Source organism: Lemur catta, chromosome 5 (genome assembly GCF_020740605.2).
Source record: "Lemur catta isolate mLemCat1 chromosome 5, mLemCat1.pri, whole genome shotgun sequence".
In the NCBI taxonomy this organism is placed as follows: domain Eukaryota; kingdom Metazoa; phylum Chordata; class Mammalia; order Primates; family Lemuridae; genus Lemur; species Lemur catta.
The window spans coordinates 76,648,758-76,937,115 of NC_059132.1; the positions used below are offsets into that span (position 1 = coordinate 76,648,758).

The following is a 288,358-nucleotide window of genomic DNA, read 5'->3' on the forward strand; positions in this document are numbered from 1 at the left end:
GAAAATAGATTTTCCCCGCAGCCTCAAGAGGAAACCCTGCCCTGAGGATCCATTTTAGACTTCTGACCTCCAGAACTGTAAGAAAATAAATTTGGGTTGCTTTAAATCACTAAGTTTGTGGTAATTTGTTACAGCTGCAATAGGAAACTAAAACACTAGCTGTACCTTATCTTTTTCTCAGTTGTTGCATTAAAGTTGATGGTAGATGTCTTTAACTTGCTATAGTCTACCTTCAAGTGATATTACATAAAGGTATAAGAACCTTAAGCTGTCTACTCTGCTAATGATAATCTGTATTTGCAGCCGCTCCCCAGCGCTAGCTTCACTGCCTCAGCTCCACCTCAGATCATCAGGCATTAGATTCTCACAAGGAGTGTGCAAGCTAGATCCCTCGCATGTGCAGTTTACAGTAGGGTTCACACTCCTATGAGAATCTAATGCCACCACTGATCTGACGAGAGGTGGAGCTCAGGTGGTGATGTGAGCGATGGGGAGCGGCTGTAAATACAGATGAAGTTTCACTCACTCACCCACTGCTCACCTCCTGCTGTGCTGCCTGGTTCCTAACAGGCCACAGACCTGTACTGGTCCACAGCCTGGGAACTGGGGAGCGTAGCCTTAGAGAACTAGTTGATCCAGGGCTGGGCAGGAGAAGTGTAAAATGAGACTGGAACATTTTGTGGTGTCAGAAAGTAAGGAAGTTTCAAAGGGACACAGTAGGAACAAGGAAAACTCCCAATGGCCAAAGATGGAACAATTTGAGCACTAATGTAATTAATGATAATACATGCGATCCAAAGAATAAAATAAATGTCCATGAGCCCATATTGTTATACATAAATGATTGAATAAATAAATAAGTGAAGGATAAAGGACAGCACTTACAGAATTATTTAAATTAAAAATGTAGATGCAATAAAGGAAATAGGAAATCACCGTTAGAACACCATAATAATAATTGCTTCCACCAGTGAATGTTAAATTCGTTGGCAAAAGCTTAAGAAGAAAGAGGTTATTTGCACAGACAAAATGTGTATCAATTACAAAGAGCAACACAGTGATTTTAGTATGGAGAAACCTTGTAGACATAACTTTAACCAAACGATCAAGATTCTCATCACCAGTAACAAGACACACTGAAATCACAAATTCTCAAAGAAAGGCACATCACCACCCCTGTGGCATTCTTCTTCCTAATCTGTAACTCTTATTTAATCATGAAAAAACATAAGGCAAACCCAAATTTAGGGCCATTCCCCAAAATCTCTGACCAGTATTATTAAAAATATCAAGGTCATTCAGGACAAGTAAAGACTGAACTGTCACAGAGATGCAACAACTAATGCAATGTAGTATCCTGGATGGGATGCTGGATCCAAATAAACATACTAATGTAAAAACTGGATGAAGAATATGCTGGAACTGTTTGTGCTATCTTTATAACCCTTCTGTAAGTTTCAAATGATTTCCAAAACAAAAAGCTTTTCAAAAGTTAAAGAAACAATTTAGTGAGAAAAGTGGCATTGTTTTATATTTTTGAAAATCTATTTAATGAATGTGTTTAATGGGAGTCAGATGGATTCTAGATTTTACATTCAATCTGCTGCAGTACCATGTGTCACGTAACCCCTGGAAAACCCAACTGGACACTTGTGAGAAAATGAGAGTGAAAAAGGCAAACAATGGTATTATTATGAAAGCAGTTTTGACTTTTTGCATTGGTGTAAAGGGTCTGTGGATCCCAGGTCCTGGAACACATTTGAAAATCACTGAATTGCAGTAACACTTCTGAGTTCTCTTTACCGCTTAAGGGTATTGGTGAGTTTACAAGACACACTGGCCTTCTGCTGTCTTTGGGGGGAGTTCTCTGCTTGCCTAAAGCTCATGTGTTGGGGTAGGTGTTTAATTTGGCAGAATGTTATCAAGCTCATTTTTGGCTATATCTAAACTATATTGAACAAATAGCTTTGTTACTACAAAATCAGACCTTTTGATCTCTATTCGCAAGAGTCCTGCTCTATTTTTCGATTAGTTCAGAACTTGGCCGGGTATCAGGGGTGTTATTTTCCTCCTACATTCGTGACAGGAGCAACTCACAGTGGAAGGAATAATGAGTCCAAAGTGGCAATAAATAGGGAGCAATGGAACAAAACAGTCCAGGGGATTCAGATTCACCAGAGAAATTCTCGTATCCTCTCTCTGAGCTCATTCCAGCCTGAAGAATGGCCTCTTCTTTGTGTGATATCTGTAATGCTAGATGTACTTAGGTTCAAAAACATTAATAATAAAGTAAATGGCTAGCATATGTGTGCAGTTCTAAGTCTTGTCTTTCTCCCATGACAAAAGCTCAGCTACTCATTTTCACTCTGAAGTTCATGTTCATCTGCCTCTTGAACTGAATTCTGGGGAAAGACTGCTAAGCCATTTCAATACAGCATCCTATGAGAAATGAAGCCCTGGCAACTCAGACGTTTAGCGCCTTCCAAACTCAGAAGACAGCTGCTACCCACATAGTCACTCATTAATCACATGTTTCCAAATCTTGCTCTGTGGCTGAATTTTCGAAGTACCTCTAGAGCTAAGCTTGTAGAATGTGTTTCTACTTTACTGTAACTCCTCTTTAATTTGTACTCCACTAATCCAGAATTTTATATCATTTAAATGCCACTCCTATGATTCTTATTTAATAGAAAATTGAAAATCATCTCTGTATTGAAAATGTATGGGGCTGCTCAGATTAAAGTATTTGATTTTCAGAGCAGCTTTTTGTTTTTCAAGATGAGCTGAGAGAGCAAAGCTTCTTTCAGCTTGCCTTTCATTTTCAAGATTAGCAAGTCCCTTTAATATAAAGATCTTCAGGGTTTTTAGTCTAAGCCTATTGAGAACTGTCATTTCTTCCCTTGATTTCACTTATAAATAATACTCTTTTATATATTCTTTGTAAAAAAAAATTGAATTTCTTTAAGAAATATTCTGTAAATTAAATTCCTTAAAATCTAGTCTTATGGTTTTATGATGATAATTGGTAATTATAAATAATTACCAATAAATAATGTTGGTGACGTGTACAACTCAGGAGACATTTAGAATACACATCCATACAACCCTGATTTTGGTGAAACAAATAAATTTGTATATCCTCATTTCTTATATAGTCACTTGTTTCAAGGTATTTAGAATATTTTTTAATTTTGTGCTAGATGTAAAAGCTGAAATTCTAACTTTCAGTTTCATTTCAAGAGTTTGATGTAAAAAATATTACTAACATTTTATCTGCAAAATTAAGATACTTCTATATACCTTTTCGTGTATCTCAAATTTGTGGGGTTTCAAAAGGATTTTAGAAATGATCAGCATCAGGTGACAGAATCACTTGGAATGTGTGTTAATCAGTCATCTTCTTCCTCTAATTGTCAAGCTATTTCTGAAGATCATGGAACGTACATACACACCATGCTTTTTAAGTAACTGCATAAGCTAGCTTCCAACTTTTTATAAGGATTCTTTCAATTTTAGTTTTTTCAGTGCTAGCAAATAGTTTTTTCCCATTACCAAATCCCCAAGCACAGCATTGTTTCATCGTCAAAGAAAATAACATCTTTTGGAGCTCTAAATATTCTGTGAGGACAAATGAGTTTTCTAAAGGAGACTACCGACCACACGTTAAATGACGGCATTTTAATGCACTTATTTAACTGTTGGTTAAAAACAGACTCAAAGTTAAACAACTTGAGCAAATAATAGGCAACTGAAGTTGACCATTTTAAAATAGGGACAATAAGCATGAAAAATCAAGATGAATGCATTGCTGCAACTTTGTGGACAATGTGAATTAAAAGCAGGTCACCGCCATTCTGCTTTAATTTAAATGAATGAAATGTTTTCATTGTCTAAAAAAACTGTTTTTTTTTCAATAACATTCACGATATATTTTTCTTGGTTTGTGTGACTATTTGGAAAAGCATCACTGAGGGAGTCATTGGCTGTGGAAAAGACAATTCACTTAGCCATTCCCGGGCTCTGTAGGGTGTTGGAAATCAGATTTCTCAAGATGAACTGTTATCAGCCATTAAAAATATCTAGGGCCCCTCTTTAGACTAAATTTATCTGCATATTTGTACTCCAAGATGAAATCTGGACAGTGACTGATGGCAGGGAAACGGCATAAGATCTATTTTCACAGCAGATTTGTTATTCCGGTTAGGTTTAGAACTAAATATTTCCAAGAGCAGTTTTCATCAACTTAGTCTGGACCAAGAATTATAAGCACAGACCACAGACCCTCTACCATCCAGAAGGCCTCTCCTATCAATTAGTGCAATGGGCTATCAAATTTTTTATCAGTATTAGGCAGCCAGGGAGTATACCTGCTCCATTCCTGCCCACTTCCCACACTCCCTCACCCTCACCCTCACCAAGGCATGATAGAGCAAGTGTCTGTCTACCATGGTAGCTATTAGCAAGTCTAACAGAGGGAAGAAAACCTACAGGAAGCTAAGCAAAGCCATGTGTTGCAATAGAACAGTGCCTGCTTCACTTGGGGCAAATCCAGACGCTTCCTTATTCCTCTTCAGTCCTGCTTCAGGTCTCATTGACGCTAAATGTGGGCAGTGAAATGGGTGACCTTGAGCACAAGCTTGTTAATGATAGGAAAAAAGAGATTGTAAATATTTTATGCAAACACAGATCTCAGTCCCTTGACACTTTGAGAAAGTAAACAAGGAAGCTGGCAAATGACAGGATATCTTGAGAGCATGTTGAAGGAATTTTTAGACTCTTGGGATCAGAGGCCCTTTGGGGAATGTTCAGCTGTTGTTCCTTCCCTTCACATAGAAGCAATGGGAGGCAGAGTTTGGACTCCGGAGTATTCCAGAACCCGGGGAGGGTCATAGCTGCCGCTGACGCTACCAGAAGGCCACAGAGGTGAAGGCAATAAAGGCGGCGAAAGTAAAACCTAAAATAAATATTTGGCCTTCTGTTCCTCAGCCTCCTCCCCATGTGGGGCTCTGAGACTCCCCCATACTAAACGATGGGCCAAACCTGCCTTCATATCATTTTCATCCTTCATTCAGCTGTCTTTGCTTTCTGCTGAATTTTTTTATGAACCTCTCAGGGATAGTAACTCACTTTGAACCTGAATGATTATTAGATAAGGTGTAAATATATAGAGTATGGTTGACTTCACTTGAACACATGCAAGTAGAGACTATTTTCTTCTCTCTAGGTTAGTTCACATCATCCTAGCTCTTCCAGTGATAAATGTGAAAGATTCCAAGAGTTATAAAAGGAGAGAAAAAAGGAATAGCGAATCGGGGGTTCAGAGGTAGGGTGAGGGGAGAGGCAAGAAAATAAAACTCGAGAAAGCACAGGACTCCACAGACATAGATGGAGACCTGAAAATTTGTGTTCAGAGGAAGGCAGGGAGACCCTAGAAAACATTTTTAAACGGTAGTTCTCAAAATTACTTTTATTAATAATTTCAGTGATTTACAACTTCAGGGAAACAAAAGCCAGTTCAGCCCCCCTGTCACCTGAGTGACTGCAAGGACCATTTCCTGCCCCTCTGACCAGGTAGCTGCCTGGCTTCCGTCAGTTAAGCACTCGTGCGCGCCAAGCTTTGCCTTCTGACGCACTTTTGTTCCAGGTATCCTAGCTATGTGATTCATGCAGGCAACTTCTGACTGCACCTGTCACATTTTTATCCAAGCTAAAGGGAGAATTAGAGGCTAGATGCAGAATAAGCAATGTCATGAACTTGTTTCTTAAAAGCAGTGAATAACTGGGCAATGGAAAGTTCTTGGAGTCCTTGTTTCAACTCAGTGCGTTCCCAAACTGAGTGCTGGAGGGGAAGACTGGGGAAAGGAGAAAGAAGGACCACACTATGGGAGAAATCATAAATACCTGGGCAGGTAAATAAGCTTCCAGCTCATTGTAGAAGGAAAAACATAAGCTGTGAAAAGATAAAGGAAAATTATGAAGGGAAGCAGAGAAAAAGTCCGTGGGAGAAAGCTCGTAATTAAAACCAGAATAAATGAAAACAGGTCACAACTGGCTAAGCAGATGAAAAGAGAAGAATGGAAAAATAAAATGTTTTCTTAAAAAGACAATTGTAGAGAAAAAGACTCTTCCAACCAACAGCAAAGTTAAGAAAAATAAAAACAATGAAAAGGTATCTTCAGGACAAAACGGGGCCCCGAAGGCTATGGCAAACTGAATGACAGAAACAAGAAAAACTATAACCTGAAAGAGGAAAAGAAGGAGACAAAACATATGGGGCAAGTTAATGGACCCAGAAACACACGAGAAAACATTATAAAACAGGCCCATTTTATTCAAACATTAATAAAAGAACAAGCCTGAGAGTAATAAAATATTAGGTATTATCTTATCCCATTACCTGTTAGTCTGTCTCTGCTGGTGGCTTCAGCATTTCTCCTTTTTGGAATGATAACCGCCTGTCTTTGCCATTTCTCCCTCTTTTTAAAGTCCTCCTCCCCAACAGAGAATTTATTTTATTCTTACAGAACCAGCTTAAATAATGGGTCAAGGAATCTCTGCTTTGAAAGTTTACTGAGAAAGAAAATGTGCAGTTCCAAAGTGTCCTCCAAGTTGAAAAAAAAAAAAATAGAAGCACCAGATCAATTGTAATTGGGAATAAAGGCTATGTATAGGGTTATCAGAGGACATTATGAGATCGTACACTTAGAACATTGTCTGGCATCTAGCACCTGCAGAATAAATATTAGCTGTTATTATTAGCAAAGTAAATTGAGTTTAAATCATCCAAATCAGATGGCGCTCTTAAACAACTGAAGTATGAAACCAAGGATGCATGACCAGAATGTAGAGTTTGACTTGCCGTGACCCACGTGTGAGAAGACTGGAAGATTAAAAATGTCATCCAAGGACTTATTTAAATCATTACACCACATTTCTGTTCCAGACAAACTGACACTATGTTATAATTAGGAAAGGATTGGACTATCAAACTCTTAAAATAACCCTTGAGGCAACGTGAGCTTGCTCAAAGGAACATATTTTCAAATACATTATTGATAAATCCTGATGTCCTTAAAGAGTGAAGAAAGCATGAGGCTAAACAATCAGTTGATATAGCCCATTGAGAATTTCAAAGGGCCTTTGACAAATTTCCACACAATCTATTTTCAAAGTCTGGTTGTGGTGTAATGAAGTATCTTATCTTGTTAAATGCTCAAGGATAGGAAACAAAAATCAACTCTTCTCGGTGGTCCTCCAGCAGGGGGTGGGAGTAATTGGATATGAGTGAGCGTGGTTTGGGTTGTCACAGCCATGGAAGTGCACAGACACCTAGGCGTGGGGACCATGGATGCTAATATCCTGTAACGTGTGGAACAGTCCAGTACGACAGAGGACTGTCGAGGTCCAAATGCTGAGAGTGGTCTGGCCCCATGCCCCCCACCCTTTGAAAATCACTGAGAAAGGTAAGATGTGGTTGCTACTTTTTCAAATAAACCCTAAGAGGTTCTATCACTCAAATTGTGTCTTCCGTGGCACGAACTGGTCTGTGTGGCATTTATGGTGCTCTGGGCCTGTCTTGTACTTCGTGCCATTTCAAATTAATTCTCACCATAGCCTGGAGAGTTGAGTTTATGTGGCTTCTCCTGAGGTGCTCTTAAAATCTCCTTGGCTACACTTACTTGGAAAGGTTGGCATGAGGATGAGGGTGGTCATGGAAAATGTACCTCAAAATCCCTCCCAGACACGGTGGGCTGTGTTCCCAGGCAAGGTCGCTGCTTGGAAAGGAGAGAAGAAAACACAGGTCCAGCCACATGCAAAGCCAGCCGGGTCCTGGGCACTAGGTCTGAGCGAAACTAGCAACTGGGGCTCCTCCTGAGATGTGCCTAGTTTGTCTAAGAAAGTCCTTAGAAATGGTGAAAGTTGTGTTATTGAAACCAAAAACAGGGTTCTGCCTCGGTCTGTTTGCTTGCGGCACAGAATAACCAATTGCTGAGACAAGGAGGATTGCCACAGAAGAAAGGACGTTTTAATACTGAACATGTCTTACTGGGAGAATGGGAGAAGCAGCTTCTCAGTCTCCCCGACTAGGAGAGTCTGGGCTTTTAATAAATAAATAAGTAAGGGGAACTAGCAAGGATCTAGTGCAGGAGGCAGGTTACTGAGGGACGGTGAGGCTTGGTGGCAGAAGTCTGCCCAGGGGCCTTTGGAATCTCAACTCCTTTGTCTTGCAGAAAATCCACCATTTCAGGGAAACAACTCCGAAGGTTGTCAAGGAGTCAGTTAAGGGAGAGGATTATAAATAAACAAATAGGGGTCATTGAAATTCGTTCACAGAGCCGGTTACAGTGGCATTAGCTTCCAGTGGGTTAAAAAGAAGCTATTAAGTCAGTGTTGATGTTGCGCTTGTTATACTTTTTAAGGGGTTTACAGACTTTTTAAAAAGAGCCTTGGACTTGTGGGTGGGTGGTTGATAAAGGGGCTTTGGTAAACCCCTCAGAATGTGCCGAATCATGTGTTTTCTCCTCCCCCTTCCTCCAGAAATCAGCACAGATGAAATCATCTGGTTTTGACGCACTCAGTTCCACAGAGGGACTGGGAACTATTCTAAGAATCTCCTTTCTTGAATGCAAATCTCCTGCTGTTGATTTGTGGTTTATTTTCCTACCCAGGGTGGCAGGGATCCCCCAGCTGGTTTCCACATGGGACCTGGGCCCACTTGGGACTTGGGCCCACCACGGGGGTCTGGCCCTGGCCGGGTCCTGGGGAACAGGCACAGCAGCGGGGCAACCTCTGCTAGCAATGGGCCCAGGGCTGAAGGACGCCAGCCTAGGCCTGCGATGGCCGCCCTGTCTTTCCGCCCCCGCTAATCGCCCTCGGTCCTACGCCCTGCTTCTGTTTTCCACCCACAACAACAGAAGGCAAAGTAAGAAGAAAAAGAGGATTTATGTTAATGGCCAAGTGTATTTGTCTTCCTTTTAAACAGTATAAGCATTGTGAGCAAGGACCTTGTCAGACTGGGACATATTTGTCATTTATTCCTGGGTCTCTGAACCCACACGAGCAATTGGCAAAGAAACCATTGATGAAACCCTTTTTTTTTTCAGACCATAATTAGATAAATTAATTCTTCTTTTGATTTGTTATTTCCTATGAACAACCTAAGTTTATTTTCCCTTTTGGAAGCTGTGCACTGTGGTCAGGGCCAGATCTGTTTCTTTTCTTTTCTCTCCCCCTGCCCCTCCCCGGTGGCCTCCAGGGGCAGAGAGGTGCTGGGTGTGGGCCGGGCGCTCAGGAGGGCAGTGCCCAGTGAGGTCAGTCCGTTGGCGGCAGTGGCAGGCCTGAGGGAGGCATGACCACACCCCGCTAGGACTGCCCACACTGGAGCCTTGTGGGGTCCTCTCCCCGCAGGTGAGAATTCTGTCCAGCCTTGATGAAGACGTGTGTTATTCAGTCTATTTGCACAGAAAGGTAGGCGAGCTCCGAGTTCTTGGGCTTCTCCTCCTTTCAGATCCCTGAGCATGATATGAGGAGCAGGGTTCTGAGCATCTCGGGGGAAACTGCCCTGGGGGTCTAACAACCCTTCTAGAAAACATGGGCGGGCCTACCGAGCAAAGGGCCCTTGGGGCTGAGCGCAGAATGAGCAGAATGTGGAGAAAACATGAGCAAGAGCTTTGCCATCTGTAAATCTGGATCGTGGGCCCCAAGCACCCATAGACCACCCAGCCCACGGCTTAGACAGAGGAAAGAATGGGCAGCGTCTGGAAGCAGAACTGGAAAGATCCACGTATGCCCACGCTAGATTTCCAATCCCTGGGCTCAACACTGTCACAGATCAACCTGTTCTTCCTGGGAGACTCTCTGGCCTTACCTCTCCTTAGTTTCTTCATGTGTAAAGTGGGAGTTTTATAACACATTTGTCAATCTCTTCCTGGGATAATATAAAAGCAAATGAGATACAGAAATGCTTTGCAAGCAGATGAACTAAATACATCCAGAGAATTGGCAAACCCTATTGCTCCTTCCTACCCACTTGTTTGCTAAGTTTTGGAAGAAGGTTTGTGGGCAAACATCCTATTTTACATCTCCCATCTGGGGAAAATATATCCAATGACTTACAACATTTTAGTCGTGTAACACAAGTCTACTGTTGTATTTTCTCTAAAGTGTGACAGATTAAAAAAGAAATGAAAATGGCAATGCCCTCACTTAGCAGTGAAACATTCTTCAGAGAAGTCAGAAAAAACTCCTGTCTCAATGATTATCACTGAATCCTATTTATTAAGCAGACAGTGTGTGCCGCGTCCTCAAGAAAGAGGCTAAAGAGACATACAAACAAAAAAACAAACACAAAACCCCAAACCGCAAAATCGATTCTGTGGTTGAAAATGCCCAGAGTACACGTGGCTTTTCAGGGACCTCTGATGACCCTGAGGCCACACACAAGGAACCCTGGCCCTAGGCCTAGATTGTTAGCAACTCCAGACAGGAACAATTCCTTATTTGTTATTGTGCTCCAGCTTCCAGCATAGTGCCAGGCATCGGACAGATGCCACTTAGAATTTGCAGGGCTAGACTCATGGATATCTATGCTCTTTCAACAGAGGCACAGGTAGCAGAGAACAGGCAGCTTTGGACTAGGGACTCAGAGGGCAGATTGCAATAGCTGAAGAGTTTGAAATGCTAGGCAAGAGAACAGTTATCCAAACTGCTGGGAAGTGACCCCACTTGTCAGCCAGCTATTAAAGTGTGGTGGATAGGGACAGAACTAATAGCCAGCTGAGAATCACGACAGCACCTGAGTGCAAGACCTCGATAAAGTCATTAGAGCCAGGGCACAAGATGAGGTGTGACTAAGGACAAGCCAGAACAGAGCCACATCACAGAGGATGGGTGCTCCCAGCCTCCTAGGCTAGGGTGGCACACGGGCTGGGAGACAGGGAAGTCGTTGCAGGAGGCTCTCCCCTTGGCTGTGCCTGCAACTTGAGGGGACCACTCAACTTCTCTGAGGTCGTCCCACGGAGCTTGCAAATTTCCAGCGCACCCCTAGGCCCACTTTTTTACAGGTTAATGAATACAAACAAGGCAGCTTTTTAGGTTCAATTCTTGCTACCTAATGCCAGGCATACTGTACTAAAAAAATTAAGCAGAGCAGACATTTTTTACAATAATCAATTGTAAAGATAACCAATTGTTGATATTAAAATGTTGTTTATCCTTATTCACCCTTCCGTGTAATCTAACCGAACAGAAGTCATTTAATATCAACACTTAATCACCTCCTCCTCAAACACTGCTGCTCCGTTATTCTCAAAGGGTATGACACTCTGTTATTCTCAAAGACGAGGAAGTACTTGGAAGAGAAGACCCAGAAGAGGGGCTTCATGGCTGGGCAGGCTGAGCCCCAGCTCATAAAGATTCGGTCATAAGAACAAAAACCCATTTCAAGGACAAACACAGATGAGCTGTGTCTTAGCTGATAAATAGCAGGTAAATAGGAGATCTTCTAAAAATAGTAAGTTTACGGAATGCTAGCATTGGACAGGTTCTTAAAAATGACCACATTGCCAATCCCTAATTTTAAGTTAAGGAATGAGCTTTTGAGGTTGAGTGACTTGCCTAAGGCCATAAAGTTAGAGGGAAGAAATAGAACCCAAGTTTCCTAACTCTCATCCTAATCAATGCTTCTTCCAAGGATCTCCCTGGCTGGAGGGAAGGGGGTGGGATAAGGCCAGAGGAGAGATGCCTAGATTGCTCCTTTCCTTCTGAGATCTGCCAAGTCTAAGAAGTAATTTTGTCCATTGGGGAAACTGTAGGAAAAAAATATGTCTTATTAATAAAATTCTCTAAGAAGTGTAGCATCACAAATCTGGTTTCTTTTTTAGAATTTCTAGCTGAGTCTAAAGACAAGTTTATTTATTATTAACTCCCATAGCATTCTTTGCTTGTTTTCTAAGATTTTTGAGACAGAAAAAGCTGAGTAATCAAAAACTGAATGTGAACAAAATCATTTAAAAGATTGTTGTTTAAAAAAGTGCTTGTTACTTTTCTACAGGGTAAAGCCAATGGTGAATATTCGAAACTCTTTTAAGCCATATTATAAAATGTTGATGGGGTTTAAATTGTGTCAAAATTAGCTTTTGATTATATTACAATGAATATTTCTGATAATATTTCTGAAGGAATTTGTAACCCTGTAACAACTTTCCTTACTTCTCTACTAGAATGTCTGTAGCTTCTGGTTAAAACTGATTAAATCTAAGGAAGCATCTTTCCTAGATGAAGAAGGGGAAGTGCTTCCTCTGCAAATGTTTTTGCTGGTGGAGTGCTCATATTTAACCAGATGTGGGAAAATTCTATCGACAGGCCCTTGAATAACTAACTGACAATTACCACGGTAAGTCTTTTGATAGGAGGCCACTTGACATTTATTAAATGGCAAACTTCCTTAGACCCTATAAAACTTAAGTGCTTCTAAAGTGACTTGAATCCTTTGAGAGAAAGAAATCAGGCATATAGGGTGGCAGTGTTAACATAAATTTTGAGCTGTCTTTACTCTTTCACAAGGATAACAGCTAACATGTATGCAGCATTCATTTTGTGCAAGGCACTGTTCTAAGTATTTTATATGGATTAGCAACCTTATGAGAGAGTCATTATTATTGTCTCAGTCTTACTGTTGAGGGAATTAAGGCACAACACGTTACGAACTTGGCTAAGGTTACACAGCTCGTAAGGAGGGCTGGGTCCTGAGCCTGTGCTCTCTGAGGTTTTAGTGCCTTTTATCAGTCAAAGTCCCCACACATTGTAGTTATCATCCCTAATAATGATTCTGGATTATTAAATAGTGAAGAAAATGTGAATCCTTAAATTAAATTAACTCATTGTTTCCTCCACATGAATAGTGATAGCCATGATAGCTAATATTATTATTTTGGATTTTTAAAATAAACTTTCACTTCCAGTGAAACTAAAACATTGTCAACGTTGTTCATCTAGAGTCGTTGCACTCTCCAGTGCAGTAGCCACGAGTCACCTGTGGCCATTTAATATGGAATTGATCACAGTTAAGTACTGTCTTAGTCTGTTTTCTGTACCTTATAACAGAATATCTGAAACAGGGTAATTTGTAGAGAAAAGAAATTTATTTCTTATAGTTATGAAGGCCAATAAATCCAAAGTTAAGTTCCAAGACAATGCAGGGCATCACACAGCCGAGGACCGGCTTCTCCTTTCCTATCTCAGACAAGATGATTCAAGCAGGTTTGGGGGATTTATTGCCTTTTACACTTTATGATGATTTCATTAGCGTGAGGAATTATGAAAAATAGAAAGAACGACCCAAACAAAATAAAAAAAATAAACAAAAACCATTATGTTTGCTATAGCTGAGCATTATGTTTGCTATAGGGCACACTGTCCCCTCTGCAGGCCCCAGGACGAGGGCACAGGGCTTACAACAGTCCACAGACTGCAGGTGGCTTGTCTGATAGAACTCCCATAACGGACAGTCCTTTCCATTGATCAACTAAATATTCTCAAGCAGCCACCAAAGCTTTGAGGCTGGCGGGCGGCAGGGGAAAGACTGCCAGCTTTAGAGGCAGACGTGATTGGGGTCCAGCCCTAGTGCTGCCACTTAGCTGCCTGAGCATCTGTATGCGCTTCCTGAGCACCTGTGTCTGTCAATCAACAATGTAGTCCATGCTAGACCAGAGAAACAGAAGAGGAATCACATTACTTAAATATAAAAGGAGGTGATAGTGTGTACTTCACAGGGCTCTTAGTAGGATTAATTTAGACAATTTATGTGGAGTCTTTGGCAGAGTGCCTAGCCAGGACAGGGGGGATTATTGGGAAGCGTGTCTCCTCCCCATTTTGGTGGTCCCTCCTACTTTCTCTGCTGGAGTCCTGCCCTTGCTCCGCTGCCAGCACTGCAGAAGGCTCTGATGCTGCCAAAGCTTGTCTAAACCCATAGTCAATGGAGCGTCTTCCTGGCCACTTCACAGTGGCATGAGGGACAGTGCTGTTGCTTACAGAGTTCTTGTGTGCACTGCCAGCATCACAGGCAAAGCGTGTGGCCAACTTTCATCTTCCAGGACAGAGACAAGTTGGAGGGAGGGAGAGGGGAGAAAAAGAGGCCTCATTTCTGTTAAATCTGTATCAGAGGAGATATTTTCCTGAGTTTTGTGACATAGCTAATATTACTAAGTAATACAGCTTTTACACTTTCAGCTATATTATAGGAATAAATACGTTGCAGTATGATAGTCTGGTTATTGATCCAATGGAAAACAGGATTTCTGATTTAGAAAATACTTTTGGAATTGATACTACACATTAGGGTCTGCGTGTACTGGGGTGATTTAAGTGTTAATGATTATGCTGCAGCCATGGCTAAGGCTGGTTCTAGGACTAGACAGTGTGATTTAAAGAGTCATTTTCTATGGCCCTGATCTTGACTTAAAGGTTACGTCCTGTTACGTCCTAGCACACTGGAATGGCCAACTTTCTCTGAATCTGCATCATCCATGTCTCCAGAGAGCAAAAATGACATCATTTTAGAGAGCTGGTACCTTCAAGGAGTTAAGTAACTGAACTTAAAACTGGCTTGTCAGATGGCAGGGAACACACTTTACAGGGCACAGGAATGAGCAATCTTTTCCTCTTAGACTCCTCTTCCTTCCTCCACCACTGGTAACTTAATCCTCTAACCAGCATTATCCAATTTTCCTCTAGACATTCTCTCTATTTTCCTGAGAATTCAGAAGGTTATGATGTTTATCATTTCTTTTCCTTTCTTTTCATCTCAAAACAGTCTGCTAAATTCTCAGAAAAGAGCTTCTCACGAGGCAGGGAGTCAGGGCTGATGCAGACGGGATGGAGAGGAGAGGTGGGGAGGAATATGAATCAACAGAGCTTCTCGTGAAAGTTGACACAAAGTGTGTATTCAGATCTTTGGCTGAAGTTTTCATATATTTTTTGGTACATTCTAGGTTTACAGAAATAATTTTGAAAAGCAAAAACAAAAAAAAGGAGTGCTAAGACGCATTTCATCTATAGGGAACTACCTCAACCCACCATGGGGCTGACATCATTTGGACCTGCAGAGAGAAAAGTCTACATAAAATGAATTTTTCTGGTCTTGTTTAATGTGTGAGGTCATAAAACTGAACATCACCACCTCTAATTGAAGCAGACATGCCAAGAGTCAGCTTCTCTCTGCCTTCTCCCAAAGCCACACCTGTACTATGAGTCACTAACAGCCTGTGGATTCCCCAATAACCCTGGTACTGTGAGTAGCCTCAGGTTAATATGTGCAGAGAGACATTTTAGCGACAGAAATAGCAATCATTGAATCCACAAGCCCAGTGGTGCTGTGAGGCGTGTGTTTGTAGGTGGAACCAGTTGTCTGCACACAGACTGGCACGATGGTGAGGATGGGCTCTTCCTCTGCCCATCCCAACATACAGTCATCAGTGCCTGATTATGCCTTTGGAATCACCACGGGTACACTGGGAACCCACTGCTTGCCAGACGCTGATTGTGGGCTCTCCATGGTTTCATCCTCCTGAGAAAACTGGGGCTTGCTTGGCCATAGTGAGTACCATACCCTTGCCTCCCCCTCCCTCTCCTTGAAGGAAGCTTCGTGCTCAAAAGGGACAGTGGCTACTAAACATGCCTTTTCCTTTAAAGGAAAGGGACACAGAGTTACACAAATATGACTCTAAATCTGTGTTTGACTTTTCCCTACATCCAGGATTGTTCTATTGCACTTGGAAAACAGTTTTCAGCATACAAAGCTGTGTCACACGCATTTTCATATTTTTCAACTTCCTCATTATTATTCTGGAGGGAAGACGTCAGTCATGATTGTGCTAGGATGCAACATCTGGATATGTAAAGGTATGTCAAGGACCTAGACACTTAAATTGGCTCATTTAGAGGCAAGGAAGTTTAGGGAGAAGTATCAGATTAGCAGCACTTAGCTGGAAAGACAAATTCTCAGTCCTGGTTAAATGCCTACATGATAGAAAAGTTCAGCTTTTTCCCGGGAGAACTATGGCAGCTAAATAGTGGGATAAACACCCTGTTTATTCATACCAAACAAATCTCCCCAATTCATATTTCTTTGCAGGCATACCTCCTCTTACTCATTTTTACATAGGCAAGTAAAAATGTAGACATGATTGGAAAATCAAGGAATCAGCTTCCAACAAAGCAATTAAGGCTACAAACAAAACTACACTTAATTATGAAGTTGGATGGTGACATGAGCATTCCCTGTGTGCTTTCTATGGGTCACTTGCCAATCAGAAAATGCCACATCTCATTCATCACAGAAACAAGGGGCTCTTTTGCTCAAAATTAAAATGTGTGTTTTAAAAAACCCGACAGTTCTCAGGTTCTGTGGTTCACCCCTGGTAATCTTGTAGAGTTACATGATTGCATTCACTCTGCTGACATTCTTTGTGAAGTGAAAGAAAAGAAAAAGCATCGGCAGGAGATGATGATTAAAGCATACTGCCTAAAAAATTTTCCATAGCACTTGAATGCTTAAAGATTCATTGCCACAGTTTTCATACAAAAAGCACTCTCTTTTAGAAGATAAATCTGTGTTCCTAAGAAAGAAGTATGACTGTGAACGCAAAAGTAGCCAAGTTTTTAAAGTAAAATCCTTTTATGTGATATTGATATTTGTAATCATTATTATATATTTTTAATTTAAAAATATTACCAACTCAGCTCTATGAAAGCTTAATACTTAGCCGGATTTGCTTCAGATTGTTAAAAGTAATCAAATATTACAACCACATTTGAAAATCCCATGTCTCTCCCTTCCCAATGGTAAACACCATTGTGAATTTGTTTATTGTTCCAAGAATTATGTTTATACTAATGCTATATATGTAAACTACACATGAATCTGTTGATAAAGAATTTATATAGCATTGTTTTGCATGATTTAAACTTTATATAAATGGTATAGTGTGGTATATATTACTCTGTAATATATTTTAAAGACTTACCCACATTGATACAAATAGTTCTAGCTCATTCAGTTTAATTACTGTATAGCATTATGAATATACCACAAATATTTATCATTACTCCTCTGAAGGACAGTTAGATTGTTTCCAATTTTTGCTCTTAGTAACAGTACTGCAATAAGCATTATCATATATGTCCTCTTATATGCACGAGGAAGATTTTTTCTAGGGTATTTAACTAGAAATGAAATTAACTAGGTTGTCAGAGAGAGTATCTTCAACTTTTCTAGATATTGCCAAATTGCTGTCCCTAATGGTTATAACAGCTGTAAGTAACTTATGAAATTCTCACAAGCATGATATGAAAGTTCCCAGTTCTCTGCAGTTTTGCCAACACTTTGCCTTGTCTGATTTTTGTATTTCTGCCAATCTGATGAGTATGTAATAGTGTATCTTGTTGAGCTTGTATAGGTTTATTGATTATAGAAACTTCCTTTTCTGTAACTTCTTTTGTTCATTTTTCTATTAAGGTATTGATTACTTATGAATTTGTTATAAGTTATGGGTATTAAGCCCTTTTTCTTGTTATATATTGTAAATTCCTTCTTCTGGGTTATGCATTCTTTTATAACTTTGTTCATATGGTATCTTTGTTTCAACACTAGTTTTTGATTTTAAAGTAATTATATTTATCAGTCTTTTCTTGTGTTTATGTGTTTTGTACCTTGTTTAACAAAGTCTTTCCTACACTAAGGCCATAAAGTTACTCTCCTATATTTTTTTCTCAAAAAATTTAATATTCATTTTCATTTTATATATATGAGGAAGAGATCCAATTTAATTTTCTTTTTATACAAATAACTTAATAATTCAGCACCATTTATTAAATAATCGACCTTCTTATTTACTAAGCCATCTCCATATCAAATTTCTAGATCTCTCTATTTCATCTCTTTATATCTGGTAGGATCTCCCTATCCTTTCTTTTTTCTTCAATGTTGTCTTCATTATTCTTGGACTTTTGTCTTCTGTATGAATTTTTAAATAGTATTGTCCAATTCTACAAAACCTCACACTGGCCCTTTGATTGAATTGCATTGAGTTTATATATGAGTTCATAGAGAATTATCATTTTTAAATACTTGAGTATTCCTTTCCAATGTGTATCTTCATTTAATTAGGTCTTTTATATTTACTGAAATAATATTTTAAAATTTTTTCCAAAACTTCTTCGACTTTTTTTTCTTTAGAGTTCTTTAGAGTTCTTTAGAGTTCTAGATTTTTAGAATATATATTGCTGTTAACTGTTCTGGGTTTATTTTTACATGGAATACCCTTTCAATATGTAGACTAAAATTTTATGTCTAGCAAGTTTTCTTGAATTATGATTTGTATATTGTTTCTGCTCCATTTTTGGGAGGTATTTTCTTCTTTAGGAATTCCATTTATATAAGTGCTAAATCATTTTTCCCAGTGTGCTAAGTCTATGATCCCTTAAATCATTTTATCATTTTTCAATTCCATTTGATTTTTTTTCACTTTTGCCTTTCCATTTTCTATTTCTCTTTCTGTACTCTCATTGATGTCTGTCAACTTTTTGTTCATTCTAGTTTAGTATTCTGACTTTTTTCCTTTCTTTTCAGTTATTTCTTGAGCTCCGATTTCTATTTATGAATATTTACCTCTTGGCTAGTCTTTTCATTTCCAACTTTCCTGATTGATTTTGAAACCTTTGTAGTTGTTATTATTTCTTATTTTCCTTTAGTTAGTTTTGAAACATCAGGTCAAAACTTTCATTGGCCTTTTTGCTGCATTTTTCTATTGTGTTTTCACTGCACATTAGTACATCATTCAGAGCATTAGACTTTTTGCTTACAATATATTTTATATTGCAATTATTTTGTGTTGCTCATGTTTTATTGAGACGGGTTTTCCTATATTTTAGAAGGTTATAATACAGGGGTAGTGGCAGACCAGAATAGCTTTCCTAGATTCATAGGTCTAGGGCCCCTTCTCTTGTTCCTGCCAAGTATTTACAAGTAGGACCTCTTTGTTCCTTCTGCTTTCTCTGGTTCCTTCCCTTTGTAGCTAAGACTGCCCTCTGATTTTGTTTGCCTGCCCATATTCTAGAGTTTGTAAGAATGACTTCTGTTTCTGTTGAAGATGTTGTTTGTGAGTTTTTCCTTTCACTATTTTAGTTGCTCTGACCATTTTGCAAAGGGATTTGAGAAGATTTAAAAATCTGCGCAGATGCTGCTATTTAGCCCTGACCAGAACCTAAATTACTTTCTTCATTTGGTTTCTGGGATATCATACTACCCTGTTTTTCCTTCCTATTTCACTAACTGTTTTTTCTAAGAATTATTTATTTATGGTATGAGAAGAAGTAACTTCATATTTATCTCCTCCCCCAATTCCTCAGCATGCCTTTATGAAATAATCTTTACTTGTTTAAAATGTTACTTTTAATACACACTAAGTATATGCACATACAGAATATCTCTCATAAATTCCTCATATCGTTTTTACTTTAAATATTAATAAATTTTGATGTAAACATTCTAGGTATATCTACTGAACTGTATTCTCTTCTCATACTGATAGAACTTCATTCTGCCATTCTGCCATGGGGCAGTCATGGTTTATCACACGGTCTGAAATTAAATTAAACCAATGTGCTTGGTCATGTCATGTTGCTGTCTCCAACAATATACTTTTGAATGTCAGATATAGCTTGTTTCTATTATGTCTAAAACTCAAAAGATAATATATGTTCATCGTGAGGAAGGGAGAGAGAAAGAGAAAACAAACCAGATTACAGAAGGAATTTCTGGTCCTTTGGCTTTTTCTAAGATATTCTATAATATTTTGATAGATTATTTGCACTTACTTTCTCTCTGTCCTGTGATTGGCTAAAAGCACAGAACTTTTTTGGAATTCTCATTTCATGGGTTCAAGGTCGACATATCACACCCCCACATTATACACCCTCCACGCCCATTCAAACATGTACGCATTCATTCTAAAAACCATCTGTACTTCATAATACAAGTGGAGACCAGGCTTTTGCCCTGAGGGTTTACTATCTAACAAGAAAATCCATTTATTTAGTTTTCTAACCAAAATAATGCTTTCTCATTCAAGAGATGTACTTGTGCATCTGCTATTTATTTGGCATGCCTTCTCCCTCTCTATTACTCACTTCGCAGTTTTGGTTTAGCAAATGCATTGGATGAAATGAGTAAAGTTATGTAGACCAAAACAGTAGGAAGTGCTAATTGTCATCAAATAGCCAAGTGCTGAGTTTATAAGCAAAAGGTATAGTTTGATACCCCAGCCATTTGGGGCTGGATCTTTCTAAGATTGCCATAATTCTGTTTCTAATAGACAGTTCTTTTGACCTATATAGAATCAAAATTATTTGTCACCAGAATTAAAATAAAATTGACAATGTTTGAGAATGAACTATTGATCACGCCCTATATGTTATACTGTGGTTTAAAGTTATATAAAGTGCAGTATTTTAATACAAAATCACAACCACCAAACAAGCACCCACTTTAAAAAGGACTAGCCACCAGGAAAAAAGACTAGTTACTAAAACTCCATATTCTGCCCAACTGGCTTCCAAACTTCCATTTACTTGGTTATAGGTGTAAAGTCAACTACTTAAAATTGTGGCACCCTCAATGCCAAAGTTACGTAGACTGGAAAATAAAGTGAGGCAATCATTTCTACTTTTTCTTTCTGAAATTCACCACCACCAACAAAAAAACTCAAAACACAAAAATGCAAGTTTTCACGGTCAAATGTATTCTAGTTCATTGTTACCTAGCTTTAGGTTGGTTCACAACTTGATACCTCCAAACTGTCAGACAATGGAGGGAGAGACTTGGGAGGAACAGAAAGAAAGGAGGAGAAAAGAGATTCCTCAGAAGGATGAAGCTGTGAGGGGCAAATGACTCAGCAAAATCTTCATATAGTAAAAATTACTTTTTACAAGTCCTTACCCTTCTACCTTCTTGCATTTTTCTGTGTCCTAAACTATTTAAGATTTAATCCTGTTTTTTCTTCTCTCCCTCATATTTTTCTTCCCTCCCTCCAGCTCTGTAATGGGCAAAAACTCACACTTCAGTGCCTGGTACTGGGCCTAAGCAAAGCTTCTGCAACTCTGTCCATCCTGCCATCCCTCCGGCACAGAATACTCTCCCCCTCTAACTCACCTCAGCTAGGACCAAACAGACGGCTCTAATTGTTTGAGTTTGAGTAAAACAGCCGTCCCCAACCTTTTAGGCACCAAGGACTGGTTTCATGAAAGACAATTTTTCCACGGACCAGGATGGAGGTGGGGGCCATGGTGAGCAATGGGAAGTGGCTGTAAATATGGATGAAGTTTCTCTCACCTCCTGCTGTGGGGCCCAGTTCCTAACAGGCCATGGTACTGGTCCACGGCTGAGGGGTTGGCGACCACAGAAGTAAAACATGCTGTGAAAATAAATCCAATGAGTATATCTATAATATCATGTGAGAATACCATGACTATATTAAACTCCATGTATTTCGGTGCTTTGAAGTGGATCACCATCTTAGATCCTCAGTTATATTTGGCTTTTTTAACTTAAGGTATATATAAAATGGCAATACAAAACAAAAGTTACAAAGCATATGTTTGGATGTAAAATTAATAATTGATCGTCATCATTATAACTTCTAGAAAGCACAGCAAGGAGGGTTCTCAAGAAAAAGGACCTGAGAAACACAAATCCTGTCTCAACTGGACATCTACTATAGACTAAATACGTATATGTGTGGGCAGCCAGTAGTGAATAGTGCATTTTAATATTTTTAAAAACAGTTAAATGATCAAATCCCTAAAGATACAGCATTTTTCTTTTTCTTTGCCCAGGAATCTGTTTTGGAAGCCAATTCAATGATTACTACTAGCACATGGAATTTTGATATCCATTTGGTACTGATTTACACCAGTATTTTTAAGGCTGCCAACACGAAAGTCCAGAATTTCAGGCAGCCAAAATTCCACAAGAGACAACTGTCTTTTATTTTATAGCTTATGAATTTGGGGCTTAATATGATTTTCCACTAACAAGTTCTGTACCCCCTCCAGAGTGCTAAAGCTAGTACGTAGATCAGCAAAGTAACACAGAACACATGAGGCAAGTTAATATTAAACTTGAAGGAAAACTGTACAAATTATATTGTTTACTTAGGAAAAAAAGCACTCTGGTTGAAAGGGCTGACATATGATTTATTACAAACACTTCACCAGCGTGTTCACATTTGTATCCTCAATCCCATTTGGTGTCGTGGCGCTGATACAATACTAATGAAGCCATCAATTAAAAATCCACTGAATATTGGTAAGGAACCTTAAATACTTCATGACTTCTGTTTTTATCAAGTGGCTAGAAAAAAAATGCAAAATTGTGTTCAGAATGAGTCATAAATCACAGGCAAAAAACACAGGGATCAGTTAGATGGGTAACTTTTTTTAAGCATAAGTAAATGAAGAAACTGTTTAAATAAAAACAACAAAATGTTCTTGGTTTCCAGAAATAATCCTGTTGCAAAACAAAACCTCCATACATAATTAGAAAAAAAAATAGTATAGAATTTCTTCCTATGCTCAAAGCAATCTTTGGAAAAGAGTCAAAGAGTTAATAAATATTGGAACACTTATATGATTAAATATGCTTTTTACAATAGTCATGAAATCCTCCCCAGAGGCAATGAAGAAAAGGGGAAACATGTATCAATCCTATAATATTTAAATGTTTCAACCTAAATGACTTTCCCTAGGATTCTAGGCTTATCCCAAAGCCTTCATGTTTCATACAATTTGTAATGTGGTTTTATACATTTGTTCTCAATCTGAGTCAGCCAAGATGTATAACAGATAACATCAGCATAAGAAGCTGTAGAATTATGTATCTGCAAAATGATATTAGATATCAAACACTAAGCCCTGCAATGTTTTTCAGTAAAGAGAAATTAATTATCTCACATAATTTCACAGGTGAGGCCTATGGGAAAAAAAACATAAAGGAAATATTTCTAAGGCTGAAGTCCACCATAGCTACTACCATACCAGAGGCCCTTCATACTTCACATTGGTATTCTTAAACTGTCATCCTAAAACCTGGCCATGGTGCCTGCCATGGGAAGACAACTTCTGGACTATCATCCTCAGGGTGCACTCTGCCTTCCTGAAAGGGATAAGAATATTTGACGGATTCTCAGGCTCCCCAGAGAGAAAGATAGAGCATTATATATGAGCACCATACAATACTACTGTATTTCTAAAACAGTAATTGTACAAAACACAATTATTTTAACCATGTTGCCACTCCATCTAATGACTGTTAAAGCTAAACGTGAGTATAAGCAAATGGCAGAAAGACTTCTGAAATTCATTCTTAACTTTATAGTAAAAACATTTATATTAAAAAAATCTCCATTTTAAAAATATATTGCTAAATTACTCTATGAAATTTATAATTAGCTAATAACATAATTTTAGCTACACAAACTTTAAAAACTGACAGTGAGTGGATACATTATTTCATACCAAAAGTTACTCTATCTAGAAGAAAATAAAATAATTTCTATAAATTAATCTTCAAATCTTTGAAGTACCAATTTACAAGACAGAACATTGAAAAAAGTCATTATTCTATTTGTAAAGAAGGCCAAGATAATGCATCTCAGGTGGCAGCCAACCACGTAAGTATTGCTACTAACAATCCTGGCCCTCAGTCAAGAACATGCATTTCTGGAAGGAATAATTATCTTATTTGTTTCTGCCTCTTGGCACAGAGTTGTGACAAATTTCATTCTTAATCTCTCATTAGATTTTCAAAAGATGCCACACCGAAATTCAAATTATGGCTAAACTCCGCAAGTGTGGTATCTGGAGGAAATGGAGAAAGGCATCTCTATATCAGAGCCACACATTGTCACTTCGTCTTAAAACTGAACTTTATCCCTCCAGATTTCCCCTGTGTCTTACTTACTATCCTAAATTCATTCCTTATTTAGCCTTTACTAATTTGTTTCAGATATAGCAGTGTAATCAGCAGCAATGTGACCAGAGTGCACACTATATTTCCATTTATTTCCATATAAACATTTTGGCAGCCAGTTAAGTCCATTGAGTCCTTTGGAAATCTAATCATACAGAAAACAGGTATAACAGAATATTATATACATGTGTGAGTCCTAAGGCTGGAATAAATTTGAGAAATGTTAATGGGTAGGTTTTAAAATCACTGACTAAATCACTTGCTTTTAGATAAGAATGAACCCAAACCTCGAGGAGTTTGCTTGAGAATGTTTTGCTCAGTCATTCATGACCAATGGTGAACACTGGTTGGCAACCCAATGGTTTTATATTTGAACTTCATCTTCTGCTTTAAGTTCCTGGCATGTACCACTTATTTGTAATCCTATTAATTCTCCATCTGACACCAGTGGAGACATGGCAGGAGTCTGCATGGTCAACAGGGAAAGAGATGGAGAAAAACTTGGAGTCATAGCTTCTGGAAGAGAACCAAGATGGTAGGGGATTGGGGAGCGTGGGTGTTTTTGAAGGCCATGTCCTGGAGTTATGGCTGGCTTTCTCGGTGGAACTGCTTTAATCCCAGGCTGGGCTACTGCTGTTATCAAGGGGGGTGGAAAAACAAGAGATTTCTTCTCTTTTGGAATGCCTGGCATATGTACATATTCATCCTTTAGTTTTGCAATATCATTAAATACTGAGGCAAGAGGTTGGAACTTGGGTTCCCAACTGAGGAGATAATCCCAGCGATAGCTGCCTCTTCCATCATGATCAGAGGTTATCTGAGTTGAAAGAGCTGCACATCTTGCTTCCTGATCACCTGAAGTAAACATAGATTCTTTTCTGACATCAGCCAAGATGCCTTCTTTTGTCTCTCTCTTGTGAACTGTCTGGGGTAACACATTATTTTGAACATAGGTGGTGCTGCAGCCCTCCCCTCGATCTCCTTCTTCAAATGCTTGGCTGGCTTCTGCTGTTTCGGCCGTGACCATCACATCAGTTTCCCCAGACAGGCAGGAGAGCTGGTCGGAGTCCCTGGGGATTCCCGAGTCTGGAACCCTGGACTCCCGGTCACTCAGCGCTGAGTCTGAGCCCTTCCTGTAAGGATGCTCATTTATCCTCTGGATTTCCTTATCTTCTGCAGTTTCTCCTTCTACAGAACAGTGGCCGCTGGAGCTGGAGTGCCTGTACAGATTGACAATGTCCTTCTCCATGATGCTTATTAAACTCAACCATTCAGGCGTGGGGGCCACAAGCACTGTCTCCTTATTGCAGTCCTTAGTTTTCTGGAAGGCCTTGAGCACGCTGGCATCTCCGGTCACTCTCAGGTTGCTATCTAAAGATGACGAGGTTTCCTTCTCATAATTGTTTATTGTGTCTTTTTGTTTGTGTCTTAAAATTAGCACAATTAGAATGCAGACAAGTAAGAGAAATACTAAAAAGGAGATGGTGAGGCTGACTGAAAAGGTGCTGGCAGATGCCGCCGCATGCATTCCTTCCGAGGAGAAAGACACATTCACAAAAACCGTGCAAGACGCAAACCTGGAGTCTGGTTTGGGGCTATGAGCAAGTATCTTCATTTCCATGGTGTCTTCTTTGCTGACTTGATTTTTTATTAGGGGAAGGGCTCTAATCAAATAAATATTTCCATTAGTTTTATTTACTGAAAAGAAAGGAGATGAAGATCCAAGGGAGTAAAGAATGATTCCATCGAGACCAGCATCTGCATCTGAAGCTTCCACTCTGCCAATCAACTGTCCTGCGTTATTCTTTTCTGGGAGGGTGAAAAAATACTGATCTTGAGTGAAAATGGGTTCAAATTCATCTATCCCTTCAATATCCACCCAAAGCATTAAGGAGGCTGTTGAGTCACCTTTGTCTTTGGCCTGAACTGTGAGGCAGTATTTATTACCATTTTCATAGTCAAGGATTTGCTTAGCACGAATATCCCCTGTCAAAGGGTCAATGAGGAAGAGATCATGATCATAAGACATTCCATGAGGGATAAAACAGGGTGACAGAATCGAATAGGTCAATTCTCCATAAGGCCCTGCATCAAAATCCAAAGCATTTACAGAACATATGGTGGAGAAAACAGGCAGATTTTCTGGAACGACACAGTTGAAGCTTGAGAACATAAACTGAGGTGCATGGTCATTATCATCTAGGACATTGACAAACACAACGGCAAAAGAAAAGTGTTTCTTTTCTTTATCTGAAGCTTGGACCGTTAAACTGAATTTTATCATTTCTTCATAATCCAGAGGTTTACTCAAATAAAGAACTCCAGTTTTTTCTTCCAAGTAAAAATGTCCCTTCTCGTCTCCAGAGATTAGGTGGTAGATGATTTCTGCATGTGAGCCCACATCATGGTCGTCTGCGGATACCACGGTGATGTGACTCCCGAGAGGGGTGCTTTCCTTGACGTGGACGTGATAGTCCGGACTGCTGAATTGAGGTGGGTTATCATTGACATCAAGTACATCTATGGATATGACGGTTGTGGCACTCAAGGGAGGGCAGCCGCGGTCAGATGCCAGAATGACAAGTTTATGGCTGGCGGTTGCTTCTCTGTCCAGACTGTGAAGCAACACGAGATAACCAACTTGCTTATAAGGATGTGCTGAATGAATGAAACTAGTTTCTACGTGGAAATGGTTCTGGGAATTACCACTGATGATGGAATATTCAACATATGTGTTTTCACGGGTCCAGTCATGGTCGGTGGTTGAAAATGTGACAAGTGTGCTTCCAATCAGGGTATCTTCACTCACACTAAGATTATAGTATTCTACTGCAAACTCAGGGGCGTGATTGTTCATGTCTTGTATTTCTATCTCCACTAAGGTAAGAGCCTTCAGGTCAGGAAGTCCACCGTCACTGGCTTCAACAAGAAATTGAACTGTTGATATTTTATCCAAAAGTAATATGGGATTGGTAGTAAATATGGTACCTGAAGAATGAGACACAGTATTTTAATATGAAATTAAATTTTTGTGATCCATTTAGTCAGCAAATGTTTATTGACTATCTACTAATGTGTTTAGCTCTTTGTTAGACTTAAGTCACAATTAACAATGACTCCAACTAGAAATGCAAAATAATTATATTTCTATTTTTATAACACATATCCAGAAGTGATAGTCATGGCATTCACTGTATGAAAAATGTGTGCTGCCTGAGGTTGCTTTTGCCACACATTTCTCTGAATTTTATTTTATATAGTAAGTTGTTCCATTACCATTTAAAAAATATATTCTTATTTGTAAAATTTATATACCATTCCACTGTCCATAAACACATGTATAGAGATAGATACTTTGGCATATTTATTTTGGAAATACTTACTGACACTCACTCTAGCCAAATGAAAGCAGTATATATGGCGACACAGAGTTAAACTATTGCTCAATTATACAAATGTCTTTCCCAAAGCTCATAGTCAATTCAGTATTGACTTGCTCACAGTCAATTTTCCCTTTACAATGAACTATATTTAATAAAGTTTATTGTATTAAATCTAGAAAAAAGGAATATATAATTTTTATAAATATGTACGTTACAATGTTTTTCTACAACAAACATCTTAAGTATGGTCATTCAGAAAGAATACAGAATGCTGATATTTAAATGCCACATTTCAATTAGAGTCCCACCATGAACTAAACTGACCTGATAACATTGAATGTTTTAAAAATACTCTAATCAATATCTCAGTGCAAAGTTTGTTGATAACACGTGTCAAGCAAAAGTGTTGCTAAGGATTGAGTGTTCCAAGGCACCACCTTGCACACTGTGCTTTGCTGTGGCCAGGGCAGCAGTGGCTATCATCTGACACCAGAGAGAGAGAGGAAGACGAAGACAGAAAGAGAGACACAGAGAAGAATAGGAAAGCCCAATTCCTGACATGTTTATATTCACGCAGTAGCCTTTCATCCACAAGCTAAGCGCCAATTTACCTCCTTCTCCCTTCCTTTACAACACCCACTGGGCCTCATACTGGTATTTTGGAACTAAATTCTCCTTTCATGTAATCCTGAGATTAATTTTTAAGTAGGGCCAGTTGTGAAATGATGCCATGATGGGTAGAGATGGGAACAACAGTGCAGTAAGTCTCAGGCCCCGTTCTTTTCTGGTATGCTCTGCTAGAGACATTGTTGTCTTAATTATTCATCTTTATTAAATTTAACTTTTAATGTCCACTCACTGTTAAACTTTCTGTATACGCTGTTTAACTGTTCTAATCTGGAATCACTTGCCTCAATGCATTTGACAACCACAAATGTCTTGCTCCCTAATAAAAAGACAAAAAGCCTTGGAAGCCATGAAATAAACCAGAACACCATAACGGTTTTTACTTAGTAGACATGCTTGAATAATTTTCATTTTTTGATTATTCTCGTTTTTATTGAATAGATGATGCTATTACTGAATTTTTTTGTACTTGGCTTGGGAAGAAAGCCTCCAAACTCGAGTAACGTGAAGTCCTCGGACTAAATTAATCCCTTGGACATCATTTTGATCCCTGTTGAGGCGGGGGATAATTACCCAACCGTGCTTGGTTGAGCAGATGAATGGGGCATTTATCATACTGGGGTCTCTGAATTTGTTAGTATTTACCAGAAATCTAACCAATTCCTTTTGCTTTCCAGCCACTGAAACGTTAGAGAAGAGAAAAAACACTGGTATTTGCTACTGCGGTACTTGATGTGAAGAGAAATAAGAAAGTGGTGCTTCTAGTCCCAGGGGGCAGAGGTGGGGGGCTCTTTTAGGGGCATTTGGGAAGGATCATTTTAGGTTTCCATCCTGTACCTCCAACATACGTGCACTAATGCCGCTGTAAGTTACTCACCATTCACAGGATCAATGAAGAACGCCTTAGAAGAGGAAAGGATTCTGTAAGAAATGTTCTCATTGCTTTCTATGTCTGTGGCTGACACAGTCAGCACTGAATACCCCACAGGTGCTGATTCAGGAACTGTGACCTGAGGGGAAAAGAGGAAAAAGGACGCTGTGCTGAAAGGCTGAAGATATTTCCCCAAACAGGTCCATAACACGAGGTCATCTTATTCATTTTGATTATGAAAACCATACAATACAACCTGAATTTCTCAGATATATCAATTAATATATAGGGTTGACATATATTTTAAAACTGTGTTAATAGTCCCCAGATTCAGAAACAAACAAAAGAAAGAAAATTTCATACCGTTTTGATTTTTGTTATGAAAAATTTTCCTTCTAAGCTATTTTTATATGGCAGAAGGTAGTTAATACAGTCACTAATACACATTATATACCTTGCCTAATCCAAGCAAGGCTTCACAGGCGATCACTACTTGGGTTAGTTTCCCTCTGTGCTTACACTTCAATCTTTCATTTGCTGCAGTCACCTGTCCTGGCCTCCATTTCCAGCCGCTAGGTTGAATGCTACCATTGTCCTTACTTCTATAAATATATACTAAGCTCTAAAAACTAAAATGCCACTTTAGAATTTGGTTCATGATTTTTTTCCTGCAAAATGTTAATCAATACATTCTAAAAATATGCTTATGAAAGAAAGAATTTGCCCAAATTATCTTCAGATAATACAAACTATCTTATCTGTGGCTTAGCAAATATTAGGCAAGTTTCAACTATTATGAACAACTGGACTCCAACCCCTAAAGACTTAAAAAAAAAGACATATATTTAGTAAAACTGAATTGAACGAGACATTCATTTCCACCTGTGCTTACAACAGCCTCGTGATATTAAGTACAAAACCTGCAGCATTATTTTAGGCACTAAGAACAGTGAATACTGTCTACCTAAATTAGTTTGTCAGCAATGGACATATTCCCTGTTCTTTCTAGGTTTGGCTGTGGTTTCAGCCTCTCTTTACCTGATAGAAATCTTGAGCAAACACTGGCGGGTTATCATTGACATCCAGCACACGCACTAGGAGTGCTCCCTCTGCGTGGTGCACTGAATCAGAAATTTGGATGAGCAGCTCATAATCAGCAACTTTTTCAAAATCCAGTGTTTCCACCAACACCACTACTCCAGTGCTCTGATCAATAGCGAACTTGGCTCCAGGATTACCCTCTCTGGCGAAACTGAAGGTGAAAGCTGGATTCAAATCTGCATCATGAACTGACACCCGAGTCACAATGACACCAGGCAAAAAATCTGAAATAGTCATGAGCACTGTCAGTCTCCATTAAAATTCATCCTCAGAGATACATTTCTTTAATAATTCAATCCAAGCATTTTTATTTTAAGGCCAACATGATTTGCTTTTTCTTGGCTCGATTTCTCGTACAAAGCTCATTATGAACTGAACAAAAACTCTGAAGAATTTATGAGCCCAATAAATGTGAAAATTTACTACTGAGTAGGGAATTGAGATGTAGGGTATACTCAATTTTAATATTGCATTTTTTTTCATCATATGCTTACAACACAATTCCGGGACCAAGAAACATTCTGAGCCACTTATTTGTACTAACTAGTTTCTGTCAAAATCATACCCTCATGGGGATGTGGATGGGAGGAAAGGTATTACTCAGAACAATAATACAAAACATAAAATTTTGAGAAGTAGGACATATTTAAATGGACATATTTGGGTATTGAAGTTAGAGTTAGATGCTTATTTCCTTGTATTTATTTTTGCAATATTATTTCTTTTGGGGGGGCACATGTTCTGCTTCCTTCTCTTAAATCTGACTCTTGAAATTATCAAAACTATAGAAAAACAAAGTACACATATTACTAGCCGTGAAAGCAAATCTCTAATATTTTTCACACACAAAAAAATCACAAAATAGATGACATGCTCAGAGTCTTGTGCACCCCATGTGTTCTCCAGCCTAAACTGCCCGTGAAAGGGGACTTTGTTTTTAAGCTTACAGGTATGGGACAGGTGGAAAGAATATGCCAAAATATTCAGAATAGTCCCACTGTATATAAGAGTCATAATTTTCAGTTTTCCAGCTTGAACATTCTTGATGTTCACCAACCACACCTTACCCCATTCAGTATGATTTGATTTATGAAGTTTGTTCTTGTGATATATTTATACTGGGCACATTGCTGTATTTTAACACTAATGCATGTACTTAAAAATAATACCTTCAATAAAATCAAATGAAAATACAGTAAATATGCGAGAGGCAAAGCTGGAGAAGTTTTTTATTAGTAGATATCCCTATGTATAGAGGTTTCTGGTATGTATTCCTCTGTGAGAGGTAGTGATGATTTGTTTGGAAAGTGACTATAATGAAATGGTGGAAACATTTTAAGAAACAATTTGGTATTTAGAGTGAAAGGAGAGAGGCAAGTGAGGGGCCACCATTATTTTCACTTCAACTATAATGAGTTGGGCTGAGTTTTACCAGTGCAGCCACTGCACATGGGCAACTTTGGGTTCACAGACTACGAAGTCATTGAATAACTTACAGATCCAAATAATGAAGATTAATCAGTATATCACTTAAAATTTTATATTTCAACCGCTACCATTAGTGTGGTACAAATGTTGAAAGTTAGGTTACTCTAGGGGAAAATGATGGCTTTGTGCAGCCAACATGCAATTAATTCACTTCACTCATTAGTGTCCTGCAAAGGTCGGCAGAGGTGTGAACTTTGCTTCTTCTCACAGGAGGGTCACAATGGTTATCATGATCCACAAAATATGCTTCTTCATCAAGTAGATTTAATTTTGAAGAAATGTCTGTACAGATGCTGGGAGGAATGGCAGTTGGAGCATGGGGACTTGGCCTCCCATGGATCCGAATGCACATCCCAGCTTTAACATTTAACCCCTTTGCTGTTTGATATTTAACTTATGACCACCCATTTTCTATTCTGTAAAATGAAGATAAAAATTATCTAGCTTGCATGGCTGTTGTACTCATATTTAACATAGTATTTGGCTGAAAAAAATGGTCAATCGTATTATACAAGTTAATTAAAACCATGATTCCAAATTGGCACACTTACTTTCTGCAATTTCCACTGCTTCAGAGGGGAGAAAAGCTGGGGCATTGTCATTTACATCAGTCACCTGTATCTCGATCAGGGTTGTATCAGAAAGCCTGGGCATCCCTTTATCTGTGGCTTGCACAATCAAGCTGGTTTGGAAAAGAATCAAAGAATGTTATCCACCATCCAGGAATTGGAAAAACAACATAAATATCAGATATCTAGTTGAAAATTTTAAAATGAGCTGACTAGCTGCTCTTATTTCTCCCCTGGCCTTTTCTAAATGGCATCATTTAAAATTTATTTCATAAGAATGGTAGCCTGAAATTTATTTATTTTTGACATGTTTAGAGAACCAAATCCAGCAAGCAACCAGAGGTCATGAGGCATTAATGTCCAAATGAATGGGCTGCTTCTGGGAGCCACACTGTAAAATTCAATCCTGTCCTACTAAGAACCACCTAAAAAATACAAACACCAATACCTGTATGTTAGATAAGTAGATTGTCTCAACCTTGCTACATATTTCCATCTTACTGCACCAACAAAAGATAGAGCCACTAAAAGAGTGCTTTGTATTGATATTTTTTTGATCCAAATTGCAAATCAATCAAAACTCTAGAATTAAGAGAAGGCACCACCATGATGAATACACACACAAAGGATGCATGATTGGCTAGGCCTGTAGAGTTCAAAGCCCATGATCTGAAAGATACTGCAGTGATTCCATCTCTCTTAGATGATGCTACAGCTAGCTTCTCCATCAACCAAGCTACAAAGCTTATTACTGTCCTCAGCATTCCCCTTTCTCTCACCAACCTTCCAACATCCAACTAATTATGCATCTTATCGATTTTATCTCCTGACTGTCACTTGGATTAGTGTTCCTATCCATTTTGCCCCTACTTTCAGAGCATCAGATGGGGTGATCAAATATTCTGTTTTGCTTGGGACTGAAGGGTTTCCTGGGACATGGGACTTGCAGTGTTCTTAAAACCAGGATAGTCTAGGCAAACTGGGAAATGGGATTTTCAGTGCTATAGCCAAGAATGTCCTCGGAAAACCTGGACAAGTCAGTCTCTATAGCCTCAGCCCCTCATCATTTTCACTTGGAATGCTCTATCTGTACTGTATCCTTTCTCACCAGGAGTGCTTGATAACTTACCAACTCCCTTGTGCAAGTCTCATCTGCTCCATTCATCCCCCACATTGCAGCTCTATTGCTCCATGTGAAATCCTAATTTGAAAACTTGGCCTCCCTATTTAAAACATTTCCTTCACTCTCCATGTCTACAAGAGGTTTGTCCCAGCCCAGAACATGTACACATGAACTTCTAGGTCCTGGCTTCTGGCTGCAATCCCTGTCCCTACACTCTCTTGGTTTTTCAAAGCTCATATCTCTGCCAAGTGATCAAATGACCTCTCATTTGATCTGAATGCCCCTGTATCTATTCCCATAGCACCCTGTACATTCTTCTGCCACAGCAATCATCATTCTTTGTTCTTAATAATTTGTCTGCCTCTCCCATAAGTTCTTTTGGGTAGAGAGCTGCCTCACTTGATTTTCTTTAGTTAAGTGTTGAGTGCTGGTTTCTCAGGGCTTTCCCAGGGTCACATATGTTACATGACAGAGCCAGGATTCAAGCCCAGGTCTTCGTCACCTGGAAAGCTGGGGTCCACTGAATGATACCCCTTGAATTTTCCTCTCTTACTGCGTATATATCACACCCTGATGTATCATCATTGGCTTATTTTTCACTCCCTCTAAATCCTATGAAGGCCAACAAGGCAGCTGACTAATAAAATGAGTTTTGAATGAAAAGATGCTCTTTAATTTAGAAGTGGTTTAGTCTTATCTAGTTGTGGAGACTACCTTTTGAGGAACTGTGCCTTGGAAGTTGACACACTTCTACTTTCTTTTCCATCGTTAGCTCACCTAATAAATGTTCTTTCTCTTTCCAATCCAAAATTTTAAAATGATGTAAAGTAAGCATCAACTCTTTCTTGGTTTGAATGCCACTTAATAGCAAAGGATCACTGTTTATCTACCGTTCATGAAGCACACAGACTGCCTTCTTCTACACTCTCAGTTGGGATATCTGTAGCACAACCACCCGAATCTCACACTTCTGGACCCTAACTTCTGGAATAATTCCATGGAAAGTTTATTTTTTTAGTATGAATATCAGTCAGGTACATATGGAAATATTTTAGCACAAATAATCAACTCATAATGCTTTCTTCTCCTGCTGCCTGCCCCTCCCTATTTCATGTAAAGTCTCAGCCAAGACATCAAAGTTAAGTAAGTTTCTGTCGACTCTTCTGTAGATGTAATCACCTTTATTTTCACAATGTTACAACTTCAGGAGCTCTACAGAATGCCTCATCAGGTTAAAAAAAAAAACGAGACTCTTTGATATGGAGGGAAATATTAAGTTTCAAAATAAAGGGACAACTAAAAGGTTTCTCAATGGCTTGAAGAACAAATAAAAAATGATGAAGGTAGATCCTCAAGCCATCTGTGATGGCTCTCTCTTTGGCAGTCATCATGAAACTGTTGGTTGTGCCCTATCCAACTGGCTCCACGTTCCAGAACTGTTGAGCTGATTAGTAATATCAGCAGACGGTATAAATGAAATTGATCAGACTTAGAACAGGCCCATACTAAGCATTCTAAGGTCAGAGCATATTTTTCCTATTCTACCAACCATGGGAAGGTTCTTTTACCATTTTAAACTTTAAATTAGGCCTTTGACCAGATAGGATTTTTTTTCAATTTTAATAGATTTAGGGATACAAATGGTTATTGGTTAAATGGATGAATTGTATAGTGGTGAAGTCTGAGTTTTTAGTGTATGCATCACCCGATAGTGTATATTGTACCCAATAGGTAAGTTTTTCATCCGTCATCCCCCTCTCACCCTCCCCTTCTGAGTTTATATCCAGTGTCCATTCTGTCACTCTGTGTGTCCATTCTGTCACTCTGTGGGACCATGTATACCCACTGCTTAGCTCCCACTTACAAGTGAGAGTAAGTTTTTCTGTTCCTGAGATACTTCACTTAGGATAATGGCCTCCGGTTGCATCTGAGTTGCTGCAAAAGACATTATTTCATTCTTTTTTTATGAGTGAGTAGTAAGCCACGTAATCTTTATCTACTCATCAGTTGACGGGCACTTAGGTTGATTCCATGTCTTTGCAATTGTGAATTGTGCTGTGATAAACATACAAGTCCTTCAAAACTTGTCTGCCAACCTCTTTTATCCCCCACACGTAGTTGCTTCTCAGGTGCACTGTGACACTTGTAACTTCCAAGCATACCAAGCACTTTCACATACCCATGCCTTTCCTCGTGCCTTTTGCCCGCAATGCCTTTTATTCCCTTTTCTTTGAGTAGTCAACAGCCTCGGGTTCTAATCCCAGCTCTGCTCTTATGAGCCATCTATTTTGGAAATGATAATTAACATCTCAGCCCATTTCCTACTTTGCCTATATAATTGCTTTTTCTTATTTCTCTCAAAGTCATAGTAAGTATTCAATGCAGAATAGACTGTGAGTTTAGCATTGCTCCTGGTGATAATTTTTCTTTCACCTTGGATGTTTATGCTACAGAAATGGAATTTTTAAAGACTGAAATGAACTCTTAGTTGTCTAGGACTTTTTGTTCTTTTTTATTTAAAGTCCTCCAAAAGATTAAAAATCTCGGCCCTAGAATATTAAAATTATATGAATATCAATCACCAATTTAAACAGTGATAAGTGGCTCTACATCAGTTATTAGTCAAGTAGTGGAAAGCAGTGATTCAAATTCCATTTTTGTATGTTCACACTTAAATATGTGTTATTTCACAATTGCAAGCTGGGGCTTATTTGTTAATATTATTTTAATTTTTAAATTTTTTTTTCTATTTTGTATTTTGTAAATGTACATGCATGCAGTTTGAAGATTCATTCACATCATATAATAGGAAGCCCTACTGAGATCATTCATATGGGCTAGAATCACATTTCACCATTTAGTAGCTTCATATTCGTGTCCAAACAACTTTAGCTCTCTGAGTTCCAGTTTCTTCATTCTATAAATCATGTCTATTAAATGAATTCAATTAGACAAATAAATGTAAATCTGGAGCTCCATAAATGGCAACTACTATGATTATTAACATGCTTTCTGCTATAGATTTTATTGAGACTCAATTTTTAAGCTTCCTGAGAACAGGATTATTTCATTTGTCTTTGTATCCAGAGCCTCATGCTTGGTAAATAGTATTTATAAATTCAGAAATATCAGTCAGACAGGAATGAACACCTATTTTATAATTTGTAATCATGTTTCTACTGAATTTTCTTATAGGTGGCTTAATATGAAAAGTAAATATTATTTAATACATTTATATTTAGTAGAATCATACTGACATTCTCTTTTTTCTCAGCTTATATTTTAAAAGAAAGGGCTGGAATTGGAAATATTTTCCTCATTTAGACAAAACAGCAATACTTCAAAAGTAAAGAAAAGTTGAAAGCTAAATGATACTGTTTCTAAAGCATTCACTGAAGGTGTAGCAGACTAGGGAAAAACCACCCTCTATTTCTCATTGCCTTAAATATCAAGGAGAGCACTAAAGAGAGACACTAACCACACTGCAGGCAGAGTTGTGGGTGGGTCTGGAGAGAGCCCAGAGAGGCAGAAGGTTTAAAATATTTTTTTGCTTTGTTGATGGTGAAGACTGTGTGTGTGTGTCTGTGTGTGTCTCTCTGTAGCAGTGTGTGAGGGGTTCAACTTCTCCCAGTTCTTGCTTCTCCCAGCCGTGAGTTAAATCCTTCATGGGGAATGGGAGAGAGGCACTTTTAAATATTGTGACCAATTTAAGTGTAGCAAACATAGAAACTATGATGCAAGTAGGAAAATTTGAAAAGTTAGATTTAATTGTTAATTTGGCTCCACTGGGTAAAAAGAATGCTGTAACAAAAAGTCATTGCAATCTGAAAATGCTTAGTTCCTAGAACATAGCAGACGATCAGTAATCTCTGAATCTGTAATCATTCAAATAGCAACGAGACTGAGATTCACCTGCAGTCATCCATGAAGTGGTGGTGTGGGGTGGGGATGAGCTTCATGCTTACAATTATTATAGAAACAATGTAGCACGGACATGTTTTAACATATTCATACAATAAGCATCATAAACATTAATTATGCTAAAATATGACTAAAAAATTCCTAATAGTTAACACAGGGTAAGGGCTTAAAATTTTAAAATACTTCTGAAGTTATATTTCAAAATATGTTAAAGCAAAAAACTAAACACTTAATCAAACTTTTAGAGTTGGGAGGTTTTCAGAGGTTAATTAATCCGATCACATGGTAAGAGATTCCATTTTAATGAGCTCCCGTTGCTTCACCACAGGAATATATTGTACTTTCCTCATAAAACATGAAAGGAGTCTGTCATGTGAGGTCATTGACACTCGCGGTCTTTGGTGCACTGTCCCCGTGTTTTCCTTACATGGGAGGTCTGCTTTGTAGCCGTATCGGGGAGGGAGTGGGACTTGGAAACTGAGGACCTAGGCACAAGTCCACATTGATCCTCAAGTTGTTCTGTCACCCTGAACAAGCCACGGTATGTCTGTTGCCTTGTCAGTAAATAAGAAAATGCCCACCTTAATGTCCTCATATGGTGGTTGTGAAAATTACATAAAATACTCTTAGGGCCAGGCCTCTTGGAAAAGCATACAAAAATATGACACACATATACAGAAAGCTTAGTAAAATGGACAATAAGAAAGCCAAGCCTCTCTTTGACCACAGGCTGCCTGACCACTTTTCCAAAAACAAATAACGTTAACAGTTTTTTTGTGTGTTTTCTTCCAGAAGTATTCTAAGTATCTGGGGGTGCTTTTGCTCAAACAGGCTTGCTTTGTAAGCACTGTACTGTATCTTGTTACTGCCTTAGTCACATAGCCCAGAGCTCTGTCCCCATCAGCACACACAGATGTGCACCTCTTCCTTTTGTAAAATCAGTTTCATGGTATTGCGTGGAAGGGCTGTGCCAAAATTCCTTAAGGAGTCCCCACTCATGGACATTTTCAGTTTCTTAAGAGGCATTTGCTTCTACAGATTGTGATGCCATAAACATCTCTGTGTGTAAATCAAGACTTTCGTAGCTCTGATTTTTAAAAATACTGAGAAGACTTGTCACACTATTACTCTCTCCTTTATTGAGTTCTGTGTAAGGCTGGCATATCTTGGACTCTAGACACAAAGTTTTAATGTTGACCATGTGCTTTTAATAAGATCATCCCTAGCAGAACACAGTGCTGCAGCAGGACCCTGAAAACAGAGTTGTACTTTCCTATACAAAACAGGAACAAAGAATTAAGGAGCAAAATGTCAGTTTTCACTGTTTTTAAAAAACAATAACAACAAACATTTGCAGAGGGCTCTCTAGTTCAGTGGGCATCTCACAAACATTATCTTTTTAATGTCCCTCATTTAGTGCCTAATAGCATCACAAATTCATAAAATCTTAGAACTATTAACAGCAGGGATGTTAAAGTTGTTCTATTCTAATCACTTTTTCCAAATACACATAATTCCTGAGACTATTTTAATATATCAGAAAGGGTGATCATAAATTGCATCAAAAGGAAAACTAAGCTTACATCACAGGAAGTCATGCCCTAACTGACAGACAGTGTTGTCAGAAAGCAGACAAGAGTAGTTGATTAAATGGATCGGAATCCTGGACAAACCTGTAGGAACTGGTGAACTCAAAATCTAGAATCGCATTTGTTGTTACCACGCCGCTGAGCGCGTCAATCTGGAATGCCTCGTCTTGATTGCCAGAAAGAATGGAATACTCGATTAGGCCGTTCAACCCACTATCCAGGTCAGTAGCGAAAACCTGTGAGGAATCGACTCTTCTGTTAGATAAGATTTATTCTGCTAGACGGGTTAAGCCTGTTTTGCAGAGAAATGAATTATGAAAGCATCACAGATTGTCAAACACATTTTAAAGACAATGATGAAAAGAATCAAACAGCCAAAGCTGGCATTTAACTTTATAATAAAGTGGGAGGTAGGGAAGGAAACTTTCTGCATACTCATCCAAAGGATGTCTAAATAACTTTCAGGAAGAATGGCACGTGTTTTTGAGCTATAATTTTATGCAATAGGAGGGATTACTTGAAAAGAATCTAATTTGCTTGAATAGAAGATTTCCAGTGATGTATATGGATTCACACTAGCACCAGGAAAGGAAAGAAATGTTATAGAAAATCTCCAAAGAGTGAATGATAACTTTTTGTGTTTGTTCTTTATTTCCTACTTAAAGTATTACCAATAAAATAGGCCAGGTGTGGATTTTTTATCTTGTATTTAAAGTTTCATTTTAAAGGGATCTTTAAATAAACAAAACAAAACCTAGATTTAGTGCTAAAAAATTTAGATCCTGATAATGTATTTGATGGGTTGTCAAAGTAGTGATTGAGAATAAAACAAAAGTTTTGCACCGTTTTTCGTCATTCTGCATTAAATTTTAACACTAAACCAATGATGTTAGTGGGTTCAAGATCTTGAGAAAAAGATGACAGATTTATTTATTTAATTTTTTACTTTTAACATCATCTATGCCCCTCAGCCTTTGCAGCATCACAGGAGGTTGGGGATCTCTTAACGCCCAGCTTCCTGACTACTAAGGATCAATTCTATGGTGAAGGGAAACGCAAAAATGCAAATATCATTCTCCTGTGAAGCCTCACACTTGTCCTCCAGGGATAGTTTGTGTCTTGCTCCCCTATTCTCGTGACACTAAATGCATGCTTCTATTATAACAATAATTATATGACATTTAAGTTATACACTTAGATTCCGTACTTCCCCACCAAATTGTATGTATTTCTAAGGCTAGTGATTTTTTGTGCCCCTACAGAGTCCCTATTAGTGCTCAGCAGAGTCCCTAGAGAAAGCAGGGGGGAGGCAACTGAGCATTGAATGAACAGAGAGCAAAAAAAGTACACGCAGAAACTCAAATTTCCTTCCATCTAAGGTTTCATCCAACCCATCAAACATGTACATGCCTTGGAAACATTTAAATTTTAATTGATGTGTTGGACATAGGCCTTAGATATTTTGATATACATTGACCTATAACGATTCTCTCTCACAGAGAGAGAGAGGGAGACGTATTTCTGTTACCTGTATGACGTGAGCATTGTGGAACTGGCCCTCAGACACTGATGCTTGGTAAACACGTTGCTCAAAGCGTGGTAGATTATCATTCACATCCTGGATCAAGACTGCTACTTTGCTGTAGGCTCTATGCCTGCCACTTTCAGCTAAAACTATGAGTTGTACCTCATTTCTGACTTCAAAATCGAGAAACTTGGGTTCTTTCACAGTGAGCTGTCCTATTTTTGTTTTCAAGGAGGAAAAAAAAAGAAAGTGATGTTGTAGTTATTTTTTTAAAAGTCCCAAATCACCTTTGACTCATATGCTCACATGGTCACCTGCCCCTCCAAGCCTCCCACGGGCTGGACTCCCTTCCCCACCAACTGGGGCCATTGCGAAAAAAGTTGAGATCTCACAGATATTTGTAGCGTTCACACATGCAGAGGGAAACAAACTGTGAAATATCTGGAATCCAGGAGCTATCTCTTAAGTCATCCTTCTCTCTCCATATCTAGCCCATCACCAGGTCTGGAAAGTCTGCCTTGCAAACATCTCTTGAATCCACCTCTCGCAGCCCCGCTGCTGCCACCCTCCTCCAAGCCACCAGCATTTCCCACTTTGTAACTGGTTTCCCCCAATCCAGTCTCCACTCTGAATTAAATAAAAGACAACGCTGTCATTACCCCACATAAAACTCTTCAATGGCCATAACATGCATCTGTTCCTTGAAAGCACATTTAAGAGTCATCATGCATGTTTCTGCCTGCCTGGAACGGCCCCCACATCTGTCCTTCCTCAGGGATCTTTCCGGACCACCCATGCTTGTACCTTCACTATGTCAGCCCCCAACAGACTGTCCCAAAGCACTTGTATTTCTGGGAGGCTGTATCATCACTTTGTTCACCTGTTTTGGTCCTTGTATTCCTCTGGGTTTGTAAGTGTCACAAGGTGAGGACTCTTGCCTGTCTGACACACACAGTCATATCCCCCTCGTCTAGCCCAGGGTCTGGCCTGCAGAAGGCACTCAGTAATACTTTTACACCCTCATATAAAAAGCAGAACCAGGTTAGGGAAGTGGAATTTGGGGGGTGATGTCATGCTCTAGTTTCCCTCCCAAATTAAGAAATTTACTCTCTTAACATAATTTCCTTTTCTAGATTTACTCTGTTTTTTTTCTCTACTTTACAACAAAATTTATAACTCAATTTATGATTATTGTTTACTAGGCTTTAACTGTCGGAAATTCCATAGAACAGAGATTCGCTGAATGAGCACTGACCTGGAATTAGAGAAAGTTGAAACCGAACATAAATCCCAGATCTAGCTAGTTAATTTAGGTCAATTACCTGGCTCCACCACCTATTAATTTTGTGACCTGGAATAGGTTATTCAGGTTACATAAAGCTGAGCCCCTTTTTCTGTAAAATGGGGATATTAACAATGACTTCACAGGGTGCTGTGAGGAGCAAGTGACATAATGCATGTTTGGAGTGTCTTTGCAGTGACGTGTAGATTCCATGATGTTCTACCCATGTCTGTCTGCCCCTGCATCATCACGTATAGATTTAATATCTTTGTGAACTCCAAAATTAGAAAGATAAAATTTAATAGCCATAGACTATTAGAAGTTTGATCTTCTGGTGAAAGAATCTGAACTCTTTCTGGAAATACGGCCTGGAAGCCACGATTCTTGCTGCTCTGTGTGAACCGGCTTTCCCAGATAACCAACTTAGTCCAAAAAACTTCAGGCCATCCGGTACCTACTTGAATTCTAGTGCAGATCGTATCCAGTTCTAATACTTCATCTTTGGTATTGAGTGTTTTGGGGGAGATTTTATAACTTATAGTCCATTAAGAAGAAATTAATATGTATATTCTATATTAAGAACTAGCTATACTACCAAAATTTAAAGTTTCATAAACTCATTATCATTTTTTTACATCAGATTTAGTTATCATCTTAGTACTGGAACAAAATTACTTTCACAAACCACAGGCTGTGGTGACCAACAAGCCTGACAGAAAATTTAGAGTAGTTCTAACTTTTGGCAGCTAGAAAATCATTAAGAAGCTTTTGGTAGTCTGGTGACTAAAGAAGAGGGTCTTGAGAAACCTCTGTGAAACAAGGTTTGATTCCTGCACCCCCAAATGGCTCAGGGGCCCGAGTCTGAGGTGGGTCCAAAGCTTCCACACGGATCTCTCTGTCCACCAAATAGAGCACTGGGCTGGGTATCATGTTCTGTTACTGTTTGTAAAAGAAAAACACAATAGAAATGTAACACTACATTGCCAATGTCACTTAGTAGAAAATGTGCCAATTATAGTGCAGATCAAAGTGGATTTTTTAATAAAAGGCTTGTGTTTAGGCTTTGATAATTGGAATTTTGCACTTGGAATGGATCTCCAGTTCTAATGCTTTCCTTGCTTAGTTTTTATTTTTGGCCTAATAACTGGCATATGCTGTGAAAGTTGTGCAAGTAGAAAAGACAATAACCAGTCTGTGGGATGATTCCAGTCTGGCACACCTACGAGATCCATATTTTGCCTTAGATGCTCCATGTGTATTTTTCTCAAAGACATCAAGGATGTTGTACTGTCATCAGAGAGATGAAAGGGCTACTGGGTTCTAACAGTATGGGCAGAAAGCCACATTTTCCTAGAATAAGAAGCCTCACAAACACCCACTTCATGTTCATGCTTATGCTATGTTATTATGTTATATAATATAATAAGTTATGTAATAACTTGAGAACAAAATAGTAGTAATATTAAAGTAATATTAAAGGACGAAATGATGGAATACAGTCCTCAGATGGGACACGCTTATGATCACAGAATGATTACCACCTCTGCAGCAACACTCTGTGAGTTAAAGAGTCAGCAACTTCCGATTACAGTGTTCTTCCAAAAGGTTTTGGCTAAAAAACCGTCAACTTTCAAAGATCCCCAACCATTGATGTCGCCTCTTCCTGACATCCAACCACTGAAATCATCCAGAATGATCCATAAATCACCCAAAGCAGATGATCCTCCCTCATCGGCTACACAGAAACTTGACCTTTTTTTTGACATCAGTGTTGGTTGGAAAAAAGAAAAAAATCTCATCTGAGAATTTATTAGTTTAACCCTGGATTTGTGGTAGCCATACTATCATACTTATATACATATATATTTTAAACTCTTAGGCATTAAACATAAACTGGTTTCTCCCTAATGATGTCTCCAGGTAAACTGCAGAAAATAAAGCAAATACTCTCTAAAGGGCACAAATTCAACCCAGGCTTCAAAAAAATCCTCAAAGAAAACGTTTCAAGGACAATGGGCAACTCATAGTCTACAAACACAAAAATCACAGAGAAACAAGTCACCATAAATGGCAGCAAGCAAATCCACAGACAGCAGACAGCAAAGCTGCAAAGACTTAAGATGCTGGAATTATTGGACACAGAATTATTATTAATATCTATGTTTAAATATATAAAAAACATGGAAATATGAGCAAGAAACAAGAGATTATTATTATTTTTTAAATACAAAGACGAGTTGAAAAAGAATCCAAGAGAACTTCTGGAAATGAAAAATAATGTTCCCTAAGCTGAAGAGAAAGACAAAAAGATGAAAAATAAGGAAAAGAGATGTAGGAGAGAGTCCTATGGCCCAATATTTGTCTAATTGGAGTTCCAAAAAAAGATACAAATAAATGGCATTTAGATCAACAGCTGACTTCTTAATACAAAAATGGGAAGCCAGAAGACAGTAGAATATATCTTAATATCATGAGAGAAAATAACTGTGAATCCAGACTTGCAAGACCAGCAAAAACATATTTTACAAACAAGGATTAAATAAACACATTTTTTAGATAATCAAAACCTGAGAGAGTTTACTACACAGACCCTCACTACAGGAGATACTTAAGGCAGAAAGAAAATGATACTAGAGGAAAGTCTGAGAAGTAAGGAAGAACAGTTAACAAAGACATCAGCAAAGATCCAGCTAAGTCAATTGAAAAACACTAATAATGCCTAAGTTGAAAGAACTAAAATTATGATCAGCAGAAGCATGTACATTGAAAAAGGAGTATTTGGAGATAAAGAATTGCATGTCTGTCGTATTATTCAGGAACAAGATATTGATTAATGTTGGACTTTAGTTATATGTGTTAAAATAGTTAGACTAACCACTAAAAGAAGAGAAATAGTTATATAACTTCCAACAAACACAGGAGAAAATGGTCATTTTCAGATAATGATGGTATATGTCAAATGTAAAGAAAAACGTTGGAGTGACTAAGAGTTTACAAGTTTGCTAGATACAAAATCAAAAGACAAAAGTCAGTTTCAGGGATATGAACCAGTACTGTCAGAAAAAGGATAAAGAACTTAGGCCAAATGTAACAAGAGATATGCAAGCCAATATGTATCATTCTTTGCTATTCCTCTTTAACATGTAATGGTTTGTGCACTATATGTCACAGTAAAAACATTGAACAAAAGAATAAAGTATTATTAATAATAATTGAAGAGCACACAGCATGATTCTATTATCAGGATTAAATCAAGGTAAAAGTAAGTAACATATTGTTTGGAAAAGCAAATACAGTGGGAAAATTATAGCCCACAAGAAAGTGATCAATACTAAATTGAAGTTACTGATTACCTCTGGGGTGAAAGAAGAGAGATATGAGGTAACGCATACGGTAATTAGCTCAATTTAGCCATTCCACAGTGTATTCATAGTTCTAAACAACAACAAAACAAAAGGAAGAAAAAAGAGAGACATAAAAGAGAAGGGGCACACAGAGACTTCCTGAAGTTCTAGTACGGTAGTCCCTCCTTATCTGGGGGGATACATTCCAAGGCACCCAGAGGATGCCTGAAACCATGGATAGTACAAAACCCTATAGATAATATGTTTTTTTCCTATACATACATACCTATGACAAAGTTTGATTTATAAATTAGGCACCATCGGAGATCAACAAGAATAATAATAAAATAGAACAATTATAATAATATACTATAATAAAAGTTATGTGAATGTGGTCCCTCTCTCTCTCCAGCTATTTCTCTCTCAAAATATCTTATTGTGCTGTCCTCACCCTTCTTGTGATAATGTGAGATGATAAAATGCCTACATGATAAGATAAAAGTGTGGTGAATGATGTAAGCATTGTGACATAGCATGAGGTTACTACTGACATGTCATCAAAAGGAGGATCATCTGCTTCAGGTGACCCTGGATCATAGAACCATGCTGTTGATGGTTGGGTGTCAGGGGCAGACAATGTTGATGGTTGGAGACCCTCAGTAGTGGAAGGTCTTTTGCCAAAACCTTTTGGAGTAACATTGTAATCACAAGTTGCTGTCTCTTTCCTTTTAACTCATCAGTGTGTTGCTGCAGAGGTTGTAATCCTTCTGTGATCATACGGTCGACTTTAATGTGGCAATCCGAGGATTATATTCCATAATTTTGTCCTTTCATATCTGTGCTATTCTAAACACTTCAGCAAATTTTAGTAATGTCCATGCTGCTGATTCTGCTTCAATTTCTTTATCTTCCTCTTCCTCTGTAGGTGATTCAACAAGTTCTTCCAGTTCCTCATTTGTTAACACTTTTGGACACTCTTCAATATGTTCTTCCACTTCTTCATCAAGCATGTCAGCAAGTCTTTCTCCACCAACTTGTCTTGCCATGTGAATGATTTTCCTAATTTCTCCGTCAATCCCTGGGAAGCCTTTAAAATCATTCATAACTTCACTCCAGAAGTTCTTCCAGCAGGCATTTTCAGTTTCTGGTTTTAATTCATCCATTGCAGCTTTAATGAATGTTATTGCGTCAGCAATAGTGAATGATTTCCAACATTGCATTATGTGCAGATTATGGTCTGTAGCAATTGTTGATCAAAGAGATCAAATACCAGGTGGGTGTATGTGGCCTCAACAAACCTAATGATGCCCTGGTCAAGGGGCTGATGCAATGAGGTTGTATTTATAGGTCAAAATACATCCTGGACATTTCCATTTGCACAGTAAACAGATTCAGGATGGCCAGGTGCACTGTCTATTATTAATAGGACTTTAAATTCCAACCCTTCCTCTTCCAAGTATTTTTTTACTTCTAGGCTGAAGCATTGACGGAACCAATAAACAAGATGAGTGTCACCCATGCAATATGATCATGTTGCCAGAACATGGGCAGATAATTTTGTTTTTGTTTCTGAGAGCATGTGGGGTCTTTGCTCTGTTCACTACACCCGATTCTATCATACACCCTGCAGCACTGCCACACAGCACCAGAGTTAATCTGTCCTTCCATGTTTTATGCTCTGGTGCTTCTTTTAGGCTTTTAAAAATGTAGGTTCTATTGGTCATCTTCTTCCAGAACAGCCTGATTTCATTTCAGTTGAAGACTTGCTTTGGATGCTATCCTTTCTCCTTAACCAACTTCTTTAACTCTGCTGGAAATTTGGCAGCAGGTTCCGTGTCTGCAGATGCAGCCTCTCCAGTAATTTTTATGTTTTTCCATTGAACCTGTTTCTGAATCTGTGTAACCTTCCCTTACTTGCAGTAGATGATTTTGTGTCATTCTTTTCAGGAGTTCCCTGGCTGACATCTTCATATAAGCTCAATGCTTTCTGGCGCAGCACATTACCCTCAGTTGGAACACGTTTTCTGTTCATATCTTCCACCCACAAATTTAATGCCTTTTCCATCTTAACTAAGTCCTTCTCCCTTATGGTGGCTGTAAGTTTGCATTTTGAGGTGCAACAGCAAAACTAGCACAAATTTCTTTTTCCTTTTTCATAATTTCACAGATAGATTTGTTCTTACCGTAGATCTTAGCAACCTCAACATATGATTTTTTCTTTTTCCTTAAGTCAATAAATTTCAACTTTTCACTTAAATGAAGCATTTTATGGCTTCCCTTTGGCATGTCTGAATTGCCAGTATCACTATTCTCGCACTTTGGGGCCATCATGAAGTTAAAGGATTACTTGAACACAAGCACTGTGATAACCATGACAATTGATTTGATAACGGAGATGGCTACTAAGCAACTACCAGGCTGGTAGCATATACAGTGTGAATCCACGGGACAGAGGGATGATTCACATCCCAGGCAGGATGGTGTGAGATTTCATCACACTACTCAGAGTAGTGAGCCATTTAAAACTTACAAATTGTCTATTTCTGGAACTTCCCATTTAATATTTTCAGATGGGTTACTGAACCCTCAGAGACTGAAACCGTGGGTGAAAGGAGACTACTATAATGTGTTATTTCTGAACATGGGTGGCAAGTGTATGGGTTTTTATTTTACTATTGTTTATTAAACAATTTTATGCATTTTCACCTACCATCTTGTAGATATTTCATAATAAAATTTTTAAATGAATTCAACATAATCACGTATTCAAAAAATAAAGAAGTTTCTGTGGATGATCTCTTTGGACTGACCTTAGGCAGATTTTTATCTGTATTTTAACGAGAGACTCTAGAAAAACTAAGGTCAGGCCTGGGCCATATTAGGAGTGTGGTGGCAGAAGGATTTGGATAGCCTGGGAAAATATGCAAACTCTGCTACTTTCCTTTCTTCTTAAACAAATCCCCCAGAACCCTCAGACACCTGGACTACAAGAAAGTTAAGACTTGGTGATGTTCATGAATGACTGTTAACAGCAGGATTCCTGTGCATCCTTTAACCCAGTGAGAGGGTGAGGAGATGAAGGCTCCTAACAGGCTATCAGAAAGGTTGCTGACCAAAGGCTGTGTGGACCCAAAAGTCCTAACACCACATAGGATGAGAGGGCATTTACCTCAGAAACTACTCCCTCTCAATCCTTCCCATGTGCATGGAGTATAGATTAAACAAGGCAGCTGTATGGCAATGTAGAAGTTATTAAAAACATTCTCCTTGAGGTTTGACAATGAAGCAGTAGATATGTATCTACTACATAGTTGTTAGTCAAAAAAGTATGTTTCAAATAATCAATTGGTATTCATTTAAAACACAATAATGATCTTATTAAAGCTAAATTTAATACATGCTGTATTTGGAAGTAATTTCTTTGCCACCACATAGAAACCTTTCCAGTTGTCCTTTTTTGTTGCGTTGTTGACATTCAGTGGCGAATTACAAGAATCCCTGATGAAAATTCCCTGAGGCTAGACGTGTGTGCTTACTTTCAATTCAAACTCACTATCAATGATCTCCCCACTGTTTCTCCAATTTTCCCAAATAGATGGATAACTTATAAGTAGAAGCTAATTTATCTTTAAAAATTTGAAGGGAAAGATAGGTACTGTCTAATTTGGAAGGATTAAGATAGATATCTTAGTGAATATACATAAACAAATAAATAGTTCTTGATTTCCCATAATTTCTCATAGGCTGCCATAGAACACTGTTTCTTGTTTACTTTTTAAATTATTTACTCCTAACAATTTCTAATTCTTAAATTTTGTGGGAGTATTTATTACTAGTAACATTAAATGGAGCAGGACATAAAGCTATTAGAGGACAGAGAAGGATTACCTGAATTGGAGCACAGGGAAAAAACACCATCTTCATTTCCACTAAAAATTGAATATTGAATACTGTCCTGAATTGAGTCAGGAGCAAGAGCTTTTATGGTCACAATAGAAGTACCTGTAAAAATTAGGTAAACAAAAACTTCTTTAGGATTAAGAAAATTTCATGGAAAAACAAGAGAAAATACTGAGTATTATTATTTATTATTTGCCTACTATATTTTCACTTGTTCATTCATTCAACAATTACTCATTAAGCGTCTTCAATAAGGCAGACCCCATGGTAGATGCTGGGGATATAGTGGCAACAAAATAATGAAGATGTCTATCCTCATGGTGTTTATTAAACAGGTGGGAGGAGACGATCAATAAGCCATTCAACAAATACATAATCAAGGAAATTTTCTGATTGTGCCAAGTTCCCTAGAAAGAGAGAAGCAAGGTTATGTGATAGCAGGCACGTCTTCTGCAGGGAGGCAGACACTGCTTTCGAGAAATGTGGGTGAGAAGCCATAGCAAGGGCGGGAGGAGGAGGATTACAGCAGAGGGAACAGCCACTCACAGGCCCTGGGCTGGGAAAGGGCCCGGTTGGGTGAAGCACGTGACTGAGGGAAGAGGCACAAGGTGGAGACGGTGGGTAAGCAAGGGTCAGATTTTATTCTAAGTGCAAAGGTAAATCATGGAGGCATTTTAAGAAACAGAGTAAAATGATATGATTTACTTTTAAGAGCTATCAGTCCAATGGCTGTGTGGAGAACAGAGAAAAGAAGGGTAAGAATGGAACAGAGAGACCAATTAAAATAATACCGTCACAATCCAAGCAGGAGACAATGGCGCAGGACTGTGGGAGGGGCAATGGAAAGAAGTGGAGAGATTAAGACCCACTTTGACACACAGCCCTGAACACTGGGTGGGAGCGGGAAAGGAGGTTATAGGAGTATAAATAAAAGAAATATTCCCTTAACCAGATTTCAGTCCAGTTGTGGGTAAAAGCAACCCAACTAGAGAGTAACCGAGGACATCACTGTGTGACGTGAATTCATTCAAGAATTGTTAAGATAGGGCAGGAGCAAGCCAAGAGATAACTATAAGGAAGAAACAGAGATTGAGTTAGATATAGAAATTAGGAAAACAAAAAAGGAAGTCATTTTAAGTTATGGGGTGCAGAGTGATTACCAGCATGAAAGAATTAGCAAGGACTGATAGTGGCACGAAGTGCACGTAATTAGAACTGGAACCATGTAAGACGGGAGTGGAGAAAAACTCTAAATAGAAAGGATCGCAAAGTGGCGGAGGGGAAGAAAGGTAGGCAAGCATATGGGAGACCCTGGCAGCAAGGGAGACAAGTGTGGCTTTATGTCAAGGATCAGCAATTTTTCTGTAAAGCGCCAGGTAATAAATACTTCAGGCTTTAAGGGTCATACAGTCTTGTTGCAAATACTCAAGTCTGCCCTTGCAGCCTGAAAGCTGTCACAGACAATGCATAAACAAACGACTGTGGCTGTGTTCCAATAAAACTTTATTTACAAAGGTAAGTGGAGGAGCAGATCCTTGCTTTATGAGATGGGAAGCAGTGAAGAGCAAATGGGAAGTTCTTGAGATGGAAATTGATATAACAAGAGAAGATGCTGAGCACCTCTAAGGCAAGCTGGGTGTGGCAGGGCTGTCTGAATGGACAGCTCTGGGGGGAAAAGTAATCTATGGCAGCTGGAAGGGTCCGAAGAATCCATTTGGTCACCAGGTTAGTACTCTGATGTCTTTATGTTTTATGTCCTTTGCTGCTCATCTCTGCTCTGCTTCCTATCCTGGCTGTCCATTTGTCTCCCTCTTAGGACTGCCTGCCTTGTTATTTTAATAATATTTTTATTTAATCAACTTCATTCATGTAAAATATGCACATGATAATCTACACATATTTTAAATATACCGTTCTATGAGTTCTGACGACTGTATACACTTGTGACACCAACATCATGATCAAGACATAGAATATTTCCAACACCTCAAAAAGTTCCTTTATGTCTTTTATAGTCCATTTCTGTCACCTTTGGCCCCAATCAATCACCGATCTGCTTTCTATAACTCTAGATTAGCTTTGCCTCTAAAATTTCATATACTTGTCAATCACACAATATCTGGCTTCTTTTGCTCAGCATAATTTTTGAGAATCAAGCAAGTTACTTTGTGTATCAAAATTCATTCCATATTTATTGCAGAGTAGTATTCTACTGGATGAACACACTACAGTTTGTTTTTCATTTACCTAGAGATGGAAATTTGGATTGTTTCCAGTATGGGGCTATTATGAATCAAGCTGCTGTGAACATTCATGCACAAGTGTTTGCGTGGACCCATGTTTTCACTCCTTGGGAGTAAACACCTAGGGTAAGTGTATGTTTAACTTTATAAGAAATTGCCAAAGTCTTTTCCAAAGTGGTCATACCATTTTCCATTCCTGCCAGCAACTTATGAGAATTCTCCTTGCTCTACATCAATGGGTGTTGTCAATCTTTTTAATTTTAGCCATCTTAGTGGACATATAGTACTATTTTACTGTGGTTTTAATTTTAATTTCCCTGATGTCTGCTGATGTTGCGTATCTTTTCCCTGTGCTTATTGGCCACTTCCACCCCTCTTTTTAATTCAGCTTTGTTCCTTGGCTTTCTGTTTTCTGCTCATCCACCACTTCTGAGAAACTTCTTCATAGTTCCTCACGGACCTTAACCCTCTGGTTTTAGGCCTATAACTTACAGCATTTATTTTAGATGCCATTATCTTGTAATGACCCTGTCTCTTCTCTTACTGTCATCCTGCTCCATAGAATGACACCTACTGGCAAAGGTAGGCATGTCATCCTGATTGGGGAGAGATACATAGAGGTAATGCCATAGGACTGTCCTTCGTTGCTGGGTGTACAGCAACAGGGGCTGTGTATAAAATAGTGGCAACAGGCATGACAGGGAAGTAAAAGAAAACATTTTAAAAGGAACTGGAGCTGACATGGTGTCAGAGAGGAGTAGAGAACAGGGCTCATTACCAGATGTCTTTGGATAAAAGCAAGAAGCATGGACAAATGAAGGGGTCAGATGGGTGAAGGAGGCCAGAGCATGCTTGATGTGCCTGAGACTCTCAGTGTCAGCCCATTGCTGCCAGTAGGGAAAGGAGACTTCAGGATGCTGAAGATCCTGGTCTTTTCAAGGGAAGATAAAAAATGTATATTTATTTTCTTGTGAAATCTCCCAATTCCTAAATGGTGGAAAATATTTTAATTTATGAGAAAAAAAAAAAAGACACCATGTGTATTGAACAATACACAGCTGTGGCCTGACTCCAGTTCTGAGTCTGCCTATTTACCATCTTCAACAGAGAGGTGAACCTCTCCTTTTTTTGTTACCAGCCCTTTTGGCACTTACATTGTGTTACTTGTTTGTCACCCATGGACTTGTACTGAACACGTGTGAAGACTGATCTCTTCCCCCTGCATAAATTGGACTAAATTCCATGACAGTAGAGGAGGTTTTCTATATATTTGTGTTCTATATATTTCAATAAATTTAGTTTTACCTTTAAAATTTCATATACTTGTAAATCATACAATATCTGGCATCTTTTTCTCAGTATAACTTTTGAGAATAAAGCATGCTGTTCTGTGTATCAAAAGTATATTCTTTTGTACACAGTAGGTGCTTAATAAATACGAGAAGAAAGAAGGTTAAAAAGGGAGACAGAGAGAGGGAGAAAGGACACTGACATTTTCTAGACTGAGAGATTATAAAAATACTGGTCCCTGCCTACACGGCCACCCTAAGACAACAGCAATTATTTTTTTAAAAAACAACTCAATGTTATAATATCATATCTGATAGTGAGATCTGCAGTAGTTAAAAAAATAGCATCTATTCAAGATCTCTGTTGAACCTCCTTGTTAAACCCTACTTACTACACAGCCCTGGAAACATAGCTTGAAACCCATCCTGCTAGAGGTTATAGTGAAAATGATCCCTGACCCAGGTAAAATTGATATATTTTTTTTTCTGGATACTTATAAGAATTTCACTGAAAAGAATAGAAAAGAAAGAAAAGGCCCTACAACAAACACTATTTTTCCCTTTCAAAGCTTAACACTCAAAAATGCAATTATCACTATACATATTAAAGGAAAGAAGTATATGATACTGCCTGTAAAATTGAAACTTCAGTGAAAACTCAGTGAAAAAAAGGCATAACACAGAATTTGTTATGGAAAAAGAACAAGAAAATCCAAACTGAATATACTACTCTCTTAAGAAACAATATGTTTAACATAAACTGTGACAAAGTTTGAAAGTCATTTATCAGGATTTCTGAATGGTGGTTCTTTTCAAGCCAGTTATGAAGTCATTTAGTGACAAAGTAATGGATCTTAATCAATCATGGTGGAATTGAGTTATTACACATGTTGAAAACTCTTTCAAATTACATTACAATCTGATGCTTACTTTATTGCATTTCAGGAGACATGTTGTTAATATAAAAAGTCTTACATTTTTGGTAGGACTATGCCTTTACAGTAGTGCAATATGTTTTATCCTGAGTGCTCAATAACAGTTCTATGCTTCCTGATACAATTTATTTTTTTAAACACAGGAAACTTTATTTCAACTGGCTTGTCATATATTCTTAAGAATGGCAGTAAGAAAAGAAACAGCTATGCCAACAAGATGTATGATCTTGCTGACGGCCTTTTTTCATGGGTTAAGATGCTTATTATATGTCCAATTACAAAAGAAAACGTGGAGATTGCTTGCATGTAAAAGAATAAAGATGAGCACAGAACTGCAAAGAAGAATTACATATGACTTCTCTTATAAATGGCACAATCCTATTTTTATTGCAAATAAAATTTTCATAGTATCAAATGGAATTGTAGTACAAAAGAATTTCATTCAATGAAAATATTTCAAACTAGATACTAAAGTTAGCAAAAGAGCTGCAAATGTTTATACATGTTTTTCCTCTAACAAAGTCTAAATTTGAGACTGTCTTGAAAAAAGAGGAAATAACTAAAGCTGCCTTGAATCCTTCTAGCTCTCTGCTTACTGTGCACATTTTTAACAAAAGTCAGTCTCTGGGCATGTAGACAAAACTTATAATTACTGTTCATTTCACATAAAGGTATAAAGGGTAAGCTATGAGACCCAACATTGTATCTTTAATTCCCATGAGATAAGTGAAACATACAAAATAATTTACCTTTTACTTTTTCAGTTTTTTAAAATTTCACATTAAGTCTAATATTGCGTTAAAAAGTATAACACAATGTTCTTGTTTCTTTCTTCTTTACAAAAATACAATTAAAAAACTAACACAACCACAGTAGCAGTTTAAAAGCACAATTATATGCTTTTTATGTTACATGACTATAAAAACCAATACTTGTGTAACTATTTAGGTAAAGTGATTTTGAAACATGGCCCAATCAAAGGAATAAAATAAATCTCGGAATCAACCCTAAAAAAAAACAAAGATCTATGAATTATCTGACAAAGAATTCAAAATAATCATTGTAAAGAAGCTCAATACACTACAAGAGAACACAGACAACCAAATGAAATCAGGAAAACTATGCATGAGCAAAATAAGAACATCAACAAAGAGACAGAAACTAATAAAAAAAATCAAACAGAAATTCTAGAACTAAAAAACATAACTGAATTGAAAAATTCACTTAGAGGGGTTCAACAACAGACTTGATCAAGCAGAAGCATCAGTGAACTTGAAGACAGATCCTTTGAAATTACCAAGTTAAAGCAACAAAAAGAAAAAAGAATGAAAAAGTGAAGAAGGCCTAAGAGACTTATGGGACACCATAAAGTGAATCAATATATTCATTATGAAAACCTCAGAAGGAGAAGAGAGAGAGAGAGAGACAAAGGACAAAGGGCAAAGAGCTTATTCAAAGAAAAATGGCCGCCTTTCCCAAATCTGAGGAAGGAAATAGACATCCATATTCAAGAAGCTCAAAGGACTACAACTAGGACATATCCAAAGAAGACTACATGTAAACACATTAAAATCAAACTGTAAATGATAATGATAAAGATGAAATCTTAAAAGCAATAAAGGAAATGTGACATTATGTACATGGCAGCTTTCATAAGACTAAGTGGGTTCCTCAGCAAAGACAGTACAAGCCAGAAGGGAGTAGGATGATATATTCAAAGTACCAAAAGACAAAACTATCAACCAAGAGTACTACATCTTGCAAAACCATCCTTCAGAAATGAGGGAGAAATAGAACTTCTTGGATAAGCAAAAGCTGAGGGATTTCATCTCCACTAAACTTGTCTTACAAGATACAAGAAGGTGAGTTCTTCAAGTTGAAACAAAAGGATACTAGACATCGAATGAAAGTATACAAAAATATAAAGCTCTCTCTGGTAAAGGTAAATATATAGACATCAATATAGAATCCTGTAATACGGCAATGTGGCACATAAATCACTTTTAATTCTGGTCTAGAATTTAAAAGATAAAAGGATAAAAAACAACTATAACAAAAAAACTATGTTAGCAGATAAAAAATATAAAAGATGTAATTTGTGACATGGATAACATAAAGTGTGTGTGGCAGGGGAGATGTACAGGAGCAGAGCTTTTGTATGCAATTGATGTTGAGCTGTTGTAAGTTTAAAATAGATTGTTATAACTATAATATGTTCTATGTAATCCCCCATAGTAACCACAAAGAAAATACCTATAGAAGAAACACAAAAGGAAATGAGAAGGTAATCAAGCATGTCACTACAAAAAAAATAATCAATGAAACAAAAAAGGAGGTAGTAAGAGAAGAAAAAAACAAAATAACTACAAGACATACATTTTTAAAATGGCAATAGTAAGTCATTCCCTATCAGTAATTACTTTAAATATAAATGGATTAAATGACACTAGAAGACATAGAGTAGCTGAATAGGGAAACAAACAAGTGAAAACCAAGGTCCAACTATATGCTGTCTATCAGAGGTGCACATTAGATAGAAGGACGTACAAATAGGCTGATAGGGAAAGGGTGGAAATAGAAATTCCATACAAATGCTATACAAAAGAGAAAAGGGATGGCCATACTTATATCAGGCAAAATAAACTTGAAGCCAAAACCTATCACATCAGACAAATAAGAACATTATACAATAATAAAAAGGTCAATTCACCAAGAAGCTATAGCAATTACAAATATGCATGCATCTAACAGCAGAGCACCCAAATACATGAAGCAAATATTGACAGAATTGAAGGGATAAATAGACAGTAACACAAAAATAGTGACTTTTTACCCCACCTTCAATAATGGATAGATCGACCAGGAAACATACAGACCAATTGGACCTAACAGATATGTATATATAGAACACTTAACAATAGTAGAATAAACATTCTCCTCATGTGCAGACAAAACATGCTCCAGAATGGATCACATGTCAGGCTACAAAATGAGTCTTAAATTTAGTAAGATTGAAATCATGCCAAATATTTTTTCTAACCACAACAATATGAAATTAGAAATCGTTACCAAAAGTAAAACTAGAAAATCCCCACATAATGTGGAAATTAAACAACACACTCTTGAACAACCCATGTATCAAAGAAGAAACCAAAAGAAAAATTAGAAAATATCTTGAGATAAAAACAAAAACACAACATACCCCAAATTATGGGACTCAGCAAAAACAGTAGTAAGAGAGAAGTTAATAGTGGTAAACACATATTAAAAAAGAGCGATCTCAAATTAGCAACCTCATATTATGCCAAAAGGAACAAGAAAAAGAACAAACTTAACCCAAAGTTAGTAGAAGGAAGGAAACAATAAAGATTAAAACAGAAATAAATAAAATAGAGAATAAAACACAATAGAAAAAAGAAATGCATGAAGTTGTGAATAGTCCACACGAGGGACTAAGGTTATTGATTTGTCTTCATCAGGGTAACCAACGCACTGGAAATGAAACAGAGGAATAAAAGCTGGATTCTAGAAAATTTGTTTAAATTGTTTATTGGATGGAAATACCATGGGAAACTAAGTGGTTTATGCCTAACTTTTAAAAAGGTTCAGAATGGTTAAATTCCCTCTAATTTGGCTGAAAATGCAGGGAAAGGGGGTGGCATTAAGAATCAAGAGAAGGGAGTCACTTGTACTTCAACTTTTCTTGTCACACTGCTGTAGGGACAGCCTGTGCCTTACTGGCAAGTGGCACCCTCTGAGAGTGACTCTTTCTATAAATAAGTGAGATTTTTACCTACCAAAGCGTTGCTTTTAAAATGGAAACTATATATTGTTTTAAACAATTGAGGTGTTAAGGTTGATGTTAATAGATGAATGCAATGTTAATCAAAACCTGAACCTGTGGGCTTTCCAACAAAGAAATGTTAAACAAATATAAATATACTGGAGTGATTTGTTTTAAATTTTAATTTTCTTAAAAGAACATGTAAATGTTAAAAGCGGTTTTGAATTATGAGAATTTATGATAATACCAAAAATAATTCACTTAGGATGTCAAGTGGGACCTACTGATAGATCAGATTTTTTGAGTGACCTACAGAAAATTTAAGCTTCCAATAGGCATATATTTTTCATTTGAAAATAAAGCTTAAAATTGCAGGTATGTGGGGGGTGGTGGAAATCATGCTGGCAGCTATAAAATGCTGTTAAATAATTTGTATCAAGGCCATTCTCACACTGATCAATGGATTTACAATCTTGTGAAACCACTGGAATTCTGGAATTCAAAAGCAAAAAAAAAAAAAAGGAAAAATCACCTTCTGGTGTCTATGCTATGATCTGGGAGTCTGAAATGAATTCATGTTCCAGGCAAAGCTTTGGCCAGCTTGAAATCTCAATCAATATTTTATGCACATTGTCATTGTTTTTCACAGGGGCCAAGGAAATCCTGCTGACCCAGGCGTAGGTCAGTGGCATCTCATCAGCTTCAACAGCCTCCTTAACTGTCATTCCTTCCTTCTGCCTTTCCTGTTACGTCTGCAGCTTTTAGTTTACCTCCCAGTGTAGACTTATGCCCTTCACACAAGTCACGTTTGCTCTTCAAACATTGCTTCAGATATCCTGAAATGTATACCTACCTGGACATTTATGGATACCATATGTTTATATTACGTCCAGAAGGATCTCTAGCCTCCCTTATGTGTGAGATCTAATAAATGATCTTCTATTGAAAAGATAAAAGTCAAATTTAATTAAGAAATTCCAAATATAAAGGAACTAAGAACAACTCTGATCAGGGGTCAAGAAAACACAATGTAAACAGCAGGATGAAGGCCCTCCCCCCAATCCATTTATTCACGAGCTTTTCTGACAGACTCTTTAATGGGAGGGCCCACCTTAGAGGTAAGAAGTAATTTGGTCCTCACCGTTTTCTGCTCTAACATTTCATCTCAGACCAGGCTACTCTTTTTTTTTTTTTTTTTTTGAGACAGAGTCTCACTTTGTTGCCCGGGCTAGAGTGAGTGCCGTGGCATCAGCCTAGCTCACAGCAACCTCAGACTCCCGGGCTTAAGCGATCCTACTGCCTCAGCCTCCCGAGTAGCTGGGACTACAGGCATGAGCCACCATGCCCGGCTAATTTTTTTGTATATATATTTTTAGTTGGCCAGATAATTTATTTCTATTTTTGGTAGAGACGGGGTCTCACTCTTGCTCAGGCTGGTCTCGAACTCCTGACCTCGAGCGATCCACCCGCCTCGGCCTCCCAGAGCTAGGATTACAGGCGTGAGCCACCGCGCCCGGCCCAGGCTACTCTTAACCATGTTGACTATGACTCTCCAATACCAAGAATTTCTTGGACTCAAAAGTTTAAAACTGAATCTGCAATAGCACTCTTCTATAATCCATAGTTTTAAGCATTTGCCCAAACAGGTGCAAGATACAAAAAAGTTAAAGGGACACTCACCTGCCTCGCAATTTTCAGCCACAAGCCCTTTATATAGATGGTGGCTGAAGGAAATCTTTACATCTTCTCCTTCCATGTGAATGACCAAGAGACCGGCAGTTGTTCTGGCTGGGACCCCTTGGTCTGCAACTTTTAACTGTAGCCACATAGGAAAATATTCTGAAGGTGGATTTTGCTGAAGTTGAATTTCTCCTGTACATTTATCAATAGAAAACAGTGACTGGGGCTCTGCAAAACTAAAAACGACAGTTCCATTGGGCCCCAAGTCTGGGTCATCTGCTCTCAGAATGGCAGTCGTCTGGTTTATAGGTGACTGGGGAGAAAGAAAGACATCAAAGGGGTTCTGTTCCCAAACCGGATTATTGTCGTTAACATCAGTGACATGTACTTTTATAATTACTGTGGTGCTTCTCGAGCCCTGGATGCTACAGTCTCTGGCCACAGCCCTGAATGTGTGTTGCGATCTGGCTTCTCGGTCCAGGGTGCGGCCAGTTCTCAGTGTGCCGGCCACAGGATCCATGGTGAATGCACCAGAATCCTCATCCGTCAGAAAATACTCGGTTTGCCCATTCAGGCCTTCATCCTTGTCCACGGCCGAGAGCATAAGAACCACTGTTCCCACTTCAGCATCTTCTCGCACAGAGGACTGATAGTAAAGCGTAGGGAAGGAAGGGCTGTGGTCATTGTCATCCAAAACCCTAACTTGCAGATGGATTTCAGAGCTCCTCGGTGGGTCCCCAAGATCAGAGCACAGGATGACAAGGGTAAAATTGTTGACTTGCTCCCGGTCCAAAGCACAAGTGGTTGAGAGTTCTCCGGAGGTTTCATTTATAGCAAAGTATTCGTCAGTATTTCCGTCTATTAAAGAAAACAATTCAAAATTCATCTGAATCAAAAAAACAGCACCCCTTGGCCAGCACTGTATGTATCCATATATTCATTTGTTCAAAAAAATATGTATTTCCTGAGTATTACATCCTAGCATTTTTGTAAGGACTGGGGATATGACAATGAACACGATAAGGTTCTGCCCTCATGAAACTTCTATCTTATGGAGGGGACAAACAGAATAATATAATTCAATACATGTCTTCAACCAATACATACTTAGTACTCTTGCTTTCACTGATTTGCAGCTATATGTTTTTTGTGTGTGCATATGCAATTTTTCATATTTATATATTTTTCCTCCAGAGAGGATTAAAATGTATCTTTTATGTGAAATAAAATAATAGTCTGGGATAAGAAATGGGATATAGTGTCCATTTTTAGATATCAATCAGAAATGAACAGACTGGTTGTAGTAATTTCCCAACTGTTACTCACTATAGATTTTATGCCAATTATACTCCTGCAGGAAGTTTCCTCTTCTACATCCCCCTGGCACTGTGTGCAGAGTCATACCACTTTTGAGAGCTAGTTGGACACTTGCCTACTTCTTCCATAAGGTAAGCAAGGACACTGTTTTATTCATCTCTGTATCCTTTGAAATAATCTGCCCTTTGCTATCTCCCATGGCACCAGGTGGAATAAAAATTAAAATTAAACAGAGATACAAAAAGTTTTCAAAGACATTTTAAAGTAACTCTGAATATGTGGTTCGAAGACTGGCCAACTGTATTCTTGAATGAGGGGCAGGATGAAAGTACCAGGCCCGATAGTGTGAGAATTTACTAGAGTCCAAGGACCAGAGGCACATGGGGAAGGAGTGGAATGGCATTCAGAGAAAACATCAGCCATAGGTAGTGTTGGGGCTGAGGAAAGAGGTCCTGCACTTGTATTTATAAGACATATTCGTAGTTAATCTATACCTGAAGTAGGGATGATCAGACACACCTATATTTCTGTGGTATTCCTGGTTGATAAAGCAATTCATTCACTCAGCAAACCTTTGATGAGCACCTACTATGTGCCAAGTACATGCTCGATGTTGAGAATATAAGGAGAGAAAGATGTGATCTGGCTCCCAAGGGTTTTCAACCTAGGAGGTAAGGCTGGTGGGTCCTCGAACATTATAAAGTACGATGGAAAATCATTCGTGCAGAGTGATGGGAGGCACAGGGGAAAGAAGCCCAGTCCTGTGCTAGGATGGCCAGGAAATGCTTATTAGAAAAAGTGACAGCAAAACTCACGTTTAAAGGGGAGAAAACCAGAATCCAAGTTTTGGAAAGAGCGTTCCATGCAGAGGAAAGAGCCTGTGTGAAGTCCCAAGAGTATAAGAAATTAATAGGCTGCAAATGTTCTAGTGTGATTCGTGCACAGGGCTCCCTGGGATCTGCATGTAGATGGTAGGGACAGGGTTTGCAGTGGTGGCAGAGGGAAGACATGCATTTGAGAGGTAAGCAAGGGTCAAATCAGGAAGAGGTCTGTGTATATGGCCGAAGATTCTCTACTTTCTCCTGCAATCTGTGGAGGAGCCCCCAAAGGATTTTGGACAGGAAAGTGCCATGAATCAAATTTATGTTATGGGAACAGTACTGAAGCAGCAATGTCAAAGCTAGATTAGAAAATGGGAAGGTTGGGAGGCTGTTAGAGTAATCTACTTGAGCAACGAAGAGGTTAGGAAATCATATGTGTTTACAGGAAGTGGACATGTTCCAAAAATATGAAGGGGGAAAAATAAGGACTTAGGGAGAAGGATTCATGCTCTGGCTTAGGAGAATGAGTGAAGGGTGTTTAGACCAGTCATCTTTAAAATGAGGTCTGAGTACAGCTGGGGTTACATGAAGCTTTTCAAGGAGTTCACGTGGGAACAGGTAGTTTTATGGTAATTTTCAGAAGCTCGGTTTAAATAACCTTATTCCTAAAATTATTCTGCCTAAGCACTCACCTAGCATCGCAGGATTTATCTTTCCCACATCCACCTTTATAATCATCCTTCTTGCAAATTAGAAAAGAAAGGCTCACCTCTCACCTGCATAAATGGCTGCCCAATACAGGGGTCATTCCCAATATTGGGGTTCAGTGTTGAAGCAGTGACTGGCTTTAATGCCAGGGGAAAACTGGAATTTTTAAAACATTTTAGAACATTTTTAAAAAATAGTAGGTAAGGTGGGAGACATTGGGGTACTGATTGGTAGCTGCAGACAGTGACTGCATGAAATGACCCAGTAAGAGTATGTGTGTATGAGGAAAGAAAAATAAAAAATAACATAAAATCTGGTCATATGAAAGAAGCAAAAATAGAAAGAAAAAAGCTATCTCTTCTATCTGTACATCCATGAATGTCAGTATGGGAAAAAATTCACAGGAGTTAGCAAGGGCAGATTTTTTAAAAATTTGGAGGGCAGTGGATCAGGAGGGCTGTGGAAAGGAGGTGGGCAGGAAGCACACAGCGCCAGTCAGTTCTTACTGGGTCTGTGTTTTGTAGGAAAGGCAACCATTATCAAATCCATAATAATCAACAGATAGTGTGTGTCAGAATCCTGGGGAAAATTTTAATTAAAAAAATACTTACCGATGATATAATATTTAACGGCTTTGTTACTGCCAGCATCCATATCAGAAGCCAAAACAGTATAGATAACCTGTGGCTCTTGGTTTTCCAGAATCTCAATGTCATGACTGGGGACAATAAACTCTGGTGCATGATCGTTTTCATCTTCGACAGTGCAGAGAATTGTCGTGGTACTGGACAGCGAAGGGACACCTCCATCTCGTACAAGTACTGACATGCAACACAAAGATGGTGTGAACTGTGCCCTGCAATTCATACCTAAAATATATTGTTCTAACCAGATAGAATCAGACTAAAGTGATCATGCAGCACTGGGTCAATATTTTATTTAAAGACACCTTACTGAAATGTAAAATTTCACCACTGAACTATTTTTGTTAAGCATAGTCAAAGGATCCCTTACCTCTAAGGGTGAAGATTTCTTGAACTTCTCTATCAAGCGTGGTGGTTGTCACTACCTCTCCAGTGTCGGAATTTATCTCGAATAACCCGAATGAAGCACCTGGCATGATTTCAAACCGAAGCTTGGAATTGATTCCTTAAGGAAAATATAAAGAAAAACTTATAAGTTATCCCTTTGGAATCTATTCATCCATTTTTCTATTCCTTTGCCTTTGAACACATTATGCCATGGATGAAACGGCAAGATTCTTAAACAGCCTTCAAATTAAGGTAAAAGAAAAACACTTTGGGCTGTTCTTGCTAAATAAAAGCCTCATGGGCCAAAATGTTTGATTTTCAAAAGTCTTATGAGACTTCCCCACAGTGAATGCTTAGGATTTTTTCCTTCCCATAAAAAATTCCTTATGAGTGTGCAACTCTACAATGTATTCCTAATTACTCCTTCTAACACCCCTGATTGTGATTTAATGACATAATTGTAAGCTTGCAATACAAATGACAATTTCTGTAGATTGACCCTCTCTTTAAAAACCTGGGCTCAGTGACATTGAGGCAAGCACACAGAGTTGCTTATGTGTGTGTTGTTTTGTTTTGCTTTTCACTTTGTATTCATTCTCCTATCTGGAGTGAGAAATGTGGTACCACATTATTACGCATTTTGAAAATAATTCTTCCCATATTTTTGTGGTTTCATTTTTCCCCTGAGAAAAGTATCACATCATTTCCATCATTGGTTATGAAGATCATTCATACCACTAACTTTAATGAGTTTATTCCACGCCATTGTAGTTTATTTGCATTTTACCCAAGTTCCTTTCAATCATTTCCCCATGTTCTTTGCTTAACTGACAAGAATCTAGGTATAGATATAGTACTTAAATTATATGATGTTATGCTTTAATAAAAATAAAATGCCATTCTTTTGGCCTTAAAAAAATTTCAATTACAAATTTCCATCTCGCCAGTCTTGAAAAGTAAATTTTAATTCCATTGTAGTCTAGTGGATATGATACAGGACTGAGTGCTGGAAGGAGTGGAATATAATTCTAGTTTTATATAAGAATGAATGAACATGTCCTCCTACTATATCACTGGGAGGAGAAATATATTTGAGATACAGTAGATATAATCTGCAGGCATTTTAATGACCTTGAGAAAAAAGTCTAATAATATAGGATCACTATACTTGATATGAGATGGTCAGAGGTCACCAAAATGTTTAATTCTATCATTAGGCAACTAGGCATACTATTAAGTTACTGATTATTATTAAAGAACCATCGTGGTCACACAAGGATTACAGAGTCTATTCTATAGCCAAGGCAGAATTTCTAAAAATTCTAGGCTGTTAAAAGTTACTATTCCTGTGTATCTCTACCTAAATTATAAAAACAGAAATAATACCATCTTACATTAATTTTCCTTTTCCTCCAGGGAAGTGTGCAACGTCAGATGTCAAGCACAATGCCATATGTGAAAGAGAGGTGACACAAACATGGCCTCTGCCTTCACAGAGCTTACGTGACGTGGTCCTTTCAACTTCTAATAAATTCATTCATTTGTTATATGATTTTATTATACATTGTACATACTATTGCATATTACATATTGCATTATGTATTGTATAATATTACATATTATACATTTTTAATTCTCAACACTTGTCAAGCCTAGAAAATAAAATATCTTCCAATGTTTAAATATAAGCTCAAATCTTTATACTTTCTCTTTCTCCAACTGTTCCCATTATCCTCTAATGTGCTTTACCACTATCCTCAATATTCCTCTGACTTTGTAGAAACTTACAGATCTTATCATTCTATTATTCTCTATAGTTTTTTTCCCTAAAATAAAAATCCACTCACCTTCAAACCTCCTAGTATATTATTAAGGATAAATGAGATCTTATAATTGTAGTTTGCACACATACGTTTTTCAAACCTCCTACCCTATACAACTTAGATAATAGAAAGTAAATTTAAATTATTTCCCTATGGCTCATTTAGAATTTAATTAGCACCTTGCTTCCCCCTCCTCATGCCCTTATAATCCTCCAGAACAAACACAGCACCATCAAACTGGAGAACTAAGAAAATAAAAATTAAAAAGAGATTATTCAGTCTCATTCCATCGCTTCACTAAACAAACTGGAAATCTGGATGTGAAGTTAGTGATACCCTCATGAGGATAGGTGTGTGCCGCTGTGTATGTGCACACCTGTGTGAATGCACACGTACATATATCTGCTCTTAGACCTCAACACCTGCAGTCCCATCACTTCTTTTTTTTTTTTTTTTGAGACAGAGTCTCACTCTGTTGCCTGGCTGGAGTGCCGTGGCGTCAGCCTAGCTCACAGCAACCTCAAACTCCTGGGCTCAAATGATCCTCCTGCCTCAGCCTCCCCAGTAGCTGGGGCTACAGGCATGCGCCACCATGCCCAGCTAATTTTTTTCTATATATTTTTAGTCGTCCAGTTAATTTCTTTCTATTTTTTAGTAGAGATGGGGGTCTCGCTCTTGCTCAGGCTGGTCTCGAACTCCTGACCTCTAGCGATCCTCCCGCCTCGGCCTCCCAGAGTGCTAAGATTACAGGCATGAGCCACCATGCCTGGCCCCCATCACTTCTTAATTTCTCCTACTCTAGGATTCCTGTCCTCAATTCATTTCTTTCCCTCTCCAGTCCAGCCCATAAGCTCCCACTGCAGCAATCCTGCATATTCTCAGGTTCTGTGGCTTTTTGCCAAAGACACCCAGCAAAGCCTCAGCCCAGGATCATACCAACCATCTCTCTGCTCCCCTTGAATACCTAACAGACCACGGGGACTGGAGAAAATTTCATAGCAGCATGGATTGAGGCCACAGAAATGGCACTGTCATCTGGCTATCTTTCCATGTCTCCTTAGTCACCCTTCTCCCATTCAGGTCTCCCACCTGACCACCTCCCAGCTTGCTCTCACTTGTTACTTCCCTTTCTCTTTCCCAGAGGGGCAGGAGGCATCAGGGAAGAACTCCCTTGCCCTTTGCATCTGTATCCAGCTCTACTCCCTGGGTATTATTTTACACTAAAAAAAGAGAAAAATAAATAAAGAAAGAAAAAAACTCTACCCCTGCTTTCTGTCTCAATGGCAAGGGTAACTTTTCAAATACACTCTCTGGGAATTTTCCTGTCAGTTCTAGTCTTTCTCCTAAATTTTTCCCTTAAATTGTATTCTTTTCTAGCTATAATAATTAAGTTTTTTCTCCTTCTCTTGATAGCCAGATTTCTATGAAAAATGCTATCCAGTCTCTGCAGCTAACTTCAAACTACTGCCACTCCCAGATAACTCTTCCTACAGTGACCTTCTGGTTACAAAATCTACTGGCCACTTCTAATTCTTACGAATTCTTTTCCATTAAATAAAGACAGAAAGTAAGAAAGAAAGGAACAAATGAAAAGAGGAAGGGAGTGAAGAAGAGAGGGAGGGAGGAGTAAAAAAATAAAAGGAAAAGAATACTTTTATTTTTGGTTTTTCTATGACATGTTTTTCTCTTGCTTCCTGGAGTGGGGTGTACTGACAACCGGCATGCTGGCTGTCACATCACTGTCATCTCACTCTCCATTGTCATGGCTCCAGTTTGCACCCATACGCAGATAACACCCATGTATCTGCCCTGAGCTCCAGTCATTTGTTTGGTTGTTTCATTCATTCATTCACTAATTATTCATTCATGTGTTCATTTATGCAATGCACATATACTGAGTGTCAGGTACTGAAAAGTTATCATTGAATAATTATCGTGGTCCTCAGAGTTCCCCTCTAGTGGGGGAAACAGTTAAATCAATGTGTTATAGAAAGTGTGATAGAATATATGAAATTATTGAGAAAGAGGATCAGGGAAGACTTATCCCAGGTAGTTCTTCATTGATGATCTCGTTCAATAAATATAGAGAGAGTGATATTAGGTGTCAAAGTACCACGCCAGGTGCTAAGAACGTAACTGCTAGTAAAAAGACAAATTCTCTACCCTCAGGGTGCATACTGTGCAGCACTGGGTACAGATGAGCAAGGTGGCATGTACGATGCCACACGGTAAGCCATGACTGCCTTTTGCATAACCTGAGACTCTAAAGGTGAGTAAGAGATAACGGTAAGAGGGAAGAAGGAGTGTTTGAATGCATTCAAAATAAAATCCAAATACCTCACTATGGTCCACAAAGTCCCTTGTGCAGTGGGCTCTGCTTATCTCTCTGACCTCTCCCCAGGGACTCACTCCCCCAGCAGATTCTTGCCCACTGGCCTCCCTCCTGACCTCTGAACACACTAAGTTTCTTGCTGCTTGGGCCCCCTGCAGTTGCCAGTCCCTCTGCTACTCCCCGCTCTGTTCTTTACATGGGTACCAGTTATAACATTAAACTATGGTGTCTCAGATCTGAATCCCTTCTTCTATATCCTGCCCTGTGATGCGGGGCTGGGGACCCGCAAAGCATAGTTCTCATTGCCCACCGACTCCCTGCCAGGGTCTGCCACAAAGGGACACTAGAAGGAGACTGAAAGTCAGAAGGAGAGGAAAGGGGACTTCCTTCTCCCTAATCTTTCACTGTCCCTATCGGCACTGCTATTCAGTCTCTTTTGGCTCTCCCAGGATCAGGCTCTGCCAGGACCCCTCTCTTGTTTGCTTCCAGGGTTTGATAATCCTCTTCTCCTTGTCTCCCAGTATTAGGGATGGTAGCTGCATCCTCAAGGTATTTTTTTGTTAGCTAAGTATTCCCTTTTTGCTTGCTCAGACATCCAACACTTATATTGTACCATCTAGTCTTCCTGACTGATCGTGACAGATAGAGTGTTTGGCACCAGCAGTGGGTCTCAAGTAACAGGGACTCTGGCATCGGTTTGGTTATGTCTTTGCCTTGAACACAGTGCTAAGTTCCTCGCCCATGGGAAATGGCAAGTCATTCAACATTTGGGGGGATTTCATGATTAACTAAATCATCCACAGTGTGTGATTGTGATGACGTGACTATTAAAGGATTCAAATTCCTAAGTGAATCAAATAGTGCTGACTTTGATCACGTAATAGTAGAAAGGAACATGATGTAGATGACTGCTTTTCATTGTAGTAGGAACTTGTAGAAAGAAAATTACAAGCTGAGGCTTTAAACTTGAGTTCAAGTCGTAGTTATAAAACCAGAAACTTCTATGGGAGCCTTAATGTTAATCTTCCTGAGGATCAGACCCAAAGTGAGTGGCAGATGAAGCAGGTACCTTGCAAGGAGATGTGTATTCACCTTGCATAACCAGACTCAGATTCCAACATATTGCAGACAGCAAAGTGTAAATAAGACTCAGTCAGAGGTCACTTATAATTTCAAAAGAATAGCAAAATTTTGGCATAAACCTGGGAAATACGTGTGGAAATCAATTCTAAGGATGTGAGACCCAGGAAGATAAACTATGACACTGGTTTAGGATGGATTTATTGATACACTATGTTTAATGGAGAGTCTGAATTTAATGTGTTAGCTCATAGAGTTGTGTCTCTTGACAGTTTCTTTGGTTGGATTCAATGGTGGCTTATAATCATTGGACAGATGATGGTGCCACTAGTCCTGGGGACCACCTTTGAGAACCAACAGTCCTTACCAATTTGTAAAGACTAACAGAAGTCATTTGCTTTGTTTCCAGCAGGAACAATAGCACATCTTTGTGCAAACTGTTCCGCTGTTAACCATCATTTACTGAACAGAGATATGGATCATCTAGGCAACCAATAGAACATTAATTGATCCACTACTTTAAGGGCATCAAGATAATTGGATCTGATGAACAGAAAGTAGCAAGTAACTTAGATATCTTCATTGGACACATGTGTTAGTCTAGGGATTGGCAAACTACAGCCCTGTGGTCATATCTGGCCCACTCCCTGCTTTTGTAAAGTTTCAGTGAAACACAGCCACGCTTATTTCTTTATGTATTTTGTATGGCTGCTGTCTTACTATGATGTCAGAGTTGAGCAAAAGAGACTGTGTAGCCTGCAAAACCTAAAATATTTACTATCTAAATTTACAGGAAAAAGTTTTGCAGAACCCTATCCTAGTGTATGAACTTCCAAAGAGTAAGGACAACTTGAGGCAGCTTACGTCTTATGTCACACAAGCTTCAGTTTCTCAGACTTTATAGTCAAAAATATCTATTGAGTTTCTATATCATATATTATACTATCCTAAGGACCTGGAATGAAAGTACATAAAATGTCCTGGATCTAGCCTAGAAGTTCATAGCCTAGAAGGGAAGCAGACAAGTAAATAATTATACAATTATAATGGTATATATTAAATTGTTATACAAATATACACCAAAGTTTTAACAGTGATTGTCTCACAAGAGTGAGGTTATGATTGGTCCTTATTTTTTTTTGTCTATTTTTGTAACTTTCATTTATTCCTATTATAAATGCATTTATAATGGGAATTTATATAGAGAAAATTTATATAGAGAGGGCCAACCACGCATCTACAAAAGGCAAGCAGAGTAGCACTAAGGGATTAGCAGAAGTACTATAGCCTAAATCGGTGGTGGCTTCAGTTAGCTTGCCATTGTGACTTTCTCAGGCAAATTTCTTGTGGCCTCAGATTGGGAAATTCAAATTTTGAAATGCCCAGTGCTCTGATCCACCTCTAAATCCATCTCTTAGGACTTTGGGCTAATCAAAGTTGCTAGAATTTGGGCACAAAGTCAGTAAGATTGACTTGGGCCTGAATTCTATGGATCTCCTTATACTCTCCTAGACTGACTCAGATAATCTAAAACTGTGGGCAAATGCCACTGGTGAAAGAATGAGGGAACTGTCAGTGAATAACTACTATTAACACGCGCAGGAACAGTGGTTGGGTGTTTTTCCTGAAGAGATGGAGGGGAAATATCATTCTATATAGAAATTGATTTTAAAAAACTGAATAACCAACTAGTATGTCTACTAGAATGAGAAATTATTATTACAAAATGCTATACACTGGGATATTTTAGCATCTGTATTTCTTTATTCTTTGGTATATGCACAAATAGCTCTCCTTCTAACGGGTGTACAGAATGGTGCCGTATAACTTCCCATGAGGATAAAGCTATCAGCCTAGTAGAAGTATTCCAAAGACTAAGGCAATGAATCCCTATTTACCATATTTCATTAATTCTAAGACACATTTCTTTTCCACATTTTAACATTTCTGAAATTAGTTGCATCTGACAATTAATGGTGTCTTAGATTTGATGAAATACTGTGTTTCTCCCTGGCACCAAGTGTAGACCCAGAGGGTGAAGTTGTACGTCTAGTGTAGTGTGAGGGATTCCAGAAAATCAGATGTAGAGTTTATTCAAGATGACCCCAGATAGAGAATCCATTTTTATGGAATAGAGATTAACATGACATTAACTAATCCTATATTTCTGTATGGCAATGTACTGTTAAATTTGAGCAAATGTTCATGGTCTTCCCTGGCGGGGCACCCTTTCCTCCTGGGAGTGGGGGAGGGGCCCAGCAGGGGAAGATCTTTTTTCACTAACAATAGAGCTCTTGTTGGTGGCACCGAATGCTGTAACAGTTTTAATACCTTAGTTAAAATCTGGTAGTTGTTTTTTCCTTTTAATATAAGAAGAAACTCCTGTTAGAACTAGTGTGAGTCATACACCATAAACATTCAGTGCTCAAATCCCTGGGGGTTTTGAATGCCAAACACTGTACACTTACATTTTTAAAAACTGCATTGTAGAATGCCAGAAAACATATGTTAAGCTCTCTAGTATTAAGTAATGCTATAGGATTTTTAAAAATATATACCATTAAGTAAACCATTCATAAATTCCAATGTGATGTTAAAATCTTGACTACGTCATTTAATTCTCATGCATAATCCTATTTCATTGTTTTAACCCAATAAGCAAAAAAGAAAAAAAAGACTGAGTAAAAATATATTCAAAAGCACATGCATACACATAAATACTCACATGTATTTACATAACCATTTACTTAACAGATCCAGCCTCATTAAAAACACTGAGCTTCCAGTAAGTCAAATTGTCTCCAAAACATGTAAGGGTACATGAGGCTCATGAAGAGGTTAATGTGTATTCAAACATCCATGAATGCAAAGCCAGAAAAATAATAATTCTGCATCTAAATTCCTGGTTGGCAAACTATAATCTCTAGAATAATAAACTTCCAATTCAATTACAATGGACAGGTTGCAGACTACTCGATCTAAAAGAAAATAACACTAGCACTGGGCAACTTGACAGTAGAAATCAGAAGAGCATATTTATGGTAATCATCTTTAGTTGATACACACATAAATTTAAGGGAAACTTTTTTCTCCCTTTTCAAACATTAAAGCAAAAGAAACCCTTTCAATAGTGTCAATTACCAAAAATAAAATAAAATAAAATTCGGAAAATAAAGTGGGGGCAAGAGGAAGACACATGCACATGCCTTAGTGATTGCTAAATCATAAAACATCAGCAATAGATTCAGTAAATGTTTGTATATTTTGGGAAGTGGTTTTTGCGTTGCCTAGAGCCCTGTATTGCTCTGTTTACAACAGAAAACACTCTAGCAGAACTTTACTGAACTGGAATTACTGTGAAACACAAAGCTCATGTATATTTTTCATTGTTTCTAACACCCTAAAAAATGAATATTGCCAGAAATGTGCTAAGTAAATTCTCTAAGCACACATTGGAACAAACAATTGTTAGCATGCTTCAGTCTTGGTGTCTTTGAGCTTAGAAAGACAAACTCTGTGATAGTACTGCCCCGCTCTGGTTGAAAGAGAGAAAATTAGGTTAGCCCTTGAAAAGAAAGTGTAGCATCCCACACAAATTCATGTAAAGTACATCTCATTAAAAGATGATGTTTTCCAAAATGACAAAGCATTCGAATGGTCTATAATCAGTTTAAAAGCTCAAGTAAATGTCTCTTTTGTCCCCTTGATTAACAATTAACTAAAATAGTATTATTAATCCTATAATTTCCATAAAAACATCTATTACAATTCCTGCAAAAATAGAAAAAAATATCATATTTATATATAATGCCACTTGCTATATATGAATTTTAAAAGGCTGGATTATTCAACTATTAATATTAATTCAGATGGAAAAATGCAGCATATGCTATTAATAGGAAACATGGCACTGTAATTTTTGTAATTATTTTGTTTAAAATAAAAATAGAATATTATTAAAGTTACTGAACCTTAATGCCAAAATAGCCATAGTGATATTAAAAAGTGAGTTTAAGAAACTTATAAATTCTTAGCCATAGTAACTGTTCACCCCAACATCATTCATTTGGGCACAGTGGTTTATATTAATAATAATAGTGATAATAGTAATGGTGGAAGATAACATTTATTGACCACTTGTTGTGCCAGGCATGGGTCTAGGCTCTTTACATGTGATAACTCATTCATACTCATGACAGAACTACACATTAGGCACTGTTATTATCCCCATTTTACAGATAAGCCAAGGAACAGAGAGGATTAGTAATTTGTTCAAGGTTACATAGCTTAAGTAAGTGGTAGTTCTAGGATTCACACCCAGTCAGCCTGATGCCAGCACCATAGCTCTTCTGTTATGCTACATATAGAGGAAATAAAGAACCATTTATCTTTTCGTACTCAATGTATCTATTATACTTGGAAAGAAATGTGATGCTTTCTCTATACTTCTGTATATTATTACTATCAAGATTAAATCAATTAATTGTATGTTAATTTGGTATGTATCACTCTAATAATAATAAATATTAATACAGCAAAGCTATGATATTAATATATAATGTGATATAGATTATCTTTACATGCATATGTGTTTTATGTGTATGCAAATGAAAGAAGTATTAGAAGTTTGAGATAGCTAGCAATCATTCATTTTCTCTGGCCCATAACTATTTTAAGTTATGTTAGTTATAATCTTTGAGTGGGTTTTTTTTTTTTAGCATTAAATACCTAGTTTCTATATTTTTTAATTACCCGAATCTCTGTCCACAGCTTCAACCCTTGTGACAAACTCTCCTGGATTTCGGTTTTCTTTAACTGAAGCTTCGTACAGGTGCTGCTTAAACACGGGTGCCTGGTCATTGACATCAAGCACGGTAACTGTCAGAATCTGGGATGAAGAAAGTGCTGGTACACCACCATCCAGTGCCAGAAGGGTCAGAATGTGCTGATTTTTTGTTTCATAATCCAAAGGACAAGTTGTAGTTAGCAAGCCTGTTTTGAAAGAGAAGAAAAGCAGTACGTAATGAACACCCTTTAGAGAAGTCATGCTTCTTCCACCTACGTCTAACTTCTCTTACTTGACAAAAATCCAGACACTTTAATTGTTAAAGAATGAATCGTGTTAAACCAACTTTAAATGTATATATTACCTAAAATAAAAAGTGAACATTTTTAGTCAGGAGAGTCCTCCCAATTGAAACTAGAAGGATGAATGACAATTCAAAAATAATCCATCATATACCATCATGTACGAGAGGACTACATCAAAATTATGTATCTACCTAACATCTACCTTAATTAAAAAAATGTCTAGGATAGTAACAACATACATCTTCATGTCATAAAACATCTCTTGTTTAAAAGTGACCAAGTTTCAAAAATGTAAGTATGGTTCCATTCTTGAAGACATTTGATTTTTGTTAAAAAGTCACAGTCTCTTTGTATTCACTCTCAGTTGTTTTTTGAACAATAAAGACCAAAGATGTTATAACTCAGACAATAAACTTCATGAGTACAACATGTCTCTATCCCACCTCTGTTTAAGCATGTAACTCATATAAGCAAATTATAATAAAGATCTGCACACAGATAGCCATTGTATGATTCCAATTGTCACATTTTTCTTTTAGGATTGCTGTTTGCTTCTTTCATCCTATAAGAACTTTTCTTGAAATAATTAAAGAGGTTTACTGAATCAGACTTTATAACATAGTTTTTAAATAATTACTCATCACTTTATGTTTCATAGCCATAAGTCACTGGAAAACTCACTATGTCCTCTTTATAAGAAATATGAGCCTGGTGAGAGGAAAAATGATCCCTTCTCATATGAATGCATTTGGCAATTATCATTTTATGTCCTTGAAAAACATCTCAACTGAAATAGTCACTGCAATTCCTCCAAAGATTCATGATACCCATATTACTGAGACACAATTCTATTTATTCGTCCTTTTTAACAATCTGAAGTAGACCCTCTTTAGCCATCTTGGAAAATATTTTAAGTATTACTGAAACAGGTCCTTGGAGAGCCTCAGCTCTAACAGATATCAGCAGCCTGTGTCTGGACTATCTCTCTGTCAGCTGGGCATTAAGGTGATGTCCATGCATGCCTCAGAATGAAACCATATGTACAGAATTTAATAAATATTTTGATGAAATTTTCCAACGGAATATAGCCAGACTATAATCACGACTTCCAAATCCTCCACATTCAGTTCCATTCCAAATAATGCTCTTACTAACAGTTGGGCCAAGGGGTATATATCTGAGACTTTTTTCCTAAGGCTCATGTAGAAACGACTTTATTTTTTAGAGGATGAGATGATAGTTCATTAATTTTTCAATATACCCTGAAAAATCAAGTAGAGGAAAGTTCATTTCTAAAATTTACAAGACTGAAACTTTTTACATATACTCTTCCATCAAACTGCATAAAAAGTTATAGTCAATTATCTGGCAACAAGGACAGCAAGACAAGTGCAGTGACAGTGAGTGACATTTCTATAGAGTACTTGATTGCAAATGAATGCTTCTGGAAAAAACAAATGTTACAATTGATCTGAAAAGCAAGGGTCTGAATGTCCCAAGGAATTCAATCATTCAAAATATGTATTATTTCTATTTACAAATACATGTTTATATGATCTTAAAGATAAGTTTCCATAGCAGAGTCTTTGCCAGCTGCTGCCAATTTGTCATGTTCCTACCTTGATTCACTCTTGGTACCATTTCCTACCCTGCAAGGACCCACAATAAGGGCAAAGAAGTTTGCTATTGTATATTCAGCTTACAAAATGTGAGTTAGCTACAGAGAATAGTTAATATTAACACATAGTCCAAGTAAAGTTGGTTCTCCAAATACAACCTTTGTGCCTATCATGTATATAAGTTAAACAATATAACAAGTCAAAATTTTTTAAAGCATGTGCATTTTGAGAGCTATCATTTTAAGAGGGAACAATGAAAAGGATAAATGTGATGAGCAAGTGATGAGAGGCTTAATTGAAAGTGGGCAGAAAAAAAAAAAATAAAAGGCATCCAAATCAGAAAGGAAGAGGTAAAATTATCCCTGTTTGCAGATGATATGATCTTATATATAGAAAACCCTAAAAACTCCATCCAAAAACTTTTAGAACCAATAAATTCAGTAAAGATGCAAGACATAAAGTCACCATACAAAAGTTAGTTGCATGTCTATACACTAACAAGGAACTATCTGAAAAGGATATTAGGAAAACAACCCCATTTATAATAACACCAGGCCAGACACGGTGACTCACGCCTGTAATCCCAGCATTCTGAGAGGCCGAGGTGGGAGGATCACCTGAAGTCAGGAGTTCGAGACCAGCCTCAGTAAGAGCGAGACCCCATCTCTACTAAAAGTAGAACAAAATTAGCTGGGCCACTAAAAATAGAAAAAGTTAGTCAGGTGTGGTGGTGCACACCTGTAGTCCCAGCTACTCAGGAGCCTGAGGCAGGAATCACTTGAGCCCATGAGTTTGAGGTTGCTGTGAGCCAGGCTGACGCCAGGACACTCTAGCCTGGGCAACAGAGCAAGACTCTGTCTCAAAAATAAATAAATAAATAAATAAATAAATAAATAAATAAATACCATAACATAACAAAAAAAAAGGAATAAAATACTTACAAATAAACTTAACTAAGGAGGTGTCTACCTTATATACTGAAAACCACAAAACATTTGATGAAAAAAATTAAAGATGCCACAACCAAATGGAAAGATGTCCCATGTTCAGAGAATAAAAGACTTAATATTGTTAAAATGTTCATACTACTCAAATGATCTACAATTTCCATGCAATTCCTACAAAAATTCCAATGGCATTTTTTTCAGAAACAGAAGAACAATTCTGAAATTCATATGGAATCTTGAAGGACCCCAAATAGTCAAAATAATCTTGAGAAAGAAAAACAAAGCTGGAGGCATCACACTTCCTGACTTCAAAACATATTAAAAAGCTACAGTAATCAAAACAGTATGGTATAGGGACAGACATATAGACCAATGGAATAAAATAGAGTGCCTAGAAATAAATCCACACATGTATGGTCAACTGATCTTGGACAAGGTTGTCAGGAATACACAATGGGAAAAGGACAGCATCTTCAACAAATGGTTTGGGAAAATTGGATATCCACATGCAAAAGAACGATGTTGGACTCTTATACCATACATAAAATGGGTTAAAGGCTTAAATGTAAGATCCAAAGCTATAAAAGTCCTAGGAGAAAACATGGGGAAAATCTTTGTGACATTAGTTCTTGGCAATAATTTCATGGATGTGACAACAAAAGCATAGGCTACAAAAAAAAAAAAAAAAAACAAGCAAGTGGGACTATATCCAAATTAATAAGCTTCTGCACAGCAAAGGAAAAGGCAATTAAAGAATGGGGGAAATATTTGCAAACCATACATCTGATGAAGGGTTAATATCCAGAATGTACAAAGAACTCTGGCAACTAAACAAGCAAAACACAGATAACCTAATTAAAGATGCACAAAGAACTTGAATAGACACTTTTCCAAAAATGATATACAAATGGCCAACAGGTAAATGAAAAAATGCTCAATGTCACTAGTCATCAGATAAATGCAAATGAAAATCACAAGATATCACTCACAACTGTCAAGATGGTTATTATTAAAAAACAAAAGACAACAAGTGTTGTCAAGGATGTTGAGAAATTGGAACCCTGTACATTGGAACCCTGGTGGGAATGCAAAATGTTGCAGCCACTATGGAAAATAGTATGAAGGCTCCTCAAAAAATTAAAAATAAGACAACCATATGATCCAACAACTCCACTTCTGGATATTTATCCAAAAGAATTGATATCAAGATCTTGAAGAGATAGTAGCACTGCCATGTTCACAGAAGCACCGTGTACACTTACAACTTTGTTACGAGGGTAGGTGTCACAGTAAGTTGTCTTACCAACAATAAAATTAAATCAAATTTTTTCAAAGGTGGTGTACGGGGCATGGTACCTGATGACTCGTCTAGCATAAAGGCCATGTCTTCATTCCCGGAGATGATGCTGTATGTTACTTTTCCATTCCTTCCTTCATCTGGATCTTGAGCAGTTATATGGTGCACCAAGGAGCCCACCATGACATCCTCTTTGACATGGGCGATCGGGAAAGACGTAAAAGTGGGGCTGTGGTCGTTCACATCCAAAATCACTACTTTTGCCATCAGCGATCTCAGCCGCCGGTCTGTCACATTCACGGCCTGATCAGATGCAGTTACAGTCAGGATGACCACTGGGACGCTTTCTCTGTCAAGGGGGGATGCAGTGACTAATGTGCCAAAGGAGGGGTGGATGAGAAATGGATTCACTCCAGGGTGGTGGGATTCAATGAAGTATTGCATTCTGCTGTTCAGAAAGCTGCCGTCGCCATCCTTGGCATTGAAGACATACACCAGAGTTCCTATGGGAACGTTCTCTTCTATACTTATCACAATCAACTCATCCTGGAAAGACGGGGAATGGTCATTCTGATCTTCCACATCAATACTGAGGAAGACTGTGGTATTCAGGGGAGGATTTTTGCTATGGTCTGTGGTAATCACCCTGAAAAGATAATGAGATGTCGTTTCATAATCAAGTTCTTTAGAAAGAAACAAGTCTCCTGTCGAGCTGTCGATTTCAAAGTGACCATCCTTGTCATCTGCAACAATACTAAAATGTAACTTTCGGTTATAATGCTGTTGACGGTGATCAGGTGACTTTATCAAGCTCATTATTTTTGCAGGCTTCAAGTTTTCTGGTATAACTAAATGTCTAATATTCTGAGAAAGGATTGCTGTCCCTTTGGATAGTGGGATCACCTGAAAAAGATTAAAAAGAGCTATTAATTTGGGATATTTTCTATTTTTTACGTAGTTGAATCAAGACATGCAATGATATTATTTTGGAAGTTAATTCCTTCCATTTGTGTGATACACATATATATTAGTTGCTAAGAAGATGTCTTTTTTTTCATTGTATAATTCTAGTATGTCTCAGACAATGGAAAAGTGCATAATCCTTAGGAGATAAGAAACTACAGAAATTTCCACTCCCCAATTTGCTGTAATGGGTGAAATGATAGTTTGGTGAGGCTGTACCATAGTTATGTGGTCTTGTGATTCTTCAGTGAGAATGTGGGATAGCTAGTTCTCCAAATTACTGTAATGACAACACCTGTGTACATTTAAGTATCATATGTCTTTGTCTGAAATAAGAAAGTGGAGGTATGACCATATAGGTTTTTCTCCTAACCTACATATCCTTAATTAATACAGAATATAATATGGAAACGGAACTCTTGGGGATATATATCCTTGATTATTTCATATGCACATATTAATGCAACTGATTATCATGTGCACGAACAAAGAAATGTAGCTATGCACAGTCATCTTATTTTTGACTGGTTGGTGTAATTTCCTCCTATGAAGACTTCCCACACTTGTGTGCTCATTACAATTCAAGTAAAGCCTTAAAATATGGATCTCAAGAGGCTTTTCTAAGTTTAAAAAGATTACAAAAACTATGTGATTTATTATGTGGCCATTTGTTTACATACAAGTTTCTCCTGCAAATGTATCAGGTCCTTGCAATTAGGAATAAGTACAAGAAAAGACACCTTTAGTTTACCATACAGTGATGAATATCTCATCAGAATACAAAGCTAATTTTAAAAGTAATTTGGATCTAAAGCATTTCTCTAGTGATATCAAAAAGGCAAATGTGTCTGTACAGTGCTCTCTTAAAAACAGTATTTACATGCTGAATTTATCTTCACTCTATACAGTTGTATAAAAGTCAAATGAAACCTTCAAATATCCTTCCACATTTTATATTAACGACATTACCTGAATATTAATCACAGCCTGGCCTTGAAGAGGAGGCATTCCCTGGTCACTGGCAATGACAGTCATCCTGTAAGAAGGTCTATAATCATATGAAAGTATTGTGGTTGTTCTTATTTCACCACTGTTGGCATCAATCTTAAAGTGATCAGAACCATCTTCTATATACACATGAAAAAATTAAGAAAAAAATGTTAATTGACAATGCAGAGAACAGAGAATCAATTAATCCAATATATCTCTGATCATCTGGAAGATTTATTTGCCTTAAGCCCTATGAGAGAATGAAACATTCTGGAAAATGGCACTAAAAATATTAACAAGGAACATAGATTTTTAAAAACTTTTATTATGAAAAATTTTAAGCATTTAACAAAAGTAGACAGATTAAGATAATGAACTTCCATGTATCATCACCTTGCATTAACAATTATAAACTCATGGCCAATCTTATTTCATTTATTTCCCCTCTATATACTTCCCTTCCCCATTTCTTTTGAAGCAAGTTCCGGAAATTACATCATTTCTTCTGTATATATTTAAAAATGCATCTCTGAAAGATAATGGATATTTTAACATAATCACAGTACCATATTATACTTTAACAATTCATGATTCACTAATATCAGCAAATATCCAGTAAGTTTTCAAATTTCCAAAAATCTCTAAACACCTTTTAAAAGTTTTTTCAGTTTGTCTCATTTAGGATCAAAATAAAATCCACATAGCACCTAATCTTCAATCTATGGATTCCAGCCATCCATCTCTTTATTTTGTCCTTGAAATTCAACAAATTCATTTGTTGAAGAAACTGGGTTGTATATCCTGAAGTTTCCCATGGTCTCTTCCCACAGGAAGAGAGCATAACATACCTGTTTTAAAACAGGAAAAAAATACAAAGATCTTACTGATGTAACTGACCTAACAACGAGAGGAAGGTTATTGAATGTGTTCCTGCAAAGCCAGTTTTTTCCCCCCTCTAGGAACAGATTTGAAATAGGCTAGAAGAATGGAAAGACAAAGTTGAGAGGTGACTAATGGGAGGTGAAAAAAATGGGTGTTTAGGGTGGGAAAGAGTGTCTGAAGCAGGGAGAGCAGGAACAGAAAAGAATAGGTGTCCTCCAACGCGGAATTCTGCAGGCTCATTACCTCCATATAATCCAACATTCAATTGTCCTGGAAGCTTGGAAAGAACTTCTGCAATGTTCACAGGTAAAGAAATTAGGATGCCTCGTATGGGCATAGAGGCATAGGAGGAGAACTTGCTCCCTGACCAAGGAGGTAATGAGGAGAACAATCTGTAAATTTTCCAAAGAAAGGCAATGCATTGAACTCAAACCACTGTCAAAGTAGAATTCTTTTTATCTTCTGTAACTTGCCTTTTTCATTTAAATTTGGTTTCAAGATTTATCCATGTTGCTGTGTATAAAGATCTAGTGCCCTTGTTTTCATTGCTGTAGAATATTCCACATGAATATACCGTATTGTAAAAGTTGTTGAGACAATGCTTCAATGAATATCCTGTTACATGTCTCATTGTGCACATATATGAGTTACTCTAGGGTAACAGAAGTGGAATTACAAGGGCACAGCATAAACACATCCTCAGTTTTATCAGATATTGCTTCATTGTTCTTCGAAGTGGTTATACCAAGGAATCTGAGCATGTTTTAAAATGCTTTTACTATTTCTTTTCTTTGAATTGTCTGCTAATATCCTTTGTAAAGCTTTTTATTATTTGTCCTTTTCTTATTGGTTTGCAGGAGTTCTTGAAAAAATATGAATAGTAATTTTATATTGGCTACATGGGTTGCAATTATCTTTTCCCAACTTGTGAATTGACTAATAAAATTGTAAACAATGACATCTTTGTAGATTTTAACATAACTTCTTTCTTTGTGAGTTCTGCTTTTCTTCTTCTTTAAAAATCTTCTTTATCCTCAATGCTGTATAATCAGTCTCATATTTTCTTTTCTAAGAATTAAGAATTTTCACATTTTTAAAACCCCTCATCTTTAATATGCTGAGAGATAGGGATATAATTTTATTTTTCCATGTAGGTAACCAATCACATAAGCATCATGTATTCATGGCTCATCTTTTCCCCATTTATTTTCCACCCTTCTTATATGTCAAGTTTCCCAATATGTGAGGTGATCTCTACGCTCTGCAACTGGTCTACTTATTAATCAGTGAGTCAATTACAACAGTGTCTTAATTACAAAAGTTTTAGAAATCAAGACCTAGTAGGGCAAATTTCTCACCTATTCTTTGGACATTGTTTTAGTTATTCCTTGTCTGTTGATCTTCATATGACTTTTAGAATCAGCTTGCCAAATTTCACTAAAAACTCACTGAGATTTTGATTGAAATTATGCTGAATTAATAAATATATTTTTGTTAAGAATTGTCATCTTTAGGATATCGAGCCTTCTCAAGCATGAGCATGATATAGCTTTGCATTTCATTCTTTTATGTCCTTCATTAATATTTTGTAATTTTCTACATAAAAGTCTTGTAGATGTTTTACCAGAATTTTCCTTATGCTCCTAACAGGGACAGATCCTATCTGGAAAGTTTTGAAGCTTATATATTTTGAGGGGCTTTTCTTAAGAAAAACAGGACAATACTACAAATATAAATTGCCCACTTCCCCAGGGGAGCCTGTGTAAGTAAAACACCCTGAAACCTAAGCCTCATTAGCTTCACTGTAAATCTGCCCCTATACCCTATGCTTTTGTGAATTCTTTATTGTGAATGAGATTGTTGGAAAACTGCTAAGTTTTAAAAAATGCTAGTGAGTTCTTCATGTTGACATTGTTCCCAGAAAATTTGCTATCTTATTAATTCCAATGATTTGCCTTTGGCATTGCTTGGGTTTTCCAAGAAGACAATCAAATTATCTGCAGATAAGGGCAATGTTATCTCTTGCTTTCCTATGTTTGTGTCAAATATGATGAAGCACCAAATGTCTTTTTAAATGGCACAAAACACAATGCCAACTAAAGTTAATCACTGGAACAAATAGGAAGCCTGCACACTAGAAAAAATAAAGGTAAGCTTATTTCAATAAAGTTCCTATATACACATACACATCTACACATATGTGACATTTTCTAGATATGATTTACTCTGACCTTAAGAGTATTTAGTCTTCATAAAGATGCATAGATGCTTGGTGCACTTAATCATACTTAATACCACTTCTTATCCACCAACTACTACTTTCCTTTCAATAAAAGTAAATTTGTACTTCACATTACTGTAAATTATTCATTTATGGTGGATGGTTTCTACTTAGGACATAAACTACTATGATTTTTCATTAAACTTTTAAATTCTTTTTAAAAAATGAAAGTAATTCTTGACAATAGCAAATATATTTTGCTTGTAATTTGACGTTATTTTCAAGTTAACTAGAGCATTCTGAGTTAGCAAACTAGAATGTATTTTCCCAGAAGGAAATGTTTGATAAATGAAAGAGGAAATTCTAAAAGCTCTTAATCAATTACGAATCGTGACTCTTACCTGAAGATACTGAATATATAAGTTCTGCATTGTTTCCTTCATCAAGATCCTTTGCAAACACAGTTGTAACCAACATATTTACCGGTTGACCTTCCAGAACCTGTCATTAAAACAAATGGCTTACAAATGAGTGAGTGAAAGTTTAAAGAGAAATATCAATGGACCTTTAAATGAAAGAAGACACTATACTAAGCATTTGTAAACTATTTTAAAATCCACATACAATTCAAATGTCTACCCTATAAAAGTTATATGGGTATAAGTCCGTGAAAAGAATACTTCTTACAAATTAAATCTTTTACTCAATTTGAATGAATTGTCTGGGGCATGTGAGCTAATGCTGAAGAAAAGGAAAAAAGGAAATCAAGTTAACTAAACAGTCTTAGATTTGGGTGTATTTTAAGAATTCTAGCATACTCTCCTTCATTACCTTCTTAGAACATTTTTTCAAAGGTTGTTGTTATGGTTCAAAATACACTTAAACTAAATGTAAACCTTTATTTCAGGAAACATACCTCATGCAGGACATAGCTCATTAATTAACAGGGATTTTTGCAGAATACTGAAATGCACATGGGAAGTTCAACTTCATGTTCAGAGTCCAACTGCCCAATTAAGCCACAAGATATTTTAATGATATGATTAAAAATCATAATGATAATATGATAATGTTTGCTTCATTAGAATTTTTCTTTAAATCTGGCTTTGGAAGATCAGTTTAAAGTTCCTCAATACCTTTTTTAAGTCCTTCAGTATGCTTATTTGAGCACAATCTGAATGTCCAATTCAATGGTTTTGGAGCAGCAACTTCCAAACTTTTTTTCTTACAACCCATCCATTTAAAAAAATTGATTACATCCAAGATATATTTGTTTATTTAGTATGTACATGAACTACTATACGAATTAATTATGTATATTATAAAATATACAAAAACCTGGAAATGAAAAAGTTGAGGTAATACAAATATAATCAGAAGTTTGTGCATGTGCTCAAAAGGAACAACTCAACATTTACAGTCTCTGAATGTACACCCATCCCTTTGGACTATAGATTCTTCCCCTACCTTTAACATCTAATACCCACTTAGATATGGATATTGATTGCTCATAAGAAGCCCTGCACAAAGAGATGGATGTACACTACTGGAAAAACAATCCGTGTTTGAACATTACTGATCTTAAGGTACCATTATGTTTCTATACAGCAGGAAAAACTACATTCATTATTATAAAGCACATATATCCATTTTCTTTTTTAAAAAATGTCTTTTTTAACATGTGCACAATTTCTAGGTCTTCTGGAAATGTATGCTTTGCCACACCGAGTGATGTGATGAATTCACATGTTTCACCACAAGATGGTGCTCAAGACAAATGGCTAAAGATACTACAAATTCATTGCAAGCCTACTTCACAAACCTTGATGTGCAATTCCTTTCCATGGATATACTGTGGGAAGAACGGCCTGTTATCATTGATGTCAGTAACTGAGACATAAACTGCCATGGTGGCATTTCGCGGTGGGGAGCCACGGTCTGTCACTAGCACAGTCATCTCATGGTGCACCTGATGTTCATGATCCAATGCCACCCAACTGATCAGCTCACCTGGGGGCACAGAGTAGAACAAAAGACACAGACACTGTGTTCTAGAATACTGGCTTATGGACCACATCGAACACAAGTCACAGAAGCAAAACCAAACTTAAAGCTTTGAGCCAAAGTATGACTTCCAAGACCACATACATAGTAGTTTGGCTCTATCGTACTGTTGAATGAATTTTCTGCAGTTGCTCCTGAAAAAGCCACTTTAAATTGGTTATTCTTTGTAGTTTGAATTATCTACCATCAACAATTTAAAGTAAAAAAAAATATGAACTCATAAAAACAAATGATAAAAACTCTATGGAAACTTAGTAATAATTCAGAAGATTTAAAATTGCTGCTTATCCCTCTTTATGCTGATATATAAGATAATGGAAATCCTGTAAGCTCTGACACCACAAGTTCCAGGTCTGGGTCCCAGTTTTGCCATCTTAGACATGTAATGACCTCTCTGAGCCTACTTCCTAGGACTGCTATCAGGAACAAGTCCAATCATAAATTTACAAGTATTCTGTAATTATTACATTCAGAGCAGTTGTTAATACTACTTTAAAATAATGGAAAAATATCTTCCTGAAAGTCAAATAATATTCCTTAGGTAATGGTTCATTTTTTAATGCATACAGGTATTCATTTTTATCTCAACAAAATATATGCATAGTGACGGACAGTCACTTTTTTAATGACGCTGAATGTGCTAAAGTCTTGTTTTACATATTTTTGCCCACGACTGAACTATCCTTGGTAACTTCCCTCACATGTCAGCCATGGAGATTCAAGCATAAAATCCTAATGCCAAGGGCCTTAAGGAGCCAAGTGCTCTCTTTGATAGCCCATCTCCTGCTGCAGAGCTCTGCCAAGCACTGGTTTCTTCAACATTCATGAAAAAATTTACCTGTGAGAAAGCAAACACGAAGCTGCTACCAACAAACATTCCTATCACTAGGAATTTTTTCCTCTTAATCCAAATAAAATGACATTGTATTTAAAAAAATAAAGCTGAAATGAGGAACAAAAGTGAAAGTTCACATTTGGATGAAGTTGCTGAATTTGTGGGCTTGAACATAGTGTTTACTATAACTGCATAAACTGTTTATATAGTGTTTACTGAGATTTTAATAAAGATCACATCGCAACTGCATTTTTTAAAGTTACAAACTGTAATTCTCTTCTGAAGACCTTAAATTCTGAACGGCAAACAGGCTTTTATTTCATGAACCAGCTCTGATTGACAAGCAGCAGCTGTTTGGAGGTCAGGGGTGGAAAAGATTGCAGCTCAGCCTGGGGCTGGGTGTGGGTGACACCAAGGCAGGGTTCCATGGGCGCTAGGGTCCCTGTCACTAGGAAGACTGCCCGGAGCACTGGGTGGGGAGGATGGTGTGCCTGCCGTGGTGTGAAGGACACCCCCACCCTGCCTTGACACACTGTCCCTGGGCTTAGGAATGGTTTACAAGCACACAGTCTCTCAAGCCCCTTCATACACTTTAGCTCTTTACCTCTCGGAGCATGACACAGAGCATGTCAGGAATTATCTCTTCTATTCATAGTAAGGAAACTGAGCTTTGGGCTTAAGTTACTTGCTTAAAGCCATAAAACAAATTAGGAATAAATCTAGGGGCTAGACTAATTGTAGAAGAGGGAAGATCATGGGGGAACTGACTGTAGTATGAACATTAAAAAAAAAAAAAAGTCACCAAGTAAAATAGAAGACCTAGAAAACTATGTAGCTACATGGAAGTAAGTACAAGCAGGGCCATCCTGTATACCTACATGGCTTGTGCCCTGCAGAAGGGGTCCCGGCTTAAGGAGTGAATGGGAGCAGAAATGCAGTTTATACCTTTCTTGGCAAGCCACGGGCCCTGCTGAAAAGCTCTATCTGTTGAGGCCCCTTCTCCTAATTCACACAGTGGGGCCTTTAGAGCAAAAGGTTGAAGTTAATATGAACTGAATTCAAATTCTGCCCCACTAAAGGGCAGTGGCACCATTTGCACAGGTTATGACACAGATGGTTCCCCCTGGGGCTGTGCAAAGTGGTGGCTGCCCCTTACCTCGTACTCACTGCATGACCTTGGGCGTGGTACCTGAGCTGAGTCTCAGTTTTCCCGGCTATGTATTTGAGTATAAATGTATTTCATTGTAGGGATTAAATAATATCCCTGTAAATTTATATAATATAACATTTAGACTATAATGACTTTTAATATTTAATTTCTTAATTAACACTTCAAAAAGATCCACTGTAATTATTCTCCTTTTCCCCCTGGTTCTCTTGCCAAGAATGGGAACATATATTCCTGGAGTGATTTTGAAATCTTAACTAATGCATTGATTTCTAGTCTTACATCGATGGCATATATATTTCATAAAAATATGTTTTGACATTTTTTAAAAGCCTACAAGTGAAAAAGAATGGTTGGTGAAAAAAATTAGCCTTTACATAAAGATGTATTCAATACAGTTCAGACTATAGCTTTAATTCAGAATAAGAACCATATACTGGCAATATATAGGTATGAGGCAAAATAAGTGTGAATCATTATAGGTGAAATTCTATTCAATTTTTACTTCATTTTAAAATCTCACAATACTATATCAAACACCGTATTTACTAAAAACAGTGATTTTAATTGCATATTTGTACTAATGCTCTTCCTAAAGATTTGAGTTGTCTCGATCCTGATTTTAAAGGAAAAAGTGGAAGCTACAAAATGCTACCTGTATTAGGATTCATCTTGAAGAATTTTCCATCATTCAAGAGGAAATATAATAGCTGTCCGTTCTTTCCAGAGTCTGCGTCAATAGCTGTAACTCTGCCTATCACCCCTTGGGGCACGGGGCTCTCTTCAACTTTCAAAAACAACACATCATGCAAGAAGGTAGGGGAATTGTCATTCTCATCCAGCACATGAACAATTACTGAAGTGCTCACATTTTGCAGCAATCTGTCCTCCGGGATCCAGGCAAACACTCTAAAATTGTATGTTTGTGTGGATTCATAGTCGAGCCGTCGCCGCAAATAAATCCAACCCGTGTGAGGGCGGATTCCGAACACGGCCGAGCGGATGCTGGGTTCCAGCGAGTACATCAGCCGGGAGGCCGGGCGCGGTGGGCCAAGGCGGCGGGCCTGTGTTTGCAGGATCTGTGTCGTCGGTGAGAGAGACTCGCTCACTTCCGCTTGATAGACCAAATGTTCAAAAGTCAAGGATGGGCTTTGTTCTTGTTCTTCGATAACTACAGTCAGGACCAGCAGGGCGGCCCGAGGAGGGACGCCGAGGTCCTGGGCCGTGAGCGTTAGCACGTGCTTCTGCGGCACGTCGCCTGGCAGGCTGGCACTGAGGGACAGCACGCCAAGGCCTCCGTCGATGGTGAAGACGCTGGGACGCCGGCCGGCGATGGCGTATCGGATGCACCCGTTCGGCCCACTGTCTCTGTCTTCTGCACGCGCCAGGTACAAGGCTGTGCCAGGTGGAGTGCTGGGCGGTATTCTGATCTCTTCCGAGGCCGTGAGGAACACGGGGGGGTTGTCATTGACGTCGATTACAGTTATGTTGACTTCCGTGCTGCTGCAGGCTGGGGAGCCGCCGAGCTGCGCTTGGACCGTGAGCACAACCATGGGCTGCGCTTCGTGATCCAGGGGCTTCTGGGTGCGAATCGTGCCCAGCCACGGGTGAATGGAGAACTTTCCGTCCAGATTACCGGAAGAAATTCTGTAAAAGATTGGTTCTGAGGAATCTGAAAAGAGAGACACAGCAACCACTGTATGCCAAAAGAATGTACCAACCGGAAACTCTGAAGTTGGAAATATTAATACAGCCATGTACTGCATAATGACAGTTCGGTCAATGATGGACTGCATATACCATGTTGGTCCCATAAGATTACAATACCGTGTTTTTACTGTACCTTTTCTATGTTTAGATATGTTTAGATGCACAAATACTTACTACTGTTTTACAATTCAGTACAGGTTTGTAGCTTAGGAGCAATAGGCTATAGCCCAGATGTGTAATAGGCTACACCATCTAGGTTTGTGTAAGTACACTCGGTGAGATTCGAATGACAATGAAATCACCTAAGGGCGTATTTCTCAGAATGTTTCCCCGTTGTTAAGGATGCATGACTACATATACTGCAGCTGTGAGGAATACTGTGCAATGTTTTACTTCTTCCCAAGCTTTCCAAGCCTCTTGAGAAGTGGACACATGGTTTGAGATTATTTGGTGGACAAAGAGAATGTCCAGTGGACAAAGCCACAGGTTTTTAGCAAGCCACAGGTTTCCCTGTCTCCCTTCATCCTTCTTGCATTAGATAAAAGGGAAAGATACTCAGAAACTAACTTGGATAACTTTTTTATATACTTGAGGAAGCCAAGTTAAGTTTATGTTTCTCTGTGATACCTACCTATGAAGGGCAAATGCCCTCCACAGAAGTTGAGGCAGGGGCAGACCGGGAGGACAAGCTCTTTGGAGAGGTAATTCAATTCCAGAAATGTATCCTGCAAAGGTGCCTCTACAAGTGTGAAAAAGTCACACAAGGCTATTTGCTCAAGTGCTATTTGGACTAGTGGAAATTTTTAAATCATTCAAATTGGTAGCAAGAGGAAAATGTTTAAATAAAACATATCTAAGTTGAAATACTATGCAATTTTTTAAAAATGAGACAGTATGAGGTACAGTTTCCTGGAAAGCTGTTCAGTAAATACTAAGTGAGGAGGGAAAAGGTAATTGTATAACAACAAAGAGTAGGATGCATTTTTGTAAAAAAATTTTTAAAGTATGTGTGTGATTTTTGGTGATGGGGTTAAAGTAGACACATACTTTGTACCTTATAATTATTGTGTATTGTTTTAAACTTTCTTTTAAAAATATCCATTAGCTTTCTGATCAGAAATATAAATTGTGGAATGTTGAAAGAACAAAGAGCAAGCCACAGGTGTGCTATCTCCCTGCATTTGTCTTGCATGGAGAGAAGGAAAGAATTATTCAAGACAGCATAGCCTAAGCGAACACAGGCAATGTTCCAATTATGGACTCTGATGCAGCAGAAGAAACAAATACTCACTCAAGGGCTCACTTGCTTTCACTGTCCCAACAGGACTGTCTTCAGGTGCATCTTCATAAATGGAGAAAGTATACTTAGGCCTTTCAAATTCAGCAGGCGCCAGAATTGTCTGGAGAATGTGTATAGTGACATCGGCATTAATGACAGCTGTGAGCCCACCACCATCTCGAGCACAGACCATCAACAAAAGTGAAGTGGATTCCAAATGACTAAGGGTTGACGTTAAGTAAATAATTCCTGGGTAGGGGAAAGAAAGAATTAATAAACAAATAACATGTAAGAAACGCTGACGAGCAATAGGAACACCTGATCTATTAAGTCTACTGTGATGTTTAGTTTTATGTATCAACTTAACTGCACCATGGGGTTGCCAGATATTTGGTGGAACACTATTCTGGGTATGTCTGTGAAGGCATTTTAGGATGAGATTAACATTTAAATCTATAGACTGAATAAAGAAGATTGCCCTCCCCAATGTGGGTGGGCCTCATCCAATCAGTTGAAGGCCTAAATAGAATAAAAAAGCTGACCTTCTCCTGAGTAAGAATTTCTCCTGCCTTCAAACTGGGACAGTGATTTGTTTTGTTTTTTTCTCCTCCCCTCAGCCTCAAACTAAAACATTGGCTCTTCCTGGGGCTTGAGCTTCTAGTCTTCAGTCTGGAAATTCATCATTGGTTCTCCTGGCTCTCAGGCTGTCAGATTCAGATTCACCATCAGCTCTCCTGGGTTCAGTTTTCTGATTCATCTTGCAGATCTTGGGACTTGCCAGCCTCAATAATTGAATGAGCCAATTCCTTATAATAAATCTCTTCATGTATATATAAATGTGTGTGTTTGTGTGTATACACAGGCACACACACATACACATCCTATTAGTTGTGTTTCTCTGGAGAACCCCAACTGATACATCTATTTTCCAACCAAAGAACTTGAGCATATTTGCAAAATTGTGGTCCAAATTCTGTCAGGTATGCAGTATTTTCCTAGAGCTTAAACATTAGACATCTTGGAAGTATAGCAAGTCACGAGAAAAATGTAAATTGTGTTGCCTTTTTTGGGCCTTACTACCATATCAACAGCCCAAGATGACGGAATAACAGAGATCCCATAGTCCATTGTATTTGAACATGGGGGTAACATGGGATTGTAGGGTGATCAGAATCCCAAGGCTATAGGATGAAACTAAACTTTATCTTTTGAGATATTTGATATATGCCTTGAAATAGACCATGTAGGATAGCTCCATTTTTCAACTGATTCCACTTTACCTTTGTTGGTGAGAAGGTATAATACAATAGCTGTGTGTAGGAAAACTTCAGTAAATGTGAAGACCGTGGGGACAAGAGTAGCAAGTTAGGCTTACGCATGTAGAGTGTGTGAGAGGAGATGTTTCTGGTTAAGTCAGGGAGACATTCAGTAATGATGACAAAGCTAATTATTTATTATTGTTAATACTACCTTTTAGGGTAGTAGTTTGAAAACATGAAAATAGATCTAATGTAACCAACTTAAGAAATGAACCTGCTAGTTTTATTTAACTTGAAAGAAAATATGTGCAAACTTATTAAATGAATTTACAGACAGTAAATACGCCTGAACTTTATGGAATCTGTCATGGGGCAACTGGCCATAATAATTAGTTAAATGAAGGGATACTGTAGTCTTTGCCAGTTTATGAGAAGCTGGCATAAACATCAGGAATATCAGAGTCTAGGCATAAAAAAGGAGATGTCACTTGATTTCTTTCTTTTTTAAGTCAAAATCTGCCCTCTTACAATTTCAATTCCTTGTTTCTATTTCTCCTAGAAATTTAATGAAGTATTTCTTATTTTCTCTTTGGCATGATGCATCATCAAGAACTGACATCAAATGTCTTGCCTGCCCTTGCCTTTCCTGGAGACCCAGGAAAGCTGGTGGTATGGTTTGAAGGCCTGATGGCCAGAGAGCCAACGGTATAGATTCTAGTCAGGTCTGAAGGCCTGAGAACCAGGAGCACCCGGGGCAGGAGAAGATCAATGTCTCAGATCAAACTGTCAGGCAGAGAGTAAATTCAACCTTTCCTCACCTTTTTCTTCTGTTCAGGCCCTCAGTGAATTAGATGGTCTGCTTTACTCCATCCACCAATTCAAAAGCTAATCTTGTCTGGACATCCCCTCATGGGCACAGACCCAGAAATAATGTTTAACCAGATATCTGGGCAGGTTGTGGAAGAGTCAAGTTAACACATAAAATTAATCATCACACTGAATAAGCATTTAAAAAATGATGGTACATCTCTAATGCGAAAGACAAATTCATGAAATCCTGCTAAGTGAGAATGTGAGATTACAGAACAATATGGAAAGTATAAGTATAAACACTAACACAGACACTGTATGTGTGCACACACAGAAATATACGCACTGGAAAATATGAAAGGATATGAACAACTGTCAAGAGAGGTCATCTTTTGGGTTGAGATAATAGACAGCTCACTTTCAATTTCCTACATTCCCATAGTTTAAGATATTTAACAATGAGCATATGTTAACTTTCTAAATAAAAATATATATTAAAATATTAAAGATATTCAGAAAATGAACATATATTTGTTACATACATACTAAATATAATATATACTACCTTTCTTTAGAGCTCTGAAGGAAACTTGCATACTGTTAATATAGTGAAGATTTACATTGAACATTAAAATGTATTTCTTTAAAAATAATTACACAAGATACTTTTTTCAAAATAGGATTCTTATATAAAAACATTTTAAGGATGAAAGTCAATGGAAATTTCAGAAGCAGCAAGTGAAGACATTTATTTAAGAGAGCTATTTCCATTCAATGAAACCTTGAGGCTGAGATACACATGCTCCAGTGAAATTGTATATTGTTCAAAGATGAAAAATAATGTTTCAGATGCCCAACTTACCAGCAAAATGTGCCACGTAACATATGGCAAATTGTGAAATATAATAAAATTAATATCTGTGCTGTATTCACTCTGCTATTTAAAAGCATTCTCTCTGGTAGAATCATCTACTATCTAATGATTTCCCCCTCCAAATCCCCAAATTGGAATTTTTAATTGAGATAGTTTAATAATAAGGTTGGGGCTCCCAATGATATGACAGCGGGGAGCAGGAAGCAACACATAACTTATATGACATTTTTATTATTTTATCCTTGATATCACCTAGGATTTTATTCCATGTAGCAAAATTAAGTATTTGTTATTTTAATAAGATTTTACTGATGAATGCTCATCTTATTTAGACTCTGTCTTGCCAATAAAAGAAAGTCATCATTTATTTGGTGTGAGTGGGCTCACATCGGTTATGAAATGAGGTGTGGTATTAATTTATCAACTACGTATCAGAATGTTAAATGTCAGAAAGTGGTAATCATGAAGAATTATGAGAATCATTACATGGTATAAAATATGAGCGTAAAGCTAACATTTGAAAAGAATCTTCCTTTGAAATAAAGAAAAAGCAGAATCTGAACTACATTACTTACAGGCCATGTTAAAACACAAACAAAAAGTTACAACTAAACACTGAGGCACAGCTGCCCTTGTCTGGCAGTTTGAAATCCTTTTAATTTCTTGTTCTTCTGTAGTGCTAAACTTGGGTTTTGTGTACACTACAACTAAACATGGAATAGACAATAGTCTAGACAACGTAAGCTTGTTGCTCTAAGTGCTACAAGAGCAGGGATGTTTGTCTGTTTTATTCCGTGATGTCTCCCAAACACCTGGAACACCGCCTGGCACAGAAGAAGCAGTGGGTAAATACGTACCATATAGATGAACTTGCTTCCATTTCCTGCTTTGAATAGATAAGCTACAGTCTTTTTAGAACTTTTATTGACCTTTATATCAATAACTTGCTTCTATAAAAAAAGAGATAAATCACAAGAACTTAACCACAGGTAACCCTAGTAAAAGAGAGGGTCTGGGGTGACACTAAATGACCAACATAAATGCTTGAAACCTACTTTTTACCTTAAAATATAATCTCAATTAGAAGTACATTTTTTTCAGTGTAAAATTACAAAATAAATAGGACAAACTCCAAAGCTAAAGAACTGTTGTTTACATGCTACCAAAGAGAGGGCTTCAAACAACGGAGGAAGAAATCCACATTTAATTCATAAAATGGGATTAAAAATACATGAAGAAAGAGCTATTAATAAATGTCCTTTGTGTTTCTTCTTTTTAAAACTCAAAAAAGTGTGGTCTGCCCCATACCCACATCAAAGGAAGCCAAGGAACTGAGAGTAAGAGAAATGAAGGCTCAACTCAGTATCTCTCTCCTGGTGCCTAAACACATTTTATAACAATGTTCTTTGAACCAACAACAAACATAGAAAACCAGAAACAGAACAGGAAGATAAAGCCACAAGAGAAAACAACCACGACATCACCACACCCCCTTGCAGTTTTCCCCAAAACAATTTTCTTACCAGATGAACACAATAAGTCAAAGAGTTCTATTTTTAATGCATGAGTCTTGGTTGTGGCACAAACAGATCTGTGGAAATCTCCTGTCTGCAGCAAAACACAAGCCTCTAACACAAAGTATGTGAGCTCAGAAAATAGCATGTCTGACATAGAAAGCATCAAAATGAAAGGATGAATGAACCAGTGAGCAAGGAATGAATGTGTCTAAGAGAATTTCAGTCATTCAGGAAGAAGTGACAATGGATAAATGGGCTCATCAATTCTCAATATTCTCATACTATATGACAATTTCCCCTCAACCTGCCTATGTCAGAACTTAGATCAAAAAGGAAGGGGGAAAATAGAAAGATACTGAGACTTGTTTTAAAAATTCCCATTGTAAAGGGCAGGGAGCTATTCTGGAAGAGAAAAGACTAAACCCAGAGAAAAAAGGAGGTGAGAAAAAGAAAAGTGGCAACACAGTAAACTGGAGAGAGACTTTGGGAGAGTTTTGAGGAAAGGTTCAAGTAGACCATAGAGTCAGCTACAGTGCTGTGATTCAGAAAAAGGATTTTAAATGATGAAGTTTTGCTCCATGTTATCAATGAATCTCCCATGCAGTTCTGACAAGGCTGTAGTAAGGGTTTAAATCACTTTACAATTATTTCTAGATATCATTTATTCATTTATCCCACAAATATTTAGGATAGAGGTAGCTTCTTAGGACCGTTTACACTGGCAGCCTCTGTAGAGACAGGCCTTTTGGTCGAAACAAGAAAGCCCAGCTTGATACAGGTTACCACAAAGAAAACATGCAGAATAGGAAAACTGCAGTTGACCCCTGAATAATAACATGGGCTTGAACTGCACAGGTCCAGTTAAATGCAGATTCTTTTCAATAAAAGTGAACCCAAGTGTGCCTGCCTTTCCCGCCTCCCCTTCCACCTCCCTCCATCTGCCACCCTGAGAGAGCAAGACCAGCCCCTCCTTTTCCTCCCCTTCAGTCTACTGAACGTAAAGACAGTGAAGATAAAGACCTCCACTTAATGAATAGTAAATATATTTTCTCTTCCTTATGATTTTCTTAAAAACATTTTTTTCTCTAGCTTACATTATTGTAAAAATATAGCATATAATACATATAACATACAAAATATGTGTTAATCAACTCTTCATGTTATGGGTGAGTCTTCTGGTCAACAGTAGGTTATCAATAGTTAAGTTTTGGGGGTCAAAAGTTGTAAGTGGATTTTCAACTGCATGCGGGGGTGGTCAGTGTGCCTAACCCTTGCATTGTTCAAGGGTCAATTGTATATTCTAATAATGCTTCTTGTTATATTCTTTGAGAACATCCTTATACAGAAAATGGGTTATAGCCATTATTATGGAAAATAGTATGAAGGTTCCTCAAAAAGTTAAAAATAGAACTACCATATAATCCAGCAATTGTACTCTATGTATATATCCAAAGGAAATGAAATCAGTATGTCAAAGATATGTCTACACTCCCATGTTCATTGCAGCATTATTCACAGTAGCCAAGATATGGAATCAACCAACATGTCTATCAATGGAAAAAAGATAAAGAAAATGTGGTATGTATACACAATGGAATACTATTCAGTCTTAAAATAGAAAGACATTCTACCATTTGCAACAACATGGGTGAACCCAGAGGACATTATACTAAATGAAATAAGCCAGGTACAGAGAGACAAATACTGCCTGATCTCACTTTCATACGTGTAACTATTAGATTATTAAGTATGAAATGTCTGATTTCCTTAAGTACTAAGTTTGACAGTTGCTATCTCTGACATTTCACTTTGACACTTCTTGTTTTATTTTTATTGTGAAGGTACATCCTCAGTATTGCAAATGCACATTTTGGCTTGTGATTATCTTTCAAAAAAATTTTTAGAGCAATTTTTGTGAAGCCATGGGTAAGTCAAAAATTCTTGTTATTTTCGAATATGAGTTCCATCCTAGAACCAATGCAGCACAGACAGCTCAAAATATCAACAAAGCATTTGGGAAGGATGTGGCTAATGAACTCACAGTACATTGATAGCTGGAGAGGTTCCATTCTGGTGATTTTAATCTTGAAATTGAGCCATGTGGGTGACCTGAGACCAAGGCAGATATGATGAGCTGAAAGCTGCAGTGGAAGTGAATCCATCTCAACCTATGCGTGAATTAGCAGCAAGGTTTGATGTTACTATTCCAACAATATGAGACCATTTGAAACAAATGGTCAGGGTAAAAAAGCTGGATAGATGGGTTCTGCATGAATTAAAAGAGCATCAGAAGAGAAATTGTCTTGAAGCTTGCCTTTCTTTGATGTCATGACATAAAGGCAAACCATTTCTACACTGTATTGTTATGTGTGATGAAAATGGATTCTTTCTGACAATTGCAAGCATTCGGCACAATGGTGGGATAAAGATGAAGTGTTGAAACCCAGTCCAAAACCAAAGATTCATTAAAAAAAACTCAATGGTATCTGTTTGGTGGTTCAGTGCTGGTATTATCCCCTACAGCTTCATGAAACCTGGTCATTTGATTACAGCAGATGTCTGCTGCAACCAATTGGATGAAATGATGAGGATGCTCACAATTAAGCAGCTGAGATTGGTCAATAGAGACAGCCAAGACTATTACAAGATCACATGTGGCAACAAACAACACTGTTCAAACTATAGAGGCTGGACTTGGAAACTCTCTGTCATCCACTGTATTCACCAGACCTTGCACCAACTGACTAGCACTTTTTCCAGACCCTGGACCACTTCTTGCAAGGAAAAATATTCAATTCTCAACAAGCTCTAGAAAATGCCTTTAGCAATTTCACTCGCTGTCCAGGCTTCTTTGCTGCTGGCATAAACAAGCTACCATGAAGATGGCAAAACTTTGTTGATAGTTTAGGTGTGTACTTTAATTATATTGCTTTTTGAGATATAATAAACTACAATTTTGATTCAAAAATCAGACATTTCATAATAATGTAGAACTCATAAAAGTAGAGGGTCGAATGGTGGTTGCCAGGAGCTAGGATTGAAATAGGAGAAGTTGGCCAAAGGGTACAAAGTTTCAGTCAGGCTGAATGAATAAGTTCTGACAATCTATTGTACAGCATGGTGAAAACAGTTGTTAATGATGCATTCTATACTTGAAAATTGCTAAGGTGCTAAGAGAGTCAATCTTAAATGTTCTCACCACAAAAAAGTCCTAGGTGTGTGAAGTGATAGACATGTTAATTAGCTTGATGCAATCATCTCACAATGTATATGTAGATCAAAACATCACCTTGTACACCATAAATATATACAATGTGTTGTTCTCGGTTGCAGTCAACCAACAGAGGAACTTCTAGAACTCAACCACGCAAATTGGAGACTGCTTGTTCACTGGACAACTTTTTCCCATAGCTAGTCATTTTTTCCTTCTCTTCTAAAGGTTAAAGTAAAGCATTACCAGGCCTCATGAATTTCTCATGAGTTATTATTAAGTGCAACCAAATTCCAAGCACTGTTTGACTGAGAAATGTCTTCAACCTAAATGCACAGACATCAAAATTGCCAACAATAATAACCCAAGGCTACTTCCATTATGAATTTGGTCTTTGCTTTAAAAAAAAAAAATACCACGATACTTCCCTAGATAATAACCCACATCTAGCACATGAAGTGCTCTCCATGATTAACAATGGCATTTGTGTCACGGCCAGTGCCAGGAAGGGAAGCATGTGGCTGAGTGCAGACAGCACAGCCACAGAGATGTCTTCTAAAACCAGAACACAGGATAGCTCATTCTTCAAGATCTTCCAGGGGAAACTGAATGATGAGTGTGTTGATGTTTTTTAAAATCAATCTTTTAAATGCTTAACGATCCTGTGCCCTGATTACTGGCTGACCTATATATTTTTGGCAACACTAGTGCCCTGGAGGGCCTGACAATTTGACAAGCAGTTAAGGTCTTCTGTTAAGATGAATTTTGAAAAGGCTGAGATAAGTAGACTAATTTCCTACAAAAGTATTTTCTTCTGATCTTGGAAATGTTAAAGGGGCCATGTAAGTGTATTATTTTGAGCAAGGAAAGTTTTGCCTTACAAAGACTGCCAATATAAACAACTAATCCCCCAGCCAGCTGCAGAGCCAGATGAAGCACATTTTCCAGGCAGAAGCAGTGACTGTACCTAAGGGGGCTGGGTGAGAGGGCAAACTAACTTAGTGGATCACATCACCCATGTAAATTATTATTTGTGTCTAATGTATAAAAACGAATGGTCTTTGCAAAGGGTGTTGTGAAGATCCAATGAGACAACGTACAGAAAATGTCTAGTGTCATATCTGGCATTATCATCATCATGACAACAGAAACACATTGTACTCCTTGCTCAGATAGAATGAAGAAATGTAAAAGAAAAAAAGTTTTCTTCTTTTTCTGCAGCCTCATTTTTGGACCAGAGTCTCTCTACATATCTCCAAAGTATTGTAATATATGCTTGAAGTTTTCTATTTCCTTTTAATCAAATATTTCAAACATTATTTTGTTAGCAACAAACCCATAAGAAATGGAAAATAACTTCTTAAATATTTATTATTTCTAAAAGACAGATTGCCCACTGGGCTTCTTTGGCAGACATGCAATTACCATCGTAGAGAACTAAAAGGAGCTTTAGGTACCATTTTAAAAACAAGGAAATTAAGACCCAAAGAGACTAAGGGATTACCAGGCCTAGTAAAAAGAAAGGGATCTACTTTGGATGCCAGTACAAATCGCTTTGCACTAATCTCATCTATTAAAACGTTGAAATGATGCTAAGGCATCCTTAGACGGCATGATCATACAAATGAAGGGAAATGAACATCCGCAAAATAACTACTACTGGCCAACTGCTTTTGCATAACTTACTGTCTTTCGTCCTCACAAAACCTTTGCAACACAGGCATTATTAGCACTGCTTTTAAGGTAAGGAAACTGAGGCCAATAAAGATCCCAAAATCAAGCAGTAGGCAAACCTGGATTCAGGTCCGGGTCTAACCTAACTATAAAGCCCCGCCCTTTTCAATATACCTCAGTGCCTTCTAGAGGGCTAAGTGAGTCTTACAACACCCCCTGCTATTAAAAAAATAATAATAATAACTTTTTCTGGCTTCTAAGCAGAAGCTTAACAGCTAGGGGATGAAAACTGCTCCAAGCTCACATACCTGTAGTGGAGTCAATGGTAAAAAGGGATGACAGGTCTCCTGGAACGAGTTCATAAGCCACTGTTCCATATACCCCAGAATCCCGGTCGGTGGCAAGAACATTGATGATCTCGGCGCCCGGCTGGGTCTGAGCACTGATGCTCGTCACATAGGTTGACGGGTTAAACATGGGGTGATTATCATTCACGTCCTCCAGCTCCACACGAACAAACGCTTGGGCACTCAGCCCACCCTGTTGGATGAAGGAGCAGTGATGACAAATGGGTCTCTGCTGAACACCTAGTTGACAACAATCCTAGAGTAGACTTTTAAAACAACAAAAGGTATATGTATACATATATACACTTATATATTCATCTTACTTTTAACCTTGAGATATGAGTTCATATGCAGTAGCATGGTATCTATGCTTCAGTCATGATTCTTAAACATTAATGAGATTGCCACTTACAGCTCTTGTGAGGCAAAAATTTCAGAGTAGAGACCAAAGATATTCAAGGGAAGCTGTTCTGATGTCCAACAAGGAATGGAAATCACTTTTATGCATAAGATAACTTTAAATGAATGTTGGTAAGTGCTAAGGGGAAGGGGTAGGGAGTATTTGTGAGGGATGTCCCGGTGAAAGCATCACTAGGAAGGTACTATTGGCTAGACTTTAGTTATCTAGAAGAAAAGAACAAGAGGCCAAGGAAAGAGCAGGTGCAAAGGCCCTGAGGCAGGAGTGCAGTGCGAGTGCATCTCCCTGGACTTTTCAGGGGCAGCAGGCTAGAGGCAGGTAGCGCTGACATCAGAGAAGCAGCAGCAGGTCACAGGGCCTGCATAGGGTTCTGGAAGGACCATGGCTCTTTCCCACTGGAGGGTTTGGAGCACAGGTGTGATTTGGTTTGACTTAGATTTTAGTTGTTGCTCTGGCTGCAGTGCTCAGAACAGACTGAAGAGCAGCAGGGTATCAGGAGCGAGACCAGACAGGAGGCTCTCCGTCTCATCACGACCAGAGGCGATGGGGCTTCAAGCAGCAGCGAAGGTACTCATCCTAAATACTCAGGGCCAGATTTGTTTTGGAATGCAAAGTTTTCAAGTTTTAGAAAGGAAATACAGTGCACAAAGTAGTGAGACGCAGGTCCCATACTGTGTATTTGCCGTTGCCTCCAGCTAAAAACAAGGAGAAGGAGGGTGAATAAAATAGGAGAAAATAATCCTCTGCAATTTTTATTTTTCTGAAGTAAAACATATGTTCCTACTTTAAGGCACCATTTTCCATTTCTATCTGGCACATTGTGGCACTTTCATCTTTGACAAAAAGCCTTGGTAAGTCACAACAACCAGGGTTTTCTCACTTCCTTAACCTCCCCCTCCTCCTGTTTTTGTGTTTTGTTTTGTTTTGTTTTTGTGTTTGTTTTTTTTCCTTTCCTTGTTCTACCATGGCAGGGAGGCACTGAGAAAGGAGGAAAAAGAACAATGAAGTAGAAGGTCTGGCAAGAAACAGAGGGAGAGAAACAGTGTGATTTTCCATGTTCTGAGCCGAGTAAAGGGCCAGAGAGAGCCATGCCAGTTATCAGCTAGAATGGGAGAAATGCAGGAGGCTCGTTACGATTGTGATAAAACCAAGGCAAGTTCATCCATCTGGCCTGCATGCTTTAAATGCAGATTGGCCCCACATCTTTGCCTAACCTAAATAGCCTGCAAGTGTCCAGGCGCAATGTAATCAGAGGGGACCGGAGACCGGTGATGAGCATATAGAAAATACTCCACGGCATCTGTCATAGTCCCTGCTGTTGCTCCAAACTCAGTGTTGCCTTCCTTTTTCCCTTGCTTTTGCCTTTCTCTTTTTATTTCTCCTCAAGTTCAAGAAGTCACTTAGGGTTAAGGAGGGGCTAAGAAAGCAGGAAAGAGAAGTAATGGGCCAGGGGTGCAGTGGCTCGTGCCTGTAATCCTAGCACTCTGGGGTAAGATCACTTGAGGCCAGGAGATACAGATCAGCTTGTCTCTACAAAAAAATAGACAAATTAGTCGGGCATGATGTCACGTGCCTGTAGTCCCAGCTACTTGGGAGGCTGAGGCAAGAGGATCACTTGAGCCCAAGAGTTTGAGGCTGCTGTGAGCTACAATGACACCACTGCACTCTAGCCCAGAAGACAGAGTGAGACCTTGCCTCAAAAAATAAAAAGAAAAGAAAAAATGAAAAAAAAAGGGAAAGAGAGAGAAGTAGTGAAAAAGTGGGGGAGATATGGAGAATGAACAACATTACACCTTAAGACCTTTAAAAACAAAGATCCTAATTTCTAGGCAGTTCATGAAGATTCTCAATCAGGCAATGCTCTAAAAAAATAAGCAAATGCTAGATGGACAAAGTGAAAAACATGTTGTCACAGAACAATGAATCTTTTTGTAGGAAAAGTACTATAGATTTCAGTATTCCTTTTAAACAAATTCATTTTTTATCTGCTGACTTTATCAAATAAGGGATACTTCCCTCTTATAATAATCACATATGAGTGTGTGGTGTGTTTTACATATATTTCTCCTTCAGTTGTTACAATCTCTCTTTTTTATATTTTTATGGCTTCCCCCCCTTATTACAGGTAAGAAAACCAAAGCACAAACAAGGCTAAGTGACTTGCTCAAGGTAAGACTGTAAATAGCAGATCTGCAATAGGAACAATGACCCACCTGCTCCCAAAGCCACTGGAGACTTCTTTTACATTAGAGTTTTAAGTATTTGCTACGCTGTAAATTCTGCATTTCATGTAGGACTTATTTATAGACTATACCAGGGAGAATGCCTCTCATGGACTCAATCTTAAGAGAATAAAAGGAAGAGGGGACCCTTGGTTTTAAGGAACCTACAGTCTGTGGGACAGACACTACACCCCTAGGTTTGTGGCACAACAGAACAATCTTGAGCCAAAAGACTTGGGCTCAATGCCTGGCTCTGCCCACATCCAGGACCACAGCCAGGAGGTCAGCTGGCCCCTGAGTCCAAGCTACCTCTTCTATACACAGAGCTGTCTGCTTGCCTTACAAGCCTGTCGTTGAAATGAATGACATATTATATATGAAAGCATTTATAATAGTTAATATCTACCAAATGTAAGATCTTACAGGCTCCTTACCCTAAATACTTGGGGCTGGATGGATTTGTCTTGAAATTCTGAATTTTTCAAGTTTTAGAAAGAAAATATAGTGCATATACCTAGCAGGGTCTGGAGTAGCACCACGTAATCAAGCACTTACTAATCTGCAGCAAAATGTATGAATAGACGCACTTAGAGGGATTTAAAAGCATTAATAACCTCAAGTCAGTTCAAGTCAGATTTCTCACCAGATGAATTTTAAAAACCCACTTTGAGAGTTGTAGAGGGGTTATAGATAAAATCATGGTATTATTTCAGATGCAGATACATGCTATACCTGACCTACGAGCACCAAACAGGCAAACCTCAACACTGAAGGGTCTTTGAGTTGGATCCCCCAAAACAAATAAAATTTGACAGATATTTCCAATGACAATAACATCCTAGAAAGTGAAACGATATTTTTTTAAAAATGCTCTGGCACGTTGCAGGATGGGTAAGCACACTAGCAGGGCTAAAGAGGGTGGGCGTGTAGAGGGAGAGGCTGGGTAGGATGGAGAGCAAAGGCCCGACAGAGTCCTGTCACGTGATTTAAATGCTAAGGAGGACAGACTATTCCACACAGCAGTGGACTCTGCAGTAAAAAATGTGGTGTGTACACCCTCAGGACATATATTTCTATTTGTTAGTAAACTGGGTACACATTTACTGTGCTAATGGATTATTTCTATTAAACATATCCCAAAAATGAAATTTAAAAGGACAAAATTCACAGTTCTAATGTTTTTTCCTAAACCCCTACGTGGGACAACTATTGCTATCAGTAATGAAGTGGCAAGATTAAATCTAGGTTTCAGAAAGAGATATGTGGGGCAGCAACAAAGAGATGTATCTTTAAAAAAAAAATAAAGAGTTCCCTTAGTTAAAAAGTTGAGAAAATGCTGAATTCAGCAAGTCAAATGGGCCTGAGCACTTCTCACAGAGCCTTTGCACACGCATTTCTAGAGGGAGTGAAAGCTGAGGTGTTCCTTACTCTTTTTAGATCACAGAATCCTCTGTGATCCCTCCACAGAAAGAACATATTGGGAAACCAGTATCCCACAGAACAGAGTGTGGGAAAAGTGCACCTAAACTCATTTTCTCCTTCCCCTTAGAATGTGCCGTTCCCAATGCTGTGTAACTAAACTTCTGTCCAGGTGATGGAAACTTCTGATAATGCAGCTTCGTGAGAGACTCTGAGTCAGAACTGCCAGCTAAGTCGCTTCTAGATTTATGGCCCTTAAAAACTATATGAGATAATAAATGTTTGTTATTTTAAATTGCTAAGTTCAGAAATAATTTGTTATGCAGCAATAGGTAACTAAATTCTATGCATGAATATTTCCTAATTTTGTCTTATCCTTTCTCTTTCCATCAACAAGTCATGAGTCATTTTGATTTAAATTTAATCATTTGATTTTTTAAAGTATCATAAGAAACTATTAATCAATCTACCTGAATCCCAATCCCCTCAGGTTATGCTGTGAAAGACAGAAGTAGTTTGGGAAAGCTTTAGGCTTGAAAGCATACCATATTGGAGGCAGGGGGGTCATCGAGGGTAATCAGTAGATAAGGAAAAATTTGTGCTGTTGTTTCTACTTTGGTGATTGTCTACTTTCCATTCTCTTTGTTCTTATCTTCTGGGACTCCTGAGTAGAATAATATTAATATCTATTTAGCTCTTGTGAGACATAATTTCATTCTAGTGAGCTTTCTGAGTCTGTATTTCATTGTTCAATGAAGAAAAGTGAAGGAAACGGGGTTCTAGCTTGTAAACGGGGAAAAAAACCCTGAGCTGTATCATCACCAAAGCCAAGAGAAGCAGCATTCAAAGAAAATTCATATCTGTGTGATTGTGCATTGTGCTGTGATAAACATTCAAGTGCAGGTGTCTTTTTGATAAAATGACTTCTTTTTCTTTGGGTGGATACCCAGTAGTGGGATTGCTGGATCAAATGGTAAGTCTACATTTATTTCTTTGAGGAATCTCCATACTGTTTTCCACAGATGTTGTACTAATTTGCAGTCCCACCAACAGTGTATAAGCTTCCTTTCTCTCTGCATCCATGCCAGCATTTACAGCTTTTTTACTTTTTAATAATGGTCATTGTGACACGGGTAAAGTGGTATTTAATTGTGGTTTTAATTTGCATTTCCCTGATGATTAGAGATATTGAATATTTTTTTTCATATTTGTTGGCCATTTGTCTATCTGCTTTTGAAAAACATGAGTCATGTCTTTTGCCCGCTTTTTAATGGGGTTATTTGTTTTTTTCTTGTTGATTTGTTTGAGTACTTCATAGATTTTGGATATTAGCCCTTTGTCAGATGTATAGTCTGTGGATATTTTTTCCCATTCTGTAGCTTCTGTATTTACTCTGCTAATTATTTCCTTTGCTTTGCAGAGCTTTTCAATTTAATTAAGTCCCATTTATTTATTTTTGCTGTTGCTGTATTTGCCTTTGGGGTCTTAGTCATAAGTTATTTGCCTAGGCTGATGTCCAGAAGAGTTTTTCCTATGTTTCTTCTAGAATTTTTATGGTTTCATGCCTTGCATTTAAGTTTTATCCATCTTGAGTTAATTTTTTTTTATGTTTCATTTTTCTGCATATGGCTATCCAGTTTTCCCAGCACCATTTACTGAATAAGGCATTCTTTCCTCAGTATATGTTGTTGTCTGCTTTTTCAAATATCAGTTGGTTGTAGCTATATGATTTTATTTCTGGGTTCTCTATTCTGTTCCACTGGTCTATGTCTCTACATGTATACCAGTACCATGCGACTCTGGTTACCATAGCCTTATAGTATAATTTGAAGTCTGGCAATGTAATGCCTCCATATTTGTTCTTTTTGCTTAAGATTGCTTTGGCTATTCAGGCTCTTTTTTAGTTCCAAATGAAGCATAGAATTATTTTTTCTAGATCTGTGAAAAATGATATTGGTATTTTGATGGGGATTGTTTTAAATCTGTAAATCACTTTGGGTAGTACGGACATTTTAATGATGTTGATTCTACCAATCCATGAGCATGGGATGTTTTTCTATTTGTTTGCATCATCTATGATTTCTTTCATCAGTGTTTTGTGTTATAGTTCTTCTCATGGAGATATTTTGCCTCCTTGGGTAAGTACATTCCTAGGTATTTTATTTTCTTTGTAGCTACTGTAAATGACATTGAGTCCTTTATTTGACTCTCAGCTTGACTGTCATTAATATACAGAAATGCTACTGATATGTGTACATTGATTTTGTAACCTGAGACTTTGTTGAATTTATTGATAATTGATAAATTCTAGGAGTCTTTTGGTGGAGTCTTTATGGTGTTCTAGATACAAGATCATACTGTCAGCAAACAGGGATAGTTTCACCTCCTCTTTTCTGATTTGGATACCTTTTATTTCTTTCTCTTGCATGATTGCTCTGGCTAGGACTGCCAGCACTATGTTGAATAGAAGTGGTGACAGTTAGTATCATCAATTCCATATATGTAATTTCAACAATTTTTTATTGGTTGGAGTTCATTGCTGGAAAGCTATTATGATCCTTGGGAGTGTTTAAACACCGTGGTTTTTCATATGGCCACAGTTTTTTATGCTGATTCCTTCTCTCAGCTTGAAACAAATAGCAGATACGGTCACCGGTTCTCCTCTGCTGGGACCTCTCTTGCTCGGAGAAGATACGGATGGGTCCCTGGATGATGTGCTTAGGTCCTACTCTGGAAGCTTGACCAAGCAGGAGAGGGGCAGATGCACTGTGAGCCTTTAATGCTGCCTCTCTGCTGCACCTCCCCTGTTTGTCCGTGGTTGTTACCAGGCTGTTGTGGCAGGGCCGGTCCCTGGTGCCAGGTGCCCATGCAAGGTGGGGCTGGCTGTCAGGAAGTGGCGTGCGAGCAGTATGGAGGAGGTCTTTTGGGCACAGTGCACATGCATCCAGGCCTGGAAAGCCGAGATGCCAAGCATGTGAGTAGAGCAAGGTCAGTGCAAGGTGCAGCACAGAGTGCAGCGGCCCTGTAGGCCCACAGGGCATGAGGAGGAGCGGGCCTTTTCTGCAGAGTGGTCCAGCAGGTCACAGCTCACGTGTGGAGCAGAGAGGTGACCCAGGACAGGGTGGACCCACGGGGCAGGGTGCCTACATGGGATAGAGCAGGTCTGCAAGGTGCAGTGCTCACATACATGGGTTGGGGCACCCACTGGGCAGTGCATATGGCCGAGCAAGGTGTGGTGCCCACGGTGCCTGAGTAGGGCAGTGTGGGTCAGTGGTGTGCAGTCTGCCTAGATCCACAGGCTACAGCTGCACTGGTTTTCATCCTGCTTGGGGCCTTTCAGTGGTTCAGCTGCTCCAGCAGTGGGCAGTGGGTGCTGAGGGCTACAGGTGCATGCTCTGCCCCAGTCCCACAGGAAATGCGGTGGAGTGGAATTTCCCAGGCCACAACAGCGAGTGCAAGGAAGGACCGTGGTGGCAGGGGTGGGGGTGCATGTCACCTGCCCACGGGGCACACATGAGAGCTAGGATTCCCTGCTCCCTCCCTGCCTGGCAGGTGCGTGGGAGAGGCAGCAGTCACAGATCTGACCCTTGGGCAAAAGTAGCATTCTGGGATTGGGATGTTACAATGACACCAGCTGCAGTGCCCAGGGCTCACAAACCAGCCGTCCCTTCTCTCCCAAACAATGCAGCCGCACATCCTCCAGCCAGTCTCTGTATCAATCCGGAGGCCTGCGGCAGTGGAGGGGCCCTCCTGGCTCCGGTTGCAGTATCCTCAGGGGATGCGTGGAGCCCAGGATTTTCTCCTGTCCCTTTCCCATGTGTGGACGCCTTCCCTAATTACCTCTGGTTCTGCTGATCAGCTCGTCCCACTTCTATCTTCTTCATTTCACTCCCACCTCCTCTCCACGGATTTCCAGCGCTCTCGCTCAAACAATCGATCCAAGGCGGATATCCACTCGGCACTTTCCACCCTCTCCTAGGAGAGCGGCCTTGTGCAGGCTGCTTCTAGTCCGCAGTCTTGGCCATCTCAATATACATGCTATACTGTTAGTCTGACAAAACCCTCCCTTAAGCCTGCACTGGTGAGATAGAGTTGAAATAGCTTTATCTCAGACACATATTTCAGCTACAGAATTTAGGATATGACAAAATATAGAGAAAGAATGCTAATAAACATATACACCAAAAATGAGAGATCCATTTGGTGAGAATGAACGGGAAAAGGAAACAAATCTATATATGGAATAATTAAATTAAGAGCTTTATTGTGAAAAATCACTTTATTGCCAATGTAATCTAATTATTTGGTTCCATTATGTAATTTTATAGCATCCTCACAACTTCTATGTATCAAATAGGAGCAGTAGCAGTAAAAATAGAATATTTCAGAAGTAATATCAGTAGAGTAGAAGAAGTGATTGCATTAAAAAATATATTGACAGTCATCACAAGGATAAATTGAGCAGGAGCAAAGAAGCCCAGAATATCTAGAGCATTTTATAAGAAAAATTCTTCTGTTGACATATAAAAATAACTTAGTGACCACCAGCAAATGGGTTCTCAGCAATTTTCTTCTAAAGGGCTTTCAGAACATTTATTAGAAAGAGAAAGGATCAGGAAAAACCATAGATTGTCAAAGTAATAATAGAAGGTTAAAGGTCTTCTGTCAAGATGCAGTTTATTGTTCTAAATAAATTTACTATGGCCTAGAATCCAACATCTTGAACTAAAAGTATTTTGTCTGAGTTAATTTATTCTTTGGACACTGTCTACATTGCTTTCAAGGGCAGCCTACCGAGTCACTACCAACACCGTTATCTTCATCTTCACCGATCTTTTTGACTATGTGTTTCTGAGGGACATACACATATCGCACAGAATAACTGTGACAGATGCAGACGTCACTCTGTACAAACTCATGGTTTATCACAGAAGAAATTCATGAAGGTTATGCAGTCAACAAAATAAACATGGCACATGGAATAACTTTAAATATGTATATATGTATATATATTATATGTGTGTACATACATACACACTCACATCAATACGCATATGTTGCTTGTTCTCCGTACATTCTGAGGCAAACATGAAGAATGCTGGAGGCAGTTTTAGGTCCAAACAGAGTAAAGGTTGGGATGCCATTAAAATCCCCATGGGGAGATTCTTCTAGAATTTTTCTTTAAAAGTGTGTCACTGACCTCATGCGCTCTCCTGCATGTAGCTCCCTGCAAGAAGATGTCCCAGCTTTCAAGGGAGGAGACCTCAAAGCTCTAATAACCCATTTCCAGACACTAGATGCTAAAAAGGCTCAGACTGTATTAGATGTAATAGAAACACTGTGTTCTCCATCTTTACCGAAGCTACATAAGTCTTCCCTGCTAGTGATCAATTCATCCTGAAATGATGAATTGATCCTTTTCAGAGGTGAATATCTCAACAGCCAACAAACTTGTTTGTATAACGATCTCTGTACCTATAATATCAGGAAGGACAGCTGGACTAAAGTCGAAATTCCCAATCCACCTCTGAGGTTCTGTGCTCTCTAGGCTGTTGTGGTTCCTCGAGTTGACAGACAGCTATGGGTCTTGGCAGGGACCTGCTTCTCCTGACGGACAGCAGTTCTACCACACAAGGATCTCTGGGCCCTGCATTTGGCCACCAAGACCAGGGAGCAAGTCAAATAAATCTACAGAGGCTCCCTTAGGTCAGAGTGGACATCAGATGGTAGCCTGGAAGACACAGCTAACTATTTTTGGTGGTTTCCATGAGATTATTGGATTTAAACTGGTTATTCAATCCTAGGATGGCATTTTACAATTGCCATAAATGCTATTAAGAATACATTTACAAAGTCTTGGATTAACATTTGTGTGTGCATCTTCTGAGCTTTAAATAATCATATAGACTTGAGTTAATCTAAACTCTGTTTACTCCTGCATTTGTTTCCCACATACTTCCTTACACAGAATCAGGGATTCCTGAAACCACATCATAAGATGTTGACAAAAATCTAACCAAATAGATCATGGATATTTTATTGAACATAAATGGCTTTATTTCCATGTTAGTTTCTACATGTTTACTTTTAACAAATATATTTAGACTCATTTTTCCCAACAGCTAGTCTTAAGGAGGTGGATTTTCCCTCCTACTAATTTAAAAAGAGAAAAATTAGATGAGAGAGTTACACAAAGGAGTAGAAAGCAGATATAAAAGAAACAAGAAAAGTCTCCAGTAAGGTAAGTGGAAAAATCAAAGTGCAGAACAGTGTATATCATAGGCTAATTTTGCTATAATGTAATGAAAATTGAACAACTTGTTTCTGAAATATATTTGAAAATGTAAATGGTTAGGAATAGTCAAGGCAATCTTGAATAAGAACAAAGCTAAAAGAATACATGATATCATGAGCTATTATAAAGCTAAAATAATTAAGAGAGTATGTTGTTAGGTACTAAGGCAGATAAACAGCTTAAAAAAAGAAGAGTGTCCAAAAGCGGGCACACACATATACAGTCAAACAATTCATGACAATAGTGACACTCCAGTACAGTGAGGAAGGAATGATCATTTTAATAAATGATGCTGGGTTCATTGAATATCCATATTGGGAAAAAAAACCAAACCTTCCTTTCACTAGATTGAAAAAATAAGCATGAAAAGTAAAATAATAAAGGTTTTGGAAGAAAACATAGGAGAATACCTTCATGTCCCTAAGATAAGCAAATACTTCTTAAAAGGACATAAAAAGCACTAGCTGTAAAAGGAAACAAATTGAGAAACTGAGCTCTATTAGAATTAAGAATCTCTGATCCTCAAAAAGCACCACAAAGGATAAGGAAATGCAAGTCACAGAATGGGAGAAAAAATGTGCAATAAATATATCCAACAAAGGACCTTCATACAAGTCAATAAAAAAATCCAACAATGCAATGGAAAATAGGTAAAAAATTGAATAGACACATCACAAAACCAGTTATACAATTAGCCAATAAACATATGAAAAATGTTCAATTTATGGGTCATCAAGGTAATGCAAAGTAAAATCTCAATGTGATTTACCGCTATACAAGTATCAGAATTGCTATAATTAAAAAGATATTAAATATCAAATGTTGGAAAGGATGTCTAACAAGTGAAATTTTCAAGCTTTATTGCTGGGAATATAAGTTGGTAGAACTACTTTGAAAATCTGTTTGTCTTTCTTATAATCTAGCAATTCCACTCCTAAATATATACTCAACAGAAAGGTTTACATTTTTCCACCAAATTATAAGAATGTTATTAGAAGCAGTATTTGCAGTAGCCTAAAATGGATATTATCAATTACAGAATAGATAAAAATAATTATTGTATGTTCACATAAAAGCACACGACAAACAAATGAGAACAAATGAACTACTGCTACACACAACAGCATGGAGGATTCTAACAAATAATGTTCAGTAAAGGAAACTAGATAGAAACACATACTGTATGACTCCATTCACTGAAAGGCAAAGAACTGCCATGCTAATGTTTGGTGTTAGAAGACAGTAGTGATTGTCCTTAAAGGGTCAGGGCAGGACAGGTGCTGTACACGGCTTTCAGGTTCTGGTAACGTTTCCTCATCTGCTTCCATGGCTCTGTTCATGTTGTAAAAATCCATTGAGCTACACACTTATGATTTATGCCCATCTCTGTATGCATTTTATAGGTCAATTTACAACTTTAACACAAAAAAAAGACATAGGAACCAAACTGCAGATGCCTCCACTGACCAAGGATGGGTCAATGCGAACATTGGAAACGACAGGGTCTGTGATGTATGCAAACACGTCAAATATATAAAAAATCCATGGGTTTATAATCAAACTAGGGGAACAAAATTACTTGTCACCCTGGGAGATTGTTAAGGCACCAACTCACTATTCAAAACATTGGTAAAATAAAGAGAAATAATCAAGCATTATCCTGCATTTCCTTATATTTATTTCAGGGTAATCAAATAGTTGGTATGAGAACATTCTTCTTAGTTGAAGAATTCCAGGCAATAAATGCAAAAGGGGTAATAGAATTAGAAAACCACGATTTTGTAATCTCTAATGATATAACAGTATGTGTCTGCTGATACAGTAAGAGGCACAGGACATCACCTAAATGAACCTCAAACTAATCAGGTCTCTGGCTCTAAATGCTGGTTTATAGGAAATAAAAGACATAGAAGAGCACATTAAGTGAATCCCAAGGGTATAATCAGCTACATTCAGTATGTGTAAAATTTATAGGACAAATGACCTGATTTATTTTTTTTTTAAATGCCATAGTAGAAAAGGTAAGGGGCCTGGCTGTTATAGACTGAAACTTAAGGGATATATCAATCAAATCAATTTATGGACTTATTTGGATCTTGATTCAAACAAACCAACTAATAAAAGACATATTTAGATAATACAGAACATTTAACACAGAATTATTACTAAAGTACTATTGTTAATGTTTTGTAGTTATATTTTTAAAGAGTCATTATCTGTTAGGGATATTATTGAATGACTTTTGGATGAAATGATATAGTGCCTGGTATTTGCTTCAAAAGGAAGCAAAGGAAAGAGGTGGTTATATAAAAAACAAAATTAGCCAGTTGTTGATAATCATAGGTACTCGGTGATGTGTACACACTGGCTCACTTTTGAGTATGTTTGAAATAAATTTCACTCATAAAGACTTACCCCATCCTTAGCTTTCACCAGGAGATCATAGATGGTCGGATCCCTTTCCCTGTCCATATCTTTTGAAACACAGATTCGTCCATCATGAGGGTCGATCCTGAATGCTTGAGGTGCTTCATAGCTTTGGAATCCATCATAGATAGAATACTCAACAAAGCCATAGAGTCCTGCATCTGCATCGGAGGCTTTAACCTACGAGACAGGAGGTTGATCAGGGAGAAATAGAAATACTAGCATTACCTTGCAGTTGGTCAGGAATTATTATAAGGATTTGCACAACCAATCTCAAGGGTTTATAAACACCCATAGGGTTACAGACTTGACAATGTAGCTGTTGATTCCCTCTCATTCCTAGGTCTTCAAGTGATGGGCTGGCTGTGTCACCCCCACCCTTTCTTTGACAGCAGCAAGGGAAGGGCCAAGAAATCCAGGCAGTAAATGGCCATTACTAGAAATCCAATCCCAGTGACAGAATGCACCCTGGAGTGTGAGAGTTCCTTCAAGGAGAAATCCCTCAGTCAGGGCCCTGCACAGTTGTACAGTATCAAGTCTGCAGGTGCCTGCGGCAGCACTTTTAGCAACTGGATGAAATCCAGCCCATGCTCTGCTTGCCAAAACAGGCACAAACACTGACATGCCCAGAGAAAAGGGCACCTTTTTCTTTGCCCATAAGTATCATTTATGTTAGCAGCAGTCCTGTGCCTGGTGGAAAATATGGAGCAACTGGAATTATGAAAGCACTTAACTTATTCATACTAGCTGTGGGAATATACAATGAGAAATATAACAGGCTCTATTGAACTCAAACAATTCTTGAGCTCATAGGCTCATTACAATGCCCTTGATTCATTACCCAGTTAATAGTAACAGCATCTACGTAGCACTTATAATAAAAGAAGCACTTTAAGGGAAGATAAGGAAGAAATGAAGGGAAGGAGGGAGGGAGAAAGAGAGAGAGGAAGGAAGGAGAGAAGGAAGGATTATACATTACAGAACAAGTACTCTTCTAAGAGCCTAACATATATTACATACTTACAACCTATACCTACAAATATTCGTTTTAAAGATCAGAAAAGTCAGGCTCAGACACTTCATGGAATTTGCCAAAGATCACACAGCTAATAAATGTCAAAACTGAAATTCATATCCAGGCAGTTGGCAGCAGAGGACATGCTCTTAATGACCATGATATATGTATTGCCTCCCAAGTCCAAGGCCTGTCATTTCGTCCTTTATTTACTGAGATAAACACCCCAACCTCCTGGCCTTCTTCCAATGCAGAACGTGCTAGATTGTGTGCAGCACCCTTTCAAGTAACAGTTCACCTCGTGTGCATGTGGCCTTCTCGCCAGCAGATCATTAACATGAACAAAGGCAACTAGGAGGAGTACCTGTGCTCCTGAGTCTTAAGTGAACCTTCTATGCCACGTGATCAAGTTCCAAGTGGGCTACAGAAAGCAGAAAAATAGATAAAATGATGGCAAGTGGAAATAAAAGAGAATTAAGCAGATCAATTCAGAAAGTCCAATATCCAACTAATAAATGTCAAAAAAAACAGAAGAGAAAACAGAAACAATGAAAAAAAAGAAGCAGCTATTTCTTTGGTTCACAAGGACACATACTGGCAAGGCCCCCAAAGCTGCCATGATAGGGGAAGAGAGGTATATAAGAGGCACTCTGGCTCCTAAATTCCTCAGCCCAGAAGTTAAGCTCAGCTCACACTTCCCAGCAGGGAACTAGTTACCTGCAAGGAGGCTGGTAAAGGCAGAGGATCATGAGGATGTTTGGTTAATGCAAATAGTCTCTGACAAATGCCATTTAGTCTACAACATAGGAGGACAAGCATATAAGATTATGTGAGCCTCCAAGTAGCCTCTACCGTGTGGTGAAATTTAAGCAAGTGGAAAGTTATACCCAGAAAAATTTCCTCAATGCCATGCTACTACAGATTTACTTTTGGGAAATAACTCTGGCAGCCCTGCATATTTCTGTAAGGCTTTTTACAGACAATCTTGTCACTTACACTATTAGTACTATTATACTCATTTAACTCTAGATTGAAAAAAAAATTGACTTTTAATCACTACAATATATATGCAGGAGCCATACCTTAATTACAATGCTTCCCAAATGAAACCCCATCCCAATAACACGTTCGACAACCAAAGTTCTCAATAAGCCTGCCCCTTCATCCTGTTTTATCTCGAGTATATAACTAGAATGTGACTTTGGGAGCTATTTGTATAGTCTAGCCCAATGGTTCTTAACCAGGGGCAAGTTTACCCCCAAGAAGACTATGTCTGGCAACATTTCCAGTTGTCGTAACTGCAGAGGGTGTTCTACTGGCATCAAGTGGGTTGAAGCTTAAGATGCTAAATGTCCTACAAAGCACAGGACAGACTCCACAACAAAGAATTATCCAGCCCAAAATGTCAGTAGTGCCTACGCTAACAACCCCTAGGCATGATGAAACTCTTACCAATTGGTAGTATTATTTTCTCTCTTTAATTATCTACTTTTTTAACTGATGATACAGCCTTTTCTCTTCTCTCATCTTTCTCGTATTTTCTTGAAAAATTATTCATCTTGTGCAACCAGCTCATGTATTTGTGAGTTATTCTTCTCATTAGATGGGTTTACCCAGGAAACCCACAAATTTCCCCACCATAAAGAACTTAATTCCAAGTACATTTGGTCTATTCCATTCTAACAGCTGTTAATGATTTACTAGCCTCAAGTTCCCAAAGACACCAAATATATCTTCTAAAACCATATGGTATTCTCAATAACTTTAGGTTGATTGGAAGACAAATACAACGAATTTAAATTTTAAAATTCATTCTCAGTCTTTAATAATACATATTAACAAGTGATTCAGTTTATATAAAACAAGTTTCCCCTTTCCAGACCTTTTTCTCATCTAGACTTTTGGCAAAGCAAAATATAAGAAGTCAATTATGGGATAACAGTACAGATCTCAATTTGTTAGCAGTTCATATTCTGAGTTTATGACTCATAAAAATAAGAATGTATTTCTTCCTGTTTTTACTGACATCCCTAAAAATATTGACCTAGTATTCCTAACAACATATTCTGCCTACTAATATTGGGTCTTGAATGCCTAAAATTAATTTGGCTTCTCTATGAGATTTATATTTTCCAATATCCATGGACTGACTCATAAAATTTAGGCAACTTGACTAACAGAAAATGGAAAGGGCTTTGTCAAAGCTCCAAGAGGAAATCTGGATTAGAAAATAAGTTCAGTGGGCCCTTTCTCCAGAAATAGTTGTGTAAATCAAAGCAAGAAGCACCTGGTCAAACTCTTATTATCACAATCTTATGGTGCTCATTGGATGGGAGAGGCGATCTCAGGAGGATTTTATCTCCGAATCTACTCTCTGAGCCACAGTACGGCACTCTCAGTGCCACCTCTGAGCTCCTCGTGCCAATCTCGGTTTATGTGTTTTAGGCATAAACTGATGAATCCTAAGGTTTTTACTTTAAACTTACTCCACCTTGAACTCTTCTCCCTGAGTCTGGTCTTTCATGAGTTTTATTGTGTCATTGTAAAAATGCAAAATATCAATATGATACTAACATCTTCCCAATTCCATTATTAGCTTTCTGAGATTTTTAGAGTTCTTTTATCATTTCCCTCATACTAATCTGAGTAAGGTTTCCTCTCTACGAATGTGTCATGGACAAAGGACACAAATTGAGAACACCGGCCCTTGAAAGATGTTTCCAAGTCTTTTGGATGTTCTACAAGCGGAATGGCTCTACCTGTATTTCCCTGACTGGAATAGTCACCTTCTGTGTGGGAAGGGCTCTCTCCTCCTCAACATACTGCTCAGCCTTGCAGCAGGTCACTTGTCCAGCCGTTCATATCAGTTAGACCCAAACTAAAAAACAGGGTGACATTACTGGCCACATTTCCTACACCTAATTTTAAACAATCATAATTCAGTGACATTTGAAAAAAAGAAGTCTCAGAGCCCAATTTTTAAAAGGGTAAACTAAAGAGTCACCCCCCAAATGGCAGCACTTTAGATGCAATTTAAAATTAAATAACTTTAATTTTTTTCTTTTCCAAAATTTCCAAAATTTCTACCATGAGCTCATAACAGTTTGAAGAAACAAAGTTACTGACACAACACACACATAGAACTTCAAAGAGAGAAGAAGAAAAGAAAAGAAATACATCATTAAATAACTTTTCACAATTGAAGCACTTGGCCGACCACTGATCCTAAAGCTAAAACTGGACAATAATAACCCATTGGCAGTTGGATTTAGCATTAAGGACCAACCACAACAGATGCGAATATGCACTCTCTGAAACACAATTTAGCAAGTTTACCAAGTTCCCCAGTCTAATAATCAATGCCCAGTCCTTATTTTCTGAGTCACTCAGCAGCTTTCTCCCCAGCTAGTCACCTCCTCCTTACTGAAACACGTGCCTCTTCAGATACCACACTGGGACTCTCCTTATCCTCCACCTTATGTCCTCCCTTCCGTTTCCATCACTGGCTCTGTGTTCTCTTCCTGGCCTCTGGACACTGCAGCACCCCAGAGCTCAGTCTTGGATCCCCTCTCTTCATTTCACACTGACTGCCTGTAGGGACGAATGGTGGCCCCCAATAGATGTCTATGTCTATGTCCTAATCCCTGGATCTTGTATTGCCTTATATGATAAAATAGTGATTATTACCATATATGGCCAAAAAATGTGATTAAGTTAAGGATTTTGGGAGGAAAGGTTTATCCTGGATCATCTAGGTGGGCCCTAAATCCAATGTGTCCTTAGAGAGGCAGAGGGAGATCTGACAGACGGAAGAGGAGGAGGCGAAGTGACCACGGAGGCAGAGGCAGAAGTGACGAGGCTACTGGTCAAGGAAACCTACAGCCGTCAGTCAGAAGAAGATGAAGAATGAATTTTCCCTCAGTTTCCCAGAGGGAGCAAGGCCTTGCTGAAGTTCAGACTTCTAGTCTCCAGATCTGTGAGAAACAACAATTTCTGTTGTTTTGAGTCACTGAATTCATAGTAATTTGTTACAGCGGCCCTAGGTAACTAATCTTCCTGAGTGACCTGACCAAGTCCAGGGCACTAAGCCAGGCTCTGTGCTGAGGCTCTCACGACTGTCACATCTGTATCTCTGCTTCTCCACTCTGCGCCCCAGGCTCCTGCATCATCCTACTGCCAGCCAACACCTCCTCTTAAGTGACTGACATCTCAAATGTAGCCTGCCCCAAGGGAACTCCTGACTCCCACCACACTCCACCCAAAATCTCCTACCCTCTCAGTCTACCATAGCAGCCAGAGAGATCCTGTTAAAATGACATCAAATCGTATTACTCTCCTGCTCAGAATCTTCCAGTGGCTTCCCATCATACCCAACAAAATCCAATGCTTTAATCTGACTCCTCGCTACTTCTCTGATCTCATTCCCACTACTCTGACTCCCTCATTCCCCTCTGGACACACTGGTTCCCTGATGGTCCCAGATTGTGCCTGCTTGTTCCCACTTCAGGGCATTGTACTGGCTGTTCTCCCTGCCTGCAAGGCCTTTCTCCCAGACTTCAGTATAATGGCTCCCTCCTTTCCTTCCCATCTCTGTTATGGTACCCCCTGATCACACAGGCCTTGCGTGACAGCTTAGCCAGGAGGGTCACCCTCACCTCTGCCTCCTGCTGTCTTTAGACTTTGCTTTGATTTTCCACAGAGCACTTGTCTTGACTTTATGCTGTAGTCTATGTTTTTATTTATTTGTTTATTGACAATAATATGTCTTTCCCACTGGAATTTAAGCTTTGGGGCAAGCATGATGTATCTTGCTCCCCACTGCTCCTCTAGCCCCCACAGCAGCCTCGCCTGGGTCACAGTGGGCTGCTGGAGATGTCTGTAGCGTGAACGGCTGAACCTGCTATTGAGCATAAGATGCAAGCATGTTTCAGAAATAACCTTCACGGCTATTCTCTCTATTCGATCTTTAGAAGAAACACAAAAGAGTAAGATGTTTCATAGCCCTTATCAAATACTCATTGAGGAAAAATTTTTTAATTCCTAAAACACAGTCTATTAACCAAGGTATTATCATCATAGGGTAAGACTCATAATGCTTTTTCAAAGCCACCAAATGCTACAGCTAAAATCAGTTACATAAAAAAAAAAAACAAAACCTGAAGGCATGTGGAACTATTAAGAGGTTGGAAACAGAACTGTGTTTTTGTTTTACCTTTTAAAATGTATTTTCGTAGAAGTTGACATGGCTATTAGATGAATAGGCTGAATACATATCCTCAAGTTACAACCAAAAACAAACAAACAAACAAACAAACAAACATAACACTGCTATGGCAACATGTTTTTATTGCCTTAATGGAAGAATGAGATTAAGAAACTACTAATCCTACTAAATTATTGTCCTCTCCTCACCCCAAAAAAACCAACTAAGGAAATTTTGTGAAAGGAGACCAATAGGACAAGAGGAAGGGGAGTAACTTTCCTATGAAGTGTTACAAAGTAAACAATTAAAATAGTGTGATCTAAAAAAAGAATTGTCAGGCAGATCAACAGAACACAGCAGCAAGACCTGAAACAGATCCTACTAAAACTAAATTTTGTGTATATTACAAAGGAAATCACTGAGGAATGTGGGTTTATCCACATAAATTGCTAGAAAAATTGGCAGAGTACATGGGGAAAAAAAATCTAGTTTGATATTAACCTTATACCAAAATAAATTCTATGCTAAATGTAAATAATGAAATTATTTAAAGTACAAGGAATATTTGGCTGACCCTCATATTGAAAAAAAAATTTCAAAGCAAAAAGGAACTTCAAAAGTAAAACAGATGGACAAAAATCACAAAAGAAAAAGTTAATACAATGACCACATAAACATTTAAAACTCCTTTGTGTCAAAAATGCCATATACAAAAAATTTTAAAGGCAAATCAGGTCTGATATTTGCAATAAATATGTTATTAAACAGTTAATGTCATTAATACAGAAGGATGCCTTTAAAAATAAAAATGATACTGATTGCCCAATACAAAAAAAAAATAGCCAAAGGGCATGAAAAATCAATTCACAGAAAAAGAAACATATTTAAAATATTCAACTTTGCTAGTAATCAAATAAATAAAAAGAAAAGAAAATTTTTGTCTTGCAAATTGGCAATATTAAAATAATATATTAAGTGGTAGAAAAGATGATGTATTAAGTATGCACCCATTTTTACAGCCTGTCTGGAAAATAACTTTGTTTTCCATATATATATATTATTTATACACACATACATGTCAAACATTCTCCCAGACTTAAAAATATTCATCTCCTTTGATTCAGTTAGTATGTTTCTAGGAATATACATAGAAAGATAGTCCTGTGAAAGACATATAATGTAGCATTATTTATTCTAGAACCCAAATGTCCAATAACAAAGAGTTGTCAAATAAATTATAATTCACCCATAAGATAGAATTCATTGTAGACACTAAAACTGTATACTTAAGGACACAATAAAATGTCTACAATATTGTGTTTAGTTAAAAAAAAAACAACTTATATATAAAAGTCCCATTTGTGCAAAAAATCCAATGTTAGAATAAAACTAAAAGGAAATAACCCAAATGTTAAGTGATTTAACATGGGGAATAGTGATTTTTATGTTTTCATTCCAAATTTTCAAAAATAAAGATAATTTCATGGAAACAATATTATGAAAAAGAAGCTGTGCACCAAAAAATACTAAACTTAAAAATAAATTGGCCGGGCGCGGTGGCTCACGCCTGTAATCCTAGCTCTGGGAGGCCGAGGCGGGTGGATCGCTCGAGGTCAGGAGTTCGAGACCAGCCTGAGCAAGAGTGAGACCCCGTCTCTACTAAAAAATAGAAAGAAATTATCTGGCCAACTAAAAATATATAAACAAAAAAATTAGCCGGGCATGGTGGCTCATGCCTGTAGTCCCGGCTACTCGGGAGGCTGAGGCAGTAGGATCGCTTAAGCCCAGGAGTCTGAGGTTGCTGTGAGCTAGGCTGATGCCACGGCACTCACTCTAGCCCGGGCAACAAAGTGAGACTCTGTCTCAAAAAAAAATAAATAAATAAATAAATTGTATTTGATAGGCATTTGCCATCTGTCTGTTCAGCTATTATGAGTGCATTTTCATAGTACCTCATTCTTGAAAACCCACTATAGTGCAGATATGTAGGAGTCACAGGAGGGCCTACAGCAATACTGATTTCTAAACCAGAGTGAACAAACTCTTTTTATTTAAATAAAGGGCCAGATAGTAAATATTTTAGGCTCCACAGGCCATACAGCTTGTGTTACAACTATTCAACTTTGCCAGTTTGGCATTAGAAAGGCCATAGACAGACAATATGTTAAATGAATGGCTGTGGTCCAATAAAATTCTATTTATGAATACCAAAATTTGAATTTCATATGATTTTTACTTGTCATAAACTATTCTTTCTCTTTTTCAAACATTTAAAAATGTAAAAACCATTCTTAGCTCACAGCTGGGTACAAAAACAGGCAGCAGGCTAGATCTGGCCCACGTGCCATGGTTTGCCAAGCCCCGATCTAAAGCATAAGAATAAATTTTTAGAAAAATAGAGTGAGCACTCAGGCCCAAGAATACAACTGTGGAATGAGTTAAGCCCAACATATATCAGGAGTTCATTTGAGATTCTGTACTTGAGCTGGTTTTACAGGCAAGTTAAGTCTCCATTCATTGCTGTCTCTATGTTCCACACCTATAGTAAAGATAAAAATTACATTTTTTTTCAAAAGGACCTAAACCATTTGATTTTAGGGCCCAGCCAAAATGCTTTCACTGAATTATATTTTTATATCAGGACTTGATATTTCACAAAAGTTTCATTTTAATAATGTTTGTTATTGGAAAAACTGAAACTGAAAACATTATCTATTACAGGATCCAATAACTCTTCTGTGTAGATCCTTTTAACCTTAATTTAACATCCAACCCCCTCCCACACACAAATCAAACAAAAACCCTCCAAGATACCCATGATAAAAGGAATCAAAGGAAGTTAAAGTTAGAGGAACAGAGTCCCCCTGACCTCTGGCCACACAGAAATTCTCCAGAGGTCTTCTCTACCAATGACACTGTTTTAACAAAATTGATCTTCCTTCATGGGTAAGATATTCATCTTTAAAAGAACAATTAATTGATATTTATGACATGAAATTGGGTTGCCAGTAGCTGATCCACTAATTGGCACTTCAAAAATCATTACTTGCCTTTGATTTATTAACTTCCTTCAGTAAAGTGACCGAGGCTGTTGATACTCAATAATTCTGTGGCAAAAGAATAGATAGAAATATTGGTAGCGAGTAACTGGTTGACTCAATACTAATGTTCAAAAATCACACTCATTTTAACATTATGAAATAATAATTTACACACACAACAGCCCAAAATGTACCTACAACATCTTTCACTTCCAGATATACCTGAAAAAGCTATTGACTCACACTTTCACCAGTTCTAACTACATGAGTTTCAAGTTAACTGTTTATTATTAGCATTAACAATGTTAATAACAAGAGTAAAATTCTCTTAGTTCTAGTCCGTATGATCATCTATCATGTACAACTTCTCTAATTGTTCAAGACAGCCATCATTTTCAAATATTTTACAGTACTCTTCATCACCAAACAATAACAAAATGAATGGAAAAAAAATCATGTTTCAAAAACAAACCAATCCATGATTGGATGTTTTCATAGTATTCTTACAGGTATCTGGAAACACAAAGAATAATATTATCAGAAAATTCTATATATCCAAAAATGAGTTTGGATTACAAATACTACATGTCTATCACAGACAGTCACAATGTCTAATACCCTAAATCATTTAATGACAAACAAAATCATGAGAGGATCCTAGTTAAACATTTCTTCCTAAGTTTTATTTCCCTGAAGCTCAGACATAAATTCTTTGGCCAGTATGAATCTTATATGAGATTTGGCAGAAGAGACAGACTTATAAAAGCTGATATCCTATTTTTATTTTTTTCTTACCTCTTAAGATTTCACAATGGGATTTATTTTCATATATGACTCATATACATAGATATCAGTACTTTCAAAGTGCTGAGGAAACATCTTTTCTCTCTCTGCTTTCTCTGCTTTGGTTATGTCATCCAGTCTCACGATTTTAGATACCTCAGATCTGAGGACTGCCCCAAATGCATGTCTCCAGCAGGAACCTTTTCTTGTGCTCCTGATTCACACATGGAAGCACCTCTATGACTTGCACACTAGGCATGCTTCATGGGCGTCTCCCATTTAACATGACCAAGACAGAACTTTGATTTCTCCCCACCAAGTGCCCCAAATCACTCCTCTCTCAATCTTTCCCAACAAAATCCCACCTCCATCTACCCTGTGGCTCAAGTCAAAAACCCAGGAGTTACCCTTCTACTTCTCCTAATGTCGAGAAAAACTGCCCAGCAAAATAGTTGCAGAGTAACTATGTCTCTCAGGCTAAAATGGGAAGCTATAGAAAAATTCTGTGAGATCAAGTGAGATAAGCAAAGGCAATTAAACATATATAAAAAATACTGGGGTTCAATAATAATTAAACTCGGAACCAAATTGTTTTTTTAATATTTTCGCCTTTCAGATTGAGAAAGATAAAAAATGTTGATCATGTCCAGTGTTTATTATTAATATAAGATTTTTTTTTCCAGTAAAACCTGGAAATGATACAAAAGGTCCTTCAAAATAAAGTTGGTTAATTTTATAGCTGTAACAGTCAAATAGTATGCATTTGTTAAAAAGGATAAAGCAGGTCAAAGTGTACACACATAGAAAAATAATCAGTATATACTGTTAAGAATAAAAGTTGTAAAATTGTGTAGGTACAGTAAAATCCTACTTTTGAATTTAGAAAATAATGTATGTGGTACAATGGGCCTATTGCTTCTCAGCCTAAAGCCTTATAAGGCCAAGCAAAGAGAAAGTTTTTGTACTCACCCTCAGGGGACAAGGGATTTGAGCATACTCGAGGGACAAGAGCATAGGTAGGCCAGTGAGGGACTACTCCCTATATGGAGAAACGTCTGAACATTCCTTGGGTATTCCATGCTGAGGGCCTTCTTCCTCACCTTCACCCCAGGAAAGAATCAACCCTCCTCTACTCCAGAACTAAAAATGGGCAGATCAGAGAATTACTGAGGCTGGGTTTGTAAGAGGAGACAGAGTGCTGAAAGAGAAAAGAAAGAGTTAAAAAGACTGAGGCAAAGAAATGCTTCTGCAAGAGAGTAGCCGTATGCAAGTGGGAAGTATGTCCAGGACAAAGGACAGGGCAAATGAGCAGAATATGGGTTGACACCACATGAGTTGGATTGCATTGCAAGAATCCAAAGTACAAGGTGACATTCCATGTTTGGGGCTCTGCATGTTCCCTAGCAGAGAAAGAAAACTAGATAATGTTCTCCCTGGAATCACCTGAACTCCCCCAACGTGAACAGCAGGAGATGAGGGAGATGGACCACGTGGTACCCCCTGACCTGCTGACAGCTAAAAGCCCATTTTCTTTTGAATATTCAAACTCAAGATGGAAGACCACTGTGCAGAGTTACTGAAGTGTTACTATTTCCACAGAAAATAAAAATAATATACTCCAAACTACTAACAGGTGTTCTCTCTTGAGGATGCTTTCATGGGGAACGTTTGCTTTTTACATGATATGTTTTTATAAACAATGTTTTATACTGAGCCTAATTTACTGTACACACACACACAAAGCACATCTATGTTGTGTGATTGTTAAGGGCCACCCTCTCCCCAGTCCACCTGTAAAGAACACCACCAAATGCCTATGAAGTCTAGAGAAGGGGGCTGGTTGTTGGATTTTTTCCAAAGGATTCATGTTTAGGCATCTCCTCTTTTAGGAATAAGAATCCTGAATTAGAATCATTTAACTTTTATCTTTTAGTTGTACCTCCCCTGTGTATGTTTTGTAAAAAATAGAGGTACCCTAAATTTACGCATAGAGGTCTTCCCAGTGGAAGGCTGCATTCCGAGATATAAACATGGGCGGGTGCTCTCTAAACTCAAGGGAGACCCATGGGTTTGAAAATCCCCATGAAAAAGACAAATATTGGGAAGGCAAAGTGAGTAAGTCAACAATATAACCTCAAGGGCTGTGAGTTCCAGTACGAGTCTGAGCTGAACCTCAGTTAACGCCTTCAGTTTTCACACCTGCAAAAAGATCTTAATCACAATGGGAAAATATTAAGGTCTGGAAACTTAGACTCAGTTTAGCAGCTTTGCTTTCCTGGAGGAAAAGAGAAGGCAGTGCACATAGATCTAACTATGGAAGTGTGGATGGCACAGTTTGTCTACCAGCTCCCCAAACAATCACTGTTACAGAACTGTACATTTATTGTAAACATACTATTTAGGGGACTTTCTATCACATTTCAGTGTCCCCTTTATAAACACCTCCAGGAAAAGCATTCCTTCAGGCTTTAGTGTCAGGAAAAGCCAATGCGGCTTCTCCTGAGCAGTGGGAATGTTTCTAACTTGGGGACTATACAAGTCTTATCACTGCATTGAATCTGTACTAGCTTTAGTGCATGCATGATCTTGCATCATCTACTTCCATGTACTAAATTCTTCCAGATTTCATCTTACTATTCCACTTTACTTTCCTTTTGCCTTGATTTCTTTAGTTCTATTTTCATATTACTGAATTTCATGTAGTTTTATTAGTAGCTTCATATTAAGTAAGTAGAATATAAAATACATTAACTTAATAAATATCCAAAAGAGGGGAGAGTGGGGTGCAGTAACATGGCCAAATAGAAACCTCCAACGATTGTCCCTCGGCACAAACACCGAATTCAACAACCACCCACCCAAGAAAGCATCTTCGGAAGAACCAAAAATCAAGTGAGCGATCGTAGTACCTGGTATTAACATTATATCCAGGAAATAGGCAGTGTTCCATTGCCTATGCCACCCCGTCCCCATCCCCCAGCAGTGCCACGCCAGCAAGCCGAGCGGAAAGAGAATCTGTGTGTCCCAGGAGGGAGAGTGAAGCAATCGTGGGACTTTGCATTGGAACTCAGGGCCACCCTGTCACAGGGAACACAGTACAGAGCAGAATTCTGCCGGCGCCTAAGGGGAGCATTTAGACCAGCCCAGCCAGAAGAAAATCCTCCACCACAGCCGTAGAAATGTGAGTTATGGCTAGGGTCCCCCCCACCCGCTGGCTGACAAAAAGCAGTTTGGGGCCCAGAAAAAAGTCATAAGACCCATTACATACACTTCTCCATATGATTTCAGTTGATGGTTCTTGGCCCTCCAAATGCCATCTAAGACACCTTGGTTAAAATCCCTAAAGAGTACTTCCTCATACAGGGCTTCCAACCTATCCTCCCAGCCCCTGGATTGCCTCACCATCACGCTGCAGTCTGCCCTCTGCCATGGCTCATAATCTCTGCAGGGAGAGAGAACTTTTCTGTGTCCTTCAAGGCTGGTTCCCACTGCCCAGCATGGTCCGATCCAGCACAGGCATTCAATAAAGTCCCTGCTCTTATAGAAACAGTTTTCTTCTCATTGACTAAGTTCTATTTGTAAACTGAGAGGTTATCAAATTTAAATGATGAGTTAAAGCTTTTAAAAAAGCACAAGCAAATTTTCTTTCCAATGCAGAGCAGCTATAAGACTATTACATAAAGAAACTCAGGGGTGGGATTCTTGGAAAGTCCTCAAATATCCTTAGTAGAGGAAAGTAGGCAAGAAGGAAAGTGAAAAAATGAATCAGAAGACAAAGGGAAATTATAGTAAAAAGTATGGAGAGGAAAGAGCACATAAGCAGAAAACACTAAGGTTTATTAACTCAACTTTATATGTGAATATTATGCTAACATTTTCAATGAGCTTTCATTTGACTTAAAAAATTGAGGAGTTATTCAAGGGAAGAATTCTTATTACCATTTTATAGGTTAGAAAATTGGGTGAGGTAAACATCTGTCATTTTTGTGGTTATACAGCATACTGAGTTTGGGAGAAGAAATTTAGCATAATCAGCTGCGGCATTTCTGGGATTTTCTTTTCAGATCCAGTCTGCCTTAAGAATACCTGAATTCCTCCTCAAACATAAGTTCTATGTCTTTCTTGTTCAATACCTTATTCTCAGCATGTAGAAGAGCACCTGGCACATAAAAGGTACTCAATACATATGGCAGAAAGGAAGAGAGAGAGAAAGGGATGGAGGAAGGAAGGAAGGAAGGAAGGGAGGGAGGGAGGGAGGGAGGGAGGAAGGAAGGAAGGAAGGAAGGAAGGAATTGGATAATTCCCACTTTCTGCCATGTGGTACAGGGTCTGCCCATGCAGAGATGTCTTCGGCTGCCCAGTGCCTCCCACACCTGTTTGGTAACTCTGTCTAATGCAGAGTGGAGTTATCTGCAAGCCTACTTGACCACCAATCTAAAAGTCCATCTCCAACCTGCTTTAACAGTAATAATGGTGACATTATAATTCCAGTTTGTTGACTCCTATGACCCCTTAATTGGTTCTGAATTCGAAAAGGAAAATGAGTTTATTGAGCCCCCAGTGCCAACACTTTTCACTCAAGGTTTCCATGGGGTCTGTAGCCCCTATTTATCACAGAGGTCGTTTTATTTTGTTTTTAATGCCTGTGTTCCTGTTCAAATGCAGAATCCACTGTTTTATACACACCATGCTCCAGGGTTTGCCTCATGGTGTTCTCTCTGCATGAAATTCCCTCCCTGCTCCACTTCAATATGGTCGAATCCTACTCATAATTCATCTATTTGAGTATGAAGGCCCAATGCCCAGGCTGCCTCTCCAGAAACCCTTCCCCAATGCCCTCAGCTGAAGCAAGTTCCCTTCTTCTGAATTCTCATAGCCACTCTCTGTATCCCCCTAATATTATACTAACCATTCCCTACTTGATATATTTGTATGTCTTAAACCTTCCTGCCAGCACTTCTTCAAATGGGATCTAAAGGAATCGGTACGAATTAAGTAGCCTAAGAGAAAAGAGGCATCCTTGGTGAAATTGATAGTCTGAGAAAAAACAAGAGCCATGGCTGTCCAACTCATGGGGTGGAGGAGGCACAGAGGCACGTTGTATAAGCTAAGAGTAGAAAAGGACATCGCACTGTGAAATAGAATGCACAGTAAATGTGTACTTCATTCTAATGACGTTGGAAAAGCCATAAAAGTTGGAATAGGCAAGGAACATAAACAGTAATATAAGCAAACATTTATCAGGCAAGAAAGATTCTTACATATTATCCACACATACCATCTGGGCTAGGACTTGCTGACTGATTATTTTCTCTATTTCTATTCTCAACTTCTTCCATAAATTTAGCCAAAAGGTTGCAATAAGTGTTAATCTAGCCCTAGGATACCTATTCAAGAAGACAGCCCATTTGTATTCCTCAAATTGGCCCAACTTAGGATGAGGACTTAATAAAAATAATATATTACACCATATAAAATAAAAACAGTTCACTTATGCTTCTTATGCTTCTTGCCAAATACTACTTTGCTTTTTCACAAAACTGTGACACCCTTTAATGACATGACACTGTGTCCTCTCATCCCTCCTCAGTGGGTCTCTTCCACCACTCTTTAAGCCAGACTGTGCCTAACAGTCTAAGTTTTACCCATCCCACGGTTAACTCTCCCAACCACAGACAAAGAATTGACTTTTTACAAGAGGTTCAGTTTTAAAAATAGCATTTCCTGAGACTTAATGAATTTTGAAGTGCTACTTTCGCAGCAACAGCTTCTCAAAATGAGGAGACGAGGGAGGCAGCTGAGAAGTAGTTTTCCCTTCTCTCTCATCCCCCAAAGATGAATAATGAAAACCTGGCACATCATCTCAAAATATCTGCTCATCCCTGGGCTGGGTAGAGTAAAACCACATAGAAGGGAAATGGCTATTAGAGGAGAGTTTGAAGACATGAAAGAAAGCCTTACAAGGACTGAAACTAGAAGAAGAGGTAATGATGTGTATGGAAGAAAATATGCTTTTGTTTTTGTTTTGGCTTTGGGGAGGAGAAATCCCACCTGATACATGTTTATCTTCTTTTTTTATGAGATTCTGAAATCTGTGTCCCTACAAGGCCTTATACTGTCATCAACGGATATTTGTTGATTTGATTTTAATTTCATTCAGATAAAGAATTATACATATAAATTGTTTTTATGCCCTATAAGCATAGGTGTACTAAATAGGCGTTTGAATCCTAGACCCACCATTTTCTAACTGTGTCAAATGGGAATAACACCCACTTCCCAGGGTTGTTGTGAAAATGCAGTGAAATAATACACAGAAAGTGCCCAATACCTGACATATAATAAAGACTCAATAAAACTTATTATTATTTTTATCATCCAGAGTTCTCAGTTTCCTTCCCACCTTCTGTCTTTAATGATCACAATTCCAGCTCTTCTGTTGCCACACTGTGTGCTTCCGTATTTCTCAACCACCATGCCTCAATACACCATTGTTGGGGTCAGCAATGAGGCATGTCTTAACTAATGCACTCATGACACAGAATAACTTCCAAAGTTCTTGAAAGGCTTTTATAAAATAAATGTTATTGGAGTCCCACCCTTATAAAGCTATCCCTATGATAATGTCACTCTTAGTCATTTTCATTCTGGTGAGCTTTCAAGTGGGACCCTTTCCCCCAAAAAACTGACTGCCAGCCCCAATCACTAAAGTCATATAAATTTACTATATAAAAAATTGAAGTCTCCATTCCTCCTTGAAACTGAGGTCTAAGTCTAAATTTGCATGCCCCAAAACTCATTAAGTTATTCTATCAGATAGAAACCATTCATTACAGGTCTACACACCTCAGGCCAAAACACTGGCAGAGGCTTTAAAAGGACAATTTTTCCTTTAACATGATCAAATTCTTAGCCAGAACTCCACTCTCCACTCTCCTCCCTCCTTCCTGCTAGGTCGAAGAGGAATAAGAAACAGACTTACCAGCATGAGCCCTCCGTGTTTGTGGGCTTTTTCCATGCCTCCAAAACACATCATCTTAAGAGGAGATTTGGAGTTTCATAAACTATTTCATGATATCTGTCTTCAGGGAGAACTGAAAACAGACGGAGCTATAAATGCTAGACTGTCATGCCTGAAAGCAACTTCCATTTTCCATTCTGGATTGATTTTAAAATATGGTATCATTCCCAGAACTGTTAAGGGTAATTCAACTTTTACGTACCCACCCTTCTCCCTTTGCTTTTAATCCTTCCCCCAAATCAGATGCCATCCAAGATTCTAACATTAAAATGTGCCAAAATTGTAAAAAAAAAAAAAAATAGTAAGCACAAGTCTGTTAATAGTTAGAGACAGTTTATGGAAATACATATTTTAAGTGCTCTGTATTTAGAAAAAAAAAAGAGAAAGGACACATTATTTGAGACATGCCTCATCACTGACCCCAACAATGATGTGTTGAGGCGTGGTGGTTCAGAGCTAGGAACCAAACAGTACGACACTAGCAGTGCTGGAGTTGATGGATAAAGATGGGAAGATGAGAAGGAAAAAGAACTGTGAATAACAAACTAAGTTTCACTGAGTGCTTACTCATAAATAAACATCATTTTGTTTTTGTTTGGAGTTGCTGTCTTTAATATTTCATGGAGATTCATGGCCAGCAGAGGGAGTTGGTGACAAAGGGATTCGTGCACCAAAGCTGAATCCATAACCAATGTAGGGCTTTAATGGCTGAGGAGTAAACAAAGTAAATTCCAGCAGCTTCCAGAATGTTTTGCTGAGGTTTTCATAGCTCCAAGCTGTTTCAGAACAGCCAGGGAAATCTAAGGGATCCCTCTGGGAGTAAAGGAATAGAGAGGGAATGCCAAGCTGCTATGAACAAGCTGCAAGAGCACACAAATCCACAGGGCATTTCACTCTGTACAAGCAACCCATGAAGAAATTACCAGGATTTTTCACTTATAAAACATGAGTAACATTTCTCTTTAAAAATAACTAGGCTTTTAAGAGTAGCCCTTATTGTTTGATGATATAAGGACCTCTGTAGAATTTCTTACAAAGGCCCTTCTTGTCCAAGAAACCAGAAATTTACACTACACTCCTCAGGACACACCCAACTACCCCTGCCTCTCCTGCTGTCAGGGTGTTGAGTTGTTTTATGCTTAAACAAGAGAGTTGGAAATGCCTGGGCATGTTCCCTGACACCGTGATGAATCTGAGTCCTTATATGATTAGTCTCAGCATGGCGACACTTTCAAAAGCAATACGAATCTACTCTGAAAGCCAAGAATAAAGGAGCTCTTTACTTTACATTTTCTTGACGCAAGTCTACACACTGCTTCAAACAAAACTCCCTCAAAACCCTTCTTAGACATCTTTCCCTTTCCCTCAAAGTTTCACACTCATGACTGCCGCAAAATCCTCCCTCTCTCCAATGTGACGCTGCTCTTATGTTCACCTTTCCTTTACCCTAAACCTACCACATTCCTCTCTGCCCACCCCCTTCACGCTTACAACTTGTAAACTGCCAACTGCATGCAGCTCCAGGGAATGAAGAAGTCCATTCTCTTATCCCACACCCCTTCCCATCACTTTTTTCTGCAGTAAAATTTATATTAAGAATTATGCATTGTTCTTAAGGTATAGTTAGATGAGTTTTGACGTAGGAGAGAGAGAGAAAGGTACAGTTAGATGAGTTTTGACGTAGGAGAGAGAATGAGTGTGTGCAATCAACACACTGACCAAAATACAGAACATTTCAATCACCCAAAAAGTTTCCTCATTCTCCTCCCAGTCACCCCCCACCCCTATAAGCAACCACAGTTCTGATTTCTGTTCCATAGATTAATTTTGCTAGTTCTTAACTTCACATAATGAAATCACATATGTGCTTTTTTATTTCTGTTCTTTTTTTTTCACTCAACATAAGGTTTTTCAAGTTCATCCCTGTTGTTTCATGTTTCAGTAGTTTATTCTTTCAGGCTGCTAAATAGTATTCTATTAACTCTGTATATCATAATCTATTCATTCACCATGAACATGTGTGTTGTTTCCAGTTTGGGGCTATTATGAATGAAACTACTAGGAACATTCCTGTGCAGGTCTTTTTGTAGGCATATGTTTTCATTTTTCTCGAGTAAAATTCTATAAGCAGAATTGCAGGGTCATTGGGTACACATGTATTTAACTACATCAGAAACTAGTGAATGCTTCTCCCTAGGTATTTTACCAGCAATATGTGAGAGCTGTAGTTGCTCCATATCCTTATCAACATTAATGTGATCAGATCTTTATTAATAAATTTTAGCCATTCAAGTGTGTATAAAGTAGTATATGATTACAATTTTAACTTTCATTTCCTTGATAATTAATGATGTTGAGCACTTTTCCATGGATTGGCCATTCCTATATCTTCTGTGTGTGTGTGTGTGTGTGTGTGTGTGTGTGTGTGTGTGAAGTATCTGTTCAAGTATTTTACCCATTTTTATTGACTTGTTTGGCATTTTATTATTGATTATAGTAATATAGAAAATATATTCTACCAACATGTACCTTGCCTTTTCATTTTCTTAATAGTGTCTTCTGATAAGAATACATTATTAACTTTGATGAAGTTCAATTTTACCAGTTTATTTTTCTTTTATAATTTGGGCTTTTTATGTCCTCTCCAAGAAATCTTTTCCTGCCTCAAGAGTATAAAAATATTCTCCTGCATTTTCCTCTAGAAGTCTTAAGGTTTCAGCTTTTACGTTTAGGTCTACAAGCAATCTAAAATTAATTTTTGTGCATAATATGAGATTGTGGTTAAAGTTTTCTCATACAGATATCTAGTCATTTCACAATTTACTGGAAAGATTTTCTTTTTAACATTAAATTACCGTGGTACTTTAGTCAAAAATCAATTGTGAAGATCTCTTTCTGGACTCTAATTATGTTCCACTGATTTGTGTGTGTTTCTTAATGCTAATACTGCACTTTCCGGGTTAGCATAGCTTTATACAAAGTTTTAAATCAAATAGGATATCTCCCCCAGCATTCCGCCCACCCCAAAATGTTCTAGATCCTCTGTATTACCGTATAGATTTTACAATCAACTTGAAACTTTTATAAAATCAGCAAAGCTATATATAAATTTGGGAAGAAGTGGCATCTTAAAAGTATTAAGTATACTAGTCCATGAACATTATATATCTCTCCATTTATTTAGATCCTCTTTATATTTCTCAGTGGAGTTTTGTAGTTTTCTGTGTACAGATCCTACATGCATTTTATTAAATGTATTCTTAGTATATTATTGTTGATACTATTTAAACATTGAATTTTTTAAATTTCATTTACTACTTTTTATTGCTAATATATAGAAAAACAATTGCTTGTTGCGTATTGACCTTGCATCCTGGGATCTTGCTAAATTAACTTATTAGCAAATTATTATAGATTACTCAGGGTTTTCAATAAACCATTATGTTGTCTATGAATAGAGACTATTTTATTTCATCCTTCCCAACAGTTTGCCTTTTATTTTTACTTTTCTTGACGTACTGTTCCGGCAAGGAACTTCATATCAAATACTGAGTAGAAGTGGTGACAAAAGGCACTTTTTCCTTCCTCCTGATTTTAGCAGGAAAGCATCCAGTGTTTCATGTTAAGTATGAAGTTAGCTATAAATTTTTGTAGATGCCCTTATTAGGTCTTTTTTCCAGTTTGTTGACAGCTGTTAGGTTTTTGTTTTCATCCTAAACAAGTGTTGAATTTTTTCAAATACCTTTTCTGCATTTATTTAGATGACTGTATAAACTTTCCCTTTTTTTGTTGTTATTGTGGCTAATTTACATTGATTTTCAAATGTTAAACAACCTTGAATTCCTGGGATAAATCCCACTTGATTTTATTATTTTTTCATATATCATTAGATTTGATTTTCTAATACTTTCTTGGGGATTTTTATCTCTATGTTCATTAGAGATTGTAATTTTGTTTACTTACAATGTCTTTTTTTATAATTTTTTTATTTCAGAATATTACAGGGGTATAAACATCTTGGTTACCTAAATTGCCCTTGTAATGTGTTCCCCATACCCCACCCTCTTCCCCCCAACTCTAGCCACTTAAATTTTCTCATTATTTTTGTTTTTTGGCAGTTTGACGAAGATATGTCTAAGCATATTTCTCTTTTTATTTACCCTGTATGGCATTTGCTAGTGTTCTTAGATATGTACATTGATGTTTTTCTACAAATTTGGGAGATTTTCAGCCCTTGTTTCTTTGTGTGTGTGTGTGTTCGTGCGTGTCTGTGAGAGTATATTTGAGTATATGTATTATATATATCTGAAGAACATACATATTCCCCTATTCATTCTCTCTTCTCCCTCAGGGACTTCAATTATATTTTTTATTTTCATTTTTCAGTTGAGACTTTTTATTTCAGATTTTTCCTTTTCATTTCTAGAGTTTTCTTAAATGATTTTTATAGTTTCTAATTTTTTCTGACATTCCCATATGTTCCCCTCATTAGAAAGATCCTTTTCTTTAAGTCCTTAAACATATTTATAATCGCTGTTTTAAAGTCCTTATCTAAATCTAACATTGTGACATCTTGGGGTCTACTTCACAGGGTTTGATGCTGAGTCGCATTTTCTTGCTCCTTTATATGTCCAGTAACTTTCTTTTTTAATTGTATGCTGGGTATTGTGTGCAATACATTGTAAATAGCCTGAATTCTGTTGTCTTCCTTTACAGAGTAAGCATTTTGTCCTTAGGGCAACACCCTTACCTAAAGGCTTGTTCCTTCTTCCTAAGGTGTGGCCTTTCCGGGATCTCAGAAGAATGCCCAGGTTGCTCACCGAGGTCTCCCAGCCTCCGTAATGTAACACCACTGTCTCCTAGCACTGGATGCACTCTGGTTTCTCCATGTCCGCTCTCACCCCCACAGCAACCGTTCTCTGCTGCATGTCAGAGTGTTGGCCAGCATATGCACAGCCCAGGCCTGCCCCACAGACTTATAGTAAACACCGAGCAAATATTTGGTGCTCCCCTCTAAGCAACTTCCTCTTCTCCAGCACTCTACTCACAAAGTTTTGCAGCCCCCAAACCCAACCACTGCCTCTCAGTTCAGCAAGACCACCACTCTTGAGCTCCACCTCATTTTGCCACAGTTAGAAATGCCCCCTGAATCAAAGAGCCAGGACAAACCAGGGATTAATCCCATATGTTTCTCTTCTGTCAACAATCCAGTCCTGCTCTGCCTGTTGTCCAACACCTGTGGACAACAGGTGCTGCTTGTGGTGGGAGGACAAGTCCAGTATAAATTACTCTGTTGTAGCAAGAAGTGCAAATGATATCCCCTAATGTTTTTCTTCTGAAAAGCAACCCTACACAAGACTGTTAATGACTAAATTCCTTCATTTCGTTGCATCTTACTCCAGGAAAACTTTTTGGAATCCTGACAAATCTATTACATAGTTTTCCCTCAAAGGAGTTATATGTTATATTTACTTGTGGAAAGTGCATCTCTTCCAACTAGCTGCATTGATCCCACCTCCCTTTCTTTTGCTATTGTGTTGGACAACATTGCCAATTTCCCAACTGCACCTGACGGTGTATAACAGTTTCTTCTAACAAATCTCAGAAATGGGATGTAAGTGACTTCTTGGAAAGGAAGTAGTCAGCATCAGGTTCCACTCTTCCCCTCCTCTGGGGTCTCTCTCACAAAAGAAAAAAGATGCCAGGCCTGCCCAGTCCTTTCCCTCCCAAATGCAGCTGGATACCAAACACTCCAAGAAATATGAAGGTGCCCATCCTCCCAAAGTCCTAGGGAATCCTGAGACTGTCCCATACATACTGGGGTCTGCAACCAGTCGGTATGTTTGCAACAGTGGTCCCAAAAATCCTCTTCATGGCAACATGGGAGAGGACAGGATGTACACTAAACTATCCAAATTCTGAGCTTGAGGGGCATTTTTCTTGGGATGGAGGGTTCTCTAGCTCCTTCCCCATTGTAAGGACTTTCTTACTTGTTACAGATCTGACTTTAGGAGGCTGACTCATATCTACCTTGACTTCTAGTTCCCCCACATGTCTAAAATCTGGTCTCTGTTAATTTGCTACTGAAAGGCTGCTATGCTTTCCTCCTTGTTTACATCAACCCCAACTTGCTTCACCAAGAGCGAAAAATCAAAGGTGTACCAGGCATGATGGACACAGAGGTGATGTGGTAACTCTGGCCTAGGGGTAGGGAACCTGCAGCCTTAAAGGCACATGTGGCCTCCTAGGTCCTTAAGTGTGGCCTTTTGACTGAAACCAAATTTTACAGAACATATCCTTTTATTGTTATTAACACATGTTTGTATTTTATTAGATTTTATTTAAAATGAACATATTTAAAATACCAAAGAATAAAATAAATTTCAAAGAAATAATGCTCCCAGATTGACCAGCACAATTAGAACATTAGTAAGCCATAAAAGCTAAATGGATGGCTGCTATGTTCATCATTTAGTTCTAACTTTCTCCTCCAGACAGGTGCCAGTGCCATGCGAGGCTGGTTGGCAAGAGTTTATGGGCATCGAGTACACTACTCTGTTATCAGCTTCTGACAAAGGTGCACTGTGTTTCTGTTTGACCTGGAATTTGTGAATAGTTGCACAGCTCAACAGTATTTTTTAATTCTGTCTGCTTAACAGCCCATCATGTAAAAGAAGACCAAGAGAACACTGAAGGAAGAAAACATTTTTAAATGGGATTGGGAATTGCAATACTATCTTGTTTCTGCTAAAGATAATGATTTGCTTGCTTTGTGATACTGTATGTCAACATTAAAGAAATTCAGTACTCATCAGCATTATAACACTCACAAGGACCATAAATATTTTACATTAGAGGGAGTGGCGCAAAAGGTTGTAATGCAGAAATTAAAAGATTAAAAGCAAAAGCACAAACAATTCTTTCAAGCAGAAATGACACCTGAAAATAAGGCCATTAAAGCAACTTATAAAGTAGCTTATATACTTGGAGGAAAAGGGAAGATATTCAGTGGTGTAGAAATTGTGAAAGAATGCATTGTCAAAGTTGTAGGATGCTTAGGCCCCCAAAAATGTTTCAAAGCACAAACAACTATCTCAAGGAGAACCATAACTGATCAGCAGCGTGAATTAGCCTTCAACTTAACAGAACTTCATGCAATACTTCAAAAGGAAAATATATATTATTCAATGGCTTTGGATGAATCAACTGATACTACTGACTCAGTGCAGGTTTTATACTTCATTCAAGTCATAACAAAAGATGTTCTTTGCTACAAAGAGTTACTCACTTTGGGCACTCTTGCAAACAGAACCCAGGGAATAGATATCTTCCACAACTTCCAAGGTAAATGTTGTGAAATTGGACTGAATCTAGTGAGTGTATGTACAGACAGAGCACCTTCCATGACAGGAAAACACGAAGGATTTATTGCACAGATACAAAAAAATAACAGATCCAGATGCCCTCATTTCTTTTCATTGTATCTTGCATCAGCAGAATCTCTGTGCTTAAGCTACCATTGTGAGTGACACTTTGCAACAAGTTATAAGTATTGTTAAGTATATTCATGCAAATGCAAGGCGGCATAGTCAGTTTCATAACATGCTAAAGTTGAATGATGAGATATTCAGTGTGGATTCAGCCATATCTTTTGTTCTAAAGTGCATTGACTATCGCAGGGATAGGTTTTGGCCAAAATTTTATTCCTGCGAGAACAGATAAATTTTATGAAGAACAGAATGAGCAATGTGAATGATTGAAAGGTTTTTATAAGAATGCAGCATTTCTATGTGATATCATGTCAAATCAAAACGACTCAAATACTTCATTGCAAGGTAAAACTAAGTCTATCTGTGATATGTGGCAAAAAAATCCAAGCATTTCAAAAACAGTTATCTTTTTTCAAAAGACTTCTTCAAAGTGAAATTTCAGATGAACATTTTCCCCAGTTAGTGAAGGTCATTGATGGGCAGGACGATATATGTGGATCACTTGAAGAATATGCAGCTATTATAGACCTATTAATTGGCGAATACAAGGAAAGGTTCACTGACTTGGAGAGTCATGACATCACACTCAAATTAGCATTTCAGCCTCACCTACCAAGGCACCTAAAGAACTACAGATGGAATTCATTGAGCTCTCAGTAGATGACATTTTAAAGTCACTGTTTGATGCTAAGAAAGATCCAATTCAAATATGGAAAAATGAAGTGGAATACCCATGACTTTGGCAACATGCCCAAAAAATGCTTTCTTGCTTTTCAACCACTTACTGCTGCAAATCTACATTCTCCTACCTAACCCAAATCAAGATGCCTTTAAAGTCACAAATGACTGATATCCATCTGGAGGATCAACTGAAATTGCAAATCTCCATGCTGCAACTAAATATTCAAATGCTTTCCAACAAAAAGCAGACACAACAAAGTCGTTAAAAGGTTAGTTAACTTTAAAATTAGCAAATAGTTTTCATTTTCTTGAAATTAGTAAGTACATAGTAGTTAGATTTTTACAAAATAATGTACATTTTTAAGTACATCTAATTGAAGTTTCTTGAATGAGGCCTTATTTGATTACAGCTAAATTAATGCTGCCTTCCAATATGAAAAGTTTCCCCACCCCTGCTCTGGACTATAGCATAGGCCTTGTCCTAGGAGATATTCTAAACTGAATTTACATTATATAAACTCTTTACTCTTTTTTGTTGACAGGCAATTAAAATTTTTTAAAGAAATATTAATACCAGGAATGCTCTGCCTTTCCACATACTTGTGTTTAAGAAGTTACACAGTTCACCAGAAACAGAGGTCCTGGTCTCTTTCTGTGGTGGCTAAGAGCACAGACTTTGCTATAAGCACAATACCCAGCTATGTGAGCGAGGCACTCCACACAGCCTGGAGATCCTTCCCTCTAGTCTTTGGTGCAATGCTTTGCATGAGTTTCTCCAGGGTCTTGCAGAGTCTGGCTGCACCAGAGCTTGCAAAGCCTGTTTAATTGCAAACTCCACAGTGGTGGTCCCAGGGCAGCCATTTTTTATCGGTGGCACAGGACAAAAGACTGCATTCATTCCCACTACTATATCCTGCATTTTCTCCTCCTTCCTGAACACCATCCTCCCTAGCTCCTTCCAAAAACGAGAGCTTCTGAAACTGAACCCTCCTTTATGCTCCTTCCACCTACCCTAAGTACCATCTGTCTCTTACCCTCAGATTGCCTATGTCATGTCCAAATGTATTTGATATGGCATGAACCTTAGATAGCAAGTTCAAAATGAGAAAGTTAACACTAATATATCTTTAAGATTAACTTCTCAAATACCTAGGTTCCAGGATTTTAGTGATAAAAATGCAAATTTAAAACAGTTCTCTCATGTGTGAAATACATTCAGCCAGATCATTTTAAAATCACATTAATAATATCATCTCATTTGTCACCCAATGATTACTCCAATTTAAATATTATGATGGTTCCTGAGCTACATTTAATGTACAAGTTTAGTAAGAATAGCACTGAAACTCTATCCAAAAAGGTTGATAGTTCTTGAGGAAAAACTTTCAAATGAGATCTATAATTCATATATGGTGAGTAGGGAAAATAAAATATATTCATTGGCCTTCCCTCATACAGGCTGTCATTATTTTTGTACATAACTTATTTCTTTGAACTATGGTAATGTTAGAAAGCAAAGACTTAAGAGTTATGAGGGGGAAGGTTGTATGGAATAGAGCAAGAGAGCCTACTACAAGGCCTTTGTACTCATCCAAACACATAGACAACCAACGCAACAAATAAGCAAGTACAATTTGATGACAGTAGCTAAGGGAGAGTGCCAGAGTACATCAAAGGAATAGCAGAAACCCTGCGGAGCTCAGAAAGTCAGGATGGACACACAGAAAAAGAAAGGAAACATCGGGCCTCCACCACCTCATCCCCCAGTCAGGATCAGCTGGGAACCAGGAAGGACTTCTCCCTGCAGGGAAAAGGTAAGTAGGAGAACCCCAGCTGCCCCATTACCTACAGTCCTCACCATTGGGAACTCCTGAAGTCCTCACAGGTGTTAAACCCAGTTGAGGGAGTTGCCTGGAGTTCCCCTGGGAAAGTGGTACCTTGGCCAAGCCAAGCACCTGTGCATCCCCGGGTTGAGCTGACATGGTACCATGCATCCTAAAGAAACAGAGCATTGGCTGAGCTGAGACACTTCCACCCTGCAGGCCAAAGAACTGTCGTATCCTGCTTCCCTGGAAGTGGACTAGCCCTCTAGATTCTGAATCGCTAAGACAACCCCTTCTCTGGCGAGTGGAGTCATCACTAGACTGCTGCCTGTTTGGGAGGCCGGTGACAAAAGAGGCAAAAAGCCTACAGCACCCGGTATTCCCAGGCGGTCTTCTATCCAAGTACTAACCAGGCCCGACCCTGCTTAGCTTCCGAGATCAGACGAGATCGGGCGCGTTCAGGGTGGTGTGGCCGTAGACGCTAGCAGGCGCTCCTGGATGCCTCAAAAGGCTGCGCTGCGCTGCCCCGCCCACTCCCGCCCGCCACCCCCGCCGCCGCCGCCGCCGCGCTCCAGCGCTACCTTGGCCTTCCAGTTCGCTGCCCAAGGCCCTGGGGCCGCTGCACTGAGGGGCGCCAGAGGCCTCGGTCACCGCGGGGCCGGCCTTACAGCCGCTCTCCCATACCTGGACGCTCCGGGTCCTCCCCCGTCCGACTCCGTGATCGCAACAGATCGGGCCCGCTCAGGGCGGGCTGTGGCCCGAGGCGTCCGTGCCCCGACTCCGTGGCCTTGGCGTTCCCCTCCTGCCCGCCGCCCGGCCGGGCCGCCGGACCCCTCCCGGGTCCCTTGCCGCCCCTCCTGCCGGGCCCCATCATGCCCCACCCACCCGGAGCCGCCGGCCTGCCCAGAGGGCACCAACTGGCCCAGCCCTGCCACTGCCCTTCCACAGAAGTCCCCTTGCCCCCGCACACCCGCAGGCAGCCCCCGCCACCAGGACTCCGGAGGCCCGTGGGCGCCGCTGCTCCCCCTCACGGTGGCCCTCGATAGAGCAACTGGCCCTGATCAGGGCAGGGACAGACTGACAGGCGTGCCCGCGCGCACACGTGCACCCACCCAAACACACGGACACACCACCGTCCCACACCCCAAAGAGCAAACCCACACGCACACACGCAGAGGCAGCCTTTCAGGCATGAGGTCAGAGAGAGAGGCAGAGTGAGCGAGAGAGGGCCCTTTCTCCCACGCAAGGGCAGGGTGGGGAGGGTGCCCGGGGCTGGGCCAGGACAAACAGGCAGGGCCGGGGCTGGCCTGTCACCCGCAGGTCTGAGGACGTGCAGCCCCGTGTCTGGGAGGCATGTTCCGCCCCATTTCCTGTCGGGCCTGCATGCTGCAGCACCCAGGGGCCCAGAGCTGGGTCTCCTTGTTGCTTGGTTGGGTGGTGGGTGGTTAGATGCACTGAGTGGTTGGTGGGCCGGTTGGTTTGGGTGTGTGTCTTATGTTCGTTCCTTGGTTTGTTCTTGTGTGTCCTCTTCGGGAGGTTGGCCCGAGACTTGCGGGGTGTGCCTGGCTGTCTCTCTGGAGCCCTGTCGAGCAGCGAGCAGCGTGCTCATCTTGAAGCCTGGGCCTGAGGCCTGCGTGTGTGCTGGAGCCCTGGGCCTGGTGCGCACAAGAAGTGGATGTGCTGGGGGTCCGGGTGCACAGGGACGGTTTTGCTCTGAGCTGGTCCGCGCCTAGTAAAGGGAATGTCCTGGCGTGCACGGAAGAGACTCAGGACGTAGGGATCCCGCCCGCCCCCTGTGGGCCCGGGGTTGGGCCGTGGCTGCGAGGTCGAAGGGCTGGGATGCTATTCTGCTGCATCACGGTGCTGCAGCGGGGACCAGAGGAGGCCGCCGGGAAGGGGCTGGGGACCCGGCCCAAGCGACAGCTGCATCCCACCATTCTGGAGTCCTGCTGCTGCTGCACCTGGCCTCAAAGAGTCTGGAATACTGCCATGTGCCAGCATCCTAGGGTCCAGAGTCACCGTGATGCAGTGCTTCATCCCCTGGGGCCTGAGTTTCCACTGTGCCCTGCTGGCTCTGGTTCCTGAACTGCAGCTGCATGCACTCTGCTCCCTGAGCCTAAACTCCGTAGCACCCCTTCGTCCCCAGAGCCAGGCCAGTACCGTGCCCTGCCCTCCCTCAGGTGAGAATCACAACTACAACCTGGCCTCCGGGCCCTGAGCTGATTGGGGCGGGGGCGCCTCATAGTCTCAGACCCCAACGTTGTGGGCAGTCTACATCCAACCATGCCTCAGAGACTAAACCTGCACCACAGACCCAGGTGCCATAAGTTTGCCGTACCCTGAGCCTGGGACTCTGGCTCCACAGCCGCTCTGAGCACCTGTGCCCTGGAAACCAGAACCACCGCAGCTGCTTGTGGGTCATGTCAGATGTGACATCAGGAGTCATAGCCTCAACGAAGACTCCCCGTTGTGGGTAAAATGAGAACAGAAGGATCTAAAAGCCCTTGGCACTGAGAACCCACCCTAACAATCTATGTTCCCACCACCATTGCCACGGACTCCTACGGCCTAGGCCACTGAGACACCCACATTCATCACTGAGTTTGACTGCAGCTGAAAAAGCTGCACAGAGGCTATACCACTACATATGCTTGGAACCAAGGTCACTAGGCCCTTCCCAACCAGCACACTAAGACCCACCTGCAGGTGAAAGTTTTCCCCTATGAAAGTCAGCGTGTAAAATTGGGAAGAGATGATTTTTCTACCAGATGCTCAGACATCAATGCAGGGGAATGAAATATGAAAAAGCAAGGAAATATGACACCACCATGAAGCTATTTGCACTCCCATATTCAATGCAGTATTACTCACAATAGCCATGATGTGGAAGCAACCTAGGTATCTATCAGGGGATGAATGGATAAAGAAACTGTGACACACAGAAAGAAAGAGAGAGAGAGAAAGAGAGAGAGAAGAATATTATTCAGCCTTTTAAAAAAACAAGAAAAGAAAACTGCAGGCCAATATCAATAAATCCCACTTGATTGTGATATCTAATTTTTTTGATGTGGTGTTGAATTTGGTTTCCTAATATTTTATTGAGGACTTTTTAAATTAAGGACACAGCTACATGGATGGACCTAGAGGACATTATGCTAAGTGAAATAAGCCAGACACAGAAAGAAAAATATTGCATGTTTTCACTTATATGTGAAAACTTTTTTTTAAGAAAAAGGTCAAATACATAGAGATGGAGAATAAAACAGTGGTTATCAAGGCAGGGCAGGGTTGCGGCGAGCAGGAAGGAAATAAGCACATGCAAGTCAAAGAATACAAAGTAGCCAATACATAGGATGAAAAGTCTGAACTATTCAAAAGAGCTAATGTACAACATAAGCCTATAGTTAATAATATCAGTGTATTGTATTCAGGATTTTTGCTAAATGAGTAGATTATATTAATAGTTGCTCTTGCCATGGGAGTTGGATAAAATGGGTAACTCTGTGAAATGATGGATATGTTAATTTCTTCTACTACAGTAACCATTTTACTATACACAGTATATTTATCCCATATCATCATGTTGTATACCTAAATACACACAGTAAAATTTATTTTTTTTAAAAAAAGCCTGAAGGCATTATTTATGGAAATGAATAAAATAAAAAAATTTCTGGCATAAAAAACATCAGAATTATTCTTATGTGCAATTGACCCAATTAGCATTTATAAAGGAATGTTTATGAGTTTGCTTTATATTAGTGGCATACAGGTTAATACAGGGCTTAAATAATTTTTAAAAATGGATCCTACTCTTCAATTCAATGTATCATGCATTCTCAAACATCAAATAAATTTGATTTGGTTTAATTATAAGGAAAAAAAGAGTTATTAGGAAAAATCAGTTTCCAGAAAGCTTTAAAAAAAAAAAAAGAGCACACAATTGCTAATTATGAATCATGAAGATCTCTTTTTCCAAATGAATTCTGTCTTCTCAACATGAGAAATAGAGAGAAATCACAGCAAGCCTCTAAAGAAGCACCTCTCTGAGCACAGAACAAAGTCATATTTCTCACTGTCTCTGGAGAGGACTAACCAACGCGTTACCCCATCAACCTCAGTGTCCTCAAGCTGAGCCCCTGAGTAGCCCTCTCCTCCCTCTAGCTGCTCTCTCAATCCCCTGCCATTAGGCAGTTTAAAATTTCACAAAGGAAGAAGAAAAGGAAATGTTCCCACTGAGCAGAAGAAATCACTTTGGACCCAAACTCAATTTCTATGGGTCTCCCTGAAAAAATGTTCCAAATCCATAATTTATGCAAAATTGAAATCTTATGCATACTTGATATGCAGTAGGTTGTCCAGTCAATTTCACATTTCAGCTAATGAGCATCTTTTTTTAAAACAATCAAATTAGCTTTGTAGGGCCAAAATGTTGAAGATTATTTCAGTAATCCCTTATCCTAAGCTTTTCATACATTCTTCCTAAAACAAACTAAGTCTCCTTGAATAAGAACAGTGTCTGGCATACAACAAATGTTCAATAGTGTCAGCAATTATTGTTACCTTGCTGAATTACCGAGAAACGTTCTGGAATGCTAAAATTGGAACTAAACTCCCTAAGTGGGAACATGGTCTTGTTCAATGCAGTGACTTAGTGCTTACTTATTGCAACTATGAAAACTGCGGATGCGCCATAACTATTTGTTGAAAGGCACAGGGGTAAGGAGGGAGGGGAAAGAGAAGTAGAGAGGGAAAAGAAGAGAGGGAGGAAGGAAGGAAGTTAGCCAGTACTGACAGATGTAATTTCTACACTGGCTGGGAGTTTAGAAGAAAGTAAGTTTAATTACAAGTTGGATTCTAAAAGGATTACAGAATCATCCAACCACCAGAGCCAACTTGTTCCTGAACATGTCTCATCTGTGCACTTTGGCCCATGACATTTTATATTCCTGGAATGTTTCCTTCTTCCTTTCCAGCTATTAACAATTTATCCATTCCTTAAGCCCAATTTCAATTGTACTCGCTCCATGAAATATTTCCTGGTCTTCCAAAGCAGAAGCAATCTCTTCCTGTCGCAAATACATGAGTTACGGTGTAGATGGATACCACTTTTTGTCACCTATATCCAGTTTTACTTTGCTAGTTATCTTTTCACAGATTTACTTTTGACCACCTCAAATAAAACATAAGCATCTTTGAGGCAGAAGCAGTATTCTATTTTAGATCACTGTGCAATGTAAGTTCCATATAATATCCCATTTTTCCCTGGTGCTGGATACCTCCAGATGGCTCCAGAGCCACACATTCCACCTTTCTCCCACCTGCCCTGTGCCCCAGAAGACTGACCTGAATGGATGGATTATGTCATCTGGTCCTCTTGCCATCTAACTTCCTGTGGGTTAGGCCAGTAGGGAACTGGTGAGGTTGGGGACTTAATTCTCCAGTTCCTTCCCTGGAGAAACTCAAGGGCAGCTGAGTCCTCCCTGCCCCCACAAAGGTCAGAATCCCTGTAAGACAGCCCTCCCTACCTGGCCCTCTCTGTCCTTCAGGTAACTGTGCCCTCTACTGCAGGCTTCGCACCTGTGACTAGCCCCAAAGTACTGCACTGATTTATAAAGCTTCCTACCCCGCCCCTGCCCTCACCTTTGGAAACAGAACTTTTATTAAACTTTTCTCAAGTTATCCTAATTTGACTATACCCCCTGTTTCATGCTAAGAACCTGATAAATACCTCTGCTTTATGTTCCATCTTGCATTTAATATCTGAAATAATCTTATTAATTTATTAGTTTATTTACTGAGTTTTATATTCAGGACTCTTCTCTTACCCACCAAAAGTAACAATAAACTCCATATGGCAGGAATTTTGTCTTGTTCACCACTATTACCCCCAATTTCTAGAATACAGCCAGATAAAGAGGAAGCAGTCAATGACTATTTCTTGAATAAATAAATAAATTCTACATATATGTTCTAATTCAGAGCGTTATCTCTATATGTTTAAAATGAGATTTCAAAACAGGTTGGTTATGAATCCACAGTTTCAAGACTTAGAATAAAGTGCTAACTCAGAACTTGAATCTAGCGTTTCTTTAAAACCAATCAAAACACAAAATGCTTACATTGTACATTATCCTCCTGAAGTTGAGTTTCTAACATTAACGGAGGCAAAGTAGAAAATTCCCAGAGAGTGTAACATAGAATGAAAACAAAAAGACATCTCCAAACAACTTTTTGTTGTTGTTGTTTTTTGGCCAAGGGAACTATGATAACTGCCAAAAAATTAGGCTGTAATTTGAGAAGCATTTCTGACATCACTATATACTTGTTTTCCTCTTCAAAACAAAAATTTATCACTAAGTGTCATTGGACTGTCATCCAGCTGTAACCTCTCCATCTCCTGCCTAAAACTATGCTTTTAAAGTACTAAGACATTAATACCCACCAAGACAGAGGATAGACCTTTTCTTACATGAACACCTAAAGATTAACGTAGATATTAAAGATAGAGAAAAGAAGCGAAGGAAAGACTGAAAATGAGACCCTGCTCACCTCTTTCCTAAAAGGGATACTGTGGATTATAGGGAAAACCAAGAGTGGACAGAGAAACAAGAGTAGTTTAGAATGATCTGAATCTGTGCTGGCAGTCACGCCACTGGGGGACACAGCAATTCAGTAACGGAAGTACTCCCCCTCCCTGACAGCTGCTAACAGGGTGACTGCTGGGGCTACAGTTCCCAGATGAGCTCACATGGGTGTGGCAAAAAGCCACCCCTAACCCCATAACAAGCTGTCTTCTTCAGCAGCTGTTCAATTGCCTAATACATGGCTACTTTCTTTGGCTAAATACATTACCATTGACTTATTCTAGTGAGGACCGTGAGGGACCTACGGAAGCTGGTATTTGCAAATCAATAGATGAGGGAACTAAGCCTAAAGATGAACAGTATTTTCCGGAATTTGATAGTAATTTGAATGGTATTTTCAATCATTTAGTAAGATTCATTTCTAATTTTCTCCCTCAAATACTGATGAAACATTTTGTAATTTGTTTTGACCTCTACGTAACTGTATATGTATTTAATTGGACCCAATGATTTCTTTGCAACAGAACTTCCTAACTTCCTCCTCATTTCCAGCAGCCTCAGGTTTCCCAGAGGCCCAGCTGCTTCTAGTTCCCAGGGATTTACTGTCACTGGGGGTGCCACCACATTATTGCTAGAGGGATTCCTACTCCCAGATCTGCTACTGAGTGAGCTGGCATTTGATAGAATTTCTCCTTGCTCAGAGAAGCAACCAGAGGCAGTGTGAAATTATTCAAGTATTTATCACTGACTCCTGGTACTGGGGGAAAGCCAGAAAGTCCATGCATTTAGCTAAAGATTCTCAAGTAAGTCTGTCCCTAGGCACTGGGGAGCTGGAGCTGTGATCTCTGGGGGTCCTGAGTGTCAGCAAAGTGGAGCCAGGCAGGAGGAGAGGGAGGCTGTGGAGGGCCATGACCATGAGATCAGATTCAGGTCATGGTGCAGCCAGGAACCAGCTCCTGAGTGCAGCCCCTCAACGGAATCCAAACTTTGCAGAACAAATCCCCTTGGATTCAGTCAAAAGGCCACACTCAAGGATCCAGAAGGCCACAGGCTCCCCACCCCTTACCTCTTCCATCTTTTATTCCTATTTTTAATATTTTATTTTATATATAGTATCTATATTTTTATATTTTCTATATTTTTATTTTATGTAGATATTCACATTTATATACTTATATTTACAATCCTTGCATATAGTTTATAAGGAAATGAACACATGCTGGAAATGAGTACTCAAAAACTCATTGAGTTCGACAAGTTTGAAGGCGGATGCTGCGGAACCGAGATGGGCACAGGAGCAGGGGCAGAGCCGGGGTGCTAAGTCACCATCAGCCCCGTGCAGGGTGGGAGCCCCTCGCGCACGGGGCGGGGAGGCGATTCCTGACAGCAGGAGTAGTACGGGTACAGAGGACAGCCTGGAAGGAGGGTCCACCCCATTAACGGCGGAGGATGGTGACTGCTGGGACACGGGAGCGCAGCTGCATGGGCCGTGCGCTTCAGTTTCTGCCGGAGGGACACAGTTGACCTCACAGCGCCGCCCCCAGGGTCATTAGCAGCTGGCAGGGCAAGGAGGCTGTGTTTATCCAACATCTTTTTTTCTTCTCCGTGGCCTCTGGCGCTGCTCCCCGCCCAACGAGCAAGGACTCTTCCTTCTCTTTTTAAGTCTTCAGCTCTCATTCCTCCGTTTCTGCCATCTGTCCCCGCGCCCTCCCGGCCCTGGCTCCCGCCTGCAGGCTGTTGCCAACTCCAGCCCCAGCAGCCGACTTCACACCCTCACCCACGCCGGAGCTCCTCTGTCCTTCCCCAGCACCGGCTTGGCACCATGGAAGGCGACCTGGGGGAAAGCAAACTGAACAAACGCTTGTAAATGAGGCCAACTGCCCCGTGCGTAGCAACGTGGTTCCTCTGGTGTTGCTTTTGCAAATCTCCGAGCTGGCGGCGTGGGGGGGGAGGGTCTGCTCCATGCTCGCTGCACCTTCCTTGCATAATCTTGGCAGAGGTTCACATTTCCAGTCAGCCCCACTCATTTTATTTCCCAGATGTTTTTACACTCCAAGGCCAACACTAACACGAAGTCCCTCCTTCCCCGCTTCCCTGACAACCTCCCCCGCTGTCTGCCCCCTCGCCCCGCCCCCGTCACCGAGCCCAGCTGCGGGAAGAGGGGCCCGAGCGGCACCGCGACTACAGGGCACAGCCGCGGGGGGGGGGGGGGGGGGGGCGGCCTCTGTTAGAAGCCACATGGCTAAAGACCACCTGTCACCACCTCAGTCCGGCTGCGAGTGTGGGGCTTGCCAGGGGGAGCCGGGGTAACTCAGGGTCATTCTTCCCATTTACAGTGTAGACTCCCAGGTGCGCTGTGGGCACGTTTTTGATAGTTTAATGTTCAGGATTAATAGCCCATACCAGACTTCCTTGGCCAAATTCGGGAACTATTTATATTCGAGCCAAAGCACCTTGTTATTACTCAACAGTTGTCTTAATTAATTCCCTCAGAGCAAACCGTGGCCACTATGAGCTGCTTCAAGGCAGGGACTTGGGGATATTTTTGGACCTAACACACACACAAAAAAACCCACAAACTTTAGTGGACTAGTTGATCTGAACTGTTCTAGAAATCAAATTGTTTCATGCACTATTTGGATCATGCATATGCTCAAAACAAAACAAAATGATTCATTATTTATCTGAAATTGTAATTTACCTGGACATCTTGTATTATTATTTGTTAAATCTAACAGCCCTACTGTGGTCTGGGGGAAAAAAAAGTGTCCTGGTGTTATGAGAATTGGTATTGTCTTAGGGAGACCTTGAAAACAAAACAAAACAAAACAACTTCCTAACAGTGGAAACTAGACTTTCAATTCTCTTTCTATATTCTACCATCAGAACAGAATTATATGCTCTTTTCCCAACTTTCAGCAAACAAAATAAGTTAACAGAAAGAATTTTCTCAGTTTTAAGCTTATCTTTTGCAATATTTTCCCTTACCATTTCAGCTTTGCTTCTCTGCCAGCAAACACCAATGGGTAGAGAAAAAGTGAACAATGTTAAAGGGTATAGGGAAAAAGCACCTAACCATTCTCAGTCTGGAAGATTACCTTTTTCATGGACAAGTATTCTTAACTTTTGTTACATTTATATTATATGGTTAAATTTTCTGGTGGTAAAATTTTTCCTAGTTAATAGGATAGTTTTAAACACATATGTATTTCATGGTGTTCTTCCAGGGACATAGTTATCAAAACAAATGTGACAACCACCAAAATAATCAAATGTATCCTTTTCATTTTACATATGTAGAAACTGAGGCTCAGAAAACCCCAAGAATGTACCCAAAGTTAAGCACCTGGCCCTGGTGTATGGACACTAAAGCCAAGAGTCTCAGTACCCAAGTCAGTGCCTGATTAAGGACAGGACACTATTTGCACATGGCAGAAGTCCCCTGCCAGGTGTCCCTAAGCTGAAAGTACCTTTAATCCATTCACTGAGACTCTCTTTCCTCTTCCAGGGTTTACAAAATGATGATTATCTTACCGCTGCAGCTAAAACATGAAGAAACATATCAAAGGAATTTAAAAACTATTTATTAAAAATGTTTATCATGGAAAAGTCAATATAACAAAACAAGAGCCTATGTATTTGCTATAAAAAATTGATACCAAATACCAGTTGTTCTCCCCTTTCAGATCCAGGCCCTTTTATTCAGTTAAGCACTTTGTAATATCTCAGAGAATATCACAGAGAATCAGCAATGAGTGCTGCACACGAATAGATGCTTCATATTTGACATTTTAAAATAAGGGCTAAATAAGCATATATGCGTGTTCACGTGCGCCCACACACAATTGGCATGCACGCAGTCGCTACAAATGCAGACTGATACGGGTCTCCTGAGGTGGTGACTCAATTTAACAGGAAATGCTGCCATCAGTGATGCTTTTTGCAAAATGGTAAAGTTACAGATAAAGTATCATCTTCCTTCAATTTACTTGGTAGTTGTATTCCTGGGTAAGTTAAAGCGCAAAAAGTACTTTGTGTTTATACAGAAAACAGAGTAAGCTTCTACTCAGATTATCATAAATAGGTTTTTCACCTACTTGGATGTCAAACTGTGCATTCACAATCTATGAGGAACCGAAGCAACATCTACACTGTGAGGGGAACCGAGAAGCAGCAATTATATTAAAAAGTGCTGGATGCCATTAGGAAGTATGTGCAGGACATTCCAGGAGCACAGAGGAAAGGAAGCTCTGACTCAATCTGGAGATGGTGAAGGAGGTTTCCAGGACAGGAAGTAGAGTGATGCTGGGACTAAGTCTCTGAACTAGAACAAAACAAAACAAACAAAGCCAGAGGAGAGAGTCTGAGTGGGGAAGGATCTGGGCACATGTGAGTGTGCCGTGTAGGGGAGGTGGGAGATGCAGCTGGACACGTATAGGCAGGGAGGAGATGATGAAAAATCCAAATGTATCCTGAAGTTTTCTAAGCTGGAGTGACACCCAGTTTGCACTTAAGAACATTCTCTTTGGCAGCAGTACAGAATCACGATTGTAAGAGGGTAAATCAGATGGCTTAGGAGATTGTTAGATTAATACAGGTGAGAAGGCTTAAAGTAACAGTGATGGGAGCTGAGTGAACAGGGCAGACTTGACATAAATTTACAGGTAGATTCAATGGGCCAAGGAGACCAGATGGAGAGAGGTGAGGGACAAAAAGGAGTCCATTTGTGTTAGTCAGTGTTCTCCAGAGAAACAGTGTTCCCCCATCATCCACTAATGCCAAAAGAATATCTTTCCTCCATAGCTACCAGTCCACTAGAATGTCCTACGAGGGTGTTATGGTGTAATGGTTAATTTTAGGTGTCACCTTGACTGGGTTAAGGGATAGCTGGATAGCTGGTAAAGTGTTATTTCTGGGTATGTATGTGAGGATGTTTCTGGAAGAGACTGGCATTTGAATCACTGGACTGAGGAACAAAGATCTTCCCCCACCTAATGTAAGTGGGCACCACCCAATCAGCTGAGGGCTCAGATAGAGAAGAAAGACAGAGGAAAGGTGCATTCACTCTATTCCGGAGCTGGGACACCTATCTTCTCCTGGCCTTAGACATCAGAACTCCAGGTTTTCCAGTCTTTGGACTCTGGGACTTATACCAGCAGCTTCTCAGGTTCTCAGGCCTTTGGTCTTGGACTGAAAGTTACACCACCAACTCCCCTGGTTCTCAGGTCTTTGGACTTGTACTAACCTATGCCACCAGCTTCCCTGGTTCTCCAGTTTGCAGAGGGCAGATCATGGGACTCCTTATTCTCTATAAAAGGTGAGCCAATTCCTGTAATAAGTGTCAATGAAATAATCCTCCCAGATTGACCAGCATAATTAGAACATTAGTAAGCCATAAGGGCTAAATTAACAGCTGCTACACTCATGATTTAGATCTAACTTCCCCCGCCTGACTGCTGCCACTATCACACGAGGCTGGTTGGCGAGAGTTTATGGGGGTCGAGTGTGCCAGTCTGTTATCAGCTTTTGAGAACAGTGCACTGTGTCTCTGTCTGAAGTAGAATTTGTGAATAGTTGCACAGCTCAACAGTATTTTTTAATTCTGTCTGCTTAACAGCCCATGATGTCAAAGAAGACCAAGAGAACACTGAAGGAAGAAAACAGATTTTTTAATGAGGATTGGGAATTGCAATATTAGCTTGTTTCTGCTAAAGATGAGGTGATTTGCTTGCTTTATGATACTGCAATATCAACATTAAAGAAATTCAGTGCTCATCAGCATTACAACACTCATAAGGACCACAAATATTTTAAATTAGAGGGAGAGGCACAAAAGGCTGCATTGCAGAAATTAAAACACAAAAAAACAAAAACAAAGACAATTCTTTCAAGCAGCAATAAGACCTAGAAATAATTCCACTGAAGCAACTTATAAAGTAGCTTATATACTCAGGAAAAAAGGGAAGCCATTCAGTGATTAAGTAATGTGAAAGAATACATTGTCAACATTGCAGGATGCTTAGACCTTAATAACGTTTCTTTTTTTTTTTTTTTTTTTTTTTTTTTTGAGACAGTCTCACTTTGTTGCCCGGGCTAGAGTGAGTGCCGTGGCATCAGCCTAGCTCACAGCAACCTCAGACTCCTGGGCTTAAGCGATCCTACTGCCTCAGCCTCCCGAGTAGCTGGGACTACAGGCATGAACCACCATGCCCGGCTAATTTTTTTGTATATATATTTTTAGTTGGCCAGATAATTTCTTTCTATTTTTAGTAGAGACGGGGTCTCACTCTTGCTCAGGCTGGTCTCGAACTCCTGACCTCGAGCGATCCACCCGCCTCGGCCTCCCAGAGCTAGGATTACAGGCGTGAGCCACCGCGCCCGGCCCTTAATAACGTTTCAACGTACAAACTACTGCCTCTTTCAAGGAGAACCATAACTGACCAGCAGCATGAATTAGCCTTCAGCTTAACAGAACTTCACGCAATAATTCAAAAGGAAAACATGTATTATTCAATTGCCTTGGGTGAATCAACTGATACTACTGACTCGGTGCAGATTTTATACTTCATTCAGGTCATAACAGAAGATGTTCTTTGCTATGAAGAATTACTCACTTTGGGCACTCTTGCAAACAGAACACAGGGAATAGAGATATCTTCAACAACTTTCAAGATAAATGTGAAGTTGGACTGAATTTGGTAAATTTAGTGAGTGTATGTATAGATAGTGCACCTTCCATGACAGGAAAACATGAAGGGTTTATTGCACAGATACAAAAAAAGCATTAACAGATCCAGATGCTCTCATTTCTTTTCATTCTATCTTCCATCAGCAAAATCTTTGTGCTGAAGCTACTATTTTAAGTGACACTTTGCAACAAGTTATAAGTATTGTTTACTATATTCATGCAAATGCAACACAGCATCATCAGTTTTGTAACATACTGAAGTTGAAGGACGAGGTATTCAGCATGGATTTGCCATATCATTGTAAAGTGTGCTGGCTATTGCAGGGACAGGGGTTAGCCAAAATTTTATCTCTACAAGAACAGATAGTTAAATTTTATGAATAACAGAATCAGAATTATTGAAAGAAGATTTCTATAGGAATGCAGCATTTCTGTATGATACTATGTCAAATCACAATGACTTGAATATTCCTTTCAAGGTCAAACTAAGTCTATATATGATATGAGGCAAAAAAAAATCCAAGCATTTTTAATAGAGCTATCTTTTTTAAAAACACTCCTTCCTCAAAAGGAAATTTCAGATGAACATTTTCCCTAGTTAGCGAAGGTCACTGATGAGCAGGATGACATCTGTGAATCATTTGAAGAATATACAGCTGTTATAGACCTATTAATTGGAAGATACAAGGAAAGGTTCACTGACTTTCAGAGTCATTACATCACACTTAAATTAGCATTTCAGCCTCACCTAGTTGATATTACCAAGGCACCTAAGAACTACAGATGAAATTGATTGAGTTCTCAGTAGATGACGTTTTTAAAGTCATTGTTTGATGCTAAGAAAGATCCAATTCAAATATGGAAACATGCAGTAGAATACCCACGCCTTTGGCAACATGCCTGAAAAATGCTTTCTTACTTTTCAAGCACTTATTGGTGCAAATCTGCATTCTCCTACCTGACCCAAATCAAGATGCCCTTAAGGTCACAGATGACTGATACCCATCTAGAAGATCAACTGAAACTGTCGTCCTCCATGCTGCAACCAAATATTCAAATGCTTTCCAACAAAAAGCAGACACAACAAAGTCATTAAAAGGTTAGTTAACTTTAAAATTAACAGTTTTCATTTTGAAATTATTAAGTATAATACATAGAAGTTAGATTTTTACAGAATATTGTACATTTTAAGTCTATCTAATTGAAGTTTCTTGAATGAGGCCCTATTTGATTACAGCTAAATTAATGCAGCCTTCAAACATGAAAAGGTTCTCCACCCTTGCCGTATACTCTCTGCTTGGGCTATTTCCTCTCTTCCTAGTGACCTCAATTAGCACCCATATGCTGCCAAGTTTTCAGTTTTATCACCTGCCCAGAACACTCATCTGAGCTCATCTTCTAAATGAAACTCTTCAGCTACTCCAGTTGAGTCACCACAGCTCCTCAGAACTCAGTATGTCCAACACTGAACTCACCAAGACGCACAAGCCAAAAACCTAAGAGTCACCCTTGAGTCACCCTTTCCTTTACCCCATTGCCTACTCCACCAGTAAGTTCTGTTTCCTCTACGTTCAAAATATATCCTGAAACCTCCACTATTTTTCTTTTCTGTCAGAACCCTGGATGACTACACTAATCTCCATAGGTCTCCCAATCTCTATTCTTGGTTCCCATCCAATTCATTTGCTATCCAAAAGCAAGAATGATCCAGGAAAAAAAGTATACCCATTCATTACTAAAACTCTGGTAATTTTCTGTTGTTTTCTCATAAAGACCAAAGTCCCTTACATCCTAGAGGTCCCCCCGTGGCCTGGGCTCTGCCATCTCATCAGCCTCGTTCATGGCACTCTCCTCGCCTGACCCCACACTCCATCACACCAGCCTGTGAAGTCCTCAAATGTCCTGTGTGCCTTCCTGCCATGGGCCCCAGGTAGTGACACCCCTCTGTCTGCAAAGCTCTGCATCCCCACTGCCACTGCCCAGGCAATTCCCACACATTCACCAAAGCTTCGCAAAAGGGACACACAGTCAAAGAAGCCTGTCTGTCCAGGGGTGTAGCCTCCATTGTACACGCTCACAGCACCCATACTCTTCTTCCATAGCCCTGCCCAAAATGATTAACAGTTTTAGTGAGATATAATTCACATACCATTAAGTTTACTCATTTAAAGTGCACCACTGAATGGTATTTAGTAGGTACATGCAACCATCACCACGGTCAATTTAGAATATTTTCATCACCTTGGAAAGAAGCCCTGTACCCTTTAGCTATCATTGCCTGGTCCTCTAGCCCCCTGCCCCAGCCTTAAGCTAACACTAAACTACTTTTGGCCTCCATAGATTTCCCTACTCTGGACTTTTCATATGGAAGGAATCATGTTAACATATGGGCTTTTGTGACTGGCTTCATCCAAAGAACATAATGTTTTCAAGGTTCGTCCACGTTATGGCATGCATAAGTACTTCATTCCTTTCTATGGCCCCAAAATCATTTTTGTTATTTGAATAATTGGTTGTCTCTCCTGCTAAAATGTAGCTTCCACAAAACCAGGCACCTGTTTCATTTCTTCCTACATCACACAATGTGGTATTCAAAAATGATTTGCTGAACTCCTAACAAATCAAAAAAAGTGAGCTTGGCTCAAAACTTCTGCAATATGTCACTCCAATATTGAAGGTTAAGACTCCAACCAAGCTGCTTTTCATCACTGAAGCACTAAAACTCATTCTGCAGTCTATATTTGTAAATTTTAGGAATAATTAGCAAATAATTAAAATCTATGAATATATCCTTAAATGTTTATTAAACACCTCTGTACACTTACTTTTCTTACATGTTAAAATGCATATGAATCACCTGGGGATCTTATTACAATGCCGATTCTGATTCAGTAAGTCTTGGGTGAGATTTAAAGCGTACCGTTCAACAGTATTTAGTAGGTGTGTGCAACCTGAGATTCTACATTCTAACGAGCTCCCAGGTGAGTGTTCGCGAGCCACTGCTGCTGGCCCAGGGACCAAACTTTCAGCAGAAGGGTCTAAAAACATCATATTTTATCTTATTCAAGCCTGCTGACATTTAAAAAAATGTGTTCAAATCAGTTTTGATAAATTATTGCACTTAAGATGCACATGGTGGAAGGTTAACAAATACTTGTTGAATTATTACCTAGTACATGTAAATGATCTCCAGATATGAAAAGGCTCCATCGCTGCATCCCTAGTCTGGCTTTTGCAAACAAACAATGGAAAATAGGGATGAAACATCAAGTAAAAGCAAGGAGCTTTGAGAATCAAAGAATTCAGGGAGAAAGAGTAAATCAGATCCTAACCAACTATAATTCAGGGATGTAAGTAGAAGTCAGTCCCTGAGCTGAAAGTAAACGACAGTAAAAAGGAGCCCAGAAAAGAACTTCTTAACATTCCAAGAAAATGTGTGTATGATCTAAAAAAGAAATAAAAGCTCACTTGTCTTTATATGATGATTACAAGGAGCAAAAGAAAATGAGAAAATATAGGATGTGGAAAAATGAAAATTTCCAGTGGATAGGAAAAACGTGCAAGAACCAGAAAATGAAGATGAAAGCAAGCTACAGATCTAAACCACAGTGAAATCTCTTTTGAAAAACTGAACCATATAGACATTAAACTGAATTACTAAATCAAACCAGAATTTCTTGGTTTTCAGGATATACAGTGCAAAGGCACACTGTGAAGAAATAAATGAACACTGACACTAGGGGTTCTGAAACTGTAACTTGTCAGAAACCTTATAGGGTCTCCGTAAATTAGTTCGGTCTATGTGCCTAAGTAAGCCTATACCTCAAATCAGATGTGTGACAGAAAACAGGAAGATGACCTTCATTCAAGCCCCCTCCTATTTAAGATTCAGGATGGCGTTATCTGCAAATATTGTGTATACCCCTACCACAAGGGAATAGCAGCGGAAGGTCTCTGGGTGCAGAATCTCCCCCTTCCCCCATGATAATGACACCTACAACAGGTACAGAGTCCAGAGATAACCATGGAATGCAATAATTCACTTCTGGCAGCTCTATTTCTTTTTTAATTAACATCTTTTCTAAGCACGAGAGAAGAGGAAGCTGCAGAAAGCAGATTCCTGATAAGCACACCTTGACAGCAGCACATAAACAAAATCTCTGGGCCGGGGGAGCAGGGGGTGGGAAGGGAGATCTTGGCCAAATAACAGGTGGCAGCAGTTATTCACTGCAGCTGTACAACAGGGTCTAGAGGGGTCTGTCCCTTCAGTAAAGAAATTACCATTAAAGTCACCGCTGAATGAAAGGACAAACTACTTTTCAAGGCTCTGTCAGAGGAAGAGGTAGCCTTGTGGCACACCTGTGTTGTGCAAACGTTTGGAAACAGCCCTAGCAATTATCCCCTGTCCCTCAAGTGGTGTGTGGAGGGCTCTTCTCTATGTTTTAAATTTCTAAGCTAAGTAAAATTTCTAAGCTGAGTACATTTCTTCCAGATAGAATAATTTAATCTACTGAGATCACTTGCGTTTCCAAATGTTGCTGGAAAACATCTAGAAGGAATACAAAATCATTGCTCTATTTGGAAGCCAAATGCCAATTAGCAGGTCCCCTTCATCACTAAAACTGCAGCTCTGAAAGTGACATGGTAGCTAGCTAATTTGGAGATCTCAGCATTTTAACGCTTAGCAGGGACTGAATTTCCATCCCACCCGATCTCTGCAGTCTATACGAGAAAGTGCATTTCTGGTTCATCAGGCTCCACTTAACTGAGGCAAAACACATAGCTGTGAGGTAACTCACAGAGCCACAGTGCCTAAATGAACCATAACCAATTTTTAAGCAGAGCTTTTTAAAAGTAATACTGTCATCAGCTTCTCAGTGTGCACACCACAGACCCCTTGCCCCAGCCAAGTGTGGCTAATTGCTGGGCCCACCCACAGCGTGAGAGCCATTCTAGCCCTGGGCAAAAAAAAAAAAAAAATGAGGCAGGGTTCAGCATCACATCATTTTACTACTAAAACATTTTGTCACTGTTACCCTGCCTGCTCCCTTAAATTTGGACACCTTTGGGCCCAGGCTGCCTGGACCCTTGGGCCTTTGTTTGACCACAGGCCCTGCCCTGTTTTTCAGTTTCCTTACTTAGTTGACCTCATGCCTCTGTTTTCTCTCAGAATTTATGTGTAGGCTGCCTAGACTAGAATCACATGCCAGACACTTCCTGGGGCCTCAACCCCGTCCCCTCACTCCCTACCCTAGGACCCACTTTGCTGTCCTATTGCCACCGAAGTCCTAGTATGAAAAACAAACGAGAGAAAATTCTATTTTATCTAGTCACACCTAAATATACACTGATACATCTCATGTCTACTTTAATTATTTCTTAGTGGCAGACAGTGAAAGGTTGTGGTCAATAATGCCTAACAGAAAAGCTGCCCTTAGTTGGGGATGGTAGTAATACTATAGATTCTTTAAAATCACTGATTTCACATTTGCATTCTTTAGATCAGGAAGCATTCCATTCATCAGTAATGACACTAGATAATGTACGAGAATGAGCAGAAGTTACCTGTCTCCTCATAAGGTTGTATGTAAAGAACCATAATAATAATAACCAAAGTGCTGACCTATAAACGAAATAAAATGCCATGGGAAATCAGAAGAGGTTGAGATTACTCTGAGCTACAAGGATTCAAGAATGTTTCACTTACAAATGTTTGCAGTGATGGATATGCCAAATACTGTGATTTGATCATTAGACAATGTATACGTGTGTGGAAACATTACACGGCTGCCCATGAATTTGTACAATTATTATGTGTCAATTAAAAACAAAACAAAAAAAAAGTTTCACTGAGAAAGCGGCATCTGAGTTAAGTCTGAAAGGTGGAAAAGTAGTCACATAGAAATGAAGGGAAACGGAATTGCAGACAGAGAGAACTGGCAAAGCAAATGCAAAGGGTGGCACATGGTCCCGGAAAGAGCAAAGGCTGAGCTGGGAAGAGGAGGTTTGAAGCCCAGCGTTACTAGTTACTATCAGAGTGACCTGGGGCAGGGCCCGTGATATGAACTATCTTTCTCTTCATCTGCAAAATGGAAAAAATAAAACCTTTTCACATAGGACTTTTGTGATGAAATATACAGTAGAAACCAATCTGTGGCCCTACACATTGTAAGCTGCCAACTATAGATTACTGATTCACAGTTCAGCTGGTGAGAAGTGTATATGAAGTGGTAAGTGGAAAATTCGTTTAGAGATGTAAGCTGAGGCCATATCATGTTGCACTTTGGACTCACACTCAGGAGGCTACAAAAGCCAAAGCAGGCAAGATACTCCCCCTCCTCACTTTTCGCAGATAGAGCATGGACAGGTGTCCTAGGCTTGGCCAGACAATGTTTTTTTGTTTTTTTGTTTTTTTTTTTGAGACAGAGTCTCGCTTTGTTGCCCAGGCTGGAGTGAGTGCCGTGGCGTCAGCATAGCTCACAGCAACCTCAAACTCCTGGGCTTAAGCAATCCTACTGCCTCAGCCTCCCGAGTAGCTGGGACTACAGACATGTGCCACTATGCCTGGCTAATTTTTTCTATATATATTTTTAGTTGGCTAGATAATTTCTTTCTATTTTTAGTAGAGACGGGGTCTCGCTCTTGCTCAGGCTGGTCTCAAACTGCTGACCTCGAGCAATCCACCCACCTCGGCCTCCCAGAGTGCTAGGATTACAGGCGTGAGCCACCGCGCCCAGCCCCAAACAATGTTTCTACAAGAAAACTTAAATTTTCGAGCAAGTGACCCAAAGTCCTAGCAGCACCCAGCAGCAGCAGACTTTGCAGACCACTTCTGCAACATGACCCAGCTCCCTGGATTCTGCCCATATTCCTATTCTAGTTTTCTAGACTTTGGATTAATTTTTAAAGTTACCCAATATTCTTCCAAGAAGTTGGAGGGTTTTTTCCTACTTAAGTTACACAAGGTCAGTTTCCATTGCCACAAAACTTCAAAACTTCTATAATCAATTTCTTCTGTATATAATAAGCAGCATTATACAGTGGCGAATAGCCAGAACTCTGGAATAAAACTTCTCTGGGTTTTTCCCCTAGGTTTGTTCCTCACTAGCTGTGTGATCTTGAGCAAGCCATTCACACCCTGTGCCTCAGTTTCTGCATCTTCAAAATGGGGGTCGCAAATCCATGTTGTAGTGGTGTCTGGAAGTAAGTTAGGTAACGTAAAGTGTTCACTGCAGGGCTTGACACACAGTAAGCATAAATGTCAGGGATGATTATGATAGTGTGATGACAATAGTGGCGCAGGTATCCCATAAATAAGCCATGACCTCTGTCCTTAGCACTTTGGAACCCAACTGAAGAGGCAAGAGGCAAACATATTAAATATTCCATAAGTAGAAAGAATGGCATAGCATGCACGTATATGACACAAATGTAGGTCTAAAACCTGTTGTCATGTCAATTGATGAAATGTTCTTTTTTAAACCAATCACATTTATGCCACTAAAATATTAGGCCATACCCTGAGACCATGGAAAGGTTTCAAAGTTCACCTAAAAACTCATGACAGTTTAAGATTGAAAGAGAAAACTAGCAAAGACATTTGCTTCCAGCCTCGGCAGTGTCAGGAATCCAAAAGCCCTCCCCAGGAACATGAGTGTGTTTCAGTATCCTCTGTTCTGGTCAGACATATGGTGATGCCAGAAAAAATAAAATTAAAATATGAACTCAAAGGATCCTCCCTGAGAGAATGTGGGAACTAATCCCCCAGGATGAGGAGTTAACCATAGTCCCAAAAAAGTCTCTTCTGTGGAGTAGACAGTGCCGTAGAATTCTTGGACCTGTTCTCACAGCAAAAGTCTGAATTATATACCTCTTTAAAAAAATCTAAGCATGAGTTGTGTGGCGTAGCATCTCTCAATATTCTTCAAAAATGTATCCATTCTTTATGCCATCTCATACAATTACTTATAGGGATCCAATTTCAGGATCAAAGTAGTACAACTGCTTTTGCAGATTCAATTTCATTTTTTTCCTCTAAATCTCCAATTGTCTCAGCACCATTTATTGAAAAAGACCATCTTGCCCTGTGGCTCTGCAATGCCACTTCTGAAATAAATCAAGTGTCCCCATGTGCAAGACTGTTTCTGGGCTCTCTTCTGGTCCACTGATTGATTTGTTTATTCCTGTGCCAGCAAAGCACTATCGTAATTGCCATGCTTTTATTACTCATCTTCTTATCTGGTGGCTCAAGTCCCCTTACTTTGTTCTTTCAAGTATCTCAGTTACTCTTATCTCTCTTCATGTTTATATACATTTTAAAATCACTTTTCAAATTCTACCCCAAAAACCCACGGGGTTTTTATTGGGATTGCATTGAATCTACAGGTCAATTTAGGGCAACATTAGTGTCCTCACACTATTGAGAAAAAGAGTGAACAGACCTCAGCTGGGATGCAGGAGGAGAGTTAACACTGAACTAAATTCTGAGTTTGGGATATTACAGGGGACTTGGGGTTCTATTTACTGAAATAAGATTGTGTGTGTGACTTAAAGAAAACATAAGACTTATTACCTTAGAGTAACCAGAAAAGGCAGGGACTGTTCCAGCGGCAGTCCAGGAGCTTGGAGGACCACTTTTTCTGGATACATTTTAAGGGGAAGGTAAGAGACAAATCTAAAGTTGCATTTTGATTATATCATATGCAGTGGTGCTTTTTCAACATGCCAGTTATAACATTCTATGTTAGTTTGTACTTTTTTATTAGATACTTATACATATTTTGTTAGCTATATAAACCATCTTTTGTTAGATATATTCCTAGTCATTTTCTCTTATATTTTCTTATTGCTTATTATTGGTATATAGGAATTCTCCTGAGTTTTTATGCTAATCTTGTATACTGAAAAGAAATTATCAAATAATTAATTGATATACTTTTTAAAAAAATCTCTATGCAGATAATAACATTAGGCCTAGCCAAATCTCTTCCAGGACTTGTAATGGCATTTTGGGGTTCCTGTCCCATGCGGACATTGGGATATCATATTCCTAGCCTCAAAGCCCAAAGGAGGCCTGGTTCATTCTTTGAGCACCTGGCTCTGGCTGAGTTCCCAGACTCCATGGGCCTTGAGTCTTCTTCACTTGCTAAAGCTGAATTTCTAGCCGTCACTTCCTGCTTTCAGAACATTTCAAGACCAATGCTCAACAATTCTAGGGCTTTGGTTCCAATCACCATGTTTTCATTTCTGTCCCATTTTTGTTCCACAGAGAGGAAGCTGTTCATTTTAAGCCTGAATATATATTTTTGGTTCCATAGTTTCACATTTACCTGCCATTATTATGTGTCTATAAAGAAGTGAGTGCATCAAGATATAAATCACCTGTGCCACCTTGTCAGAAGCTAGTACAACCATCCTATTTTGTCCTAAGAAATGTTCTGAATAAGGTACTGTGTACAAAAAATAAGTGTGAAATTCTAAGAGATTGCAAAGCAAATCATTTTAGAAAGATGATTTTAACTATTTTGTCTAAAAGGCAACTTTTATAGTCCATCATTTCACATATTCTACTGGAGTTTACAACACAGATTTTATTGTATCTGTATATCCCTAGAGTCAAGCAAACAATGCTAAGGACTCTTAGCTTATATACAACTATTGTTTGTCAACTTACAATTCAAAAAATAAAAAACTCAGTGGAGTGCTGGTTGTCTTAAGACAAGCCACATAACTTCCAGTGCCTCATTTGCACCATAAGATAAATTGTTATAACAAGTATTTCAAAGAAACCCTAACAGCATATAAGTTGGGAGGGAATGATGGGAGTTAAAGGTCTTACATTGCTCAGTAGGAGAGTAAAGGTATATATGTATGTTAAATATGTATGTTAAAATAGGCAAGATGACCACTAAAAGAATAGGCATAGAGAATAAAATTTTCAGAATAATAGAGGAAGTAAGAGAGTGAGAAAAAGAAGAGAAGAGAAAAGAGAAGGGGGAAAGAGAGAGAGGGAGAGAGAGAGTGAGAGAGAGAGAGAGAGAGAGAGAGAGAGAGAAACCTCAATCAATCCAACAGTTGTGCCCCAGATCCAGTCTCTACCCTTCTCTATCAGGCTCTGTGCTCTTCGGATCTAATCTTGTATAAACCACAAACCAAGGCTTCCCTTGCTGTCTGGCTTCCAGTGAGTTCAGCCAATAAGAGGCAAGACTCACATTGTGGCCCACATTACATTACAGTGGGACAGTGCTGATCTAGATCCCATCCTCCCTGGCTCATTTGCAGTTTAGACGCTTGCTGCTCAAAGCATGGTCCCTATACCAGCCTTATAGAATTCACCCAGGTGCTGTTAAAAATGCAGACTCTCAGACCCCAACCTTGAACCACCAAAGCAGGGTCTGCGTTTTAAGAAGGCACCTCCAGGGGACTCCTGTGCACAATAAAATGAGAACTATTGCTTTAGACAAACATCTAAAACTTGGCCGTCTAGCTCTTACCACTAACCACCCTCATGAGGAATAAAAGCTAGGAGATGTAAATGAAATGACAGGAAAGGAGGGGCAATGGATCCATAAAAAGCCCAAAACAAAACAAGCCTAATCTAGGCTTGTCTTGGATGGAAAGGGAGACAAACCCCCACCCAGTGGATTTTGGAGAACTCCCTAGAGCAATGATACAAAATCAAGTAATTCAGTAAAACAAAGACAATTGCTTATTGGTCTTATGTCTTTAATCAGGCAATGCAAACACCATTTGTATTTCATAGGTTTCTTCTGATGGGAAAAAGTTTAGAATCTACATAACCAATTTGTGCTATGGCCCCTGACTTTTTTGCAGTTCCTGTAAACAAACTTTGATTTTGAGTAGCACATTCTTTGAACCTGGCTTGCTTTTTTCTTCCTTGACTGACTTACAGTACCTCTTTCAACTTCTCTAAAATGATATATTGTCCCTCTGTACACTTCCCTGCTAGCAGGCACCCTCCTCAAGGGGACTAGGGTTAAATCGCCTTGCCAGGTAAACCCAATCAGATGGTCATCCTCTGCCTGTCCCACCTGACTAACGCCAAACACTGAATTGGTACAAGGTGTGGTGGGAAGTGCAAAGGAGTTGAGGCTGAACATGACCCATTTTGAGTGATCATAAAGAGTCTGGAAGGCTAAACGTGAGTCTCCAGTAGACACATACCAATCAATGCCCCAGAGACTAGTGGACAGCCAACTAATTTCTGGCTTTCCATTTTGTTAAATGGATCTCCTTGTCTAATCGTGGGCCAATAGTTCACTATTTCTGTTATTTTTTAATTTTAGAATAGCTTTAATATCTGGTTGTACAGGCATATTCTTGTTATTCTTTTTCAAGATTTCCTTGCTTATTCTTGCCTACTGTTTCTGTTCTTGCAGAAAAACTTAAGGATCATTTTGTCAGGTTTAATTTCCCATGGGTGTTGACTAGATTTGCACTAAAATCTATGCACTTCTATTGAATCATTCAATTCAAGAACATGGTACATCTCTCCATTTATTCAGGTCCTCTTTTACATACCTCAATAAAATTTAATAGTTCTCTTTCTAAAAGTCCTGCACATTTCCTAGTAGGTTTGTTCCTAAGCAGTTTATATTGTTGTTGTTTTAGCAGACACAATCATTTTTAAATGTTTTCCTTTTATTTAATTATGCAGTAACACACGAATAAAAAGTCATGACAAAACATGACAGAAGGGTAAAAACAAGCTCTCTTGTCACTCATCCTGCTAACCCCCACTCCTCCCACCAATGGGAACATTTATAAAGAGTTGGGCTCATATCCATTAAGGCAGTTTCTCATACTCTTTGGATTTTGTTGAGTTTTTGACTTCATTATATTTTACATAAACAGATTGTACTGCATATTTCCCTATGACTTTTCTCACAGCAATATTGTCTTGTAAGAGTTTCCATGATAGTAGATATGGCTATACTTGCAGCTGTATATTATGCTGTTATAAGAATTTGACAATGTCATTTAATAAATTTCCCCACTAATGTACATTTAAGTCACTTCAGGTTTTTCACAATGAAAGCACTACTTTACCAAACATAGTTATACATATATTTATGTGCATATATAATAATACTTTCATAAGAGAGATTTCTGAAGATGGAATTTCTGAGACAAAATTTATGAGCATTTTAAGAAATTGAAAGCTACTATCAAATTGCCCTGCAAAAAGGATTTACCACTTTGTACCATCATTGTAAAAGGGTCCATTTTTCCACATCCTTTATATTTAACATTTTCACTCTTGATTTTTGGCAACTTGCCAAACTGTTATTAAATGTTATTTTCAAATTACTATTTCCCTGAGGACCTGAGAGATACATTTATATTTGTATTGACCATATCAATATCTTCTTCTATAACCTGTCTTTCCCTAGCCTTGCTTTGATAAGCCATGAATTTTACCCTTAATCCCACAAATCTACTGAAGGAGCTCTACTTGTATTACGAATATGAATCTCCTGCGTGTTACATTTGCATCCCACACTGTCATTTTCCTTTTAACTTTGTGGTGTCTCTTTTCAAACAGAAGTTTTGAATGTTTATATGGTTAAATCTGAGATTTATAAAATAGGTGCTTTATTAAAATATTAAGTAACAAGATCTAGAGATGGTTCTATTAACTACTGTAATTTCAAAGTAGTTATGACCATAAACAATATTTCAAGATATCTGCAACAACTGTAAGGTGGATGAAAATATCTCTGATTTCTATTGGTGAAAAAGTCCAGGTCCTGCTAATATTCCTGAGGTTTGCCACACTGTAATTAAAGGAAACAGCAAATTTCAGATGGAGTTCACTGAAAATAAAGATGTAATTGTTTTCCCATACAAGTTTGCAAACTCCTTGGTCTAAAAGTCATTTCTTTATTGAATCCTTTCCTAACCACCTTCCGGCAACATTAACTATTCTTCCTCTGTGATTCCCACAGCTGTCTATGCTTGCACTTGCAGAATGCTCCATGCCAAGTGCTTTATTTTCCTTATCTCATTTCCCACAAAAGGCAGTCAGCTCCTGGAGGAAAGGACCAGGGTGAGACGAAGCTGGGGAAGCCAATGCCTTGCCTTAGAACCCCGATGTACAAAGGGCAATTGTGAGTTGTAAGGAGGCTGATATACTAAACACTCAGTGTAAGATTGATGGTTAGCCAACAAATGAAATTGCACTTGGAGAATACACAATTGGAACTTATTTTCAAATCTGTCTATATTCTTATCACGCTGGTGGCTCACATTCTATTACGGTGCTGAGCTTCCATTTCAATAGACTAGATCAGCATTTTTCAACCTTTTTTTATTATTGCCCCTCTAAAATGCCTTTTTAGGCATTTTTTTTTACCTAATCACCTACCCAAGGGATTTTAATATCATTGATTACTGTGTATTTGCTGCAAGATTTTTTTTACTCCCCCCAGACCAATTTGTGTCTCTGTTAAGGATTCATAGATGAAATCCTTAACTAGATGAAATTCTATGAAATGACTGAGCACGTCTGTATTCTACTGTAACGAGACAGAAAAACCATAAGTCACTCTATTAGTTGCACAGAAACAGTTACGTTTTACCCTTCTCATCCCTACAGGCTAAAAAGTTGTAAGACCAAAGAACACAATATAAAAGAAGATATAAAGAGAGGCATTAAAAAAAATCACAATTGAACCCCGCTCTTTCCACATAACTCAGACTTTCTCAGTTTCACCAAATAATGTCTTTCACATGTTTATTACTCCATATGTCATTAGAAAATTATAGGATGCCTGGAGTTATAACGTGCAAAAGGCACATACATATATCTCACCAGTAAGTTGAGAATTACTATGAAGTCTCTTTGAACTTTGCCAGCATTTTAGAAAAATGACTCAAATTTTTGCTGGCATGGACAAAAATAAAGAGGTATCACAGCACTGACAGCCCTTTGATATCAGGGTGTTTTTAAAAGAAAGGATGCTAAGTCTTTGTTGGAATTATGTACTAAATTAGAATGGAAAGCCTCATTGACTTAAAAGCTAAATTAAAACTTTAGCCAAAATTTCTTCAATATGATAGTATGGTATGTTCAAAAGATTTCTGCACCAACCGTAGCTACCGGTTGAGTCTCTGAGAGCCAAAAAGATAAGACTCTGGATCAGGAGTTTTGGAAGCAAACAGATTATAGTTCATGAGTTAATTAAACACAGTGGGTAATTTTCTTTTTCCCCAATAAACTTAAATAGAATACATGTAAAATACCACATTAGGTACAAAATATTGGTCATAAAAGAAAAGTACACTGAAAAGTGGTAAATCTTTCTGGACGTGCTGTGATGACGGCTGGCAAACAGGATGACATTAATAAAAAGTTTTTCAGAAAAGTTCTTTCCTATTTTTATTTTGAAAACTGCTGTTGTAGCAGAACATCCTTTCTTCAAATTAAGAAAAGCTGTTACAAAACAGTCAGAGTTAGCACAACTCAATTTGTCTAAAACTAATTTGTTTGTATTGAAATAACTACGTCACTTTATTGACTGTCATATTTTTTACTTGAAAGTCTCAGTGTTTACAGAGCATTTTCTGTTTTATAAAAAACAGCTTTATCTGTTAATAAATATACATGTATGACCAATAAGCTCTTGTGGTGGTAAGGGCTTGGGAGAAGAGAAGACATGAATTGGGGCCACAGCAGACTATGTCTGGGCAACATTCTGTTGAATCATATTATTGGGAGGGATGGAGTTTTGTTTTGCATTAGATCCTCCACACCTGGTAATCAATAACCATTGGGTAAATAAATGGGTAAATTTTATTGACTGCCAAACCAAACAAATAAAGTCTCCTTTACATCCCCATCAAATACACCGCCCTCATTCCCTACTCCAAATGTTGTTATAGCTTCTTCTTCTGGATGATCTCTCAGCCTTGTTACCACTCATGACAAAATTTAGGGGGCAGGTACACAGAGCTGTACTTGCTCCCAGTCACAGCACCATTTATCCTTCCTACTTCATGGTGCCCCATGATACCACCTAAATGACCAATCTTGAGGAGGAGACTATATTTATCTCATCATCTGTCTCCCCATGTGACCTTCAGGGCAGATCTTATTATCTTCATTCTTCCATCCTGTTGACTTCAGTCCCCGTAAGAAGGTAGAGCCTCAACCCTTAAATGCTCTTACCCCACACACCTCTGTTCATCTCAAAACTGATTGCAACATGCCTTTCCTGAGTCCCCCAAACTCTTCCAGAGCCTTTCTGGCATTGTCCACATCCAATCCACTGGGCAATCTTGTCACCCCTACAACCAGAACATATCCTGAATCTGAATTCTTCTCCCTACTTCCACCTCCACTGCTACCACCCTGGGCTGAGCCACCACCGTCTCTCACCTGCATTACTGCGACAGCCCCCTAGTGGCTCTCCCTACTTGGAGTCATGCTCTATCACCACCCCACCACCATCACCATGCCACCCCTCCACACAGTGCCAGGTGATCCTGTTAAAAGGTAAATCACATCATGCCACTTAGCTGTCTCAAAAGCCTCCACTCTCAGAATAAAATGCTAGTCCTTGCCACGGCCCACGAGGCAGGGCTTCCAACAGCCAGCCCTGAGCATCTCTCCAAACTCATTTCTTCCTCATCCAGCTCAGGCCACAGTGGCCTCCTTGGAGTTCCACAAAGCCAGCAACCCAGCTCCTACCTCAGGACATTTGCTCTTGCTGTCCATTCTGCCTGGACGACTGGCGCCACAGAGGTGGGCATAGCAGCTGCCTCCTCGCCACACTCAGGTCTCAGATTCAATGTTACCTTTTCAGAGAGGCCTTTCCAGACTGCCTTATTTGAAAGAGCGACAGCTGTCACTCTGACTTCCCATCATGCTTTAACTCTATTCATAGCACTTGCCACTACCCGCCATTACTTATTTGTTACTTCTTTCTTACCTTTCTCCCCCACTGAAATGGCTCCCTTAAGGCAGAGACTCTGGCCCACAGTGGGCCTAGAATAGAGTCTGGAACCTAGCAATGCCTCAGTAAATAAATATTTACTGAATGAATCAACGCGTGAATCTCTCCTATCTTCATGCCCTGAGAACACCAACCCCATGGGAATAGGAAACTCTATTTCTTCAGGGCATTTGGGACAGGAAGCAATTTCCCATGTCACTTTTGCAAGTAACCAAAGGAAACAGGTTTTTTAAAATGTATAAGTCGTTTTTCATGCTCTTGCCAGCACTCCCTAGGATGGCCTCAAATAACTGGTTACTGTAAGTGTACCTCCCTGACCACGAAAGCACAGGTCACCTGCCCTTCTAGTTGAGCCTCCCCATGTCCCTTGAGTTGAGCAAAAACTGATTATAGAATCCTCATTATAAATGCATTCATCTATCCCTGAAAAAAATTACTCCAAAATCTCTCAGGAAAATCTCTTTTCTCAATCAGGAAAAGAGTTTCATTACTGAATTTATGGAAGATGAGAATATTCCTTGGAGAACTTTTTTTTTAATAATTTCATCTACATTTTCCTGTCAGAAAGAACTCTTCACCTTTCTCCTCTTCCAATAATGAATCTGAGTCTCCTATGCTAGATATGTGCAGTCAGCTCTTAATAAATCAATACGGTTTCTCAGGAAATAGATAAAATTTAAAAGTGTAATCCATAATAGTGTACATTAAAAATCTGAAGGTTAAAGAGGTTGTCTTTAAAGCTTTCATCATGGCTCTGAAATGGAAATATTTCATGAATCGATACATCTCTGAGAGTCAAATGTAGAGGGACATATTTAGATCCATAACAAAAGTTAAACATACCCCAAAGTTATCACAGACCTGCTGTCGAGAAAGTCTTGCTTTACCCAAAGTGAAGAAAGTAAGTCCTGGAATCTGCCTTCTGGAATTTTCACTGATAGATTATAGTCTTGAAGGCAGCACTACACCCTCTTTCTGGGACACCTGTAAAGGACAGTGAAAGGACACCCTCCTGGAGGGCAGAACTTCAGTCAGAGCATCTGCTTTTTCATTTCACTGGGAAGGAGAAATGGCCAAAGGTACAAGTCTATACTGATTCATGGGATGGGGCCGTGTGATTCGGTTGGATGGTGAGGAACTCAGACAGAATGGGATTAGAAAATTAGTGAAAAGGATGTCTGGGGAAGAGGCATGTGGATAGATTTCTCTACATGGACAAAAATACTTAAAGGTGTTTGTGTCCCATGTGAGTGCTCATCAGAGGGTAGTCTCAGCAGAGAAAGATTTTGAAATCAAGTGGACAGAGTGACCTGTTCTGTTGATACCAGTCCGCTCTTTCCCCAAACACTCCTGTCATTGCCTGAAGGGAGGGCTCATGAACAAAGTGACCATGGAATTAACACAGTAATCTAGTATTTGTGACACACGACGACAGAAACACAAAATCTAAGATTTCAAATGTCATCATCAGCTTTGCACTCAGGTTAATAGCTTATCATATAGCTTGATACTGTAGCTCAGCACAGTTCCTACACAGAATAGAAGGAATATATATATTTTTTTACCTCTTTAATAGAAGGAAGCACTAAGTCTCTAATAAATTTTAACTTGACAATTTAGTACTCTACTAAAGGTTGAATTCCATTTCACACATCTCAAAAGTGAAAAATCTAAATCCATCCAATTAACCTTAAATCTTTTCTAAAACTAAGCAGGATCTACACAAGTGTTCCAGAAAAAAAATTGCTACGAGAAAAAGAAGCAGTATTTGTTACTTATTACAAATATGAGTATGATGGATGCAGGCAGCTGGAGGTCCTAATATTTGCCAATCACAAAAGCATCAACCCCGGGATAATAACTGTACGAACATCTGAAAGGACACGGGAAAGCACTTCCACTTCAAGCAGTATGGGAGACTAGATATTCTAAAATCTCTCAGGCAATAGTTTAAACAGAAACTGGACTGACTGCAATAAGCACCATGCCTTCCTGAGCTCACAGTGAGCTCAGGTCTGGTGTAAGAGCAACAAGAGTAAGAAGAGACTGCTTCTTGGGTGCAGCCAGATTTTGAGACCTCCCTGGGCCTGCAGGTGAAGGTGGGGAGCCAAACCTTAGAAGTCTACATCAAGCGCAACTCCTCAAGGAATGTCTTTTATATTTAATAACGGCCTTAGGGGACTGAGGCTAGAGGTTTCAAGGGACTGTAGTAACGCAGCATTGTTAGCAGCAGAAACGGGCAGACACAGGACACGGGGGCCATGCTGTATCCTAGATGTGAAATCCACGAAAAAGGAAAAAGAAAGAAAAGGGAGAGGGGAGGCAAAAATACAAAGATCTCAGGAGGGTTTTATCATGGAAATCACAAAGACTTGTTCATCATTTCTAGTAAGACACGGGTTCCCAGTGGTTTCAGAGCATCCAGTAGTTGGCTGACAACCTCCAGCTGCTGGGCCTTCACATCCTCTGCCCAAGCTGCTCCCGGCCAGGGACCGGGCATGGGGGCTGGGCCCTCCCGGCTCCACGTTCTGCTCATCTGCTGGGCAGTCTGCTCTGGGGCACCCCTCGGTCTAGCCAAGACGTTTTCAGAGCCAGTTTCAATCTGAGTTTATTCCTACCCCACCCTCCTTCCTGCCTTCTTTCTGTTCACAGGTGCCAGACCTGCACCATGGCCTGAGTGCTTCCCACCTACTCCCGCTCCCTTGCCCCTGTGTCCTTCACAGACTTGTCTCCCAAAGAATCTCTTGCATGTCTAATTCCACCATGGAGCCAGCTCCTCAGAGCACCTGGACTGACATAACAATCAACGATGCTATTTTGTCTCGGCTTTTATGTGGTTTTATAAGTAGGGGCTACTCTTATTGTTGATACACAGTACATTAAATTTCATTAGCACTGTGCAATTACTTATTTTTCAAAGCATTCATGTGACAAATACTAACATAGCTCTTAGCTTTCATACACTAATACTAGTAAATTATTTAACATATATAATTGATGAGAATAAAATATTAAGTAGAAACTATAACTGCTTACATATAGTCCAATAATTATATATACTCCTGTGGTTCTAATAGCTCTCTCTCTCTCTCTCTCTCTCTCACACACACACACACACACACACACACATACAACTTTGCCAGCTATTGATGTACTCAGCAAAACATGCCCAGGCCTTTCAGAAGAAATTATTTTAATCAGAAGAATAAGTCAACAATCTTCCTGTTAGCCACAAATCAAATAATATTCTACATATGAACTGGGTAATTTTTACATTTGTAATTTGGATTATGTTAATTATCATCAAGGAAACATTTCTTTATTTTGTTTCTGCAGCACCCTGGACGCTACAACCAGGCAAAGCCGGAGAAGCTGCCTACGGCACCCTCCTATTCATTTTTAGTCTTTCCAAGTTCTTCTTCCCAGACATCTCTCTCCATCTCACCTCTACTTCAAGGATGCAATCCAGGCTGTCCCCAAGTCCTTCACATAACGTTCCCTCCAGCCCTCTGCTCCCTAAAAAGCACCTTTAGGCTTCAGGCTTTTCACTTCAACCCCCGTCCCTAAATCCAGGTGCTCCATTCTCTTCTGATTTTTTTTCCTTTTTGATAAATCTGAGGATAGCTTGCATCCTGTAAGGTGTTAACAAATGACACCAGCTAATAGTACAGTTACTTTTTAAGAAGAAAAAGCAACCGAGCTGCGGTTAAAGTTGACCTGCCCAGCTAACCCTGTGACCTGGATCTGAAGGGATTAATGGCAAAGCCTCATTGATTGGATAAGTGAAACATAGCTGACTTCAGCTTTTCTGCTGAACCACAACTTTCTAACTATTCCTTGTCAAAATGTGTGTTATTGCAGGCTTTGTCTTCAAAGATATTAATGTGAGGTAGCTGCTAAAGAACTGCGGGAAGACAGAAATTTCAAATAAGAGAGATGCACATATAAACATTCAATTTGTCTATAAATACTTAGACGCTCAGTGTAGCAAACACTCTTTCACAAGTTTTAAAAATGCCAGCCATTGTTAAATTTACAAGGTCTAGGCCTACTTTCTGTTGTTGGGGCTCATTTAATAACATCTGATTTCCTTCTTAAAATTTATAATTAATTTACCAACCATTTAAGCTCAGTAACAAGCCTTCTTGAGAAAGATCCAGGCCAGCTCATGAGAACAACTGGATCTGGGCCATTTTATATAAACAAAGAATCATCTGACTTCATAAATTGTCAGGGGAAACATCATAGGAAGGAAGAGATGGAATGGAAAAATTAAATACTTCTGGCAATTGCTGGGACCCTAGTCTTTTAGCATACATTCTGTGATATAAGTTCCCACCATTTCCGTGAGTGATTTTTGTTTATTGAATGCTTTTCCCACACATTATGTCATTTAATTATCAAAACGATCCTGCGCCATAGGTTTGTATTGGCTGCATTTGCAGAAAAGGAAATGGCTATTGATAGAATTTCAGTGATTAATATGAAACCCACATGTACCATGTGGCAAACTGGAGATCAGACCCCGAACAAGAACTCTACCACATGGCACTTTTTCCCCCACTTAACGAAATTATTCCAAAGAGGCAATAATGGCTGCTCATTTGTTTTTTAACCACAAAAAAATTACACATTGTGGGATTTAAAAGGTTAAAAGTAATAATTTACCTTTGTTCTCCAGATTTCTACATTTCTAGACAATTTAGAGAGAGAGACAGAGAGATTTTCTGTTTTGTCCTGTGTTGTAAAGTTGTCAGGAATCCATCCTCACTGCTATTGTATGTCTCCAGCAGGAAACTTCCTTTTAATTTGCCATCTCTCAAAGGCTGTGGGATTGCAAACTGGACTACCATGTTAAATTCATTCACGCAACAAACATTGATTGAGCTCCTGTTTATCATCCACAGCGCAGCGTTTTGTGAGACGTAGCCCCTGTCCTCCAGGAGTCTGCAGTCTAACAGCGGCGCAAGGAGAGAAGAAGCCAATCGTGGGACTCCAGACTCTACTGCAGGCAGGACACGCTGCTGGGAGAGCACGGGACGTGGAGAAACGAGCTCAGCCTGCCACACTGGGAACGGTTCCCAGAAGGGAGGTGTGAGCTGGATTTTGAAGAATATATACAACTTTATTAAGCAAAGAAGGGGAAGTGGAGGCATTACAGGCACAACAGAAAAAAGCATGGGAAAAGGCATGGAGTAATGGAAGGACCCCATGGATTTAGAAAAAGTAGACAATTTAAAATTATAAATCAAGGAAGAGACTCTGTAAAATGCATTTGAGTCAGAGCTAGAGGTAAAGGGCATGAGGTTAGTAACTGGGCTCGCTGACATCTATTTTGGGTTCACAGAGGCCTATTTTCTTACTTTCTGCTTAGATGTGTTTAAGATTACCATATAACTGAGCTATAAATAGGTAAACTGTCATTGCCACATGGAGCTCTTTTGTATTGTGATTTTTCTACCAATGGACCTCAGTTTACTTGTAAGTACCCATTTATAGCTTAATGATGACATGCACGTACTAATGTACTAACCTCTAACTGCAACCCACAGACTGTGAGATCCATGAGGGCCTGGACTCCTGTTTTCTTCACTGCTGATTCCCCAGCCCTGAGAACACTTAAATGTTTGTAGACTGAACAAAATGCACAAGTCTCATTTATGTCATACTTTACAATGTACAAATCATCTTCATGTCTACTACCTTCTCTTATCCTGCTAACATCACATGTTAAAAGCAAGCACCATTTTAACTAAATGAGGAAGTTTTCCCCATACCTGTTTCCTCTGGCTCCTGTCACTACGGCCTCAGGGCAACGCTGAAGAATGGCATACACATTCCCGCCTTTAGGACTGACTACCACTGGCTCATCCCCACGACAGCCATGCAAGTGTTTCTCCAAGTGAAAGGACATCTTCAAATCCAACAGCCCACAGCAGCAGTATTGATGATTTTGTGTTTTAGAGTACCTACACCACCTGTTACATCTGGCTTATAACAGAGTGTTCAGAATTGGCAGATAATATCAAAGGACAGTGATTATTCTAGGGTCTACAGGACCACCTGGAGGGCTTGTTAAAACACAGATTGCTTCTCTCCCCTTCCTTCCTACTGAAAGTGTCTGCTTCAGCAGGCCTGGGGGGAGGCACAAGAATTTGCATTTCTGACAAGTTCTCAGGTGATGTGGAGGCTGCTGGTCCAGAGACCTCACCTTGAGACCCATTGATGGGGAAAATCAGTTTATTGATACTGAATGCAAAGATATAATAACACCAGCATAATTGCATTACTGTTATTACCTCTGTATACCCTGTGCCTTTATATTTCACTTTTTTTGTAAGTATTTTTTCCCCACCTCAATCTTTAGTCAGATACAGAAATAAATGTTCAGATACAGAAACAAATGCTCACTCGGATAAATTATTTTATGAAAACTACAGCTCCATTCATCCTTTTGCTAGGTAAAACAAGTTAAAAGAATAAATAATACACAACACAAAAAGGGTGAATAATCGTAGAGAATTAGGATAACACTAACGGTTTTAAAATTAAATATTTCAATTTAGAACAAATTTCTAGTGCCCAAGCAGCAATAGTAATTTGCTAAAATTCTAAATAAAATTTTCTAACTGTTTTAATAGAAAATCAGACCCATATTTCCAAAGGAATGGAATTTTCATTATAGAATCAAGTTACCTGGTTCATAAACTTAGTATGTAGAAGCTCCATGCTTCCTAAGGACAAACTGGAAAACAGCTGTTATATCACTTCTCCTCCTCCAAGCCTTAAATTCACAAAGACAAGCTAACATTTTACTATTTATAATATAAACGTTTCACAGTGTTTCTCATTATGAGACTCACCTTGTTTATTTATTTATTTATTCATTTATTTTTGAGACAGGGTCTTGCTCTATTACCTGGGCTAGAGCACAATGGCATCATCATAGCTCACTGCAACCTCAAACTCCTGGACTCAAGTGATCCTCCTGCCTCAGCCTCCTGAGTGGCTGGGACTACAGGCATATGCCACCATGCCCAGCTAAATTTTTTTTCCTATTTTTAGTAGAGACAGGGTCCCACTCTTGCTCAAGCTGGTCTCGAACTCCTGAGCTCAAGCAATCCTCCTGCCTCAGCCTCCTAAGGTGCTGAGATTAGAGGTGTGAGCACCCAGCCCACCTTGTTTATTCTGAAGTTCAAAAGATGATGATTGCCTGACCAGGTTAGGGCTTATGAAGTTCTAGAAGTCAATGGATTCAGTTTCGAGATCAAATGCCATCTCTTGCATGTACCATACTAAATTTAGAAATTTGTATTTAGATAGCTGTTAAATGATCTTCCATGTTACAACCAAAATATCTACACATACTATGTGAATATGTGAGTATATATATGCTGATGAGGCTAAAGAAAACAAACTAAATCCTCTGTTTTCAAGAGTTGATAAATTAGAATGTTCATTGATTCTAAAGTTTACCAGACTGGTTATGTTATGAGTTCAAATGCTATCCTCTAACATTGTAGTTTCTCAGGTGCACATACAAATACTCCACAGATGTATGCAAAGCAAATCCAACCCCTATAAAACAATACAAATGTTATTACAATACTCTGAGTTACAAAAAAAAAATGCCAAATGCAGAGTTAATACTACATAATAAACTGCTTCCAAAACTGCCACCAAAAATGTATATTTCTAAGAAGATAACATCTCTGCAGTTACCTAATGGAGGCCAGAATTTTGAAGAATTATAAAGAGTTCCTATTCTTCATGTGCGGAAATAAGCCAGATCAGAAAGTAGTAGCTCCCATCAATTTTATAATATTTCACAATTAGAATTGTCAGGGGGGGTTATGTTTCCTCTGAAGCATGTTCTCATTGCAAAATGGAATTACCCTAAGTGCAGAGTCTATCTGGGGAACTCTCATTTAAAAACCCGAGAGGGAAGGTTAGAATCAAAACATCTGCCCAAGTGATAAGACTCCGGCCTTCAACACTCTCACCATAGAATGTCCTAAGAGGAATTCGTATTTCATAATAAAGGAAACAAATGAGACTTTAAAGAACCACAAAAAAAAAAAAAAAAAAAATCCAAAACCAGAAGTGTGTTCTCTTCTCACAAAAGGGAGAACAAAGGCAAAGAGTGCTGACCACTTTCCCCTCCAAACACAGGGCCAATCATTCGCATCCAACCTCAGAACCATCCCTTCCTTTCTCCCTGTTCTGCTCTGCATTTCCCAGGATGACCCCACAAGAGACCTCTCTCAGGCGCCCTGGCTAACTGGCTTCTGGTTAAGTTTGCCTCATGGGATGTGTCAGGAGACTGAGGATCAAAGGAGGGGAAACCCCAAGGTGTGTCAGCCCTTCTCTCTGCCTCCAGGAGGACCTTTAGCAATGGCTATGTCTTCCCGTGGTCTTAGCTCCTAAGACATATTCTCATTCATTCTTTCTCTCTATCTTTCTCTCTCTCTGTCATTGCTTCTAACTTACAAAACCCAATCCAGATGTAAAGTAAAAAATTCTGAACCTAAAACAGACCCAGTTAACCCAACAGGTACTATCTTGGTATTTAGATAAGGTCTCCCCATCATGAAATCTTCCAGGCTACCAATTCTACACTTGTTGAACTGCTAGCTGATGTAGGTTTGTCGCTGCATTGTAACCAAGGTTACCATGAATAAGCAGGCAGAACCAATGCTGTGCTGGCACATTTCTACTGTTACAAATGGATTAAAGCCCTATCTATAAACCTGAGCTTCAGTGCCCCCATCTTAAGCTAGCATTAATTATACTGATTCAAAATTTTTTATTACAAAACTTTTTGATTGTAATTTTTGATTACAAAAATTCCAGTGGTTTAATTAGAGATGCATGGGGTGGGGGAGGAGGAAGAAACCAAAACAAAAAGATACTACTATGGAAATGTTAAGTGCTATTTTGAGGAGCCCAAATTCCACCCCTTTTTTATACATACTTCTTGCTGAATAATTTAGCCAATGCTAATATAAAAATTTTCCATGTGTGTGAGGTGGAATGTCTTCTCCCTAAAGGAGATCTGTCCCCTGAAAGAGTTGTAAACCTTAACATCACCAACATAGGCATCCTGACTTCCCTATTTATGATCTGTTTGACCTCAGGCACATTATTTCACTGCTATTTAAGCCTCAATTTCCACCTATGAAATGGTTTAATAATAGGACCTACCTCATGGGGTTGTTGTGAGATTAAATAAGATATATACAATGTGAATGGCATTGCCTAGCATGTAGTAAGAAGTGGATAAATGTTTAGCCTTTATCTTATGGCCAGCTACAACTTTATGCCAGTAACTACAAAGGAATACAAGATTGCTGACCTACATATTATTTTATTAAAATAATAATATTAACAATAATAAAGTACCAGCCTAAAATATCCACAGATCACGTAAAAGCCCCATTTTCAGCCTCAGCTTTCAACTAAAAGGTATCATTGAATTACTGTAGGTCAGTGTTCCCTAAATGAGCTTCCAGACCAAGAAAAGCTAAAATTAGTTAAAACAGGGAAAGGAGAAGTAATTTGGTGAGCAGAGGAATAACATATGAAGCACAAGGTTCTGACAAACATCAATCAGGTCCTCAGAAAACTGTGTCCACCAGCCCTATTCAGCCCCAAAGAGGGTTCAAGCAGGAGGCTTTCAATCCTAGTCCCAGGTGCATACCAAGCAATAACATTACTAAAATTCAAATCAAATTTTAAGCCCATCATCAAAGAATCTAGAGTTTTCCACTAAAACATATTCATTCTTTTCCTCTATGAAATATCAGTTTCTATTCTCCTTCAGTGTCAGTTATATACCCAATATATAGCTGCCTAGGGCCTGGGTAAATAAAGCTGATGGAATCGTTTTCAGAAAAAAAAAACAAAAAAACAAAAAAAACATTTCTGGAGCCATGAAAACAAATAATTCTACTTCATACCCCAGGATATATCAGGATCTAGTATATCTGAATGGGACATTTATATTTACCTACATTTTGAAAACTAACATTTATTTCTCTATCTTATTAGGCATATTTTTTAAGAGAAAGTCAGAAAGAAAGAAAATACATAAGATGGAAAAGATTGTGACACGGTATAATGATACACTATAACTCAGAATAGAGGGTATATAAGTAATTAAATAGAAAATATTTTATAAACTAAAATGAAATACACTATAAATATTCTAGGCTTTAATCCATGTTTAGTCAGAAGGGCTAAAGATGTTACCTTTTCTTCCCCTCCTTGTGCCCTTAAGATTATTACCATCTGGTTGCATCATATAGATCCTTAGGTGACTGTATTTGTCATTTAGAGAAACACGGAGCAAGAACGTGGACATTTTTAGTGGATTGTCCAAGGGATAGGTGAGGAGGGGAAGTTTTCCAAAGGAAGACTTTCCCATACTTACTTTCCACAGCTTCCCAGAAAGTTCTCCCTGAGGTCAGGAGCTGATATTAAATGCCCTGCACTTGATGTTAAGTTAATCAAAGCACAAGAGGGAAGCTGCACTTTTAAAATTCAGAGGCAGGAAAGGGACAGAAGCCACCTGGCAGGAACACCCCCACCCACCTCACTCCCAGCAAAATGAGATGCCTCTGTTCCCTTCTCTTAAGTACACCCAAGATACTTTATTATCCAGATTTATTCCCTTAACATGGAGTATCTTTTGTTGCTCTTTTACTCAAGTTACAATGATGTACTTTTTCTTTTTTTTTTTAGGTTTTTGGCTTCATAAATATTATCTGATTCCTTTAACATCTTTTCCCATTTCAAAATGAGGGAAATTGGACATCTCAACTCAGTGGTCTTTACCTAACAGTTTACAGGGAAGCAAATGACTACAAAGAATCACACTTAATGTTTGCATATTATTTCACATCAAACAAAAGCTTTCAAGATTATCTTTTGCTTCTCATAACAAACATATAAGGTAGGACAGAAAGATGTTACCGTTATTCATGTTTTCAGACAGAAACTGAGCGTCTGGAAAATAATTGTTAATATGGACTCTGTGTGCATGGGTGGATGGAGCGACAGAAAAGTGGGAAATGGTTAAATTTTTCATACAAGGTCTTACAACTATTAAGTGATAGAATTTAAATTCCTTCCAGAATTTCTGACTCTGGATTTTGTACGTACAAACTGACAACTGTTCCACTCTGAAATGTGACTTAGAGAGATTTAGCAATGCCAATACACATAACTGAAAAGCATTAAACATTTAGATGGAGGGGAAACATTATCTAAGAGGTTTAATATTTATACTGTCCATAACTAAAGACAAATAAATGTATAAACCTGATATCTAGTAAAGACCATGAGAAAGATCCTGAAACAGGATGATAAAACGAAATAATTGTATATCATTCTCTACAACTAATATAAGATTGTGCAACTAATATGTATTGATTCAGTATTTAAAGTAACTAGTTAGTTAATTGGAAAAATGGCATTTTTTTCTAAATCAACATATATAAATCCACTTCCTTAAAAAATTATGTAGGCTTTTTTCACAACAAAAGGACTTAAGATCCCCAACTATTAATTTCCCTATCACAGCATTTTTCAGGGTCATAAATTGAATGACTGGAAAACAAAAGCTTTATTTTCATGAAACTAATCCACACCAACTCTGACATATTTTTAACAGACCTAAATAGAAGCATGTAATTAAAAATGTACACTAAAAGTTTCAGAATTCTAGAAGCCTCTATTCATTCATCTCTTGAAGGAGACTCAGAATCTTTAGAAAAGCAGCACTGAGCTAATAGGAATTTAGCCCTTAAATCTTAGTACACATAGCCCAAGCACAAGTCTTTAGGGAAACTAAAAATCCTGTGAGCTATTCTCTTTTCCTCTCTCTCTCTTTTTGAGCCAATGTTCATACATTACAGAAAAAAAAAAATCTAAGAAGTCAGAGCTCTATGTATAGAAGCATAGAGATTTCATATGTATTCCACGTGATTTGGAGTTGGAGCTTAACCCAGAACAAACTTATTTACTTCTTTACTAGAAAGCATACGTAAAAATAAAAACCATCAATATCAACTCTGCAGAAAATAACAAATATTCAGAGAAATAGAATATGATAATAGGAAATATGCTACTTAGCCCCCTCGTACCCAAGTGACATCAAAATACAACTCCTGCCTCCCAGAGTAAAACTCAGAAAATGAATCAAAATCAGGGTTAACATTTTACTGCCTATCCATGTAAACTGAAAACTAGTAATGTCACCATGGAAAATGTGTGAGTGGGCCATATTAGATTGGTCACCAGAAAAGTACCCTCCAGAGTGTCAGATGGACAGTATGTGCAAAATTCTTATAGAATTCAGTAAACTACCAAATGGAAACATAGCATTAAAGATGCTTTGGGATTTAAGAAGTATGTGCAAGAATAAACTTTTCCCCTGTTGCTTTTTAACTTTGCTGACAGAGAAATGATCTTGGAGTGTCCGACTTCTGCTTCCAATAAGGGTAAATTAAGTCTTTCAATCCAGTCCTCTCATAGGATAACTAGAAAAAAATGGATGATACATTTAAAGAAATGGCCCACTGAAAGCACCACAGACCTCACAAGTACAGTAAAGATTTACTGGGAGGCGGGTACAGGTAAATGTATCCGAAATGTGAAGCAACTTCTTCCCATGGAACTTACATTGACTCCAGAGAGGGGATTGAGACACGGAGAGGCTGAGCAGGATTCACAAGAGCTCCTGGTGTTCAGGCCACAGAGACTGGTGTCCAGAGCCTACAAAGGGCTGGGAACAGCTCCACTGAACTCCCTCACTTTTGGCTGGGACCTCTAAAGGGTGTCCTTTGGGAGCAAGGGTGAACCACACGTAGGCTCTCAAAGGGGCTGCAACTCAGCTTTGAATTGTTACAATACCTGAGACTGCAAAAAGGTAATCTTTGCACTTACTAGTCTCCCCAGGTTTCCTAGAGTACCAGCACCCCCAAGCAACTGACACAAGCACATGTAAATCCTGTTAAAAGATTTCATCTATGTTAGTTATCAATTGCTACACTAAACATTATTCCAATCTTAGTGGCTTAAAACAAGAATATTTATCATGTCACAGTTTCTGTGGGTCAGGAATCTAGGAGTAGCTTATCTCGGTGATTCTGCTTCAGGATTTGCAATAGGCCGCAAGCAAGGTGTCCAATGGAGCTGCAATCTTCTAAGCCTTGGCTGGGTCTGAAGGAGCCATTTCCAAGTTCACTCACACGGCTGTTGACAGGAGGCTTCAGTTCCCCACCCTGTGGGCCTCTCCATCTGGCTGCTCACAACGTGGCCTCTCCCAGAAGGATCCAAGAGCACAAGAGTATGGCAGCCACAGTCTCAAAAGCGACACACTGTTACTTCCACCATTTTCTATTAGTCAGAAGCAAGTTACCGGTCCAACTTACCCTTCATAAGGGAGACTACACAAGGATGGAGTCACTGGGGCTATCTTAGAACCTGACTGCCTCATTACACTAGGCCTCAAATTATTTTTACAAACAGTTCTGCAAATACATTACCCATATATAATAAAAGGTAACCAAGAACACAAACAGAAAAGATAAAAAGAAAAATCCAGTAGGAACAACAGACAACAGATCCACAAAGCTTCAGATATTGGAGTTGCATTACAAGACAGAGGATTTAAAAGCTATATATTTATTCTGCTCATTGAGAAAGAAAATGTGATAAATTCTGATAGATAACTCTAAACAAAAAATACATAATTAATTAAATTATATTAAGTTCCAGATATCTATTTCCAGGCATGCTGGTGTAACTGGGACGGGGCTTACCATTTTGTCATAAACAACTAGAAAACTGGACAAACTATATGAAATAAGTTTTCAGACATCAAAGAACAGGCAATGCAAACTTGCAATCCCTAGGCTGAGAGAAACAAAAAGGTGATCCTTATAATTACCCAGTCTAGAGGCAGAGAAAAGACACAAGACCCTGGATCACGGATGAAAGAGTTCATTACTCATAGCAAAAGCAGTAGCCATAATGTCAGCATAGTCATGTCAAGTCCAAGCCCAGTACTTAAAGGCCAGGTGGATAGTCAGATGCTGCCTGCACATACAGTAGACACACTAAGCTTAAAGAAGTTGTCACTTCATAGCACGCAGTAAGCAATCCTGCTCTTTTTCCTGAATGGAGACACTACCTCATCCCTTCAGATTGCTTGCTGAAAATACAACCTTATTAGGTTGTATTCGTCCAGGTAAAGAGTGGTCGGAACCTTAAGTTCTTGGCATACCCAGTAAGGCATGTAGGACCAATGGAAAAACTGACCTTGTCTAATGCTCAGTGCATCTCGTCTTAGCTAGATCAGAATGATAGCTCTAAAAGCTGAACTATTCTTTGTCAACTTAAGAAACAAGACTGTTTATACTCAAAATGTTTGTTAATAAAGACGATTAATGCTAAGGGTAGAGTTTAAACAATATATCCAAAAGGTTTTCTTTTTATTTTTCGCTTAAGAAATGTAACTATTGCATAGTATACTTCTTGTACAAAAGGAAATTTAAGATTTAACTAGATTTTACCATAATTCCTTTTTTCCCCAGCTTCCTTTACTGGCATATAAGTAATACTTGGTCAACAGAATTTCAAGGGAGCTTAACTACCTCTTCTTCCCATATTCACAGGTGTTAAATGTCATACACAAAAACTTTGTCATTGATACAGTATTTATTGCAACATTTATGAAGGCTACACAAGATAGCTGGCTGAAAAACAATTTGAGGAAAATCCACAGCAAGAGATAGTTCCAATTATTAATACATCCAGAGATCATTCTAACTAATCTGGTATAAGTTTAAAAAAAAAAGAGAAAACTGAAATTTGTGCATGAGTATAAAATCCATTCATATGCTATGGGGTATATTAGTGTAGAATAAAAATTAATTTATAAGTTTAATATAGCATATATGTGATAGCTGTCGAGTTGTTCCACACTGTGGATGAAGTTCATACTATTATGTTACATATTTTACTTGAGTCTTGTAGAAGGAAGGAAGGATTGCTGGGCATGAAATGATATCATTATATTTCTTATTAACAAAATAAGGTATATTTCAATATTTTACCTTTAGTTAGACTATATTTTAAATGATTTTAATTCTAAATATATATTTACTCTATAGCCATTGTAGTCATTTAAACATGGGAGCCTATCTCTTAAAATTGCTAAAATAATAAAAACATTCAAGATAAGTATTAGCCAATTCTTATAAGGAGTTTGCAGAAATGTCAAAAGTCTAAACAATGTTTGTAATTTTACCATAAATAAAGAGGTATAGTTATTTCCAAATATAATGTTTAATACATTTATATATTTCAGGAAAATGTTGAATGAAAATAGATATTTGTTGGTTGAGTTATAATTTAAATTCATGATGAAAATGACACTTGAAGGCAATTTTGAATAAATCATTTATAAAGCAAATAACCTTTTCATAAAATAAGTGTATTTTTATAAATCAGACTTGTTTTAAAGCAAGGTATATCTTCATACGCTTTATAAATGTTTGCAGAATGATATTCAATATCATAATCCCTAAAGTCTCATGAAATCATTCTGTCATATATTCATGCCAAGATTATTGAATAAGCATGAAAAAATTTTGAAGATACATGCACATTTGGTCATTGTGATGTGTAAAATCTGGCAGGTACACATTTAAATTGGTCTGACTAGGCAGTTGGTTTTAATGCCTGACCATCATTACCCTAAAAGCAAAACCTCATCAGCTGCTGTCCTATTTGGTGTCCATGGTTTTCTCTGATTAGTTGTTTCATATACAAAGGATTATTCAGTGTGGGCAATACTCCAGCCGGACATTCTTACTCAATGACTAGAGATTTTTATTGCACATACATGTTTCATGAGCAGTAATATCACATTTTAAATGTTTTAGAATGTTTCTTCAGCTCATCTAGACACAAATCATAAAGCAATCAAGACTAAAATGTCATTGTTATTGAATGCATAAGGTATAATCATATATTGTTAGAAAAGTCTAAGCATTTTATTTTAGAACTTCTTCAGGGTTTTCTGAGAGCACTTGTGTCATCTAAAGCTCCCTAATGCAGAATTTTCTCCTCCAGAATCATTCTTTTGCCTGGACCATTCTCTATGTTACACTTCCAATTTATTCACTGAATGCTTTTCCTTATGAATGTGTCCATTAAAATTCTCGTCTGCCATATAGTATAGGATTTCATTTGCTCTAAAGTCATGTCCCAATGGAATATCATTTTAATTTATGATATAATAGCATCCAGTTCAATAAGATAAGTCCATTTCATAATAATAATGTTTCTTTATTGCTATTGATACAATGGTTTCTCTTAAAGGAAAAATCCTACATTCATTAACTCATTCATCAAATTTATTCACTGATTCCTTCTCTGCATACAAACTTGGCTCTGTTACTTAGCTCTACTAGGGTTAGTAGAGCCTATAGTAACACTACTATATTTTAAACTATTCATTAAAATGTCAAATATTTATTGCCTACTACGTGCCAGGCATTGGTCTTTTAAGACTAATAAAACATAAACCAGGCTACTGTGAAGTTACTTGGAGTATTCTAGTGGAAGAAGAGGCAAAAACATAAAAGAATAATCAAAATATGAGGTGTTAAGTGCAATAACTGAGGCACTTAAAATTTGTCTTTCTGTTTATTGAATGCCTCTTTCAACCAAAAATTGAAGTGGCCTACAAGTGGCTTACTAAAATACTTACACTATAAAAGGATATACATAAATTAAACTAGGGAACTAGGACTCAGGAAAAACATGAATGAATGATAAGTAAACAGCAAAGCCAACAATAAGAGTACTATAGTTGACCGTATACTGCTACTGGAGGTGCCAAAGGGCACAAGATGTACAAAGGAAAAGTTGCTAATACTTAGCAAAATGCAAACATCTACCAAAATTATGTATTATGTGAAGTACACTTTGATCCAGTAGTCCTACTTCTAAAGAATTTAACTTACAGCTATATCTCACAAATTTAAAGTAACAAGAATAAGTTTATTTATTGTACACTGTTTCTAATAGTAAAAGAAATAATCCAAGAGTCCATCAATGAAGTCTAGTTAAACAACATATAGCACTTCTACTCACAGGAAAGCCTTTCTACTGCAAAACAAAATGAGAACGTTCTCTGTGTGTTGAAATGGAAAAATCTCCAGATTCCAGTTTAGGTAAAGAAAGCAAGATGGAGAACACACAGACACACAGACAAACACACAATCCTTCATGAAGGAAAAGAGGAAGGGAAATAATAATATATATTTATCCAATTTTCCCAGCACCATGTATTGAAGGGACTATCTTTTCTCCATTGGGTATTCTTGGCATCCTTGACCATATACACATGAGTTTATTTCTAGGCTCTCTATTCTGTTCCATTGGACTATAGGTCTCTTTTTATGACAGTATCATACTGTTTTGATTACTGTAGCTTTGTAATATGTTTTGAAATCAGGAAGTATGATACCTCCAGCTTTGTTCTTCCTGCTCAAAATCGCTTTGGCTATTGTGGTGCCAAATAAATTTTAGAATTGTTTTTTCTACTTCTGTAAAAAAATGCCATTGGGATTCTGATAGGAATTGCATTGAATGTATAGATGACTTTGGGAAGTATAGACATTTTAACAAAATTAATTAGTCCAGTCCATAAACACAAAATGTCTTCCAAAGGAAAGAAAAAAGGGAAAGAAGGAAGGAAGGCAGGGAGGAAGGAGAGGAGGGAAGTAAGGAAATTATAACTATGTGAGATGATAAATATGCCAATTAGCTTAATTGTGGTGATCATTTCACAGTGTATACATATATCAAAACATCAAGTTGTATACCTTAAATATATATAATTTTTATTTGTCAATTATACCTCAATAAAGCTTGAAAAAAGAATATATGTATTTATATTTACTTTTATATATGTATATAAAGAAGCACTGGCAAAACATAAGAAATTACTACAAAAGGTTGTCTATAGAGAGCAGAGGTGGCTGGTGAGCTGGGTAGAGACAGCGGTGGGAACAAATCTTTCCAATATATAAATTCCTATTTTTTTTAATTTTTGGACATCACAAATGCATTATCTATTCCAACACTATTTTAAAAAGAAAAATGTATACAATACAATAATGTACAATAGTGTATAATTACTAGAGGAAAGCTGCAAATTAGCTCGGAACCTCCTAGAGGTCATACCAAATGGAGAACTGTGTTGTCTAATTCAAAATACAGATTTTCCCAGTATTAAGACCTGAAAGGAATTTCTCCATTGTGTTCTCATTAATTGGATATTCTGTGATGTAGTGAATGAGAATCTCAGCAACCTTTTTAAAGTACACATGGTCGCAAATCATTTTCCTGCTTAAAACTCTCAATGCCCTTCAATTTAATCAAAATAAATCCAAATCTCTTACCAAGGTCTATGACACCCTACATGACACGGCCATCACTTACTTTCCTTCTAGTCTTCGCTTTGATCATGAGCCTCCAACAGCACCAGTCTTCCCTCTGTCCTTTGACCGTAACAAGCTCCTGCCTGTCTCAGTGCCTTGGTGCTCACTGCTCCTTCCTGCCTTCAGTGCCATTCTCCCAGGTGGGATTAGCACAGCTGCCTCCTCATCGTTCAGTTCTCAGCTGTAATATCATCCTCTCAAAGAAGCCCTTCCTTCCTACTCACAGTAAAGGAGTACCACCTTGTTCCCAATCGCTCTCAAGTCCATCCTACTGTTTTTTAAATCTCTATGGCATTTATTACAGTCTGCTATCTTATTTTTTCCATTTTTTTATTTCAGAATATTACAGGAGTACACCGATTGCTTTTGTATGGCTTGAGTCAAAGTTATAAGTGTGCCCATCATCCAGATAGTGCACACTGTACGTGTTAGGTATGATTTCGCCCATCCCCTCCCCTGCCTCCCACCTGCATGATTTCTGTTGTGTTTTACTTCCATCTGTGCACATGAGTGCTGATCGGTTAGTTCCAATTTGATAGTGAGTACATGTGGTGTTTGCTTTTCCATTCTTGTGGTACTTCACTTAGGAGTATGGTCTCTGGTTCCATCTAGATTGTTGCAAAAGGTATTAATACATTTTTTATGGCTGAGTAGTACTCCATGGTATATACATGCTGCATTTGATTAATCCACTCATGAATTGATGGGCACTTGGGTTGATTCCACATCTTTGTGATTGTGAATTGTGCTGCAATAAACATTCTAGTGCAAATGGCTTTTTGAAAAAATGACTTTTTTTCCTTTGGGTAAATACCCAGTAGTGGGTTTGCTGTATCAAATGGTAGGTCTACTTTTAGCTCTTTGAGGAATCTCTATACTGTATTCCATAGAGGTTGGACTAGTTTAAAGTCCCAACAACAGTATATAAGTGTACCTTTCTCTCCACATCCACACCAGCATCTATTGTTTTGGGACTTTTTGATAAAAGCCATTCTCACTGGGATAAGGTGATATCTCATTGTGGTTTTGATTTGTATTTCTCTGATGATTAGTGACATTGAGCATTTTTTCACATGTTTATTGGCCATTAGTCTGCTTCTTTTGAAAAGCTTCTGTTCATGTCTTCTGCCCACTTTTTAATGGAGTTGTTTGATTTTTTTTCTTGCTGATTTGCTCAAGTTCTTTGTAGATTGTGGTTATTAGCTCTTTATCAGATGTGTAGCATGTAAATATTTTCTTCCATTCTGTAGATTGTCTATTTGCTGTGTTGATTGTTTCCTTGGCTGTACAGAGCTTTTTAATTTAAGGTGATGCTATCTAATTTTTTATTAATTTTATTTTTGGTTTTCTCCTATAAGAAAACAACTCCTAAAAGTTGTTCACTACCATACCTTGTCTCACCAGTGTCTACAACAGGGCCTGAGACGTAGTGGGTGATCGATAAATATTAGTTGAAGGAATGAGTGAATGAAGATGCATGAGTGATTGTCAGAGAGAATGAAAGAAGGAAGAAGGGAAGGATGGAGGGAAAGAAGAGAGAAAAAGGAAGGAATCTTTTCTATGCAAAAATAGCCAAACTGCTTTGGCTAATATTAAATAAATCTGTCAACTAATCCTGATATTACCTCACATAAGATTTTTAGACACCAGTGGCTTATACACAATTTTCAACCAATGTTTACTTAGGGCACAAAGTTTTAATGCCACTGTTTGTATAGCACTCATCTCGTAAGCTATGTATCTCAAGAAAATTCATACTGGAAAAGTCCTCAAAGTTTCACTACCACCTCTATTTAGATTAGATTTATTGCAAATTTGGGGTATTCAAAGCATCTCCTCCAAAAAAAAGTTCATAAAGCAGAACTCAGGATCCTGAAAGAGATTTTACCACCATACTCTTCCATTATAATACTTGGTCACACTTAACTAACAGTCATTCCAGTATAGATGGAGCTACATGTCCACTGGATTTGGGTAACCACATTTAGAAATCAAGAGAAGTAACCTCAACAAGGATTTACCGGACCACTGGGTTTCTGCTGCTATAGAAGCAATCTAACATCAAAACTTATGCCCAGAACTTCAACCCCCTTCACAGGCTGAAGAGAAGAAGCCTACAAATGGTTTCTATTAATTGGCCCAGAATTTAGCATCATTTATTTATTTATGTGCTCGCTAGATTTTATAACCATTGCCATGTGGCTTCGGGACACATTGACTTACTTAAAATGACACATTAAAAATGTTTCAACTCCACAGTGTCTCTGACAGCCCAGTTTTGTATCAGAATGATCCCACAATCTACGCAATGTGTTAAATTACTCATACAAAGATTACTCCCTATTATTTGCATCTGTTAAGGCTCATGTGTGTTATTTATTGCAGCATAGGTCTGAAATAAATTACAGTCAAAAAAAATGTGTTCCTGATAATGCTCTTTTCATATCACAGCATGAGGGTAACTGGTGTGAAGGCCTTCCCACTTTTGATCAAACTATGCTTTCCTTTATTTTCAAGGTCAGCTATAAAAAGAGTTATGTTTCTAATTGAGTTAGAAATGGCTTATTGTAGTACCTTACTGGCTGTCCTCAGTCACAGATAATTTTTACTTTTCAGTTAATAAATCCAGGGCAAAGTTAATATCTACGGGCCCTCCTGAGACACATACACACAATCCTAAGAGGACATCTGTCTCAGAGAGCAAACAGCCCTGCCATCTCCAAAACTGAAGCCACATTTTGGTCACGTGCATAGCATTTATTCTGTGTCTTTTCCATTCTCTAAACTTTAGAGAATGCATCAGAGTGTGAGATTGAACTTTTCCCTGGGAGAGTAATTCTTATTAATGCAAATCGATGCCAAATCTTCACAAAAAGTATAGGAAAAAATGCAAGCAGAAGCAGAGGTAGAAATGCTCATGGTCTGGCTTTTGAAGGTGATGCACATTTAGGCAGGTGATTTGAATGGTGCTGGAGCTTTTGGACTGAAAAATATAACCATGTTCTTATTTTAACAGTGATACCATTAAGGATTCTACTACAAATGCTGTATATCTTATGTCTTGTTAGTCTCTAGCAAAAACAACTTGCTATTTAAAGTACAGTTTTGAAAAAAAAAATAAAGTACAGCTTTGGGCAAAAAAAAAAAAAAAGTGGTTTGGCTTGCAAGAAGTTATTAATTAACATGACAGCAAAGCTTCAGGACATGAAACCACAAAGCAGCTCTCTGGCCGGTTGTCAACAGTGTCACACATATGTAAATAATCCACAGTTTTAAAAGGCTGTTTTCCCTTCTATACTTTATCCCCTTGACAATGATTGTAATTTTCTGTACTGAGATCTCTTCCAAGTCTAGCATTTGTGATTGTAGAACAGTATGAAAGTAATCTTGATTCCAATTGTTTTTTTCCCTAAATCTCATAATAATAAAAGCATCCTAGAAATGAACTGTGTCATATTCTTAAAGACAACGGAGACAATTGTCAGTCTATCAATCCACTGTAACCTCAGCTAAGCAGGTAACAATAAAATTAAATTGGCATAGCTAGTGACCATCCACATATATTCTAATATTTTAGGAATATTTTTAAGCTATTTTTAAGAGAACTATCTTTTTGTCAACATATTAGAAAGTCCTTGTTTTTCCACCAAAACTTTGGCATATGCAGCATTTACAGGAAATTTTTCATTAAGACTGACAGCAAGAGAAAGACTTTTACACTCTCACTAAAATGTCTAAAATTAAATTCATTTTATAATATTTATTTTTTAATGAGAAGGTAACATTGATGAAGACTGTAGCATGAAGACTTTGCAAAACTGCCTTGGATATTAAAACTAGTATTAAATATGTAGGTTTCAGAAATGATCCAACTCTGCTCACTATACATACACACACACACACACACACACACACATCACACACAGACAGAATGAAATCTCTCACAACTAGTAAAGATTGCTTCATTACTGTATAATAATAACATCTTTTAGAAACCAAACTTGAAAATCATACAACAGAAAGGGATATTTTAAATACCAGCTAACTCATTTTATTAATTAAGTAAAAGTAATCCATGTGAAGTAATGGGAGCAACATGGCACCTGACTAGGGAGGGACAGCCTGGGTCCCAGTTCAGCTGCTACTCAGCTGTGTGATCCTGGATGAGCTATGGCACCTCCATGAGCCTATAAAATGGGGGGAGCAGACCGTGTGGGCTCTATCATCTCTTCAGCCACTGCTCCAGAAATTCTCAGTCTCTAGTTACTCCAAAGCATTCCTTCAATGTAGCTGGTTCTACTGACCACTTCTAACCTTACAAAAACGTTGTCCACCCCCACAACTCTGAGCTCTATGCATCTAGAGGTCCTGGTTCCCAGGAAGGAGCACGTTCCCATGGGACACAGCAATAATCTAATGAAACTAAACTGAGGCTGCTATCTGCCACTTCAGTCTTTTTGTGCTAAGTGACCAGCAGCAAGGAAATAAGTGACTGTGCTGTCAGGAGTGATTGACTCTGATCATTAAGGGTAGGTAGAGCTGATATTAAACAATGTGGACAGGAGAGAATTCCTTTGACACCCAGGTGATACACTGAAACCTTTTTTGGTACTTCCTTGCCCAATTTTGATGGTAAATATACAAAGGCAGTGGATAGAGCCCAAGTGGTAACCAGGGGCTCAGACCCCTCAGGGATAAAGAGCTGAGTCACACCACCTGGATCAAAAGAAGTGCTAGCAACTAAGCAAGAGGATATTCTAGAATGGGTGGTAGAGGGAAGAAGTGATGAATACCAGTTGCAGTTCCAAAACCACCTGCAGCAGCAGGGCAGGAAGAGACACCAGCCAGCAGTTCCCAGATGGGACAAAATTAGAGGAAGCGAGTGGGCCCAAGAAGCACAAAAGGGGCTGTAGTAATTTCCCGGGGCTGCCATAATAAAGTCCTACAGATTAGCTGGCTTTGAACAATAGAAGTTTATTATCTCACAGTTCTTGAGGCCAGAAATCTGAAATTTGAATGGATATTAAAAATATTACATACAAGTAGGTATCAGGAGGGCCATGCTCCCTCCAAAGGCTGCAGAGAACAATCCTTCCTTGCCTCTTTCAGCTTCCGGTGACCCCGGCATTTCTTGGTTTGTGGCGGTATAACTCCAGTCTCTGCCTCCATCTTCACAAGGCCTTCTCTTCCGTCTCAAACCTCCCTTTCCCTTCTCTTATGACACCAGTCATTGCAATTAAGGTCCACCCTAAATCCAGTATGATCTCATCCCCAGAGCCTTAACTTATATCTACAAAGTCTCTATTTCCAAGTAAGGTCACAGTCACAAGTGGGCTTTAGTGGACGGCAGAGTGCCCCACCCAGAATCCCCTTCGAGGCCCAGGCACTCATTCCTTCACTGGGCAGTGGAGTGTCCCCCGGGAATTACTCTCATCCAAAGGGAGCTGCCTCATCCAAGGCTATGCCCCTTCCTCAGGGTCAGCGCCATGACAACTCAGGGCAGATCTGAAGGGTGCCTCCAGCCCAGAGTGGCCTAGAGGAGAAGCCAAGTTCTCTGCTGTGTCTGCATCGGGTTCACCTTCCCCTCTGCCCAATTCTGCTTCCCCTGCTCCCTTGCAGCTGTTGTTCCCAAGAGCACTGCCCAGTAAACTTCCTCCATGCAAGTCCCACTCACTGTCTGTTTCCAAGGAACCTGACCCTTGGGCCCCCCGACCCCAGGCCAGGCCACTTTGCCACTTACTAGCTGGGGAATTCTGAACAGTATACTTATCCTCTCCACTCCCAATTTTTCTCATCCACAAAACGGGGATAATAATAATACCTTCCACACAAGGCGTTGTGTGAATGAAACAAGTTCATTAATCCAGGTAGCTTAGAATAATGCTGGCACATAGTAAGTATTCCATAAATGTTTATTACCAGCTATTATTATGAGCATGTTTTCTTTTGTAGGAAAAACATATAAAGAAATGGAATTCATTTTTATGTTAATATTGTATCTTTTTCAGCTTTTCCTAAGTTATAAATCAGTAGAACAATGAAGCTTAAAGTAATAAATTAGAGTTTATACTATTTCTGATATTCCAATTATAATAAAAATTAATGCTTTACTACTAAATATCAAAGAAACAAATACACTTAATTCCTTCTGTACACTCATATATTTATTCTAAATTTAACATATGAAACCCAACAAATTCAGAAAGGAGAAAAACTGCAATTTAAACTGGAGGCTTGATATTTCAGAGTTGCTCTGGATCTTAAAATTTATTAGCCAATTGAAGTATCAAAAGAACTCCATAGCCTTTCCAATCAAGGCTATAAGTTAACCCTTGGAGAGCAATATGCAGTTTTAAGGGTAGATTCATTTAATTGATAAGCTTAAAGTGCTGAAATCTTAAAGGAATAAATTAGCCACTCTCCTCTGCATTTAATGCAGTCATATCTAAAATGAGTTTTTCTCAGGATTAAGATGTATTATTTATGACCATGTCCAATCCCATTATTTGTTAGGACAAGACAAGTAAATCCTAGTAAGTCAATGTAAACAAGGAAAATTAATCCAGCAAACAGAAGGCTTAAATTCTATTTACCTTTATATAGTAAATATTTCCCACATTGCTTCATGCAGAAATCTCACCCAGTCTAGTAAGAGCCAGTCCTAAGAACAATGTCTGGTTGAGTTTCCATGGCTCCACTTGCAAGAAAAAGCTGCAACTTTTTAAGTGCTTACATGTGCTAGTGCTTTAAATATATTATCTTCAATTCTCAAGACGACCCTTCAAAGTACATATTATTATCCCATTTTCTAGATGAATAAAATGAGATTCAATGCACACAGCTTATAAACGCAGAGCCAGCCAGATGCAAGTCTATCTGTGCTCTTTCCATTTGCTGTTCTCCCACTGAGCACATAACTATTAATAAGTCAATCCATATTCTGCTTAAAAGGATTTGGAAAAGTGCTTCACAATATTGGCATTTCTCCAAAAACAAGAGAAAATCCATCTACTATAATTATTCCTTTTTTTTTAAGTTCTGAATGGGTTTATTTTTCAACTTAAAGAATAGAATCAACTAAAAAGTTAAAATATTTCTATATTCTCAAATCAGCTACCCAATTTCTTTGGATAACAATAAAAGATATATATGCCTTTGAAAGATAGGTTAAAGGACTAAACAGCAGATAGTTAACTTGAGACATTTTCTTAAGAAACAAAAACACTCTAGTAATATTTCTGCTAATATGCAAAATTCATAGCTTCATATTCTGACAGTAAAAAGAGGCACTCACAAAGATCATGTTTTTTACATGGAATGAAAAGATCTATCTGACACTAAATTACAATATAAAAAGGATAATAACTGTCTTTCTGTTTTGTAATGTTTATGGTATACATTTCAATGACAGCCTTGCTTTTCAAAAAGCCATAAGAATATGAAAGATTACAGACAGGCCTCACTGTTACCCTGTAGGATATGCCCAATTCTTGAAGCAGTCAACATTTTTTTATGGGGATATCACATAGGTCATTTCTTCATTGAACAAATTTTGCTGTTACTATGTGCTGGGCATTAAAGCACTTAGCAGTAAGCAAGACAGGAAGGCCTCTGCCATCATCTTGTGAAGTTTATAATGGACAGGGAAGCAGATACTAAGAGGTTACCTGTGTGAGAAGTGCTAGAAAAGAGGTTTACTGTATAAGGCATATACTCTTTGGGTGTTTATAAGATGGGGACTTAACTAACAGTGAGCAAGTGGGGAACTTAGATGATTAAGGAAGGCTTCCCAAGGATGTGGTATTTTTAAGGAACAAGTAAGTTACCTGGGGGAAGGGGAGACTCATGCCAGAGAGGACAAGGACAGCACATTCCACACAAAGGGAAGAACAAGAGTGTCTTAGCTCAGGCTGCCATAACAAAATGCCATAAACTGGGTGGCTTAAATACAGAAATTTATCTCTCACAGTGCTATAGGCTGGAAGTCCCAGATCAAGGTGCCAGCAGAGTCAGGTTCTGGTGAGGGCCCTCTTCCTGGTTTGTAGACAGGTGACTTCTTGCTGTGTGCTCACGTGGTGGAAAGAGACACAACTCCTCTCTCTCTTTCTTCTTATAAGGACACTAATCCCATTATGTAGGCCCAATCCTCATAACATAAATTACCCAATCCTCTAAACATAGCGGCCCAGTCCTCTAAACCTAAATTACCTCCCAAAGGCCCCACCTCCTATGCTATCACTTTGGGGGTTAGAGCTTCAATATATAAACTTGGGGGCACACAAACATTCATACCATAATGCAGAGCCAAGGCCTGAGGTGAGAATGAACACGGTGCCTTCATGAAATACGGAGAGGTAGGAAAGAGTTCCTTGGAACAAGGTTAAAGAGGCAGGCAGAATGAATTAGGCAAAGATTTTGAACTTGATCTGACAAGCAGTGCAAAGCCATGGAAGGCTGTAAGCATGGGTAATATATTCAGATCTGTGTTATAGACGATTTTGAAAATAGTAATTATCAAAGGAAATGTCTGGTTCTATCTAACAGGTGATAAGAGAACAATGTACTTAGTAACAGATAATTGTCAGATATTTGAGCCCCAGAGCATTGACTTGCAAAAAGAGAAATAGCAAAATTACACCTAACTTTCACTTAGACAAAAGTTTCTCTGGCATACAAAATTAGTCTTAATGATTCTGAACAATCTTAGGTGGTTCTTTGCATTTGGACAGGGCTTGTTAAGGACTGATTTTCCTCAGACGGGTCACAGCAAATGACTTCTCACACATGTCTCAGCCAAACCCAAATATGGTAAGAAATTCATGGAGTTGATTTCTACTTCTACTTGCTCATGAAGGATTATTAGTTGTTCATCTAAAATTCTAGAATTATAAATACATAAAATTATTTATTGAGCCTGGGCAAAACCAAAATATACTTAAATGGTTTTAAAATGTTAATATTTACTACTAGTAACACTAGTTAATCCAATAAATACTGACCCAGTAAATCTTTGCAGCTGTACACAATAACTGCCATTCAAGAACAATGTAACATAACTAGAATAAAATTCTACAGGCTTTATTTCCAAAGGGCTCTTATTATTAAGTCTTAATCATCTGTATCTCATTGAAATGAACAGAAATTGAAATGTAAGGAAAAAAAAAAGCAGGAGTTCTGCTTCTGGTATGGTCAAGTACACATGTACCAGAGCTTACTCCTCTTCTGCATGTAACAACTATAAACTTTGAATAAAACAGAAAAAAAAAAAAATACCCAAAGCCTCTGAGGGCTGAATAAAAGCAGTCAAATTTAATACAAAGGGTCAAAAATTGGAAGAATGGACTGACATGGAATGGATTTCCCATATTTTGAAGTTTATTTTACTTTATTTTTAAGCTGTTAGTGTGAAGGTAAGGTATTAGTCAAGGAACCATGCAGGGTGGCTAAAGCTACAATAGAAACACAGTTTTTCTGGACTGGAGAACCTTAAGATAGAGCTCAGGGCAACCACACCTATTAGAAAGTGAGAAGGAAGCCTCAGATAGGGAAAAGCCCCAAGTAAGCCTGAAATTTTATATATAAACCTGCACAAATCTCTGACTGACCCCTGAACTCCACATTCATGGAATGGATTGAAAACAGTCCAGTTGAGAAAAAAAAAAAAATGGGAATGAGATTTGCACCAGTGCCTGAGATAAATAATTTGCACTTTGAGTCTAATCAAGTTAATTGCCTGCTAAAACAAAAATATCAACATTATTTGGGAGAATATAACAGAACCCAGAGTCTCCACAGCATAATGTACACAGTGTCCAGAATACAGTGCAAAATTATTCAATGTATGAGTAAGCATAAAAATGTGATACATTTACATGACAAAAGAGAGGGAGAGAGAGAGAGAGAGAGAGAGAGGGAGAGAGAATGACCCAGATTTTGGAATTTGCAGATAAAGACTTTAAAGTAGCTATTATAGCTATGTGAGATAAAGGAAGACAAGAAAGGGAATATCAGCAAAGAAACGGAAACCATAAAACAGAACAAAATGGAAATTCTATAAGTAAAAAATACAATAACTGAAATAAAAAAATTGTTGGGTGAACTTAACAGCAGAATGGTGATGAGGAACCTGACAGTGAACTTGACCATAAGGCCATACAAACCATCTTATCTGAAGAATGGAAAGAGAAATTATTGAAAAGAAAAATAAACAGAGCTTCAAGGGCTCAGATCAAAAGGTCTAACATATATGTATTCGGAATCTCAGAAACAAAGAAAAGGAAGAATGAGGCAGAAAAAAATATTTAAAAGTAAAGAAAACTCAGCCCCTAGAACGATCAAATATTTGTACATGAAATAAGCTTTCTCATTAAAAAAAAGAAAAGTTACCTACGCAAGTTACAAACAAAAGTAGTAACTGTACTTCACATATTAACAAAAGAAATTATCTTTCTTTTAAAATGCATTAAGATTTAAGACTCAGTGTCAACTCAAATTCATTTTGTGGTGTTAAGAGTATGCTGCAATATACATAGAATCTGTATGTTTAATGCAAGCAAGCGAGCAAACTACCTCAAGTACTGCCAAACATTAACTTATAAATTACCCTTCCTGTCACCTCTCTTCTTTGTGCTGGTCACTGATAGAGGCACTGGAAGTGGAATAGACACAACCATGATTAGATTCTACACAAGAAAAATGCCATATAAAAATTCTTGTGAGATGAGTCCAGGAAATATATCTGCCAGGACTGCAATACTGTGTTCTTGTTTATGCATAATGTAACAGAATGGCTTTTGTATTATTTTTAACAGTTCATACTTAAAATAATCTGTATTTCAAAGGAGAGTAAACAGTGCATAAGCTTAGCTTGCTCTTTACTGCATAACTTGGTTCTTGTATAATGGACATTCTTAGGCACTAGATAAGTCAGTCTCTAAATAAACAATAACTTCCTCTATGTTTCTAAGTGTAGAAATCAAGAGGAATAAAAAACATGAGAAGTGTCTAACTAAACAACTCTTTAAAATCAAATAGTATTTAAGTCCATTGATAGTAAGGCTAAAAATAATATTTAATCTCTTGAAAACATATCCATAACAATGGCTAATGCTACACAGTTAATTAAGTGAAGCACAAAAGAAATTTCAGGAGAATAACATGAACAAAAGAACTTGTAAAGGTGGAGGACAGTCCCTTGTACTGAATAGAATTTTTGGGTTAACTGTCATCAGTAATCAAACTGACCAGAAATTGCCTCAAATTCTATTTTGTTCTTTCCTCTTTGCTACCCTTGTGAAAACAAAGCTCTACTACAGGTCTTCCCTGGCTTCTGCCACAATACAGTCCCCAAAAGCATCAAGTGAATGGTATTTTCTTGTCTGAGAATTTATTATGAAATAAACCAACAACGTCATCAAAGCAAACATTCAACAATTAAAAATTACTACAGTCATTTACAATAGAAAACATAGTTTTTAATATCCATCAAATGAGCATAAGTGAATTTACTTGATTGCATGAGAGATGTCAGCATATCAAATGTACACACAACACATAAAAATGCAACTGAAACAGGTTTTACATTAATATTCTAATTATAATAATATTTTAGCAATTATTTTAACAGTAAGTTTCCTCTTTAAGGAGTAATTTGTGTTGTTCAGCTTTCTTAAGGGAGGTTTATAAATAAGTTTCAATTGATGTCCTTTTTATCTGTTAGGAAATTTCCTACAATAAATGAAATCATTCAAAAGCATTCAGTGACTTTATTCTATAATTAGCTTCAAGCTCAAAGTAGTGTGGGTTAATAAATGTTTGTTGAAGGGTACTACTAATGATACTGTTCCTCTTTAACTAAAGGGAAACTGAAAGCATCTCTTTCTTTTCTTTGTTATACCTCCACCTTTGAATGGGAACAAGAAGCTCTCAGAACAACCAATAAAAGTTTCCAAAGAGCAGTAACTGAGAAAGAGAATAGAAGACACCAAGACACTCTAAAGATCAGCACCTGCAAACCTGAGAGGGGTTCATGTGCTGGTGCTTAGTCTAACTTTGGTGGGTTGTGACCCCGAGGTGAACCCCTGAGGACTTATGACCCCACCCCCCATACCAAGGCCTTTGTCACAACTTTTATCACATTGTCTAGGCTCTCTACACAGCACCTTGTGGTGGTTGTTGTTCTGCCAAGGAATTGCTACTGACAGGTCATCTGAACTTTCCTTAAGACAGATGGGATTCTATTATGTCCAGAGGAAGATGCTTTCAAAGTCAGTAAGACAGATTTCCACTTTATTGCCAGAAGCTTATATAACTAAAAACCTAATGCACAATTTATACTCATTTCTGCTCTTTCTTCCCTCTTTCAGTGCAGGAGAATATTTATTTGAACTGTCATTTTTAATGCCATTTATCAGGCAAAATAGTTTCTTCATCATGCCTAGAATTCTGATTTACTATTATTTAATAATATATAATATACACTGAGCACTTACTAGAAGTCAAGCATTGTTCTACACATACGTGTATTAATTCACTATCCACACAACTCTATCCAGTTGACACTATTGTTATCCATATTTTAGAGATGGGGAAACTGAGGCCCAGTGCTCAAGATCACACAGCTGGTAAGATTCAAAGTTGAGATTCAAATCCAGGCACTCTACCCCCATGGTCTCTATTTTTTCATCACTGCACATAGCAGTGAACATTTTACCATGTAATGTCATACATCTTTAGTTCTAGAACCAAGAACTAGACAAAGCACTGGCAAATTATATATTGATTGCAACTAGAGATAAATCCCACAGATTCTAGGTTATACCCTTTCTATTATTAAATATCCAAATATTATCTGATCACATTTCTCAAGCAGGAAAAGGAAGTAAAGTCAGCTGATTCATCTTGGGTAGTAGCTGGTTGGGGGCAGGGACAGGAGGGATATCAAAATGAAGTCCAAGAGACAATTCTACAGTCCATTTTAGAGTGCCTAGAACAGACCAACAAACAAAGCCAGGGGCATTCCTGGCTTTAGAACTAAGGTACTAAGCCACATAGGAGCAAGACAACCAGGGAAGATGAGAGTTGGCAGGTGATCTAGGCATATCCCAGGGACAGGAGCAAATGACTGCTGTGGAAATTTTGTGTTTCCAGTGCACGAGTGCAGGTAGGTTGGGTCTACTTAAAGAAGCCAAACTAAGACAAACATATGTAGGTAATGCAATTATATGCCCATCAAAGCTGGTGCACACTATGTAAGTAATACATAATGTAAACAATATGATTATTTTAGCATTAAGGTGAGGAAGACAAAAAATACAGGACAAGCAATGCAAGACAGACTATAAAATTCCAAAGGACCAATAATAAAATATACTGAGGAAATAAACTTTACAATAAAATAAATACACATGCAAATAAAATGCAAAAAGTTGAAAATAAAAAGTTGACTAATTGTAATACTTACTACAAGACTTTCTTTTTTATTTTTTGCTAAATAGCTCTTCAGCACAATTCAATAAAGATATTGATCTCCTAGTATATGAGATTAAGGACACCAGAAATTACAGGGAACTCAAGTACCAGTAAATTACAATCCCTCAATGGTACTCACAATCCATTGTTTTTACTAATACAGGTAAACAACTATAGGACCACAAAGAACATGAAGAAAAGAGCTGGACAGAACCAGAATGCACTGTTAGGAGTGGGAAGAGGGGGCCATTGAGAAATACCTACTGGCTTTCCAGTTTGAAGAGCAGGCAATAGTAGGCAAGAAGTGATATGTACAAAACCAGGCTGATGATACAAAAAGGAGGGACAATGTAAGAAATACTGAAGGCCTTGCTGACTGCTGGGTCACATCTGGTGAAAATCAAAGATGGCACTAAGATTTTAGGAAACTCCTTCTTTCTTAATAAAGTTTCTTACTTCTAAAGCAGGCACTAGGAAAGCCACTTGGGAGAAAGAGCCCCACACTGTCCTAAACAACCTTACTTCAGTCCATTGCTGATTCTTGCCACAATCGGCACTCAGACCTCAGGAGAGAGGCCACTTGTCTTGGACACTTTGACTAAAGCTGATTAATAACCCTTCCCTTAAATCATGCCACCCCTGCTTTGGGTTCTCCATTTTTATACCCATGGTACAGCTAAGACAAGCTAACACATTTAGGAATACTTTACCAAAGTCTGGGAGATTAGTAAAAAGGGATTAATCCCAAGAAATACCATAAATCATAAACAAGCTATAGTTTAGACCATCGGTCTCCAACCTTTTTGGCACCAGGGACCAGTTTCATGGAAGACAATTTTTCCACGGACGGGGATGGGGTGTGGTGGAGCTCAGGCAGTGACGCAAGCAATGGGCAATGGGGAGCGGCTGTAAATACAGATGAAGCTTCACTGCCTCACCAGCTGCTCACTTCCTGCTGTGAGGCTGCTAACAGGCCACAGAACAGTACCAGTTCGTGGCCCAGGGCGTGGGAGCTGCAGGTAGGACCCTTTCAGCATATGGAACATAGTACGAATCAGGCCTTCCTGTCTCTTGGCGTCTTCCCAGATGGTAGATATTGTCTCTAATGGCCACTGCCCAGGCACCCCTCCTAGATAGCTTCCTCGGAGCCAGACCACAAATGTGAATAAACACATTTGCTCTCTCCCACAGTCCCACTTTGGAAACTCAAGACCCACTTTTTACCCAACTTATTGACATGGGACATGACCTTCCTCTTTATTCTTGTAATTTTCAACAATACAAAACATAACCACCCCAGCAAACAGCAAACACATACACACACACACCAAATGCATAAACATTATCTATAGAAAGGACACATTAACAAAACAGGAAAGCTTCAAAAAGGAGCCAAATGATGGTTAAAAAAGAAAAGAAAAGAAAGAAAGAAAAATATTAGAAGGGAAATGAGGTCAATTTGGGAAATGTTAGATTTGAGGGGCCAAAAACACATCCAGGTAGAGATATGTACAAGATAGAGAAAAGGCTCATCTGGAGCTTATAAGGGTGGTTGATTCTGCAGATTTTTTAAAAATTAAACTTCTGGTAATGTATAAGAAGAAAGTATAGAAAAGAGAGAAGTGAGAGGAACACTGAACCTTTGGAAATGCCTCCACCACACTGAGTGTGGGGTGGCACAAAAGGAAAAGGAGGAATGAGCAAGAGAGAGACAGAAAGAGAATATAAGGAGACAAAAGGCAGTGAAATTGATGCATTCAAGAAAGAGGAAGTGGGCAACAGTCCAAATGCTTCAGGGAGCATGAGGGAGGTTATGGCTAAGAAAAGCTCATTGGATTTGAAATAAAAGACACAGATAGATGCCTTTAGAGAGGCAGAATTTAGTAGTGTGATGGGAGAAGATCAGAACAGCTGGACAAAGAGTGATTAGCAAGCAGAAGCCGGGCACCTGTCATTCATTCATGAGGACTGACAGCAAAGGGAAGGATATGGAAAACAAGACTGCAAGCCCTGCTGGCACAGGGACCTTGCCCGTTTTCCTCACTGCTGTCCCCAGCACCAAGAACAGTTCCTGGCATGTAATAGATACTCAATAAATATTGGTTTGTTGAATATTGTTTATCCAGTGAAATTTGTTGTTTGATTCAATAAATGAATTAATGAATGAATACAGTACTTGCATTTGAGGGAGTATGAAAGAATAATCTTGTTATTACATGTAATTCAGATATGAATGCTGGAGTTATACTGTCCAGTACTATAAGTGCAGCTCACATCATTGGACTTACTGTGGGGTGGAGGATGGAGGTCTCATCTAGAGGTTGAAGTTAATCTTTTCGACAGCAATCTGAGGAAAAATGAAATCTTTTGGGCCAAACACTAGAACTGGAGGAAAGCTCCTGAGTATCTGCAGAGTGGAATTCCCTCTCTGCCTTAACTATAAAAATATCAACAGATTGAAAAGCTCCTGAAAGATGGGTTGAGAAGAGGCTCTCCACCTGGCGGCAGGTGAGGAGCAAGTTATGAAGAAATCCAGGCAAGTGCCTACAAAGTTGTAGAAACCTTTTGGAGCTAGAGGTTACCTATCTCAGTTCAGGCAGCACTAGGGACAGTGGCCAGCACTGTGGTGGCAGCAGGAGTTATAAGAGCCAAAGGATGACAGACATTGTTGATACAGAGTGGAGAAGCCACCAAGACACCTTGAAGTTCAAGGGTTTGTTGGGTTTTTTTTAATCAGATGAGATGGTATTCTCTTACAGGGAATCTAGGAAAGAATATTTTTCCAGTTGTTTCTCATTTGGTTTTGTCTGATTTTGACAAAGGAAACTTGAGCAGATATGAGGTCTAAAGGGGGAAAACTGGTAGAAAGCAAGAGAAAGAAGGTTAACGTTATAAAGAATTTATAGGATGCAATTAAACAAATCCCTGGAATAAAAAAGAGGTCCTGCAATGCAAAAGTTAGATGGGGAGGTTAATTTCTGCAAGGTGGTCTAAAGAAAGATTGGGAGCAGAGAGAAAGATGACGATGCTTCTGTGAAGCTCACCTGGAAGTCAGGAGACAGAATCAGCTGGGGGGGCTTATAGAACACAGAAAGTACACGTAGATTCTGGGGACAGGCCACAGAGAGCCTAGTGAGTAAGAGGGTTTCTGCAAATCTTGAGGGACTAGATTGCTGGAATTTCCAAAAATTCTAATCAGCACAATTTAATACTGTCTGGAGCAATACTTGGCAACGTAGGGAGGTTTTGTTGCAATTGTTGGAGGTACAGTCCTATACTTGAGCCAAGTTCAGCTCCCCATAATGGATCTACCACATACGGAGTCGTAATAATGGGATAAACTCACACCTCATAGCAGAATCATCTCACAATATTAGAAATAATCCTAAATACAAGTTCTACTCAAAAGACTCACAATTAATCCACCCTGCTTATTTTCTGTCAAATGGAGCCTAGTTGTACTATTTCTACCAAGATCCGTAGGGTCTTCCAGATGGAAGAAATCTTGGAAATCATCTAGTCCAATCTCTCAACTATTATGACTTCATTTTTAGAAATCCCTGGCAGAAAGTATCAGTGGACACTGGCACCCCCAGTCTCCTCTACATTTCTCAGCCTCCTCTGCAACACATCTGAGGCCATATTGCTGTGTTCTGGCCAATGTGACATTGGTGGAAGTAATCTGAGTCACTCCCAGCCCTGGCTCTCTCTTCCCTGGAGGAGAACCAGCCAACCTGCATCACATATTAGACTCTGCTTGAGAGAGAAATATACTATGATAATTTTAGTCACTGATATTTTTGGATTTGTCTGTTTCAGCAGCAATCATTAATTAATTTTCAAGCCACCTTTTAATAACTTAGCAACGCAGATCTGCCAATCATGCTACAGACGGGAACAGGGATTGTTATTACCCACATACCCAAAGGATTAAGATGAAAGAAGCAGTCATGAAACAATATAGTCACGCCTCACTTATCTAAAGGTTATTATTTGAGACATAACTTTGCTGGCTAAAGCCTCAACCCCCTAGCTGAGGACCAGGGAGCAAGCAGTAGAGGCCTTAAACCAACCCAGGTTGAGAGGTAAATAAAGCTTCACTCACCACTTAGCTCCTCAGGCTCTATTTACTCAAGTTATTCTGGAGTAAATCAATCAATCTTGGAAATATGATTATCTCACATGAGATAAATAGGAAACCAGAAGCAAAAAAAGAGTGGCTAGAAGTGGGCAAAACCAGCCATTCTGACAGTGAAGGAGAGATCAGAAGGACTCTAAAAGCCAACACACCCAAGTCAAAAAGGAGGGTCCAGTGCCCCATGCCTCATTTTATAAAGGATGATTGGACCCCACTGCTCCTCAGAGTCCTGAAGGCATCATGGCGAAGCTCAGCCCACAACTGATGCTAATAATGATGACTTGAGTCTTCACCCAACCTTTGCAAGCTTCCAAAGGTAGGAAAAGGTAAATGGAAATGGTTTCTCAAAACAGTTTCAGTGTTTAGAGACATACACTTGGTCATTTGAAAAACTCATTAAGGGCTACCTTATTCCCTAGGATGCCACATAAAGTTACTCAAAAATATGAGTCATTGCCAACTGCATGTGGTCTGATTTAGAGTGAATGGCTCCCCCCAAACCGATTTAGGCGCACACATCCAGGATGCAGGAAACCCAGCTTCCACGAGAAAAATCAAGATCTAAATGTGATATGAAGTAGAAAGGAACTTAGAGATCATGCAGCCAAGACTCTGGAGGAAGGTTAGGTGATCAGAGGGCACACATTCATCTATGTCACTGTGGAGAGGGAACCACAGCCCCTGTCTCTTGGTTTTGCAGCCAGAATATACTCATCCACATCACAATTTCCCAGGCCCACTCCCAACCCTCTCCATCCCTTTGCAGGCCTTCTGGTTGGCCCACAGGCCTGACGCACTCACCTCCAGAAAGCAGTGTCCAACTGGGGCATGCTCAGCAAGGGTGGCATTGTACACTTGCCTCTGGAAGATGGGCTCGTTGTCATTCACGTCATCCACGGTGATGCTCACCAGGCAGGTGGCAGAGAGCGGAGGCTCTCCAAGGTCCTGGGCCACCACTCTCAGCTCCACGGCCTCCTGGACTTCTCGGTCTAGAGTCCGGATGGTGCTGATGACAGCGCTTTTGGGATCGATGGTGAAAGAAGGTCCACACTCTGCCGTGGGCAGAGCTTCTGGGTTGCAGGGAGCCGAGAGCTGGACTAGTGTGTAGCGGAGGGAGGCGTGATCAGTGCCACCCTCGTCGGCATCAGTGGCGCTGACCCACACGACTGCGGTGCCAGGGGCCGCGGCCTCAGACACTGAGGCCCGGTAATGCTCCTGGCTGAAGACAGGAGGCTGATCGTTGAGATCGGCCACCCGGAGCAGCAGCGTCTCCTCTGTGCTCAGCGGCGGGGACCCTGCATCAGTGGCCACCAGACGCAATTCATAGAGATCGCGGCTCTCCCTGTCCAGGGGCCCCTCGACGCAAAGGAAAAATACCCCCGGGGGGCCGCCCGGCCGCAGTGAGAAGGCTCCCTCGCCGCCTTCCAAAGACAGCGAGATGCTTCCAGCTCCGAGGCCTGCACCAAACTGCCCGGTGGCCTCCTCTTCCTTCTCCGGTTCACCGTCCGCGTCAGACACTGAGACGCGAGCCACGTAGTCGCCCGGCTGGGCGCCCTCGGAGACACTGGCGGCCCCCCCCTCAGTGAGGAAGAGCAGATGAACGGCGGGCGGGTTGTCATTCACGTCCAGCACGGCGACGGACACGCGCACGGTGGCGACCTCGGGCTCGGCGCCTCCGTCGCGGGCCTCGACCACAAGCTGGTGCCAGGCCTGCGCCTCGCGGTCCAGAGGTCTCAGCACTCTCAGCACACCGCTCAGCTCCTCCACCGCGAAGTAGCCCGCGTCGCCCAGCGGCCCGCCACCGCTACTCGCCCCGGGTACTTGCCGGGCGCGTACGCTGTAGCGCACGTGGCCATTGGGCCCTAGGTCGCGGTCGGTGGCCAGCACGCGACAGACCTCGGAGCCCGGCGGGGCGTCCTCGCGCACTGCTGCGCGGTACTCGCCCTGCTCGAAGACCGGCGGGTTGTCGTTCTCATCCAGCACGCGCAGCTCCACGCGCAGGCGCCCCGTGCGCCGCGGGCGGCCGCCGTCCCACGCCTCGATCTGCAGCTCGTGCGCCGCCGCCGCCTCTCGGTCCAAGCGCCGCAGCAGCACCAGGTCTAGGGGGTCTAGGGGCGATGAGGAGCCGGGCGAACGCGGCGACGGTGGTAGCCCCGGAGTCCCATAGCGCAACTGGAAGAACGGCCCTTCGGGGTCCTGGAGCAGGTTGGACGGTTGCACGAGGGTGTAGCCCTGTGTGCTGAACAGCCCCGCGTCGGGGTCGTGGGCACCTGGCAGGCGGAATGCGGTGCCGGGCGGGGTGAGCTCAGAGACGTCGAGTTGCAGGGAGTCCCGGGGAAAGCGCGGCGAGTGGTCATTCACGTCGTTGACGCGGATCTCCACCTGCACTACGGCGCCCAGCAGCGTGGCGGCCACGAAGCTGTAGTAGTCCCGCCGCTCGCGGTCCAGGAGCCGCGCGGTGCGGATGATACCGGTGTCCGGGTGCACGTGGAAGTCGTCCAGCAGCGGGGAGTCATCCGAGTCCTCGGACAAAAAGAAACCGCTCCCCTCCTGCTGCTGCGCGGCTGGCAGCCCTGCGCGGATGTCACCCACCAGCGTGTCCGGGGGAAGACCCTCGTCCACGGAAAGGCTGAGGTTGAACAACTGGGCAGACGAGCCCGAGGCCGCCCACAACCACACGTGCACGAAGAGCCGGAGCAGGGAGCGCTGCGCTCCGGCGCTGCCGCCGCCGCCCGGCAGCCCGCGGGGTGACCCTCTCCTCCCGGGGAGCAGGAGGCTCTTCCCGACGGGAGGCCCCCGCTGCTGACGCCTTTCGCCCATCTTCCGCCCAGAAGGGCTCGTATCTCCTCCAGCTCCTTGGGAAGGCTCCCGGGTAACTGCCAGCTTGTGGTGGAATCGCAGAAAAATCCAGGAGCCTCTTCAGTGTGTGAGCCAAAGAAGAAAAGACTTTGTTTGGCAAACAAACCGGCAGACCCAGGAGTTCCCGAGGTTACATCTGTAACTGGTGAAAGCTTCCTCTGCCTGCAGCTCACGCAGCAAGGAAGCTCTAGCTGCCTCTGCCGCTGCAGCCACCTCTTCAGCCCCTGGTTTTCTTTAAACGAGTCTCATCTCTTTTTCTCTCTCCTTTTATTCTTTTTACATCTGTTCCTTGTTCTGCTCGGCTGGTTGTTTCCCCCTGGTAAAGTCAGGTGCATTATTTGTTTTGCCAAAAAGCAGGAAATTATTTAAAGCGCGCGCACACCAGGAGAGGATGGGGATCGGCCGGAGAAGGGGTGGAGTAAGGGCGGGGAGGCAGCGAGTCGGGGCGCCGGGGCTGAGGGAAGAGGGAGGGAGGGGCGCTGCGGCCGCGTAGGCTGCTCCGGGGGCGGGGGCGGTCGCTCCCCGCGGTGTCTCCCGTCGCCGAGGACCCCGCGACTCCCCCGGTGACCTCGCCTCCGCCGCCTCCCCTCCCCTCCTCTCCCTTCCCCGCCGAGTGACGCGGCGCACACGAGGGCAAACTCCAACCTGCGAGCTGCACCTCTGCAGCACGGCCGAACAGGATCGAATGGGAAGGGACCGGGAGATCGGAACCGTGGGGCGGGCGGGGGACGCGCAGGCGGGGCGTCTGCCAGGCTCGGCATGCCAAGTGGTGATGGGCGGGGGTGGCGGGGAGAGGGACGCGGCCTCTCCACGCCCCAATCCTCTGGACCGTCCCTCCGGCGGGCCTGACGCTTGGCTCGGGCTGAGCAGAGAAGGTGGGGGTTATAATCACTTTAGGGAGCCAAACTTGTGTTCTCCATTTGGCGAGAGAGTCTCGGCCCCGGCGGAAGGACAGAGGGAGTCAAAGGCCGATGCACAGCTGGGGCCAGGCTGACTGCAAAGGGGGAGAAGGCGGAACTTGGAAAGACCTTCGAGAAAACCCGAGAAATCTGTGACACACATGGTGCAAACCACGCTTTATTATGCCGCGCTACTACTCAGCGACGTGTGAGCGTCTTGTCACTCCCCTCTGCCACCAGGAATGACGACAATAGATTCGGCTTGTGAACCCTTTTTATACATTCAGCGCCATCATAACACTTCCAGGATGTTTTACGATGCTGATTTATGAGCAGAAAGACCGGGTGGCTGAAACCTCACCGCCTCCCAACGCTCCACCACCACCCCTAAGCTAGGAAGTTTGCAAGCAGGGCCACCCTACGGATACCACTTTGAAAACTAGCTTCTGTCTGAGTCCAAAGAAAATGCCAGTAAATCGCCATAGTCGCAGACTTCCCTTCAATTATCCACAATAATCGGTAGAAATTGATAAATGGCCTCTAATAAAGTATGCCTGAGGAAGGACTCTCTGGTCTCTTAAGACTGGGTCGCCCTATTTAGCAAATGGTTTCTGCAATTTTGCATTTCGGCCGGAAGGAAGAATTAATTTCCTGGATACTGTTCCTCTCCTTTAGGAAGACCAAGAGATCTGCAGAGTGGCCCTTTGCAGCAACAGTAAAATACCTTTTTAGTGTACAGCAGAGTTATATATAATTGCTAATCCACAGCCACACCATCATCTCTGCCTCTGACAAAATTTTGTAGCAGAGATGTTGCATGTAAATGAAGACATTGTTAAAAGTAAATTCCACTTCCTTTCACCAATGAAGCCTCCTTAGCCATTAAGATTTGTTATAAGTCTTTGGAGTCTTCTTTTTCCTCAGCATGAGCAATCTCACCCTAACCAGTTTCCCTGCCTCCACTCTTGCCCCTTTCTAAGTAATTCTCAACCAAGCATCTGGATTGATGTTTTAAAGCTGACTCTACTCGTCATCTCCTGCTTAGAACCTGCAATATGATTCCATTATACTTGGATTATAATTGAGACCCCTTCGGTCAGACTCCTTCCAAGACTACAAGGTCCACCTTTCTGACCTTGCCTCGTACCACCACTCTGGATCCAGCCATACTGCCTTCTTTCTGAGCTTGGTAATTTGAATTGTTAGAACTTTCCATGCCTGGATTTCTGTTTTCTTCTTTGAAAAATTCTGGATCTTCCTTATTTGGGTCGCAACTCAAATGCCAACTGTTGAGAGAGCTCTTCCCTCATCACCCTACCTCGAGTAGCCTCTCCCCCTTAAACCCTATGTTCTCACACTATATTCCATTTACAGTACCTACGGCACCTGAAGTCATCTTGTTTTCTTCATTTGTTTATTAGATTACCACAATCTCAACCCTCTTCATGCACTTTAAGCACTGTTTTATCCTAGCACCTAGAACAATACCTAGCATATAGCATTCATTAACTATGTGTTGGACGGGTGGTTGATTGAACCTGTGAGTAGATGGATGGATGATGAGTCCGTTAAAGCAAAAATTTGAAGCCTTAACTAAAAATGAATTGACCATGAGATCCTCATTGTGATGAATTCTATCTTCACAATCTTACTCATTTTGATATTCTATGGGGCTTTTGTAAACTGTATCATTAAATGTTTACTTGAGTCTAAGAATAAAGGAAAAGAAGCATCTTTTTCTGCATCTTTCACTGATACATTGTTTATAAACAGTGATTTAGTTTAGAAACAATGAAAAATCAAGAACTTCAAACATCTATTTTCCCATTAATTCTTAGGTTTTATAATTCAAGCGTGTACAATTCAAGGTCTCCTGCTCATTCCATAGTACCCTTCATTGAATGCCCTGAGCAGCATTGTAGAATTAAGAATTCATTTCGGTAAAATAAAAGAATTAAGAGCATTTCTCAAATATGTGAAAAATAATTTTAGAAAATACAGGAGCCAGCAGCCTGCAAGAAATAAGTCAAGGACTGACCCTTTTGAGGAAAGTATCATAGTGTAACTGGCAAGAGTTTTCGCTTTGAAGCTGGACAGCCCTGATTCTGCTCTACAATTTGGGCCAAGTTATTTAGATATTAAACCTTAGTTTCCTCCTCTCTAAATTAAGAATGATACATTTAGTTTACAGAGATATTATGAGCCTTAAGTCAGACAATATATGTGGATTGGCACATAGAAAGCTTTTAGTAAGTACCATTTATCTTACCCTCTGTTATTTGTGTGATGAAATCTTTTAGGGGTAAATTGTTTTGAGATTCTCAGTAGTATCAAACTCTGACTTCTTAACCCCCATAATGTGTGAAGAAGGAAGATGTAAAATCCCAACTATCATAAACAGAAACTAAAACTATCTTTGGACAAAAAGTCTCAGGGGCGACATTCACCTGGTGTTATATGGTTTAAATAATACAGGAAGAACATCTTCACTAACATTTTCTCCCAGATGATAGACAATCCTCAGCTTTGTAGTAGTTAACTTAAAAGTATAAATAATTACTAAGTGCTCACAGCAGAGTTCAAAGCACCTCACGTCAACCTTTTAGGGAAGGAATTATAATTATCATCCCCATATTACAGATGAGGAAACTGAGGTTCAGGAGCATCACCAAGTGATGTCATCAAAGTCACACAGGTAGTAAGTGGTGGTATTGGAATCTGAATCCAGTTATGCTCCAGTGTCCATGGTCTTCACTGGTCATTTACTGTCTTCGTGATTTTCTTTAATCAGATTGTCTTCTTCTAAATCCTCAGTGAATCAGTACTGTGACAGAGTTTTGGACAGACCTGGAGGAACTGCAGAAACAGGACTTGGATAGCATGCTCGTGGGGATGGGGAGGAGACACAGGAGAACTGACACAAGGAAGTGACTACTTGGGAGTGCAACAAAAAGAAGCCAACTCTGTATTTAGAAATGGTGCTTAAAGGCAAATGAGGAGGATGTGAAATATGGAGGGTTTCTTCCCATCTTCTCCTCCACAGGGAAGGGCCTCTGAGGGTTAGGAGGGTGGCTGACAGCAGGGGGTCCCCATACCATGTTGACTCATATGTCATGTTTCTGAAAAGGTTTGAACCAAAGAGTATTTGGAGCTTGTCATGTTTATATTTGATGTGTCCAGTTGGCTGGGATATGGTGCCCAGTAGTGCAGTTAAACACTAGTCTAGATGTTGCTGTGAAGGTACTTTGTAAATGTGATTTACATCTACGATCTACAGACTTTGAGTGAAGGGGATAGCCCTCTGTAATGCGGGTGGCCTCATCCAATCAGTCAAAGGCCTTAAGGGCAAAAACTGAGGGTTCCTGCAGAAGAAGGAATTCTGCCCCAAGACTTTAACATAGAAATCCTGCCTGAATTTCTAGCCTGCTAACTTGCCCTACTGATACTGGACTTGCCAGTTCCCACAATCATGTGAGCCAATTACTTTAAGTAAATATATAAATAATTATATATTATATCATATATAAATATAATAGATATAATTGGTTGTATTTCTGTAGAGAATGCTAATATAAAGCTTTATAGAAGAGGAGATAATTAAGTATTTAATATTGTAGTTTGCATTTAATATCTACATATATTTTGTGTTCTTAAATTCTTAAAATTGAAGGGGCAGGGATCCTGCAGCTTTGGGGCCACATGTGACCTTCTGGCTCCTTAAATGCAGCCTTTTGACTGTATCCAAATTTTACAGAACAAATCCTTTTGTTAAAAGGGGTGCAGCAGAGAAAGATGAAGCTTTTCTTGCCTCCTTTGGTGCTTACAAAAGAATAATCTTGAAGTCAGAAGGCTGCAGATTCCCTACACACCCCTCACAGAGTATGAAATCAAATTTTATATAGTATTAATCTCTGTTTTGGGCATTGACACGTAGTTACTTCCTCTGATTTTTTGGGAAGATGAAGAAAAACTGGTCAATAATTTCTTTACACCAACATTTGGTTGAAAGGCACTCTAACATGCTCATAATTAAGTAGGTTTATACATACTATATTTAATCATATTTTCAAATCCAGTAGAAGCTGGAATGTAAGAATTACATAAACTGAAGTTGCCCCTACTTTTGAATATTGTAGTATAAGTAGGTTTGAGATAGAACCCTTAGCTAAAATAACTCCTGCCTAATTTCCCCCAGGTGCCCTTCTCCCTGCTAACTTGCTTATTCTTTCCAATAATTGGTAAGGCAGACCAACTTTCCACCACTCCCCCTCCAGGCTCAGGATGGCCTACAAAGGCCAATCAAACCTGCTCAACCATATAGCCTCCAAGAGTTGGCTTTCCTAACTCTGTCTTTGGCACACGCCCCATCTTGCTTTTCCTAAAAGCTTTTCTGTAGATGAAATAATCCTAGCCCCTCATTTCCCCAATGCTTTAATCATTTTGGTTCTGTTCTCTGAACTCTTTCCAATTTTCCTGTATATTGTATAAGATGTGGAAACCAAAACCACATACTATTTTCTAACAAGGTCTATGCATTGCCAAACCTAAGGAGGCTGACTTACTTCTTCAATCAGAAATCAAAGCCAAGTCCAACAGGTTCTTAACAAGTGGATGTCGGAACAGGTGTCACACCCCCAATTCAATAAAGCAACCCCTTCTGAGTAGATAATTATTCAGTGTGGAAGGGTAATCTACTTGCCTTCACACAAAGGAATTTTTAGAGTATTCATGTATTTATATAAGACAGCATGAAAGATGTAGCTAGTGAAGAAGATAAATAGCATTTGATCTGGCCCATGTTTTTCTAGGTGCTATTGTTCTTTGTGCAAAGTTAAAGAAGCTGATCTGTTTCCTGGGACAAAGCAAAGTTCACTGTGATATATATACATAATATATGTTATAATAATTCCAGGCAAGAGAAAGCAAAGGAAATACCCAGGACCCTGCCAATCCCACAAATATTCAGTGAGAAAAACACCTGGATTTTCCCCAAGCCACAGCTGTTTAGTTGGAAAATGCCTGGATCCCATTGAATCAAGGCAGTCAGGGAAAGAGCCACATCCGGCCCAGTGTGTCTACTTCGTATGACACGCACACATGAATCCTATTTGATCAAGACACAGTTATTTTGGAAATAAATAGATCCTGCTGGATTCAAGCACAGTTTATGATTAGTATATACAGATGGAGATGTAGTGGGTGCAGATACCATCTCTGAGAAACTCCTTCAATACACAGACGTTTGGTAAGAAAACTTAGGTCACAGGTTTTTGGCTACGTCAATATCTCGGTTATTTCTCTCCTGGAACATATGTAGGTCTGGCAGCCCAGCTCTTTGATTAAGTTTGCCTGAATCACCAGGAACTGAGTGGTTCCACACTGATTCTTTACATCCAGAAAGGTGTAGATGTAAAAAGAAATGCAAAATTGAATAAGTCAATCTTGTTTTCCTTTAGTACAATCAACAACATAGTAGCATATACACCATAGGAATGTTCCAAGCCTTTCTGAACACATGTGAATTAGGAAAAAAACCTTTATCTCTGTAGTCACAATGAACACTTTCTATAGACTCCCATCTTTTCTTTTCTTTTTTTTTTTTGACATAAACTACTTTTGTGCGTAATAATTTTCCCTACATTTTCCATATCATTTTTCAGCAATCCATGATAAAACGTACCACTGTTGGCCCTGAAACTAACTGAAAATTAGGCAGATATTTCCATGAATTGAATAATCATTGTATTTAAGATTGACCTATTTTATAAGTAGTGAATCAGTGCTTAATCCTTTTAAAGAAGTTTTTAGATTGCAACCTGTGCTTTGAGAAATCACAGACTTCAAGGTTGCGGGCTCTAGAATCCTGAGGCCTTCCACCCAATGACTCGCCTCAGAAATCAGAATCTCCGTCCCTGGAGAGGTTATGGTGGAAACAGCACGAATTCAGGTGCTTCTCAGCTTTCCTCTGCTGACTGCCAATTCCTTATTTCTCATAAGTATTATATTTGTATCTCCGAGCAAAAGAAAAAGAGGGAGAAAGAGAGACAGAGAGAGAGAGAGAAATAGAGGAATGACATTACAGAAGCTTTTGGCTAGCAAGATGCATTCAATTAAGACACCATAATCTTTCAGGCAAGCAAGCCTAAATCCCATGGTCAGTGATGTCCATTCTGACCACTGCACACCGAGTGTTTTAGCCATCAAGCTCAACGCCGGGGCATCTGCTGTAAGTAACATTACTGCATTTGCAGGAGCTTCTCTTCAAACACAGCTTCCTGTGTCTGCAAATGTACATATTTTTTTCGTCTGCCTTCCTGGGCTTTTATCTTCGACCATTTACTTTATTTATAAATGTAGCTTCCACATTTTTGCTGTGTGATTTATCTTCAAAATCTTTTTTGAGGGCCTCCAGCCTCTCTTCTTATGCATTTTTATCCCCAGTTCACCTGCTTCACCTGTGGGCTTTATTCACTGTTCTTCCTTCTTTTAAGCTGTGGTCTCTTATCCAGGCATAACGTGAAAGGCTAAAAATAACAGCCATAAAAAATGCAGTTTAGAAGAGATGCTTTAAAGACCCAAATGATAAAGCCCTTCAGGGGGCACAGATGAATGTTAAATGCTGGGAAGCAACCAGCAGCAATCAGAGAAGCAATCGTTCATTTTCGATCAAGTGCTTTGTGCAGCCCAAGAGTAAAAAGGCAGAGCTGTACATGGTTGCAGAGAGTGGCCACAGCTGCCAATCCTCGAATGTTGCAGGTGCCCAGAGTGAATGATTCCAGTAACTCAGCCCTTCCTCTGCAAGAACGTCATGAGCAGCAAAGCCATATTCACAAATCAAGGGAGTCTGAGGCTTATTTGGGAACTCATTCTCCCTCACTTCTAGACACCCATCCTCATGATCCCCTGGGGTGGGCAGAATAATATCCAGCCCCCCACCAAGATGTCTATGTCATAAACTCTTGAACCTGGGAGTCCGTCACAAACCTGGCAAAAGGGACTTTGCAGATGTGATTGAGTTAAGGAACGGGAGATGGGGAGAGTGTCTGGGAAGGCCCAGTGTAATGACAAGGAGTCTTTGGTGTGAAAGAGAGAGGCAGGAGAGTCAGAGTCAGAGAAGGAGATGGGACAACAGAACCACAGGTCAAAGCAAATGAGCCATGAGCCAGAATCAAGGCAGCCCCTCAAAGCCAGCCAAGGCTAGGAAATGCATCCGCCCCCAGAGCTTCCAAAAGAAACACAGCCCAGTGAGACCCGTGTGGGACTCCTAACCTACACAACTGTGAGATAACAAATTTGTGTTGTTTTAAGCCACTAAGTTTGTGATAACTTTTTACAGCAGCCATAGGAAACTAATACACTCCCTGGCCAAGCCAAAGCCAGTTTTTCCTCTTTCCTTATTCTCTGAAGTGAATACCCGTGTTTCCAGTGCCACCATTCTCTCTCAGACATTTAAGTTCTCGTTGAAAGAGAAGGCAGAAATTATCACAGCATTAGTGTCACTTCCAGCCAAAGATATCTCAAGGAATCAGTTCTGGCTGGGAATTTGAGCAGATTCATTTCGGAGAAACGGTTTCTTACAATGTCAATATGAAAATGCTCTTTGATTTATCCAAAGTTTTATCTTTGTAAAAATGTTTTTTAGAAAAATATCCCCAACAAAATAGCGCTTCTGTTTAAAAGGCTAAAGAAATATATGCAAATAATATGCAAATAATCACAATATACAACTGTGATTGTTAAAACTTTAACTAGATGTTGATTGGAGTAATATTGAGACATAGCCACAATTTATTGAAAGAAAAGAATAGACTTTGGGAATGAGAGTTAAGGATACAAAGCTTGCTTTAAAAGCAAAGTGCTTGACCCAACAGCCAGAAAATGGGGTTGTGGTTATATTGTGGAGAGATATAAATCCTGACTGTGGAAACAAATTTAAGTGTTATATAATGGACCATGAAATCTACTCAATGGGGGTCATGGGCTCAAGAGGTAGGGCACCTGCTAATGCGCACACAAAGAATCTGTTTCTTTTCATCTTCTTATACTCAAAATGAAACGCAGTGGTTACTAAAGTTTCCTGACCCACCGTAAGTAATATATTTTATATCATAGACCACACATGTGCCATGCACACACACACACACACACAGTAACTGAAACAATAGTTTCATGACACCCTACTCACCCTTCCAATGTGAGATGTTTTCTGATATTTCCTAAGTTCTGTTATTTTTCATTGTTTTTTTTTTTAAAATGCTGGCTAGGATCCACTAAGTGGTCATGTAACACAGCTTCAGTAGTATTATTTATCACTGAAGTAGGTATTTTCTTCCCATTTTAGTAGTAACAGTTTATTCCTTATTACCTAGTAACTTCAAATGAAATGATAGCTTGGAACTGAATATCTTTAAGGTCTTTTCCAACTCTAGAATTTTATAGTTTTTCCTAGGGAGGAACGTTATTTTATCTAACGTTTCTTTTTTTAATAGAATGAAGCAATGACTAACAACTTGGAAATTTCCCTCCAGCAAGTTTGTTTAATAACAAATGGTTTTTCTAAGATAATTTTTATTCCATTTTGCTCTTTGTGATTAATTCTAAACTTCAAATGTGTCTTTTTAATCAAAATCAGGAATTATTGAAAGTGTTGTCATACCTTTTTTGTCACATTGGCCTTGGGGTTTATGAATTTTGGTTTCGGGAATTGGGGAACCAGAGTCACTCCTAAGGGATAAAGCATTTTGAGTCACTTCCAGAGGTTGTTTTGATTTATGCTCCTAGTCAATATCACCTTGAAAATCACCTCTGCTTCTCTTCGCTAATATTGCTCAAGGCAGGTGAAGCCTAGTGTCCTGAGACTCACAGAAAAACTGCCTACATTCACTTTGCTTTCAACAATTATGCTCCACAACGCAATTCTCAGATTCCTGCCTATAAAATAAGAGTGACACTAAACTCTCAGGGCTGAAGAATAGCTAATAAACTATGCTAACCCTTCAGAGATGCAAAACAATAGCAATCACTCATCAGTTTGCTGAGAGGTGACAGATTCCAATTTCCTATTTTCCAGAGACACTCTCCTCATTACCAGGCAAAACCGGACCAGTTAACTTGCCCAAGAGCTATAGCTTGCTGTGGTGATCTCATCGGTCTGTGTCCCTGACAGAACGCACGCAGGTGGTGCGGAGAGCAGCGAGCTGACACATGGAGATGGATTGCCTAAATCGGCTGATCTGCCAGGACAACTAATTTTCCTTCTATTTTGAGAAGAGCAATTATTTTAAACTGCCATATATCAAAATGACTTCGTTCTTGCCACTAAATATGTAACAAGTCAATAAACTATAATGTAAATGAGTGCCTCCTGCTACTTTGATTTAAAAAAATTAATGATTAAAAAAATGAAAAAGGATAAGCAGAGCCCATGCTGTTTCATTCGGTGTTGGGGCAAGATCACAATACAAGGCTTTACAGTATGAAGCTGGTATGTGTAACTCACACTATTTTGGAGTCTTTTGATTATATCACAGAACTACTTTGTAACTTTGCTTTTACATCCCATCACATTCTGTTGAAAATGTTTGTTTTGTGTGAAAGGACATGTTGTCTTAGGAAACATAATAGATTGAAAAAGAAGGATGCTGGAAAGTAGATGTTGGATACAAGAGAGCAGCTGGGAGGATAGGAAGAAATCTTTTGCCTATGTCAAGTATTTGCGTGAAGCCAGCAAGCAATACAACAGAAAATACCAGCCTTGAGTCCAGAAAAAACTCACGTGCCCACCCTGTCCACACTAGAACATAGACTCACTCAATGTTCAAATACTCCTTATAGCGGAAGTGCATTCGGAATTCCAAATGAGGATTTTGAAGGGAAATTTTAACATCTATATTTAAATTTAGGAGCCCTGAAGGGAAATAAGGTGTTGATTTATGACGCTGAGAGAAATTTTGAACAGCTGGAATATTAAGATCACGTTGTCAGAGGGTGTTTTCATTGCCAATTTGTACTAAAGTGCAAGAACCTTCGAGAGCCATGATTTGGACTCATAAGATCTTAGAGGCCCCAATCTAGTTAATTTTAGAAAGTGTTATACCCAATCCTTGGATTATTTGATTAATAGACCTGTTAAAGATATAGCAGTTAAAGATAGATACCAAAGGTAGTTAATTTTTATTAAATTTTACAGTTTTTTCTTTAGAGATCACTATTTTATTTTTTTATGATGAGTGATTTTTTAAAATAAAAGACATTTTAAAAGAATAATTAAAAAAAAGAATGCCTGAAAATCCCTTTATTAATTCTAGAAATCCTTGCTATCAAACTATAAATCTGTTTCCAAGGCAAACTATCCAAATGCACATAAGTTCCCTCTTGTGGGCTAAGCTTGCAACAGAGGCATAACACAATAAGAGTAATGTCTCAGGGTAGACAAAGACACAATTATCTTTTATATTTTGGGGGTAAATAAATTACTACATGGTAAATTATCTTAATCTTTTTTCTTGAAATTTGGATAAAAATTGTTTTTCCTCACTTTTTGCTGAGGGCTTCTAAACATACTAAATCCATTCCTGATCTTTAAACCAACATCAAGATAAGCAGTTCAAATCCTTTAATTCTGTTTTATTATTTTGAGGTTTTTACCTAACATTACTCTGTATGAACAAAGAAGTTGCCTGGCCTTTAGCGGGATCCAGTCATCTCTCTACAGAGGCAGAAGATGATTTGGGGGATGTTAGAAACCACATGGGACAGTGAAAGTCAAACTTCTCCAGTTGGGATTTCAGAAAGAAACCATCCAGACCTATCAAGTGTATGTATTAGGAATTCAAGGAAGCATCTGGTAGGACAAGGTCCCCGCCCTGGAAGAACTCATAATCTAGTAAGGAAGTAGATAACAACAACAACAACAACAAAAGATTACATTACAAGATAAATAATGTGGAAAAAAAGTCTTATGTAACTCAGAGGGCAGCTTTACTTTCACTCAGATCCAATCTGGCTAGCAGAGCTCATCACTTCAACCATCTCTTAGCAGCAGACCTAAGAAAAGGCCTTGGCACCTGGTCCTGCTGAGGCATCATCCCCTTCCAGAGGCTCCCCATTCCCCACATCCTTTTGGACTAATCAAACACCTTTTTCCTTTTATTTGGCCTTCCCTGAGATGCTGACTGCTCCAGTAGGTCACCCTTCTTTCCCTCTGCATCACATCACTGCTGTTTGTTTCCTTTTGTAGCACTTATCACTTTCTGAAATTACTAAGAATACCTCTGTTGAGTTACCTGTTTATTATCTGCCTTCCCTCTAAAATGTAAGACGCTTGTGAATTTCATTCACTTCTACTAGTCTGTATCTTACTAGTCTTTATCTTACTTGGCCTCTCTGCTGCATTAGACAAGGTTGATCATCCTTCCTTTAAATGCTTCCCCTGTGGCTCACACAAAACCATTCTCTCTTGGTTTTCTTTCCCCAGACCTGCTAAATCAAAATCTCCATAGATAGGACCCAAATGTGTATTTTTTTTAAAGGATCCTGGGTAATTCTGATGCACAGGTGGAGTCAACAACCTCTTCCCCTGGATTTCTTCTCTTCTCATTTTCTTGTTCAACTTAGATAGTGACTGTCCAAATGAAAGCGAGGGAAAGGACTAAAAAACTTGCCTTAAAACTGCCTTTGCATGGCAAACACATCTCTTTTACTTGGATTACATGTTTCCAGATCACTACAAATAGAAAATTTTAATCAAAATGCCCATATACACAATTTACATAAAAGCAATTGTTGCACTACCTCACTCCCATGACTTTAGCTCCTACCTAGATCCTGAAAATGCCCACATCTATGACTTTAAGATCACACTCTCTGTTTCTCCCTCAAATGTTAATTCCTCATTCTCATTTGATGACTAATCTTCTCCAACTGGTATTTTACAGGCCCCAGGCACCTCAACCCCTATAGACCACTCTCTCCCCTAAACTTATTTTCTTTCACTGAGTACTATTGACTATACTTTCAACTATGATTTAAATTTCTTCTCCATCTTTCTGCCATTTCTTGAATCTAGATAATTAGGTCTTGTTCAAACCATTAGGATTGCTCCTTAACTAGCCAGCCTGCCTCCAATATCTAAATATGTTCTCTCCTCCCACTGTCAACATACAAAATATTGCCATAGGTACCTTTCCAAAGAAACAATCTGATTATTCCCACCACCACCCCACCTCCTGTTTCAAAACCTTCAGTGGTCCCCCCATCGAGGGCTAGTTTATCTCCCAAATAATAATCACCATGGTAATAACACTATTCTTCACGGCACTAATATTTTCTGAAACTCACATAAATCTTGAAGATATGCATCTCCTTAGTCCTGTATACAGTGCCCTTCCTTGTCTGACCCCAGCTTCATCACCCTCCTGTCCTCCCAAGGTCTTTACCAGCTCTAATCTTTTGCAAGTTTGAGAAAACATTACTAAACGGTAATCTTTCAAACACATTCAAAACCTAGCTAGGCACAGGCTCACCCCTGCAGAAATGCAAACTAATAAAATAAAGATAAAACCCACCCAGTTTATTTTTATTTGCTGTTTGGTTTTATTTCTTGTGTGAAGGTTCTTCTACAACATTTATTCTGGCTTCCTCTCCGCAATTCTGCCCAATTCTAAGTGAAAAGAGGACAGCGGCAAAGCTCAGAAACACTGCCATCTTGTGATCACAGAGGCAGGTAGAAAGCAAAGGGATCCTCTCTTGATAATTTTTTTTTTTTTTAAATAAACAGAGGAGTTAAGAACTGGATTCTCTCATCATTCCCTCTTCCCAGCCCTTAAATTTAACAACTACTTGATTAACACTGCAAACTCAAAATTATGAACCTCTTCTGTAGTGTCTCCACTTGCAGTGACTCTCCTTTGTAGAGTTCTATTGATTTCCCTCCAGCAGATTATTTAAAGACATTGATGGACACACTTATTTAAGCCATTATCATGTTCAGGTCCCTTATTACCCAGAGAACTTTTTAAAGCCTTTTATTTTAGGAGTTAATACGCACTCCAGACCATGGCTGTCATAGCTCTACGAGGACAGCAGTGAGTTGACGCTATTTGCCAATAGAAACCCGAAACAGGCATGTAAGAAGTCCTTAGCAACTATTTACTAAAAGAATTAATGAGTAAACAAATGGACAGCAGATGTAGTGATGACTTTAAAAATGGAAGAAAACAACATTTCTAATGTTTTTAAAGCAGTCATTTTATTTTGAAATGGCAAGCCTGTCTTGAACATTGACATACTCTAATCTTTGAACCCCAAAATCAGCAACATGTCAAACATGTTCTTTTTATGGTGGATTTGAAGAAAAAAAATTACGGAGGTGCAGAGAGGTGACGTGAGTGGCGCAGTGGCGTACCAGTAGGCTCAGACTATCTCAGGGCACTGCAAAGAGAAGCTAGGCAGGAAGTAAATGCAAGACATTTCCATTCACAAAATCCTCCTGATGCTGCTTTGAAAAAACCCAGCTTTGTCTGACTGTTCGTTTCTTGGACTCTATTTCTTAGCTATTATTTCACCACATTTACTGGCTTATTTTATTTTTTTTTTTAATCTCTTCTCAGAATGATTGTTTTCAAATGACTTAGTACTGGATTTCCCATAAGCAGCAGAGTAGCCACTGGAGACTTCTGTACACAGGTACAGACTAAGCTGCCTTGAAAACTCATTGGTCATTCTGAAGCTCATTTGTGTCATGTGACGTCAGAGAATTTATGCTTTATAAATAATTTGTTTTTCACAGAGTCAATAACTAATTACCAGTTCATGCTCCATAAATAAATCAATATTGGAAAGTAAGTCTGTGGATTCATCATGGAAACCATTGGCTGACTGATCAGACAGCAAAACTCAGGATTACTACTTGGCTTAGTTGCTCTCAACACTTCTTTTTTAAACTAGCCCACCCCATCATTATTATGATAAAGTATGAAAATGGAAAAAGCAAGGCAAATTAAAGGTGTGACATTGTTTTATTTATTTATTTATTTATTTATAGAGACAGGGTCTTGCTCTGTCACCCAGGCTGGAGTGCCGGGTGTGATCAGCGTTCACTGTAGCCTCTAAGTCCTGGGCTCCTAGCAAATGTTCTGGGCTTCTGGGTTGTTGACAAGGTAAAGCAGGTTCTGTGACACAGAACAGAATTCAGAAGTGTGGCCCTGAGCAGCCTCACTCTCACAGCAATAATCCGAAAACAAAAGTGTTTGCAGAGTGAAATCGTGGCCCCGATCCTCTCAGTGCCTCCTCCCGTTTGAGTGTTGAAACAAATTAGCATTTTCTCTGAATCACAATTTTTCTGTTTACTCTCCTTCAAGGACATTTACCATTTATAAAAACGAAGTGCTCAAGACAAAGGCACCTACTTTGGCCACAGTGAGGACTATGACCAGCCGAGTGGCAAATGCCAGAAGAAATTCGGGTCCTTCTTTACTTTTCACTCTGCCTATGTCCTGCATGTTTCAGTCCCACTTAGCCTAGTTGTGCTACTTCTAACTCGCTTGCATATCACAAAGCGATTCTGGCTGGCCCAGGAACTCCGGGATGGTCTATTCTTAATGAAACACCCCCAACTGGGGTGCAGTCAAACTTTGAGATTTTCACAACTACTGAGTCCTGGACAAAACACAAATATTTCTTGCTTGGTAGAGTTGAAAGCCAATATAAGCTGACAAGCAGTAGGAAACAAACAAGTTGGAGACTGCAAAGACAAAGAGGTGAAGACGGCTTAGCTCTGGGCAGTCAGGGATGCTCTATCCAGATGGGGGTTGCCTAGGGCCCAGTGCCTACGTGCCTTGATGTTTTTCCAAATCTGATCACAAGATGTTTGTCTGAAATGCTGATTTTCCACATTCAGCCATTTGCCATCAGGATAAAATTCCCAGCACAGCTTCTATACAACCTCAGGATAAAGCGTCAAGCCCTCAACCCTGCTGAGTGGTAAACCATGTAAGTAACCACCTTTGTTTTTAATACACAAGATACAGTAGTCTTTCTAATATTAACCTCAGCATAAATATTGACACTCAGATGCCATGGATATTTTCTAAAACTTCCAAAAAGCTTTCAATTTAAACAGAACCTAGAGGCTCCCAGGCCCCAGAACTCTGAAACTCAAATGACTAACCAACTTACCATTCTTTGTCTTCCCTAATTTTCACATTTCTTTGTGCTGGTAACTGGCCACCGCCCACATTCTCTATCAGGTGCAAACAGCAGACCAGACATGGTGGAGATAGCCAGCAGCTAATTAACATCATTCAGACAGAAGGGTTTTTATTTCCTGTCTACAAATGGAAAATTGCTCCCTGGAAGCAAATCTTTATATGGGCATATAGGAGATATTTTCTGGAGTCTGTAAAATGGATTTGACAATTGTAACTGTCTGCATTTAACAGTGTGTCTTAGCAATTGTGGGGCTGCTGCTCTGCCTTCAACATAGACACAAAAGCAGTTTAACTCCAGTGAAGTCCACTGGAGTGCCCACATTTTCCTGGTTTACCTGAAGAAAATCCAGCTGGAGAAATGCTGTAGGCCATGCGCAATGTCACAGTCATGCACAAAGCATATGCCAGGGGTTGTATGGTAGATGCCCCCATGTCACGCACCCCTCTCTCCCTAAAACTGCAGGAAAGGCACTTCATTCTCACACATCACATTCTTTTTGCACATTCATTCTCGCACTTACAAATCTCCCACAGGCAGACAGTTTGCAAAGACCATATGGATAGAGAGACATGTTGTCTTATTTTTTAAATTTTTTACAAAACCGTGATAGGCAGATTAATGATTTGATTTATACAATGAATTCTTGTCAAGGGGTGGGGCACATTTCTCAGATAATTATACTTTGGCTCCATTTCACATGAAAATACCCTTTGATTTTGAATATATTTATATATATATATATATATATATATATATATATATATACACACATATATTAATGTATTATCACATCCTGCCTTTTAAATGAAGTATGCTGAACTTAGACTACCCTCCATGAATCTACAATGTAAATTAAGAATATCACTGATTTTTCGATTCTCCAATGCCCCCGGGGCCTGCTTAGGGATATGAAGTTGTTTCTTGCTACACAAAACATCCCAGACTGAGTTTTTTAGGCTGTCTTTCTCTTTTAATTTTAACATACTTTGTTTCTTGGAGCCATTCTTGTTGCTTTCAATGTGTGGATTCCTGGTAGCCCCAACCCTTAATATATTCTAGATTAAGCGTTACTTGGCTGTGGCAGGTGATTATTTTATCCTTGCTAGCACACACGGTAAATAGCTCTAGGAACAAATTTCAATGACCCCTATATATTTTTTTATAATCCTCTCCCTTAACTACGTACCTGACCTTTTGAGTCATTTCCCAGATATAGTGGATTTTCCGCAAGACAAAGGAGCTGAAAGCAAATATCTTCTCCCATTCTGTAGGTTGTCTATTCACTCTAAGGACAGTTTCCTTGGCTGTGCAGAAGCTTTTTAATTTGATCAGATCCCATTTGTTTATTTTTGTTGCTGCTGTGATAAGCGAGGCAAATGCATTTCCTGTAACCAAAATGTTGGTACCCCCATAATATCCTGAATTTAAAAAAAAAAAAAGACAAAGGAGATGGGATTCTAAAAGTCCCCAGGGCAAATTTCCTGATGCCAATGCTCACCATCCTCCACAATGCGTCCCCAATGCTCATGGCTCCTTCTTGAAAAGCCCATGATCTCCCTTAGTTACAGAGATGGATTTGAAGCAGCTTCTCCCATTCTCCCAGCAAGACTTCTTTCATATTAAAAAAATTCCTTGCTTCCTTGGCAGTCCTCTTTGTCTCAATAATTGGATCTTTGTGCCAGGAGCAACTGAACCTAGGCTGACACCCCGTTGCTGTTTCATCAACAACAATACTAAGATATTTATGAATGTCCATATTTATGGCTATCCTGATAGTTCGTGATTTTACCCCTAGTATGTAGAAGAGTCTACTTTTGTGGTTAGAGAGCAAAACTTGGAGCTGTGAGTTCCGGTGACTTACAGGTCAGCTTACTTGTGGCCCTGTGTGACATCTTCTCAATGAGCAGGGTTCAAAACCTGCATGCAACAAAAATTTAAAAAAGCTACAGTCACACACTTCAAAAGTAGGTCTGCAAATGGCAAGGATTTAATACATCGTATTTATGATTTTATATCTACAATCATGAATGTTCAGTGGCAACTCAAATACCTTCAGGAGTCAGCAAACAAAATAACTGTGTGAATGAGTGGAGTTTAAGGTAGTAGGGAATAAATAGAACTAGCAGTTCATGGCCATCCTAATCATACAGATACCTTTAGAATTCTTGCTGGCACAGGCAAGCACATCTGCAAGTCAAATACAGCCCCTAGACCATTATAGTTTTAGTTTTTGTTCTATTTTCCTCACTTTTGAAAAAATATTAGGCCAATGTATAATAACTTCGGAAGATCAATTGAAGCATTCTTTTTCTTTGTAAATGTTCTGGTACAGTTTTATCATGGAAGCTACTTTCCTGTGAAAGTGTGAAAGAGTTCATAGTTAACACGAGATGGTGAAAATGCTTTGATAAATTTGTTAGTTCTCCTGTAGTATGGGGGATGTTCAGGACTCCCAGGGAAGAAGGAATGTGTGGTGTTCTGAACAAGGTCCCCTGGAGTCTGATTGCAGAGGGTCACATCACATGTCTTCTGGTTTCCAGCTGGACAGTCCTGGTCACGTTTCCTCTCTTCCCTAAGACTCAGTTTCCTCATCTGTAAAGGAGGATGGGAATAGTGCCTACTTCACAGAATCGATCGGAGGATTACGTGAGACAGACGAAGAAATATCTTACAACAGTGACGGGCAAATAATAAAAGCTCAGCATATGATAGTCTCACCATCACCTTTGTTATAGCACTATATTTGGCCTCATAAATGATGTATGTTCTTTATTTCTAGTGATTCCTAGTAGTTTCTAGTTGCCTTTGGGTTCTCTACCCAATGAATCAATGACATTCATTGTTCCCAGAAGGAGGAAGGGTGAGACCTAGAATGAAGACATCTATTAAAGTCCCAAATTAATTTTCGTACATCTATAACAGAAACAAAAAACTAGAAAGCAAGGTATTCATTTGCAGCAGGCTGGCCTTGTTAAGAGAGACTTGGATTTGTGTTTCCAAAGAGGCAGAGAATGGAGCATTAGAGGCATAGGGCTCATGCCGACAGGAAGAATGCACAGGAGTGTAAACACAATTTCCCCCCACAGGAAGAGAGGTAGGAATAGATGGGAGAGAGCAAAGACATTGAGACACCAATAAGAAGCCCACTCCCTGCCCCATGATATCCATCCCTCATCATCAGCACCTTGTGAAAGTTGATCATACAAATGGGGTCATTCTTGTCATACCCAACTAAAACAGAGTTGAGAAGCCAGGGGGAAAAAGCATTTGGGGCACAAAACATTGCTCCAAAAATGTATTTCTCTGCAAACCTGGCAGCTGAAACTGCTCATGGTACCCTGAAACCAGTTTTATCTAATGACTGCAGAAACGACAGGCTGCAATTCTCAGACTAGTTTTGCCCACCGCTGTCACTTACCAATCAGAGTTTGCCAGTTCCCCAAAACCTTAGTAGTGCCAGTGACATTTCTCAAAGAGCAATACATAATTTCTTCTTTATAGAGAACCTCTAACCTTTCTTTGTTCTTCAGAGAGCACACTTTCACTTATACTGAAGGCTGTGCCTCCCCAATCTGCAGATTTTTTTTTAATAGAAAATAAAACTCTCCCTTTTCCTCTGCAGATCTTATGATCTTTTGTTCACAATCCTAATCCCAGAAAGAGGCAGTATTGAAACCCCAAACATGTTTGGGTATCCAAAAGCCAGGGAGGCCTGTGCCCCAGTTTCTACGTGGAGCTCTAGGAAAAAACAGTTTCATTATGGACCCTGTGATAATATGAACCACAGTAAAGAAAAATAGCTACTTCTCAGAGCTCAGACACAGGAAGGATTTGTGTGGATGTACAGGTATGTGTGAAGGGGGAGAGCTCCAGAAATATTCTACTTACGTTTCAATCCTGACCTGACTGTATTTCAAACCAGAAGTGACCGAGTTTTGTTGAATTGGCAAGATTTTTTTCTACTACTAGGCAGAAATAGGGGCTTGAAAGGTGATTTGCATAAAAATAAAGAAAGTTACTGTTACCAAGTTTGGTACTTATCCCCGAGGCCAAATCAGTGAGAAGGAAGAATGAGGACAAGTGGTTTGAGGAAAAGGAAAGAGAAGTTTATTAATTTGCTGGCAAATGAGGAGTGTGGCAGAGTAGTGTCTAAAAAGACAGTCATACTGCCTTTCAGCAGAAATACAGAGCTTTTTAAAACGGGGTTGTCAGAAGTTAGACTCAGGTGTATGTGATCAGTTTCACATGTCCTGGCTCTTTGGGCTATTGTTTAAATCTAGTTGGTGATTTTGGTTAACCTTATTTCCAGTGAAGATGATCTTGTGACCTCTGGACAATTCTGTTGAGCCATCTCCTGTGGTTTAAGATATTGGCCCCTTTGATTACTGGCCGCAGGCAGGAATACAGGTTTTAATTCCTCAAAAGGGTGGGGTATTTTAAAGAGACAACTCAGAATACATTTTGCCCTTTTTCAGACCTTTACCTCTGTTACACTGCCAAATTGAGTCTTATGAATGTTTAAAATTCTTCACCTTTTATTAAGATTTATTAATTGATTTCCAGGAAGGTGGTTTTTGTTTCCTTCCCTTTTCTCTGCTCTGAATTGCTGGCTGCCAGCTCTAGTTATTAAGCAAACAAGATCATGAACCTGCAGCTTTTAGTCTCTTAACCAGTTCTATGCATCTGGTTTTCCTCTGCCATGATCTGCTCTCTGCATGTTGCAGCCACGTGGAAAGAGGAGTGTTTTAAACCTCCACTAGTGCTATGGATCAATTCCGGCTTGGAGTGTAATTTAAAATTGATTCCCCATGGGCAGCAATATGGGTGCTATATCACTTCCTGTGCATGTCAGTAAACACCCTCCTGGTTGGCACTGCTGTTCCATCATGTCATGCCCAGTGTCTTATTGGTACATGAGATCACGGAGCATTTACATTTGCCTGTTTCCTAATAATCCACGCTTTTATCTTCTAAGCCCAAGTCTCAGAGATTTCTTGGTTCTTTCTCAAATTAAAAGACTTCTGGAGATTTATATGTGAAAAGAATATCTTTTGAAGAAAGAATTTTCCATTCTATGGAAAAAGAAATATCAACTCAGAACTGTTTTTTGGTGGCATAGGATAAATTTTTGCAAATGTGGACTGAATAATGAATTAGGTCCCGGAATTAAAACAAAAAAGTATAGCATAAGAAGTTTCTTTGATTAGTGACATATGGATTTGGCTGAGTTCTCCATTAGGGGACTCATGAAGCCCCTTCATCCAATAAAGCAAACAGTGTTGTCGAGAATGAGAGTGACCATTTTGGATAAGCACATATTGACTCTGCCAGGCCCCCCACAGCCATGTGGGAGCTAAGTCGCAAGTTGGGGGATCTGTGCTGGCTGCAGCCTGTGCTAGACGTTTCACTGACTAGTCCTGACGTCCAACACCCTGGTCCTCTCAGGTGTCAGTCCAGATAGATTCAGAATACAGGATCACTGCAGTTCACTTCTGTTCCATCTTCTTCAAGACACTATGTTATTTCATGCTAGATGGGCCACCAAAACAGCTGATTAAGTCAGTGTGTAAGTATTAATAGAAAGAAAAATAGAAGATGAGAAAATCCTGATCTGTCTTTCAAAATCCTTGTTCATTCCCAGGCATGAATGCCAGCATTCCCTCATGTGCAGGGCAAATCATGGGAACCAAAAATAGGGACCCAAAATAATCATGTCTAAGACTTTCAGACTATCCCATCTCAAGTTATCTGGAGGTAGAATATTATTGCTGGTGACCTGTTGTTCCTACTCCTGCTATAAACTTTTAGATTGAAATCTGCAGAAAACATCGATTGCACGATTGTGCCAAAATACTTGTCCTTGCATGTTCTTCCCTTTAGCGACCCTTAGTTGCATTTAAAACACAACTTACCAGTTTTCAACATTACTTTTCCAATTGGAGAGGATTTCACACACACAAAAAAAACCTAATGTAGAAATATAGTGAGAAAAGTCTAAAGATAAAGATACAACTCAGGCAATGTCAAGGTTGTTCATACAACCAACCCCTTTTTAACCAGAGTTTCTCCATCCAAATCTGTTCTGCTGGCACTTCCAGAATAGTGATGTGAAAGAGCATTGAACTTTCTGGGATAATGAAAATGTTCTAAATCTGACCTGTCCAATACAGTAAGCATTAGGTACATGTGGCTATTAAGCACTTGAAATGTGACTACTGTGACTGAGAAGCTGAATTTTCATTTAATTTTAGTTAATTAAAATGTAAATAGTCATATGTGATATTGTGATTTTAATATATTAAGTTAGCCTAATAAGAAGAAATATATATTAATATTTTGGTCTTCTTTCATTATTTTCTGGCATAGGGCTCCTAAAACCCTTGGAATCTCTGAAGCAATAGTGTCTTTTTGCATGCTATTGGATGACTGGTGCCTGGGGGCCCCTGGATGACCTCAGGATGGGGACTGGATGCCAGGGAATCCAGTTAGAGGGTTGGAACTCTGAGCTCCACCCCCTTTCCCACCTCAGGGAGGAAAGGGGGCTGAAGGTTGAGTGGTTCTCGGTGGACAATGATTTAACCAATTATGATTACATAATGAGGCCTCCATAAAAAACAAAAGGATGGGTCCAGAGAGGGTGGATTCACTTGGTTGGTGAACCTGTGGAGGTGCTGGGAGGATGGCACACCTGGAGAGGCATGGCAGCTCCTCATCCCTTCCCCCATCCCTTGCCCTGTGCAGCTCTTCCTTCCGGCTGTACCTAAATTGTACCCTTTGTAAATAAACCAGTAATCTAGCAAGTAAGCTGTTTCCCTGAATTCTGTGAGCTGCTCTAGCAAATGACCAAACCTGAGACGGAGTCATGTGAACTTCCTATTTGCATGCAGCCAAGTCAGACAGAAGTTGTGGTCAACATGGGACCGGTGACTTCAGATGTGATTGGCATCTGAAGTGGGGGACAGTCTTGTGGAACTGAGCCATTAACCTGAAGGATCTGATGCTAGAATTGAGTTAAATTGTAGGACACCCATTTGATGTTCTCAGAGAATTGAAGAATTGCTTGGCATGGGAAAAATCTCCACACAGTTTGGTGACCAGAAATGTTATGAGAGTACAGAAAGGGAAAAACTGTTTATTTTTTCCCTGAAACCATATGAGACTAGTGGCTACCATTTTGGACAGCTCTACTAAAGAGGATTTCCAGGCCTTGCTTGCAAAAGTGTTGTTCATTTAGAAAGGGCAACGCTCCAAGGGGGTAGAAAAGGAACAGGCTCTCACCTCCAGGCATGGGCATAAGGTAGGCCCCTACCTTGACCTTGCTGGTGACCCTGTTTGGAGCTTCTAAGGTTCCCGGAAGTGACACTGGGAGAATGGAAATGGGCTCAGATACCCTTTATGACTCTCTCCCAGGCTCTTGAGAATTCTACTCTATTCATCGTGTAATTGTAGCTTCTCCCTTCCTCCAGACATTTTTCTCATTTGGAGAAGTGCTGGTTGCTAGGAGACTGAATTGCCTTTTCAAGTAGGGTAGTTTAGACAGAAACAATTCAGATGATTTTCTTCTTTAGTAAAATCAAAATCTGTAAAATTGTTTGCAATGCACAGTGAAAAAGTCAAGCTTTTAGACTTCTTTGTATATTTGTTTTAGCAATCATAGTACCTTTCAATTGCTTTTCCCACTGCTTTGCACTGCCAGAAAGGAAACAAAACCTGACTGCCCTTTCTGTGGTATTGCTTAAGAAAGAATAACATTCCCAGGCTTGTTCCCAGGGATGCTGAGGTGATATCCATCCTGCTTACCTCACAAGGGAGCTGTGAATGAGAATCAGAATTAATGACATTTATAATGGAAATGGAAATTGTTAAGTACCATCCACCAAAAATACATTAGTATTGTACCCAACGGCTCATAGTTTTATCCAACTACTTCTTCTTATCACGATTTTCATAAATTTATAACATCATGCAGTCTGAACACATCAGTTAATAAGTGAAGGAACCACAACTTGGAGAAATGAATCATTCTCTCAGGTTTCTAACTTCTAGACAAAAATTCTATTATACCGCAGTGACTTCTTAGGGAATGTGAAAAAAAAAAAAAAACTCCTTTAAATGTTCAGGCTGACTCCTGTAATCACTGTCAACACCATTTGAACCCTGAAAAGGGAGTTGTGTGAATGAAATGAGATTTCCTCTGTAATTCACCTAATGCAATGCCTGGCACATGGTAGGTGCTCATTAAAGAGTGGCTATTAATAATGATGCTCATAATAACCTAGCTAATAAGGATCTTTTCTTTCAAATTTCTTGGCCCTTGCTTTAAAAATCTAGTTGCAGTAATTTTTTATTGACCAACTACAGAATTTATATTGTTGGAGAAATTTGACAAGTTAATTGCCAGTCTGAAACTAAAGGACTTCCTTCCCTTGTATATCTGAGCATTAGAAGAACTACCAAAATGGGGATAGGAATATTTCTTTTACAAAGAAAGATTTTCTAATGTAAGAATGATGTGGTTGAAACAATCTATTTAATAGTTACATTGGATGCCATATTTTCCAAGTTATCTATGGCTTTGGTGGAGCTGAGACTCCTTAGAAAACGTTCAGCATAGGAGAGCGCCCCAGGGGTCTTCTTTTCTTGAGGAAGCTAGTATCAAAGAAGTACTTAGATGCAGGCATGCTCTTAAGGGTGACAACTAGCATGCAAACAGCATCCCACAAACACAAATAGCCAGTTGCATGTTTCCCAGTGTCTCCAGAACCTATCCCTGACGCCAAGAGTCTCAACACTGGCTGAGCATTAGAACTACCAGGTGAGCTTTTATAAACATCAATGCCCGAGCCTCTCCGCAGTCCAATCAGTGCCCATCTCTGGGAGGGGAGGAAGGTCTAGGCAGCTTTTCAAACTCTCCCGGTGAATCTAACATGCAGCCAGAGTTAAGAACAAGGGCCTTACACCGTTCCGATTTCAGGTTTATCTGATTTATGTCAAACACTTCTGGGTCCACAGCATCACCTTGGCCCTAGCTTAGGGAACTATGAGAGCAAAAGTTCCTCTGCACCATCTAACAAGAGATTGCTGACATCAGATCCTCCCTGAATCTCCTGCCCTCATCTTTCTGCTTCTCTCTCTCTCCCTTTTTGTCTCCACGTTGCTCTTTTCTTTGTCCCTTGCTCTCTTCTTTCCCTTGCTCCCATCTCTCTCTCTCCTTTTCTCAGTCTCTCTCCTTATTCTCTTGGTTCTGCTTTGAGAAATCTCCCTCCGTACCGCCTTTGATCTCTTTTTCCTCCTTTTCCCACTTTCCGACACTTTATCTCAGGAGTCTGTCTTTTGGTGTTTTTTTCTATTTCTTATTACATTTTTGTTCCATTTGTGAGCCAAGCTAAAAGCCTGGGGGGTGGGCAGGGGAAGGACAATGGTCCAGACTTAAAGTGGAAACGTTGAAAGGAAACGGGTTCAAAAGGAATCCACGCCACCAACTTTCAAAGCACTTGAGAGCAGCCACAAGTCTCATTGGGAATCTCTCCATCCTCCTCTAATTAGACTCGCCTTTCCTTGAGCACCAAAGTTCAGAAAAAAAGGAAAAACCACTGTTTTGTTTTTAAAGTAGTTGAATGCTCTTCTCTTTTAATTAAGAATTAAGGGTCCTGCAATGTCACTGTGCCGTTTCTTTGTTTTTGTTTTTTTTTTTTTTTTGCTTTCGGCATTCCATTCTCTGGGCCAGCGCTGGCTGCCTGCAACCCTGGTGGCAGTAGAATTGCAGATTGAGAAATCTAAGACCTTAAGGAAAAACTGTTTTGTGGTCATCAAAATTGAGAGTAAAACCACTCGCAATAATAACACCTATACTATGGGTTTGACATCTCTTGCTCTCTGCAATCTCTCAAGGATCTCCCTCGCGGGCCATTCTAGTGAGGTGCTTGGAAATTCCTTTAGCTGCCTTGAAGATAAAACTATGCTAAAAGGCACCCTCTTTGTATCCTTTCACCCGTCCAAAGTGCTGCACAGATTTCCCACTGTTTCACTCATCAGTGGTTTGTGCCCATCTCTGCCTCCACTTTCCACAGCCCCTCAAGCTGGAATTTCTTCCCCGGGTCTCACGTTTGCTCCAGCAAGAGTGGAGTGGGGCTGAGGTTCACTTCTGCGCTGACTTTAGCCATCTCTGTTTCTCCGGTGAGTTATCTCACTCAACCCAGGAAAGGGTGGCTTAAAACTAACTTAATGAAAACCTAATTCCTTGAGCTTGTTGGAAATATATACAGAAAGGAATTCAGGATACCAGGATTTTTTTTTTTTTAATAAAAGAAAGGAGAGGAAGGATTAATTAAACATTACTCAGGCTTGTCCAGATTTCTTGGGCTTTTGCCCTCTGACCTAGGAACCTAGACACAAGGATGGGAACGTTTTTTGGGAAAATGCTTCCTGAGTTCCAGATAACCAATTTACAGCAAATATAGGGTAAAAAATTAGCATACAGTAGCTAGTCTATCAATAATTTCTGTTCTGCGAATTGTGAATTGAGGCCTGCCTAAGGGGAAAGGAATCCAAGTGTGCTGTTTGAACAAATGAGATAATTTTGTCTTGAAAAGCCTTTTTGGCCTGTGGAATTTTTAAATCAGCCTGGCTAAGATTGCTTGGAGAATTAACACTTGATGGAGCCCGGGACAAAAGAAGTCAAAGGAGAAGGACCGTGCAGGACAGTGGATGGGTTTCAATATCTTCCAACTCCACTGTGTGGGCACTTTTGTGGCTGTCATCCTGTCCCGGACTTCCTTGTTGCCATCAACAGCCTACCAAAAACTAATAACCTGACTACTTCCAGGAAACCAAAGATAAAGAAAACCAGTAAAGCGGGATTCAATGGGCTAAGGATTAAAAGTTTAAGAAATAATAATCTTTCAAACTAACAAGTTAAAAATGGATAAAAAAATAAACAAAAATGATGTAAAAAGCAAAAGTAATGTTAAAACTTCTTAAGTAATTCAGATTATATTTAAATAAAAATCTCATAAAGAATACTTAGTATAGTAAAATTAACAAATGTTTATTGGATAGCTAAAATTTTAAAAGAAAAAGTATCTTCTATAAATTCCAACTGTGTTAATGGGTATGGTGCCAGAAATAGGCTATCATTATAAATATCAGCTTCTAAATTGCTTAAAGTATTCATTTGCTCTTCAGTACACATCAAGGAAACATTAGCAAGCCTGCTGAATTGTGGAAATTTTCTTCCTATAACTAAATTATCATAGTACTAATTAAAATAATTGTACACTTATATACATGCATGTTCTTATACACACATCCACATATATATCTAGGCAAACACTAAATGTATTGCACATAATGCATGAATTCTAAGTCCCCATAGGCCAATGCACATAACAATTTCATTTTGATTTTCAAGATAGCAAAAAGACTGAGAATAAGTCTTGCTCACACTTATGAATTTTCTATGCAGGCATTATTCCCTGGTTATCCAGAGTTGCATTGTTAATGCTATTTAATTTTAATAGCCTGCTCAATTTTGAATCTTACTTGCAGAATGTGTACTCAGTTCATGCTATTTCATGCTTGACTTGTCTACACACCTGGGGAAATTTTCTATTTTGATTTGCATTCATAATTTTAAAAAATCCTCAGTTTAGAAACAGGTAATATCTGAAAGCATAACCAGATAAATCTCTCATTCATAGCAGCCAGGAAAACCAAGATTAGCATGAATGAACATGTTTTCCAAGGCTCATCTTTCCTTAGGATCAACAAGGTTTTTCCTCTATAGTTTTGCATATACAGAAATAAAAACAAAAAGTACAAATATATATTCCATTTTTATACTAAGTTTTTGGCTGCTTATGCAATTTAAAAATATTTCTCTGTCTATCTAGTTATCTGGCTATCCATTGTCAGGTAGAATCCAATGCCACTAAAGCAGCTAGCCTGAGCAGGATAACATCAAATATGTTTTTAATGGTCATTAAATGAAGTCTCAAGAGTGAAGATATCTAATAAGTTCCAATTCTTGGAACAATGTAGAAAAGATGGTTTTAAGAAACTAAAATTGAAGTGTCTTTTTCATGAATTTAGTGCAAATTCTCTTTGAGAAATTGATAAATTTCACTATGGAGTGGTTGCTAGGATACCCCTCAAAATCTATTAAAGTAAGCTCTTTTCTTTAAAGGGCTGGGCAGGGTTTCCATTATTTCAAAATGACTTTGAAAATCATGATGTGTGTTTCTTCTAAGTGAACAAAACAGGTAAATGAATGGTTGTTAAAGAAAAAAATCATTACCAAAGTCCTAAAAAAATAATTAGGCTCTCTCATAATGATATATTTAAAAAGTAGGTTTGTCAAAGAGCTTCAGATTTTTAGTCCTGAAAAGAAGAAATAAAAATCAAATGTGAAATGGACAAATGCAAAGTTCCTTGGAGGTAAAGGCCTATTATTGCAGGAGGGAAGAGGGAGTTTAACATTTATAGTGAGGCTATTATTTGCCACTTATCACCCCAAAAGTCCTTTTTCTCTGGAATTGAAAGTAGTATGAATGTTTCAAGCATTTCACTTTTTTAATTTCTGTGAATTAACCAGTAAAAATTTGGTAAGCATCTCTACAGGAATATTCATATGCAGTCCTCATATCTTATGAGGAAGACAAACTGGGAGAAAAAGGTGAACCAGTTCTAGAAAGGGAACTGGGAATATGTCTTCTAAACTCGAGGACACATAATGAATGTTCTTTGATATTCATATCTCTGGAAATTCATTAAACATGGCTATTCTCCTTGTCTTTCTTGTAAACTATGGGTAATAATTCTGAAGTCAAGAGTGATCTTATATCACCAAAAATGAAAACTTTGGTGTCAATACTACCCAAACTGATCTACAGATTTAATGCTAATCCTTATATTCTTATCAAAATTCTTATCAAAATGATGTCTTTTGCAATAACAGAAATATCCATCCTAAGATTCATGCGGAATCTCAAGGGACCCAGAATAGCCAAAATAATCTTAAAAAGAAGAACAACTTTGGAGGTTTCATATCTTGATGTCAAAACTTATTACAAAGATATAATAATAATCAAAACAATGTGATTCTGGCATAAGGACAGAAATATAGACAAATGGAATAGAATAGAAAGCCTAGAAATAAACCCTCCATATGTGATCAAATGATTTTCAACAAGGTTATTGTAAGTGGGAAAAGGACAGTCTTTTCAACAAGTGCTGTTGGGAAAACCGGATATCAACATGCAAAAGAACTTGGACCCTTAACTTTCATCATACACAAAAATTAACTCAAAATTGATTAAAGACTTAAACTGAAGATCTAAAACTGTAAAACTCTTAGAAGAAAACATAGGAGAAAAGCTTCATGATGTTGAATTTGAAAATGACTTTTTGGCTATGATTCCAAAAACACAGGCAACAAAAGTAAAAATAAATAAATTGGACTACATCAAAATTAATCATTGTGTATCAAAGGACACAATCAACAGTGAAAAGGTAACCAATGACATGGGAGAAAATATTTGCAAATCATATATTTGATAAGGGTTTAATATCCAGAATAGATAAAGAACTCCTACAACTTAACAACAAAAAACTAAAAACCCCAATTTAAAAATGGGCAAAAGACTGGAATAGCGATTTCTCCAAAGAAGATACATAAATGCATATCAAGCACATAAAAATATGCTCAACACTGCTGAACACAAGGGAAATGCAAATTAAAACCACAATGAGATACCATCTCACACCTATTAGAAAGATTATTAAAAAAAAAACAACAGAAAATAAGCGTTGGCAAGAATGTGGAGAAACTGGAATCCTTGTGCACTGTTGATGGGAATTTAAAATGGTGCAGCCACTATGGAAAACAATATGGCAATTTCTCAAAACACTAAAAATGGAATTACAATATGCTCCAGCAATTCAGCTTCTGGGTATATAGCCAAAAAACTGAAAGCAAGATCTCAAAGAGACATTGGTACACCCCCATTTATAGCAGCATTATTTATAATAGCAAAAATGTGGAAGTACCCCCCAAGTGTCCATCAACAGATGAATGAGTAAACAAAATGTGGTATATATATAAAATGGAATAAAATATAGAATATTATTCAGCCTTAAAAAGAAAGGAATTTTTTTTTTTTTTTTTTTTTTTTTTTTCAGAAACAGGGTCTCACTCTGTTGCCCAGGCTGGAGCGCAATGGCGAGATCACAGCTCACTGCAGCCTCTAACTCCTGGGCTCCAGTGATTCTCGTGCCTCAGCCTCCCAAGCAGCTGGAACTATAGGCACATGCCAACATGCCCCTCTAATTTTTTTATTTTTTGTAGAGATGCAGTCTCATTTTGTTGCTCAAGCTCATCTTGAACTACTAAGCTCAAATGATCCTCCCATCTCGGCCTCCTAAAGTGCTGGGATTGCAGGCATGTGCCCCTATGCCCAACCCAAAGGAAAGGGGGCTCATGTGTTATGACATGGATGAACCTTGAGGATATTATGCTAAGTAAAATAAGCCAGTTACAAGAAGATAAATACTCTTATGATTCCTCTTATATGAGGTACCTAGCATAATCAAATTTGTAGAGACAGAAAGGAGAAGGGTGGTTTCCAGGTGCTGAGAGGAAAAGGGAGTGGGGAATTATTGTTTAATGAGTATGGAGTTTCAGTTTTGCAAGATGAAAAGAGCTCGAGATTGGTTGCGTAACAGTGTGAATGTACTCAACACTACTAATGTGTACGCTTAAAAATGGCTAAGATGATAAATGTTATGTGTATTTTACCACGATTTAAAAAATTAAAATTAAAATGAATGAAAATTCTTTGGAAGATATAGGATATTAGGGACAGGATACCTCAACTTCTGGAAAAAAAATTAAACACGGTCCTAAATATCCCAAGGGAAACAAATTCTTGAGCACGCCATCTTTAGCACATCCTGATCCATGTGTGCTAAACCAACTCCAGCGTGACGTGAAGGCTTTGCAGACGGTGAATGGGATCACTTGCCACCCACTGAAATCGATTTCATCCAAGAACAAGAAGCAACAAATCTTGATTCCCAAGTCTTTCCCCAGCTTGCTTACTTTTCAAACATAAATCACACATACTAAATTTAACTATTGTCTGAAAACAAAACCAACCAACTCAAGTAGCAGTTAAAATATGTTACTTGAAAAAGAGCAGCTTGTGAAGAGGATGAGAAGCAAAACTGGAAGGCATGTGGAGTCTAAGTAGAGGGTATCTGCAACCAGTGGTCCCCAACCTTTTTGGCACCAGGGATCTGTTTCATGGAAGACAATTTTTCCACTAGGGAGGTGGGGCCGGGCTCAGGCGGTGATGTGAGCAATGGGGAGGGGCAGTAAATACAGATGAAGCTTCGCTCACCTGACCCACCAGTCGCTCACCTCCTGATGTGTGCTGGGTTCCTAGGTTTCATGGAAGACAAGATTTCCATGGAGAGGGTGGGGTGCAAAAGGAGGTGGATTCTGCTGTGTTGACCGATTCCTAATAGGTCACAGACAGGTACCAGTCCATGGCCCAGGGGTCGGGGACCACAGTGCTAGGCCCTGGGCAGATCAAGGACATTGACAATAAAGAACAGGTTACAGGACAAGACATGAGAGATCAACCTTTAAGGAAAAGAGGTCTCATTAGAATGTCAGAAATATGTAAAAAAAAAATTTTTTCACCTTGCTCTAAGAAGAATATTTCTGAAATTTCAATATAAGATTGATTGGACTGGGGATTTTAAAAAAGTAAAGCTGGTGACAGCCTTTGATTTGTATATTTTCACCTATATATGTTTTTCTACCCTAAATAAAGTAGTATGTATGTTTTATTTCAAAAGATATCAAAGATTATGTTTTGACTGGTCAGCACAACCAAACCAGAAGAATTTCTGGTTTATCGAGTTTATCTCCTTACTTAAGATAGAGGAGATTAAGCCAAGAGAAGACAGATCTCCATTCATCAGCTGAGTCTTTGATGAAGGCAAGTGAGGTGAGGATTCTGCACAGTCAGGCCGGAGCTGGTGGAGTGAGTGCTCCCCAGGGGCAAACCCTGACTACAGAGGGGCCGCTGCAGATGGCGGCCCTCCCATTGGAGTAGGAGAATTCCCGGACACTCTGTTCCTCTCCTCCAGCTCTCTCCAGGACTAGGAAAAAGGGGAGCTATGTAGTGCCTGCACCACCCAGGTAGAATCCTAAGTTACATTTACCTTGAGAAGAATGCCTTTGTCCATGAATGTCTTCTAGCCTACAGCTGAGGCTAGAGGGCAGGGGTAGGGAACAGTAGCTGGTGATACTTATATTTTTCTTTATTTACCAAGAATCTCATAAATGGAACTCTTCCTTTTTAATACACCAGTATTAATAAGTGTAGACCTCAGAGATTTAAAATCACCTATTGGCAAATCCATGAAGTTATACTAGAATAAATGTTTTGTTACTCTCTCAAATTCAAGTCTCATTTAAAAGGCCTTTAACAGAAAGTACTTAAAGGAATATCTTACATTTTTCATCCCTGGTTCAAGTTAAATGATAGGGTAATACTGAAGCATCAGCTCTCCTTTATGCATATTTATCAATAATGCGATTTTATTATCAAAAATTGATTTGTCTCAGTGATGAACACTTTTAAATTAGTCTAAATGTGAAAACACATTCTAATTATTCAAAGACAGGCAAGTTGGTATATTCCGTAACTAAATGACAATATATACATACAAATTTAAGTTTATAATCCAATATAAAGTTACAATTATGGTCAAATCTTAGGAGTTTTTTTTATTAATATGAGCTTCTAACCTATGTATCTCATTCTTCTGTTACTATTACTTGATAAAATGAGTTCTTGCTAGCTAAAATGGACTGTCACTTAGAAAGTTTCATCTACAGTTGCATAATTTAACAAATTAGAGACTGATTAAATGAACTAGCAAAATCAATAATGTTACAAAGTAATCAAACTTAACATAAAATCTATGGCACATTTGAAAATGTTTTGCCCAAGTTATAATTCCCGTACACCAAAATGATAATATATGTTATTTCACAGTTTTTCATAAATAACTTTTCAAAATTCAGCAACAATTTTAAGTAAATTTGTACATATACACATTTTGCATGTACTTCTACAGGTTTCCCAACTGAAATAACTAAAAGAAATAAAAACAGGCTGGGCGCAGTGGCTCACGCCTGTAATCCTAGCACTCTGGGAGGCCGAGGTGGGAGGATCGTTTGCACTCAGGAGTTCGAGACCAGCCTGAGCAAGAGCAAGACCCCATCTCTACTAAAAAAACATAGAAAGAAATTAGCTGCACAACTAAAAATATATATGAAAAATTAGCTGGGCATGGTGGTGCATGCCCGTAGTCCCAGCTATTCGGGAGGCTGAAGCAGTAGGATCGCTTGAGCCCAAGAGTTTGAGGTTGCTGTGAGCTAGGCCGACACCACGGCACTCTACCCTGGACAACAGAGTAAGACTCTGCCTCAAAAAGAAATAAAATACAATAAAAACAAAGAAAAATCTGCATCTGTGCTAGTAGGAGGGAAGAATGATATGTCAATAATGGTTGTTGAATGAATGAATGAATCCATAGCTAGGACCCAGAAATAAAGAAAACAGTGTTACTTTCCTTGTATCTGGGGTCCATCCCTATAGCTATTTCTATCAGTATTTTGAGCCCATGTTGTTAATAGTTGAATATCAGATTTGTCAGACACCAGCGGAGGACAAGGACTGGGTGGCATTCTGACTCCAGTGAAAGTGAATTCTGGTAGTTTGGCCCAGTCACAGGCTGTCTCAGGAAATCTTGTTTCTTTTTCATCACCAATACCCCCAGTCATGTTAGGACTTGACATTTTTTCACTCCATCCTACTTCCCCATAACTGTCATGTTGTCCCCTCCATCTCATGGACAGTCACCATACACTCCCTCTATTGCCCACACTTCAATGTAAACAATTAACTGTAATACATCTCCACTGTCACACCTGGAAAGAATGAAATGGAAAATCCTACAAGTAATTCCTATGGAGAACAATACCTTTATTTGCTTCTAATGCCACCAATGGTATTGGAAGCGGTGTGATTGCAAATAGCTTCCAAGGGGATGGTAGACAGTCAAGACTTCATATTCAAATAGCTGTTTTCATTCATAAAACAATCTCCTAAATGTTAATAATGTCACTTTTTGGAAAGATCTACTATATTCATGGGTTCTCCTTTTGAGAATTTTCTCTTAGAATGGGCATGTTCAATATAGGACAATGCTGCTTAGGAAATTTGATGGATATTTTTCCTTTGTGAGTATCTTTTTTTAAATCGACAGACACTACAGGGATTGTGATTTGCTTGAAAAAAATTATTTTTTCATATTAGCAATCATTTTACCACAGTGTGATAAGACATCCCGGTGGGGGGTACTGGTAGTGAGACAACATCCTAATAAATACTAACCCTGGTGTTTTTCTCTCCTCTGCTTCCTGACCCTTCCACTCATAAGTCAGGGGCAATCATACTGCCTGGAGGAGAATTAAGATTGTTAAAGCAGGATTGCAAGGACAAAGAAACTACTTATATTATTTTTGACAGCCAAAGGAGGGTTTTAAGATTCAAAAGAGAAGCCCCAAGGGGAACAGAGCAAAGAGTTTATAACCCTTTCAAAAGGAGTCAGCCAAGAGTCAGCTCCAACCCTTGGGAACATCAAGAAACTGAGCCAACATCTGTGCTTTTTGCCCCTGGCAGAGAAGCTACAACTTTCTTCTCACCATTTTCTTATGAAGGCCTTCCTCCCCTTGTTGCCTACACTTTGACGCTCATTCATTGAACAAAAGCAAATATCTCACCATCATCCCCTCCCCCTCTCTCCTGCCCTGAGACTTTGATGAGCTCCCATGTGAATTGCCTCCATGGGTTCCCACTATATCTGTATTTGGTTGTGCTGACCAGTCAAAACACAAGTCCCCTATATCTGTTAAGATTCAATATGGTCATATATAACAGAAAAGCCAAAATAACAGTAGCTTAAGGATGATAGAAGTTTATTTCTGTATCATGTAAGAGATGTGTAGAGGTGAGCAGCCTAGGGCTGGAATAGCTCCATAGTGCTCGTAAAGACCTCAGGCTTCTTCTGGATTTCTGCAGCCTCATCCTGGCTCTGGCTTCCACCTTCAAGATCATCCCTCTTGTTTCAAGACTGTGGCTGGTGCTCCAAATATCACGTTTGCTTTCCTGACAGGAGAAAGGCTGAAAATCCACATCTCCCAACTGAGTCAGCAACTTTTCTGATCACATAATATCTCTGATTAAATCTCACTGGACTTTCCCTCGTGGACACACATAGCTGCATAAAAGTCTGATGAGTGTACCATTTTAGGGGGATGCATCCTTCCTATTCTTTGCCAAAAAAAAAAAAAATGCTGGGTCTTTGAAAGGGAGTTGGTGTCGAATTGAATGCACAGAAACACACCTGCTGGGAGACTGTGGAAAAGTCACCTTTGTTTCATAATAAATGTATAGATAAATAACCAAGTAAGTAAGGTTCAATTAAAATTTTTAAATTAAACATCAATTAATAAAGTCAAATATTACAAGTATGTTATAGATAATACAATTATGTATGCTATGTATTTATAATAAGCTTATATATAAATATATATAAAATTATGTATATGTAAATTCTGTGGAAGAAAAAATGGTGTATGGAGATATGGACACATATTTGCAAGGGAAGCTTGCAAATATTAATGGTATAACTGCCCCTCCAAGGCCATGGTCATCTGCTCCATGAGTGGTCAGCATGGTGCTCAGCTGAAAACTAGATAGTGCTGTTCAGGGACATCTTGATTTGCACTTAAACAAAAATAACTACTTTACAAAAGGCCTTGGGAGAGATCAAGGTCCTAGAGTCTAGAATTGATTTGCCAGCTCTAGCTAAAAGGGAGAGTGAAGAACTTGTAGTATTTTTAGACAATCATAAAAGCTTTATGCAGCAGCAACCAAGAATTACGTAAATTAATATATCCCAGGGAAATAATAGCTAATATTTATAGAGTGTTTACTATTTTCCAGGCCCTGTTGTGACCACTTTACTCCTTCATAGGCACAATAACTCTATGGGGAAGAAACAGAAAAATGAAATAACTTGCCGATGGCATGTCACACAGGTAATCAGTTTCAGAGCTAAGAGTCTAAACGAGGTGAAAAGCCCGGCAGCGTGCTAAACTACGTCCCCTCCTCCTCCAGAGGAGTGGACATCCAATCAGAAGAGAAGAATAATATGATACCATGAAATCATCCTGATGATGCTGAGAATGGACAAACTGAAATGTGTGAAAGTTTTTACAAAATTCATAGGCATTATTTTTTAAGCATGAGATCAGAGATGCCAACTAAATTGTGCTTTTCTCAGCGGCGGACCATTTCTATTCCAGTTTCAGAAATTTCCAGTTGCTACTTTTTATCACCCCAAGTGATAGTTATAAAGAAAGGCTGCTTGACATGCATGTCTGTCTTTGCCTTTCATAAATTCAGGAAGCCACAGGAGAAAATATGTTTATCCTCAGGGAGTCTCTCAAGTCAGCATCAAGTTATAGGAAACACAGTTTTGTATCCAAATAAGGGAAATGTTTTCACCACTGACCTTCAGACCATCCTCACTTATTTGAATTTCTGACTTTAAGACAGAAATTAAACAAGGACATAGTGCATACTATTAATATATTTGCTAATATTATTTGTAGATTTCAGAGCTAAATTCTTCAGAAATGCAGACACTATCTTTAAGCCATAAGCTATATGAAAAAAGTGGGGGCCAATAGAAGGTGTAGTTTATTCAAAGAAGAAAATTTTTTGAAGTCACACTTCTTGAAAAATTGAAGAATACAAATACCATGAGCTTATAACTCACACTTTCTAAATTCAGCTTAATCTCATCAAAATATCTTCCAAATCTATGAGTTTCCTGCTAAGTGTTAATTATATATTAAATTCATAAGTGTATAAATTAACCTCATTAAAATTACTTCCAATACTTAATAGTTTAATAATTCATTCAAATAGAAACTTTTATTACAAAAGTAAAAAATTTCTAATCAAGTCACTGAAGGCAATTCTCCCAATTTCCCATTTATTAGAATTTCTGACTTCAATTATCTAACAAAACATACCGAGTTGCCTATGCGTTGGTGAACAAGATAGCCCTGTTATTTTGCAGCTTACATTCTGTTGGGGGAAACAGACAATAAAAAAAGCAAAAATTATAATAAAAAGTGACAAAGGAGAAAAATAAAGTGGCGATCAGGAATAGCTAGGGAGTGTTATGTGGTTTAGATGGGAGAGTCATGATTTTAAATCAAGTAGAAAATCGTTTTCCCAGAAATAACAGAGTCTTGGGAAGACAAAGGAACGGAGATTCTGAAGGTCCCTGGGCAAACTTCGATCCCGCACACCTGCCCCAGCGTTCCCGGCCCTCCTTAGGAAAGCCCATGGGTCTCCGTCGGTCGGGGAGGTGGATTTGTGACCCGATTCCCGGTTCTCCCGCTAGATGTCTTTTGTAATAAAAAATTCCTTTCTTTCTTGGCAAGCTTCATTGTCTCAATAATTGGATCTTTGTGCAGTGAGTAACTGGACCTAGCTCCACACCCTCTGGAGGTTGCAGTCTGGATAACAGCAGAGCCCCCGGCCAAAGGCTGGGCACATGTGCCTCAGGGCAAGGACAATGGAACAGGAATTTATGCCGAGTCGGATGGCAAATACACATATTTAACGATCTGTAGGAGGAGTCCAAGCGCAGTCATGCTTTATACCCCTTGGTGGGGTCCATGTTCAGAAGGTGGCAGCCCTCTGGTGTTGAAAGGTGAAACAAGACACGAAAAGCCTCTCTGCAAATGCTCCACAGACTGGTTAAATCACCCAGTGATGAGTGGGTGGTCTCTGACCAGGAAAGAACGGTCTGGATCACGGGCTGGTTTCTGTCCCGTCCTTAGGCGCAAAGCCTGACGGCCCTTAGCGAGGGCGGGCGTGTGCGCAGCGGCCCGACCTCCCGTCTCGTCACGGCTGGGAATTCAGTTTTGAGGTTTGTTTTGGGGTCCGCTTGGCCAAGAGGGGTCCATTCACTTTGCCTGGGGGCTTAGGAGTTTATTTTTAGTTCACACATATTCATAACATAAATTCTTAGAACTGGGATTTCTGGATTTAAAGATATGTACATTTGTAATGTGAAGTATTGCTGGTGCTTACAAAGGCCCTACCAACCTTTCCTCTGACCAGCAAAGCAGATTATTTCCTAGTCTGCCACTACATAGGTTAGCGGCTTTTTTCTTAACTTTGATAATGTTGTTGGTGAAAAATCAGCTTTTACTGTAGTATTGAATTTGGATTTATTTTAAATACAAGTGAACGTTATTTATGTTGGGCTATCCTAATCATACACATATTTCTCATTTGCATTTGTGTCTATTTCTGTACTGTTTCATTCCACTGATTTATCGTATCGCAACACTCTGCTAATTCTCCCTTATTCTTTTTTTTTCATAATTTTCCTAGCTATTACTGTTTTAAAATTTTTCTATATGAACTTAGAATCTGTTTGTCCAGTTCCAAAAAAAAAATACTATATGCAATTTTATTGGAATTGAGTTAATTTAATAGAACCTAAAGAGAATTGACACCACGAAGTTTCTAACCCAGGACCATACTATGTCTTCATTTATTCAAGGCTTCTTTTGTACCCTTAAGTATCCTTAAGGAGTATTTTTAAAATATCTTCATACAGGGCTTGCATGTTTCTTATTAATTTTATTACAAGTTATCTTTTTGCCATTGTATGAGGTCTTTTCTTTTCCATTAGGTTTTCTTGTTTATTGATTTCTGAATCAGTTTTTCACTCAGCCACCTTCCTGAATTCACCTATTGTTTATGTTTTTCAGTTAATTTTCTTAGATTTTCCAGGTATCTAATCAAGCTATTTACCAATAATAATTTATTTCCTGATTTCCAACTATCTTGTCTCTAATTTCTAACTTCAATCTAATGTGCTGGAAAGTTCTTCTTTTAAAAAAGTTAAATAAAAGTAGTGATGGTGGACATCCTTGTTTTTGACATTAATAAGAATGGTTCTAGTGTTTTCCAATAAAGTACTGATTGCAAATTAGTCATATTTAATCAAAATATGTTTCTTAACAAAGAATGCGTTTTAAATTATATTGAAATGCTTCTTTAGCATCTATGAAGATGCTCATATTTTTCTCCTTAAATGAACTAATATAGTGAATTAATTTCTTAATAGTTAACCATCCTTGCATTCTTAAGAGTAAATTCCACTTAGGTATTTGATGCTTGATTCTCTTATTAGACTCAATTATGGTTTCATAAGTAAGATGAAACCATAATTTCTTTTATTTGTGCTTTATTGGATTTAGGTGTCCTTGTTATTCTAACATTTAAAAATACATAAAAGCTTTCCTTCTTTATTTAGGTCCTAGAAAAATTTAAAGTGCATTAGAATTATCTTAGAATTCAATTCTGAGACTCTCTAGGCTTAGTGATGTATGTGGGTGATGGTGGTGGTGGGGTGATTGTCTTTGACAACTAATCTGTTTAGACTTTTTGCATCTTTTGGAAACAGTCACAGAATATTTAAAACTAACCACTTTATTTGGCTCTTTAAGAAAATTTATTTAAATATAACAGCATAGGATTGGACAGAGCTGTTTTAATTAGATTCTTTACTTCCCTTCTCCCCTTATTTGTTAGGATATTTGTAATTTTTTGTTTAATTGGTTTATCTACATAGTTTTATCTATTTTGTCTTTGTACCAAAAAAATCAACTTTCACTTTTATTTACTATTTTTCCTTATTTCATTTTCTACCAATTTATTTTTTTATTTTTCTAAGAAAAATGTTGAACACATTTATTTTCATTATTTTTATATTGGAATTGGTTGAGAAAATGGAAAGTTGAGGAATGAAAGATGAGTTTATGAAAACTTTCTAGGAGTGGCTATAAAAGTGAGTAGAGAAATGGGTACATACTTAGAGGGGAAAATTAAGTCTAGTGGTGGTGGTGGTGGTGTTTTTTAAGACAGGCAATGTTACAACATATTTGTATGCTGATAAGACTCATTTGGTGTAATGGGACGAAATTAATGGTGCAGGAGAGAAAGGGGTTAATAATGGAAGCAAAGTCTTTCAGTAGGTGAGAGCATAAGGCAACAATTGTACACAAGTTGTTCTTGGCCAGATAGCCTGTCCTTTGTAACTGGAGGCAGAAGGCAATAACTATGGGAATTGTGTTTGGTAATTGTTGATGGCTCACTTGAGGTATGTGGTTATAGATCACAAATGAGTCCAATCATCATAGCTTGACTACCATATAGCTTGACCACACTCAAGCTATATGGAATAGGTAGTATGAGACTGCCATCCCCAACCCCCCAGGACATGGACCAGTACCAGTCCATAGCCTGTTAGGAACCGGGCTGCACAGCAGGAGGTGAGCCGCAGTGAATGACCGAAGCTTCATCTGTATTTACAGCCACTCCCCATTCACCGTATAAGCTCTGCCTCCTGTCAGATCAGCAGCAGCATTAGATTCTCATACAAGTGGGAACTCTACTGTAAACTGCACATGCGAGGGATCTAGGTTGCACGCTCCTTATGAGAACCCGATGCCTGAGATGAGACCCTGATGATCTGAGATGGAGCTGAGGTGGTGATGCCGTCACTGGGGAGCAGCCGAAAATACAGATTATTATTAGCAGAGACATTTGACTGCACAATAAATGTAATGTGCTTGAATCATCCTGAAACCATCCCCCACTCCCATTCCCACCTCCTGTGCCAAAAAGGTTGGGGACTGCTGGTGTAAGACATTTGGATTTAACTCTGATTGGGACTCTTCCAAGAAGATAAAAGAAGGGCACATGTATGAAATTCTGCCTAAACTTGCACAGAGTTTGTGAATACATTTGGCAGATGAACTTTTTGCAAAAGAGATTTCAAGAACACCATAACACAGGACAGTATCAGGCAGGGAAACATTTTTTAATGCTCTTCAGAAGTTGATACTTGTGCCTAACTTAAACATAACAGTTGAAGCTTTGCTAGGCAGAACAGCAAGGGCTTTCTCACCTCCTCTTACTAATAATTTCTTCTTGACCTTTGGGGATAGGACACTATCCACCTCTGGTTTTCCTTGTTAGAAGGCATATCAGAATCTCTCAGAAGTATACTGTTTTTTCTTTATTTAAGTTTACAAAATACATGCTTATAGAAAATTAAAACATTATAGAAATATATAAAGCAGACATGAAAGCTCTCCCATAATTCTACTTCCTCACAAAGCCACTGTTAACAATGTGGTGTTATTTCTCCATTATTTTTTAGAGCATCAAGTTATTCTACAAAAAATGCTTGCACAATTTTTTTTTACATAAACGTTTGGATGTCTTGCCGTAATAATCCAGACATTCCTCATTCTCTTAATGAATACATAGAAATAAATTGCATGAAGGTACACTAATCTTTTAAACCAGTCCCTTACTGATAGGGACATTTGGGCTAATTTTAATTATTATAGAACAAAGGTGCAATGAACTTGCTTGTGTATTCTTGTCAGATTATTTCTATTAGGCAGCTTCCTAGAAATGAAGTTAGTAGGCCAAAGGATTCAAACATTTTCGATAAGCTCCAGACAACTACACACCTAAAGGCTGTAACAATTATACTCCCACCTACAGCATGCAAGATGGGATAAGTGTAATTGGAAATGCCTGTTCACAATCATGGTGCAATTTTTTAATTTGGAAAATTTTAAAAAATGATTATTCTTGTAACTGTGTTTTCTAATTATAGACTGTGAAGTTAGACAAATCTTGACTGATGGGGAACCAGGATCCCAAGGGCAGGATTTATAAAACTCGTATTTACCAGGAGGCATAGGCATTAGAAACACTTTTCTAGAAAATCTCCACAAGACTGCAGACTTTGCGACAGCTTTAAATAGCTCCACTGGTATTGCCAGAGTTATTTTCCCCAAGTCTCAATACCAGTACTGGTATCCTACTGCTTGTGGAATAAAATCCAAATTTAATACATGAGCTTTCCCCACCACAAGCCAGCTTATCTACTCATTACTCAACTATAGCAGGCAATTCTTTGTCCTAGAACACACCATACACTTTCTTGTGTCTGGGTTCATCACTTTAGACCACATCTTAGGATACCCTTTTCCTTTTGTCCTCTCTTTCACTTCAAGGTCAGCTCCAATGCCACTTACTCTATCAAGTCTTCCACAGACCTCCCTGGGAAAAACGAATGGTCTCATCCTTTGTGCCCCCAGCATTTTACTTGTACCTCTACTATGGCATTCCTATAGTCTGCTACAAAACTGGAAGTATTAGAGGACGGATACATCTTATTCGTCTATTTCCTGAACAGTATTTAGTACAGAACTTTGCAGAACATGCACTCAAAAACTGTTTTTGGAATAAACATACAAAAATTAAATTAAGACTTTGAATCTTCTAATCCCAAATTATCAGTCACAGATATTAGTTTTTAAAGGATTAACCACTACTCCCATTAAAACATGTCTTATTATAATAGTTTTGTACATTTTTTAAAAAGGGTCAAAATATTCTACTGTTAGAATAGTTATGTTCAATAAACCTGCATTTGCTTGATATCTGCATCTTACTTCCCAGTATCACAAACTGTTTATTTTAGAAATAAAAACACGGGGGGTGAGGGGAAGGGGACAGTTTATTGTAAAATATGAAGCAGCAATGATTCAAGCAAGTGAGTTTCTGCTTTATATTCCCAGCCAGAGCACAAAATGACTGGATACCCTCATCAACGCCAAGCTTAAAAAAAAAAAAAAAAAAAAAAAAAAGACAATGCCACATTAAAATCTCTTTCTCTTGATAATCTCTGGTTTCCAGCTGACTGGATGAGTTTCTTCTGTCTAAAAATAGAAAAGTAAGTTAAAATAAAGTATTATTAGTTTGCTTCATATTTAACAGACTTCCTTTCCAACAAAAATAAGGTATCTACTCTAGCATATTACTTGGTATTACACATTTATTAGCAGGTCTTTAACAATTTTAGAATAGTTGACAAACTTTTGGCGTTATCCAAGTCTAACAAAAGATGAATGGGTTCATTACAACTTTAGTCTGTAGCTTTTCATGTAAAATAAAATTTCTATTTAGATATTCAAGTAACACCAAAGCTTATGATACTTGAATTAATTTGCATAGCAATCTATATATTTGATGTTATTCTTAATGCAACATTTTTCTAGTAACTATAGTAAGAAAAGTTGGGAAAAAATTAAAACCATCAATGGGATTCAGTGGCATCAATGAAACCAATAAAGCAACTGACAAGCAGACACTATTCACGATGACAAATACCTTAACACTATAAAGATTATTTTTCCTTCTGATAATTAAATGAACACATTTGCCAGACTGGTATGACTGTTTTATTTTACTTCAAAATGTATGTGAAACGGAAAACTTACCGCTGTATCATCCTCTTTGTACACTTTGATGGTTTTATCAGCTTCAGCTGTTAGTAATCGACTCTCAGACTGATCAAAAGCACAGGCAAATATTCCTGATTCACTGTCCAAAGACCCAGGCTGCACAGCTGCATGAACTCGTTGAAAATTGTAGCCAGTTCTCCAGTCCCAAAGATGCATAGTGCCATTATCAGCTTAAAGGGAAAGATCTAGTTACACTTGGTATCTTTCAGCAGCTCAGCTTGACAAACATTTACTAAGCAACAAACACTAGCCCAAGCACCATGGCAATAACTATAGTTATAAAGATATGTAAGATATAGGCAACTCAAGCTTGTCTACTTTCATTTGTGCGTAATTCAGAATTTATCATAAATCTTAAAAAGCCCCACAAAATCTGACATCCAATTTTAGAACACCCAACCAAACTTTAGGCAATTCCCAGCAGTAATCCCTCAGATTCATCAGGTGGTACTCTCAAGGGGTCTAAACATGAAATATGCTACATGTATTAGGTACATGCATGAACACACATATGAACACCCAAATACACTTTAATCAAGCAACTGCTGCCATGGTACTTAGGTGTGACTGCTTAGAAATATTACCAATGTTTACTCATTCACTAAAAGAAAAAATGACAGACTGAATACATTTATTATAAAAATCTTATTTTACCTCCAGATACAAGTACTCCATCAGAATTTACTGTCAGTGTGTTAATAATAGCATTATGACCGGAAAGATTTTGAATGAAACTTCCATCAGGGAATTTCCACTGCTTTATGTTATCTGGAGAACCAGATGCAAATGTGTAACTGAAATAATATAAAAAAGAATTAATGGCAAAGTAAATCAAGCTAAAATGGTGGGTTTTAAAAAGCTTATTATAGCTCTATTTTGCATGTGTACTCACTGATCAATGTAGTTTCAGCAAAATAATACTGTCATATCAAGATGTAAAAATATGAAGACATTTGTTCTGAGTTAAATCAGATTTTTCAATTTTTTAAAATGTATTTTAAATCCTAGATTAATATTTTATTCCCCTTCCATTTCCCCAATGCTCTACACTAAGCAAGAACAATAAATGTGCAAATGCCTAATATCAAATAAAGGACAAAGAGTTAGGCAACTATTCTGGAGAAAGGGACAGAGAGAAGAGGAGAGAAGGAAAGGAATAGAAAGCACAAGGAAAAGCGAAAAGAGAGTGAGGGAGAAGAAAAAAGGGAGTGAGGAAGACAGGGATAGGAAGGAAGAAGGAGAGAAGGAGGAGAAAAAAGGGAGTGAGGAAGACAGGGATAGGAAGGAAGAAGGAGAGAGGAAGAAGGAGATGGGGGAGAGAAAGGATATGAACACAACCAGAAACGTGTCAGGGATGATCTGATACAAGAAACAATAGGGTGTGATATTATGCTCCACCTCTTTGGCTATCCTGACTACAACGTTCACGGTTCTTACTGTTTTTTTCTATGTATATTAATTTCCTCTTTAAGAATTCAATTATTCTATGTTTGTCTCAGTGTCCAATATCATTTATGTCCAAGACCTTAAGCCCAGCCACTAATACCTTCTATTTTGACATGCAGTGTTTAACCATGATTTTTATATTGTCTCATTTGACGTTATTGATTTGTCACTATGTAGAAGGGTTTCATCATCTTACATAGGGCATGAAACAAAATAGTACATAAGGAAAATAAAAGAAACCCATGTTCATAAGTGGCACAGGCCTGGAAATGACAGTAGCTAAACGATTACCAGAAGCAGTACTAACATTGGTACTTCAAGACTATATCAAGAATTGAAGAAAGAAGAGAAGCTAATTAGGAAAATATACTTACTGCCTTGGATGTAAAACCACAGCCCGGACTGATTTTTTGTGATTTGTTAATGTCACTCTTGTTTTTCCAGCCACCAAATCCCATAATCGTATTGTAGTGTCATGGCTTCCTATAATGAAAATACATATACCCCCCAAAACATAGACCAGGAGAAAGAATGCAAAAGTTAAATACAATAAAATACAAAGCGTTCTTCCATAAACATATATATAATCTAAATGAGTCATACCACTTGGAAATTAGTCTTGGCTAATTTCTTCATGGTTTCAAAATTCTAGGTTGATTTTAAATTTAATTTTAAAATAAATGCAATATGACACTTGATTTTCTCTGTCAATTGAACAGCTAGAATACAAATAAAAAATACAACAAATATATAAGTTTATCCCCTAGTGGAGAGAAAGGGAAAAACTCTAATGATTTTTTTTTTTTTTAGTTAATAAAATACATCAGGTGAAGGAATTATTTTCTAGTCTTGAAGTAAAGATCTATTGTTATTAACCTTATTTTGAGCAAAATAAGATTCAAATCAGTTCTAAAGTTTATTGATCTTAGGATATTTTGTCTTCTAGCTTCAACTTCCTAGAATAATAATTCACAACAATAAAACAATACTTAATTATATCTAACAGCACCATTTTCTAGTCAGACAATACAGACTATTATGTATGACATACTCTATATGTAAAAAAGTATGAGATAAAAACAAATGAATAAAATCTTACTACAATAAATTTCAAATGCCCATGATTAAAATATATAATAATGACACAAACACTATAAACATAATATAAAACAAGAGTCATAGTGACAATAAAAATATATGCATAATTAAAATACATTCTGATACCAATATGCTGTAACCTTGAAAGTTATTGATCATACCTGTAATAATCTGTGGTTCTGCAGCTTGACACCTCACTGTAGCAACTGCATTTGTATGCCCAGATAATGTGTGTACACTGGCTTTAGTTCTCACATCCCAAATCTACAAAAACACAATAGACACACTGTCAGAGAGAATAGGTATTCATATCTCAGGCAGACAACTGGATCGATTCAAGGCTGGGAATTTACTAGACAACTGTGCCTGAATATAATGAAGAAAGTGCTTAAGTGAAGGATAACAATCCTATAAGCTAGGAGAGGAATATAGATAGAAGGCAGTTGCCAAGAAAAAAAAAGCTGAAAGACCAGGGTACTAAAAGTCTTAAGAATGGGTGTAATGGGAGTACTTTTGGGACTTCTGAATGAAAGAGCTAATGGACAATAGTTGTGATAGAATGGAAGGTGAGAGTGTCACATTTCAAGGACAGGACACTAATAACAATAAATATCATGAGGCCATAAAACTGAAGACTAAGGTGAAAAGTAACCAAAAAACCCAAAAAAATCCCACTTAAAAACCCCAAGACTAGGGTATTATTGAGTCAAGACAACTATCTTCAATTCTCTATCAGACAACGGAAGACTCTGAAACCAAATATGTCTATTATAAGATGCAATATATTTACAGACAAACACACAGCTCTATCTCATTTACCCGAGCAGTTGAATCTCGACTACAGGTTACCAGCACATCGATTGTTGGGTGCAAATCCAAACCATACACCGCACTTAGATGTCCATGGTAGTGCCTTATAACCTAAAGATCAAGCAGGAAAGTTAAAACTTCTAGAATTAGAAAGATAAACAGTGGCTCATAATGTTTTAAACCCTTAACTCCAAGCTCACCTTATTATATTCAAGATCCCAGCATTTTACTTGCTTGTCTTCTCCACAAGAGAACAGGTAGGGGCTCCTTGTGCTAACTATCACGCCCCGCACTGTACTAATATGCCCAGTCAATGACAGTTTCAATTTGCCACTAGCCAAGTCCCAGATCTGCAATCAAAGAATATTTTTTTTCTTTTCATTGTTTCCAAAGCAAATTTTCAGAATCTGGTATTAAAATTAAGATTTCAAAGAGAAAAAGAAAAAGATAGAAATATATAAAAATTAAAAATTCTATAAGATGATTCCCCTTCAAGTAAGAGCAAGAAAAACAACAAAAATGAAATGACATGCTTAAACTGGGAAAATATTTGCAACAGATGACAAGAGGCTAATATTCTTAATATACAAAGATATCATTGATAATAAAAGTATGAATAGCATGATATTAAATTAGCCAGGAATGGCAACAACTTAAAGAAATCCTAAAGGCAGCAAATGAAGATATGAAAAAGTTTGACCCCACTAGAAATTTTATATTAACAATTAAAAAAAGAGAGCCATTTTTGCTTATTATATTAGTAGCCATTTTTAAAGGAATACATAACTAATGTGTGGAAAAAAATCCCCTCGTACACTGCAAGTATCAATTCACCCATTTTGAAAAGTACTTTATACTTTCAGTACCAGTCTCCAAAATACTTGACCGATTCATTCTATTTCTGGAACTCTACCATTACAAAATAATTTAAAATACAGAAAAAACTTCATGCATAAAGATTAAGTACAATATTACTTATAATAGTAAATATCAAGAAGCTAAAAACATTAATGTCCAACAATAGGAAAATAGACTAAAGAATATTCAAATGTTTAATATTATGCAACCATTTAAAAAGATGTTGAATTTTTCACAGGAATATGCCTTTGATACAGATTAAGTGAAAAAAGCAAGGTAGAAATTACATGTCAAGAATGATTTTAGAAAAGATATGTATTTATACACAGGGAAAAAGCCTAAAAGTAAATGCATTGATACATATACACAGAATAAATACTAAAATGAAATTCATCCAAATAACTAACAGTGGTAAGATTATGTATGGGTCTATGTTCTTTTATAGTTCTCTGTATTTTCCACATTTTCTATTTGAAACTCTTACTGGTATAGATAATAATTTTACTCCATATTCAGGTCTAAGAAATCAGAGGAACTACAACAGCGATTTCCATCATAGGAAATAACTTACAACAGATTAAACTGACGTGACAAACATGAAGTCATGTTTATTTTATTTTTTCTTCTTTCCTTATTACCTTTATAGTTCTGTCAGCAGATCCAGTCACAAACCACTGATTTCCAGGTTCCACAGCAATACATCGAACCCAGCCAAGATGCCCACTGATCACCTGTATTTAAAAAGTAGAATGGGTAGACACACTAACATAAAAGTTAAAATGTATTCAATTTTAACCACAACGCTGGTGTGAACTGCCCCTCCCCCATCTTCAAATCATAAGTTTATACGATTATCTGACAATTAGATTTTACAATAATAAATGTTAAGTTATCTTCAATGGGTGGATAGATAAACTAATTGTGTTAGACCCCAATGGGATACCACTCAGCAATAAAACAGAATGCATTATTGACATACAACTTGAATGAATCTCAACGACATTAAGCCGAGTGAAGGAAGCCAATCTCAAAAAGTACATACTGTATGATTCCATTTCTATGACACAGTCAAAAAGACACAATTATAGTGATAGAAAACAGATCAGTGGTTGTCGGGGTAGAAAGGAGTATGACTATAAAATAGCACAGGGGTGTTTTTTTGATACGATGTAACTTCTACATCTGAATTGTGGTAGTGGTTACCCAAACCTAAACATCAATTAAGACTCACTAGCCCTGTACAACAAAAGAAAAGTCATTTATTGTGCAATCATTTGAAAAATAAAAATCTTAAAATATATACTATGTGTAGCTGTACATTTCCTACTATATACATTTTAAGTCTGATACATTCAGAATCATTTTAATTTATTATAGTTGAACAGATAACTGGTAGTTCCAAAGAAACTTTATAGGGTGTTTTTCCCCTCGACCTTCATTCATATTAAATACTTCAAACACTTTCCTAAATTTATTTTGTCTGCTCTCCACATTTTGTAGCCTTCTATCAACATTTTATAAAAAACTTGCACATAGCTTTTACTAAAGAAAGTCGCCTTCCCAAAATAGTTTTTAAGATAGTGCCTAAGCCCCTTCTCAACCTACCTCAAATCCCCCTGTCAATTTTCATATTCACTCTTTTCTTCCTTATTCTATTCTTCAGCCCTAGTCAAGTGGAAAGCAATCGTGTTTCACATAATGAAATAAAATACAGATTTGCTCACCCTGTAGAGTTTCCACGGTGGGTGCCACTGGGGTTTTGGCATCGTAGGGGCTTTTTTAGCCATCAGTGCAGAGTTCTTGCTATTGCCAGCCTCCATGACAATCTAGACATGAAATAGATTGCACTATTATTAAAAGATATCATACCTAAGGTTTCATGTTATTAATTCACAAATGGAAAGAGGGGACTTATGAAAATTTTTTCCTTAAATGAAAAGCAAACATTTTTTCTAAGACTCATCTTAGACTCATTTTCCAATAATGAAAAAAAATTTCTGTGCGTTAATTTTAAAAAGCAATTTGAAAATCTGAGTGAGGCTAAACATTACACTTAAGAGCACACATCACTGTACATGGGTTCAAAAACTAGCTGACGGACCTTAGGTAAAAATTATGTAACCTCTATGTGTGCCTCATTTGTAAACTGGGAACAACAGTGACTATCTCATAGTGTTATGACGAAGATTTTAAAAGTAGTAAATGCTCCACGTAAGCTCCTATTACTATTCAAGTCATTTTAAATGTATTAATGCCACTGCTTTTCATTGTCATACTTTAATAGTATTGATTTAATATAGCAAAGGAGAGACTGACAGCTTTTCTATCTTCTAATACAATACTTAAATACTATTTTAAAAGGTGTACCAGTTGATATACCACCTATTGTTACCATCTATCCATTCATTCATCAAAAAAATACTTAAGACCATAAAGTTCTTGCCCTCAAGAAGCTTAAATTATATCCTCCTAAGCAGGCAGAAAGCCTGGACAGAGAGATATGCTTCTGAGTGGAGGATAAAGGAAGAAATGGGGTGTGAGGGTTACAAATGCACTCATGTCATAAAGCCAAATCAATTGCATAACAAACTGAGGAAGTAAAGCCCACACTTATTTCGAGTGACAGCATAATAAAATAAACCGCATATTTTCAGTTATTCTTTCTATAACTACTTTCACCAAATCAAGAGCAGCTGCCATTTACTTAAAGATAAACTCAGGTACTTCTAAATGCTGATTTATAAGACTAGTTGCACAGCCCATCAATATTACAACACTAATAGTACTCAACTCTAACTATATAAACCAAGTTAGAATTCAATCAAAAAAGACTTTCATATTTAACACATACACAAGTTTCAGAACGCTCCTTGTACTTTTAATAGTGGGCAATAAATACCAAGATCACATTATCTTCATTAAAATACATACTATGCACAAAGTACAAGTAGACACAGAATTTTAAATTCTAAAAAATATGTCATTTTACTAACAAATTAGGGCTATGGAATATTAACGACTAGCTCAAGCTGTTATTTATCTTAACAATTCCAAGGAAGTGTTCATTTCTTTAGTATTTAAGTAAGACTTTTGGGATAAAAGGAAATAAGGCAATGTGCTCCAAAAGTTAGAAACCCGTTATTTTACACAGGGAAACTTACCGAATTCATTGCTGCAGGCTGTGAACGGTCAGGAGCCCCAGGAAGTCGGTATTCATTTCCACCAGGTGCAGTACGATTTGCATCAGCCCTGAGGCAAAAGAAATATCACATTCAAATCAATTAATGCTTCCAGTCATATATTCTACAAAACCAAGCCTATATCTTAAATTTTTTAAGCCTGATAAAAGAAAATGTCATGTAATAGTTAAAGAAACAAATTTAGGCCAGGTGCTGTGGCTCCCAGCACTTTGGGAGGCCAACAAGGGAGGAGTGCTTGAGGCCACGAGTTCGTGACCAGTTGGGGCAACACAGTGAACCCCATCTCTACAAAACATTAAAAAATTAGCCAGGTGTGATATGTGCCTATAGTCCCATCTACTTCCGAGGCTGAGGTAGGAGGATCACTTGAGCTCAGGAGGTCAGGGTTACAGTGTGCTATGATCAGGCCACTACACTCCAGCCTGGGCAACAGAGTGAGATCCTGTTTCTTTAAAAAAAATGAAAGAAAGAAAGAAAGAAAAAAGAACAAATTTAAAAATGACAAAAATGTGAACAGTAAAATACGCTTCCAAAATCTTTGTAATTGTAAGTGTAATATTTCATACCTGGCCTGAGAAGAAGGTAATGCCACAGCTAAGGACTGTGCAGCTGACTCACTTGGCATTCTCTGGATCTTAGTATCTGCTGTCAAAGCAACCCCTATTAAAATAGAAAATAAATTCCTTATAGTAGCTATCTTTATTTTCATTTACATTCATTTGAAATAAAATACTGGAGGAAAACCTATACCAAATGGCTATTACTTCCAGGTAGAGATATAATACAAATTTTGCTTAAGTTTTGCTTACCTTTGTTTCTGACTTTTTTACAATAAATACTGGCCAATAACATGTAACTCAAATTTGATTTTCTCATAAGCAACCTGGCATTAAAGTAGCCCAAGACAGTAAAGTTAAATGCCTATTATATTTGGACATTACCTTCAAAAATAAAAATTGAGCAGTGCCTCAAATATTAACAATTTTTCCAAGAGTGAATCTAAGGTCCTACAATAAGAAGCACTCAATTTCCCTGCACTTTCTACATACATTAAGCTTTTTGTCCTCTACTCTGTTATACTGGCCATTCCATCTACGTGCCAATCACTCTACATACTCAGAGGACACGTTTATATCATATCTGCTTTTATACTAACATTTTATCATTTTTATAAGCTTAGTGATATTTACATGTCTGCCTAAACCACCAGATAATAAACTTGTCTAGGCCTGGAGCAGTCATATTATTTTTGAATTCCTATCACAGTGCTTGAAAAACATAGGTACTTAAGAATTTGCTGAATTAATTTGCCGAATTAATTTGCAGAATTAATGCATATGAGTATTAGTAGTTATTATCTAAAAAGCTATGTATGGATGCTTGGCTACTGAGCTTATCCTATATTTTACAGGCAACAGGAATCTCATTATTGGCTCATTAGTGGAAATATATGCAACAATACAATATTTTTGATAAGCAACAGCTCACTAACCAGGTCCTGGTGGATATGGATGTGTACCTGTCACCAAATATTCAACGTCTTGTCCTAAAAAAAAAAATAGAGAATAGGAAAGAAAAAATTCATCCATGGTGAATTTATCTTAAGGGAAGTATCATCTTTTTTAATGTATCAAATAATATTATCAACTGGATGTCTCAAATTTTTCCAACTAAATTAAAACCTCAGAAAAAAAGAAGTTGATCATTTTTGTTTTGATCTTTGTAAACTGTGTACACAGCTATTTCCTTGCCCATTTGCTGATATGAGGCCAAGAAGGCTTATGCATTTGCTATATAGCACTGGTGTGTAAAGAGGCCTTCCTATCAAGTGACAATCTGTTCTGATTGTTTCTTCCAAACAGATGGTTTCCTGTGGAATCCTGGATTCTCTTAATTCATTACAATTTCAATACTTAGTTTCATCTTCCTGACAAAAGACAGATGGTCTCCTTAAGGTTAGGAACATTCTCTAAATTTTTCCTTTAACTTCCACTGTGACTTTCCCCAAATCCTAAGACTTTCTACCCTCATTATACTACCACTTGTATTTCCTATAAGAAAAAAGCCATCAACCAAAGTAATTTCATTACTTCCATGAGAAAATCAAGACTTTTATTATAATACTGGTACAGCTATTAAACACTGTATGACCACAGTTAGTCCTTCCAGAATAATAACACATTTTATTAGTTTTTCTATTTTTAAAATTCACATATAAGTCCTGACATTTCTGATAACACCATACTCACCTTGATTGGCAGGATACTGTTTATGACCATATGAATCCGCTGCATTCTGAGGGCCCTTCTCTTTAAAATTTTCTTTTGAAGTAGGCATATGCAACACAGGCCCATATTCATTACGAAGCTTGATTGCCATTTTTCGTTTGTGACTATTTAAAAATTATAAACATAATGCAAATGTTTACAGATAGCCAAGAAACAAGTACTTAAATAGCTTAAGTTTGCCCAATTATGTAGAAAAAGTTTCTAGTAAGATTTTAAACAGTATTTTAAATAATCAAAAATTTCCAAGTGCATTTCTACACCATATCTATGTACATTTGCTCACAAGCCACCACATACTGTTCATTAAACCTAAGTAATATTTTAGTTTGTTACCTAATAAATAGAAAGCCTTTCATGATGAATTATCAAGGGTCCGACGGATTCAAAAGTATATGAAAACCAATATGTCTTTTAAAAAACTTCGAAGTCAACATACTTTCCTTCAAATGTCTAAATATAAAAATACAGTAAAAACTTCTATAGCAACATTTACTAGATGTATCTAAAAAGATTAGTGAGAACTAATCAAAGTACCTAATTAGTTCAGGATTTTAAAAAGAAATGCACTTATTATTACTTTTAAGAATAGTCTATTTTATAAATTAAATATAAATGTTTGTTTGAGGAATTAAGTAGATTCTAAAAGAAGGGTAAAGGACAAAGAAGGAACACTGCACATAATGCAATCCCAGACTGGAGCTGGAGATGTAGAACCAAAATTATGCCACCACTCAAAAATCTTCACCATACTAACGAGAAAAGATGGGAGTAGAGGTACTGGCCAGGTACAATTTCAGCTCAGCAAGGCTCTGAGAGCAGCGGGAAGCTGAAAGCACATACAAAGTGATTGATTATAAAAGGGACTCTCCTAATTATCAGGTATTTGTAAAATGCATTTAATTAATGGAATTTTTACTGTAAAAGATAAGGCCAAAAAAAAGTTAAATCAGCTTAAATTATGCCAAAACACCATTTATCACTGAATGGATAGCCTGTGACTGTTAGTATTACCAACTAGTCTTTAAAGGTCTTCCCTCTCCCTGCTCTCTTCCCCAAATATTAGAATTTTAAATATTTTAGCAATTGAAAAAGAACTATACCTACCTCTCTTCATCCAAAGGCACAGGTTTTCCGTTATCAGCTACAAACATGTCATGAGTCCTCTTTAATGACCTGAACACAAGTGTGTGCACAGAATGTTTCTGTACCTCCTAGAAAGAAAAAGTATAGTTACACATCTAGCTACAAAATACACATATTGTACCCTAAATTAAAGTCAAATTAGTTACATACTCTACATGTTTATGTAAAAAGCTTTATCCCACTCACCACAGCTACTTGTAGCAAGCTACAGAAGTCAAGTTCAGAGAAGAGGAGCAAGTTCCTCTTTGGCCAAGGCCCCAGGTAGAGCAACTGAGTGATGCCTGAGATTAGTTATTTATTCAATAAATATTTACTGAGCTCATACTATGTGCCTGGCAAATTCTATGCTAGAAGTTAACAACAGAATGATGAAAAGGCAGTCATGGTCCCTGTGCTCAAGAGGAAGCAGACAAATAAAAATAAGGAAAATAATTCCACATTTTGATAAATACTATGAAGGCAATAAGCAAAGGGCTGAGACAGAGAATGAAAGAACTAAATGTAACCATGAAAGATCTCTCTGAGGTGATCTTTAAGCAGAGAGGGAATTAGCCTTGCACAGAATAGAGGTTAAGAACAATCCAGGCAGAGGGAAATGTCATGTACAAAGGTGTTCAGCAACTGAAATGATGCCAGGAGGGTAGCACAGTTGTGTATGTTGGGTGACAAGGTGCTTTGTAGTACAAGATGAGGTTACAAGGGTAAACAAGGTCCAGATTAGGTAAAGACTTTTAGACGATTACAACAGTCTATATTTATATTCCAGTAACACAGGACCAGTAAAAGTTAGTAAAAGAAAAGCATACTAACTTAATGTTTTAAACAGAACAACTTATAGGAGAACAAAAATGGAAGCAAGATGACCAGCTGGAAACTAACGCAACAGGCCCGGTGAAAAGATAACGTTGGTCTGAATTAAGGTAGATTGCAGTGGATATGGAGAAAAGTGGATGGCATAAAAAACTATTTGGGTCTTATTTTCTTATAAGACAAGGCCTGCTAATAGAATGGTTGTTTAAGCTAGGGAAAGATGTAAGGAATGTCAAGTTTTCTGGGCGTAGAGCTGAAATAAGAGACAAACTGAATGCAAGATAGAGAAGACTGCCAGTCGTTTAGGGCACACAATCACTGGCACTACCCCGCAGGCGGCGGATACCAGTGGTCGCACATCAACAGAAGCCCCGCCTCCGAGGACAGTGCCCAGCTCCCAAGGGCCAAAAGAGGACTAGACGCATCAGGTCAGGCTTCCCGCCCAGACGGAACCTCCCCCTCGGGTTTCCATCTGGTGCCTCTCTCCCTCCCCCAAAAACCTTAGGAAAAGACCACCCGGCCTCGGCCAAACAGCTCCTTCTCGCAGCCTCTCCCCAGACTCCAACCATTCTCGATCCCCTACGCCCGCTGCCAAAAAAAAAAAAAAAACAGTGCAGAGCAACCGACTCTTGAGAGCCCAAGTGTCACTTTACCTCCACCATGATGCTGCCGTGTAGCCCACGTCCAGCAGTGAACACTAAGCACCAACGCAGAACCTGCCGCCACAACTGTGCAGCCCCTTCCGGAATCGGGAGGCCTGGCGCCGGATGTGACGACAGCCCCGCGCACGCGCGTTGATCTCCCCCGAATCTGGGATCGAGAGGCGGGCCTTTCTCCTTGGGACCGCCTCTGGGGCGGGGTCTCGGGCTGAGGGGCGGAGACTCCCGAAGGCGCCTGTCTGCAAGGTTTCACTCTTCTCTGAAGACGTCTTAAAATAAATGTTTTCTGCCTTACTCTCAGACTTAAATGTTTTGATTTGGGTCCCTGGTTGTTTGTGCTGTGTTCCCCGGAAACTTAATGCTTTTTATTCAGAGAACTTAACGGTCTGGAGAACAAACCCCGTGGATTCTAAGGCTCTTCCACCGCCCTGATGTCTTTGGGGGTCGCCTTCGCGCCTCACGTCGCCTGGATCCAATCCTGGCTGGAAGCACTAGACGCTAGTGTAGGCTTAACGACGGAAAGCTATTTTACTTAAACAGTCCAGTGAACACTTACTGAGTGTTGCAGAATAGGTGTTTCAATATGGGAAATTTTGACATGTAGATATATGCAAAATAATTTTGTTTTAACAGATTATGGCAATTTATTTTCTGCTACGTAGATTTTAATTTCTCAAAACTGCATAACTCTTGGCCGTTTCATAGTTGTCTGTGGCTTCAACAATGTCAGGGTACAGCTTTTCAAAGCTGGTGGAAGAAAGACACAATTGGAGACTGTAGCCATGTTTATATATGCACATCCTGGTACCAAGTATTGGTATTTTGTTTTCTACCCAGGTAAAATCTGCAGGTTGTGATCAATCATGCCCAGTTGTTTTTCTGTGTAAAAAGAAAAATTGCTGGTGTTGGGCATGTGCAAACTTAGACAAATATTTCACTGGCCAGGCTTTGACTTCACTGATCCTGTACCCAAAGTATACAGCATATACTTTGAGAGTGGAAAATAGTCTACTAAAAGCATAACCAAGTGAATCAACAATCTCATTTAGAAATTCATTAAAAACATTAAAGTCATGTTTTTACTTAAAAATACAATTATCTCTGAATTTGAGTGTGAATTTGGCCTAAGAACTAGTTTTCTATAAAAGTGGCCGGTGATGGTAGACCTTGCAAGGAAATATCATAATTATAAAATATATACTTGAGGGAACTAAATCATATTATACTTACCTATAGGTAGTAATAACTATGGAGAAGAACATGATTTTAAATGACAATAGAGCTATAGAAATGTAAGCCAGACAGATATATCTATGGCAATATAATAACTGACTAGTTGGGCCTATTAACTTGTTAGATATTTAATCATCCTGGAAACATTTAATTCATAAACCCAGACTCATAAAAACATTGTAATGATTGAGGTAAATTACACCAAACTTTACTCCTTTTAAAACACTCTCGAAGTTACAGAATTATGTCATCCACTTTAAAGTTTACATTATTTTAGATAGATATGGAGCTCAAGTGATCTTATTATCTAGTTCAGGGATTCATGAATTACATATATTACAGGCAGACTTTTTATTTATATGGGAAACTTTTGATTTGTTTTGTTTTCTGGAGACATATCTGTCGGTTTCACTGAATTGATGAAGGGATCCAGGACCCAAAGGAGCCCTGTCCTGGCTGACATCTCAAGCTTATTCGAACAGCAGATGTCACTGCTGCTCTGCAAAAGGGCTCAGAGGGTTTCCCTAAAGCAGACCTGGTGAATAATTTATGAACATAAATATTAATATTTTGTGTGTGTGAAACCGCACAAATTTTAAGCCAAGTTTTTTTTTCTCACCAATACAGAAAATATTTTCATTCTCTTTCAAATATTATGGCTTTTGGTCTTAAGCAACAATAGATCACATGAGTATAGATTTGAGTGCTGTTTTTATCGGCTTCTTACCATATTTGTATAAGAAGTGTTTTATAATTCTTATACTCATAAAAATTATTAGTGTTACTATTTATTCCTGTTTCATCTTAGAGGGCTAAATATATAATTTTTTAATAACATTATATACAATATTATTTAGAGTCATGTGGCTCAATATGGCCTTCTCTTTCATTTTACATTTGAAATTCTTCACTAATTCAAAAGAGAGTAATAGTGGGAGCTATCATTTCTTATTTGAATTTATGAGGTCAGAACCTGTGAAAAATGATTTTTGGACATTTCTTCCAAAAGTTTGGTTTCTAATTATTCACCACAGTGCTAAGAATTGGTCTAAATGCTAAGATAGTGTTAGCAGGTGGTTTCTGATAGCACAGTCAAAACAAAAGCTTCTGGGATTGTAGGAGACAATGAGGGAGCTATTCTTCCAGTTAATGGCTGGAAAGGCTCTGGGAATAATTAGGCACTGTCAGGCAGTTATAAATATCTTAGTAAGGGGTGTGTGTGTGTGTGTGTGTGTGAGAGAGAGAGAGAGAGAGAGAGAGAGAAAGAGGGAACCGTTGCTTATCACAGTTGCACCTTCCTCTACTCTGTGAAGCCCCATCTCATGTATACTAGTTTGCTAGGCTTATGTAACAAAGTACTGCAGGCTAGGTGGCTTAAACAACAGAAATACATTGTCTCACAGTTCTGGAGATAAGAAGTCTGAAATCAAGGTGTCAGCGGGCTTCGTTCCTTCTGAGGCTCTGAGGGAGAATCTGTTCTGTTCCTCTCCCCTAGTTGCTGGTGGATCACTGGCAATCTTCCGCATCCTCTGGCTTCTTTCTGCGGCATTGCTCCTATCTCTGCCTTCACCTCCACATGGCATTCTCCCTGTGCATGTGCCTGTGGCCAGACTTGCCCTTTTTGAATGACATTAGTCATATTCTTTTAAGGGCCCAGCCTATTCTAGCGTGGTCTCATGTTAACTAATTACATCTGCAAAGGCCCTATTTCCAAATAAGTTCACTTTCTTAGGTACTGGGGGTTAGGAATTCAAAATGTGAATTTTGGAGGACACAATTCAACCCACAACACCACGTCACAGAAACACATATCAGTATTGGACATGACCCTGACTCTCCTAGTTTACTTTTACAAATAAGCATTTGTACTTACAAATGTTTACAAATATTTACAAATGTTTTAATTTTGCAGAAATATTTTCAGTGTTTATACTGACATAGAAGAAACAGCACTGTGATAGTTCCAGCTGTCTTAGCAGAATTCATATACTACCATGTTTGGGTGTAATACTTGTTTAATATTTTATAATTTCCGGTAGACTTAACGGGGTGACTAGGGCATGATGTTCACTATCATATACATGACATTTAGTTGACTTGCAAATGGTAAGTTTTCAATATTTGTTGAATGAGTGAATAAACAATACGGGGGTAGGTGGCATCAAGACCTTAATTTGATATGTGGTTGCAGCTATTGAATCCCTAGCAAGGATGTTGTGTGTGTGTGATGTGCTCACCTCTCAAAAGATGCTATTTCAGCAACCATTAATTTAATCATAATCTTTGTGTGTAAAGTAGAGAATTGCTTAAAGAGGACAATCCTGTCTTTCTGATCATTGTAAATTTTATGAAAATGAAATATTTTCCATTACATCTAAGTCAATGGTAAATTTTATTTAGTTTCTATAAAACCTAACCCAGCTACTTAGTTAAAAAATACTAATTCATCTGTAGAAACATTTTCAAAAATGAGTTTAGTTAGCAGAAATACTTTTTGACATGAATAATTAAGATGACAAGGCATTTGATTGAATATTTTACCGTTCATATTTATTTATACTATTATATTTATATTATATAACACTATTTAGACATTTTAAGGCTTTTTAGAAAAAGTTACCAAAAGCCAGAATAGAGAAACAGCATGTTCATAGAGAAACAGTAGAGACATTCTCATTAGTTATCCACAAAACAACGATACCCGCTATCATATCCACACATTTTCTGCATACCTAGTGCAATTGGACAAAGCAAGAAATAAATTGTGTAAAATAGGAAATATGGAGGCAAAGTTATCTTTCTTTGCAAATGATATGATTGTATACCTAAAAAAAAAAAAAAAAGAAATGGACTGGAAAAACTGTTGGAAACAATAGGCAAATTCACTAAATTTACTAAGCTATCTGAGTACAAAAACAAAATTAAAAAATCAATAGGTTTCCTTTATGCAGTTAAAAAATATAGTAGAGAAAAGGCTTTTATTTAAAATAGCAATAAATTTAAAAATGTCCAAAACCTTGGTGAAAAAAATTAAGGGACATAAAAACGTGAAGCAATGAAAATGCATACCTTATTCTTAGATAAAAAGACTCAAAATTATAGATATGTCTGTTACATCATTAACCTATGAATTCAATTTAATCTCAAGTTAAAATAACAATAGGTTTGATGGGGGTGTGAGCAGAAAGTTGATTGTAAAGGAAAATCTATTTGCTCAAATATCCTAGAAATTTTTGAAAAAGGGAGGAAGGGGAGAACTATTCCTACTAAGTCTTAAAGGGTACAATAAAGCGTAGTATCAAAATATTTTGTTGTGGAGAAGGAATATCAGTAATATGAAGAAACATCATATCGCTGATATGAAGGAATATCATATTAGCGGAAAAAATGGACTCCATAGGCTCATATTTGAGAAGTGAATATAAAACAAAGGTGATTCATCAGATCAACCAGGTAAATGTAGGTGGTATTCAGACAACTCGCTAACAATTCGGTGATGTGGGAGGAGGCAGCTAGATCCCCTATCTCATTCCTTACATCAAAATAATTCTAAGTGGATGAATTATTTATCATAAATTACAATACTCTTATTTTACTAGAATAAAAATCACTAAAATTTACCGTATACTTATTATATGCCTGGTTACATTCTGAACATTTTTCATATGTTTTCATAAACTTAATTTGTGGTAGAAACTGTTCTGCCATTAACAGGAGAATAATGAGGTATAAGATGGTTAGGTAGCTTTCCTAAGGTCTCATAATTAGTTGTGGAGGTGGCATTCTAACCTAAATGGTCTGGCTCCAGAGTTTCCAGGCTCTAAGCTATTACACTGCTATCTGGGTGACTTTTAGAAAATACCTTTGGAATGGGTAAGGGCTTCTTAAGTCAGACCCAAACCCAGAGGTCCTAAGAGTATTTATAATTTGGTCACATAATTATTTTCAAAATACCATGTGGCATGTGTTTATGTATACATATAATAATACATCATAAATAAAATCAAAAGCCAAATGAAAACTGGGAAAATATTTGTAATGTGTGTATTAGTCAGAGGGCTAATTTTCTTAATATGAAAAGAGCTCTCACAAATCAAGAGAAAAAATGAACTACCCAATAGACAAGGCACATTAACAAGCAGTTCACAGAAAGAAAAATATTGTGGTCAATAAATATAAATAAAAAAGATTCTCATGATTAAAGAAATGTTAACCAGAACAACAATGTGATAACATATTTTACCTAACAGGTTGGCAAAGAATTTTTAAATTTGACAAGACCCAGTGTTGGCAAGAGTGAGGGAACAAGCTAAATATTGATGAGAGTATAAATGGAGGCAATCTTTGTGATAGGCAGTTTAGCAGTAAACTAAAAAAATTTTTTATATAACTTGTGTCAGAGTGGTTTCAGTTCTAAAAATGTAAAAGATATGTATGTGTATGTATGTCTGGATATGTATGTATGCATGTATTATATATATTTTTTCATAGACATGTGCAAAGATATACATATACGGATGTTCATTTTGCTGGGGTAGGAATGGCATATTACTAAAAGCAGCTTTGTGCATAAGAGGAAGAAACTGTCCATCATAACAGGTAGGTGTATAGACCCTGGAGCCAGAATGCCGTGGTTCAACTCCTTCTCTGCAAGTTACCAGCCTTGAGCAACTTCCTTCTTTTTGTGCCTCAATTCCCCATCTGTAAAATGGGAATAATAGTACTACTCTACCTAATGGGGTTGTTGTAAGAATTAAGTGTCATGTATTAGGAACAGTGACTGGCACAGAATTAATTGCTACATAAGTGTTAGTTGTATTAAAATATTTACCCTATTTGATACAAAATGGGAAAAAGCTTTGTAAATGTAACCCAGAAGTCAGAGGTCAGCTCTCCCACATACACAGCTTCTATTTTCATCCTGATCTAAACTTAAAGTAGATCACAATTCTTCCCCCTACCCCCCCAAAAAAACTTAGTCCACAAAATATTAGTTAGCAAAGTAAATTGAAATATCAAATAAATCACAGGGGATTGAAGGAGGATTTTAAATCTTGTACCCTATGGCACACTTTGTCCATTCCATTCAACCTGCCCCGCTGGTCCTTACCAACTTACTACATGGAAAGAATGTGGAGATTTTTCCACTCCCCCGTTACCCCTTCCCTAACATAAAATCCGTTTTACTAGAAACCAACCTTTCTGGCTTTCTTAGATTCATATCTAGGGTCAGTATTTTTCCAAATGTGTGGTTGTGTTTCCTTTGTTTTGGTATATACCCTTTGCCCATTTTTCTCTGTAGGGCTCACGCTTTTTCAATCAAGCTGTAACTCTTTTCATAAAAAATTTCATAAAATCTTTGATCCTGGACACATTTTACAGAAAATTTTGTAAATTTAATTCAAAAAAAGTTATTAAATGGTGAAGGATTTTTTGGAATGAATGTTACTGAAGTGCTCCAAAATAAAATAAAAGTTCCCATTTTCCCCAGAGCTTTACTGCTGGTACCATGTACTTAATGTGTAAAACCTTCTAGTGATTCATTGTATTATTGAAAATACAGCTTCTGTTAGAAATGCCAAGAGAGGAACGCAGGAGGCCAAGATGAAGGAAAAGAAAGTTTATTTTAGACGTCTGCATACAGACGGGAGGAGTCCAGGATGGCATGAGCCGCAATATGGCAGGTGTCTAGTGTTTTTATGGGCGGGTTTGGGTGGATTGGGGCGGGCTCTCCAAGGGGTGGGGCCAATTGGGGCCAGTTTAAAAGGAAAGTTTCCACCAGTCTCTGGGTTCAGCCTAACAGCTTGTGTTTCTGATGTGCAATTTATTCTTAAAAATAGGACAGACAGTCTGATGTTAATTTTTCCAACAAACCCCAGAAACCACGTCCACCTAAGTCAAAAATGGTAAAATGGGGCTGGTAATATTGGAAGGATGTCAGGTGTCTCACAGATTTGACTGTGAAGAATCAAATAAGTTTAGAAGTTTGGGTTAGTTCTGCTACGGCAGGCTTTCTCTCGAATGCTGCCGTCAATATTATTTCAGGCCAATTGGCCTGATTCTTTGCTTCCCCCCGCCCCCCAAATATCAAATTGGAAGAGAGAATGTGGTAGGGCTAGCCTAGGTAAAGTGTCTCGTCACCTGTGGTTAGAGGGTCAGAGTGTCCTAATACTGACAGGACCACTGGAGCCCTGGTCCTGCACAAAACCCAACACTTTTGTGGTTTGGAGTCTCAATGTGGCAGAAGCAGAAGAGCAGCTCTGTGTTTGCTCTAGCCCTTGTGATCTGCATCCGGTTGAAGGAGAAAATGTCCTATTATTTCTTATTGCCATGCTTTATGTCAGCTCTGCAAGAAAAGCACACTGACATCTTCTAAGTCGATAGAGGGAGACCTTCCACAAGAGATAGCACTATCTCCTACTCTTCTTCCCTGCCATGTGCTTCCCCAGGGAGGATGGCTAACCAATTGCAAGTGTCACTAACACACTGGTTTCAGGCTTGCTCCAAAAGCTCTGGTCCTACCTGGCCTTCAGCTCTTCAGTATTACTTTCCATTTGGATAATGGTTCTCAAACTGTAGCTCAGGGTAACACAAGGAAAACACATACAGAGACTAATAAAGACTTAGTGTAGTATCTTAAAACTTATGCTTATTTAGACAAAGAGAATCAGTATTCATTTTGTTGACGAATTCATTTATGTATTCATAAATTTACTCAACAGATACTTATTAAATACCTTCTATGTGCCAGATGTGTGACATAGACCACACAGTCATTCAAACCAAAAGTTTCAAGCTTAAAAGCCCTTTTCCTTTCAAGTCCCTTTCCACCCTAACTTCTAACTTGAAGGAAGTTAGGTCCCCACGTTACTGGGTCCCGAAGCCTCGTCTCTCCCATCTTAGATCAGCACAAGTTATTGTAAGTAGTTTTCATTTTCTGTCTTTCCCTCTAAGCATAAGATTTCACCAAAGTATCCACAGCCTCTAGTGTACTACCTGCCACAAAGTAGGTGCTCTATAAATAGTTGCTTAGCCTAAATTGCTCGTGCTATGTGGAGTGGGCCTAGCGTGAATTGTATCAACAATTGTATTGATAATCAGTGCCCACAAGTCTTTGCCCTTAGCACCAGAGAGCTGCTGGCAGGACAGATTATCTCTATTTTCTCTGTCACTGATTTACAGTCCTTGACTTACGTAACGATAACAGCTAATGTGAGGAACCCTGCACTATTGACTTCAAAACCTAACTGAACAAATAGTACTCCCTTTCTCCTCCACCAATGGCATCAGCATCCTAAAAAATCTAAGTATTTTAGTAAGTGGAATCTCTGCAAATATATTTCTTCTCCGAAAACATGATCATCTACTTTGTAATATTAGGCAATTTAGAGTGCTAACATAACTGTATATAACTCTATAGAAAAAAACATATCTAACAAGAACTAGAATTAAAGAAATTCATTACAGCATTGCCCATGCCTCTCACACAGACATGAATGTCTGCACCCACCTCCCCATATGAGCGTGAAAATATCTGTGAAGAAAGGGCTAAGAATGAGTGTGCCAGTCTGAGATACTAAGGTCCCAAGATGATGGGCTGGCCAAAAAAACAAACAAACAACCCAAAACAACACACAAACAATAAGAAAATAAAATATATTATTTTTACAATGCTTATATTCTGTTCAGAAATATGGTGTAATGGGCACAGAGCATGGACTGTAGGGTCAGACAGATATGGGTGAAGTCCTGAAAGCAGCCCTTACTACCTATATGCTCTTGGGTAATTTACTTAACCTCTCTGAACCTCAGTTTCATCATCTGTAGAACTTAGTGGTTTCAAGAATTAAATAAGATAAACAATTACCAAAGTTTGGCATCGGAGGCATATATCAATGAAGGCTAGTTCACCCATTCACTCTATTAATATGTTGATTGAGCGCCTACTAGGTCTACTTTGCTTATCAATGTATTCCCAACCCCTACCACACTACCTCTCGCTTCAGAGGTGCTCAAGGATTGTTGGTAAAATGAATGTTAAGCCTCTGCTCTTATGGAGCAGACATTCTCATTTTTATTTCATCTTTCTGGTGATGGCAAAAATGCCAGTCAGAGCAGAACAAAACGGGAATGGAAAGGAACTTCCATTTCAATGTTGAACAAGAGTCTATTATATGCTAGAAGAATCTCAAACAAATTACAAACATCTGGAAGTTAAATGATGATTCTATTGCTAGTTGATAAATGTCAGTGATTGAAAACGTAGCAATAGAATGTTACTTCAATAGAAAAAAATTGTTAGGTCTTCTTAACAGGTAGTTCTTTTTAAATCAGCAAAAATCTGTATATCACTAAAATAAAATCCTGTCCAGATTATTAAAATAAAAATTTTTTCAGTTATATTTTGAAGGGAAATATTCTAACATATTATTTTAATTAATATATACATATTGGCTTTTTCTGTCAGATTGCGTATCCCTCTTAAAAAAATTAAAACTAAAGAAAATAATCTTAAGGTATAGCATTTACTTAGTCCTAATAAGTGGAACACAAATTTGGAAAGACTCAATCAAGTATTTTTCTTAATTTAAACTCAATATTTTGTTTCTATAAATCTAAGTTAAAAGAATTTGGGAATGCAACCTGTTACCAAGAGAAGAGAGACATTTAGTGAGTCTCACACCATTATCAAGATCCTGTTTCAAAGCATTGTTTAAACACTCTCCTAATCCAAACCCAGATAAGCTGCCATCTTTCCAATAAAATAATTTCTTAAATTTAATGAGAATATTTTACTTTCCATAGCAAAAACAGAAAATGCTTTGAGGTAACACACTTACTGGAACTTGGGTTGTTGACTTTTGTTTTCCTATTGATTCTTGTAGTTGTTAATCATGATTGCAACAAACAAATGAACAGATGAGAGAGTTGGATTTGGTGGCTTATGGGAAATGATAAAGGAAAATGGGCTTCATTTAGTCTGTGAGCATACTAATTGAAATAGATGTATGAAGGCTTCACCAATGTTAAAATAACATTTTTATAAATAATATGAAATATATAATAATAAAATAGAATGTTAAATATGTATCCAATCACTATAATAATTTTGATTTAGGAATCTATAACCTACTAATTATATTAATAATGTTTAGAATTTGGTGAACATTTTAACTTAGATTAATAAAGGACAAAATATGAAAGCTGTTCAGAGCAAAAAAAATGGAATCTGGACATTTTCTTTCTGATGTTTTTCTGTCATAGCATAGGACCTGAATTTGTTATTTTGTTATTTCAATTAATGTCTAAAAGAAAGGATAAACACATGACGATACAATATTACTCTTGAGGTTTTTTTTATTTCAGCTTATTATGGGGGTACAAAAGTTTAGGTTATGTATATTGCCCATGCCCCCCCACCCTACTCTTGATTTTAATGGCCTCTTTTAAAACAGAGCTACGTGATTGTCTCAAAACATAAGCATTATAGTATATCATTAGTGAGTTACAATTTTAGTGGGTTCCTTGTAAGTAGGTCAGACTTTTTGTGCTTGGATTAAAAATGTTCTTTTCTCACACGTTCTTTGTGAGCTTATGTGACACCTACATTAGTTTACCAGAAATGAGATACACATCTCTTTTAGGAATGTCCTAATTTCCTGTCATTTTGTCCAATTAAACGATTTGAAAAACTTTAATGTTTCTAACCTAGGCCAATAAAGAACAATTAGTTGTATGACAGGTAAATAAGTTTTGCTGGGAAGATGTTGCTTAACTGATAAAATGGTTCAGCCAACGAGTGATCCAAAAGATTAACTATTAACCAAGGGAAGGTAACCATTTCTAAAGTCATTCCTAGCAGAGGACCCAGGTATATATAGGATTGAAGATCTCTCAGTTAAGTCTGCTTGCAAAGGATCGTTTCTTGGAACTTCCACAAATTTAAAACCATGAAACATCTATCGTTGCTATTATTGTGTGTTTTTGTAGTTAAGTCCCAAGCTGTCGTGAGTGACTACGATGAAGAGGTGATTCTTTTAAAAAATTATTATATTATTATTGATGCTAATATAAAATGTAACAGTCATAATCGTTTGTGAATATTTTAATGAAATTAACAGTGATTGTAGTTATGAAATTGAATTATTAACCTCAGTGATTTACTATTTTATTTAAAGAATGTTTCATAGTATTTCTTATATAAAAACAAAATAATTTCTTGTTTTCTGGTTTGTCACTTTTATTTTCCCAGGATGAAGATGGCTTAGCTAATGTAAAATGTGTTTTTCTCACTTGTTGTTATCCTGAGTTCTATGATTTTCATTTAGTTCTAGCAATACATTATTATGATTAAGAGGATGAAATCTGAGAATTTTACAAATGATAAAATAATAAAAGAATAGTATTTTAAAAGAAAAAAGCAGTGGTAGATAAGTTGCTCTATGGTGAAGGAGGGTAATATATAGCTCTGAGATTACTATTTATAAATGTGAATTATAACTAAATGTAAAAGCAGAATAGACCAAGTGTAATGTTAGAAAATGAAATATTGTTTTTTTTCAGATGAGAACATTTAAATTAGAGATAGTGTGCATTGTTATGATGATTAATGGCTATGAAACACAATTCAGTCTAATTAGTTGTTTGTTGAACAGTTTTTCCTCAAGTTTTATCTTTGCTAACTTGTTGCTATTATTTGAAGTTATCAAAAATACAGAAATACATTTGGAAAATGAGTAATTAAGAAATTTAAATTTTATTAACAAATTTCTCATACATAGCGTAGTATCATCATACTAGAAATAAGAGTACACAATAATATTTAAATAAAGTGATTTGTTTTGGCTCATTTGTCAAATTTGAAGGGAATTTAAATGCTTTAATTATCAGATTGTACATACAAAAAGGTAATTGTCTGGTTAATAGCATTAGATAAGAAAAATGTAAAGAACATGTAAAAATAAATTTTTGTAAGGTACTTTGCAAAGCACTTTCACATTCCTGCTTACCAACTAATCCTCACAGGAGCAGTTTAATAGTTTTGGCTTCAGAATGGATCTTCTAGTTTTGGTTATTTCAATAGTCTTTGTAGACCCAAATACCCACATAATTTCTTTAAGGTTTTTTTTTAATGTCTTTTTCTCTAGTAAAGCCAAACCATCCATGCTATCTCTCTAATGGTACCCTAAAATGAAAAGTAAATAGTTTTCTTCTGTTATAATTTTATTTGTAATAAACAGGTGAATCACATTCTATAAAATTTGTGTTAGAGTGGATGAGCTCTGGCTGGGACAATTTCTTCGATGTGAACATGCATATCTCCTCCAAATCTTTACATGTTGAGGATATGTATGGTTAACTGGTTAAGCAGGGAAATCTGAAACCAACCTGCCTAGGTTCTAATCTTAGCACTATCCCCTAAAACGTTAAATAATATTATAACTTAATGAATAATTGACAATAAAATTCAAAATAGAGTTCATTCAATGACTTCTAGACTCAGAAAATTGCAAGAAAGCTCAGCTGTTGCTTCAAGTCTTGCCATCTGTTAATTTGTAATTAAGCTCCTAAGGATATAACTACTGAAAAAGAACATATGATAATGTAGCTAATCCATGCCAAAACTTTTATATTGCAATGCATGTTTTCCACTTCATTATCTTTTGATGTAATATTTTTTAAGTTAGCAAATAATTTTAATCATAGTGCACAAACCTTGAGAATTATTTTAAATGTGATAAAATCATGGTGTTTGATAAAGAAATCATGTAGGGAATGTCAAGAGAACTTTTAACAAATAATTTTGTTGATAAGAATAAAATGATAAGAATAAAAGTGCAATTAGCAGTGGAGAAGCCACCTAAATGCTAGTATCTGTTATGTGTGATACCAATAAAAATAATAATGAACACTTACAATGTACCAAGTAGTATACTGAGGGTATCAAAAGCAACAAGCCATTTAATTCTTACATTAATCTTAGAAGGCTGGTACACACAATTACTATCCTTATTTTACAGATGAGAAAACCGGGAGCAGATAAAGTAACTTGCCCAAAGTCTTATTGCTAGTTAAGTGGCAGGGTTAAGATCTCAACTCAAGCAGTCTGGTCCAGAGTACTTTATTAGGATCAAAAATTGTCTTATTACAAATAAATTCCAAGTAAAATTCACTTTTATTAAATCTTTATTGTCTCTTAAATATGATTATATAGGAGTTAGCCTAATCTTTGATTCACAAAAATTAAAAGTGGGGAAATGATTAACAATAATTGTAAGAATTTAGTAATCCAAGTTTGATTCTTCTTGACAGTATAGATTCTTTATATTTCCATACATTCCAATACATAGGCTTCAGAAATCTGAGGTCATCACTATTCCTAATTGGATGCAGCTTTGTCTTAAGCTCTCTTCTTAAAATCTATACTGTACAATAGCTTTATGTGCAGTTGGTCTTTCTACTGTTTTTGAACACTAAGCAATGATTGACTGCCAACACCTAGCCAGTGGATGGACCCTAAGCAAATCATCAAGCTGGTGATAACCTCAATTGTAATAGGAGGGTGTTGGAATAGTTACATCTCAAAGCTTCTATAACACTGCGTTTTATTTCTGCCTGGTTCTTTGCAGGGGCCTGATGTCCGTGGTCATCGACCCCTTGACAAGAAGAGAGAAGAGGCTCCCAGCCTGAGACCTGCCCCACCTCCCATCAGTGGAGGTGGCTATCGGGCTCGTCCAGCCAAAGCAGCTGCCACCCAGAAGAAACTGGAAAGAAAAGCCCCCGATGCTGGAGGCTGTCTTCATGCTGACCCAGAGCTGGTGGGTATACTGATGTTTCTGGCGGTGGTGGGTCTGTCCTGCAGAGAAAGCCTGTATTTATCATGGCCTCCTACAGTTTTATTGGCCCACATTACTGTCACTGTTATTTTGTTGGTTTATTTTAGAAATAAAATTCAAAACATGAACTTATAGGGCCTTTGGTTGAGGTTTCCTTTCTTGTTTTCTTTGATCTGTGTCCAAGATAACAAATTAGGATATGTGGGTGTTACCGTTACCTTTATATTTTGCCCACTTCTTTTGTTCAGGCAGTAAAATTTTCATAGCCTAATAACATTTCTTCTATAGTGAAGGATGTTTTTAATCTTCGTGAGAGTATGATGATGACTCTAGAATTTCTGGCTTTACATAAAGAAAATCAAATAACAAATTTTTGTATAGACTAATCCATATCATTGAATTTTTACTATGTGCTATTTTAATAAATACTCATAACCCAAATCCTTCATCTAACGCCTGCTATTTTTTTCTTTGTTTGTAGGGGGTGTTGTGTCCCACAGGATGTCAGTTGCAAGAAGATTTGGTAAAACAGGAAAGAACAGTCAAAAACGGTGTTGATGAGTTACGTAATGACATGGATTCTATTTCCCAGACCTCCTCTTCCACCTTTCAGCACATGTTTTTGCTAAAAGACATGTGGCAAAAGAGGCAGAAGCAAATGAAAGGTAGATATACTTGGATTCTCAGTTATAAAGTCGGAAGCTAGAATGCCATGAGAATGCATGATTTGGTGAAGACTGACATTTCTAGATTAGCCTAAGTAGCATTCATACTGCTTTCGGTATGCATGTGATTACCCAAAGGTCTTCGCTTAGGCACTTTTCCCTGCAACTCGCCAGATAAGCACTATTCAGCTCTTAGTCCCAGTAGAGCATCAGCAAGGATGATTTTCTGTAAAAAATTTCACTGACTCCTAATTTTTAGTATATAAGAAACTTATGACTCCGAAGATAATATTCACAGAGTAAAACAAAATTAGCATTTATAGATTTAACATTTGGGGGTTTTGGATATGAGAGTAACCCATGATATATTCAATTGTGTTATGGATAATGACGCTTAACATACGAGTCCTGAGATCTGAACGTTGAATGCTATTGGCTTGGTGGTTAGGAATCAGCTAGTATGTGAGCCTGGCATAGGCATCTCAGTGAGTAGCATACCCAAATTTGGACATTTTTCAAAGAAGTGAAAGGAATCATGACATCTCTCTTGCAAATCTCAAGGCATGACTATACTTATGTGAGATGGACAAGTAAATCAAGTGTATCGACTCCATAAGATGTTGAACTTCTCAAATGGAAGGTCCAAATACTGCTTTCTCCTCTTTTTCCTTACCACAGAAATAAACATCCTGTTGTATTTATTACTTACTGGACATAATCTTTAGCTTATACTGATGGTAAATGACTAATACGGTAGTTAGGCTACATGTGAATTTGTATACGCCATGGACCCAATAATTTCCCCTAAATATAACTGTATATCATGGCTGCTTGGTGGTAGTTCAATGTTTATTTCTTTATTCTCAGAAAACAAAAATCAAAATTGTATAGTTAAATACATTCAGTTTTATGAGGCAAAAATACTAATGATTCCTACATAATTTCATTTTTCTAGATAATGAAAATGTAATAAATGAGTATTCCTCAGAACTGGAAAAGCACCGATTATATATAGATGAGACGGTGAACAATAATATCCCAACTAACTTTCGTGTGCTCCGTTCAATCCTGGAAGACCTGAGAAGCAAAATACAAAAATTAGAAACGGATGTCTCAGCTCAAATGGAATATTGCCGCACTCCATGCACTGTCAGTTGCAATGTCCCTGTGGTGTCTGGCAAAGGTAACTAGTTAATAAACATATTTCTATAGGGTTCCAGAAGAACTCACACTCTAAAAATAAGACCATTGAAAGAAAACAAACATCTAATGGACTTTCCCCAATATCATAATAACATTGTAGTACATCATGAAGATATCCTTAGCAGGTTATTTTGGCTTGGTCTGATGCGTTTGCCAGTCTTGGTGAGCAGGATGGAGTACAGCACAGTGACAGTGGCAGTTCCAGGGGTGGCTAATGTGTGTGTGTACCCACTTGCTTGAACAGATGTCAGGACCGTGGATAGATGTAGGAGTTTCTCCACCTTGTGTGTTCTGGCAGTTTATGGATATCCCAGCACACAAAAGGTGGAGAAGGGCTTTTTTCATCCTCTTGGCAGATTGAACTCTTCAAAACTGAATTTGATTTTCAGTAAAAGGAAGATCAATTTCTATAGTATTATTATTAATGTCTATAATAAAACATTCTTCAGTAACCTACATAATCAGTTATCTTAAAGAATTGGGGACTAAAGACCAAGTAATTATTTCACAGGCCCCCAAACATGATATGTTATCTTTTGTTTGCAGAATGTGAGGAAATTATCAGGAAAGGAGGTGAAACATCTGAAATGTACCTCATTCAGCCTGACAGTTCTATCAAACCATATAGAGTATACTGTGATATGAACACAGATAATGGAGGTAAGCATTTGATAGTTGTTGGCCTATCATTCTGTAATTATTCCGATCCCACAAATGCCAGAAAACAAGACCTAGCTCTACCATAGCCAATAACGAGTCATTTGATTTGGAATCCAATCCAATATTTAAAAAATTTTAAAATATCTATGATTCACAATTTGGGGTAAGATAAAGTACTTGCCATTTCCAAAGATTATGAGTGTTTTCCTCCCATATTTATTTGCTTATTATATCTATTTTATAGCACCAAATATAGGTAGGCATAAAATGAATGGAGAGGACAGGGGATCCAGATATTCTTTCAAAGTGACCTTATTTGTTATTGGTTAATATGTGTTATTTTTGTTTCTGTCAACCAAAGGATGGACAGTAATTCAGAACCGTCAAGATGGTAGTGTTGACTTTGGCAGGAAATGGGACCCATATAAGCAAGGATTTGGAAATATTGCAACCAACGAAGATGGCAAAAAGTACTGTGGCCTACCAGGTAAAAACTGCGAGTAAAAAATAAAATCATTCTATTTAAAATGGGATTGTTTATTCCATTAAGAAAACATACAATGCTGGAAGGCTGTTTTTAGGTTGTAGGCAGTTAAGAGGAGTTTAATGACAAAAATGTGAAAGCTAAAGTAAGAAAGGCAGTTTTTGGTTTCTAGAAGTTTTATTTTTGGTGAGATTTTATTTTATTTTTCCTTTAGGTGAGTATTGGCTTGGAAACGATAAAATCAGCCAGCTCACCAAGATGGGACCCACAGAGCTCTTGATTGAAATGGAGGACTGGAAAGGAGATAAGGTAAAAGCTCAGTACGGGGGATTCACTGTGCAGAATGAGGCCAACAAGTACCAGCTCTCAGTGAACAAATACAAAGGGACGGCCGGCAATGCCCTCATGGAGGGAGCTTCTCAGCTGGTGGGAGAGAACAGAACCATGACCATTCACAACGGCATGTTCTTCAGCACGTATGACAGAGACAACGACGGCTGGTAGGTGTTGCCCTCTTAGCTTTAAAAGTCCCCACCAGTATTATTGCTCAGAATCATTCATAGCTATTATTATCAATTACTACCTTTTCAAGGGGCACTGTCAGTCACAATACTAAGCTCTTTCCATATCATTGTAAAGCACTTCAACTGCGAGGTAGCCATTGTTAGTCTCATTTTACAGATGAGGTTTAGAGAGAGTGACTTGCCCAAAGTCACACAACTGCTAAGAGACAGAACTGGAGTTCAAGTACAGTTACTTTGTGAGTAATGGGCATTTAGATTAATATCTATATCTCTGTATATTAAAACCTTCATTTTGTTTCCTGGGGTTATCTAATACAAAGGGATCTAAAGACTGTCATTTCAGTATAAAGTAACCAGTGTGACCTTTAAACGAATTGGCCACATATACCCAGTTCTCTCCCTTTCTTGCTATAGGGCAGAGAAGGCCTTTCGTGTATTATTGTGACTCTGCATATAGAATCCAAGGGAAAGAGTCACATGTGTGACTGAGCATGGCACTCTCCTGTGGGTCCTCTGCAAACAATTAACTTGACCACTATAGTGCTGTTTCTAATAACTCCAAATACATTTTCTTTCAGGCTAACTACAGATCCCAGAAAACAGTGTGCTAAAGAGGACGGTGGTGGATGGTGGTATAATAGATGTCACGCGTCCAATCCAAATGGCAGATACTACTGGGGTGGACAGTACACCTGGGACATGGCAAAGCACGGCACAGACGATGGCATAGTATGGATGAATTGGAAGGGGTCATGGTATTCAATGAGGAAGATGAGTATGAAGATCAGGCCCTTCTTCCCACAGCAATAGACCCCCCAAAATGTAGATTTTTACTCTTCTATATGTGACAACATTTTTGTACATTATGTTATTGGAATTTTCTTTCATACATTATATCCCTCTAAAACTCTCAAATGGTTGTGTGACTTTTTGGAAAAGGTATAGGTTAAATGACATTAAAAACCACACAATTTTCTTTTGTATTCTTCATTTATCTTGCTTACCAAGAAGTATCTAAAAGGATAGTGGTGGACAGTCAATGTTCATAATTTCAATTGTAGTTGATTGTGAAAAGTTTCAAATTAGGAAAGGGCTCTTCTATCTGTGTAGGAAAACTGTGAGGCAAACTAAAAACTGATGTTTAAAAGTCCACATTTAAAGTTCTATTTATTTATGTAAGATCTATCACAGAAAACTTTCAAAAAGATTGATTAATTAAACCAGTCTCTGCTGCAATAAGTTAATGTTTCCTTATTTTGTGATCCACTTGGCCAATAAGTTAGGCTTTGCACTTGTAAGAAAAGTATTCACAACCTCACATATCAAATAAACTGACCTTAAACATCTGAAGATTTAAAATTTTACTCTGTACCATGGCAAAACCACTTCTCTGCTACTTCAGCAGACACTGGGATCAGGGATTCCAAGAGGACATTCAGGATCAAGTCTTCACCATGTGTTTTTTCAGGGAAATAGTGAAGTGGGAAGCAGAATTTGCCAGTTGCCCATGGAAACGAGGGCTACTCTTGCCCTCAGTTATGTTTTTCTTTTTTACATCATCACACCAGAACTAAAGTAGAAGTGGGTTTTCTATTCTTTCTACTTCCGCCCATGAAATGGGTATATCATCTCAACATTGCTTCCCTCCAACTGCCCTGGGCAACCCTGTGAGCCTAGGTCCTTCTTCCCCAGTGTGTCATCATTGCCGCTTATTTTCATGGAACTCACTGTCCTGAAGCTCATCCTCTTAATCTTTGCATCTAAGCAAAGCTTATTAATTTCTGGCTTGGAGACACTGCCACTCTCTTAATCCCTCATCAAATTCAACATCACCTTTTACCTGGTTTCCCTGCCACAAATTCTGACCCACAGTATCCTGTATTCACCTATTGCTCTGCCATGACATCTATTATCCTAAAAATAGAAAACTGCAGCCAAGTCACTTCCCTGCTTAATGTTAGCTCCTTGTAATCCATACCCAAATTCCTTAAATCCATTTTTTTTTTCTTAGAGGTGAAAATGGTCCTAGTACCACCTCCTGCCCCCTTCACTATAGACTTCATTTTTGTCACAATGAATTTTTTTACCGCTCCAGCACAGGTCAGGCCCTTTTAAAATATTTTTCAGCAGGTTTATTGAGTACAATTGATATTTTAAAAAATCATGTACATGTTTAACATATAGAATTTTATGAGTTAGGACATAAAAATACACCCATGATACCTTCAGCACAATTAAGGAATTAAACGTATCCATCACTTACTGAAGTTTCCTTGTGCCCCTTTGTTTTAATGTGTGTGTGTGTGTGTGTTATGTATATATGTGTGTGGGCAAGATCATTTAATCTGAACTCTACTCTCTTAAAAATTTTTAAGTACACAATACTGTATTGTTAACTGTAGGCACTATGTTGTACAGCAGACCTCTAGAACTTATTCAATGAGTATAAATGTAACTGCATCCCCATTTCCTCATTTCTCTCATCCCCTGGAAACCACCATTTTATTTTGTTCTTCAATTAGTTTGACTATTTTAGATATGTTATATAAGTGAAAGCAGGCTATATCCTTGTACACTATTGGTGGGAGTATAAAATGACGCAGCTACTGTGGAAAACAGTGTAAAGGTTCTTCAAAAAATTAAAAGATAGAATTACAATATGGTCCAGCAATCTCACTTCTGGGTATATATCCAAAAGAATGGAAATCAGAATCTCAAAGAGATATTTGTACACCCATGTTCGTTACAGCGCTATTCACAACAATCAGACCCTTCTATGTAATTTCTTATTGTTCCTCTGCATTTGGGAACCAACGGCAACAGCTAACCAATGTACTCAGAAGTGTCTTTTAAGCAACCACAGATTCCTTACAAGGGCAAAAATATGGGTGATATGAAACCCACCAGCTGTACTAGCTCAGCAGACGTTTCTGTTTAACCAATGCACACTTAATATCCTACATGCTGATCATTTAACCTGCAGACTTCTTTTACACAATACAGATTTCTTGGTACTAACCTAGGTTTATTGCATCAGTGTTTCCATATGGAAAGAGCCTAAGCATCTCTGTTTTTAAATAAATATCCCCAAGAGTTTCTAATCACCAGCTGGATTTTGGAATTACTGGTAGAGGGTACGTTAGTATTTATCTGAGACTCCCTTTATCTTTCTTATCTAGCAGCTTTCTCACTCATATGGTGGCCATGAGGCAATATTTTGAGCAAATAATCATCCTTGAAATTATCATGACTTTATAGGTGACCACTGCCTATGGTTAAGACTGGACTTGAGTTTCACATTTCACCAAATTCTAGAACTACTATTACTACTGTGCTGCCTCTCAGTCTCAGATGATTCCCTAGGTTGAACTTTGAGTTCTTTTGAAGTATAGAAAAAAATTACGGATGATACCTATCATTTGTACACAGAGCTGAAACTTTGATTTTTGAGTTCTGTTCTTCCCCTCACTCCTGCATATGACATGATGGCCCTGCTTGAAACTTCCCCGGTGTACAGCTCTGCACCAAGTAGCCATCAGTTGGTACATAGTTATGGATACACATAGAAATGGAATCATTTATATGTATTTTTAAAATATTAATTAATTATGATTTTGAGCAATGAAAGTAGCCATATTATTTATAAACATTTTAGGAAATTAGGACCACTGAAAATTTCAACACAAATAGTGAAACAGCTAATATCTTGGTTTATGTTTTTCTTATTCTCCTGTACATGTTTTAGTACCTGAATTTTTCACATTATATCACAGAAAGTTTTCCTACTATTTAATTTTTCTGTAATATTATTTTTTTGTAATATGCTTTTAAATGGCCATGTGATATTCCATCATGGGAATTTAAACAAGTCTCTGTCATTTCACAGTTAGTTTTTCTGACTTGTTTCTATTAAAGAGAATACTAAACTCAACATCTTTCTTCATAAACCTTTTTTCATATATTATATAATACATTATATATTATTCATAATATTATACATTTATTTTATAATAGTAATTATATATTATATATTTTATGATGGTATTTATATATTATAAATGTGTATTATATTATAATATTATTTTTATTTATTTATTTCTAGGATAAATTACTAGAAGCAGAATTTCTGGAGGGAATAAAAGGTTTTGGCATTTTAAAGATTTAAAATATATATATATATATATATATATATATATATATATATAGTGCCAAATAACTCTCCAGAAAGAGTGTGTCAATTTACCTCTGATGCACAGAATCACATGTTTATCACTTTTCTTCTCTCTCACTAATGTGTAATATTATGATTAAAATATTGAAATTACTTTACTTTTCATATCTTTAATTACTAGTATAAGTAAGAGTTTTAAAAATGTTTCATGACCATTTGACTGTCTTCTTTTGTGAATGACCTATCCATGTCCTTTCATCAATTTTCTATTAGCAAAATCATCTTTTCCACAAATTATTAATCATTATTTATGTAGGATAGCAATCAGGAACATAGTATTATCCTATATTTATTCAAATATTTTAATTCCTAAGTGTTACACTGGGAGAGTCATATACTTAAGCAAATAATCTTAACTAGTACCAATATTAACCACTGGACTCTTTCCTCCCAACCAAGATGTGATCAACAGGCAATATATTTTTTTGTTTGTTGTTTGACTGAATTATATTTATTTCTCGCCCCCCCCAAACTTTTATTTTGAAAAGTGTCAGCTCTACAGAGAAATTGCAAGAAGTTTAATGAATACCTCTCTACCCTTCCCCTAGCTTTGCGAATTGTTTGCTTCATTTGCTTTATCTCTCCAAAGCAGACATTTTAATGCAGTTTTGCAACAGCCAGTGTAGGTATGCAACCTTGAGGTCGTAGACCTACTGGGGATTTAGACAAAATGAAGTTAGCAAATATTTTCCAGAGTCCTCTGTTGCAATCATCACGTACCCACCATCAGCCATGAGCTGGTGAATGGGGACACCACTGCTCAGTGACTGAACATTTTCAGCTCAAACTTAACAGGTTCTCTTAAGTTTTCTTGCCTCTGAGGTTTTGAACTGCTGATTTTACTATGTGGAAATGGAAGACATAATGTTCAGCTCTTGTTTGAGAATTAATTGGAGTCTCCTCCCCGGGTGCAAATTGTTCACCATGCTACTCCCCTCAGTGATGTTAAGGCCTTTCCTGCCTTTATCCCCGATTATTTAAGCATTTTTCTCTATAACTGAGAATTATAAAGTACTTGGAATTCTGTTAAAAAAGAAGCAATAAGTGAGATAATGAATGTATAAATAAATACATAAAATTAAAAGATATCTCAGAAATGGCTTCTGTGTAAATTTCATTACCTGCAAGTGACTTGTAGTATTTTGATGACTACCAAAATCTCAATGTCACTGCTTCTCAAGCTGTTTCAGCAAATAGTAAATGTCGTTTGGATATAAAAAGGATTTAATTCATGACTTTTATATCCTGCATGTACTTATATTGATATTGTGTCATTTTCTTTTAGGATTTCCCAGACATGATTTGAGATTGGTGAACTTGATTGATGGGTCTTCTTATTCTGATTCAGCTGGCATCAGCTAACTAACTTGGAAATGTATTTTCTTTTGTTGGGGAACCTATGGCAGAGTATAATTAGATCAGCAACACCACTGGGAAAATAATGAAAAACAAACAGTATATACAATAGTCTCATGTTTATTTATGAACTACAGTGTCATTATCCCACAATGAATAATAATAAATGATGTGTGGATCTTAGGTGGGTAGAGCCTGGAAGAGCAACACCAGGAGCTTCATCCCCAGGTGCATTCCTTTTCATCACATTCTTTAACCTCCTTAAACTACTATTTTCTCACCTGAAAAGTCAATTCATAAAATGTTCTCACCTTTATTAGAGGAACTATAGTAATCATTGATTATCAATTAAACGGGTCCTCATAATGTTTTTGTGAAACTCCTAATTCTTTTCTAAAGAGTTTCTAGAAGCTGAAAGTATATATGTAAGCGCAATACTTGAATTAAAATGTAAATAATCTCTTAACAAAAATTGAATATAACATCTTAATTAACTTAGTTATTATATATCACCAGATATAGAAGGAATTTATGCATTCTGTAGGAGGTTGAAACAGATGACCTTAAAAGTTCCTTTTAACACTTAGATTCCTTACTTCACAAAAATTTATTGGGTCATTATTGGATGCCAGGCCCTGCATGAAGTACTGGATATAAAATACAGTTCCTGCACTTAAGAAAAGAACAATTAATTAAGAGATTTTCCTGGTGTACTGTGGCATACTAAAGGAGATCAACAAAGACAGCTTCAGGCTCAAAGATGAAGATTGGTTTACCTAGGTGTGAAATTAAAATACAGCTGGGTGTTTTTGAATTCCTGACTCAGGATCAAAATTCCCAATTCAATATTTTTCTCTCTAGCAGAGATATTTAAAACCATGTACTTTCTTGGCCAAATTTTCATGTTCATATTTATTTTGTTTATTTATTTGCTCATTCATTCATCTAAGGATGATTTTGAAATGGAAAACCTAAATAGAACTTATAGATTAAGGGAGAGAGGTCATCATGAGTAAGTGAGCAGAAGCTAAGGAAAGATGATACCATAATATTTTAAAAGTAAATGTAAAATAAATTGAGTTTTAAAAAATATTCATCTACTCTTTATAAGAAAATTTTCTAAATAAAGTGAAAAAGATATTTTGAAAATAAAGGGACATGCAAGGCTTAAGGAAACGAGAAACAACAATAAAATAAAAAAGTACACATAAAATAAAATTGTGTTTAAAAATTCATCCATTATTTTAGGACAATTTCCTAAACAAAGTGATAAAAATATTGAAAATAAAATGAGATGTCAAGATATCTAGGCAAATGCAAAGCAAAGGAAATCAGGAGTGATGACAATATTTATATTTGACAAGGTGGAATTCAATTCCAAAAAAAGAAAACAGGAAACAGAGGGACATTATGTAATGATAAAAAATATAATTCATACAGAAGGTACAATAGTCATAAACTTGCATGCATTAGATAATGAAGGAGCTCATCATACAAAATTCCTAACACTCAGAGATCACACACACATGCACACACACAAAACCATAGAGTGAGATCTTACTATTAATATATACATATAGACACACACATACAAACATGTATGTGTATATAAATATAATGATACATATATATTTCAGAATATGATAGATCAATTACACAAAATAGGAAAAGATACAAAATATTTAAATAATATCAATAAGCCTGGTAAAATAGAATATTATAACCTATAAATATAAAAATATGCATTATTTTTGCCCATGAAATATTTGTAAAAATTAGTCTGCACTGGTCCACAAAGAAAATCTTAAAAATTCTAAAACAGGATGAAATAGTTGGTTAAACTAACAAAATTTATAAAATACTTGGAAACTAATAATTAAAAGATAACTCACTCTAACCCCCTAAAAAAGTAACTAACTGGATTTTAAAATAAGAAAATTAGAGATTAAGAAAGACTTTTCTAAGTAGCCCCTAGAATAAAAAAAAAGAAGTAAATATTAAAAGTACAATTTCTCTAGACTAAAAGAAAAAATGTGGGGGATAAGAGTAAGAATATTTCATACTTCATCCAAAAGCTATTCTTTAAATATGAGCAAGGAGGTAAAAGCATAGGAGAGAGTCTGTATACAGATTCAAAGTAAATTTTATACAAAAAAATTGACATTTTAATTCTGTGGACAAAGAATTCTTTATTTAATAAATGCTCCCAGTATAACTGGCTATCCATCCACAAGAAAACCAAAGTAGACTTTCTTCATATTATGTTAAAATAAATTCTAGATTAATTGAATATGAAATATAAAATTTAAAAACCATAAAAATATTTAAGGAAACATTTAAAACTTGTCTGTATTGTCTTGAAGTCGGTGAGATGTTCTTATATAGGACAAGACACACTACATAAATGTGCTCTGGCCCAAAGGAATTCACAGTCTAGTGCTACAATAACATAAGCATGTTAGAGGTAGGGATAGACTATGGTTATTTTTGAGATATGAACAAAAACTGTGAAAGCCCAGAGGACAATTCAATTCATTCTATGATGGGCAT

At 38.4% G+C, this 288,358-nt stretch overlaps 3 protein-coding genes and 1 non-coding gene across 5 annotated transcripts; 1 reads left to right on the forward strand and 3 right to left on the reverse strand.

The window, feature by feature from the left end:
• Positions 1-24,064: 24,064 nt before the first annotated feature.
• On the reverse strand, positions 24,065-217,371 carry DCHS2 (dachsous cadherin-related 2). Its single transcript, XM_045552629.1, has 22 exons — positions 217,337-217,371; positions 206,908-207,489; positions 204,570-206,685; positions 111,319-111,510; positions 98,511-98,742; positions 88,870-89,106; positions 86,524-87,540; positions 83,624-83,811; positions 82,203-82,302; positions 78,678-78,835; positions 76,805-77,648; positions 72,544-72,783; positions 62,540-62,674; positions 62,137-62,346; positions 58,680-59,537; positions 48,737-48,850; positions 40,226-40,437; positions 38,782-38,933; positions 32,047-32,177; positions 29,945-30,231; positions 28,913-29,045; positions 24,065-27,013 (listed from the first exon to the last, which is right to left on the reverse strand). The coding sequence occupies exons 1-22, from the start codon at positions 217,369-217,371 to the stop codon at positions 24,390-24,392; spliced, it is 10,797 nt and encodes a 3,598-aa protein (XP_045408585.1). The 3' UTR covers positions 24,065-24,389.
• LOC123638937 lies at positions 138,749-138,867 on the reverse strand. The gene has a single exon (XR_006735520.1). It is a non-coding gene; the product is annotated as a 5S ribosomal RNA (ribosomal RNA).
• A 30,612-nt stretch (positions 217,372-247,983) lies between the features above and the next one.
• On the reverse strand, positions 247,984-262,737 carry PLRG1 (pleiotropic regulator 1). Of its 2 annotated transcripts, none has more exons than XM_045552150.1 (15): positions 262,611-262,737; positions 261,109-261,215; positions 259,966-260,108; positions 259,209-259,262; positions 258,283-258,376; positions 257,678-257,765; positions 256,241-256,342; positions 255,155-255,247; positions 253,859-254,008; positions 253,668-253,769; positions 253,010-253,112; positions 252,125-252,233; positions 250,959-251,098; positions 250,281-250,474; positions 247,984-249,719 (listed from the first exon to the last, which is right to left on the reverse strand). In XM_045552150.1, exons 1-15 carry the CDS (start codon positions 262,617-262,619, stop codon positions 249,660-249,662), a joined length of 1,548 nt encoding a protein of 515 aa, XP_045408106.1. In that variant the 5' UTR covers positions 262,620-262,737; the 3' UTR covers positions 247,984-249,659. The 2 variants fall into 2 exon arrangements, with proteins under 2 accessions (XP_045408106.1, XP_045408107.1); XM_045552151.1 differs by lacking the exon at positions 262,611-262,737 and adding an exon at positions 260,759-260,830 and having other exon boundaries at positions 261,109-261,188.
• Positions 262,738-273,746: 11,009 nt separating this feature from the next.
• FGB (fibrinogen beta chain) lies at positions 273,747-281,460 on the forward strand. Its single transcript, XM_045552152.1, has 8 exons — positions 273,747-273,877; positions 276,479-276,667; positions 277,167-277,350; positions 278,306-278,533; positions 279,100-279,213; positions 279,575-279,700; positions 279,912-280,197; positions 280,800-281,460. Exons 1-8 carry the CDS (start codon positions 273,800-273,802, stop codon positions 281,029-281,031), a joined length of 1,437 nt encoding a protein of 478 aa, XP_045408108.1. The 5' UTR covers positions 273,747-273,799; the 3' UTR covers positions 281,032-281,460.
• The last annotated feature ends 6,898 nt before the right edge of the window (positions 281,461-288,358 follow it).

Excerpts from the sequence above, each read along its gene's own strand:
- DCHS2 (XM_045552629.1), bottom strand. The coding sequence starts at position 217,371 with ATGCACTTCCGCTATAAGGAGTATTTGAACATTGA. Across the intron at positions 62,675-72,543 it reads AGCTGTGGACAGAGATTCGG|GAATCAATTCCAAGCTTCGG; the intron begins GTAATTAAAAAA and ends ATTTTCCTTAAG. Across the intron at positions 40,438-48,736 it reads TTCCCTGTGCTCCAATTCAG|GACAGCTCACTGTGAAAGAA; the intron begins GTAATCCTTCTC and ends AAACAAAAATAG.
- PLRG1 (XM_045552150.1), bottom strand. Across the intron at positions 256,343-257,677 it reads AGCCTGCAGCAATGAATTCG|ATTGTCATGGAGGCTGGCAA; the intron begins GTAAGTTTCCCT and ends TTTCATGTCTAG. Across the intron at positions 254,009-255,154 it reads CTGCTGACAGAACTATAAAG|ATCTGGGACTTGGCTAGTGG; the intron begins GTAATAAGGAAA and ends CTTTGATTGCAG.
- FGB (XM_045552152.1), top strand. The coding sequence starts at position 273,800 with ATGAAACATCTATCGTTGCTATTATTGTGTGTTTTTGTAGTTAAGTCC. Across the intron at positions 277,351-278,305 it reads GAGGCAGAAGCAAATGAAAG|ATAATGAAAATGTAATAAAT; the intron begins GTAGATATACTT and ends TCATTTTTCTAG. Across the intron at positions 280,198-280,799 it reads GACAGAGACAACGACGGCTG|GCTAACTACAGATCCCAGAA; the intron begins GTAGGTGTTGCC and ends ATTTTCTTTCAG.